We start from the raw sequence: 227,320 nt of genomic DNA, 5'->3' as shown, positions 1-227,320 counted from the left end.
GATCCCTTCTTTTAGTCAAGTTGTGCCACAAACTCCTTTTCTCCCCAATTCTGTTCAATACCTCCTCATTAGTTATGTGATCTACCCATCTAATCTTCAACATTCTCCTGTAGCACCACATTTCGAAAGTTTCTATTCTCTTCTTGTCTAAACTATTTATCGTTCATTTTTCACTTCCATACATGGCTACACTCCATACAAATACTTTCAGAAACGACTTCCTGACATTTAAATCTATACTCGATATTAACAAATTTCTCTTCTTCAGAAACGCTTTCCTTGCCATTGCCAGTCTACATTTTATATCCTCCCTACTTCGACCATCATCAGTTATTTTGCTCCCCAAATAGCAAAATTCCTTTACTACTCTAAGTGTCTCATTTCCTAATCTAATTCTCTCAGCATCACCGGACTTAATTCGAATACATTTCATTATCGTCGTTTTGCTTTTGTTGATGTTCATCTTATATCCAGCTTTCAAGACACTGTCCATTCCGTTTAACTGCTCTTCTAAGTCCTTTGCTGTCTCTGACAGAATTACAATTTCATCGGCGAACCTCAAAGTTTTTATTTCTTCTCCATGGATTTTAATACCTACTCCGAATTTTTTTTGTTTCCTTCACTGCTTGCTCAATATACAGATTGAATAACATCGGGGAGAGGCTACAACCCTGTCTCACTCCCTTCTCAACCACTGCTTCCTTTTCATTCCCCTCGACTCTTATAACTGCCATCTGGCTCCTGTACAAATTGTAAATAGCCTTCCGCTTCCTGTATTTTACCCCTGCCACCTTTAGAATTTGAAAGAGAGTATTGCGGTCAACATTGTCAAAAGCTTTCTCGAAATCTGCAAATGCTTGAATGTAGGTTTGCCTTTCCTTAATCTATCTTCTAAGATAAGTCGTAGGGTCAGTATTACCTCACGGGTTCCATTATTTCTCCAAACTGATCTTCCCCGAGGTCGACTTCTACTAGTTTTTCCATTGGTTTGTAAAGAATTCTCGTTAGTATTTTGCAGCCGTGACTTATTAAACTGATTGTCCGGTAATTTTCACATCTGTCAACACCTGCTTTCTTTGGGATTGGAATTATTATATTCTTCTTGAAGTCTGAGAGTATTTCGTCTCTCTCTTACATCTTGCTGACCAGATGGTAGAGTTTTGTCAGGACTGGCTCTCCCAAGGCTGTCAGTAGTTCTAATGGAATGTTGTCTATTCCCCGGGCCTTGCTTCACTCAGGTCTTTCAGTGCTCTGTCAAACTCTTCACGCAGTATCATATCTCCCATTTCATCTTCATCTACATCCTCTTCCATTTCCATAATATTGTCCTCAGATACATCGTCCTTGTATAGACTATCTATATACTCCTTCTGCCTTTCTGGTTTCGCTTCTTTGATTAGAACTGGGTTTCCATCTGAGCTCTTGATATTCAAACAAGTGGTTCTCTTTTCTCCAAAGGTCTCTTTAATTTTCCTGCAGGCAGTATCTATCTTACCCCTAGTGAGATAAGTCTCTAGATCCTTACATTTGTCCTCTAGCCGTCCCTGCTTAGCCATTTTGCACTTCCTGTCGATCTCATTTTTGAGAAGTTTGTATTCCTTTTTCCTCCTTCGTTTACTGCATCTTTATGTTTTCTCCTTTCATCAATTAAATTCAATATTTCTTCTGTTACCCAAGGATTTCTACTAGCCTTCGTCTTTTTACCTACTTGAACCTCTGCTGTCTTCACTACTTCATACCTCAAAGCTACCCATTCTGTATATCTTTCCCCCATTCCTGTCAATTGTTTGCTTATGCTCTCCCTGAAACTCTGTAGAACCTCTGGTTTAGTCAGTTTATCCAGGTCCCTTCTCCATAAATTCCCACTTTTTTGCAGTTTCTTTAGTTTTACTCTACAGTTCATAATCATTAGATTGTGGTCAGAGTCCACATCTGCCCCTGGAAATGTCTTACAATTTAAAACCTGGTTCTTAAATCTCTGTCTTACCATTATACACTCCTGGAAATTGAAATAAGAACGCCGTGAATTCATTGTCCCAGGAAAGGGAAACTTTATTGACACATTCCTGGGGTCAGATACATCACATGACCACACTGACAGAACCACAGGCACATAGACACAGGCAACAGAGCATGCACAATGTCGGCACTAGTACAGTGTATATCCACCTTTCGCAGCAATGCAGGCTGCTATTCTCCCATGGAGACGATCGTAGAGATGCTGGATGTAGTCCTGTGGAACGGCTTGCCATGCCATTTCCACCTGGCGCCTCAGTTGGACCAGCGTTCGTGCTGGACGTGCAGACCGCGTGAGACGACGCTTCATCCAGTCCCAAACATGCTCAATGGGGGACAGATCCGGAGAGCTTGCTGGCCAGGGTAGTTGACTTACACCTTCTAGAGCACGTTGGGTGGCACGGGATACATGCGGACGTGCATTGTCCTGTTGGAACAGCAAGTTCCCTTGCCGGTCTAGGAATGGTAGAACGATGGGTTCGATGACGGTTTGGATGTACCGTGCACTATTCAGTGTCCCCTCGACGATCACCAGTGGTGTACGGCCAGTGTAGGAGATCGCTCCCCACACCATGATGCCGGGTGTTGGCCCTGTGTGCCTCGGTCGTATGCAGTCCTGATTGTGGCGCTCACCTGCACGGCGCCAAACACGCATACGACCATCATTGGCACCAAGGCAGAAGCGACTCTCATCGCTGAAGACGACACGTCTCCATTCGTCCCTCCATTCACGCCTGTCGCGACACCACTGGAGGCGGGCTGCACGATGTTGGGGCGTGAGCGGAAGACGGCCTAACGGTGTGCGGGACCGTAGCCCAGCTTCATGGAGACGGTTGCGAATGGTCCTCGCCGATACCCCAGGAGCAACAGTGTCCCTAATTTGCTGGGAAGTGGCGGTGCGGTCCCCTACGGCACTGCGTAGGATCCTACGGTCTTGGCGTGCATCCGTGCGTCGCTGCGGTCCGGTCCCAGGTCGACGGGCACGTGCACCTTCCGCCGACCACTGGCGACAACATCGATGTACTGTGGAGACCTCACGCCCCACGTGTTGAGCAATTCGGCGGTACGTCCACCCGGCCTCCCGCATGCCCACTATACGCCCTCGCTCAAAGTCCGTCAACTGCACATACGGTTCACGTCCACGCTGTCGCGGCATGCTACCAGTGTTAAAGACTGCGATGGAGCTCCGTATGCCACGGCAAACTGGCTGACACTGACGGCGGCAGTGCACAAATGCTGCGCAGCTAGCGCCATTCGACGGCCAACACCGCGGTTCCTGGTGTGTCCGCTGTGCCGTGCGTGTGATCATTGCTTGTACAGCCCTCTCGCAGTGTCCGGAGCAAGTATGGTGGGTCTGACACACCGGTGTCAATGTGTTCTTTTTTCCATTTCCAGGAGTGTATAATCTGTCTGATACCTTCTAGTATCCCCAGGCTTCTTCCATGTATGCAGCCTTCTTTCATGATTCTTGAACCAAGTGTTAGCTATAATTAACTTATGCTCTGTGCAAAATTCTACCAGGCGGCTTTCTCTTTCATTTCTTACTCCCAATCCATATTCACCTACTACGTTTCCTTCTCTTCCATTTCCTACTATCGAATTCCAGTCACCCATGACTATAAATTTTCGTCTCCCTTCACTATCTGAATAATTTCTTTTATCTCATCATATATTTCATCAATCTCTTCATCATCTGCGTAGCTAGTTGGCATATAAACTTGTATTACTGCGGTAGGCGTTGGCTTCGTATCTATCTTGGCCACAATAATGCATTCACCGTGCTGTTTATAGTAGCTTACCCGCACTCCAATTTTTTTATTCATTAATAAACCTACTCCTGCATTACCCCTATTTGATATAGTATTTATAACCTTGTATTCACCTGGCCAAAAGTCTTGTTCCTCCTGCCACCGAACTTCACTAATTCCCACCATATCTGACGTTTCGTCTCCGGTCGTAATGATGCACCCACGTTACTCCTCCTGTCACAACTGAATGGTGAAAGGCGTCAGCTTCATTCCCGTAACGCGAGAGGAGTTGCTGGCAAATTTCAAGTCTGTGCGCTTTCATTTCAGGAGTCAGATTCTGGGGTACCCATTGTGCACAGATCTTCCGATAGCCAAGCAAAGCAATAATATGACCCACACGTCCTTTTGAAATGCCGATTGTGCTTGCAATTTCTCTCTGAGTGACACGACGATCTTTCTGAATCAATCTGTCACCCCGCTTTTTACTGGTTGTTTGAGACTCTGCGTTGGACGAGAGATACACGCTAAATGCAATGTGAGTAAGGGGTTAGTGAAGTTATGCAGTGTGGCTGTATACATTTGTTTAGTTTCCCTTCGCTTTGAACACGTTGGGTAACAACTTCCAATTAGAGTTAATAAATAGTCAAGAAGCAAGAACCACCCTGAAAAGTGAAGAGAAGGCCGGATTTATCGTTTATAGCAAGAAATAATACAAATATAGAAACATTGAGGTCCTCAGATTTTGCAGTAATTTGCATTTTGATGCTTATGCTGTACAGATAGAGTTCAGGGGATTTGAGTTATTTACGATACAGTTACAGGCATTATCAAAGTATTTAACTTTTAAAGGGGATGACATACCGTAATATTAGATGGATATTTTAAGTTAAATGTTTAAGGAAAACGAATGCTATAGCTGCATCCTAAATCGAGTTCTCATTTCATGTTACCTAATTTTCCCTCACACTATTTATAACAACTGCTATGAAAAGCAGAAGCATTTACTAATGATAACATTTCTATAGACACATCGAGAATGCTCTGCCATTGTACACATACTTGCAGTTAAACTACCATACAAATGAGTGAATAATTATTTAAATAATAAGCTGATTAATATAACACATTTTTAAGTTAGACAAAAATATAAAATAGTACAGGTTCCTAACCCCTTACCGATAGCCCTAAAATTGTGTTTGTGAATTTTTATAAGCTGTGACAGTACTTGTAAAACTTAAAACGAAAAACGTGGGGCGTATGCAATAGAAAATAGAGCACGAATAGTTCACCAAGTCACCAACAGTTTTATGGCACTGCAGATTACACAAAATGTTGCTTGATTTTGCTCAACGACAACTACTCTCCACACTCCCTACCAATGTCTGCTGCATGCGTTCCACTATTCGGTTTTTAATTCTACAAGTATTGTCATAGCTATTACAAATTCGCAAGCATAAATTTTCAGGGCTGTCTGCATGTGGCTAACAGAAATTAATTTTCCTTTAGTTTTCCACCTTAAAAACGCATTTTATTGAAAAGGTTTTTATATGAATAATTATTTTCTGTTTTTTGTCTTGTATGTGTGACATTTTATCAACAGATTTCAAACAATTTTCTGAGGTTACAGCAGAAATGTTTGGTAAATTTCAGCTCCTCTTCATCTCAGACGACCAATATATTGCTCCCTCCCACATGAATCTCTACAGCGAAGGTAAATATTAGACAGAATAGGGCTCAAACGGTGGCTTACCGGCATTGCTAATGTCGTGAAATATTTGTGATTGGAAAAGTGAGAATGGGGAATAGCAGTAGTAAACAAAATACGCCAAATATCAGACAAGAAAGCGAGTTAATGTTGCATCCAGTCATGAGCTTTGTGAAAGATTCAGGTGTCTAGATCATCGAGAAAATAATTTGAAATCGAACATAAAATTTGCACCGAACAGTTAGACAGAAAAACACAAGTACCCTCTGCTACACACTGGACACGGAAGTCACTTAATATTGCACTGCCATCCAGTTCTGGGCTCTGATGAATGCTCATCGGCAAGTTAGTTTAAAATCAACTGGAAAATTTGTGTGGAACAGACATACAAGGAAGAAAGCGACATAATATAAATGTATTGAAAAAGAAATGAGAACTAATAAGTGAAAAAGAATTGTATTACAGAGTGGTACAGAAACTACTTGGTGTCAATGAAATGTATAATGCGGTCTGTAAAGTGACCCACAGTTTCCAAGAAAAGCGTTTCAAAACAAGTTTAACAAATTTCAGTTTCCGTCATTCGCTCATTTGCTAATATTTGTGGATGTACGGAGAGAAGCAGCCACTGCTACTAAACATAGCAGTTATCGAGAGAAAATTCGTCCGTAATACTGTCTGTGGCTGCGTGACAGCTCGCTCGTATGTGGCGCTGTCAAAGCGAGTGCCAGAGGCCCGTTGCACATGTACGGTGCGCTTAACACTCCTGGAAATGGAAAAAAGAACACATTGACACCGGTGTGTCAGACCCACCATACTTGCTCCGGACACTGCGAGAGGGCTATACAAGCAATGATCACACGCACGGCACAGCGGACACACCAGGAACCGCGGTGTTGGCCGTCGAATGGCGCTAGCTGCGCAGCATTTGTGCACCGCCGCCGTCAGTGTCAGCCAGTTTGCCGTGGCATACGGAGCTCCATCGCAGTCTTTAACACTGGTAGCATGCCGCGACAGCGTGGACGTGAACCGTATGTGCAGTTGACGGACTTTGAGCGAGGGCGTATAGTGGGCATGCGGGAGGCCGGGTGGACGTACCGCCGAATTGCTCAACACGTGGGGCGTGAGGTCTCCACAGTACATCGATGTTGTCGCCAGTGGTCGGCGGAAGGTGCACGTGCCCGTCGACCTGGGACCGGACCGCAGCGACGCACGGATGCACGCCAAGACCGTAGGATCCTACGCAGTGCCGTAGGGGACCGCACCGCCACTTCCCAGCAAATTAGGGACACTGTTGCTCCTGGGGTATCGGCGAGGACCATTCGCAACCGTCTCCATGAAACTGGGCTACGGTCCCGCACACCGTTAGGCCGTCTTCCGCTCACGCCCCAACATCGTGCAGCCCGCCTCCAGTGGTGTCGCGACAGGCGTGAATGGAGGGACGAATGGAGACGTGTCGTCTTCAGCGATGAGAGTCGCTTCTGCCTTGGTGCCAATGATGGTCGTATGCGTGTTTGGCGCCGTGCAGGTGAGTGCCACAATCAGGACTGCATACGACCGAGGCACACAGGGCCAACACCCGACATCATGGTGTGGGGAGCGATCTCCTACACTGGCCGTACACCACTGGTGATCGTCGAGGGAACACTGAATAGTGCACGGTACATCCAAACCGTCATCGAACCCATGGTTCTACCATTCCTAGACCGGCAAGGGAACTTGCTGTTCCAACAGGACAATGCACGTCCGCATGTATCCCGTGCCACCCAACGTGCTCTAGAAGGTGTAAGTCAACTACCCTGGCCAGCAAGATCTCCGGATCTGTCCCCCATTGAGCATGTTTGGGACTGGATGAAGCGTCGTCTCACGCGGTCTGCACGTCCAGCACGAACGCTGTTCCAACTGAGGCGCCAGGTGGATATGGCATGGCAAGCCGTTCCACAGGACTACATCCAGCATCTCTACGATCGTCTCCATGGGAGAATAGCAGCCTGCATTGCTGCGAAAGGTGGATATACGCTGTACTAGTGCCGACATTGTGCATGCTCTGTTGCCTGTGTCTATGTGCCTGTGGTTCTGTCAGTGTGGTCATGTGATGTATCTGACCCCAGGAATGTGTCAATAAAGTTTCCCCTTCCTGGGACAATGAATTCACTGTGTTCTTATTTCAATTTCCAGGAGTGTAGAAGCGTGGCAGTTTGCTGCGTCACAATGCAGCAGGAGCCGTATGTAATAGTAAAGGCAGTACATCATGCCCGACGCACACAGCAGCCTCGCTAAGTGTCAATCAGTGAAGCCGCATGGCCATACATACCTGGAGCCCGACTGTGACATTAGGCCAATCAGTGTCGGTCACCTTCGGCAGCTACTGCCAAACACAGCGAAGTTGATTCGCACTCTCTCTCGAAAAACGCAGCTCAGCGAACAAGACGTTCATCGGATACTACACTGATCAGCACGAAAAGGCGACACTTCAAATTATTACAAGAATTTTAGTTTTAAACTTTCTATTTTAAATTCCCGTCCCTTTTATAACACTAATCTACTATTTTATGATAAAACATATGACCCCTTCTAGAAGCTCAACAAAAAAGGCGATAATAAACAAATGAAGCAAGGGATGCGGAAGTAACGCGAATGGAAACACGTTTCAAGTAAATTTTGAAGAAGGTTAAGAAGAAAAACATGCTTCAAATGGCTCTGAGCACTATGGGACCTAACATCTGAGGTCATCAGTCCCCTAGAACTTAGAACTACTTAAACCTAAGTAACCTAAGGACATCACACACATCCATGCCCGAGGCAGGATTCGAAACTGCGAACGTAGCAGTCACGCGGTTCCGGACTGAAGCGCCTATAACCGCTCGGCCACCGCGGCCGGTGGTTAAGAAGATAACGCCCTTGTACTTTGGTTTTCTACATTTCACAGACATCTCTTCGTTTCTTCAAAAGCGTGCTTTGCCTCCTATGGCATCAATGACATCCAACAAACTACCACTCATGTTCCTGTTTAATGCTGCAATGTCCCCTTGAGAAATTATTTCCCATTGCTTCAAGAGGCCCTCCCGCAAGTGCTGTAAGCTCTCAGTGGTGCAGATGTCTCCTTCTTCTCACCTGATCCCATAGCTGTTCAACAGCATTCAAATCAGGGCTTCGAGCAGGCCAAGCCATAGCACGAATCTAGGCTTCGTTCAACAACACTTGCACAATCCTCGCAACATTTGTACATGCACTTTCAGGCCATTAATGTACACTGAGGTTACAAAAATCATGTGATAGCGATACGCACATGTGCTAATGGCGCCCTATTGCATTGACAAGGTATTATATGGCAGTGCATTGCCCGAGCTGTCATTTGTGCTCAGGTGATTCATGTGAATAGGTTTCCAACGCACGATGGGGATTACCGAATTTTCAACTCGGAAAGGTATTCGGAACTAGACGTATGAGACATTGCATTTGGGAAATCGTTAGGGAATTCAGTATTCCTGATCAATGGTGTCAAGAGTGTGGCGAGAATACCATATTTCAGGCATTACCTCTCACCATAGGCAACGCTGTGGCCGACGGCTTTCACTTAACGAGTCAGAGCAGCGGCGTTTGCGTAGAGTTGTCAGTGCTAGCTGACAAACAACACTGCGTGAAATAAGCACAGAAATAAGTGTGGGACGTAAGACGAATGAATTCGTTAACGCAGTGCGGTGAAATGTGGCTACGGTAGCCTTTGCTAGCAGCACGACATCGCCTGCAGCGCCACTCCTGGGCTCGTGAACATTTCTTTTTTTTTCCATCAGTTTTCTGACATTGATAGAGCGATTGCCCGCAAAGACAAAGGTTCCTAGTTCGAGTCGGTTCGGCACACAATTTTAATTTGTCGGGAAGTTTCATATCAGCTCACAGTTCGCTGCAGAGTGAAAATTTCATTCTGGGAACATCACCAAGGCTGTGGCTAAGCCAAGTCTCCGCAATATACTTTCTTCCAGGAGAGCTAGTTCTGCAAGGTCTGTAGAAGGGGTTCTGTGAAGTTCTGAAGGCAGGAGACGAGCCACTGGAGGAGCTGGAACTGTGAGGGCGGGTCGTGCGTCGTGCTTGGGTAGCTCAGATGGTAGAGCACTTCCCGCGTAAGGCAAAGGTCCCAAGGTCGAGTCTCGGTCCGGCACACAGTTTTAATTCGACAGGATGTTTCATATCAGCACACTCTTCGCTGCAGAGTGTAAATTTCATGCCAGGCTTATGAGTGGTTTGAAGTGGCCCACCGTGAATTTCTGTCCTGTGCTAATCTCTTCATCTCAGAGTGGCACTAGCAAAATTTGTCCTCAACTATACACTGGATGTATTCCAGCCTCTGTATTAACCCATAGTTTCTACCCTCTATAGCTCCCTCTGTCCGCCGGTCGTGGCCTCGCGGTAGAGTTCTTGCTTCCAGAGCACGGGGTTCCGGGTTCGATTCCTGACGGGGTCAGGGATTTTCAACTGCCCCGGGATGACTGGGTGTTGTTGTGTCGTCTTCATCGTCATCCATCCCCATTAAGCCGCACGGAGTAGCCGCACGGTCTAAGGCGTCTTGTCACGGTCCGCGCGGCTCCACCCCGTCGGAGGTTCGAGTCCCCCCTCGGGCATGGGTGTGTGTGTGTGTTGTCCTTAGCGTAAGTTAGTTTAAATTAGGTTAAATAGTGCGTAAGCTTAGAGACCGATGACCTCAGCAGTTTGGTCTCATAAGAGCTTACCACAAATTTACAAATTTCCGTCCCCATTACGGTCGGAGGAAGGCAACGGTAAACCACCTCCATTAGGACCTTGCCTAGTACGGCGGTGCGGATCTCCCGCGTCGTTCCCCTACACTCTGTCAAGAAGTACGGGACTTCATTTCCATAGCTCCCTCTAGGACTATGTAAGCTGTTCCGTGATGTCTTAACAGATGTCCTACCATCCTGTCCCTTCTTCTTGCCAGTGTTTTCCATAGATTTCTCTTCTCGTCGAATCTCCATAGAACCTCCTCATTCCGTATCTCATAAGCACTTAATTTTCCGGAACACCACATCTCAGATGCTTGGTTTCTCTTTCTTTCTGGTTTTCCCTCAGTCCACGTTTCACTGCCATACAATATCGTGTTTCAAATGTACATTCTCAGAAATTTCTTCCTCAAATCAAGGTCTATGTTTGGTTCTAGTAGACTTCCCTTGGCCAAGAATGCCCTTTTTGCCAATGCTAGTCTGGTTTTTATATCCACCGTGTTCCAACCCTCATGGGTTATTTTGCTGCCTAGGTAACAGAATTCCTTAACTTCACCAACTTCGTTTTCACCAATTCCGAAGTTAACTTTCTCACTATTCTCATTTCTGATACGTCTCGTTAGTATCGTATTTGTTTGCTTTACACTCACTCCGTATTCTGTACTCATTAGACTGTTCATTCTATTCCGTAGATCTTGCAAGTCTTCTTCACTTTCACTCAGGATAGCAATGTCATCAGCGAATTTTGTCATTGATAACTTTTCACCCCAAATTTTAATTCCACTTTTGAACCTTTCTTTTATTTCCGTCGTTGCTTCTTCGAAGTATAGATTGAACAGCAGTGGCGGAAGACTATATCCCCGTTTTGCACCATTTTTAATCCGAGCCTGAGCACTTCGTTCCTTATCTCCCACTCTTACTGTTCCTTCTTCGTTCTTTTACGTATTGTACATAACTCTCATTTCCCAATGGCTTACCGCTGTTTACCTCAAAATTTTGAACATCTTGCTTCATTTGACATTGTCGAACGCTTTTTGCGTGTCGACAAATCCTAGAAACGTATCTTGAGTTTTCTTCACTCTTGCTTCCATGATCAACTGCCTGTCTAATGCCTTTATCTTTCCTACAGCCAAACTGATCCTCATCTAACTCTTCGTCAGTTTTCTTTTCCATTCTTCTGTACGGCTGTTAATCTGGATTTTGTTACTTCTTTCACTTGTTGGCTCTTGCAACCTTCGGAAATGTGAGGATGATGCTTTTTCTAAAATCCAGATGGTACATCGGCAGACTCTACTCACCAAAGCGAGTAGCCGCTTTGTTTTCACTACCACTAATGATTTTAGAAATTCTGACAGAATAATCCTATCCATCCCTTCCGCCTCATTCTTAAGTCTTACAAAGCTTTTTTTTTTTTAATTCTTATTCTAATAGTGGATTCCCTATCTCTTCTATGTCTACTCCTGTTACTTCTCCTATCAACTCATCAGACAAGTTTTGCCATGCATAGTGGCCTTCAATGTACTCCTTCCACCTATCCGCACTCTCCTCTGCATTGAACAGTGGAATTCCCGCTGCATTCTTAATGTTACCACTCTTGCGTTTAATTTCACCGAAGGTTGTTTTGATTTTTCTATTGGCTGAGTCAGTTCTTTTGTTAATCATTTCTTTTTCAATTTATTCAGATTTCACATGCAAGCCATTTCTCCTTTTCTTCTCGGCAGTTCCTGTTTAGTTCATTCGAAGTGAATTGTATTTCTGTACTCCTGAATTTCCCTGAATATTTTTTTACTGTCTTCTTCCATCGATCAACTTGAGTATTACTTGTGTTACGCGTGGTTTCTTCACAGTTTTCTACTTGTTACTCATGTTTTACTTTTTGACGTCAGTGACTGCCCTCTTTACGGATGTCCATTCCTCTTCGACTGAACTGCCTACCGAGCTCTTCCCCATCGCAGTATCTATAGCCACAGAGAACTTCAAGCATACCTCCTCATTACGTAGTACTTGTCTACCCCACTTCTTTGGGTATTGTTCAAATGTGTGTGAAATCTTATGGGACTTAGCTGCTAAGGTCATCAGTCCCTAAGCTTACACACTGCTTAATCTAAATTACCCTAACGACAAACACACACACCCATGCCCAAGGGAGGACTCGAACCTCCGCCGGGACCAGCCGCACAGTTCATGACTGCAGCGTCTGAGACCGCTCGGCTAATCCCGCGCAGCTCTTTGAGTATTGATTTTTCCTGACTGGTCTCTTAAAGTTCAGCCTACTCTTCATCAGAACTGAATTGTGATTTTAATATATATCTACTCCTGGGCACGCCTTACAATCCAGTATCTGATTTCTGAATCGCTGCCTGATCATGATGTAATCTACCTGAAATCTTCCCATATCTTCTGGCCTTTTCCAAGTATAGCTCCTCTTCTTGAGATTCTAGCTGAAATTTATTGCAGAAGTGTATTAAACTCTCTCATTTCTAGTAACAAGTTAATATTCTTTCGTAATCCTTTCTTGTACTCCTACAGCTACAGCCCTATTCTAATGCCCCGTGACTATTAGATTTTTATCACTGAATTACCCGTTTAATATCCTGATATACTTTCTTTACCTTTTTATCTTCGGCTTGCGACGTCGGCGTGTATATGTGAACTATCGTTGTCGGTGCTGGGCCACTGTTCGTTCTGATGAGAATTACCCTACCACCGAACTGTTCACTGTAGCTCCCTCTTTGTCTTACCTTCTCATTCGTAAGGAATCCTTGTCCCGTTATATTATCTTCTGCTGCTGTTCGTATTGCCCTATACTCATCTGACCTGAAATCCTTGTCTCCTTTCCATTTCACTTCATTAACCTCCACTGTATTTAGATTGAGCCTCTGCATTTTCTGACTTTCCTATAATGTTAAGACTTTTGACCACCCAAACCCCGCGAACCTAGACCATTGGAAACTTGTGGCCTGGTCAGATGAGTGCCGGTTTTAGTTGGTAAGAGCTGATGGTATGGTTCGAGTGTGGCGCAGAATCACGAAGCCATGGACACATGTTGTCAACAAGGGCTGTGCAGGCTGGTGATGGCTCAATAATCGTGTGAGCTGTGTTTACATGGAATTGAGTGTCTCCTCTATTCAAAGTGAACCTATCATTGACTGGAAATGTTTATGTCCTACTACTTGGAGAACATTTTCAGCCATTTATGGACTTCACGTTCCCAAAAAACGATGGAATTTTTGTGGATGACAGTACGGCATGTTACAGGGCCGCAATTGTTAGCGATTGGTTTGCAGGACATTCTGGACAATTCGTGCGAATGATTGGGCCATCCAGATCGCCCGATGTGAACCTCATCGAACATTCATGGGACGTAATCGTAAGATCAGTTCGTGCGCAAACTCCGATACTGGCAAGGCTCTCGGAACTATGGATGGCTACAGACGCAGCTCTTTGTACGTGCAAGGAACTTCCAGCGACTTGTTAAGTCAATGACAAGTCGAATTGCTGCACTACGCCGCGCAAAAGGAGGTCCGACACGTCAATAGGAGGTATGCCTCCACGTAGCGATGTGATGTAAAGCTCCCATGCTCCACGAAGACCAGATCTGTTTTCACAGCCATGCTGATTGCTGCCCACCCCACCAGAGAAACGTCACGAAAAGGCTTCCTGGATGAGCATATGCAAGGGCAATACGTTTCCTGAAGCTCTCTCCAGATCTCCTCTGTATCGTCAGGTGTCAGCAGAAATCGCGGCTCATCAGTGGACAACGTCTGCTCCCGTTGTTGTTCAATCCAGTCGCGACACTTCGTTGCGAAACGTTGTCGAGCGGTGGAGCGATCTCTGGTGAGTTATTGGCCTGCACGAGGTCTTATGGATTGAAGACTGGCTTTTTCCACTCTCCTTCGGACTGTTGCCTCTCTAAAACAGATCACTTCGGACTTGATAGATTTGATTTAGTGCTTCCACGTTGGTGATGTGACGGTTGACGAGAACTTGTAGCTGGAAAAAGTGGCCATCATCTCTTGTCGATGTTTTTGGGGCCTAACCATTGTTTCCTTGCATAACCTCCAGTTTCCTTGTACCTTCCTACGCTTTTGGAAATCGTGGAAGTTGTAGTTCTCAAAGTATCTGCTATATATTACATGCTGCCACCATTTTCTATTTAAACAACAGCTTTTGTAGCATCTTCAGAGTTCACGGACATGTTTACTCCACAAATAATTGATGACGTTAATCACAGAAAGATCCTACAAACACCTTTGATTGAGATGGTAACGGTACAAGGTACAACAGTAAAGTACTACGAGAGCGGGGAAACATTATTACTTCATTTCCAGTGTTTTTATTTTTTTCCCCAAATTGTTTAGAGATAAAGGATCAAGGCTTACTCAATAAGGGATCGACGTTTCAAAAATGGTTCAAATGGCTCTGAGCACTATGGGACTCAACTGCTGTGGTTATAAGTCCCCTAGAACTTAGAACTACTTAAACCTAACTAACCTAAGGACATCACACACATCCATGCCCGAGGCAGGATTCGAACCTGCGACCGTAGCGGTCTAGCGGTTCCAGACTGTAGCGCCTTTAACCACTCGGACACCCCGGCCGGCTCGACGTTTCACTGTTCGTTTGCAAAGTAACTCACCAGTACAGTCCCTAAGAAAAAATACTATACTCTGATTAAATGGATAGCACATAATTGGTGCTTGTTGTTTCGGACACACATATTTAACTAAGGCCTTGACGGCCAATAATCCCTTCAGTGTTGACGCACAAAATGCTCGAATTCTTAAGGGAGTTGGCGAGATGCCGCGAGTAATGAGGCTAATGAGCAGGGACACCGCACCAGTAGTTTTTGGTATAAGCAGAGAGTTTGGGTCTGACGAGAGGCGTGGTAGGATAGTCGGTGGTGTTACGGTGACCGCTGTGTCCAGATGGCATAGTGGTCAGCGCATCTTCCTTAGTAAACAGGACACCTGGGCTGGAATCCCGATCCAGCACAAATATTCAACTTTCCCCATTGATATACACTGATCAGCCAGAACTTCATGACCACTGCCCACCGCGACGATAGATGACGCATGGTGGCGTTGTGGGACGTGACGCGGTAACATAAGTACGTAAGCGGTGCATGCACGGGTGAGGGATCACCCTAGCGAAGATATGGGACGCTAATGGGGAAATCCATTGAGAGAAGCGACTATGAAAAAGGGTAGATTATCATTATGCAGAGCCTGTAAACGAGTGTCTCGAAAACGGCGAAGCTGATCGAATGTCCACGTGCTACTGTCGTATCTACGGAAAGAGGTAGAAGGACAGTGAAACTACCAAGAGGCGCTAAATGGTTGGACATCCGCTACTCTTTACAGAACGTGGATATCAGAGGCTTGTCTGCTCCGAAAAGAAGGATACATGGTGATCTGTGGCATCTCTGCCGAAAGAGCACAATGCTGGTGCACGCACATGTGTTTTCTGAGCACATCATTCATGATACATTGTTGAATAAGGTGCTCCGCAGCACGCCACTTCTTCGTGTTCACATGTTGACCCAACGACATGGTTAATTAGGATTGCAATGTGCACGGGACCAACGAGATTCGACCTTGGAACAATGAAGACATGACGACTCTTCGGGCGAATCATATTTTTGCTACAGTAGGTCGATGGTCGTCTCCACGAACACCGTCATCGAGGTGAACGGTGGTTCGAAACGTGCTGCAGACGCAGGCCTGTGGGAACAGTACTGGGCCATGGAAAAATTCTCCTGCGCTTGCATGAGACCTGTGATACTAATGGAAGCTGCCGACCACATGCATTCCTTCATGTGTGCCCAGGCGGTGATGTGATAGTTTAGCAGTATAATTGTCCGTTTCTCGGAGCAGAGCCGTGCCACACTGGTTTGAGGAGCGTTATAGTGAACTCATGTTGGTATCTCGGCGACAAAATTCACCTGATGTAAATGCTATGGGACACCATCTGGGTCGCTATCGGGCGCCAACAGTGGCCCGTTATTTACGCGAAGTACTTGACCTGTGCGCAGACATCTAATGCCACATACCTCCACAAACATACCGACAAACTGTCGTATCCCCTGTACGCAAGCCGGCCGCGTTGGCCGAGCGGTTCTAGGCGCTGCAGTCTGGAACCGCGCGACCGCTACGGTTGCAGGTTCGAATCCTGCTGCGGGCATGGATGTGTGTGATGTCCTTAGGTTAGTTAGGTTTAAGTAGTTCTAAGGTCTAGGGCACTGATGACCTCAGAAGTTAAGTCCCATACTGCTCACAAGGGAACCTCCCCATCGCACCCCCCTCAGATTTAGTTATAAATTGACACAGTGGATAGGCCTTGAAAAATTGAACACAGATCAATCGAGAAAACAGGAAGAAGTTGTGGGGAACTATGAAAAAATAAGCAAAATATACAAACTGAGTAGTCCATGGACAAGATACGCAACATTATGGACAATCTGAGCTCATGAGCGCCGTGGTCCCGTGGTTAGAGTGAGCAGCTGCGGAACGAGAGGTCCTTGGTTCGAGTCCTCCCTTGAGTGAAAATTTTACTTTCTTTATTTTCGCAAAGTTACGATCTGTCCGTTCATTCATAGACGTCTCTGCTCACTGTAATAAGTTTACTGTCTGTGTTTTGCGACCGCAGTGAAGTGATAATCTCTCCCAAAAAAAGTGATGAAAACATAAGAGTTTGTCACATAAACTGCAACAAATAAATGCCACAGTTTCACAGTCGCACAGTTTTCCCTGTGCTCTGTCAAAACATACGTTTTTTACGTTTTCAAATGTTTCCGTGTGTAGGCCGTCAAATCCTGCATATGTCCAAGCAAATCTGAACATGTCCTGGAATTTTGGAGAGTGAAGTTGATTATGTGTGAGTGCCTGAACTTTGATAATTGTCTGAAAATAAAAAATTAAACTTTTCACTCGAGAGAAGGCTTGAACCAAGGACCGCTCGTCCCGCAGCTGCTCACGCTAACCACGGGACCACGGCGCTCGTAAGCTCCCATTCTCCTTGATGTTGCCTACCTTGCGCATAGACTACTCAGTTTGTATATTTTGCTTATTTTTTCCATAGTTCCACACAACTTCTTCCTGTTTCCTCGATTGATCTGTGTTCAGTTTTTCAAGGCCTATCCCTGTGCCAACTTATAACTAAATCTGAGGGGGGTGCGATGGGGAGGTTCCCTTGTCAGAGCCAAGCCCAGTACGCAAAAGGCGGACAAACAAACTATTAAGCAAGTGGTCATAATATTTTGGCTCATCAGCGTAAATCAGTGCCGACTGGCAGCCAATGCCTTGAATTCCTTTGTGGGTTAAATTGACAGTTACACATAATGTATTACGTGTTGTGTTTTTCGTGCCCACCGTGATATATGATAGGCCGATTTGGTGAGAGATGCATTGCCAAAATTTGAAAGCAAAGTAATTTTATTCTCAAATTCATCGGTAGTTTGTTACAGTAAGAGCATATAATAGTAGTACCACTAAGAATGGCCTTTGACAAGAGTAAAGACAATAGGTCGGCAGAGAATCGTGCTCAGTCCACGGTCAGCTGCCGGAAAGAGCCCTCCACGCCGAACAGGTCGGTGTGCGTCTTTGGTTTGCCGGGCCGCTTCGACTCGTCCACCCCGTACTTCTCGTCCTCCTTGAAGAACGCCGCATTCCTCTCAACGCGCTCTTTCCACATATCTGCAAACAGAGTGACATCGTAAAACACTTCCCATGTGGACAACTAAGTTTAAGGGAATTAGGAATGTCTGATGTTACGAATTTCCAATCATTTGGTAACTCATTCTACAGTGATTCCTACGCTAATGTTATAAAGTACACATCGGCACAGCTAAATTCTCTTCCTTTCTTCTTAGTTGTTCCCTTTTCTTAACAGACAGGGATAGAGGTACGTCTACACAAAATCTAATATTACTTTATTATGAACTTTCCTGGCACATTAAAACTGTGTGCCGGACCGAGACTCGAACTAAGGTCACCGAGTTCGAGTCTCGGTCTGGCACACAGTTTTAATCTGCCAGGAAGTTTCATATCAGCGCACACTCCGCAGCAGAGTGAAAATCTCTTTCTGGAAACGTCCACTAGGTATTGTGGCTAAGCCACATCTCTGCAGTATCCTTGATTCCAGGAGTGCTAGTTTTACAAATTTCGCAGAAGAACTTTTGTGAAGTTTGGAAGGTAGGAGACGAGGTACTGGAAGAATTGTAGCTGTGAGGACTGGTCGTGAGTCGTCCTTGGGTAGCTCAGTTGGCAGAGCACTTGCCCGCAGAAAGCAAAGGTCACGACTTCAAGTCTCGATCCGGCACACAGATCTAATCTGCCAGGAAGTTTCATATCAGCGCACACTCCACTGCAGAGTGAAAATGTCATTCTGGATACTTTATTATGCTTCTGTACTTGTGCTATTCCTCCCCCCTTAGAAATATAAGACGAGTCGAAATGTCACGCACGTCATACGTTTTTGAAATGCGTAAGTCGCATTACCCATATGAGATTGAGACACGAATACTAAGCATTTCATTTTTTTTTCTTTTTTCCTAGTTCCACCATTCTGGCCTCAAACGGGCCACTCGGGACCGACCTACCGTCATGTCGGCTACTGCCAATGGCTTTTTTTGGACGCGATATGGAGGAGCGTGGGGTGAGCACACCACCCTCCAGGCTGTTGTCTGTTACACATCATATAAAAATTATACGTTCTTGAATATCTGCTGAAGGCCAGACTATCAAGGCCAAACTGAGCCACACTGTACTGCCACAACAAAAGAAGATGTCATTTCAAGACACTCTGAACGGGATTCAAATTACAAGGGGAATTCGTCTGTCTGCAAGTGTTACTTCTGCATTGTTTAGGTATGGAGTAACCAAACGTATGATTGCTTGTATTTGATAGAGGCTTATGCAGACGTTCAAAATTTCAAGTTCAATTCATTTGAGAAATAAGGAACTTTATTATATGGGCAACCATAGCTGCTGAAATTAATAGTAAACTGAACTTGAATAAACCGCAAACAGCTGTTATGACATGGTTTAGTAACGATCGGTTTCGCTACGTTAAAGCAGTACCTTCAGGTTGTTAGTTGAATCAATACTTTACTCTTGTGATAACCAACAACATTTTCCTCATGCCCCGCACTGTTCGTCTCAATGCTCTGCCGCTGACGGTTTGTTGACTACTTCCTCTCTTCATGCGGTTATATTAAGTGACAGTGACGTTGGGAGCGTCTCTGTGTTGTTATCTGTGTGACACTACTAACAATCTCAAGATGTTGCTTTAACGCAGCGAAACTGGTCCTTAATACAGTACTGGCCATTAAAATTGCTACACCAAGAAGAAATGCAGATGATAAATGGGTATTCATTGCACAAATATATTATACTAGAACTGACATGTGATTTCATTTTCACGCAATTTGGGTGCATAGATCCTGAGAAATCAGTAGCCAGAACAACCACCTCTGGCCGTAATAACAGTCTTGATACGCCTGGGCATTGAGTCAAACAGATCTTGGATGGCGTGTACAGACACAGCTGCCCATGCAGCTTCAACACGACACCACAGTTCATCAAGAGTAGTGACTGGCGTATTGTGACTAGCCAGTTGCTCGGCCACCATTGACCAGACGTCTTCAATTAGTGAGAGATTTGGAGAATGTGCTGGCCAGGGAAGCAGTCGAACATTTTCTGTATCCAGAAAGGCCCGTACGGGACCTATAACAAGCGGTCGGGCATTATCCTGCTGAAATGTAGAGTTTCGCTGGGATCGAATGAAGGGTAGAGCCACGGATCGTAACACATCTGAAATGTAACGTCCACTGTTCAAAGTGCCGTTAATGCGAACAAGAGGTGACCGAGACGTGTAAGCAATGGCACCCCATACCATCACACTGGGTGATACGCCAGTATGGCGATGACGAATACACGCTTCCAATGTGCATTCACCGTGATGTCGCCAAACATGGATGCGACCATCATGATGCTGTAAACAGAACCTGGATTCATCCGAAAAAATGACGTTTTGCCATTCGTGCACCCAGGTTCGTCGTGGAGTACACCATCGCAGGCGTTCCTGTCTGTGATGCAGCGTCAAGGGTAACCGCAGGCATGGTCTCGGAGCTGATAGTCCATGCTGCTGCAAACGTCGTCGAACTGTTCGTGCAGATGGTTGTTGTCTTGCAAACGTCCCCATCTGTTGACTCGGGAATCGAGACGTGGCTGCACGATCCGTTACAGCCATGCGGATAAGATGCCTGTCATCTCGACTGCTACTGTTACGAGGCCGTTGGGATCCAGCACGGCGTTCCGTATTACCTTCCTGAACCCACCGATTCCATATTCTGCTAACAGTCATTGGATCTCGACCAACGCGAGCAGCAATGTCGCGATACGATAAATCGCAATCGGGATAGGCTACAATCTGACCTTTATCAAAGTCGGAAACGTGATGGTACGCATTTCTCCTCCTTACACGAGGCATCACAACAATGTTTCACCAGGCAACGCCGGTCAACTGCTGTTTGTGTATGAGAAATCGGTTGGAAACTTTCCTCGTGTCAGCAGGTTGTAGGTGTCGCCAGCGGCGCCAACGTTGTGTGAATGCTCTGAAAAGCTAATCATTTGCATATCACAGCATCTTCTTCCTGTCGGTTCAATTTCGCGTCTGTAGCACGTCATCTTCGTGGTGTAGCAATTTTAATGGTCAGTAGTGTATGTACTGGGATACGTTTTCGCTAGTGGCTGTAGTTTTCGAATTATTCAAGAGAAACTTGAAAAAATGGCCTTCAGACTCAAAACCTGTGGCCTCCAGCGAAAACGAATCCGAGTACAAAATTTAACTACATTAAATTAACTGTAAAATGGTCTTATTCATTTTTTGTGTAGGACTGATAGTCTGAACATAGCGAGCGATAAAATATGAAAAACTCGCACGTGGTTTTTGAAGGCATTGCGGGTTGCGTAAAACCCAGAGGTAAGGGTAGGTGAATCTCCTTGTATGTCAAGATTGGTAGCCAATGTAGTGATGCTTTTAAAGTACATGAATAGTCACTTATTTATTACCTGAACTTACATACTGCTGCCCTAATATATTTTACAGGGTGTTTCACAATTCCTGTACCGTTCGGATGTAATATAAGTTTGAAGATCAGATCATTTTAAAATTTGCTGCTGCACGGTACACACATAAAATGAGAAGAGGGCGCCGTCGTCAGTTGCTGTTGCAATTATGACGTAACATACCATTTTCAGCCGCTTACAGCAACGGGAAACTGGTATGTTTGCAACGAGAATAGCTGACTGTGCTGTTGCACTGACGCGCCGCTCTCTCGTCTTTAAGAGAGCTTCCTTCGTCACGTAGGACAGTACCCAAAGGCGAGTACTCGAAACATTGCCCATGCCATGGGCTCCAGTAGAGCACACAGGTCAGACCTCTTTGCTTCCGCTGTGTTGTACCACGAAGTGTGAGATTTGAAAGTTAGCTGATTTTCAAACTTTAGTCCGATCAGCACATTTCCGGTCATGGGTTCTCTAGCAGAATTTATCCCCTCTGTGGCTCCTAAAAGACTATTTCAGGGCTTATGAGTACACAACGTTGCACATTTCGGATGACGTAAAATTCGCTGACAATGGTTTGCACTTACTTTGCAATTTTTCAATAGGTCCAGCTTCTCCTCCGTACTCCTCTGGCAAAATCTTCTTGGGGACGTGCTTATGAAGAGACTCCAGATTGGGATGGATGAACATCTGAAATACATGAAACATAAACATAACAACGTAATATTTTCTAAGTATTACGAGATGCTCTAAGGCATAACATACTATTGAGACGGGTTCTAATAACAATACCGTACGCTATACACACTTCCTTCTTTTTATATAACTTGCCGTTGCGTTTTTCAGTCCCAAGACTGGTTTGAAGCAGCTCTCCACGCTAGTCTGTCCTGCGGAAGCCTCTTCATTTCTCAGTAATTAGGGCAAGCTAAACCCTCGCTTACTGTACCCAAGCTTTAGTTTCCCTGTATAGTAGTTCCTCAACCTCCTGCAACTGTCTCCATTTTCTTCCGTTAACAAACTTATTATTTATTGACGCCTCAGAGTGTTTCCTATCAAACGATTCTTTCTTTTAGTCAGATTGTACCATAATCCTCTTTTCTCCCTAATTCGATTCTGGGCATTTTATTAGTCATTGGAACAACCTATTTAATACTCAACATTTATTGTAACATCACATTTCAAATGATACTATTCTCGTCTTGTCTATTCTGTTGCTCGCCCAATTTTGGCCTCCAGACAACTCTGCATGCTCTGTAACTGTTAATTTTCACTTCAATATACGTATATTTTTGATATGGTTCTTGTACTTTTGGAAATACCGTTTTGACTTTCTGGTTGATTTGAAAATAGGGCTGTAGTGTCGGCAGACTTGCCAACACTACGCACACTAATTGAAAGAGGCGGCCAAGATGCACCCGCTAACTCACGAAGGATGGAGTGAGGTCTGAAACAGGAGACTTAATGAATGCTATAAAGAAAAGTACGTAGTTTCTGGACTACTTAACTTTTAATCCATCCTTGTATACATCGTTCTTGATGAGACATCTGGAGATTGTGGCGATACAAGTGAGACTCTTTAGATACAAGCTATCTAAGGCTAATGGCGCCTTGCTAGGTCGTAGACATGGACTTAGCTGAAGGCTATTCTGTCTCTCGGCAAATGAGAGAAAGGCTTCGTCAGTGTAGTCGCTAGCAAAGTCGTCGTACAACTGGGGCGAGTGCTCGTACGTCTCTCGAGACCTGCCGTGTGGTGGCGCTCGGTCTGCGATCCTGACAGTGGCGACACGCGGGTCCGACATGTACTAATGGACCGCGGCCGATTTAAGCTACCACCTAGCAAGTGTGGTGTCTGGCGGTGACACCACAAGGGCTAGGCCCGAAGCTACTCATCAATTAAATAAAAACATGAAATTTGTAGTTTTGGCTAGTTTTTCGTTGTTCTGATTAACAGAAAGTGCTGACTCGCCATTATTCGAGTATGTTGGAAGTTCGTAACTAAAATTTGTGTTAGATGTTAAAAAATTACTCTTTTCAAGAAACATTTTTCGTATTGTTCCCACTCAGCGTTTAAAATCTTCAGTAGTTTTGTAAATTATAGATTGCAGCGATCAGTCGTCATTTTTAAATTTTATTGGCAGATCTAGATTTCACTTCGTAACTAAAATTTATGTTCCACGCTAAATATTTTTCTTTTCAAGAATCATTTTTCGTATTGTTCCCATTCAACGTTTAATATATTCCGTAGTACTTCGACCGTTCTCATTTATTCTCATCTACTACTTTAAGTGTCTCATTTTCGAAGAAAAATGAGCAGATTCTCCTTCTTCTGTTCCTACTACCTTTTCCCGATACCAACGGGATCGGCGTTGTTGTGTATCGGTTTTAGCCGGATGCCCTTTCTGACGCCTCAAATCCCGCCGGCTACTGCGTTATGTGTTCTGAGAGGTAACGCCTGAAATTTGGTGTTTTCGGCACAATCATGACTCTGTGAGCTCGGAATACTGAATTCCCTAATGATTTCCGAAATGGAATGACCCACGGCTCTAGTTACAACTACCATTCCGCGTTCAAAGTCTGTTAGTTCCCTTCGTGCGGCCATCATCACGTTGACATCTTTTCACATGAATCACGTGAGTACAAATGACGGTTCCGCCAATACACTGCCCTTTAATAGCTTGTGGACTACCGTCATCAGTATGCGTGGATACTGCTATCCCACAACTTCTGTTATTTCAAAGTAGTACCGGAAGTGTTGTCACTACGATTCTCGGGTAGGCAACTTACAGAGGTGGTAATACGGAGCAAAAGAAGAACAAATGTCTGGTAAAAATGGGCTATAACGTGAATACCTTAAGAGCTATTGGCACTTGTTCATCTACGATACTGTGAAACACATCTCTTCTACTGAACAAGTCCCTATAGCTCTTAAATTATGCATTCCAGAGATCACGGTTACTGGATATTTTTCCTTATTATGGTCCATACTACCACTTCTGTAAGTTATCTACCCTAAAATCTTAGCAAAAACAATAATGAAGATATATTGCACTGTCTGAGATTTCAGAACTATTTTCGCTTGCAACATTCGACTCGTTCGTCTCCGAATCATGGTCTCTCACCTCAAAGTGGTACATTTATCCTTCTCCGTAACCCTTGAAACTTTCTAATACTGTCAAGAAATCATTCTGTGTAATTTCAAGGCATTTTCAATTCCGTGCAACTGCTCTCCCAAGTCCTCTGCCGTCTGTGATAGAATTACAATGCCATCAGCAAACAATAACTTTTTCATTTCCTCTCCTTCAGTTTTAATTACAATTCTAAATTTCTGTTTGCTTTCCTTTAGTGCTTTTTCAGTGTCGAATAACATGGGAATAATCTGCATGTCTGTATCACTCTTTCCTCAACTTTTGCCTCCCTTTCACGTCCTGCGACTTTTGTAGCTACACTCTAGTTTTCTATTGTGTTAACCTTTCACTCCCTGTATTTTACCCCTCCTACACTCATAATTTCAAAGAATGTGCTGCAGCCAGCATTTCCTTCTAACCAATAAATGTTACAAACGAAAGTAAGTTTCATTATTAATTGTACGTATTTAAAGCTTATGAATTTAGATAACAAGACATACTTACAATGGTAGGTAATATTGAAGACACTCTTTGCTTTATGTGCACTTTTTCTAGGATATCCATTAAATCCAGATTGAGACATCTGTTATGTAAAGAAGTATTTGACCTTATTCTGCACCAGAAATGTTTCTAGAGTGCATGTTAATGGTACTGAGGATTCGTATTTTAAATTACAAACGACACTTACGTATATTTGAGTACATACCCTTTTCTTGAACTTCTCTTTAAGGAAACCCTCGAAAAACGAGAATATTTTCTCGAGGCCAGGATGGCTGTTGATAACGTGGAAGCCTTTAGGCCGTAGCGGATACGCTTCCTGTAAGAAGAGAAAAGAAAGAAATTTCACTACATGGAGACAAAGTGAAATTCAACTCTTGACGAGATAATCAAGAGTTAAACTTTACAAACTCATCAACCCGTTCCATTCGATTTGTTATGTACTGTTTTCCAACACACTATAAAGGAAGTCTCATGAACTGTCACTGTCCTTTGATTTCTAATTGCTTCGAACTGGAATGAATTATCCACAAAGAGACGAATGTGGAAGTATTGAGAGAAGTAATCGTTGGGGCGTCGTGTAGTGGTTCCCATGGAATGCTCAGCCACCTTGGTGTGACTGTGTTTGCAGCGCGGATGCCAAGAAGTAACTGAAGTACAGACCTACATCGTGCTACAAACGGAAATAGGTATGGAGTATAGTGTCAGTCGACATGAGCGCCGATCCTTGAAAGGTGGTATGCTAACCGTGAGTAGACGCTGATATTTCTTGTTGAGTATTTTTATTTTTTGAGATTAAACGAAATGATATTTTGGAGCAACCTTGTTAGATGACAGCAACTTGCAACATATCAGAGTACTGAGATGCAGAGGAAAGGCGTTGGTTGGAACTGGTGATCAGAAGTAAGGTGTCGTTTGAAATACAAAAATGGTGGCTGGGAAAGCAGTGTGCGGAACATTATACTCCATTACCACCATCCAATAACGCCGTAATCCAGAGACTGGAGCAACTATCAATTAGTATGAAGCAATCCCCGTTGCTCAGATCGCGAAGTTAGTTTTGATGCGAAGACATGTTCCAGACTCATGCACGATAGGTATGACAACGGTATTGCTGGACAACATACAGAATTATGCCATCATTTTTCGTTACCATTTACATTTCTAAAACTATATAGCCATGTGTCAGTCATATTCCAATGATAGTCGACAGGTCACGTCTCACCCTGGTGCTATTACAGATTTATGAGTTTAAATAACCAACAATACAGGTGGTAAGCTGGGGTCCTTGGGAGTGAGCGAACAATTCGTCACAACAGCAACGAAATACTGCTGGCTCACGAATAAAATTACATGTAGATCCTGAAAAGAGTGGTAAATTATAATTGGGAACTAAAAAAATGTAATGGACAAAATTAAAATAGAAAAGAAAGCACATCGACCATTCAATACGACAACTCGAGCAGAGCCAATTAAAGAGACACGTGAACAGGGTGGAATGAAGGAATGAGTTACAAGACAAAAACCACGACAGGTTGTAGCTCACGTTTGCTGGAGTGGAAGAACATAGATGGAGGTGGGGACGTGGGTGGTATCAAAAGGCAGTGTACCACATGACACAGCATGACATAGCATCATTCCACTGTGTCTGTACGGAGCGTGTGCTGCAGGTTGTAAATTGAACACTAAACACTCACTTTCGTATTGGTGATCGTATGGTGACATGCATACTCGACAGTCAAGCCCGCAGCCAGTACAAAATACGACACCAGCCTTGTTACGTGACACGTCAAACTATTCTGGTGGTAACAGAGCAGTCTCTTCCTCTAATGCTATGTCTGTCTCTAAGTCTGTTGTCCATTAGTACAGCTGTATTGTGAATCTTCTAACATGTCATTACTGGTAGCTCCAGGGCTGGTCCTCTGGGGTCCGTTTCCAGTGTCCAGGACATGGGGGCTTGTCTAACCTAGAGACAGTGATCGAACTTCTCTTATTTAAAAACTAGTGACTTTTCCTTGGCAGGAGGGAAGTTTTATTAAGGATACAGAGCACTTATGAATGGTGGAAAAATCGAAATTTTTTATGACTTTATTAAATTCTATAGTATTTCCTAATTACTTTGATAAATGCATTATAGTGTTTCAAATGAAAAATGATCACGTATGCCACCACGCCGCCTTTATTTCTGTTACAGAAACCAATATTATTTCGATAAGAGCTGGTCTGTTTTCAGCGATTATACGTATGATATATTGCATATGTTCGTAGCCGTGTCGGTTTCTAGTGTCTGTAAATGAATATCTTTGCTATTATTTACTTTTGTTTCGCTGAAACAGTTTGTTCACGTGTTATTGAATGTTTGTTGCCCAAGTGCTACATATATTTGTGGAAGTACATATCCCTTAGTGTGCAATAAATACGAACTATGCCATGCATCAATAATTTCAATGAAAGGAAATTCCGTGATAATCAGTGCACAGACAAAGCAAGCGACACTGTTGAAAGTAACCTATGTATCAGTTCTTCAGAGAAGAAACTCCCACATGGCACCCCTCGTGGTGATTCAAATGTTTGTGATAACAATGACGCTGCTTGTAGTGGATTTGTTGTTGTTGATGTGGGCATATTATCTTCTTTGATAATGGAAGTGGCGAAATGTACACCGTGTGATGGTGTAAGCTGTCTGGAAATAACTGAACAACAAAGTAGCAGGAACGGTTTAGCGTCAATATTAGTTGTTCTGTGTAGATCCTGCAATAAATTTACCTCTAAAATGACTTCGAACATTGTGAATAATTCATATGATGTGAATTTGAAGTTAGTGTATGTAGTGCTTGCAACAGGAAAAGGAAAAAAGGCTGCTCAAACGTTTTGTGGTTTGATGGACCTTCCTCCTCCTCCCAGTAGGTCCAGCAAGTACATAAAAACACTTTTATGTGTCTTGACGGTAGTGTCTAAAGCATCTATAAAACGTGCAGTAGAAGAAACTGTAAATATTGGTGGTACCAACAACATTGCTGTTGTACTTGATGGGACATGGCAAAGTCGAGGACATCGTTCCTTGAATTGTGTTGTAAGAGCTACTTCTCATGAGAATGGAAAAGTTGTTGATGTTGAGTGCTTATCTAAGTACTGCCACACCTGCCATGGTAACACTGAAGGACATATTAAAGATCAGTGTTCTAAGAATTATGATGGTTACAGTGGAACTATGGAGTGGGATGGAGCTCTAAAAATATTTCAGAGGTCGGTGCCCGTTTATAACGTTAGATATACGAAGTACCTATGCGATGGGGACTCTAAAGCTTTCAATAAAATTAATGAGTTCAATGTTTATGGTGATTCCTTGGTAACAAAACTGGAGTGTTGTGGACATGTGCAAAAGAGGATGGGTGCCAGATTGAGGAAGCTATGAAGAGAAATGGAAGGAAAGTTGCTATCTGACAGAAAATCTCTGTCTGGCCGAGGAAGATTGACAGAGACTGAAACAGACCTTCTTCAGAGTCATTATGGACTGGCCATTACACGAACTGCAACCCTGAATGATGTTACAGCAATGAGAAAAGTTGTATGGGATACCTACTTTCATAAGATGTTTACAGATGACAACCCTGTTCAAGGACTTTGCCCTAAAGGAGCAGATTCTTGGTGTGGTTACCAAAAAGGAAAAGAAAGTTGTCAAATATACCATCATTATCATTCTCTTCCTAAGCCTGTTATGAATTAAATAAAAAATTTTGAGACCTGAGTGACCCTGTTTTGCTTTGTAAATGTCTTCATGGGGGCACTGAAAATACAAATGAAAGTTTCAACCATTGAGTATGGGAAAGATTACCCAAGAATGCTTTTGTAGGACTAAATACATAAAAAGTTGGTGTACTAGATGCAGTGATATATTTCACTGTTGGAGTGATGGGAAGGTACGAAATCCAGAGGAATTTAGGCATAAAATGTGGCTCTGATACGGAAGATCAATTGCTTGCGTGTGACATACAATGGGTGCATGAAGCTGAAACATTCGTTCTTCAAGTTACCAAAGAAGCAAGAAGTGTTAAAAGGAGTGCCAAGAGCAAGCTTGAAGATGCCCTCAACGCAGTCGCCGACGACCTTCACTTAACCACTGCGACCAGCAGCGTGTGCGTAGAGTTGTTAATGTTAACAGAGAGGCAAGATTACGTGGCAGCATAAATCCATGTGGAACGTACGACGAACGTATCCGTTAGGACAGTACTGCGAAACTTGGCGTTAATGGGCGATAGCAGCAGAGGAGTGACGCGAGTGCCTTTGGTAACAGCACGACATCCCCTGCAGCGCGTCTCCCGTGGTCGTGATAATACCACCTGCACCGTAGACGATAGAAAATCCGTGGTCTGGTCAGATGAGTCTGAATTCCAGTTGTTAGGAGCTGGTGGCTGGGTTCGAGAGTGGCACAGACCGCACGAAGCCATGGACACTAGTTGTCAACAAGGCACTGCAAGGTGGTAGTGGCTCCGTATTGGTGGACGCTGTTTTTCTATGGAATGGAGTGGATCCTCTCGTCCAACTGAAGGGACCATTGACGGAAAATGATTACGTTCGACTAGTTGGAGATCATTTGGAGGCATTCATGAGCCTGATGTTCCCTAACAACAATGGAATTCTTATGGATGTCAGTGCACCATGTCGCTGAGCCACAGTTTTTCACCATTGGTTTGAACAACTTGAGCGAACGACTGGGCCACCCAAATCGCGTGGCATGAATCCCATCGAACATTTTTATAGGATATAATCGGGCGGTCTCTTCGTGCAAAAAATCCTACACCGGCTGCACTATCGCAATTGTGGACGGCTATACAGACAGTATGGCTCAATAATTCTACAGGGGACTTCCAGCGACATCTTGAGTCCATGCCACATCGAGTTGCTGTATTGCGCCGGGAAAAAGGAGGTCCGACTCGAATTTAGGAGGTATCCCATGACCTAGTGTATAGATATCCCTAGATAGTGTATAAAGCACTCCGTCTTCAGGCCACAAGTGGCCCATCGGGACCATCTGACCGCCGTGTCATCCTCAGATGAGGATGCGGATAGGAGGGGCGTGTGGTCAGCACAGCGCTCTCCCGGTCGTTATGATGGTTTTCTTTGACCGGAGCCGCTACTATTCGGTCGAGTAGCTCCTCAGTTGGCATCACATGGCGCCCTGGATGGTCACCCATCCAAGTGCCGGCCACGCCCGACAGCACTTAAGTTCGGTGATCTCACGGGAACCGGTGTATCCACTGCGTCAACGCCGTTGCCTCTAGATAGTGTATAGATATCCCTATATTCTGATGCAATAAGTTCGGTTTGTTTCGAACCTCGTGGTTTTTCCACACAATAAGCTTCGACCGTAGGTGTACGTAGTAGCAGCTGCTGTTGGGTTTTCTTTGTTTACCTGGTAGCACGTCATGATGCGCCGCATCAGCCAGGGCGACATGGCGGTGAAGTGCGCCATGGTGGCGCCCTGCATATCCTGGATGAGCACCTCGCCGCAGATGACGGTGGTGTCGTCCTCCCACAGCGTTGCGTCACCACTCATGAAGTCGACTTTGGCCTGCTCCTCCGGTTGAAAGGTGCCCGGTGCCAGCTTGCCTGCGCGCAGCAGGGTCACACGTCTGCCCTCCGGGTCTCGTTCCGGTAGCTGCACTACGGCTCTGAAAAAGGCTTATTGTTATTTGATACAATGGGTGAAAGTTACTGTATCTCCGCCAAGTAGCTGATATTTCACAACCGGGCAGTAGCTGTTTCACAGAGGAAGACCGCACTGCAGTTCCTTCTCTAAATCCTCGCACAAACGAAAAAATGGCTGACATCGAAATAAGTGTCCAAGGAATACAAAAGCAACTGCAATCACTCAACAGAGGAAAGTCCACTGGACCTGACGGGATACCAATTCGATTCTACACAGAGTACGCGAAAGAACTTGCCCCCCTTCCAACAGCCGTGTACCGCAAGTCTCTAGAGGAACGGAAGGTTCCAAATGATTGGAAAAGAGCACAGGTAGTCCCAGTCTTCAAGAAGGGTCGTCGAGCAGATGCGCAAAACTATATACCTATATCTCTGACGTTGATCTGTTGTAGAATTTTAGAACATGTTTTTTGCTCGAGTATCATGTCGTTTTTGGAAACCCAGAATCTACTATGTAGGAATCAACATGGATTCCGGAAACAGCGATCGTATGAGACCCAACACGCTTTATTTGTGCATGAGACCCAGAAAATATTAGATACAGGCTCCCAGGTAGATGCTATTTTCCTTGACTTCCGGAAGGCGTTCGATACAGTTCCGCACTGTCACCTAATAAACAAAGTAAGAGCCTACGGAATATTAGACCAGCTGTGTGGGTGGATTGAAGAGTTTTTAGCAAACAGAAAACAGCATGTTGTTATCAATGGAGAGACGTCTACAGACGTTAGAGTAACCTCTGGCGTACCACAGGGGAGTGTTATGGGACCATTGCTTTTCACAATATATATAAATGACCTAGTAGATAGTGTCGGAAGTTCCATGCGGCTTTTCGCGGATGATGCTGTAGTATACAGAGAAGTTGCAGCATTAGAAAATTGTAGCGAAATGCAGGAAGATCTGCAGCGGATAGGCACTTGGTGCAGGGAGCGGCAACTGACCCTTAACATAGACAAATATAATGTATTGCGAATACATGGAAAGAAGGATCCTTTATTGTATGATTACATGATAGCGGAACAAACACTGGTAGCAGTTACTTCTGTAAAATATCTGGGAGTATGCGTGCGGAACGATTTGAAGTGGAATGATCATATAAAATTAATTGTTGGTAAGGCGGGTACCAGGTTGAGATTCATTGGGAGAGCCCTTAGAAAATGTAGTCCATCAACAAAGGAGGTGGCTTACAAAACACTCCTTCGACCTATACTTGAGTATTGCTCATCAGTGTGGCATCCGTACCAGATCGGGTTGACGGAGGACATAGAGAAGATCCAAAGAAGAGCGGCGCGTTTCGTCACAGGGTTATTTGATAACCGTGATAGCGTTATGGAGATGGTTAGCAAACTCAAGTGGCAGACTCTGCAAGAGAGGCGCTCTGCATCGCAATGTAGCTTGCTCGCCAGGTTTCGAGAGGGTGCGTTTCTGGATGAGGTATCGAATATATTGCTTCCCCCTACTTATACCTCCCGAGGAGATCACGAATGTAAAATTAGAGAGATTCGAGCGCTCACGGAGGCTTTCAGACAGTCGTTCTTCCCGTGAACCATACGCGACTGGAACAGAAAAGGGAGGTAATGACAGTGGCACTTAAAGTGCCCTCCACCACGCACCGTTGGGTGGCATGCGGAGTAAAAATGTAGATGTAGATGTAGAAAGGAGGTTGAATCGATTAAAGCAGCCGTCAAGAAATTAGACACCTCAAGGCCACACCCGCTGCCTACAGTCCAGAAGCTGTATGCGCATTGTTTTGGCCGCCTTAGAGCTATATTGCCACGTATAGACTGTTACACGTGCAGTTGGTCACCGCTCGCTGAATGATCAGTATTTCTGTTCAAATGTGTGTGAAATCTTATGGGACTTAACTGCTAAGGTCATCAGTCCCTAAGCTAACACACTACTTAACCTAAATTATCCTAAAGACAAACACACACACCCATGCCCGAGAGAGGACTCGAATCTCCGCCGGGACCAGCCGCACAGTCCACGACTGCAGCGCCTTAGAGCGCTCGGCTAATCCCGCGCGGCGATCAGTATTTCTGTGCGACATCGTCTTTTCATGTGTGTTTGGTGGTGACGTGTGTTTGGTGGTTGGCAAGACGCAGGTGCAAGGGCATACGTGTCATACCACTCTGGTAGGTATGCGTAAAGGACGAAAAGACATTTGTAAACAATCTAAAATTGTAGTATCGAGTATGAGCTGTGGCGGGACCGGCGCCAGTGGTATCTCTGACACAAGTACGATGTACAGAGGTTGGTGTTGCGGCTTGAGCCGGCTTGGGATATACACTACTGGCCAATAAAATTGCTACACCAAGAAGAAATGCAGATAATAACGGGTATTCATTGGACAAATATATCATACTAGAACTGACTTATGATTCATTTTCACGCAATTTCAGTGCATAGAGCTTGAGAAATCAGTACACAGAACAACCACCTCTGGCCGTAATAACGGCCTTGATACGCCTGGGCATTCAGTGAACAGAGCTTGGATGGCGTGTACAGGTACAGCTGCCCATGCAGCTTCAACACGATACCACAGTTCATCAAGAGTAGTGACTGACGTATTGTGACGAGCCAGTTGCTCGGCCACCATTGACCAGACGTTTTCAATTGGTGAGAGATCTGGAGAATGTGCTGGCCAGGGCGGCAGTCGAACATTTTCTGTTTCCAGAAAGATCCGTACAGGACCTGCAACATGCGGTCGTGCATTATCTTGCTGAAATGTAGGGTTTCGCAGGTATCGAATGAAGGGTAGAGCCACGGGTCATAACACATCTGAAATGGAACGTCCACTGTTTAAAGTGCCGTTAATGCGAACAAGAGGTGACCGAGACGTGTAACCAATGGCACCCCGCACCATCACGCCGGGTGATACGCCAGTATGGCGATGACGAATACACGCTTCCAATGTGCGTTCACCGTGATGTCGCCAAACATGGAAGCGACCATCGTGAAACTGTAAACAGAACCTGGATTCATCCGAAAAAATGACGTTTTGCCAATCGTGCACCCAGGTTCGTCGTCGAGTACACCATCGCAGGCGCTCCTGTCTGTGATGCAGCGTCAAGGGAAACCGCAGCCATGGTCTCCGACCTGATAGTCCATGCTGCTGCAAACGTCGTCGAACTGTTCGTGCAGATGGTTGTTGTCTTGCAAGCGTCTCCATCTGTTGACTCAGGGATCGAGTAGTGGCTGCACGATCCGTTATAGCCATGCGGATAAGATGCCTGTCATCTCGACTGCTAGTGATACGAGGCCATTGGGATCCAGCACGGCGTTCCGTATTACCTTCCGGAACCCACTGATTCCATATTCTGCTAACAGTCATTGGATCTCGACCAACGCGAGCAGCAGTGTCGCGATACGATAAACCGCAATCGCGATAGGGTACAATCCGACCTTTATCAAAGCCGGAAACATGATGGTACGCATTTCTCCTCTTTACACGAGGCATCACAGCAAAGTTTTACCAGGCAACGCCGGTCAACTGCTGTTTGTGTATGAGAAATCGGTTGGAAACTTTCCTCATGTCAGCACGTTGTAGGTGTTGCCACCGGCGCTAACCTTGTGTGAATGCTCTGAAAAACTAATCATTTTCATATCACAGCATCTTCTTCCTGTCGGTTAAACTTTTCGGCTGTAGCACGTTAGCACGTCATCTTCCTGGTGTAGCAGTTTGAATGGCCAGTAGTGTAAGTGCTGACCGCGAGAAAGGGGGAATAACGCTTTGGGAACGGAAGGCGGCGGTGCACGAATCGGCGATTGGCTGTCGGGCAGAAGCGGAAACGGAGTGTCTGAGGCCGGGCGGTGGTTATCACGTGGTTGTATTGGAGGCGGTGCCAATTGGCCAGCGCTGTGCATTCTCTGGCAACCTCGTGAGCTGTGGATGTGCGCACTTGCTTGGAGGGACACACTGTTAAGGTCTTGCGAAGTGGTGGTCTGACATCTTCGCAAAATCGCCCCTGCATCAAGACACCTGTTTAAGTGCTCTAATTACTAAGACCGCTTAGTTAACTGTGATTGTGATCGCCCTTGGTATAGTAAGACGTTGCCGGACGCGTGATGTTATGTGTGTTCGATTTCATTTGATGCCTCTTACTAAGCGTGTGCTCTGCTTCGGCATAATATTGATGTATTTGCAGAATGTTAGTTCATTAGCTGTTATTAGCAAATGTTTAATTTTCTTACGATATCGGTAAATCCATGTCAGTATGTCCTCTGCGGGCAACCTGAGTTTTTATTTCTAAAGGTTACCGTGTTGAGCTTTCCTTGCCCACTTAAGGTGGCCAATATGTGTGTCATTAAGTTCTAATGCGTGTCCGTTCTCGTGAGCCAGTTCATTTCCTACTTCTAGCGTGAGTTTTTTTTTTTAAATTCTTTATTCAATCCAATAATACCATACATCATAACCCACCACCTTATACATTAGTGGGTCTTAATATCTACAATACATTTTAATGATGTTAGCAGCATTTTTACTTTGTAATTCTAGTTTTAGTATACTTACATGCTACAGGAAATAATGAGTTAGTTTATTAATGGGTAAGATCTACTGTCTACTCTTAACTAACTATTCTAAAGCAGCGTTACAGGCGTGTCAGTTGTTATATAAACCTACTATGTGGCCGTGCCCACTGAGCTAATCCCAGTGGGCATGCCGCTGGCACCGGGCTGGCCCTTAGAAAATCGCTGCAGGTTCTGTTTGGGATGTTCTTTCTAGCATCTACTGAGAAATTAACTTACTACTAGGTCACTATCTGTGTGCCGCTGTCGAATTCGGGTGTTAGCGCACCTTCCCCCTATTCCAGAGCGTGGTGGATTCCTACCGTCGCCGACCGGAGTGGCCGAGCGGTTCTAGGCGCTTCAGTCTGGAACCGCGCGACCGCTAAGGTCGCAGGTTCGAATCCTGCCTCGGGCATGGGTGTTTGTGATGTCCTTAGGTTAGTTAGGTTTAAGTAGTTCAAAGTTCTAGGGGACTGATGACCTCAGATGTTAAGTCTCATAGTGCTCAGAGCCATTTGAACCATTTTGAACCATTCCTACCGTCACGGCGGAGTGGGATGGGTCGCATTGAGTCATGCCATGTTTAGTGGTTCATGTATTTTCCCTTCGATATTCTCGCAGGACCTTTACTGATACTTCGCTGGCAAGGCGGTTTATTATGTCGAATGTGGTCGGGTTTCTGATTAGCTGATAGGTCTCATTGTTTGGTAGCTGGTTTCTTAAGTCGCTGGCTACATCACCGAAGGTAGATCACGTGATCCGGAGTACCCTGTTCGGCTCCGCAGTCACAACGAGGGTGTCGCCCTTTTCCCGAACCGGCAAAGATATGCCAGGTACGGTCCATGACCTGTGAGGAAGTGCATCAGTCCCTTGCTCGGTTGGAAACGCGAAAGTTGGAGGCGTTCTTGGATGTTCGGGAACAGTTGGTAAGTCCTTCTGCCTGTTTCGACTGTGTCCCAGAGTTCTTGCCATAGCTCTTCTCCTCTTCTTTTAATTGCAAACTTGTCCCCCACCAGCACTACCAAAATGCTCTCAGTTTTTTCTACATCTCTTTTCACCCAATACCAGGCCGCCTGTTCCCGGATTTTAATGTCCAGGGGACACACCCCCATGAGTGTTAGTAGTGCCCCTCCTTCAGATACTGTTTCACTTAGTCCGGCCGGAGTGGCCGAGCGGTTCTAGGCGCTACAGTCTGGAACCGTGCGACCGCTACGGTCGCAGGTTCGAGTCCTGCCTCGGGCATGGATGTGTGTGATATCCTTAGGTTAGTTAGGTTTAAGTAGTTCTAAGTTCTAGGGGGCTGATGACCTCAGCTGTTAAGTTCCATAGTGCTCAGAGTAACTTGTTTCACTTAGGACTAAAGAAAGGACTTACGAGTGAAATTAATTGTTATTTAGCCTTGATTTTGTAGTGTTAATTTAGTTGTCAATCATGAATGTTAAAGTTAAGAAAAATTTTTTTGGCCTCTTGTTGTCGGGTGTGGTCTGTGTTTCAGTGAGCTGAGGCAGCGGGCAACCGAAGCGCAGAGCTTCCCATTAGATTACAGGTTTGGCTTACGGGCAGTGGACTTCGCCTGATCTCATGTGTCCCTCTTCGGTAGCGTTTGCTGGGTTCACATTTCGGTGGCCTAATCGATGTGGGGTTGCAAACGGAACCACGTATTGGTTCGTAGTTAAGTATTACTTCCCTCAGTCGGCTCCATCGTTCGTGGTTGAACTTAGGCCTGACAAGCTTGGCCCTTACTTCTTTTGTTACACATTTCTAATTGTACAAAGTTGTAACTTTATATGCCCTTAAAGCCCATCTTACAAGCCAATGGACATTTGAACAATTTCGTGGTACGCTCTGCAAGGTTCCCTAGTAATTTGCAAGATTGCCCAAGTTACGTTTTAATAAATACGTTTTAAGTATTCGTGTTAAAATTAAGGCTGTGTGTCCACTGTTATTTACATATAATGTTAAAATATTGAAATTAAAAGGGTCTTAAATAATGTGTCTTAACTAGAGTTGTTTGTTAAAGTTATGGTGAAATTCAGCCTTAGTGGCGTTTATCAATGTTTATGGGAGATCGTTGGCTAACGGGCTAACTTGCTTATGGTTTTATGTAAGGAGTGTTTCGTAAATAATCTTGCCTGAGTGGCGTCTGTCGAATTTTTATGTGAGATTGTTTTTGGTAGCTAATAAACACAACGGAATTCAAATGTTAACTTTATTGAGTCAACCCTTCCACTCCCTTTAGATTTAAAGGTTAAAGAAAGCACGTGTTAAGTAAAGTATACTGATTTTTTTACTGATCTGACCAACAGTGAAGAAACCACGAATAACGTAAATTTAGAACAAGTTCATAAGAGAACAACAAAGCCTTGTGGTATTTCCGAATCGACTGTATTCCGTATTAACAGTGCAGTGACATTTATAGGATTCCTAGATTTGAGCATGTTCTCCAAGAAAAGGATATAAATGAATACGAGATTCTACAGAGTTTGACGATTTTGACTAAAAGTTATTATGTAGAACTATACTTAAATACTAAGACAGAGGAGAGCATCCGGTGGCAACAAAAATACAGAGTGGTGTAGGCGAAAAGATAAACTGTTCTGCCTCAGCGACTTCTTTCTCTTCTCTCCTCGCTTGGTTTTCGATTGAGAAAGTGTAATCAGGGACGAAAATTTTTAATGGAATGCAGAGACATTGCAACAACATGAACGAAGTTTATTGTACAATGCACTTATTGCGTGCTGAGGACAACAGTTTTGTAGTATACTTTGATAAAACTTGGGTTCTCTAATGGCATCCCCACAAATATATTTTGCTCTACTTCAATGAAGATATTGTCCTGAAAGTATATCGGAGATTTGGTTGACGGTGCAGTGATGAAGAGTCAGTATGAGCAGCAAATAAAAAAAAAAAAAATTCGAGAAGTAGATAGTATTCTCGGTCGTATTAGGCCGAGGTGTCGAAACTAAACTCCTGGCGCTGCCATACAAGCACCCGAGCGCTGCCGTGTACGAAGTCTGTCGTAAATGCTATTGCGTTCTTAGGTGACATGATACAATAATTATATCTCACATCTTACCAAAATAGAATTCTTAACAGTTTTCTCCCTGGAAGATTCTAGAAGGTCCAACAAAACATAAGCTCACCAGCGACGACACTTTTCGTTACACAGGGGAAACAGTTTCACATCTCTTACGATATTTTATTTTTTGTCTCGGAATACTCCATTGTTTTCATGATAAAACACACGAAAGCGCCAAAGAAACTGGTGTAGGCATGCGTATTCAAATTCAGAGATAAGTAAATAAGCAGAATACGGCGCTGTGGTCGGGAACGACTAGGTCTACGTAAAAAACAACAAGTGTCTGGCGCAGTTGTTAGATCGGTTACTGCTGCTACAATGGCAGGTTATCAAGATTTAAGTGAGTTTGAACGTTATGTTACAGTCGGCGCACGAGTGATGGGACACAGCCTCCCCGAGGTAGCGATGAAGCGGGAATTTTCCCTTACGACCATTTCACGAGTGAACCGTGAATATCAGGAATCTAGCAAAACAACAAATCTCCGACATCGCTGTGTCCAGTAAAAGATCCTGTAAGAACGGGACCAATGACGACTGGAGAGAATCACTCAACGTGGCAGAAGCGCAGCCCTTCCGCAAATTACTGCAGATTTCAATGCTGGGCCATCAACAAGTGTCAGCGTGAGAACCATTCAACGAAACATCATCGATGGTTGCACAACACAAAGCTTTTCTCCACGCCTGGGCCCGTGAACACCGGCAGTGAACTGTAGATCACTGGAAACATATTGCCTGATTGGACGAGTCTCATTTCAAATTGCATCGAGCGGATGGACGTGTACGGGTGTGGAGGCAACCTCATGAATCCATTGACCCCGCATGTCAGCAGACGACTATTCAAGCTTTTGGAGGCTCTGTAATAGTGTGAGGCGTGTGCAGTTTGAGTGATATGGGATCCCCGATACGTCTAGATACGATTCTGACTTATGACACGTACATAAGCACCATGTCTGATCACCCGCTTCCATTCATGTCCATTGCGCATTCCGATGGACTTGGGCAATTCCAGCAGGACATTGCGACACCCACACGTTCAGAATTGCTACAGAGTGGTTCCAGGAACACTCCTCTGAGTTTAAACACTTACCAAACATCAACATTATTGATCATATCTATGACGCCTTGCAATGTGCTGTTCAGAAGAGACCTCCACCCTGTCGTACCCTTACGGATTTATGGACAGCCCTGCAGGATTTGTGGTGTCAGTTTCCTCCAGCACTACTTCAGACGTTAGTCGAGTCCATTCCACGTCGTGTAGCGGCGCTTCTGCGTGCTCACTGGGGGCTTACACGATATTAGTCACGTGTACCAGTTTCTTTGGCTCTTCAGTGTATGTATCACATGCTTCTATAAACTTTCATAATATCTATATATTTTCTTCGGTCCAAATATCCCAGTGGCTCTGTTTTTTGAACAGCCTGAAGAAAAGTAATTTTTCTTTGATATTTCTTGTAACGTTAGTTTTTATATTATTCACAGCAACTGGCAAGAATTTTCTTATGAGGGAGAAAAAATCGCAAAAGCCAGAAGGAGTTGTGCGAGATAAATTAAAGTTGTAAGGCGTGTTTCTTCATGTTGTATTCTCCCCTCTCCTACCTGCTTCCATCTATTGTTCACATTAAACAATGTCCAGTCCAAGTAATTAGTAAGTTCTTCTTGTCTAGTGATTTGTTTATTGAAGATGAAAATGTCACATCAGGTTCTCACGGTTGGTTTGAACTAAGTAAGCCTGAAGATCGTCAATGCAGCATTTTTTTACGTTAACACATTTTCTCAACTTTTAGTATACCATATAGTAGTTTGATTTTTCACATTAACAAAGCCGAAATTACAAAAATACAAAAATACGTACTATCCCATCAGAGGGAAGCTTATGACTCTCTCTTTGCGGGGAAAATAATATTGCAAAGGATCTACAATTTTTGCTAGTAAATGAATTCGCGCTGGCTTTCGTTACATTATTAACTTCGATTATGATTTCATAAATGAATTCGGAAATAAACATAGTAAGCAGTACAGGATTGCGTAATTAATAACACAAACTTTAAGTGTGCAAAGGTTTCTAATAAAAATAATTTTAGCTATACATTGAGAACTAGTACTTATCGATTATAACATCGAATCTAAAATATACTATAAAGTAAATCCTTTTCGTAAATTTTAGCTTGAAATATAACATACTGTGTGTGAAATTATGTGAAAGTTTTCAGAAGAGCAACTGAGATAATATTGATCTGTCTAAAATTCGAAAAATAATACTGGTATCGACAACTACTGTTGAGGAAAAGTACTACTAGAGGAGGATCTCCCGTTACAATCTGAAAGATTATATGTATTCAGGTATCGCGCCAGTGGCATAACGGTGACCCTAATAGTGCCACTATGAGGATGCTAATTAAGTTTGCCTTAAATAGAGTCTGTAACGATCGTGAGCGTTACTTACGTTTAAGATTATCATTTAGCTACAATATAGCAGGTCAGCAACTGAAAGCAGTTAATTCTATAAATTATCTGGGAGTACGCATTAGGAGTGATTTAAAATGGAATAATCATATAAAGTTGATCGTCGGTAAAGCAGATGCCAGACTGAGATTCATTGGAAGAATCCTAAGGAAATGCAATCCGAAAACAAAGGAAGTAGGTTACAGTACGCTTGTTCGCCCACTGCTTGAATACTGCTCAACAGTGTGGGATCCGTACCAGATAGGGTTGATAGAAGAGATAGAGAAGATCCAACGGAGAGCAGCGCGCTTCGTTACAGGATCATTTAGTAATCGCGAAAGCGTTACGGAGATGATAGATAAACTCCAGTGGAAGACTCTGCAGGAGAGACGCTCAGTAGCTCGGTACGGGCTTTTGTTAAAGTTTCGAGAACATACCTACACCGAAGAGTCCAGCAGTATATTGCTCCCTCCTACGTATATCTCGCGAAGAGACCATGAGGATAAAATCAGAGAGATTAGAGCCCACACAGAGGCATACCGACAATCCTTCTTTCCACGAACAATACGAGACTGGAATAGAAAGGAGAACCGATAGAGGTACCCTCCGCCACACACCGTCCGGGCTCCGGTCGGCCACGTGGCAATACCGAGAGGTGTGCCATTGTGTTCGGCATATAGACCTGACTCATCGCACTGCATCTGCAGCAGCAATCTGAGCAATAGTTGTCACCACAGTGACACAACGAACTGTCACAATCTGGTTATACTCCAAAGCCCGCTCCGAGCCAGACGCCCTGTAACGTGAATTCCCCTGACCCCAAAACATCACAATTTCCAATTTCAGTGGCGTCAAGCGAGAGCGCATTGGAGGGCAGGGTGGAAGTCTGATATGTTTTCACTTGGCAGCTGGTTCTGCCCCGCTGCCAGTGAAGGCTGTACGTTGATTAGAAGGGACAGTCGAGGACGTGCAATCATTCTGTCTGTGTGCTAGGCATACTGGATCATCACATCGAGTTATGGTTAGGGGCGTGATTTCGTATGGGAGCTGGAGCATTCTCGTGGTTACCCCCCCTTCCCCCTCCCCCAACCCCCCAAGCGCCTTGACTCAAATTACGCATCAAACTGGTGATTGGATCTATTGTGCTGCCAAGGATGAACAGTATTCCAGAGAGTGTTTTTCAACAGAACAACGCTCGTCCACATACCGCTCTTGTAACCCATTGTGCGCTACAGAGTGTCGATATGTTGCCTTAGCCTGCTCGTTCGTCAGGTCTGTCTCCAATCGAGCACATACGGGACATGATCGGACGACAACTCCAGCATCATCCATAAACAGCATGAACCGCCCTTGTATTGACCGACCAAGTGTAACACGCATGGAACTTCACCCCGTACTGGCATCCGGCACTTGTACAACGCTATACATGCACGTTTGCATTCAACATTCTGGCGGTTACACCAGTTATTAATGTACCAGCATTTCGCATTTGCAATGGCGTGTCTTGTGCTTACTGTAGGCTATGATCTTGCAATGATAATGACTTAAATGTGTTGCCTAGAAAAATTTATTCAAGAAATTTTATTACTCGACATTAATTATTTGCGATGTCTAATATTTTCTCGGAATTTTTAGTACCATTTAAAATTATCAGTAACTGGCAATGCTGATGATGTTGAGATGACCCTCAGGTGTCTATTTTCATGATGGACGCTACAGTCGCCTGCCTGGTGAAGAGAACGCAGTCACTGAGCGATGTGGCTGCAGAGGCCACCAGGAGGCGCAACGTGGGTGGGCAAACCTTTAGGTTTCTCATCTGTTTTTAGTTAGTAAATACTGATGCCTGGAAACTGTTTCGCATACTGTACCGCAAGCACTACATTGCACATCATCATACACTGAAGAGCCAAACGAACTGGTACACCTGCCTAATATCGTTTAGGGCCCCCCGCGAGCACGCAGAAGTGCCGCAACACGACGTGGCATGGACACGATTAATGTAGTGCTAGAGGGAACTGACACCCTGATTCCTGCAGGGCTGTCCATAAGTCCGTAAGAGTACGAGGCCGTGGAGCACTCTTCTGGACAACAAGTTGCAAGGCATCCCAGATATGCTCAATAATGTTCATGCCTGAGGAGTTTGGTGGCCAGTGGAAATGTTTAAACTGAGAAGAGTGTTCCTGGAGACACTCCGTAGAAATTCTGGACATGTGGGGTGTCGCACTGCCCTGCTGGAATTGTGCAGAAATCAAGGGTACACGAGTGGGCCTTCGGCTCCGGAAGTCCATATCGATGATGATTCGTTGAATCGTTCGCACGCTGATACTTGTTGATGACCAGCACTGAAATCTGCAGAAATTTGCGGAAGGGTTGCGCTTCTGTCACGTTGAGCGATTCTCTTCAGTCGTCGTTGGTCCCGTTCTTGCAGGATCATTTCCCGTCCACAGCAATGTTGGAGATTTGATGTTTTACCGGATTCCTGATATTCACGGTACACTCGTGGTGAAATGGTCGTTTGGGAAAATCTCCACTTCTTCGCTACCTCGGAGATGCTGTGCCTCATCGCTCGTGCACCGACTATAGCACCACGTTCAAACTCACTTAAATGTTGATGACCTGCCATTGTAGCAGCAGTAACCTATCTAACAACTGTGCCAGACACTTGCTGTCTGATATAGGCTTTGTCGATCGCAGCGCCGCACTCTGCTTTTACTTTTATATACGCGAGGATACACCTGTTTCTTTGGCGCCTGAGTGTAGCATAGTGCTGATCAACCTGCTGTGGACAACTGTGACTATATGTGCTAGACACGTGTTTGTTGTCGAAATGCCATCGCTTGCGAACAGCTTCGTAGAAATTTTGAAATCATCCATTACATCGTTTACATACAGCCTTGGGTTTAGTTCTGAAATTTATCTGCTTGCAACATTTAGGGTGAACTCTCGTATCGCCATGTCCTTGCTTGTACCGTCTATTAAGGTGTTACCGCGCCAGTCCCAACATTACTCTGTGCACTGCGTAGCGAGACTTGCTCGTCATATGTATAAAGAACAATTTGTATTTGTGGTCAGTGGGATACAAAAACCCAGAACCGCCATATTCAGGTATTGTGAGAAACAAATGGATGCAGTGGGCTACAACCCCCCCCTCCCCCCCCCCCCCCGCCCAATTAACATTACGGAGATTGCGGACGGGACTTCGGCTATCACTGTTGCTCACAAATGGTGCATGTGAAGAACCACTATCGATAAAGGTCTGTACAAGCTGTAATTTGTCCTTGTTGTTTTGCGAGATATGTGTTTGTTGTTGAAATGCCATCATCTGCGAACAACCTCGCAGAGGTTCTGAGCTTATCCACAACATCATTTACATGCAGGGTGTTAGTGGTGTAGGTGCAGATATTGTGATTATTGGTACTTTAACATGTACCTAATTCAGTGCATTGGTTGATTTTTTTCTAACAGTCTTCTCGTAAACGTGTTACATAATTTACTGCCTGATGTTTTCTGCACGGCCTTAATAGCACCACTAAGTGGACTACGGCTTTCAGTATAGACTACGATTACCCTTCTGCGTCCACACTTCAAGACCTGACCTGCTGCCAAGGGGGAAATAAGCATTAATAGCTTGCTATTACCACATGAACTTGGAGGCGCTAACCAATATAAAACCGTACTACTTTTAATAGACTCATGCTCATTAATAAAGGACAATGCTGATGCATGTTGAAACAACGCTCTGATGGGCGATTTGCGGGTTTAAATCACCTCGAAGTATGACCATGCGATGGATTTGACATGCGGTCGTTGCACAGTGGCGCTGGCAGCAGTCCACATACGCAGAGATGTGCTGGTGCATGTCAGAGTACGGTGCAGCGAGTAAGTGTGCAGACGTTGTCAGAGGTGCTAATGGTGACTGTGTGTAGAAAATGGCTCAAAGAACACATATTGATGTTATGAGGGGTAGAATACTAGGGCGACTGGAGGCTGATCACACAAAGCAGCTCGTAGCACGGGCCCTCCTTGCGCCACGAAGTGTGATCTCAAGATTATGGCAACAATTGCAGCAGACAGGAAACGAGTCCAGGCGCTACAGTGCGAGACGTCCACAGTGTGCAACACTACAGGAAGACCGATATCTCACCATCAGTGCCTGCAGACGGCCACGGAGTACTGCAGGTAGCCTTGCTCGGCACCTTACCGCAGCCACTGGAACAGTTGTCTCCAGACACACAGTCTACAGACGACTGAACAGAAATGGTTTATTCGCCCAGAGACCTGCAAGGTGCAGTCCACTGACCCGTGGTCACAGGAGAGCCTGTAAAGCCTGGTGTCGAGGACACAGTAAATGATCATTGGAACAGTGGTCCCAGGTAATGTTCACGGACGTGTCCTGGTATAGTCTGAATAGTGATTCTCTCAGGGTTTTCATCTGGCGTGAACCAGGAACCAGATACCAACTCCTTAATGTCCTTGAAAGGGACCTGTATGGAGGTCGTGGTTTGATGTTGTGGGGTGGGATTATAATTGGTGGACATACACCCCTGCATGTCTTTGACAGAAGAACTGTAACAGGTCAGGTGTATCGGGACGTCATTTTGCACCAGTATGTGCGCCTTTGTATGGGTGCAGTGGGTCCCACCTTCCTCCTGGTGGATGATAACGCACGGCCCCACTGAGCTGCCATCGTGGAGGAGTACTTTGAAACAGAAGATATCAGGCGAATGGAGTAGCCTCCCTTTTCTCCAGACCTAAACCCCATCGAGCACGTCTGGGATGCTCTCGATCGACGTACCGCTGCACGTCTTCAAACCCTTAGGGAGCTTTAGGAGCTCCGACAGGCACTGGTGCAAGAATGGGAGGCTGGTGCTCGACCACCTGATCCAGAGTATGCCAACCCGTTGTGCGGGCTCCGCACGTGTGCATGGTGATTATATCCCATATTGATGTCGGGGTTCATGTACAGGAAACAGTGGCGTTTTGTAGCACGTGTGTTTCGGAACAGTTTTCTCAACTTATCACGAATACCGTGGACTTACAGATGTGTGTCGTGTGTGTTCCCTATGTGCCTATGCTATTAGCGCCAGTTTTGTGTAGTGCCACGTTGTGTGGCACCACATTCTGCAATTATCCTTAATATATGAGTGTAGCTATAATGATCAGTTTGCAAATGAAATAAATACTAATGTAATGTTGCTCAGTAGACTGCCATCAGTCACCAATAAAAATATCTAAACCTGTACCCTTAACACCATTTATCTGTAAATATTAACAGCCCTGTGGCATTCCATTGGGCTGCTGCCGAAATTACCTTTATCTTTGTCAAGTTCGTCCCGTTAAGAAAAACCTGTTAAATTCTGCCTGCAAGAAAGTTCAGAAAGCAGCCATGAAGCTGCTCTTGGTAGGCTGGTATTTTGTTCACAGAACGCCAGTGCGGAAGTGTATCGAAGCCCTACAGGAAGTTATTGGAGACGGCACCGACGCGAGCGCTGTTGTCTGCAAACCTCCGGATATTGGTGAACAGACAGAGCGAATCGTGTTTCTCAAGATGTCTGAATACGAACATGTGTGAAATAACGATGGCCCGACTTGTAGTCGTGGTAAAATCGAAAAAAGGCAAGTCTCTTTGGTGAAACGAGAGATTATTGACAAAAACAAGTTACCAAAGTAGTTTTTTCCGAGGCACTGAAAAATGGAGTCCTTAGAGAATTTTAGTGATTTTATGAAGAAACGCGTGCTTTTCAGTGTCTGTGTTTGTTGGATAGTGATGGTAATGACTGCTCGCATGTATTCTGTTCTTTTCATTCCTTCTTCAGTATGAGGATAACCTCACAGAATTATGCCGTCATTTTTTCGTAATAATTTCTATGTCGAAAACCATATCGCCTTTTGTCATTCACATTCTTATGATTGACCATAAGCTCCTTCTCATCTTGTGGTTGTTACACGCTTGAGTATTTAAGTATCGAACCACAACAACTAAATGCTGCGGACATACGAATAAACTTATATGTAGACCTTGACAATATTGGTAAATAAAAATTTAGAATTAAACAATATAATGGACAAAAATAAAATAATAAAAAAAACACATTGATCAATGAATTCCAAACACGAGCAGCACCAGCTGAAGAGAGAGGAGACTAGGGCAGAATGAAGGAATAAATTACAAGAAAGTCAACAGAATCCAGGGCCTAAGATGGGGTGGGTTGTAACTGACGTTTACGAGAGAGGAGAGCAAAGATGAAGGCAGCGGAGTGGCTGATATTAAGAGACAGGGTACCACACGGCACACCAGCCAATAGCAACAGTCCTCCGGGTCTGTCTGGAGCGTGTGCTATAGGTTACAACATCAAATACACAATTTAGCGTTAGTGAACGTAAGGTGATATGCATGATCTCCAAGAGCGAATGTGTGCACACTAGACGCGATGCATTTGATTGCCTATTTAGCCGTCGATTGCGAAGCCGAGAGCCAGTACTAAGCACGACAACAGCCTTGTTACGTGACACGTCAAACTATTACTTTCGAAATGGCAACAAAGAAATCTGTCTGTCTAATGCAGTGACTGCCTCTAAGACTATTGTCCACTTTTCGGGTACTTTACGTACCCTAAGGGGCAGGATGATAGGATACCTGTCAAGACATGGTACTAGAGGGAGCTGTAGATCACAAAACTGCAGAGGTAGGCTAAGATTGGAATAAGAATACATCCAGCAAATAACTGAGAACGTAGGTTATAATTGCTACACTGCAGTGAAAAGGTTGACACTAGAGAGGAATTGGAGGCGAGCTGCATCAAATGACTGAAAAAAAAATCTCATTCATCACTAAGGTGGTTGAATGACTGAATCTTGAAGTCTGGCCTTTCTTAATGTCTTTAAGTGAAGTATAGATTCACTACTTATGTGCTGGAGATGGGGGTTCAGTTTGTGGAAGACGTATGAAGAAAGTAATTAAAAGTAAAAAATAGCACCGCTGTAACATGAAAAAATCGGTTAACAATCCGTGGATGACAGGTGTGAATGACGGCTGTGGAGGTGTGTACGGGCGAGTAGACGTGCATCTGTTGAGAAACTGACTACCCAAATGGACCAAGCGGCTACCAACAGTATCTCCTAAGTGACGGTTCACCGAATGTTGGTGCGTGTGAGCCTCTCTCCAGCAGGCACCTGGTTCTTGGAACCATGCTGACCGCTGTTCACCAGCGACAAAGGCTGGAATTTGCACGCCAATACCGCAACTGGAAGCCCAGTGAATGGCGACACGTGGCCTTGCGGATTAATCAATTTTATGCTCCATCGAACAGATGGCCGTCTCCCTGCAACAATCGTGGGAAGGGTCCAGGCCGGAGGAGCGAGCCTTATGGTCTGGGGAATGTTTTCTTGGCATTTCCAAGGAGATCTCGTCATTCTGGAAGGCACAATAGATCATCACAAATATGGATCTGTCCTTGGGCACCATGTATACCATTATATGCAGTTTGTTCTTCCTCGCCACGATGGCATCTACCAGCAAGACAAGGCAAGGTATCACACAGCTCGCAGTGTATGTGCGTGGTTCGAAGAGCACCACGATGAGTTTACCGTACTCCCCTGGCGCTCTAACTCCCCGGATTTAAACGAAATCGAGAGTCTGTGGGACCACCTCCATTGGGCTGCTCGCAACACGGATCCTTAACCGACAAACCTATCGCAACTGCCCGCAGCCCTGGAATCGGCATGCCTCCACATCCCTGTCGGTGCGTTCCAGAGCCTCATTTACTCTCTTCCCACACTTCTCGCGCTATGGGAGTGCCGTGTGGGCAGGACTTCCCGTCGGGTAGGCCGTTCGCCTGGTGCAAGTCTTTCGAGTTGACGCCACTTCGGCGACTTGCGTGTCGCTGGGGATGAAATGATGATGATAAGGACAACACAACTCCCAGCCCCTGAGCGGAGAAAATCTCCGACCCAGCCGGGAATCGAACCCGGGCCATTAGGCATGTCATTCCGTCGCGCTGACCACTCAGCTACCAGGGGCGGACCGCGCGGTATTAGCCGTGCGGTCTAGGGCGCTGTAGTCATGATCTGTGCGGCTGATACCGGAGGAGGTTCGAGTCCTCCACCGGGCATGGGTGTGTGTGTTTGTCCTTAGGTCGCGCGGCTACAGACTGAAGCGCCTAGAACCGCTCGGCCACACAAGCCGGCTAATTTCACACAAATCTGAAAATTTGAACCAGGGACGGTCACTTCTCGCGCTGCAAACGGTGGTTATTCCGCCTTTTGACAGGTGGCCACATTAGCCTGGCTAGACAGTATACATTCAGTGGGGTCTTTGATCATTTCTCGTAGCATTTATATTTCCTGTTACCAATCTGCCACCGTAACACGTATGTGAAACCCTATCCGCGATCTGTGTGAATTTTGGTTGTGTGCTTTTCGTGATGTAACTTTTTATGTGCTGTACTTCTAAAGCGGAAATGGTAAAACAGCCTGTCATTATTCGAATTAGGTGTGAAAACAGCCTCACAGCGATTATTGTGTCAGAAGCCAATGATAGCCATTTTCGCGTAAGGATTTGTTGATCACTGTCTGACAAACAGGTTTATCCTACGGTCCTGGGACAGATATTCGGTAAGAAGGCAAAACCATGGTAAGGAATCAAAAACCAATCATGCAATGTCATCATCGTAGCTTAATTGGCGCAGCCATGTTTTAACTTACGCAGAGTTGAGATACTTCTGGGCTATCGGCGAGAAGGGGTCCCTGTTGGTGAATATCTCCGGCATTGCGGAGCGCATCGTGTAGAACATGTCCAGCTTGTGCTTAGTCTTCTCCAGCGAGAACTTGCAGCCGCGCAGGAACGTCAGGATCCATTGGTCGTCTGTGAAACACCATCATAGTGCTAAACAACATAGTTTCTAGTTATGCAGTGGACTGAAATAAAAATTTTGATGCAATGGAATCAACAAAGAACATTTAAAAATCTATGAAATTAAAAATGTTCAAATGTGTGTTAATTCCTAAGGGACCAAACTGCTGAGGTCATCCGTCCCTAGACTTACTCACTACTTAAACTAACTTATGCTAAGTACAAACACACACACAGACACACACACACACACACACACAACACACGCACCCATGCCCGAGGGAGGACTCGAACCTCCTCCGGGAGGGGCCGCGCAATCCGTGGTATGGTATGAAAGTAAAAGTAAATAAAAAAATAGTAAAACACATTCAGAGATGTGATGTTTTACTTGTTACGTCATCCGACAAGGGGCATAAACAATAATTATTCTAAGCGCCATTCTCTGGATACAGCATGAGGAACGTACTCAGCATGTAACTGCTGAGGTATATCTATTTTATCTGATTCACTAAAAACACACTCTTGTTTAAAACACTGTCTGCTAGCGAGTGACGTGACGCACTGGACTCACATAGGGGTAGACGTCTTTTCAAATACCGTGTAGAGACCCGCTTGTTTGACTGTTGCTGATCGCTATGCTTATGCTGCACCTTAACAAAAAATTCGGGTCGGGCAACTAAGATCGATCGGGATGTTTTCCACGAAAGTCTTGAGAGATGAGAAATCAAGCATTTTATTAGATTAAATAGTTAGAGAAAATTCTGGATTAAATGTCTTTTATAGGCCTTGGTTATTACACTTTTATTGAAGTAAGTGGTTACACTGACAGATATAGCAATATATCTTCAGACTAACTCCAGTATGCACTAATGAGTCAAAATATTATAACCATCCCCTTAACAGTGTATTGATCCATCTGTTCAACGCACTACAGTAGCGATCCTGCTTGGATGCGGCATGGACTCAAGTACTGGGTAGTTTTCCAGACCTCACCAAATGTCTACGAAAAGATAACGCAATTCCTGTAATTACGGACTGGTTGTAGGTGGGTCTGGCACTGGTAGCTGATAACGTCCCAGGCGAGTTCCAAATGGTTCAAAAAATGGTTCAAATCGCTCTAAGCATTATGGGACTTAACATCTGAGGTCATCAGTCCCCTAGACTTAGAACTACTTAATCCTAACTAACCTAAGGACATCACACACATCCATGCCCGAGGCAGAATTCGAACCTGCGACCGTAGCAGCAGCGCGGTTACGGACCGAAGCGCCTAGAAGCGCTCGGCCACAGTGACCAGCCAAATGGTTCAGGTCAGCCGAATTTGGTGCCAAAGATATGAAAGTGAGTTCAGTATTAAGCTTCTCAAAGCACTGTTGCACGATTCTGGCCCTGTGCTGCAGACAGTTTCTGTGCTACGAGATGCCAACGCCATAGGGAAAGACATCAAGCGTGAAGGGATCGCATGTGGCCCGCAGTAGTGTTCACATAGTAAGCAGCTCATTAGATGACAACCGAGCTAGTAAGCCTTTCAGCTGTTATAATGACCTGAGCTGGCTGGATCGACCAAGAGACAGATCGCTCCCCACGAACTCAGGTACGTATATGATTCTCTCGCACAACGGGTTGAAAGATATGAATAGAACAGCCCTCGTAAATTGGTTCTGGGTGTTTCTTCTTACAAAAGAATTAAAGGCTCAATAATTAAAAAAGGGATCTAATCTATTTACTGAATTAAAAGCCTTGGTTCAACTTAACCCCATTTTCTTACAATCATTTCAAATATTTAATAAAGAAAGTAATAATTAGAGGAAGATGTACAAATGTGGAACAGGGGTAGAATTTGAAATCCTATGATTTCTCACCTTGTATGTGCTGTACTCTGGTGAGCTGCTTGAAAAGTACGTTCAACAACTGTAGACTTCTTTGGGATGAATTCGTATTGCAATTGGCAGCCATTGTCAGTGAGTAATGCCAGTTTAATGAATAGGAATAATTGTTGCAAGTTGGTGGTTTTCAGTATAATTCTTATCGTAACATATAAAATATTAACATATTTTTTTAAAAGATGTGTAATAGATTAAGCTGTAAATGTCATGTTTTTTGCCTATTTAAATTTAATTTTCGGTTATATTTGCATTTCTCAATTTCAAGATGGCTGTGTCACTAATATGAAACAATAGTATTCCACATTTGTACCCTAGTATTCCATATTTCTACTGCACTGTCACAAGCTGTTCTATTTATAAGTATTGCTTCAGAAATGACTTCTGATTCTGGATGGGCGTTATAGCCACTCCAGAAATATGGATGTTATAAACCTCGCACACGAAGACCATGTCAGCATCCTGTGTCTTCCTCCTCATGCCTCCCACAAGATGGACCCACTGGATAGAGTTTTCATGAGTCCTCTGAAAGCCCATTACTCTGAGCAGATACCCGTACTGATGAGGGAAACTGCACGTCCTGTAACAAACATGAACATCGCCGAACTGCTTGGGAAGGCCTACCTCAAGTACCAGACAAGGGAGGTAGCTAGGGTGACAGGAATATACCCGTTAAATCCTCACATTCACACGGAAGCAGATTTCATTGCGGCCAATGAAGGAATGATTGATGATTTATCCAATGATCCAGTCAATGAACCATCTGCAGGAGCTGTGGCTTCTGAAAGTGGAAAGGCTAATGTTGCAGTCAAGGCAGAAACGTTGTCTGCCACATTGAAAATTACATCTTGGCAGAACTCACCGTTCCACAAATGAAGAAGAGGCTAGGCACCAGGGGAAGAAAAGCAGATCCTTCAGCAGTCCTAACCTCGTGTCCATGTCAGAGATATCTTGAGGTATCAACGACAGCAACAAATAAACTGGAGACAAAGAAGCACAGGCCGCCAAAATAAAGAATCATCTGATTCTGAGGATGATGAATGTAGTGTGAGAGACGATTTGTCCGCCCTCAGCGTACCAGACAAGAGCTTACCCACTAATGAAGATGCCGATTATCTCTTTTGCTCAGGTAAATATTCGCAGGACAAGGCGGGGTTAGAATGGGTAACATGTCTAATGTGAGAAATGAGGGCGCACACTGAATGTGCATGCCACGACAAAGGACTTCTGCAAGTGAAATTACTTAGTCAGGAAATTAATAACTGAAAATGATGTATTTCGTGTTTTTTGCTACTCTGTTATCATTTTTACAGTGTTTTCTTTGAAAGTGAATTATTAGATTTCCCATTATTGGTTTTAACTAAGCAAACTTGGAACGAATGGACTATTCTATATTTGTACCCCATAATCTGAGGAGTCAAGAATGTCAAATTTTGTGTTAATCCTAATTTAGGAATGTTCCCAACGTAGCATGTATTCGAAAATATAGGTTTTCATTAAAATATATCCCGAAGTATGTGCTGTAGACATATTGTTTGCTTTGAGTGAAAAACTGAGAAATTTATAAACGAAAAACGAAGTGGTATTCCATATTTGTACCACCCCTGTACACATTATTGTGGGCAACGTGTAGCAAAGTGACAGGAACTGCCAATTAAGAGCATCTGAACACAATAAAATCAGAGGTACATTGTTTTGGCAATGTCCGCAAGGACAAATGGTACGTGACTGACCATCATCTTAATAAGACATTCTCAAAAATATGTAGCAGTTGGTCTGTGTGCAGTAATTAGCCCGATCGTATCAGAAATATGTTTGAGAATCGGTGCAAATGACAAGTTCTGCTTCGTCGTGGATGCGCCCTGGTATCAGAGATCAGATATTAATTCATGGAACCTAATCACATTTAGAAGATACGTATCCAGAGACACCTAACCGTTTTCCTCCGCGGTAGCCATGTGCAGCAAGATGTTCTCACCATGGTTGATGAGTAGGAGCGCAGCTGCTGCATGCAGTGGGGTCTCCTGCCAGCCGCTGTGACATCAGCCGACGCCCAGAGACGTCAGTACGGCCACCGTCATGCCTCTGAGGTCAGAACGACCATTTATCCGAGTGTCCATGCACGACCGTATACTTCTACTTCTTTCATGTCAGCTCCTACAAAACCTCCGCAATAGAATACCCCACCAATCAGAACGCTCCGCTAAAGACTGCCGCATAAAATTTTTTTTCCTACTGATAGGGATCCAATGCTACATGCAGCAAGCGTTTGACACCAGTAAAACGGGTATAGCGATGCGTATTCAAATACAGTGATATGTAAACAGGCAGAATACGGCGCTGCGGTCGGCAACGCCTATACGGTATTAGACTGCAAGTGTCTGGCGCACTTGTTAGATCGGTTATTGCTGTTACAGTGGTAGCTTATCAATGTTTAAGTGAGTCTGAACGTGATTTTATAGTCGGCCACGAACGATGGAACACAGCATCTCCGAGGTAGAAATGAAGTGGGAATTTTCCCGTACGACTATTTCACGGGTGTACCGTGAGTATCAGGAATCTGGTAAAACATCAAATCTCCGATATCACTGCGGCCGCAAAAAGATCCTACAAGAACGGGTCCAACGACGACTGAAGAGAATCGTTCCAAGTGACAGAAGTGCCACGCTTCTGCAAAATGCAGCAGATCTCAATGTTGGGTCATCAGCGAGTGTCAGCGTGCGATCCATTCAACGCAACATCATTGATATGGGCTTTCGGAGTTGAAGGCCCACTCACGTGCCTCACGCCTCGCCTGGGTCCGTCAACACCGACAATGGACTGTTGATGACTGGGAACATGTTGCATGATCGGACGAGTCTCATTTCATATTGCATCGATCGGATGGATGTGTGCGGGTGCGCAGATAACCTCATGAATCCATGGACCCTGCATATCAGCAGGCGACTATTCAATCTTTTGGAGGTTCTGTAATGGTGCTGGGCGTGTGCAGTTGGAGATATGGGACCCCGGTGCGTCTAGATACGATTCTGATAGGCGACATGTACGTATGCATGCCATCAGAACATCTGCGTCCAATCATGTCGATTGTGGCTACCGACGGACATGAGCAATTCCAGCAGCACAGTGCGACACCCCACATGTCCCAATTTTGCACAGACTCCAGGAACTCCAGGAATTCTCCTCTGAGTTTAAACACTTCCGTTGGCTACCACACTCCTCAGACATGAACATTACTGAGCATATCTGGGATGCCTTATGTTCAGAAGAGATCTCCACCCCTTCGCACTCTTACGGATTTATGGACAACCCAGCAGGATTCGTGGTGTCATTGTCCTCCAGCACTACTTCAGACATAAGTCGATTCCAACCCACGTCGTGTGGTGGCACTTCTGCGTGTTCGCGGAGACCCTACACGATATCAGGCAGGTGTACCAGTTTCTTTGGCTCTTCAGTGTAAGTTATCCAGTGGACTGTCTTCAGGCAGTTTACAAGCACTCTGACATCACGGCAGCCACAGACTGCCGTCTATCCACCTTTATAGAGTGCGCAAGCCTCCAACTTCCACATTCTGTGATGAAACTTGAACGTCCAACAGCTTGACGCCTTATCATGAATTCATAGTCCTTCAACCACTTTCCATATATACTGACAGTAAGGTGCAAGAGCCGACTGGCGTCGCAGTTTCTGAAATACTTGTTCCCAGGTGCAGGCCATAACTCTCCTTCATTTGTGAAGTCAGTTATATTAGTGGATTTCCCTAATTGTAGCCGTGTTGTCGCTAGAATGATCCTCCAATCGCCTGTGTTTCGCTTACATAATTTTCTTGACCTATCTCGTGCCCCCAATGCTTCAAGCAGGCATTCAGTCTGGCGGTGGGCATTGGTCATAATGTTTTCGCTTATCAGTGCGTGTTCGTCGACTTCTCAGAGGAAGTGCTACTACTTTTCATCTCTACTACTGATGGACACTGTACAGAGACAGACAGCGGAATTCTGTCTTAAATTAAACTTTAGCAGGCTTATCTCTCTCTCAGGAGTTAGGGCTGTCTGCGAGTTGGTTCCGAACAGAAAGACCGTAAATCCTTACTGATCGGAAGTTAAAGACTTTATCTTCCATCTGCTACAAGATATTAACTACTGTTTCATTACATTAGCGTTTCAGTTTCATGAAGACTTTATGCTTGTCATCCGTCCATAGTCTGAGAACAATCTCGAATCACAAATCAGTTTCAGGTCATCTCTCGTTCAGCCTTCTCTCGCTGGCTACGTTCACTTCAGCTTATTGAACTGTCAATCTAATGTTTGCCAGCGAATCGTTTCTTTTACAGTGTGATTCGGATGGAACTCTAATGGTATTGAACACTTTTCTTGAGTGGCGTGTGCCCCTCCTCTCTAGCATTCCTCTTATTTATGTGGTCGGATTACCATGAATTAGTGGCATCAGTATCTAATGTGGTACGGTATGATCATCCTCGTGGCTGTCATATAAGAGCGTTTACGTACTGGGTGTAGAACCAGATTCGACTTAGTTGAAATTGGATGTATTAAACTGCACTTTGTTTCCGAAGGGTTATTACGTCCTCTTTTCTAAGGATTCGGTTTGTGTGTCACTTACCGTGTCAATGAAGCACGTTTAACTCCTTTACAGTCTCAGAAGAAGAGGAAAATTTATTATGACAGAACGATTTTTTTTTTTTGGTCCTTCATTCAGTTATACGAGGGCTATTCCGAAAGTAAGGTCCGATCGGTCACGAAATGGAAACGACTATGAAAATCCGATAAAGCTTTGCACAGATGTGTTGGGTAGTGTCTCTAGTATAACCCCAGTTAGCATCACGTCGCTCTTCTCATTTCTGAGCTCGCAGTGAGTGCGTAAAGATGTCTAGAAAATAGTGTCTGCCGCCAAGTACGTGGGCCTGGTGAGAAATTTCCCCTGAAGCTATGCAGTTAACATTACATAACTGTCGTGCTGTTTCGTCTTCAAGACAATTCTCAGCCGCATTCTGCAGGGGCAATGAAGATGCTCCTGCATCGTTTTCAAATGGAAATGTGAGAGTACCCACAATACAGCCCGTAATTGTCTCCCTCTGAGTTTCAGCTCTGGTCACATGAACCGCTGGTTATGAAGACAACATTTCGGCACAAGACAACGAGCCGTAGGCCAGCGTAGAGAATTGGCGGAGAGCACTGGCGGCTGCCTTCTATAGCGAGGGTATGGGAAAGTTGGTACAACGCTACGATACACGTCTAAGTCGGGTCGGCGACTATGGAGATAAGTAGCTGCAAGGTGTATCTAACTGTTGCAAATAAAACATTTTTGATTTTTACCGTGGTTTCCATTTCGCGACCTATCGGACCTTACTTTCGGAATAGCCCTCGTATTCCGTGATTGCAATAAATCGCTTTGCGATAAGCCAGGCTGATTTTTTAGGAGAGGAATGGCAGATTTAAATCCGCATTCTTCCCTGCTCCGCGTTTCTTCTCTGTATACAACGATCCCGCCGTTGACGGCACTTAAAAGCTTCCCTTTCATTCGAACACCTGGTGTTAGTGAACACTGCAGATGCTTCAGAAAAGCTTGGACAAGCACAGTTGCAATCATCTGGTGATCAGCGGAATCCTATCGGTGATGCTTGAGAGCTTGGATGTTCTTTCCAGCATCTGCCCAGGATATTTCACCCGGAGTGTCGGCATTGCATCGATGTTCGAGCTGGTGGCCCAAGGAAAGAGCACTTGTTGATCGCCGTGGTTACGGACCGCAGTGGTTTGTAAATTCACGCCTTGACTTCCACATCAGCTGAACAGTTACTGTTGATCCCATGACGAACGCAGTACAACGTAGGATCAGTTTTGCAATCCGAAAGTCAAGACATTAGAAATAATTTACTGGCAGCTAGATTATAAGGCTTCGGTCGCGACTCTCGACGGTACAGCAAACCTCTGTGGCGACAACCCCAACTTCATGGATGGATGGTGGAAAGTTGTGTTCAATGACGGAAGCAGATTATTTCCAGGCGCTACAGATGAGTCGCTTCTCGAGGAGAGCACACTAACTAAGAGAGTACATCAGACAGTGAAATAAGAGACCAATGCGGAAAAAACGTAATGAAAGCAACCATAATACTCGATGGATGTGACAGAAGTCGCTTGTAAATAACTGCACACATGGTAGTCTCCCACATGCTCCCAATGACCGAGCACCTCCATGTCTTCTGCAGAGGGTACTGATACTGAACAATGTGGGCAGCCCCCAGAAAATCACCCACCCCACCCTGTACCTATCCCTTTACCGACGAGCGCTTATCCATCATGCGGATATATGTTCACTCACGTCTCGCGTTACACAGGCGACGACCCAACATAGTAGTCAAAACACTTGGTTTACCACAATCAGTATACCCGTTGAAATAAATTACTGAAGTCGACAATAGTTGAAAGTAACGTGAACTCTGTCAGTCAAATTTACTTTTGAAGGACTACTTTATAAGTTTTTGTATGTCCATCCATTTGGTACGAGTTATTTGGGACGACGGCCTTTTACTATTGTGACAAAATAAAACACCTACAGCCGTCATTATGATTTTATGTTATTTTGTTGCAAACAGTTTCAACGCTTGAGTGCGCCATCTTCAGGCTGTTGTTGATGCGCTATGGGTTGATATGATGCTTATATATATATATCACATCAGTTGCCAGCATAACTGGATACACAAATAATGTGTCAGCACTCCAACCATCAACCGCCAACAATACTTGGTATTTGAATGGTTCTCCAGTCAACAATACTTGGTATTTCAATGTTCCTTCAGTCAGTTGGCAGTTGATGGTTGGAGTTCTGACACATTATTTGTGTATCCAGTTATGCCGGCAACTGATGTGATATATATAGGCATCATATCAACCCATACCGCATCAACAACAGCCTGAAGATGGTTCACTGAAGCGTTGAAATTGGTGGCAATAAAATAGAATAAAATCATAAGGACGGCTGTAGGTGTTTTACTTTGTCACAATTCATTATAAGTGGAGGAGGCTGTATGTTGTTCAAGACAGACTCATCGTAGGTGTATGACCAGAGTGCAACAATATGTGGTGTACAACTTCTATAGCGTATGAATAAAACTTAATTAATCTGGAGCTACTACTACAAGGTCACCGTGTTTCATTTACCCGACTGGACGTGCGTACTTATAGGCCTGCAAGACTTGGAAGGTGTAGCAAAACCCAACCATAAAGGTGGGATGTACAGCTAAAGAAAAATCACGTATACCTAATATTGTGCTATTTCTGAAATGGTAACTAAAACAAGGAATCGTCGGTAATAACGAAGGAAAGGTTGTGTGTGTGTGTGTGTGTGTGGGGGGGGGGGGGAAGGCTACATTGCAAACGAAGGTTATGATTTGAACACAGTAATTCGATTCCAATGAATGCCAGTTACAGTGGTCATGGACAAAGAAAAAAACTTGCAGCGGAGAGAACACCATGAAAAGTCGCGTGAGAGCAATCTTCGGACGGAAGTCCACGATAAAAACGCATTAGACCTTTAATGATAATATATTTACAGATTCTTTAAATTATTTTATAGTGACAAAAGTCATGGGATAGCAATTTGCACATATACAGATAGCAGTAGTATCGCGTACGCAGGTCATAAAAGGACATTGCATTGGCGGAGCTGTCAATTGTATTCAGGTGATTCGCTTGAACGATGCCCGACGTGTTTACTGCCGCAAGACGGAAAGTAACAGACTCTGAACGTGAGCGTCATGCATTATCTCTCACCACGGAAAATGCAGCGGCCGATGTCATTCACTTAACGACCGAGAGCAGCTTCGTTTGCGTAAAGTCGTCAGTGTAAACAGACAAGCAACACTGAGTGAAATAACCGCAGAAATCAATGTGGAAAGCACAACGAACATATCCGTTAGTACAAATAGCGAAATTTGGCAGACGACCGACGCGAGTGCCTTTGCTAATAGCACGATATCGTCAACGGCACCTCTCCTGGGCTCGTTACAATTTCGGTTGGGTCCTAGACGACTGGAAAACCGTGGCCTGTCCAGATGAGTCCGGATTTCAGTTGGTAACAGCTGATGGTAGCGTTCGAGTGTGGCGCAGACTCTGCGAACCCATGGACCTAGGTTGTCAACAAGGTACTTTGCTAGCTGGCGGGCCGGCCGCGGTGGTCTCGCGGTTCTAGGCGCGCAGTCAGGAACCGTGCGACTGCTACGGTCGCAGGTTCGAATCCTGCCTCGGGCATGGATGTGTGTGATGTCCTTAGGTTAGTTAGGTTTAAGTAGTTCTAAGTTCTAGGGGACTGATGACCACAGCAGTTGAGTCCCATGGTGCTCAGAGCCATTTGAACCATTTTGAACCTAGCTGGCGGTAGCTCCATAAAGCTGTGAGCTGTGTTTACGTGGAATGGACAGGGTTCTCTGATGGAATTGAACCGATCACTGACTGTAAATGGCCATGTTCGGATATTTCGGAACTATTTTCAGGCAGTTGTGGACTTCATATTCCCAAAGAACGATGGAATTTTTAACGATGACCGTGCGCCATGTCACCGGATCACATTTGTTCACGAGTGGTTCGAAGAACATTCTGGACAGTCCGAGCGAGTGATCTGGTCACCCAGATCGCCCGACATGAATCGCATCGAACATTTAGGGGACGAAAGCGAGAGGTCATTCCGTGCACAAAATCCTGCACCAGCAACACTTCTGCAGCTATGGACGGCTGTAGAGGCAGCATGGCTCAGTATTTCTGCAGAGGACTTCCGACGACTTGTTGAGTCCATTCCACGTCCAGATGCTCCAATACGCTGGGCAAAATGAGGTCCGACACGATATTATGAAGTATCGCATGAAGTTTGTCACATCACTATGCTCGCTTTAGGACATGTAAAAGATACATACCTTTGGTTGGAAATTACGATGTGCTAGCGTACTCAGGTAATCGTGTAACTTCGGAAGACAAATGATGAGAACCTAAAGGAGATCTTCGCTGCGTGGTATGTGTAAATCAAGATCAGTAAATATAAAAAGTGGATGAGAAGAGAATCTGTGGGTGATACGTTTCTCTTGGCTTTGCTGTTAGGAAATTTGCTTTGTATATCAGCAACGTATCTCTGAAAAATAAAACATAACTGCTAGTAGCAGGTGTTCTGGGACCGCGCAGCAACACTCACCATCGCGAGCCTTGATATGGGGCTGCTTCTTGAGCCACTCCTTGATGTGCTTGATGTCTTCGTCCCTCCTCTTGGGGTCCTCATTCAGATTCTTCTGCGCTATAGCCAGCAGTTCGGGTGAAATCTGTCGGTAACTCATCTGTAACAACGAGGTAGTCAACAAGCAATTTTAGCATAATCTGCGATTCATGTACTTCTCACTGAGATTTTTCAAAAATGAAATACCCTAACGGAAAAAATTTCGCAACAACGAACACTAATTAATTTAGAGTAAAGAAATTTCCGGAATACATTTGTCTAGGTAAAATGTAAGTGATTAACATTGAAAGACCACAGCTTAGTGTAAGTGCGAAATAAGCTACTGATAATGTGAAATTCTGTCTCATTAATAAGTAGTATAGCTGCTAGAATGTAGACTGCAAGCATGCAGACGTGCATGACTTTTGTTGTACAGGTGCCAGGTGTCAGTTTGTGCTGTGGAGTTCCAGGCCATTTACACTTGGTCAGCCAATACATGGACGGTTAATGCTGCTTGTGGATGACGCCGCACTTTTCAATCGACGGTGTCCCATGTGTGATCAACTGGAGACAGATCTGCCGATCTAGCAGGCCAAGCCAACACGTCGACAGTTTTTACAGCATGTTGGGTTACAACAGCGGTATGTGGCGTTACCACGCTGGAAAAACCTGGTGGAAAGCTGTCCATGAATGGCAGCACAGCCGGCCGCTGTGGCCGAGCGGTTCTAGGCGCTTCAGTCTGGAACCGCGCTGCTGCTACGGTCACAGGTTCGAATGCTGCCTCGGGCATGGATGTGTGTGATGTTCTTAGGTTAGTTAGGTTTAAGTAGTTCTACGTCTTGGGGGCCGATGACCTCACATGTTAAGTCCCATAGTGCTCAGAGACATTTGAACATTTGAATGGCAGCACAAGAGGTTGAATCGCCATACTGACGTGTTAATTTGCAGCCGGGTTGCATGGGATGACCACGACAGTGTTCCTGCTGTCATGCGAAATCGCATCCCAGACCAGACCATAACTCCAGGTGTAGGTCCAGTGTGTCTAGCACCAGACAAGTTGGTTGCAGGCCCTGAACTGGTCTGACCAACAGAGGCAGAAACAGGTGTCATCAGAAAACATAACATATCTCCCTCCCTGCCCTACAGCGAGCTCTTGCTTGACACCAGTAAGTCGTAAATGGGTGTTTTTTTCTTTTTTTGTGTCAGTAGTATGTAGGCTACTGGGTTTCTGTCTCGGAGATGTCCTTGAAGTTACCGATGTGTAGTAATTCGTTGTGTCACTACGATGCCACCTGCTGCTCAGATGGCCACTGCAGATACAGTACGATGCGTCAGAGCCATACGCAGAACACGATGATCTTCCGTCTCGCTAGTACCGCGCGGCTGTCCGCAACCCGGGACTTTTTGGAACCGTACATTATAATGACTACCGCATACATCTGATATCTACAGTGGCTACATTAGTACCAAGGCTTTCTGCAGTATGGGAGAAGGAATATCCAGCTTCCCGTAGCCCTAATACACGACCCCTTTCAAACACAGTGAGATGCTGAAGATGACGTGTTTCTCGCCTTAAAGGCGTTCTTGGCTATCTTCAACTCACCACGTTCAGTCTCAAAAGTAACTGACACTCACGATCGCTACAGCGTGTATTTAAAGCAAATCCTGCATGCCTGCTCATAGTGTCTTATGGCACTGGCGCGAAATTTGAGAATACGTCATGTTTCAGATGTAGAAATATGGCTACCAACTTTTGTTTTTGATGCACAGCTCCTTCTTCATGTTGCCATTTTTTTCTTTCTGTGTATTTAGCTCGCGCATTACTGTATAGATGATGATTGTACACCACAAGTTACCTCATGGAACTATCTGGTTCCTATTTAGAACCACCACGATACTAGGCCGAGCGGTTCTAGGCGCTACAGTCTGGAACCGCGCGACCCCTACGGTCGCAGATTCGAATCCTGACTCGGGCATGGATGTGTGTGATGTCCTTGGGTTAAGTTAGATTTAAGTAGTTCTAGGGGGCTGATGATCTCAGATGTTAAGTCCTATAGTGCTCAGAGCCATTTGAACCACTATACTATATCTGCTGTCGGAGACAAGACTATGTGTTCTGGGAGAGCAACCTGTCAGATTGAAATATAACTTATTAAAAAGAATCAGCATCACGTGTGTTTAATCATTTCTGTACGAGCTACTTTTAAGGGGGAACTCGTGGAAGTATTCTCTTTGATTTGTGTAAGGTGTTTAGCTGAGTGGACGTAACGCGTAACATAACGGACTTAAGGGAAAAATTTCGTCGACGGCTTCTTACATACCTGGCAACAGGGAGCGAATCAAAATCTGACTCGTGGTGTAGTGAAGTAGAGGTTCTCAAGGGTTTTGTTCTTCATTCACTGCTTTTCTGAATATCGTGCTTAACACAAAGCTTCGGCCAGACTTGGATGAATTTCTAAGACACAATTGAGTAAAATATGTTACATGGATATGGGGCCGTATGCACTTTCTTTATTTGTACATATTTCTGTATTAAATTAATCATGGGAAACACACAGAAATGTCCGCAGCTCATGGTCGTGCGGTAGCGTTCTCGTTTCCCGCGCCCGGGTACCCGGGTTCGATTCCCGGCGGGGTCAGGGATTTTCTCTGCCTCGTGATGACTGGGTGTTGTGTGATGTCCTTAGGTTAGTTAGGTTTAAGTAGTTCTAAGTTCTAGGGGACTGATGACCATAGATGTTAAGTCCCATAGTGCTCAGAGCCATTTTTGAACCACACAGAAACAGAGCATACCAGTATAGCACATGAAACTCTTCCTTGCGTGAAATGTTGAGAATGCTATCCGTTACTACAAATACGTGCATCAATCTCCCATCATATTGAATTCCGGATACGCTCACATATCGTGTCAGTTTTCCAGCATAATGACAAAAAAACGACTACTGTACTGGGAGAGCGTTGTATTGAGTGCAAAACATCAACAAATTATGTAGATTTTTTTACGTTTTTGCATGTAAACTGTACCTGCATCAAAAATACTTGCTTTGGTTACATTAAAGCGCGGGAGATGCGGAATCAACTAATTTTTATTACTTATAAAATGAAATTTGTATTTTGTAAGGATATAAAGTACACACTGAGCTAACACTGTACAATGCCTGGTTCTAATTATGTGCAAATAAAAACAAACAAAAAACAAAGAGAAGTTGTCGCCTCCGAGTTTCTCCCAAGCATCCATTTATGTTTCATTTTCTACAAATGCAACCAATACTTCCGATAATCCTATCATTTGCTACGTCCTGCACCAAAGCTACCGAATAGTAGTTTTGGTATAGCGCAACTATAGTTCCAGGTAACGGTTCTCAATGGAAACCATGTAATAGCACCGTATGATGAAATTTGGTAAAAATTGTTTGTTATGTGGCTGTCGAAACACAAGGCGTAAGGGTGGGGATTTCTTATTTCTATTATTGCACACGGTTCTGTAGCTCAGGTGATTTCAGAAACGCAGCAAGGTTTTGGTGAAACCATTCGATAGAATGCCCCAGAACCCCAGGAAAATATGATACATCAAGAAAGCGTTGAACAGCACAGGCATAAATTTGTGTTGTTTGATAAACCTGGATATATCCTGTGCACATACTCACTCACTGATACACTCACATATCAGGGATCTCAAGTGTTTTCGCGACCTGTCTAACATTCATTATCAAGAGATAAGCAAATGAATCTGTTACCAACTGCACACGAAGGCCATTAAAGTAAAAATATCCTTTAGTGTATGCTTCAAAATATTACAGGCTTGAATTATCGCAACCAAAGTACTCGTGTCAAGCAATACAGTGCAGCCATTCTGTTACTATTAACGCTATGCTGTGTCTGAAACACTCGCCTCCCTTATATTTGTTACGAATGACATGGAGAACGGTTTTAATATACAAAGATCCCCATTTGAAGCTTCTGATGGGGTACCCCTCTGCTTGAGCCTTCTTGTACGTTCTTTGAGTCTGTTACTAAGAATAAATCTTTATCCACGTACTTACCATCAGTTCAACTAAAGATCCGGAATCAGCGGAAGTAAAGGACACTAATTAATAATAATAATAAAACTAGCAATAGAAGAAAATTACTACATACAAAATGCTATAGTGGAAGGGAAAACGTAATAAACGAAAACACAACAATCTGCTACAACACACTCTGTGCCGCTCTAATAGAACTGACACAGGGCACAGAAGATGGAAACACACACACACACACACACACACACAGAATCACTGCCCCGTAACACACAGATACATAAATCAGGAACAGAAGTCGTCAGAACTCCCTCAACAATTTTCATAGCCTTCTCGCATAATGGGATACATTTCTCGCGACACCGGCTAACAGCAAGATGGGGCAATGTTTTGGATTACAAATAAGGTACGAAAGTGATGTTCTTCTGTGGTAAAAAAATAGCTGGAAGCTGTCCAACGAATGTGACCACATGGTAAACTACGTAACAACCTAGTACACACAGAAACTGCATCCACAACAGTGCCCCAGTTCCAATTGTTCGTATAACGCTGACATACACAAGTTCACCTTTTTGTAGTAATTTACTAATAGCCACTCAAACTGTTAAAGATTACATGACGTACGTCGAGAAAACCGGTAACAAAGAAACGCAGATAATACGCCGGAAGCAGCGGCAACAATCGTAAAACCGTGCGGTGACGTATAATTAATAGTGTAGTATCAAGTTATTCAGAGAAAACCATATTTAAAACCAAAAAGTGCACATGTAAAAAGTTTTGCAATTTCTGCATGTTTTAGAATAAAAGAAACCACTGATGATGGCGACATTTGGCGCTGAAACTATTTTGGGAGTAAACATTTAAGAAAAGTGCTTTGCGTCAAGATGCACCCTCAATCCCATAGTGTTATTTTAGGAAGTCTTTAAATGATCCTTCCATCTTTATTTGCTAATCATTGATATACAAGATGTAACAGGAAGGTAGTAACATAGTTTCAGGATACGCTCATTACACATGGAAGAAGAAAAAATGTTACATGGTTATGGGTGCCGAAAAGCTTTATTTGCATATCAGAACTCATTTTCTATATCTGATAATAGTAGATCAGTTATTGTAATTTTTCACAGTGGGCACATACGGATTACCCCCGAAATTGTTGAAGCACGTCATCAACGAAGCTTTTCGTTAATGTTTCAGTTGACATTATTGTGAGTATTAGGGGTCATATTTTCCCGATCAAGTTTAATGTACTCAATGCACCTTTGGAAAGTACATGATCTGCTAGAAAATGTATGGTTTTCAGTGCGATGAAGCACGCCCTTCACGCAGAATGCAATTCCTCTCATTTCAGTGATAGTGCTTGTCGGATTTTAAACAACGGAGTTCATGACTGACGGATAGAAAGAAGACGATAATTTCGTGGCCTCCATGAGCTCTGGGCCTAAACCTACTAGCCACTTATTTGTGGCACTTTTGAAATCTCTACTGATTAAAGCCAAGAATTTTCTGTTTTTATTGGTAAGTGCGAAAGCTATATATGAATAAGAGAAACATGTTTGATTTAAGCTCGCTGAAGTATTGAAGCGATGCTCGATATGTATTGGTTTTGCCGTGTTTTTTAAGTTTTATCTTTTTTTTTGTTGAGGATATCGCGTTTTCAAACACTATATAATATATCTGTATTGTTTCCTTATTCTTACTACAACATTCCTCTGTTTCACGTTGCAAATCAATAACGTTTGAATTTTTTTTTATTCGTGTCAGAAGCACCATGGATACAGAAATATAAAAAAATGAATAGCACACAGAAAAAAAATTAATTACAGGCATATGAAAATATATATAAATATATATACAAATATGTGTGCACAGAAACAAAATGTTATAGGCATTTGGCCAATAAGCGGGCTACGTCGACAGCATTTGGTGTTGCCAACATCAGATCCTCTAGAGTGCAGTGTGAAGGACATTCAGGGCAGTTATACATGTGCTGGGTCGTCTGCACCTCTCCACAGTCGCAGAGATTAGATGTAGTAGAATATCCCCACTTCAGAAGGTTATCTCTTGACCGTGCAGTGTTGGTGCGTAGCCTGTTTAGTGATCTCCAGACCACCCAGTCCTGATTGGAACCTGGTGCCAATTCTTCCTTTGGTTCCATCCAGTGCCCTTCTCCCGACTGCTTCCATCTCTCCACCCTAGATCCAGGTTGGTCGCTAAAATCTTAGGTTGCTCTGAGAAAACTGCGTCTAGATTTCAAGCGTTTGGTGGCTGGCTGAGTTTTGTGGAGGGGGTGGCTCTCTGCCATCTCAGCCCTCGTTCTTTCACTATAGGCTGCCACTTCTCTTCGCACTGCAGGAGGTGCAATCCCAGCAAGATGGTAGAGCTTGTCTGTTGGCGTCGGCTTCAGACATCCAGTGACGAGCCTGCAGGTCTCGTTCAGACCAATATCGACCTGTTTAGAGTGCGTAGAGTTGTACCAGACACTGCTTGCATATTCGCCTGCTGGGAAGCAAACTGCTAGTGCTGTGGTCCTCACTACCTCTGGCTTTGCGCCCCAGGAGGAGTTCGTTATTTTCCGAAGAATATTATTTCTGCCGCTCACCTTCATTTTGGTGTTAATACAGTGCTGTTTATACGTCAGAGCCCTGTCTAGGGTTACTCCTAGGTATTTGGGGTTAACGCGGTGTTCGAGGAGTGTGTCCTTCCAGAAGACACGCAGCTTACGGGATGCCTGCTTGTTACGGAGATGGAAGGCGCAGACTTGTGTTTTGCTAGGGTTCGGCTTGAGTAAAACGTTTGAATAAAATATTTCGAATGAAGTATTGAAAATTTGAGTTTTGCTATATTCGGCTTATTTTTAAGTAACAGACAGGATGATAACTACATAGAACGAAGTGGTCCATATTTTACGCAACCCTTTAGATACACTGAGTTTCTAGACGGTTCACTGCTTCCAGTTTCTAGGGGGCTCTAGGGAGACACTGATCACATACCTAAACAAAGCGATCTAAATGAGGCAGCACACCTAACGTACAGGTAATGCTGCTAGGAAAAATACCGTTGTCTCTGCTTACTTACTGTAATACACGATAGCCTACGTTAGTTTTACAACTTTACCTGGAACCCACAGACGTGGTTCGCCACAATTGACACCCTACTTGTGTCTTCCATCAGCGGTAGGTATCATCGCCTTGCTGATACTCAATTTCTCTGTTGAAACATTGAAATTGGTTTGCAAGACAATCCGAATACACATATGAACGCCCGAATTGCAGACTTGTGTTCAGTGTCAAGCTTCGGTACTCTCTGACAGTGAATAGTAATGAGAAATGCTATTCACTAAACTCGCCAGTGAAATTGTTAGTCATCCCCTTAAAATAGAACACTGCTCGCTTTGTAGCGGTGTATGCGGTCTATAACTGGTACCAATTATCATCGTAAGATGTGTCGACGTCGAGACCCAGAAGAGAACTAGCGTGTATGAATACGTCGGTGACCACACTCTGAATGTTAGTAACAGATTAGTGGGAGGATCAACTCTTACAAGGATAGTGTACCAGTCGCAGTCATGTAAGACGGTGTAAGGACAGTCTTTGAAAAGATCCTAGCCGACATGGATCGGAGTTCAACCACCCTCGTCAACGACAATAGACTTCAATCCCGGCAGTAACTGCTACTCTTAGTGAATGAAATTCCATCTCAATCAGTTTCCTAATAATGATAGACGAGGAAGCTGCACGCCGTGGAAATTTGAGGTCGGTTACCTCACTAAAGGTAACGGCTCATACTAGCACATGAAGCTGGACGACTTCAGTGGCCAAACAACAGTTACTGACTGGAGGTGTATAGTGTGGTCCTTAAAGTTCTTTTCAAATGAAGGCGTCGAATGAACTGACGGCCCAATGAGACGTTCAAAGCTTCGCTCGTGGAGCCGTAATTCAGTCAGAAGGAGATTCCGTGACGTTTTTTGAGGTGTTTTTCGTTGCATGACTTGAGCCTACTCACTGAGGCCTCCGTGAAGATGAACGAGGGAGTTTATTTCAACATTCTCGCGTTACTCTTTCATCTACATCTTTAAGACGAGTAAGTTGTGGACACTCTCATCTGCCAAGCTGACAACAGTGATGTTGACAGGCCGGTGCATATACGTACCAACCGCACTTTCACTTTCCCGCTAAACCATCCGACATTAAAACCATAGAAAATTCTTCGGATAGCGGGTGAAACTTTGCAATCAGCATCTCCGCTCTGTGGAATCTAAATATCCAATAAACCCTTGACTCTTTAAGGTATCTAACTTCCACATGTAAAACAGCCTCAAACATCTAATTACTTTGAAAATGAGTTAATGTATTAAATATTTGACTTTTAGCATATGAAGTGGCGAAAGTTCATAAAAAGTTTGATATTACATTCAAAGTTTGTTGGAAGTTGCTGAGTGCTCTCATTATCACTGCACTTTGTGACTACAGTCTGGGTAATCGGCGTTCCATATTAAGCAAAGTCTAGTTTTTTCGCACCTGAGCGCACGTCTGTATGACGTCAGCAGTGTAGTGTTACTATCGGCAGACACTAAGCCTGAGGCACATGCGAAAGTGCAAAATATGCTTGAAAATGATCGTTGTCAAAGCTTTCATCAAATGTCTTCACTGGAGCTATTACATGACCGTAAAATATTTCGTCGTAGTTGTTCGGAAATGGATGCAAAACAGTTAATCTCCTGCAACAGCATATGTTCGTGGCGAAAGCATTGCTTGAAAACAAAGAGAAATGGGAACAATTGTAGGTGAAACCATGAATAGCAAGAAGAGAAACTCAAAGTGTTCACCAGAATTTGCTTTGTGACTATGGATGAACAAAAATTTCAGTTTGCCCTCATGAAAGTGGCCCTACATATTTGCATACAAAATACCCACTTTAAGACACACAATTTGTTAATTTCATTCATCGTAATTGATGTTTCTGGGAAGCATGCTACTTTGTCAATTATGATTTAAATAATTAAACGCTCCATTAGTTACGTCTTTTCTCATACTTAATATGACACGTTTCGAGATTTATTCTCATTATCAAGATGAAAATTCATATAGGTATTTTATGTGATGTTTCTATGTGTGCTGTTCTGCTTCTCTTGCCCCGCAGTTGCTTTTTGTGGTTTACTGCAGTCGCAAGTCGTGAAAAAATACATAACTTTTGCAGTATATCTAGCAAAATGCGGAAGCAATTCCAGCTTGCAATATACTCGTAGCACACGAATCCCACAGTGCACCATTTTACGTATTATTCCTGAAACAGTTGAATCACCTAAGGAATTTATGAAGGTTACGTTAGGTTATATGGAATACACATAAATACAGATCAACTTATGCACAATTTGAATACACTTGGCTTTTCACATCTGCATCTGCATCCATATAGTTTTTTTTTCGTATGTAAGCTTAACATCATTTACAGTGCAGACATTTCGGATGCAACTGATTACTGCAGCTATTCTCACCGCTTATTACGGTTTTTGTAGTCAGAGTGCTTTATGTTGAATTTGCTATTCTTCATACTTCTTAGTGATCACTGTGGTGGTAGTCACACACCAAATATACTTCGTCAAAAGCAGTAAAACAAGCGAAGCAACCTGTACACAATGGCAAACTTGTTTTGCTGTGTTGGTTAGGCCTTCGCTTTAACTTTTATCGAACACCTTGACTAAAAGCTTTCCTAATACACTATGAAAAAAATGGTTCAAATGGCTCTAAGCACTATGAGACTTAACATCTGAGGTCATCAGTCCCCTAGACATAGAACTACTTAAACCTAACTAACCTAAGGACATCACACACATCCATGCCCGTAGCAGAATTCGAACCTGCGACTGTAGCAGCTGCGTGGTTTCGGACTGAAGCGACTACACTATGAAAGATTTGACCAAAGGACATTGAGAAGTATTAATCGTTGGCCACGAACATTACACTGACGATGTCACACAGTCGTGCGCTTAGGCCTGTATTTATCGTAGGCCACGAAGCCAATATTTATTACGTCATGTCTTCTTAACTGTATCTTTCAATGATATAATTTTGCCTATATTCAGTGGTATATAGGGATAGTGTCTGTTAAATGAGTTGTGAATAGAGTTAGTCGTAAAGAAGTACTAAACAAACGTCATGCCTTTTGCTGTAGTTTTGCTGCATAATGGTGAAAATGTAGTAAGCGATGATCTTTCCTTTGATCATTTTCCGGGTGTGTCAGCGAGAATAAATTTTGGAAAAATTGGAAATTATTTGCAAAGTTTGTTGCAAGTCAGTTAGCAATCTCATTCTCAAATACTGAGGGAATATAGTCTGGGTAATCTGCGAGCCATACGTTACGCTGCCTCAAGAGAGAAACACAGTTTTTAACTGTAATACTTGCCTTATTGTATTAAACCCTTAACATGATACCTCTTCATGAACAGACTTTGATAGCGCTTTAAAGTTTTCAATTCGTGAAACACTACCTGAGAAACCCGACATTGCCTGAGTATTTATTTATATCTGTACCCGATACTTCGTATATATGGAATTTATTTTTGGCTTATAAAGCTTCTTTGTATATAACATTTGAAGTAGTATGATTGAGGACATGAACAAAGATCTTCTCTGCTCCACTATCTTCGTAGGGAGTCATGCATAATAGGCCGTGCGAAAAGCAACTGACAGCGTCTTACCCAGTGCATTGTTTATGGTCGTGTCGCAACATAACCTCACTGAGAATTGTAGGCGTTTATAGTGAAGTGTTACATTATGAGCAATCAGTCCTTAAGCCTCTGTGAGTGAAGCGTTCTGAGAGGCGAGATAATCCATGGTACTCTCTATCAGAGTTACGTCTCGCGCCTCCCATTTCGGAAGGAATTTCGAAAAAGAGATTTAAGCCCCAAAGGTTTCGAGCCACAATAAGTCCCTCCTCTGCCTTGGATTCTTGTCACCGCATGATCTTCAACCTTTTAGCCGTTCTGGTGTATTGAGAACGACTCACTGATATTTTTATTCGTAAGCAAAACGAAATCAAATTGTAATGAATAGGCACCCGTATCACTAAGAAAACCCAATAAATTTGTTTCTCCTAGCAAAGAATGTAACAATCCCCATTGGATTCTTGAGAGCGATGGTCATTAGTCTTTCAGCCGTTCTGGTATACTAAGAACGACTCAACCGTTTTAGGCATTTTTATTAGTAAGCAAAACAAAATCAGAATGTAATGAGCAGGCACCCATATCACTAAGCAAACTTAATAACTTCGTGTTTCGTACAGAAAATGTAAATAAAACCTAACGGACGAAGCAAATTTTTAATACACAAGGTGAAATCAGTAAATGCATATATCCTAGCCAAGTAAATTGAACGGTAGTTTGTATCTGAAGAGATAAGATTACGGCTCTTAATTGTCACGGACGTAAACCACAGAAAATACATCCGTCACTGAGTTAAAAAGCTAACAGCGCCATCTGTTGTTTTTTTTCTGTACTATGCCGTGATAATTAAACATCCATACTGCTAAGCTGAGACGACTGTAGATAAAACATTAATTACGATTTTTTTCCTTATTCTGACTGCGATTAAATGAAGCCTGTACGTTGCCCCAAGCTACGCTCAAGCTATCTGTAAAAACCCCATGAAAATTGGTCTAAAAGTTTTCACTTCTAGACAACAGACAGACACGACAGTTTTACAGTTGCATTATTAGCATTGTTAATAGTACAGAAGACTGCTGATCAGTTTTTTGTTGGCTCTTGGAGGCACCCTGAAACTGGTATAGCGCATCGTGAACTGTGAACCGTGGACCAAGAACCATGAACCATGAACTGGGTTAGCATTTTAACTATACAGATGGCACACCTGAAGAATGTGGCATCTCTTCTTCATGGAACTGGGGTGATTATGAAGGCTAGAGGAGGTATGACATGATGTTGGCGTGATATCTCCTGGGGTTCGGCTTGGTGTGCTTACGTACATTATACAACGTGTAACTGGTATATATTTATATGTGGTACCTTAATACGAACACACACCAGTGTGTTGGTGGTATTTTCCTCTGCACCCATCAGTCTTTCCACAAACATATCAGATACTTCATGGCGTGACGCTTTCTGCACGACCGTAACTGCGCTACTACGTAGACTACGACACTCATTATAGACTAACCGTTGTTTGGCCACGCATCCACATTGAAACTCGTGACCTGCTGCCCAGGGGAAAATAAGCAATAATAGCTAGGTCTTTCCACATGTACTTGGAAGTACTAGCCAACCTAAAAATATATTATTTGTAATAGCTATGAACATTGGTCAGTTTGGATGATTTGTGGGAGGGGACCAAACAGCTAGGTCATCGGTCCTATCGGATTAGGGAAAGAAGTCGGCCGTGCCCTTTCAAAGAAACCATCCTGGAATTTGCCTTAAGCGATTTAGTTAGTTAGTTAGTTAGGTAGTGTTGTTTTAACGTCTCGTCGACAACGAGGTCATTAGAGACGGAGCGCAAGCTCGGGTGAGGGAAGGATGGGGAAGGAAATCGGCCGTGCCCTTTCAAAGGAACCATCCCGGCATTTGCCTGAAACGATTTAGGGAAATCACGGAAAACCTAAATCAGGATGGCTGGAGACGGGATTGAACCGTCGTCCTCCCGAATGCGAGTCCAGTGTGATAACCACTGCGCCACCTCGCTCGGTATTAGTCTGCAAATGACTTAAATACTGATGTAATGTTCAGTACTCTGCCCTCAATTACGAACAGAAATATCTGCAATTGTACCAGTTGCACTTTATATTTACTACATGGTTTAACAGCTTGAGATACAGCTGTAGTTTAATTTCCTCAAAGCCGATATTGCCACTAGGATAAATGAATTTCTCATGCCCATACATCCAATGACAGAGAGATAACAATAAGTGTAGAGTAATTAGCAATGAGCAGTAATTAAGTCAGAAATTAAAAGTTTCACTAACCTTTGAGTGATCTGGTGCACGGGTTGAACCACTACGGGCGCCTCCTGTGGACGATGTAACAGGCGCTCGTACGGCACTCGCACGTATGGAAACTTTTAAGATACCGCTCGGTAGCTGTTATCGGAAATGCCAAAGAGCAGCAATGATGACAGATAAGCAGAGATTAGGTAATAATCCCAAGCTATATCGGAGGCGACTCGAGGCTCCGATAGCTGCATATCCGCATCTGAAAAGCATAGCGAGGTGTCGAGTGCAAACAGCAGAAGCCTATACGTAAAACGGAATCATAGAATGTCATTAAAATTGTATAAGATGCACGGATTTTCTCACCGTGTTAAGCCTCACGGGTGTGTGATTAAATTCTAAAGAACTCAAATAGTGTGGAACAGCTGCAACGATAACCTGGTTATACGCCCAACATGTTCCTCACGTTTCCAACTGAGTTAATATTCGAGAATCTGAATTTAATCTGCAAGTATTTTTTGTAAAGAGGAGCGACCTGCGCTCTTTTGAAGCCACGCTGGGCTTTTCGCTGAACAACAGATTTCTCGGTAGATATGAAGTACGTAACGAGGTAATGCTCAAAAGGATTCAATATAAAACCTAACTAGAATTCCGACAGGGTCTGGTTTCTTCATCGTTGTAAGTATTCTTAACTCTTATCGATGCTGGAGCCGCCAATACAGATATTTCTCATTTGTGTGCCTGTGCAGGAGTCAGAAATTGGCATGGTAGTGTCTTCGTTAGTGAATACATTTTTAAAAGCATAATGTAACGTTTGTCTTCGCTGCCTTTAGTTTCAACAGCGGACGAATCCAATGAGAGATAGAACGGTAGGGATGGACCCGTTCCATCACTTTGCGTACGACCAGATCTCCTTAGAACTTTCCTACAAATTTTCGCTGGGATCAGACAGTGAAAAACACTGCAGGGTCCTCTCTAGGCCCCTCTTATGGATGCACGAGCAGCTAGTAACTTTTTGTAATCGTTTCCGTGCGGTCTCTTTTGTAGCAAGGGTGTACTCGTCTCTCTTTTGACAATCTCCGCAGAATAGTACAGTGAAACAAGGATGGCTCTATGCCATGTTTCATTCCTGTAGTTGAAAAGCGCAAAATCTTATTCACAGTATGTGCACATCTGTATGTAACGCGGAATTGATCGCTATTCGCCACGAGGGTAGGACGCGCTAGTATAAAAGACGACGCAGGCCGCTGTGACCGACGGTTCTAGGCGCTTCAGTCCGGAACCGCGCTGCTGCTACGGTCGCAGGTACGAATCCAGCCCCGGGCATGGATGTGTGTGATGTCCTTAGGTTAGTTAGGTTTAAGTAGTTCTAAGTCTAGGGGACTGATGACCCCAGATGTTAAATCCCATAGGGCTTAGAGCCATTTGAACCATTTTATAAAAGAAGATGGCGAGGATTGCATTGTCAGTAGAGCAGCAATAAAAACAGCATCGATCGGCCGCGAGGGCTCAGTGAGTCCGTCAACTAATGACTGGATGGAACCTGAGTAACAGACCCATCAGGGATATTTAATATTTTTTCAGCTGCCTAAGCCGACTACTGGTGATGTGATTGTGAAATGGAAAAGTGGAGGAACAACGACAGCGAAACCAAGGCTAGGCAAATCTAATGTATTGTCAGGGACATTGTCGAGCATTGTAGAGGGTGGTTCTAAACCGTCGCATGAGGCCGGCGGAAGAAAGTGCTCCTGAGTTCCAAAGTACTACTAGTAGTGCAACTAGCACCATGACTTCTGCCTAGAGAATTAAAAGAGATGGAGTAAGATCGTAGAGCAGCTCCTTATAAGCCACACATTTCTGTAGGGCCGCTTGAGGAGGTGGAAAGAGGGACGCCACCGGACAGCGGGAGACTGGAGATGAATGATTTGTAATAACGAATCACTCCATGGCCTGTGGCAATCCGATGGGTGTCTCGGGTTTGGCGAATTCTCGGAATTCTGCTACCACGTGTAGTGCCAACACTGAATCACGGGCGATATGGTGTTACGATATGGGGATGTTTTTCGTGCTTAGTGTGTGCGCTCCTTCTTTCGCTTAAAAACATGCCAAATGCGTATTATGCAGCAAAGTGTAGAGTGTACTGCGTACGGTGCACAGACGATGATTGTTTATAAGAGTGTGAAAATGCACCCTGTCATAATGCAGCGTAAGTGAGGAAATTGTTTGTATTACTGAAATGCCTGGGCTAGCAGGACAGAGCGGATTAGATTGTGGAAAGGGGCTAAAATAGGTCGCTGTCAGTTGCACTCAACATACAAACTTTATTTGTCCACACACAATATTACACAAGGATGCAAAACAAGTGGGTCAAATGGCTCTGAGCACTATGGGACTTAACATCTGAGTTCATCAGTCCCCTAGAACTTAGAACTACTTAAACCTAACTAACCTAAGCACATCACACACATCCGTGCCCGAGGCAGGATTCGAACCTGCGACCGTAGCGGTCGCGCGGTTCGAGACTGTGGCGCCTAGAACCGTTCGGCCACTCCGGCCGGCCGATGCAAAACACTCAAAGTTTTAATCGATCTCCTTTGATTAACCTTAGATCGGCTGAAGGCCACATTCAAAATCCAAGCAGCAAGGACTAAGCAAGAAATTAAAATACAAGGTTCTTCTGGAGCCCAAATAAATAAATAAATAAATTTAATCTTCAATCTAAACAGGCTGAAGGCTTTAGTAATTTGATTTTAATGGAACTTGGCTGAAGGCCAGCTATTAATCAATAATTTGGCGTCTTAGGCCCAGAAATAAGAATTTCAATTTAAAAGGCAGAAGGCTTTACCTTAAAACATTAGACGCGAAATTCGGATGAAGGCCCCATGTAAAGGAATAATAATATTAGGAACATCAATTTAAGAGACATTAAACTCGGCTGAAGGCTGCACATCAACCAACTAATAAAAACTCAAACACGGAAGTTACTATGTAACGGAAACGGAAAGGCGCTTCGAATTTTCTAAGGGTCGGCCTGGAATTGTAACACTAACGCCCTTTTAGGCGAGACAGGCAGCCTGACCAACAATCTCTTAATCGGAAGGCAATCCGACCGATAGGCAGCCAGCGAACCAACCAACTACCTGATTTCGGTTACCAGACCAACGGCACTACAACCAAAATGCCAGCGAGGCGAAGAGACCAGTAACACTCATCTTCAAACATTGGTGTGTTATTAATCCAAGGCACAATAACTACTGACATACATGAAAATCGCAACGTTTGTGGAACTACTCGCCATGGCGGACAGCATAAAGACAGTGAGAAAACACTCACTCGCTGCTCTGTCGCAACCGACCAACTGGCTACTGCAGTACGCAGACAGCATTACAGCATTTAAAGCATTGCTCAGTCGAACTGACACCGGGTACACACCGTTGCACTAAACACTGCCACCAGGAATTCGAACACTCGTAAAACGAATCACTGATGAGCAAGTAGAACAAATCACACGCGGACACACACACAAAACCGAAAGACGGTCGGTGACGAAACACACGTCGTCTGTCCAGGCGACCGACCAACAACCAACCAAGGTCGTTGCCACTCAGACCATGTGTGTAAGCAACGGTAGGGCGATTCTTGACTCTCCGGATCTCACTACAGCTCCAACCCGGCTCAGCCCGATGTCCGGCCGGAACTGGGAGGGACGGCGATCCGGGCACACTGGCTTGGGCCCAATCGTGCAGAGGTAACTCTTGCCCATTGGCCACGACGCCTCCGCACAAGAAGGAATGGAGGCACGTCCAATAAGATGACCCAATGACGAGGCCCAGAAACGGCCAAAAGACCAAACACAAGTCGCCCAAAGAGGCGACCAACGGAACGACCGACAAACGGTCGATCCCGCTGCCATCTCCGTCCGCCGCCGGACAGTTCATCCTGTGTTGCGAGCGGTCGGCGAGTACTGGCCGTCCGCGCCTCCCTAGCGCTCCGTCCCCGACTGCTGCTACGTCCCCACTGCCCTGCTGGTCCTTCTCCAACTCACTGCCAGACACACGACGACCCGGAAATACTATCGGTCGCCCAGAGATGGTACGACAGTGCACTTACCGATACGTACTTCTGCTGCCGCTCACGGGCAGGCAAAAATGGCTCAAATGGCTCCGAGCACTATCGGACTTAACTGCTGTGGTCATCTGTCCCTTAGAACTTAGAACTACTGAAACCTAAGTAACCTAAGGACATCACACACATCCATGGCCGAGGCAGGATTCGAACCTGCGACTGTAGCGGTCGCGCGGTTCCTTACTGTAGTGCCTAGAACCGCTCAGCCACTCCGGCCGGCCCATGGGCAGGCAAGACAGCAATTCAGTGACACCAGTAATTGAAATTAAAATGACGAGGCGGCCATAGGGTAAAAACAAGATGTTAAATGAAGATGGCACGAACATGAGCCACGCAGGACTCAGTTACATCATCAGCTCCTCGTTTAACAAATAAGTTTGTAGCGACGCTCTATCCGGTAGCACTACCTTAGCTTTCTTGATGGCCATTTTTCATTTCGTGACCATTCTTTCTGTAACAGCACCGTGATCGCTAATTCCTCTCTCATTAGTGACACACACACACACTAACGGTAAAATATTGGGTCGTCAGAGCTTGTACTGACTTTAGGCGTAACAGTTGAGCTCTAGGTGGGAAAGTTCCCCTATAGAGCTCATTTGATAATATCCATATCTTGAGTGTCTTCTCTGACGCAGTGTCCGCTTTTTGTGCGACACCACCTCGAAGATGAAGAACCAGTTTCTGAATCCTGAAAAATTCGTCAATGTCAGACACCACTGCCTTGGCTACCTTCTCGTTGTTAGTACTGAAGTCCTGCTCCAACACGTGTACCTCCATTCACCACATGTCGATGAACGCAGAAATTAGCGTGCCTTCAGCAACATTATCATTGGAGCATGGAGGAAGAACACTTCAGAGTGAGTAGAACAGCAAAATGGTACAAGGGATGAGCTAAACTATTAATTAAAGTGACGGGTAACAACATTCCACCCTCAACCAGACAGTTTCCAAAAAGCTAGTTATATTACTAAAACGCTATTCCGGAACCCGGTACCATTTACAGCGCAGGCACAACAACAGTTCGATTTTCAGTATTTCGCGTATTTACTGACCGAATTTAAGAATGTAAATCGCCGCCAAAACCTATTCATCAAAAAGTATAATACTATGTTAACATTTAAAACAACAAAACAACTATCACAGTTAGAAACTGACACCAACCACAAAATGATGAAAGGAAAAATGGTTACAGTTCACTACATTTTTACTGTTCCTGCAATAAAACTGCCACATGAGACATGACGTTTTAATTTATTACTTTTTTACTGCTAACGTTATTTGTAACGCACTTTGCATATAGAATCCAAATATATGACTGATTGTACCCGCACATAGGTCAGGAGATATGGCGTCATAAATATTGTGATTCACGAAAAAGTAGCGTTCCACTGGATTGGAATACAAAATTGCACTGTTTATTTTGATCCAGTGCTTCTTAAAGAGAGCGCTTAGCTGCTTTCAACAAATTTAAAACATAACTTCTGATATTTCAAAAAGTTTTTCTCCATTACATCCTTGAAGGCAAATATTTAATGCATTAACTCATTTGTAAAGAAATCAGAAGTTTGATAGTGGTGTATACACGGAAGTTCGAGTATTTATGGAACAGAGTGTTTATTGGTCAATTATCTAACAGATTCCGTGTAGGCTATGATGTACACAGAATACAGTGAAATATATGCAGTGCGATAAAGATAATCTGCAAGAGGAGCTCACATACCTCGAGAGCATTTTTAAATCGAATGGATTTCCTCCGCAACAAATTCGTAGATCATTTAATGCAAAACCTAGAATGCAGGTATGTGATCGGGAAGCAGACAGTAATTCCTTTAGATCTAGTGCGTTTTTGCCCTGTGTCGGTGCTCTTTCCTCGAAGATAGGCCTTATTCTTGAGAAACACTGTGTCAAGGTGATCTTCCGGCCCCCAACGAAGATTGCAGCTTTACTCGGGTCTGTGAAGGACGATTTACAGCTTCGGGAAGCGGGCGTGTATCAGATTCCCTGCGGAAATTGTGAGAAGTCGTACACAGGTCAAAGAACACGCACCGATCATGAGAGATGTGTGGAGCATCGAAGGTACACACGCTTATCACAGCCAGACAAGTCAGCTGTGGCCGAACATTGTACTGATACAGGGCATTTCATGAATTACAGTGATGTGAAGATTTTGACATCCACATCCTTTTGGGAATCTGTCTTCAAGGAAGTATAGAGATTAGATTAGCTAATAATTTAATAAATAGAGATAATGGTTTTAATTTGGACAAAACATGGAATCTGGCTCTTGGGCTAATTAAACTGCAGAGAATTCGTCTTGGTGTCATCCCCGCTGATCATACATCGATAAGCGAATCGAATGTCTGTACGCCTTCGCCACAGGCGGCGCATGTGTAAGCGTATTTCTTTGCCGCCGACTAGCATCTGTGATCCGCATGTGCAGTACCGCCGCGGTGGAGCATGCAAGGCCGCGCTTGGCATCTTGTCGTCAGTCCTGTGACTCACTCTGAGGATGGCCGGTCGATACCGCGGCTGCATGCCCGAAATTTAATGGACGGTACAGTCAAATTATTGTAGTAATGGTATTCATGCATATATACACTCCTGGAAATGGAAAAAAGAACACATTGACACCGGTGTGTCAGACCCACCATACTTGCTCCGGACACTGCGAGAGGGCTGTACAAGCAATGATCACACGCACGGCACAGCGGACACACCAGGAACCGCGGTGTTGGCCGTCGAATGGCGCTAGTTGCGCAGCATTTGTGCACCGCCGCCGTCAGTGTCAGCCAGTTTGCCGTGGCATACGGAGCTCCATCGCAGTCTTTAACACTGGTAGCATGCCGCGACAGCGTGGACGTGAACCGTATGTGCAGTTGACGGACTTTGAGCGAGGGCGTATAGTGGGCATGCGGGAGGCCGGGTGGACGTACCGCCGAATTGCTCAACACGTGGGGCGTGAGGTCTCCACAGTACATCGATGTTGTCGCCAGTGGTCGGCGGAAGGTGCACGTGCCCGTCGACCTGGGACCGGACCGCAGCGACGCACGGATGCACGCCAAGACCGTAGGATCCTACGCAGTGCCGTAGGGGACCGCACCGCCACTTCCCAGCAAATTAGGGACACTGTTGCTCCTGGGGTACCGGCGAGGACCATTCGTAACCGTCTCCATGAAGCTGGGCTACGGTCCCGCACACCGTTAGGCCGTCTTCCGCTCACGCCCCAACATCGTGCAGCCCGCCTCCAGTGGTGTCGCGACAGGCGTGAATGGAGGGACGAATGGAGACGTGTCGTCTTCAGCGATGAGAGTCGCTTCGGCCTTGGTGCCAATGATGGTCGTATGCGTGTTTGGCACCGTGCAGGTGAGCGCCACAATCAGGACTGCATACGACCGAGGCACACAGGGCCAACACCCGGCATCATGGTGTGGGGAGCGATCTCCTACACTGGCCGTACACCACTGGTGATCGTCGAGGGGACACTGAATAGTGCACGGTACATCCAAACCGTCATCGAACCCATCGTTCTACCTTTCCTAGACCGGCAAGGGAACTTGCTGTTCCAACAGGACAATGCACGTCCGCATGTATCCCGTGCCACCCAACGTGCTCTAGAAGGTGTAAGTCAACTACCCTGGCCAGCAAGATCTCCGGATCTGTCCCCCATTGAGCATGTTTGGGACTGGATGAAGCGTCGTCTCACGCGGTCTGCACGTCCAGCACGAACGCTGGTCCAACTGAGGCGCCAGGTGGAAATGGCATGGCAAGCCATTCCACAGGACTACATCCAGCATCTCTACGATCGTCTCCATGGGAGAATAGCAGCCTGCATTGCTGCGAAAGGTGGATATACACTGTACTAGTGCCGACATTGTGCATGCTCTGTTGCCTGTGTCTATGTGCCTGTGGTTCTGTCAGTGTGATCATGTGATGTATCTGACCCCAGGAATGTGTCAATAAAGTTTCCCCTTCCTGGGACAATGAATTCACGGTGTTCTTATTTCAATTTCCAGGAGTGTACATGGAATTGTAAACATGTTATTACTTATACACGACTCTGCATTCGGCGTTTCGCCCCTATTACCTGTTACCGAAGAAACAAGTACGTTGAAGAAGCTAGTTATAGTCTGCACAAGTTAACATATTAACGAGTTTTGGCTGCGAGGGGAAACGCTGCGAAGTCCGGTTGCGTAGTAACGAATAACTTGCAGGCACGCCAATAAAGCAAATAATGTGACAGTGTCTCACAATCCTCACACATTTTGCAGCAAAGGGGTGAAGGTAGAGATTCAGTGGTGGTCTGGAAGATACCGACAGGAATGTGGACCCCAGTGACATGGCCAACTGCGCTCTGTTCTACGGTTCAGAATCGATAGCGCAGACAGCCCGATCGAGGTGGTCATACAGATTCTCGACTGGGTTTAAATCTGGGGGCTTTGGTGGCCAGGAGAGTACGGTAAGCCATCCTGGTGCTCTTAGAACCACGCACGTACATTTCGAGCTCTGTAAAACGTTGCATTGTTCTCCTGCTTGTAGGCGTCATCATGCTGAGGAAAAACAAACTGCATTTACGGCTGGACATGGTTCCCAAGGACTCGTGCATACCTGTGTTAAGCCTTTGTGACTTTTAGTATGATGATATCACCCAGGGAATACCCTCTGGCCTGGACCATTCCGACGATTGTTGCATGGTGTTTGCTTCAGAGGTTTCACGCCATACACGTCAACGGTCATCTCTCCGATGGTCCTCCCCGTTAGCTGAGTGGTCAGCGCGACAGAATGTCAATCCTAAGGGCCCGGATTCGATTCCCGGCTAGGTCGAGATTTTCTCCGCTCAGGGACTGGGTGTTGTGTTGTCCAGATCATCATCATTTCATCCGCATCGACGCGCAAGTCGCCGAAGTGGCGTCAAATCGAAAGGCTTGCACCAGGCGAACGGTCTACCCGACGGGAGACCCTCGTCACACGTATCTCTCCGATGGAGCATGAAATGAGATTGATGTGAAAAGGCCACCCGTCGCCACTCAGTGGACGTCCAGTTGCGGTATGGGTGCGCAAATTCTAGATTTCGTCACCAGTGAACAGCAGTCAGCGTGGGTGCATGAACGAGACGCCTGCTGCGGAGGCCCCTGTGCAGCAACGTATGCTGAACGGTATTTGGGAAGGCACTGGTGGTAGCCCATTGGTTCACCCGGTCGCTCAGTTGGTCAATAATTGCACGTCTTTTCGCCCGTACATATCTTCACAGTCATCATTCACCCTTGTTATCTATGGCCCGTGGTGCACCACAGTTGCATCGGTACCGGTTTTGGATAGCGCCTTTTTGTCATGCACGGTGTACTGTAACGACGGATGCACGTTAACAATTTACAGATGTAGCCGTTTCGGAAATGCTTCCACGTTTGGCCTGAAACCCAATATTCATGCTGTTCCACCCTTGGCCTGAAAGCCAGTATACATGCTCTTTTGGGCGAGAGAGAAATCGCTCCGTTTCCGCATTACGACACTGTTTTTCAGGTCTCGCCTCCACGTTTTACATACCCTCCACTGCTAGTGCTACCACCTCCCGTCTGTGAGAGCTTGTTGCAAACTGATGTGGAACATAGACGGTGGTCACATTAATTTGAGTTTACCGTGTAGTTCCACGCTGGAACTGATTAACTTGCTAATGTGGTAAGATTCAACAACAGAAAAGCGAGTTTTCATCGCTCACCTCGGTTTTGGTTCAAATGGCTCTGAGCACTATGGGACTAAACTGCTGAGGTCATCAGTCCCCTAGAACTTAGAACTACTTAAACCTATCTAACCTAAGGACATCACACATGTCCATGCCCGAGGCAGGATTCGAACCTGCGAACGTAGCCGTCGCGCCTTTAACCGCTCAGCCACTCCGGCAGGCACCTCGGTTTTGGATAATATCGACAAAACTTTTTATCCTATGCCTTTCTTCTCGGTGTTAAAATCTCGTAATTTTAAACAAATCAGTGCCACTTACGTCAAACTACTGTAGTAGGCAGCCTCATAGCACCGTTCGTGACCCACCATACACAGTGTGTTCCTCATCATTATTTGCTACTGAGTCCTTCTCCAGAGGCAGTTGTCTGCTGTATCTTACTCGTAAATCCCATAGTTTGTTTATGGAAATGGATGGGCGTGAAATTTGTGAAATTTTCTGTTATCGCCACACGTTATACGTGTTGTTCTGCCTGTAGTATACACAAATAAAAACGTTTATATCAATGAACATACTATAATCGACATAGGAATTTTACACCCGTCCATTTTCGTATTCAAACTGTGTGATTTGGGAGCCAGCCGATGGTGCTCGAGAGCACTGCAGTTGTAAATCGTGATGAGGAGCACGTTCAGTGTAATGCGCTAGCTCATTTCTAAGCGTTCACCAACCACAATGCAAACCATGTCTGGCGTACTTAACGAAGAGGTACACGTTCCGTGTGAGGACGGCTTAGCATTCTGATCCTAGCGAGCAGTCAATGTGTAACAGGTTGCGATTCGGAACTGTGAGACTGGCAAGTAGAGTACTATGACGAAAATGGTATCAATTCCTTTAAAGTAACTGAAATTTTAACAGCAAGAAGAATAACATTGTAAAAGTAATAAAGAATGTTATATAAAAATGAGGTGAATGGTGAAAACTCGCTCCTCTGTTATTGAATACTACCAGGGAGGAACTACTACACGTACAGGAGAAAAAGAATTCTCGCCATCAGGCCCTAAAAACCACGCGATAGTCGACCGACCGCCTTGTCATCCTGACTCATTCATCATCGGATGCGATATGGACGGGAATGGGGTCAGCACACAGCACTCCCGGCCGTCGTTGACGTTTTGATATTGGAGCAGCTGCGTCCCAATCAGGCAGCTCCTCAGTTGCCGTCGCGAGGCTGAATGCACGTCAGTCCAGTTCTACCAGGAAGGAAAAATCGCTGCGAAATAGAGTCGGGTCTCCACATGAGGGTCTCTCACGTTGACCTCTTGGCTACAGAGGCTGACACATCTACAGTGAATGAACAAAAACGTGGAAACACCAAGAGAAATGCAGATTCTAGACAAGCCTACAGGTTGCGTTGTTTTATCTGACCACAAACGACATCTGTGCACTGTCCTTAATATATTACAAGTGTCATCTGTGGTCATAACAGCATTGTGTGCACTTACGAGTGCATTGTGTTGGAGCCAAGTGTTTAGTGTTTCAACAGGCACCGTATCGAACATTTATCCCGCATATGGGGAAAGTGGTAAAACATCATCCACTAAGTCTCAACGCGGAAGAAAATATGGGTCGAGAGACTTAAGAGAATTGTGACGAAAGGTAAGAAGACGAGAGCTGCATGCGTCACTGCACAGCAGATTGTCGCCGCAGGATACTGGTGGAAGTATTCTCGCCTGGGGAACGTCTACAATAGATGAAACAGGTCCTATGACGCATTTAGCATCGCCAACGGCATATAGTACAGACACCTCAAGCATGCCCATGTGCTAGTTCGTCTAGGGTGCCCTACAGACGACTTCCACTTCTAATAGATCACTTCACTCCAACACAACAGAACTGTAGTAGAATATGAGAGGCACTCAGACTTGGCAAGGAGAGTCCCACAGATGTTAGTTTTGAATCCACCGTATTGTTAATATATGGAACTGACATTTAACTTCACTTACAGCAAGCAGAATCGGTAGTTTTTGCAGACGACAATAGTGATGTCCAAACCTAAAACCCTAGAGGGAAAAATGACCTTCATTATCCATTATAAAATCTGTCAGCGGCTCAGAAATTAGTCCAATCTGCAGCAGCAAAAACTGAACATTTTCCCAGTACCTAAAATGGGTAGCACGCAACAAAGCAAGTTTAAATCTAACCTACAACCATTTCTCCTGGACAACTCCTCCACTCCATGGACAAATTTCTATTTAAAAAGTAGTAGACTGTAAAAAAATTATTTTGAGTGTGGTGGCATGTGAGGAACGAAAAATGCGTTCATTAATGTTAACGCTAATCATGTATACATATCCTGTAAAATGACTCGTTCTGCAACATTTTGATAAAAGAACCGTTCAAGTGATCTGTGGAACATGTAACTAACTAACTGGTAAAGTAACTAACAATTGTACATATCAAATCTAGGAACCCAGTTGGAGAAATGTACTTTTCCAATTGCGACTTTGACTAATCCCAAAGAGCTGAGAATCGCTGCTGGTTGCTTATGGAGCAAATTGGCTCCTCAGCGATTTTGATGCCTTAGGGAGTTTATATGTCGATACGTAGCGCCTACAGCTGGGTAAAAAATGTGCCAGACGCTACAGCACTAGTGTCTCTTAGCAAATGATATCGTCGGAGGGACGCTAAGCTTCACCTATTTCCCCAGTTCAGCTGCTCATGAATGTACTGAACGTTCCAGCTACTCATTACACTTTTAGCTGCTGACCGTCTAGTCCCGTACTGAGTGGTTTTGATGTTTAAATCTGCTACTGTTTTTCAGGAAAGTCTTCCACATGTGTCATGGTCAAGACAAAAACAGACTTGTTAGAATTCTAACGCCATTTCCGAACTCATTAAGAAAAGAAAGGATAGGGTCCGAAGAAAGCTTCACTAAGCTTCCGTTAGTAGTAAGCCCTCCAAGAAAAATAGTGTTTTGAATTTAAATTGAGGGTCGTTAAGTTTTTATTTGCTGAAAGAGCTTGAAAGGTTCGCAAATGTCAAGTCATTATAACATTTTCACTGAAATAGAAGACTGGCAGCGATTATAGGGACACATCGTTCCTCCTTCGACATTAACTTATTTAAATATCGACGTGTTACTTCTTCCGTCAGTCTCTCCGAAGCAGGAATATCTTTGAACATGTAAAAGAGAAGGATTCACTCGGCGTCGTTTTATCAGTAAGAGTGGTCAGCTGTCGTGTGGTGAGGTTGTGCTGAGAGGAAGGCATGTGTAGACTTTTGTGTAAGCCATACAGCGGGTGTCACATCTTGGGCGAAGTAGACCTACCTGGGGCTCCTGGCCTTCTGGGATACCATCTGAGATATCAATCTGCTAACTGCAGCCCGTCATTTGGACTCTCATAAAGCTCTGTACCGGCTATCAGACTGTTTCCCGTTTGAAACATCGAGAATATACACTCATAGTCATAAAAGGAGTAGCACCCAGACGGACAAGGCGTGTTGCGACCATTGTTGGCACGTAGGCAGATGGTACCACACGTATGAAATGATTACATTTTCAGCTATGAAGGACCGACATGTGTTGCATGTTGCACTACACAGCCACAAAATGTACATGTTGGTAGGGCGTCAGGTTTCTGTGGTTGTGAATACAGGCGTCCAGATTTCACAGGATGGAGATGTGCAGGTCTCAGAATATGTAGTCCTGTGGTATTCCACCCCATTCTGCTAGCACCTGAGTGAACACACCCAACAGACTGGTCGGTGGAGGTGGAGTCCTAATGACATGCTCGCTGACCTCCCATACATTGTCGATCAGGGAGAGATCAGGCGATGGCACTGTCCAGGACAGAGCATTCACAGCCGCAAGGCGCGCTCAGCAGGTGGCAGCCATATGAAAACGAAAGCTGTCGTGTTGATACAGAGCATGGGTGTGGACGTTTACGAACACTAGAGCTGCCAGGTGCAGGACCTCGTCCATATACTGTACATCATCACAGAGCCCATTGGGAACACTAACAGTGAACGGGCACCACAGGATATTTCTCCGCACACCTTCACATCAGGTTGGTGGGACATGTCATGGGAGACCACAAATTGCTCCTCGTGGTGCCCTTCACTGCGCCTCTGGACATGGACCCGGTGGTTGTCGCCTCTTCCAAGGCAGAAGCGAGACTGCTCTGAAAGATGACCTGACGCCTGGGGAGTCCAGCGCGACGCTGTGGGGGCGTGTTTAGATGTTGCATAGAAGGCAGGACAGCCCACTGAATGGCACCTACCGTTTCCGTTGGATCCACTCGCGCGTGGCAGAATTTCCATGGGTGCTCCCTCCTCGTGCTGTATGTCGGACATGTTGTGCTTGCCTACCTTCCTGTATCCATAGCTGCCGTCAAGAGGCAATGATGGTGTCCACACAAGCGGTGTGGAGGGTGATATGAGGATAGGACTACCATGTCTCCCACAGCCACCGATATGGCCCCTGTGGAACTAGAGTAGCTAGGGAAGCTGCTGCCGAACGTGTCGCCTACGAACAGTGCACATTCGGGTGATGTTCTGGTGGTGCTACCCACTGTGGTACTGGCCGGGCCCTGTGATATCAAACAATGGGCACGACGTCATGGCCTCACTCACTCTCCCCGAATGCACAACCGAACCTGGAAAAGTAATCATTGGTACAGTTGATGGTGTGCAACGTACCCACCAAGTCTGCAGTGGGTTTGTCAGGTGCTTTTGGTTGCACTTCTTTTTATGAAGATGGGAGTAAACGCCGCATTTGTTTTCATATTATCTTGTAGCCACTGACTCTGAGTTATGCCGTTTCTTGGCAGGTAGGGTGGTTGTCAGAAAGTTGTTCCATGTTTTGTGGTGTCACAACTCAACGTGCCTGTTCTGCTCTGTTTCGATAATTATTGGGGGGGGGGGGGGGGAAGTAAATTCATAGTCTGATAAATTTAAAGGAGTGATTTTTTGTGGTTAAATAGCAGTCACATGCTTTGCTCTCGTAAAGAAATTCACCAAACGGTTAACACCCTTCTTCTGACTGTTCTGTACTGTTTTATGTTGTTACGTCTGGTTTTCACGCATTTGCCGTAGCGTTTTAGAGAACGAATTATTCAGTTCACTCTGTTAAACAGATCTCACTTAATGCACACATGGGTAGTGTTTGTTGTGATGCTTCAGCCACTGACCGCCTGTATGAAAAGTAATTATACACCGAAACTCCATGGTGAGGGGTTGGGGGTGTTATGTAGACGAGGCCAGACAGCGAGGTCGTCGGTCTCATCGGATTAGGGAAGCACGGGGAAGGAAGACGGCCGTGCCCTGTCAAAGGAACCATAGTGGCATTTTGCCTGCAATGATTTAGGGAAATCACGAAAAACCTAAAGCAGGATGGCCGGACGCGGGATTGAACATTGGTCCTCCCGAATGCCAGTCCAGTGTGCTAACCACTGCGCCACCTCGCTCGTTAACTCCGTGATGATGTTACAAGCTATCATGGAAGATGGATAAAAATATCAACTTGAGGTAAGAAATCCTAGTCCGGAGGCAGTCAAGTCGAAGACTGCAAACGAAAATCTACTCAAGTTTCACCTTAGCCTTATGCAGCCCTCATGCTAAAGGCCCCAACTTTCGAACCCTGATCATCAAGTACTGAATTAAATATTTCCAAATGAAACTAAACTTCGCCCGAGCAGGCCATGAAGGTCCAACGTACCGACCGGCCGCCGTGTCATCCTCAGCCCACAGGAGTCACTGGATGCGGATACGGAGGGGCATGTGATCAGCACACCGCTCTCCTGGCCTTATGTCAGTTTACGAGACCACAGCTGCTTCTTAATTTGCCTCACAAGGGCTGAGTGCACCCTGCTGCCAACAGCGCTCTGCAGACCGGATGGTCACCCATCCAAGTGTTAGCCCAGCCCGACAGCGCTGAACTTCGGTGATCTGACGGGAACCGGTGCTACGACTGCGGCAAGGTCGTTGGCGAATACTTCGAAATACTCTAAGACAATTTCCTGTTGACGGACTGGTAACATCACACCTCACTTAATGTTAGAGAGATCAAAAATAGTAAGTCTACAGTACGGTAAAAATGAATACCAGTTGGATGCACTAGTTTCACAAGCTGCTACATTTACAACAGTTGTTCAAAATAGCGTTCTCCCAACTTTAATACAGGCTTGACACAGTCACACTGTTTTGTCGAACCTATTCTATTCTCCTCAATGTCATTTGAACAGTATCACAGACGCTGAGAACTCTTGGCACGAGATCCTTTTGAGGCTTGACAGGTGTCTCATACACAAGACTTTTCACGTCTCCCCCAAGAAGAAGTTAAGTAGGGATGAGATCGGTTGAATGTGCTGGCCACGAATCAGGACCACCTCAGTAATGTAAGGAGAGTTTGGGCATAGTGTGTGTCACAGATGACATCATCGATGAGTCATTGGGTTTCCTCAGCTCCCACCTCCCTGCCCTGTTTCTCCTTCCCCTGCCCCTCTCCCCTCCTGTCCCCCCTCCCCCTGTATGCTCGAGGGTTGTCCAGAGTGTATGTTCCGATCGGTTGCAAAATGGAAACCACAGTGAAAACCAGAAACGTTTTATTTGCAACATTTATGTACACCTTCCACCTACTTCTCTACATAGTCACAGCTCCAACTTCGAGCTTTGTCGTAGTGTTGTATCAACTTTCCAATATCCTCGTCATAGAAAGCAGCTGAGCAGCTGCCTATGCATTTGGCCAGTTATCTGAGCTGGTCTGCAGCTCGTTGTCTGTGGAAAAATTTTGTCTTCATAGCCAGCGGTTCTTATGAGAAGAGATGAAACTTAGGGGGAGGCAATTACGGGCTGTATTGTGGGTGATCAAACACTTCTCATCGGGAAGGCTGCAGGAGCGTCTTCATTGCCCCTGCAGTGTGCGGCCGAGAATTGGCATGAAAAAGGAAATGCTCAACAGTTGTGTTATGTGGGCTGCATGACACAGGCGATAGCTTTAACCAGGATTCAAACTTGTCGGCAGACGCTATTCCCTATGCATCTTTAAGTGCTCACTGTTCACTCAGAACTGAAAAGAGCGACGCGACACGATCGACGGGCATACTAGAGACACCGCACAACACATCTGTGCGTACCTTTACCGGATTTTTCCAGTGGTTTCCATTTCGCGACCGATCGGAACTTACTTTCTGGACAACCCTCGTGTGTCACCGAAAGCCATTTAGAAATCCTTTGGAGACGTTGAATGTAAAGTATGCACTGTAAAAGAGATTGTGAGAAGATTTGAAATTCTGTTACATAGTTGCTGTCGTGTGTCGTTTGCTGGGTGAGAAATTACATTTCATTCTTCAATATATATGTCCAACCGTAGGGGCGAGATAGATTTGACTTGGATATTCTCAAATTTTCATGGTGACTTCATTATTTTGTGGTATATTTCACGATTTCAGTGCAAGAATTGATGTTGTCAGTACAATATTCGTTGTAGGAAGCAAAAGATCGCATCTGGAGAGGGAGAGACTTTAAATTTCTGAGGTACAAACTGATTTCTGTACTACACATGGTTTCAAAATTAATTTGGTGTCATCCTAACTGATGTGAAGTGGGGCGCTCTTGTGTACTGTAAAGCAAGGAACATCTGAAATTATTGTGTTATTCCCAGGTACAAATGAGTTTCCAGAGAACAGCATGTTCTTAATGGTGGGAACTCACTCCGTTCTTCACGACCATAAATGACGTCATGTTCCGTCTATATAGCTATCAAATTTTCATCACACCAAGGCGTATCTACAGCAAAGAATCAATGTGTCTAAATAACATGTGAAGCCACAGACTTTCGCACTATTCCAACTAAGCTAAAAGCCTTGGAAAAGCGAAATTGTCTAATCCACAAACCTTCAGGCTGTGGCGAGTCGCGACAAGAGTCTGCAGCGATGGCACTCTGCCCGGTGAGTCACAATGTGGCCTGCGGTAGTGGCTGCTCGCGAATGTATTGTATTTATGGAGACGCAGCTCTTTCTCTTCTACTGAGGCAGTGTGCAGGTGGGCTCTTAACTACACCCACTTAAAGGAAATCAAGAATGAGTTGTGCGACATAAACGAAAATTGGTAGGTGTGTTTCTGCATCTGAAAGACGATATACGTTCAGATTTCGCGCCAGCTTCAAGAGAGTGGCGCCAGTTTCATGAGAGTGGCGCTAGTAGTGCCACTATGAGAGTGCAAATGAGGTTTGTTTCAAATACACGCTGTTACGGTCGTGAGTGTTAGTTACCTTTCAGATTGGACGTAGTGAATTGAAGGCGAGAAAGACCCCGTTATCAGCGCTTCAGGGAGTTTTAACATGCTCGTATTACAGGGCTATGAGAACTGGATATTCCTTCTGCGATACTACAAAAAAACTTGGCGGGAATGTAGCCACTGTACATTATTGATGGCATCGGTGGTAACGGTCGCAAGAAGACTGGGCTCTGGAGGGCCACTTGGTGTACGGCTCTGAAGCATCAGCAATTTGAGCAGCAGGTGGCACCAAAGTGACATAACGAACTGTTACAAATCGGTTACTTCAAGGACAGCTACGAGTCAGACGCCCTGTAAGGTACATTCCACTGACCCCAAACCACGGCCACTTGTGGTGTTAAGCGAGAGTTGATTGGAGGGCAGAGTGGAGGTCTATGTTGGTTATAAGGAGGCCAATTAAGGGCGTGTAAAGAACCTGTCTTCGTGCTAGACACACAAGACCTACACATGGTGTTATGGTGTGGGGTACGATTGTCTATGACAGCAGGAGAACTGCCGTGGTTATCCCACACACTCTGGCTGCAAAATTGTACATCAGTCTGGTGCTTCGACATGTTGTGCTGCCATTGATGACCAACATTCGTGGGCGTGTTTTCCAACAGGATAGCGCTCTCCGACATACTGCTGTTGCAGCCCAACATGCTTTATAGTGTCGACATGTTACTTTAATCTGCTTAATCACCAGGTATGTCTCATAAAGCACTTTTTTTGAGTCATCAGTTTTCTGAATGGTTTGATACGGCCCGCCACGAATTTATCTTTTGTGCTAATCTCTTAATCTCAAAGAGTTGCACTTGCAATCTACGTCCTCAGTTATTTCCTGGATGTATTCCAATCTCTGTCTTCCTCTACAGTTTTTGCCCTCTACATCTCCCTCTAGTACCATGTAAGTCATTCCCTTATGTGTTAAAAAATGCCCAATCATCCAGTCCCTTCTCCTTGTGTTTTCCATATATCCCTTTACTCTCGGACTCCTCATTCCTTACCTTATCAGTCCACGTAATTTTCAACATAGGTCTGTATGGACAAGGGACATCATCCGACGACAACTCCAGGTTCATCCGCAAGCAGTATTAACTGTCCCTCCACTGACCGAGCAACTTCAACAGGCATGGAAACCGATTCCACATACTAAATCCGGCACATGTACAGGACAACACCAACACGTTTCCATACTTGCAATGAACATTATGACGGCTACGCCGTTTTTTAATGTAGCAGTGTTTCACATTTGTAAAGGCTCATCTCACGCTTACGTTAAGTTGTGATGACGCAATGTTAATCACTTAAAAGTGTTACTTAGACAAATGTATTCCCGAAATTTTATTACTCTATGTTAATAATTTTTTGATGCTGTAATTTTTTCCGTCAGTGTATTACGTCCACTAGATGGCACGGAGCTGTGCAGGAGATAGGAGTTAAGTTTTTAGTTTTGAAATATGCTGTACAAGTAGAGTATTTTGTCCCTCCTCCAGTGTGACCTTATACGGGATGTTCAAAAAGTCTCTCCTCAGTGTCGTATGATTGTTAGCCGCGCTTGCCATATGCCGCAGTGAGTATACCAAAATGAAACTCAGTGAAATACAAGTTATTGATTTATTGCATATTCGTTTTTACTTACAAATTTTCAGATTAAATGTTGGAAGTGTCCCCCGTGTTGCTGAATACACAATTCAATTCATCTAATCATGTTTACAAACACAAACTGTAACATTTCTTCTGTAACAGAAGCAGTGAAATTGGGTATTGCACTTTTCAATTCATCGATGGATTTTGGACGGTTTTTATAGACAGTTGCATTCGCTGCACCCCAGAAGGAAAAGGCAGGTGGTGTTAGGTCAGGCGATGGTGGAGGCCACAGTTCCTGTGAAATTATGCGATCACCAAAAACAGTAATAAGCAGTGACATTGAAACGCGAGCTGTATGCGCGGCTGCACCATCTTATTGAAAATAACCGTTCAGTATTTCACCCAACACAAGTTGTCCTATGAATGGGTACAAAATATCACTGCAGTATTGTTGTGCATTTATTGTTTCGTTGAAAAATATGGGACCCACAATCCGACGTCTAGAAACTGCAATCCAAACTCCTATTTTCACTAATGAAGTGGTTCCTCATGAATACACAATGGATTTGCAGTACTCGATATAGGAGAACTTTGCGAGTTCATGTACCCGGATAAATGAAACCACGCCTCATCAGTGAAAAACGTTTCATTAAGAATATCCCCTCCATTCTGTTGAACGAAATTTTTGAACCATTGACAATAATGCAGCCTCTTGCCATGTTGAGTATTTTTCAGTTCTTGCACGACTGTAACTTTGTATGGGGAAAGTTCTAATTTTTTCCTTACAGCTGTGTGGGCCATTCCGACACCAACATCGATTTCCTAGGCGAGTTTTCTTACTGACATGTTCGGACTCATGGACATTTTATCGGAAATATCGAGTAGTTTATCCTCAGACAAAATGCTAGGACGACCACTTCTCGGTTCATCTGTCACTGAACCCGTACTTCGAAATCTGTTAATCAAATCTCGTGCAGTATCGCTATGTGGGAGTATTGTCTCCGGGAAAACTGAATTAAATTTTTGACGAACTGAAACTGAGTATTTACCGCCAGCTTTGAACACCTGTTCGACTAAAAACACACCTTCTTCAATGTTTAGCATTTTAACAGTGACAAAAACGGAACAAACGAACAAAGGAACTAACTTAGACGTTCACGTCAACACGTAACGACGCACACCAACGATACTACTGACGCTGGCTGAGATAAACGAAACAGTGGAATGTTGGGAGAGTCCAGTTGAGCCAAGCAGTTCTAGGCGCTTCAGTCTGGAACCGTGCGACTGCTACGGTCGCAGGTTCGAATCCTGCTTCGCGAACTGATGTGTGTGATGTCCTTAGGTTAGTTAGGTGTAAGTAGTTCTAAGTTCTAGGGACTGATGACCTCAGATGTTAAGTCACATAGCGCTCAGAGCCATTTGAACCATTTTTTTAGTCCAGTTGAAGGGAAGTAACCCAGGCAGGCGAATAATCATACGGCACTGGCGAGAGACTTTCTGAACACACCACATTTGTCCCTTCTACACAGTATACCGTAACTTACGATGCTGTATGACATGATGTACTTATCAAACAAAAACAACTGTTTAGGCAAGGTTAACTTAGGATGGAATTACATAGCGACCCGAGTGCAATACATAGCCCTACAGAGCGTTACAGACATGTTACTCTCCTCTGTCCTCGCACCTAGGATCCTGACGTCATAGTAAAGCTATTGTTTCTGGTGTCAGTATGCCCTGGTCGCCATTTTCGATCGCCATAGTGTTTTCCAGGTCAGCCATCCTGGATTCTGACGTTCATAGAGCCCGTCCCAGTATTTCAAGTCTTGGATTCTGACGTCGTAGAACCTGTGCCCGGGGCGCCTTGGGAAATGCGGGACCTGCGACGAACTTGTGACGTCACGATAGTCGGCTTTTCTGCCGCACTTCCCGAACACTCGGCTCCATGCAGGCCCAAGACAAATTAATATGTAATTGAAAAGGCACCTACTAAAGGTCTTAACTCTGTCCTGTGCTGTCCAGAGTTTGGTGCATTAGACCTTGTTTGAAAAAGTTACTCGCTCCCCACCAGAGATGACTGTTCGCACTTGTAAGATCTACAGTGTCTTCTGCTCTGACGTACACGCCGTAGCCTCTCTTTATCGTGGGGCTCGGTCTCTGCCAGTATTCCGCATCCGCCAGCATAAAAATGCGATATTTTGCATTTTTTAAGTTCCCGCCAATCTATACTAAGGATATTAGCCCTACTTACACAGGAGTGTGGGAAACACCGCCAAAATTTGAATTTATCACTAAAATTTGAATTTCACCCATTTTATACATTGGGCAAATTACCTTTGTCAGAGTGTAGAGGAGCAGTGGGGAAATCCCGTGAAGTTATCAGTGTCGTTACTAGTGACGTCATCGGTAACGCAGTTTGTGCCTGAACTGTCCTTACACATTTTCTCTGCTCCACCTAGCCATTTTTCAGGAAATGTCTGATCCAGGTGTCCACGATCTCTCAATCAATAGTGAGGCGGGGCTCCTCATGTTGGAATCACTTCCTTTGACGAATAACAGATGGGTAGTACATCTCTCATAAACGCTGTGTACACTGGTGCATTTGTGTGAGCAGGCAAAAGAATCTGGCGTAGTATGTATGTAATCATTCACTGTGCCAGCCCACATACTGAGCGGAGTCACGTAGAAGTTGGAAGACTGGACTCAAACCTGCGTCAGGCCATCCTGATTTAAGCTTCCCGTGGTTTACCTAAATCGCTCCTTCAAGATGCCGAAACGGTTCCTTTGGCAGAGATAGGCCGATTTCTTACCCATCCTAGAAATAATCCGTGCTTGTGCTCCGTCTCTAATAACCTCGATATCTACGTATTTATTTTCCAACATAGTCACCATGGGGAGGAGAAGGTTTCTCCCAACGACACACCATTACTGTAGAATGTTGGACTTTTTTGACGGAGCCACAACTTCACCTATGCTTGCAGCGCTTCATCAGTATCAAAGTGAAGTCCTCGAAGACGTTCATTAACTTTCGGAAACAGATTAAAATCGTATGGGGCCATGTCGGGACTGTAGGGAGGATGATCGATGAAAGTGAACCCAAAGCATCGGATTGTTGCAGATATCTCAACTCTTGTGTGTGGTCTGGCGTTGTCATGCTCAAGGACAAACTCTTCGAATTCGAAACTCGATTACAGCACGCTGTTTCTCATGCACCGACATGTTTACGTTACACACGTCCATGTTACCCGCTACAGTTCTGAGCCCACTAACAGCAGAGGGCTGCAAATATGTAGACGTGAAGAATAAAGATGTGCTACAATAATAAAATTTGTTTTATTTACAAAACTATAAGAGTTTTCACCATGCTGTCGCACTTCAACTTATACCAGTAAACACGGACTGCAGTCTGATATAGTACTGACAGTGTACACAAGGATTGCTCTGTCAGTGTACAGTACGGTATGTACCGGGTAATCAAAAAGTCAGTCTAAATTTGAAAACTTAGTAAACCACGGAATAATGTGGACAGAGAAATAAAAATCGACACACATGCTTGGAATGAGATGGGGTTTCATTAGAACCAAAAAAAAGAAAGTTCACAAAATGTCCGACAGATGCGTGTCGTTTGGTGATGATCGTCTGCTTAGCCGCCACTTTCGTCATACTTGGCCTCCCAGGTCCCCAGACCTCAGTCCGTGCGATTATTGGCTTTGGGATTACCTGAAGTCGCAAGTATATCGTGATCGACCGACATCTCTAGGGATCCTGAAAGACAACATCCGACGCCAATGCCTCACCATAACTCCGGACATGCTTTACACTGCTGTTCACAACATTATTCCTGGACTACAGCTATTGTTGAGGAATGATGGTGGACATATTGAGCATTTCCTGTAAAGATCATCATCTCTGCATTGTCTTACTTTGTTATGCTAATTATTGCTATTCTGATCAGATGAAGCGCCATCTGTCGGACATTTTTTGAACGTTTGTATTTTTTTGGTTCTAATAAAACCCCATGTCATTCCAAGCACGTGTGTCAATTTGTACCTTTCTATCTACATTATTCCGTGGTTTATTCAGTTTTCAAATTTATACTGACTTTTTGATCACCCTGTACATTGGATTAGATGAGTTATTATCTCAATCTCTACACCTAAATTCTTGTCGGGACTAACTGTCCCCAAAATCTTAGCAACAACAGAATGGTACATACATTCCACTGTCAGAGCTATCTGAACGATTCCCGTTTATAATTTTCGACTCGATCGTTTCCGGGCTAGGGTTCCTTATCTCAACTTACCCTTCTCCATAATCCCTGAAAGTTTGTGTCATCATCACGAAATCACCCTGTCTACTGAAGAGTCTCATTATCTGTTGGTAATATACGCACATGACTTAGTCAGTGGCACTGGTGATAAATGTCCCTCTCCGTAGCTGAGTGATTTGCGAGTATTATAACTACGCAGAGGACATAGGCTCCATTTGGAGCACCAACGGGAATTTTTAATTTCTGGGAGGACTGGAACAGGGTACACTCAGCCCTGTGATGCAGGCTGAGTAATTACTTGACTGAGAAGTGCGGCTTTGAGGTCTGAGTTGATGAAACGGCCGAGAGAGAGGTGTGCTGACTCTGTGCCCCTCAATACCGCTGTAGAATGACCAATGGCAGAGGGAGCCCTGTCGATAATAAATGGCCTGTCGGAGTCAGAACGCGAGCTGGTATGAATGAAAGATCTTTGTAACTGAAGTACAATGTTTTTCATTTCCGTCCACCTTCCTAAGTTCGCAGTCACACAACGTCTCATTTATATTATGACGAATCTGTTTTAAAGAGATACATAAATGTTGCATTTCAGCTGCAAAAAGTAAGTTCCGCTGCAGATAGAGTCTGCGAGTGGCAGAGAAGAACTATATAAGTACTGTATTACGATGGTCATTCTTATGGGAAATTAACCGTGTTAGTTCAGTTCAAGGCTTCATGCGTTAAGAATGGTTTTCAGAGCAGCAGCAATAAAGCGGAAATTTCTATACGACAGATGAATACTGTTGTTGATTTTGTGCTCATTCCTCTCCCTCTGCATCTACGTACATACATATTCCGCAAGCCAGCGTATGATGCATGGCGGAGGGCACCCTGTGCTACTACTGGTCATTTCCTTCCCTGTTCCACTCGCAGAAACGTGAGATTGCGCCTCTAACTTCGCGGCCACTCCGCGCGGCTTCTGCTCTGAGATGAAGACGCTGGCACAAGAGAATAATTCATGGCAGGCTGCAAGAGAAGACTGGTGACTCAAGGAGAAAGACTACAGAAGCTGTGTTCTCAGATCATTTGCACATATGGGCTGTGTTCTTGTGGAACATAAACCAACATAAAGAAACAAAATTTCATTTATAGTGCCGCAAGTTGCTGGCCTACCGTAGTCATGGTCTGACAGGTCGCTCGCACAGCTCATCGTGACCACTCATGTATTACAGTAGTGAATGTCACTAATTAAAGTAATGGAGACCCTCAAATCAAATATTTACACGTGTAAATTGATATACAGAATACATGATGTGTGCAGAAAGTCAGCAAACATGCATCAGCAATACATAAATTCAGTCTTCATGGCAAGTGTCAGTGTTATATCCGCTTCACACACGCACAAGCACACGCACACGCACACGCACGCATGCACACACACACACACACACAAACACACACACACACACACACACACACACACAGATATCTATCAAACTCCATGCCTGAAACACGACTGTAGACTGACAAATGACCCCTTTTTATTTCCTAGTCTACATCCTTACAAAACACATGTGGCTCGAAAATAATATCCTAAGGACGTAGGTCACATTCCAGTTTTACGTCTTGTAAGACGTGTATATTTCTATTGTCTATTGTCAAACCACAATTTATGAAAGATGTTTATATTTTGTTAATATGATTAAGTAGGAATAATTAATATTTGTCATGTTGGAAATAATTGTGGTAGCAGGGAATCTCTGCACCAAAGTATTGTTGGCAAAAGAGACCGCAAATTGACATAATTTTAAAAAAGGGCGGGAGAGACCGCGTATGGATACATTTTAAGAAAAGAGCGGGAAAGACCGCGCATTGATACATTTTGTAATGGTAGCAGGGATTGTCTGCACCAGAAAGCATTGTTGGCAGGAGAAACGGCACTTTAGCGTTCGTAGGAAGTCAGTAGTAAGCGAGATGTGAAGCGAGTCGGTAGCAGGTCTGAAGCGAGAGGTTGAGAGGAGCGGTGTGCCTGCCAGCCACCAACTATGATTTACAAGAGATTATAAACGGGTGTACAGAGACATCAGCTAACTATTATCATAAGAGGAACTAATATAATTGAAGTATTTTGTTTGCGAAACTCAAGACTACTGAAGGTATGTTTGTGCAATGCTAGTTGCAAGATTATTGTAAAACGTAAGTCCCATTTGAACGTTTGTAAAATCATTTCATTACCAACAGTAAATATTTGAAGCGTTTTCAAAATATAATTAATTTTTGCCAGCAATGTTGCTTTACTGATTATAATCCATCCCAAAAACCATCAACATAAAACTTTGCAAAAATTTTATTGTTGTCAAGAAAAAGTGTAACTGTGAATTACGTAACTTCAGTAAAGAATAACGTCAGCTTTGCTGTTAAAGAATAACGTCAGCTTTGGTAATAAATACAGCCACTTATTATGACAAATGGTTCAAATGGCTCTGAGCACTATGGGACTCAACTGCTGTGGTCATAAGTCCCCTAGAACTTAGAACTACTTAAACCTAACTAACCTAAGGACATCACACACATCCATGCCCGAGGCAGGATTCGAACCTGCGACCGTAGCAGTCGCACGGTTACTTATTATGACAGTCCACCAGCAGTTAATAGAGTATAGTAAACCAGAGTAAGTATATTCATGTCGCAGTTCGATGTAGCAGTCAGATGGCGATCCAGTAACAGTAAAAAATGGAAGGAACAGTTTTGGGTTAGTGCAGATAACGACTGAGGGCCACGACGACGACACATTCTATGTTTCGTCTAAATAATCAGAAAATAACTTTTAATAAGCAGTATTTAAATTTGTATGCGAAAATTGAGAAAGAGAATTAATTTCAAAGGGAAGATTTCATTTGTTATTATTAGAAATCCAAAGGGAAGATTACATAGGTTATTGTAAATTGGAAGGTTGCGTAGCAAAAGAGATATAGAGGAGACGGTTATTGCGTAATAACAAAAGGGGTATAGAGGAGACGGGAAGGTTTCAATCTAAGTGAAACAAACCTAACCAAGCAACATTTTAGGGAGTACAAGCTAACAAGATACTCAAAATGTCCATCTCAAGGGTCACCATATTTTTTTCACGTCTGAAACGTCCATCAGCAAGTCACACACAATGTACTGTATATATCAAGTGCAATGTAATGTCGTATGGTAGGGCCTCCCGTCGGGTAGGCCGCTCGCCTGGCGCAAGTCTTTTGAGCTGACGCCGATTCGGCGTCTTGCGTGTCGAAGGGGATCAGATGACGATGATTAGGACAACACAACACCCAGTCCCTGAGCGGAGAAAATCTCCGACCCAATCGGGAATCGAACCCAGGTCCCTTGGCATGACAGTCCGTTGCGCTGACCACCTTTCTATTGTTCTCATTTTTTCGATGTTGTTCGTTGCATTTGTTCGGTGCGGATGTCCCATGACACCCGTTCAAGTTCAGTGATGAGCCGTTGACTCAGTTTTTTATTACAGAGGGCAGCTAACTCTGTGACCGAACACGCTGAGTTACTGTGCCGGCGGTGTTGCAATGCCACCTCCACACCAAAAATATCTGTCAAAATACATATAGGTGTTGGCATTTGGATCTGAGGCTATGTTATTAGTGGTACAAACCATAAACGGTGACCCTCTTACAGTTTACAAGTTGTTCAATAATGCATTGCCTCACCAAGCACCAGTTTGAGGGGGAAGAAGACAACGCTTGCTTCATGTTCTACAACATAAAAATATAACTAATGATATTGACAGGCTAGTATTGCTTTGTATTCCATTTGAACTACATCTATTTGGGTTTATGTACAGAGGTAGAAACTATTTATCGATCGCCTCTGTGGTGCTAAGTTTCTCTAAAACATTTACTGACTGCATTTCCGTAATCAACCACTGAATATGCCAAACTCTAACCGTAATGCACCACAGTATGAGATATGAAACACACAAAGCAGCCAAAGGCAAACGAACTGACCAAGCTCCATTTTACGCATTTAGATGAAAAGTGTAACTAATTGCCACATTCATCCCTATGTTACAGCATAATTTTTAACAAATTGTCCCCATGCATCGACTTGTTATGGCAGAATTGTAATAAATTATGGTTATTGACGGCTTCTTTCATCTGTCACAACCTGAGACGTCTTGCAAATAGTTGAGATCTGATATACTGGTTATTAATATTTGCAATAAATCCTTTTACATACGCGGTTTATGAATTTGAAGAACAAGGTATTTGCTTGTTGTGAACTGTATGATATTTACATGATAATGGAGGTGATTCTACACTATGCAATGAATAATGACCTGGTTATCCACTTATGCAGAAATATTTTGCTCCCGATTTAGAAAGTTTTATTTTCATGTAGTGTTCATTTTGATGAACCAGTGTAGCGCCATTTAAAAAAATTGTACACAAACATTCATTGCTTCCTGGTCTGTTGATGCAACCCACTGTAAGTACATTCTTGAGATTTTTCCGTCTATTTGAGATTTCTTGACAATCTTGATTAGGTGTAATCTATTAAGATGCAATATTTTTTCATTCCGCCATTGCTGAGCAATTATTAGGACCTGCCACTTCCGGAAAATCTCTAATGCTATCCATACGATAAGTGTAGCTGGTGCATCAGAGAACTGCTTCATGGTGCTTACAGGACTCCTATTCGACGATTATGAAACATCACCCACTGATGTACTACCCAGCACTCCATCCGCGATGCACAGCTGAGTGAGTGGCGCTAGTTCCTCAGAAACTTGCTTTCTATGTGGCTCAGCTTCATGTGTGTGTCAGTTCCCTCTCTCGACTTATCACAGATGAGCACAAGTGGAGTACGAAACAACAGGTATGTTGCTCTTCCAAAAGGTTAAGCCACGCGGGGGAGCCGCGCGGTCTCAGGTGCCTTGCCACGGTTCGTGCGGCTCCCCTCCGTCGAAGCTTGGAGTCCTCCCTCCGGCATGGGTGTGTGACTTGTCCTTAGCGTAAGCCAGTTTAAGTAGTGTGTAAGCCTAGGGACCGATGACCTTACCAGATTGGTCCCATGGGAACTTACCATCGCCAAACGGTTAAAGAAGCAGGGTTGTTTGCTGCGTCACAACGCTGCACAGGGTATAGTTGTCAGTACAGGCATCCCAAGAATACCTGTGAAACCGAAACTTGGCAGCCTGCGAGCAGGTGAGACCACCTGGCCATACATGCCGAACACGAGACACCGTCGGTCACCTACGGCAGTTTTCGCCAAACTACACTAGGTTCATTCGTTCTCTCTTGTACAGTGCAGAGTGAAATTAACGTGGATCGCCTAGTATGTGCCATGGTATGGCGATCTGGTGAGCGATACACTGTCAGAATTTAAAAAAAGAGTAATTTTATTCTCAAATTCATTGGTAGTATTTTACAGTAGGAGCCAATGACAGCAGTACCACTAAGAATGGCCTTGGAGGATAGGCCGGTATAAAATGGTGCTCAGTCCACGGACAGCTGCCGGAAGGAGCCCTCCACGCCGAACAGGTCGGTGTGCGTCTTGGGTTTGCCGGGCCGCTTCGACTCGTCCACTCCATACTTCTCGTCCTCCTTGAAGAACGCCGCGTTCCTCTCGATGCGCTCTTTCCACGCATCTGCAAACAGAGTGACAACGTAAAACACATCCCATGTGGACAACTAAGTTTAAGGGAGTTAGGAATGTCTGGTGTGACAAATCTCTGCATACAAAAGGCAATATCCTGACTGGCTGACTCATCATTTCCAAGCCCAAACCGCTAATGATAGAACCTTAAAATTTGAAGAATGTGGATGATTTACTATAGGCGTCGCTTAAGAAAGAATTTTACGAACTTCCAGTCATAAGGGGACGACACAGGACATGAACGGCTTTTTTTTTTAATGTCGACATTAAGGCTGTTTTGAAGGTAGCCCTATGAGAAGTAGTATTTGGTTTCTCATCCAGAAAATGAAAAATACTTGTTTCAGCATTTTTGGAAATTCAACCACTAAGGGAGTAAAACAGTGGGTTAAAGTTTTTTTTGAAAATAAATAACTTCTAAAGAACTGCTAAAGGATTTCTAAGGCTGCATCTATGACAACTGGTATTTCAATTTGTCGGTTACAAATTAAAAAAAGTGTTCCACTGTTTCTGCAAATTCAACCCCTAAGAGAGTGCAATAGGGAATGAAATTTTTTAAGAAAATATTTTGTTATGTCAAAAAAATGTTAAAGCTAAATTTTACAAGTCGCTATTTCACTTTTCGGTTCAATATAAAGAAATATTTGTTAGGGGATGAAACTTGGTGTGGAAATATCTCCACATGAACGCAAAAGGCATGATTAAGAAAAACTCCAGCTACCAGACTCGCTTTTTGGTCAACAGTAGATTCGGAAAAAAGCCCACGCTTACATGGGCTTAATTGGCGCGAAAAGCTTAGACGCTTTCGCAGTTTGTGAATATCATGATAAATCGATTGAATAAAAACGAAAACAAAAAATCTTAGCAGACCGCACAGTGCACTGGAGCGGAGCAGCGGGCGCTAAGCTAGTCTTCATATATTTATCAAACTACGCTTCATACAGTATTCTGTAGTGGTAGTGTTGTTGTGTGGCATGCTGTGGATTGCCGGTTTCTTATCTATCATTTCAGGGCAGTTATTGAAATATTTTACGTTTGTAATGTTTATATATCTACAAGATTCAATGGTTGTATAAATACTAGCGTACTGGAATGTTCAATGTTTGTTTAAATAGCTGCACTCTCCATCCAGGATGTCAGTTCTGTTCTGGCTGTACGTTGGTCTCAGTAATAAACGTGCTTCCAGTGTCGTACTTCATTGACGGCCCTGCCTTCGGATTTGGATTTGATTTAAGTTTCTACGAGACAACACATCCTGCTGTGGTTTCTGCTCTCATATTATTGGAACACTTGAGCGTAATTAAATCCTCTTCCCTTTTTCCAGGTGTTTTCCTTTCCTTAACATATGTGTTTAAAGGTGCAATTTACACACCTTAATATATATCAGTAGTCTTACACAGTTATTTTCACCTAGAAATCTTAGATAGATCGATTTGTAATAAACGTGAACTGTTGAAAGTGTCCGGACAGCTATTAGTAGACACTGACGTAGACTGTGTCCACGCGTCGCCTTTACGACGGACTGAACTCGGCTGGTGAAATTTTGAGTGACATGTCTGAATGTCTATGAAGGAATGGCGCTGACGTTCTTCCTCAAGACCGTAAACCAGAAGAGCTAGTGGTATTGGACACTGTGGGCTGTAGTGCAGTCGGCGTGCTACCTCATCCTAAAAGTGTTAAAATGTGTTGAGGTCGGGGCTCCGAGCAAGCCATTCCATTTCAGGAATGTTATTCTCCACACATGCTGCTGTGACAGGACGCATATCACATTGATGTAGTCATCATCTCTGGACTGTTCTTCAACTGTACACAGTACACAATAAAGAGACGTATTCAAATCCTTCTAAATTTAGTATTTTGTTAAATGCAATGAGAGTACATGCTGTAACTGCGGAAGACACCTCTATACCGTGACAGCAACTCCTCTTTCTCCAGTGTATTATATTCTGTATAATGCTATAGCCGGTAGTGACATTTACGTACAGTGTAATTATAACTGAAGCTCCAGTTCCAAACGACTGCGCCGGCTGCAGTGGCCGAGCGGTTCTAGGCGCTACAGTCTGGAACCGCGCGACTGCTACTGTCGCAGGTTCGAATCCTGCCTCGGGCATGGGTGTTTGTGATGTCCTTAGGTTAGTTAGGTTTAAGTAGTTCTAAGTTCTAGGGGACTGATGACCTGAGAAGTTAAGTCCCGTAGTGCTCAGAGCCTTTTGAACCATTTGAACCAAACGACTATAAAAATGGAGCTCTATTCGGACCAACAACAAATATGAACGGAATGTTATCGAACAAAGGGGTAACGTAATGGGAACGACGACTATGGTGTGAGTAGCGCATTAAACCATCATATGAAACCAACAATACTCTGTCATGTGCATAACAACTGAAGTTTGGCATTCACAGTTGTGGCACTATTATTTAACTGGGTCATCCAACAAAGCAAGGGTGTACCGCTTCAGATGGGAAAAATTGTTTCTTCATTGTTCTGAGACCAAAAACCACATAAAAAGCAACACCTCGGTTTCTAACTGTCGTGAAACTAGTGCAAGATATGTTCAATGTGCTGTCCACCTTTTTCTGCCACAAGCTGAAATCAAGAAACAGGATTTCCACAACAGATCGAAGTGCCTACAGGGTCAATGCGCGCCTACAGTTCAGTTGCGTTTGTAATGGGAGCACTAAACACAGCGTATTTCAGATAACGCCACAGTCAAAAGTCACACGGATTAAGCTAAGTCTACTTTGCTTATTTTCATTCTGTTATGTCGTATGGTATTATATTTTGGGGTAACTCTTCCCATTCTAAAAGGATATTTTTGGCTCAGAAACGGGTGGTTCGAGGAATAAGTGGTGTAAGTTCACGAACCTCTTGTCGAACCCTGTTCACGAGTCTAGGTATTTTGACATTTTCCTCTCAATATATATTTTCCTTACTGTCATTTCTTGTTAACAATATTAGCTTATTCCCAAGAATAAGCAGGTTTCACTCAGTTAATACTCGGCAGAAATCAAACCTGCATTTGCATCTTAACTCTTGTACAGAAAGGTGTGCAGTATACTGCTGCAACCATTTTCAATAAGCTACCACTCGAATTCAAAAACCTTAGCAGTAATCCACACGCTTTCAAATCGAAACTGTAGAGTTTCCTCGAGGGTCACTCCTTCTATTCTGTTTAGGAGTTCCTTGAAAAATTAAGCTGATTCTTGTTGTGTTGTTGATTGCGTTTACTTAAACTTATGGACTGACTTTTTTGGGCTCAGAAACATTTTATTTTTATCTGTTACTAATTTTATGTTGGAATTTCATGTACTGACGCGATCCATTACCTTAGATATTTGCTCCTCAGTTTGGGCCCTTGAACTTGAAGTGTAAATAAATAAATAAACAAGAAATCAGGTGACGTACGCCGACAGCCTGTAGGGAAACAACGGCCTTTGATTCTAGCATTTCCAAGATGCCTTTGCAGCAGCTGGTTCACTGGCTATGTAATGTGGGGAGGAGTGCAATATTGCATAAAAATGATCCTACCAACACATGCATGCTACTAAAGTGACGTTGGTGCGCAAAAGACTCTCATAGCGTTTACCACTGACGGTACAGGTAACAAGATCTACAGGACCCGTCTCCTCGAAAAAATACGGCCGTGCAATAAACGATGCCGTCAGCTCGCACCATGGAGGTAGGTATATCCGTGGAATGAAGCGATACCACTTGATGTGCGAGCGGATTTTCAGTTCCTCATATTCTGCCATATTCTGTGTATTGGTGTGTCCTTGGAGATAAAAATGGCCATCGTCTATCCACAGAATGTTTCATGGCCATTCGTTGTCCACATCCGTGTGAACAAAAAATTCTGGAGAAAACGTTTATCTTACTGGGGCGTCAGCATAAATCAACTCCTGAACGGATCATTTTGTATGGATGGCATTACAGGGTGTTTCTTAGAATTTTATACACTGTGCTCACAGGAATGTCGAGAGTTTGGGCAATTTCCCGTGCAGTGAATTTCTGTATACCACCGCTCGACCCCTCCTGCAATGCTCTCGCCTCATCTACTGATATCGGACCAATTGTCTTCCTTCTTCCACCACTTTGTACTTCAAAAGAAACCTCCTTTTCGGAGTGCTTAATAATTTTCTCCAGATCCTTGCCAGCCATGGGACCAACGCCTTTTTTCATACCCTACTGAAGAGCTACTGGCGCGCGGTCGGCGTTCTTGTTACAGAGCTCTAACAGGAGTGCTCGATTCTGAGACAGCCGTGCCGAGCACCTCAACACAAACTGTATCTTTTATTTCGCATATTCTGCTGCTTACAGCGTCATCTAGTCGTGAAATTTTCGTTACTTTTTCCCATAAGGTCTTCCCCTTCTTCGATAATACTGGTATGTCATTGAAATTTGACGTCATTCTGAGCAGTGGTTCTCTTTTCTTTTACAGCGTTTTGAAAGTGGAACTTTAATTATAATCATTCTGTAATTCAGTTTAACTTTTCAATCCGTAAGTAAAGCCTACATGGATGATACCCTTGAAAGGCAATAAATATTATGTAAAAATATTTAAATATTTTCGCTTACATTATCCTTTCTATTTCTGAGATTCAGCTGTTTCAAACTGGAAGTTCTGAGGCGCAAATTGGAAACCAGTCCGACATTTTGCCTAGAAGAGAACTGGAGACAGCGCAGTCGGGACAATAGGTACCCATACACTAGCGCACGTATGAAACCAGCGTTCATTGACGCGCTATACGGATCACAATCAGTCTGGCGGTCTACGACCTAAGCTCTATTCTACGTAATTGGCCAATATAGGGAAAACGAATTCTCCGTTTCTTAACTGTAGGTAATAAAGGAGAATAGCCTATCACATACAACCTGACTGCGATCAGATCTGACTTGCGCGTTCGAGGACAATAGACAGGCATTATCAGTTGTTAAGAATTTTAGAATATTCTGAAATTCAGTAGCATCGACTGCGCTGCTCAGTTCTTGTTGCGTATATGAAGGTTAATTTGAATGCGTTGAAACATAAGCATTTTCAACGCTTGATTTCATTATATCTTGTACATCGTCTTTAGGAACAGTTTTAGTTATCGTGTTATGTAATGTTATTTTGCGCAAGTTCTTTTTCATCGACAGCTCATCTGTCATAAGATAATTAGAATAATTGTTTAATTCCGCTTTTCATTTCAGGATTTATGTTCAGTCTTCCTTATATTTAATTTACAGAGCTACGAGAGTACAGGCTAATGTTAATAAACGCGAAACATCAAGCTTTGTGGACAAAACACAACGAAGAAAATTTATGTTAGAGCTAGAAAACTGCATGACCTACAAACTGAGAGCAAAGTTAACCCCTGATATCACCGCTTGTTTTATTTGTGTTCGTGTTATAGTTATTACGTTTGCTGCCATAGTCTTTTAACAAAATGCATCGACACCATAGTAGGTCTTTTATCTTCTTGTCTACGTTACAGTTTTATGGGTGTGTTCATAATACTAATACTCAAATAACGTTTAGACGCATTACAACTTCTCACACTACGAAGCACATTTTCCTCAGCTAATTCTAAGTACACGTCGGAGCGAAGAGAAACGACTTGACTGGTTTGGTATCTGACTGGGCTCGCCAGAGGGCACTGCCACATCTTAAACCATCCTCCTATACATTGTTTTACTATACAGGGTGGTCCATTGATAGTGACCGGGCCAAATATCTCACGAAATAAGCATCAAACGAAAAAACTACAAACAACGAAACTCGTCTAGCTTGAAGGGGGAAACCAGATGGCGCTATGGTTGGCCCGCTAGATGGCGCTGCCATAGGTCAAACGGATATCAGCTGCGTTTTTTAAAATAGGAACCCTCATTTTTTATTACATATTCGAGTAGTACGTAAAAAAATATGAATGTTTTAGTCCGACCACTTTTTTTCGCTTTGTGGTAGATAGCGCTGCAATAGTCATAAACTTATAAGTACGCGGTATCACGTAACATTCCGCCAGTGCGGACGGTATTTGCTTCGTGATACATTACCCGTGTTAAAATGAACCGTTTAACAATTGCGGAAAAGGTCGATATCGTGTTGATGTATGGCTATTGTCACCAAAGATCCCCACGGGCGTGTGCTATGTATGCTGCTCGGTAACCTGGACGACATCATCCAAGTGTCCGGACCGATCGCTGGATAGTTACGTTATTTAAGGAAACAGGAAGTGTTCAACCACATGTGAAACGTCAACCACGACCTGCAACATATGATGATGCCCAAATAGGTATTTTAGCTGCTGTCGCGGCTAATCCGCACATCAGTAGCAGACAAATTGCGCGAGAATCAGGAATCTCAAAAACGTCGATGTTAAGAATACTACATCAACATCGATTGCACCCGTACCATATTTATATGCACCAGGAATTCCATGGCGACGACTTTGTACGTCGTGTACAGTTCTGTCACTGGGCACAAGAGAAATTACGGGACGATGACACATTTTCTGCACGCGTTCTATTTAGCGACGAAGCGTCATTCACCAAGAACGGTAGCGTAAACCGGCATAATATGCTCTATTGGGCAACGGAAAACCCACGATGGCTGCGACAAGTGGAACATCAGTGACCTTGGCGGGTTAATGCATGGTGCGGCATCATGGGAGGAAGGATAATTGGCCCCCATTTTATCGATGGCAATCTAAATGGTGCAAGGTATGCTGATTTCCAACGTAATGTTCTACCGATGTTACTATAAGATGTTTCACTGCATGACAGAATGGCGATGTACTTCTAACATGATGGATGTCCGGCACATAGCTCGCGTGCGGTTGAAGCGGTATTGAATAGCATATTTCATGACAGGTGGATTGGTCGTCGAAGGACCATACCACGGCCCGCACGTTCACCGGATATGACGTCCCCGGATTTCTTTCTGTGGGGAAAGTTGAAGGATATTTGCCATCGTGATCCACCGACAACGCCTGACAACATGGTAAGCGCATTGTCAATGCACATGCGAACATTACGGAAGGCGAACTACTCGCTTTTGAGAGGAATGTCGTTACACGTATTGCCAAATGCATTGAGGATGACGGACACCATTTTGAGCATTTATTGCATTAATGTGGTATTTACAGGTAATCACGCTGTAACAGCATGCGTTCTCAGAAATGATAAGTTCACAAAGGTACATGTATCACATTGGAACAACCGAAATAAAATGTTCAAACGTACCTACGTTCTGTATTTTAATTTAGAAAACCTACCTGTTATCAACTGTTCGTCTAAAATTGTGAGCCATATGTTTGTGACTATTACAGCGCCATCTACCACAAAGCGAAAAAAAGTGGTCCAACATTCATATTTCCTTACGTACTACACGAATATGTAATAAAAATGAGGGTTCGTATTTAAAAAAACGGAGTTGATATCCGTTTGACCTATGACAGCGCCATCTAGCGGCCCAACCATAGCGACATCTGTTTTCCCCCTTCAAGCTACACAAGTTTCGTTCTTTGTAGTTTTCTCGTTTGACGCTTATTTGGTGAGATACTTGGCCCGGTCACTATCAATGGACCACCCTGTATATGTACTTGAGTTTGTGTTCTATTACAAGTCCACTTTATTACGGGACCTCCCTGTATATGTGCCAGTTGGAGACAGGGCATCAGGAAGGGAGAAACCATTAACTGTGCTGCTGAGAAAGAACAACTTGCAAGAATATGAAACCATTAGCTTCAAGGAGGTTACGGGCTACTTTCTACTACACTGAACCCTCTAAATAAAAATAACATGCGTGTTCGCTTGTAAATGAAATTCCATATTTTTGTGTAAACTCTTTTACGTTGTTACCATTCCAGGTAATTATAGGCAACACCACTCGTGAGCGGAAGACCCTGACCAGTAGACTGTCTCAAGCTACAATCCTAGCTCTGTTACTATTTACCTTGTATACTGTAAATATGCCAGCCGCTCAGTGCAGATAGTTTGATTCATTTCAGGAATAACTAATATAACTGTTGTATGATGATTGGTTCTTGTTCAGTGACTTTTTAAAATCATCTACGGTTAATAGCTGTAGTTAGGGGAGGCACTTCAGGTAAGGGAGCAAAGGCTGAGCTACATGTTATGCAGACTTGCAGTAAAGTCCACTTTGTGACTACAACGCTCGTAACTGGGATAATATTAATTCAATCGAATCATTATTAATGTTCGCCTCTTACCACTCTTTAGCCAAATATCAAGGAAACGTGTTTTCTTCCATTTAAACTGCAACAGGACAAGAACCAGTGATAAATATACGTTCAAGGGAGATTTCTGTTACGTTCCACATACTTGTAATCAGTGTATGTTTAATATCATTTTGCACTTCATCTATAAAGTTCCGTAAGTTAATTAAAATAAGTAACTTCTTAAATTCCAATTAGTAATTTGTAATAGGTATCATTAATATGATTTCCAAAGTAGAATTCCGTTTCGTCGTCTTTCAATCATTCATTTAATTTCATGTTGCTGGCAATTTGATGTTCAATTGTTGTACATCTATAGATTCTATTCTTTCAATGGCAGTAAAAGCGTGGTTGTGGTTGATACGTAAGTGTGCAACGAATTGTACGTTAATATGAGGTAACACAAACCAAACCATCATATCTAAATATCACATGATAAATTTATGCTCGCTAATAAAATATTTTGGCAGTTATGTGTAAGAACTGACACGGAGATTAAATCATATTACTGTAGTGTTAAAAGAAGGAAGCTACAAAGTGGTTTCCATTTCATTCCACTACTCACTCTCTGTAAATCAATAAATTGTACGCTGACAACTTGTTACTTTAAAACAACGTGTCTGCTTACGGAGTGGCGACCGCTGTAATGAACTGTGACTCAAAACAATGTAGAGAAAGAGCTTCAGAAAACTCCCGTCTTTATGAACTATTCTCTATCCTCGTGTATGTAATGGCAATAAAACAGCCTTATCCATTTCATAGAAGAAATATAACAGAGGTGTCTAATTGAAACAGAAACGTTTGACGCCGGATAGGTACATTAGCTATTGTGGAAAGTAGGTACGTAAGTTGCAAACTTATTGGAGGAAGGAGGAAGGGCGCTTATTACTATCTACGTCAGCCCAGATGGGCTCAGTAGGACAGGGATCAGGTGACCTCACGGCCCAGGCTGCAGCCTGGCGTCCATGGAGTGTCCGTCGAACTATTCATGGATGGTACTCCATCATGCTGAATATCCAGGCCTATAAAAACCACTTCGTCGGCTTTTGTGCCTTTCTTTCTGCGTATAATGTCCACAAGATTTTCATTTGAACTCCATTCTCTGTAGTCATGGACTGTGCGGCTGATCTCGGCGTAGGTTCGAGTCCTCCCTCGGGCATGGGTGTGTGTATTTCTCCTTAGTATAATTTAGGTTAAGTAGTGTGTAAGGTTAGGGACGGATGACCTTAGCTGTTAAGTCCCATAAGATTCCACACACATTTTGAACATTTTCCGTTCTCTGTGAATTAGAAAACTCCGTAGTAGTCACCAGGAATCTAACATAGGATCTCTGCTGTGGTGGATATTAATGCTACACACATAGCACGGAGGCAACCTTAGTAATTATCTGTAGACAAACGAACTAGTAGTATGGAAACTGTCTGTAAATAACCTCGGCAACTGGGACTGAGAGATGTGTGCCTTTACTGCAAGGAAGACTAATCACTTTATTTGGTTACACGAGTACTTGTGCCCTTCCCCTCACGTGTGTAATTTATACAGGGATCAGCGCTATTTGGAGCAAATGAAAATCCTGGATGGATATTGCTATTGTACAGAGAGTATCTCAAGAAGTTTCCGAGTAAGGCGCAACGTCGTAAATTTAAACTCTAGGATACTTCACATTTTTTTTAAGTCGGTAGATACGATAATAAAAAGATACATAAGGAAATTACTTCTTTATTCACTTTGAGAATGACGTAAGTGTCGCTAACTGGCAATGTTTTGCACTTACTTTCCAATTTTTCTATAGGCCCAGCTTCTCCTCCGTATTCTTCTGGTAAGATCTTCTTGGGGACGTGCTTATAAAGGGACTCCAGATTGGAATGTATGAAGATCTGAAAGAAAAAAAAACACAAAAGCATAAATACAAGAACGAAATCCTTTTTTGAAAGCATCACAACGTATTCTAAGGCGTAACACACAATTCAGACACATTCTGGTAACAGTATTATTACTCTGTTCTCCGCACAAGTTAACTTCTTTCTACGTAACTTGTTATTGAAGTTTTATGTCCGAAAAAAGACTTGAAACAGTTCTCAATGAAAATGTATCTTGTGCAAGCCTCCATCTCTGCGTAAACTGTGCAACCCACAGCCATTTGAGCCTCCTTGTTGTACTCATATCCTCTACAGCATTTGCCCCCAACCCTCTCCATTACCAATTAGACTATTACTCGACGCGTCATGACATGTGTTATCAAACGATCCATTCTTCTAATCACGCAAGTGGCATAATCCTTTTTTCTCCCTAATTTGATATAATGCGTGTTCATCAGCTGTCCAATATATCTACTTAATCTTCAGGATTCAGCGCCACATTTCAAAAGCTTCTGTTCTGTTCATGTCTATTCTGTTTCTCGTCAACATTTCACTTCCATTCAAGGTTATAGTCTCGATAAATATTTTCGGAGAGCATTTATACTACATGCAAAAAATTTCTCTTTTTAAAAGAGTACTTTTCCTGCTGTTACCGGTCTGTATTTAATGTCTTCCTTTCTACTTCGGCCATCCACAGTTAGCTTTCATTTACTACTGTTAGTGCCTATTTCCTAAGAAAAATTGCATTACCTTCTTTAATTCGACTACATTCCACTAATCTTGCTTTAAATTTGTTAAATTTCATCTTCTAACGTACTAGCAAATCCAGCAAAGCTGTGCAAATGTCAAATATGTACAGGAATTGGATATACATCTGAAACTGAGGTATCCTTGGGACTTGTGTCCGGACGCAAAGTTTGGTTTCCTATTGTGACTTCGCCCACTTTGAAGGAATGGAACTCGAAATTATAATAAATCGTATAGAACATGATTAATAAAGACTCCATTGTTTTCATGTTTGGTTTTTATTGTCTTTAAGTTTTTTTTAATTTTTTGTGCACAGTGTAATTACAAAACTTCGGAATATGGAAAATTTTTCGGTTTTTGAATATTGCGTGATAAGAGTATGAATTGGTTTTCTAAACTGTGAGTTCCCAAATGGGCAACATAAAAAGGACCATGTGACCAATATGTCTGATTATTTAAATATCCTGCTACCCTAGTTAAAACTGACTCTGAGGTAGAAAACAAAATAGCTCATTTTCACAGAATATCTAGTGTTATAAACACTGTTGTTGTCGATTTCTCTTTAAAAAATATATAGCCCACGTTCTAACAGTATAGAATCGAGTTTTAGTTTTTAGAATGCTGTGTAGTAAGAGTTATTGAAAGGACACACACAACCGACAGTAGTAAAATACTCTGATCGTAAATCAGTTCCAACGCATTTGCATGTCCGACCTTGAGCCTTCTTTACTGTTGCTGCAAACGAAACCAAGATTAGCTTAAACTGAATGCATAGATCGGTTGGGACCATTGGAATACAAGGTATGAGACACACCCCTCCAGCTGCTGGATCTGTGAGTATTGTAGCCTCAGTGACACTATTTCCTGTAGTTTTAGATCTCTGAACAGGTAGCATTACAAATTTTTGGGCAATTTAAACTGGATAATAATATACAAACCATACTTTCCCACTGTACACAATATAAGACATTGTTGCGTATAAAACTTTAATGTGTATGGAACAAACATTTTGTCTAATGGTTTAAATACCCAACCATTATTATTATTATTTTTATTCCCCCTCCCCACCCCACCCCCCTACCCCCCTTGCCCCGCATGGACCGTGGACCTTGCCGTAGGTGGGGAGGATTGCGTGCTCCAGTGATATAGATAGCCGTACCACAACGGAGGGGGTATCTGTTGAGAGACCAAACAAACGTGTAGTTTCTGAAGATGGGCAGCAGCCTCTTCAGTAGTTGCAAGGGCAGCAGACTGGATGACTGACTGATCTGGCCTTGTAACACTAACCAAAACGGCATTGCTGTGCTGGTACTGCGAACGGCTAAAAGCAAGGGGAAACTACAGCCGCAATTTTTTCCGAGGGCATGCAGCTTTACTGTATGGTTAAATGATGATGGCGTCCTCTTGGGTAAAATATTCCGGAGGTAAAATAGTCCCCCATTCGAATCTCAGTCCGGGGACTACTCAGGAGGGCGACGTTATCAGGAGAAGGAAAACTGGCGTTCAACTGATCGGAGCATGGAATGTCAGATCCCTTAATCGGGTAGGTAGGTTAGCAAATTAGAAAGGGAAATGGATACGTTAAAGTTAGATATACTGGTAATTAGTGAAGTTTGGTGGTAGGAGGAACAAGACTTCTGGTCGGGTGAATACAGAGCTATAAATACAAAAACAAACAGTGGTAATGCAGGAATAGGTTGAATAATGAACAAAAAATAGGAGCGCTGGTCAGCTACTACGAACAGCATAGTGTACGCATTACTGTAGCCAAGATAGACATGAAGCCCACACCTACCACAGTAGTACAAGTTTACATGACAACAATCTCCGCAGATGACGAAGAGATTGAAGAACTGTATGATGCGATAAAAGAAATTAATCAGATAGTGAAGGGAGATGAAACTTTAATAGTAATAGCGGACTGGAGTTTGGTAGTAGGAAAAGGAAGAGAAGGAAAAGTAGTAGGTGAATATGGACTGGCAATAATGAATGGAAGAGGCAGCATACTGGTACAATTTTGCTCAGAGCATAACTTAATTATAGCTAACACTTGGTTTAAGAATCATGAAAGAAGGTTGTATTCGTGGAAGAGGCCTGGAGACACTGGAAAATTACGGATAGATTATATCATGGTAAGACAGTGATTTAGGACCCAGATTTTAAATTGTAAGATATTTCCATGGGCGGATGTGCACTAACCACAATCTATCGGTTATGAACTGTAGATAACAACTGAAGAAACTGCAAAAAGGTGGGAATTTAAGGAGATGGGACCTGGGTAAACTGAAAGAACCAGAGATTTTAGAGTTTCAGGGAGAGCATTGGGGAATCATTGACAAGAACGGGGGAAAGAAATACAGTAGAAGAAGAATGGGTAGCTTTGAGAGATTAAATAATGAAGGCAGCAGAGGATCAAGTAGGTAAAAAGACGAGGGCTAGGAGAAGCCCTTGGGTAACAGAAGAGATACTGAATTTAATTGATGAAAGGAGAAAATATAAAAAAACAGTAAATGAAGCAGGCAAAAAGAGATACAAACGTCTCAAAAATGAGATGGACAGTAAGTGCAAATTGGCTAAGCAGGGATGGCTATAGGATAAGCCTAAGGATGTAGAAGCATATATCACTGCCCACAGGAAAATTAAAGAGACCTTTGCAGAAAAGAGAACCATATGTATAACTATCAAAAGCTCAGATGGAAAACCAGTTCTAGGCAAAGAAGGGAAAGCAGAAAGGTGGAAGGAGTGTATAGAGGGTCTATACAAGGGCAATGTAATTGAAGGCAATATTATGAAAATGGAAGAGGACGTAAGTGAAGATGAAATTGGAAATATGATACTGCGTGAAGAGTTTGACAGAGCACTGAAAGTCCATTAGAGCTAGTGAAAGCCTTGGGAGAGCCAGTTCTGACAAAACTCTACAAACTGGTGAGCAAGATGTATGAGAAAGGTGAAATATCTTCAGACTTTGAGCAGAATGTAATAATTCCAATCCCAAAGAAAACAGGTGTTGACAGGTGTGAAAATTACCTATCAGCGTAGTAAGCCACGACTGCAAAATTCTGACACGAATTCTTTACAGACGAATGAAAAAACTGGTAGAAGTCGACGTTGGGGAAGATCAGGTCGGATTCCGTAAAAATGTTGGAACATGTGAGGCGATACTCACCCTCCGACTAATTTTAGAAGATAGATTAAGGAAAGGCAGACCTACGTTTCTAGGATTTGTAGACTTAGAGAAAGCTGTTGACAATGTTGACTGGAATACTCTCTTTCAAATTCTGAAGGTGGTAGGGGTCAAATAAAGGGAACGAATGGCTATTTACAGTTTATGCAGAAACCAGATGGCAGTTATAAGAGTCGAGGGTCATTAAAGGGAAACAGTGGCTGGGAAGGGATTGAGGCAGGGTTGTAGCCTATCACCGATGTTATTCATTCTGTATATTTAGCAAGCAGTAAAGGAAGATAAAAATTGGAGTAGGAAATTCATTGCATGAAGAAGAAATAAAAACTTTGCGGTCTGCCTATGACATTGTAATTGTGTCAGCAAAGGACCTGGAAGAGCAGTTGAACGGAATGGACAGTGTGTTAAAAAACGACATAACATGAACATCAACAAAAGCAAAACGCGGGTACTGGGATGTAGACAAATTTAATCAGATGATGCTGAGGGAATTATATTAGGAAATGAAACACTTAAAGTAGTAGACGAGTTTTGCTATTTGGGGAGCAAAATAACTGATGATGTTCGAAGTAGAGAGGGTATAAAATGTAGACTGACAATGGCAAGAAATGTGTTTCTGAAGAAGAGAAATTTGTTAACATTGAGTACAGGAAGTATTTTCTGAAAATACACTCCTGGAAATTGAAATAAGAACACCGTGAATTCATTGTCCCAGGAAGGGGAAACTTTATTGACACATTCCTGGGGTCAGATACATCACATGATCACACTGACAGAACCACAGGCACATAGACACAGGCAACAGAGCATGCACAATGTCGGCACTAGTACAGTGTATATCCACCTTTCGCAGCAATGCAGGCTGCTATTCTCCCATGGAGACGATCGTAGAGATGCTGGATGTAGTCCTGTGGAACGGCTTGCCATGCCATTTCCACCTGGCGCCTCAGTTGGACCAGCGTTCGTGCTGGACGTGCAGACCGCGTGAGACGACGCTTCATACAGTCCCAAACATGCTCAATGGGGGACAGATCCGGAGATCTTGCTGGCCAGGGTAGTTGACTTACACCTTCCAGAGCACGTTGGGTGGCACGGGATACATGCGGACGTGCATTGTCCTGTTGGAACAGCAAGTTCCCTTGCCGGTCTAGGAATGGTAGAACGATGGGTTCGATGACGGTTTGGATGTACCGTGCACTATTCAGTGTCCCCTCGACGATCACCAGTGGTGTACGGCCAGTGTAGGAGATCGCTCCCCACACCATGATGCCGGGTGTTGGCCCTGTGTGCCTCGGTCGTATGCAGTCCTGATTGTGGCGCTCACCTGCACGGCGCCAAACACGCATACGACCATCATTGGCACCAAGGCAGAAGCGACTCTCATCGCTGAAGACGACACGTCTCCATTCGTCCCTCCATTCACGCCTGTCGCGACACCACTGGAGGCGGGCTGCACGATGTTGGGGCGTGAGCGGAAGACGGCCTACCGGTGTGCGGGACCGTAGCCCAGCTTCATGGAGACGGTTGCGAATGGTCCTCGCCGATACCCCAGGAGCAACAGTGTCCCTAATTTGCTGTGAAGTGGCGGTGCGGTCCCCTACGGCACTGCGTAGGATCCTACGGTCTTGGCGTGCATCCGTGCGTCGCTGCGGTCAGGTCCCAGGTCGACGGGCACGTGCACCTTCCGCCGACCACTGGCGGCAACATCGATGTACTGTGGAGACCTCACGCCCCACGTGTTGAGCAATTCGGCGGTACGTCCACCCGGCCTCCCGCATGCCCACTATACGCCCTCGCTCAAAGTCCGTCAACTGCACATACGGTTCACGTCCACGCTGTCGCGGCATGCTACCAGTGTTAAAGACTGCGATGGAGCTCCGTATGCCATGGCAAACTGGCTGACACTGACGGCGGCGGTGCACAAATGCTGCGCAGCTAGCGCCATTCGACGGCCAACACCGCGGTTCCTGGTGTGTCCGCTGTGCCGTGCGTGTGATCATTGCTTGTACAGCCCTCTCGCAGTGTCCAGAGCAAGTATGGTGGGTCTGACACACCGGTGTCAATGTGTTCTTTTTTCCATTTCCAGGAGTGTATTTGTATGGAATGTGAAACATGGACGATAAATACGACAGGAAGAGAAAAGAAGTTTTCGAAAATGTGGTGCTACAGAAAAATGCTGAAGATTAGATGGGTAGATCACATAACTAATGAGGAGCTACTGAATAGAATTTGGGGAGAAGAGGAATTTGTAGCACAGCTTGACTAGAAAAAGGAATCGATAGGTAGGACATGTTCTGGGGCATCAAGGGGTCTTCAGTTTAGTATTGGAGGGCAGCGTGGAGGATAAAAATCGTAGAGTGGCACCAAGAGATGTATATACCACGCAGATTCAGAAGGTTGTATATTGCAGAAGTCACTTGGAGATGAAGAAGCTTGCACAGGATAGAGTATGATGGAGAACTGCATCAAACCAGTCTCTGGACTGAAGACCACAACAACAACAACAACAACAACAACAACAACATTTTGAATCCAACTGCTAGAAAGCATATGCACATTTCCACAGCACAGCACGGCCTTTTCTATCTCACACTCAGTTTTAATTTTGTTACATAAAAAATATTAGTCTACGTACATTCCAATGTTTATTAGAGTGTCATGAAAAAATCTGAAGTAAATCTGTTAAGAACTTTTAGAGACTTTTGGAAACAATGTTTTCCCATTTGTATAGAAAGCGTCAGTATAAATTTTCAGGGCAGTAACAATACTATTCAGCTGATCTTTGAAGGCCTGTGCCACCTCTGACAGAATCATAATGTCATTGGAAAACAACATCATTTCTTTTCTTCTCCCTGAATTTTAGTTCCAACTCCAAATTGCACTTTGATTTCCTTTAGCAGTTGATCAGTGTACAGACTGAGTAACATGGGGACGCATTACAGCCCTCATTCCGTCTTCAATCGTTGTCTCGCTTACATGTACTTCAATTCCTGTAACTACTGTCTGGTTTTCTGTTCAGTTTGCAGTTAACTTTTGGGCTATTACACATAACTATGCTAAAGTGACTTGTGATGGGAAGCCTACATTACCAACGTATGATGACTGTCACAGTGAGAAGTACTTTTATTAGTAGAAAGTAAGATCTGTAGGGCCTGGTACCAACATTAGAGTAAATTTTGCTTAGGTAAGTTATTGTAACAATAATGTCGCACAGGTAGCACAAGAAATAAGAGACAACTTATGATCTTACAAACATTTTGCTCCTATTGTAATGTGTTGGAACCAGGTTAACATTAACCAAAAAGATAAGTATAAATTGTTGTTGTGTTGTTTTATTTTGGAGAATTGATGATTCATCAAGTAGTTGGAAATACACCCCGCTACAACAGCTGTTAATGACCTAGTATGGTTCCAGAATGAGGAGTGTGCGCTGATATGAAACTTCCTGACAGATTAAAACTGTGTGGCAGGCCGAGACTCGAACTCGGGACCTCTGCCTTTCGCGGGCAAGTGCTGTACCAACTGAGGTACTCAAGCACGACTCACGACCCGTCATCACAGCATCAATTCTGCCAGTACCTCGTCTTCTACCTTACAAACTTCACAGAAGCTCTTCTGCGAACCTTGCAGAACTAGCACTCCTGGAAGAAAGGATATTGCGGAGACATGGCTTAGCCACAGCCTGGGGGATGTTTCCAGAATGAGATTTTCACTCTGCAGCAGAATGTGCACTCTTTGCAGAAGAACTTCTGTGAAATTTGAAAGGTAGGAGACGAGGTACTGGCAGAATTGAAGCTGTGAGGACGGGTCGTGAGTTGTGCTTGGGTAGCTCAGTTGGTATAGCACTTGTCCGGGAAAGGCAAAGGTCCCGAGTTTGAGTCTCGGTCCGGCACACAGTTTTAATCTCTCAGGAAGTTTCACCTAGTGTGATATTTAAACGAAAGCTATACACTCTTTGAAATATATAAGTGTATGAAGAATATAGCAAAATTTTATTATTTTAGAAATTTAAGTGGAAGCTGAAGGGAAAATTATGTACTTGTGACTTACATCACTGAGTTAAAGACTGTAGTAATGCTTTGAATTTCCAATAGTGCCAAAGGAATTAAATACCTTAACAGCCACTGATCTATTTGGACCTTCACCCAGACGTAGAGTATTTTTGTAGCAACTTTATGTTGGTCATAAGACTTGAAACTATATCCCATTAAAACAGCAAATGCAGCTACAGTGTTTTAATCGTTTAGAAGAATATTTTGCAGGTATAGGGGAACTAAGATGTTTAATTGCAGGTAATGGTACACAATTTGTAAGCAATAATTTTAAGACACTCTTAGCATGGGAAGCATTACACCATAGTACTACTTCAAAATACCATCTTCAGTCGAAGACTTCATTACAGTTAATGAAGTTGTGAGGACTTTGTAGAAAGTATTGCTGACATAAACATACTAAATGGGCTTAAACAATTCCCGAGTACCAAGTGATATTACACGAGTTACCTCGTTTGTCTATTGTTCTTTTACCAGTGGGAGTGGTAAACATATAATTTATTGGAGAAGCGTTGTTTAAGTTATACCGATAGCTACAAGGACAATACGCATAAATATGTGGAAAAGTAAGTAAAGAAAAGTAATGAAATTAGAGTAAAAGAACATAATAGTTACGCTGCAATGACAGATTTGAAGATGACTGACTAATGTTACACAAAGCTCATAATCATACTTACACTCCTGGAAATTGAAATAAGAACACCGTGAATTCATTGTCCCAGGAAGGGGAAACTTTATTGACACATTCCTGGGGTCAGATACATCACATGATCACACTGACAGAACCACAGGCACATAGACACAGGCAACAGAGCACGCACAATGTCGGCACTAGTGCAGTGTATATCCACCTTTCGCAGCAATGCAGGCTGCTATTCTCCCATGGAGACGATCGTAGAGATGCTGGATGTAGTCCTGTGGAACGGCTTGCCATGCCATTTCCACCTGGCGCCTCAGTTGGACCAGCGTTCGTGCTGGACGTGCAGACCGCGTGAGACGACGCTTCATCCAGTCCCAAACATGCTCAATGGGGGACAGATCCGGAGATCTTGCTGGCCAGGGTAGTTGACTTACACCTTCTAGAGCACGTTGGGTGGCACGGGATACATGCGGACGTGCATTGTCCTGTTGGAACAGCAAGTTCCCTTGCCGGTCTAGGAATGGTAGAACGATGGGTTCGATGACGGTTTGGATGTACCGTGCACTATTGTGTCCCCTCGACGATCACCAGTGGTGTACGGCCAGTGTAGGAGATCGCTCCCCACACCATGATGCCAGGTGTTGGCCCTGTGTGCCTCGGTCGTATGCAGTCCTGATTGTGGCGCTCACCTGCACGGCGCCAAACACGCATACGACCATCATTGGCACCAAGGCAGAAGCGACTCTCATCGCTGAAGACGACACGTCTCCATTCGTCCCTCCATTCACGCCTGTCCCGACACCACTGGAGGCGGGCTGCACGATGTTGGGGCGTGAGCGGAAGACGGCCTAACGGTGTGCGGGACCGTAGCCCAGCTTCATGGAGACGGTTGCAAATGGTCCTCGCCGATACCCCAGGAGCAACAGTGTCCCTAATTTGCTGGGAAGTGGCGGTGCGGTCCCCTACGGCACTGCGTAGGATCCTACGGTCTTGGCGTGCATCCGTGCGTCGCTGCGGTCCGGTCCCAGGTCGACGGGCACGTGCACCTTCCGCCGACCACTGGCGACAACATCGATGTACTGTGGAGACCTCACGCCCCACGTGTTGAGCAATTCGGCGGTACGTCCACCCGGCCTCCCGCATGCCCACTATACGCCCTCGCTCAAAGTCCGTCAACTGCACATACGGTTCACGTCCACGCTGTCGCGGCATGCTACCAGTGTTAAAGACTGCGATGGAGCTCCGTATGCCACGACAAACTGGCTGACACTGACGGCGGCGGTGCACAAATGCTGCGCAGCTAGCGCCATTCGACGGCCAACACCGCGGTTCCTGGTGTGTCCGCTGTGCCGTGCGTGTGATCATTGCTTGTACAGCCCTCTCGCAGTGTCCGGAGCAAGTATGGTGGGTCTGACACACCGGTGTCAATGTGTTCTTTTTTCCATTTCCAGGAGTGTATTTGGAAATGGAATTAAAGAAAAGTGTTCAAATTAGAGTGAAGGAGCATAATAGTCATGCTGCAATGGTAAATTTCGAGGTGAATGATATTGTTTTAGCCAAAGCTTAGCATCATAGTTCTAATACAAAGAAACAAACTATCAAGGTTTTTTACAGACAAGGAGGTCCACATCAGGTGGCTGGCGTTCCCCATGCAAAAACAGTGTTTCTTGTAGATTCATCAAACAGTAAGTAAAATGGAATTCAAAATGTAGCTATGATCAAAATGTTCATAGCATAGAGTCCTATGAGGATCCAGTTGGTCATTATATTACTATCTATGTCTATATAATGATCTGTTCATCTTTTGACGTTTTTTTTCACTATCATACGCCCATTGCTCATATAATGAAACATGTACCTTGATAATTTTATGTAGTTGATATGAATGTGTGATAAATGAATGGAAGGTATGATATAGATGTTAGTGGTATTCTATTGAGGAAAAGAGGAACAGGAAGAACGAGAACTTCTAAATTATCATTGCATGACATGCTAAAATCCAGATTCCAGATTATACCCCAAAAGAGATCTTGAAGATACATCATGACCCAGACTTGGTCACTGTTAATGGAGTGTAGGGGAATACTTGATACATGGAGAAAAAAAAACAGTCAAGAGGGTATGAATTTGTGATAAAGCAGGAGTGAGTGCTACTTAGAACACATCAGTAAAGAGGAGAATAGACAGTTGTAGAATGATAAACAGGACACTGCACCCTTATATATAAACTGTGTAATGAGTAGGATATGCAGACCAAGAAAGGAGGATATACACGTGAACTGAGGAGAACAGATATATAGGGACACTACTGTTGTGAAAATTTCATGGTAGTTCGGAAATAGTCTTCTGAAGAAGGAGATATAACAGACAGTGTCTGCCAAAGTAGAATACTATTGTTGGTTTGAGCTTTGCAAATTAAAGAACCTATCTACGTTGTAATGCCTTAGTTCATATACTCATTTATAAAAGTAACTGCAACAAATGCAAGTGTGTTAGCTTTGTATGCTACCCAAAAGGTGTAGTATAAGAAAGTGATAGTTATATAGCATGCAATACTACAAAAGGTTATTAATTGCTACAAAAATAGCTCTCTTGCTTAGTGGCAGTGACGAAATGGATAAATACGTGTTGTGTTACATATGAAAAGACATGAAAAGGCTATTGAAAACATTTGATCAAATGCAACACAAAATTTATTGGAGAACCGCTGAAGTTACTTCGCTGGCCGCTAGGTACAATCCAACACGAGGACAATGTACATAAGTAATTAGAGAAAAGTGCTCATGCATGTGGTGTAAGTATACATTAGTATATTTCTTTAGTGGCATGGTCTGTTGACTAGTCAAAGGTTGCTGTTTGTGCTGCTACTCTCACCAACGGCTTTCAATAGTAGAGTGTTACAACTAATTTCGGGGCTATGGGGGAGTAACTGGTGGTGTCCATTCCATAGCATTTGTGGAGATGTCTGTTCTCTGGTGCACCTGTGAAGTACCACCAGGGAGGGATCCTTGGGGTGGGGAGTGTGATGAGCATCAGTCTTTGGGGTTTGTCGTATTTCCTTCTTTGGTTGTAACATTTCTTTCTTCTCCACTGTAAGTACCATTTCTGTCCTCCCTTCTTTCCCCAGCAACAGTTTTTATTGTGGGAACCTTTTTCTTATCCAGATAAGTAAACGTATTCTCACAGGAGTGCCCAAGATGTGGCAACACATAATTAGTTGCCAAACGAAGTCAGATAGCACAAAATACATAAAAGGAAATGGTACTGACTGGACGTCCATTGAGGATACCTATTTGAGGAACGCTGGCTCTGAATTAACTGCGAAATTATAGATTAAGGTAGCTTCATAAATGGTTTACCAGTCCTCTTTGTGTTTAGCTTACAGGTACACGTAACTTAAAGCTATATGCATACAGATGAAATGAAGTATCTTAAGAATGGTTTATGAATAAGATCTTTTTATGTGCCAAACTTAGAGAGTTTGACGCAGTATTAAATAAGTTGCCGTGGTGTCGAACTGCAACCGAATTAATTAAATTTTCACTGTGAATAGGGAATCAGTTTCACTATTCTAGTCTTAATTACAATTAATTACTGTTATTGTCTGTTCTATTGAACCGATATGGCGAAATCAATCATCTAAAAGTGTCGATACGTGGTGTAAAGATTCGCTGTGGTAAAGTGATATATTACCCAATGTCTGCCTTATCAAGGAATGATGATAATGATAGTTAAAAGTATTTTTATTAGTTGAGTAGCTGAGAAACTCAGCATTACCCTGTTAATTATTTACGGCTGTGCCCTAGACTTCATATGCGCGGAAATTATTTTTGACTTATAAAATTTCTTTGCATATAAAATTTGAAGTAGTGTGATTGGAGACATGAACGAAGAGCTTGTGTGCATCACTAACAAAGTCGAGAGCTAAACAGAGCTGTAAAAAGCAACTGAGTGTGACAAGCAACTGACGCCAAGATCCATGCCTATTGCAGGTTGTGTGTGGTCTTCTGCTTTGTTTGTGTTCGTGCCGTAACCTCGCCGGAAATGGTACAGGCTTAGGGAGAAATGGTAAATTGTTAGGAATAAGTCAGATGCAGGGTACAAAAACAGCTCACTTGTGCCACTCCCATCAAAATTTCTCCTTCTTTGATTTTACGTTGGAGAGAAGTAACTTTAAGCCTCTTTGATTGAAGGGCTCTGACAAGGGAAATTCCCTATCGCATGCCCCTCACATTTAGTAGTGAAACGTCCCAGTGGATAGTGCGTCAAAAACTGAAAAGAGCTCAGACATGAAAACAGGAATATGGTGTAGTGAACTATGAAAAAAGAAGCGAAATAGAAACAGTGAACTGTACAAGCTCAAGATGTGCAACACCAAACGTATCAAAACAACAGTGGCTGCGTTGTTCTGTGGTCACGGCCTTGGCCTACAGAAAAATAGATCGGTATTCAAATCTCCCTCGTGCCCCTTTATATTCACAAAGTATGAGCTTTCCGTCCGGTCATTGACGTGTCTGTTCGCCTTCTGTAGTCTTGGCAATTGTCATACTATACATTGCTTATAGAATAGGAGTCATATGGTAAGAATATATTACCGTTGTAAGTAAATCTGATGAATAGTGAGAGCAAGCGAGATGCCGCATATATCTCTCATATGAATGAAAATAAAAAATAAACCTGTGTGTACTGTGTTACAACAAAGGAATTCAACAGTCGAAACTTCCAAAACAGAACTCAAAAGTCATAATATGTGGTACCTGTGTAGAATAAATAGGATATACGTATGTCTGGAGGTCACATCCTCGTATCTTGCTGTTGTAAACGGACGTTACACCACATCACAGACACAAATCTGAATACAGCGGACAGACACGTCAATGAACTGACGGACAGTTTATAATTTTGTGAAAAGAAAAAAAGAAGGTGGGACACAAGGGAGATTTGAACATGGAGCTCCTCCTTAGCAGTGTAACATCGTGACTCTATAACCACGACAATATGACTTTTTGAGTTTACTCGGTGTTGCATATCTTGAGCTTAGACCGTTCAGTGTTTCTATTTACCTTCTTTTTTTACAGTTCAGTACACCTTCTTCCTGTTTTCATGCTTGATCTGTGTTCAGTTTTTGACGGGCTATCTACTGGGCCATCTTATCATTAAGTCTGAGGGAGGTGGGATGGGGAGTTTCCTTTCTGAGGAGCAAGGCAGTGCATAATGCTCTCGAAAAGAGGTACGTCACACCTCGCTTTCGGAAGGAGTTTACAAGAGTGAGTTAAAGTCTTAATTTCTCGTGTCTCAGCACGTCTCGCCTCACGATCTCCATTGGATTTTGTAGACCACCTAGTCCTCAGTCTTCAGCCAGGCTGGTGTATTCAGCAAGACTCGACCACTTTCTAGGGATTTTTATTCATAAAGAAAACTAAATCAAAATGTAATTAAAGGATACCCAAATCAGGAAGCATACTTAATACATTCGTTTCTTCTAGCAAAGAATAGAAATAATAGAAATAAAAATTTATCGAAACAAGCAAAGCAATGTTGTTATATTTAAATAAGTGAAGCGAAATCAATAAACCGTTATCCTCCAACGAAGCAAATTCAGTGTTAGTTTGTACTCGTAAACATAAAACTGTGGTGCTTAATTCTGACACTGACGTAACCTACCGAAAATGCAACTGTCAGGGAGAGCTCCGGTTACTGGTTCATTGGCATACTACGCCATTATAATTAAACAGCCGAACTACTAAGCTCAGTAGACGATTTTAGATACAAGTTTAAAATTACAGTATCTCTTTCTCCGTGTTCTTATTCTCATAAAATATAGCCTGTACTTTGTCGGAGTCCACGCTCAAGTTACTAGTTAAAACCGCGTGAAAAATTAGGATGTTCAAATAGACAAACAGACAGAAACGACTGTTGTACAGTTTCTTTTTTAGTGTGGACACCATGGTCGACACTGTTTGGAAGTTTTTACTTTTGTTTGTGCATGCAGACTGGCATGGATGGATGCAGCGTATCTTAAAGGAGGGACGACGACGAAAGTTTCACTACACCTCGGGGTACTTACTAGTTTGGCAGTTATTCCGTGCTGAAACGTCCCGGCTTGGAAAAGGGCAGCGGGCTATCGAAAAAAGAGCGCCGTGACAATGAAGACTACGTCACGGCAGAACAAAGCATTCTGTAGTTTTATCTCAAGTTGTCAGTTTGACTTTTCACATTTAGACTATTGTCGTGTTCCTCCTAAGGAGGCGATGACGGACACACTCATCTGATTTGAGAGTAGGAATATATGTCACCTTTGTTTTAAGAGTGTCGTACTGCTGTGCTCTTGACTTCGAGCGACTGATGCACAATTTGGTAACGAAGTACGAGCTTTCCAAGATTGGTGGTCATAGAGAAATAACAAGGTGAGAAAAAAATAGTCTGTAGTTATAGATAACGGGCAAACTAGTCATCAACAATCAATAGGCGCCCTTGTAGCAGCACCTAGAATAAACGTAACTGAAAGTGAATCATATTAATGAAGAATGACAATACCAATAACCAGAAAACGGATTTATTGAAGATTTGTGATATTTTATCTAAGATGTACTGCAGTTTATCGCTTGTGTCATTGACAACCGAGTCAGAAGCCGTAACTATGACGAAGTGCACAGGCCCTTATAAGCTTTTCTGATAAAAACCAATCAAGAATCAGTTGTCTGACGACACAGATGAATTAAATTAATCGACAATACATAAGTACGTACGCTGCAGAAGAATTTTAATAATCAACAAATCGGAAGACCGGCCACTATGATTACAAAGAGCTTCAACTGTTTCATAACGCACCATCAGCCGACAGTAATCACTATTGCTGGTACCTAAAGTACAGCTACGCAGGACAAGAAACGCAGCGATTGCACACAAGCACACAAGCATTGGTTGGTGAAATCTGTTCAAGCCAATCTGAATTTATTTATTTACTTTATTATGGCGGTAGTGTGTGTTGTGGTGTAATTAAAGCATATTTGTGTCCGTAAGAATTTTTGTTAACATAGTTACCTACTCTCTATGACAGTTCGAAGTAGTTTAATTTGAAATTTGTTATCATTGCCAGTAAGAACCAGGAAGGTGGAGGAGATGTTGAAAGCCATTGCTGAGTTAGATGTTAAATTAGACAATATTAACGCAAGTATGATGGCCGTAGGTGATGAACAGGGGGCTAGACTGGATACTACTAATATATACATAGGCGTGTAAGGTGGTAGGCTAGATGCCAGTAGGACTGAATTAAATGCGACCATCGAAGAGCAAGGTGTTAGATTTGAAAAAGGACTTGTTGAAACAAACGCTCACCGATTGTTAAATTAAATAATGAGTTACATAGTACATGGACTGGCTTAAAATTAGAGTTAACAGCTGAATTAGAATCCAGGAATCAGAACTTAGATGATGATGCATAACTGACTGACGAAATGAAAAACTGAAAACAAATAATGAGATAGTCAAACTGCAATCCGCTATTACTACTTTAACACAGGAGTTATATTTTCAGTTGCTTAAACAGTGCGATTTAGTAAAAGGCAGGCAAATAAAGATTTAAAAAAGATATTAACTTACTAAATTTGTTATTAATAACCAATCCCGGTTCAAAAATGATAACAAAATGCATAGCTACAATACTGCAAGATAGGATGATCCTCACAATTCTGGTTAAATCTGACACTGGCGCAGAAAGCGGTGAATTATGCTGCCACAAAAGTCTTTGTTCATTTATCAGATAGCACTAAAAATCTGACCGATAGCCAACCAGCATTTAAAAACAAATTAAAAGAATTTCTGAATAAGAAATATTTCTACTCATTACATGAATTTTTAGATATGAAGTAGTAAGAGAGAGAGAGAGAAAGAGAGAGAGAGAGAAGGAGAGAGATTAATTACATCGTATAAAGAAACCTAATGTTAAACTGACACATTTCGCATCATTACGAAATATCATATTCATGATCTGTAGAACAAGTATTAGTGTAATGTAATCTAAGATTTTGCTGAACAAGAGTTTACAGAAGTATATAGGCAAATCTCATGTACGGCTGTCTGGTTATACATTACAGGGCAGAAGAAAGATTCCGACAAAACTACAATATCAGGCTCCAGGCTTGCAACTTTTGTGGACTGTGTTAGCGATTTGATTGAACAAAAGGTGCAGGAGAAGATCGATTCGTCTGTCAGTATACTTCATTCAACAGAAGGTACAAAAATAACACAGGCTGAATTAAAAAGGTTGTGGGTTGAACTGGCGAAAACGAAAGATACAGTTAATAGAAAGAGAGTTGCTGATAATTCTCGGTTTCCTGTAGAATAATTACGAGAATAACGTCAATAAAGTGGGAGGAATCTGTCCAAACAATTTCCTAAATTCAAATCGGACGAAGATGTACACCCTACCTATTTTAAGAGTATTTACCAGAGCGTTGTCTAAATGTTCTGATGACTCAAAGAAAATTGATTTTGTCCTCAGTCATTTGCAAGGGGATGCTGCTATGTATAGAACCGCTAATTTGGAAGTCTAGTCCTCTTGGAGTGACTTCCGAGATAAATTTAGAAGAAGCGCTTGTCGTCAAGTACACATGAAACGTTAACACTTTATTTCCTAGATCCGATATACTTCATTAATAATTAGTGCAGCAATAAGGCACATAATAAGTTCCAATACTTAGATGATGTTATGGAGGAGAATCATTTTCCTAAGTGTTGGTTCGTAGATTACCCTCCCATATGACGAGAGGAATATGATATCATGGTCGAATGACTGTAAGCAGTTAATTTTCATTTAGTGAACGAAGTTTAGTGAGTAAAGTCCGAGGGGCCTGTTCCCCGGGAGAAAACTCGATAATAATAATTAAAACCGTCATCCACCATTGTTTGAAGGAAAAAGTGAAAGCAAATACTGTGTGGTAAGGGAACCGAATAATAACAAGTAAATAGTAATGGACGTAACAAGACTCAGACATTTAATTCGAATACTATAAACAATGGATGTATGAATATGTCGATTGAATGTCGTAATAATAACAGTAGTTGCAAAACAATGGACGTTCTGGGTTAGGGCCCAGGCTTCAAGACATGGCAAAGGAACAGGAGGTCCTCGCGTGGAGAAAACATTAGCTCTCACAAGGAAAGTAGGTGCTCGTCACTTATTACTCAAAGAATGGGAAGTAAATTCCAGGAAGGAGTGAGAAATATCTTGATATATTTGATAAGCAGGGCGATATTCACTTAGATTCTGAGAGTGAAACATTATTAATCTCAAAGGGTTTGCTGTCAGCAATTGAAAAAAAATATCCTTGTCTCATGTTACTAGTAACTGCAGTACTTGTAGTATCAGTTATAAAGGAACACAAATAAAAGAAAAATGCGGCTACTTGTTATCACTAATACATTGTCTTTTTATTAGGCATTGCTAGTTATACCTAATTTAAACCTAGATGTGTTCTTAGGCATAGACTGGTTAATCGATAATACAATACCACTATATTTTAAAAAATTGAGGGTTGTGACTTTTTAGGCTTCCCTGATGATGGATATGTTGCAAATACACTTCCCAAGTATACAAAGTTATCTGGTGGCAAACCTAAGAAGTGTGTTAATAAAAAAAATAAAAAAATAAAACTATCTGGGAAGCAGATACGGTGTCTAGAATATCTACTGAAAATAATTCTTTAGAATTGAAAGATCAGTCTGTGATGAAGCACATCCATTTAATGGCTTATGCTGATATTATTGTAGTAGATGAAACAGAAGGGGCAAGAGATGCGTTAGGTAGAAACATTCAATCAAGAGAATCGTGTATTTTGCCAGAAGAATGGGAAATTCAATTAGAAGATATAAAAGTGTGTCGTCAGACAAATGAGGAAAAATTAAGTAATACATATGTAAAAGACGATGAGAAAGATGATATGCTACTTTTTTTACCCATACCTGTTACTAATGAATCTTTGATCTGCAGTGAGACGTGGAATACAAAAGATGAGAGATGAAATAGAAAAGGAAATTGATGAAGAGGTACATGAGTGTAATCTTACATCAGTGTCTACAATAATCTATTGTTAGTTGCTGAGAAAGCTGCAGGAGATGTTCATTTAGTCTTGGGTGCATAAACTCTCAGTAAACAGATAGAAACTGAATGGAATAGTCCTGTGAGTATAGATGAGCTCTTACCAAGATTTTAGAAAGCTGAATTCTTTAGTTCTGTGAATTCAATGGTGGGGTAGTGGGGTATTGTCAAGTTCCATTACACAAAGAATCGAGACCATGCATGTCATTATTTGAAGGTAATCTTACCAATTTAAAGTACTACAGTTCAGTTCTAACATTTCAGTTGAAGCTTTCATTCGTGCTGTAGATAAATCACTAAAATAGGAATTAGTACAAGAACAAATAATTTATGTAGGCGATTCATTATTATTTTCTAAAACTTGGAAAGACCAGCGTAAATTACTGACATGAACACTAAGGTGATTAGAAGAAAAGAGAACGTCAATAAAACTTTCTAAGTCACATTTTGGGAGGCAAGAGTTAAAGTTTTTAGGTTATATTGTCCGAATTAAACAAGTACAAATCGATCAAGAAAAACCACAAGCCTTGGAAGAATGTGTAATATTTTGTACGTTTTCAAATTTGACTGGCTTTTATAGAAGATTTATGAGGATCTAGACAATCAATGATTTAGGTTTACAAAAATTACGTGAATCCGGGATGCATTTGAATATGCGTTATGTTTTGGTATAGTCCATGGAGAATGGGATTCAAATATACCTGAACGTAGGACCATAGCTTTTGCTAGTCGACGTCTTAGTAAACACGCGATGAATTATTCAGCTACTGAGAAAGAACGGTTATGCATTGTTTCGAGTTTACAGAAATTCGAGACGTTAATATGGGGCTCAAAACTAGTAATAGATACACATCATCAGACTTCGGGTTCCTTGATGGAGAGTAGATTGTGACATAGTAGGGCCCGGCTTGAGCGAGTTATAGAATAAATAGCACCATGACAATGAAGATGACATGGCAGTAAACAAGATACAGATTCGTAATCTTTCAAATAGATGTTAGCATTCTGTGTGTGTGTCTCGAGTTCATATGGCTCTGAGCACTATGTGACTTAACATCTGAGGTCATCAGTCCCCTAGAACTTAGAACTACTTAAACCTAACTAACCTAAGGACATCACATACATCTATGCCCAAGGCAGGATTCGAACTTGCGTCCGTAGCGGTCGCGCGGTTCCAGACTGAAGCGCCTAGAACCGCTCGGCCACACTGGCCGGCCTGTCTCGAGTTGTCAGTTTAACATTTCGCGCTGAGGTTATTACGGTGTTGCCTCTAAAAAGACAATGATGTGAAGATTCATTGCATTTGAGAATAGGAATGCACCTCACATTAATTTGAGAAGTGTCGTAATTATTTTCGAAATTATATATTTTGCCGTACTCTTGACTTCTAAAGTCTGCTGCAGAATTTGGTCACGAAGCCCGACACTGACGGTGATGGGGAAATAACAAGGTGAGCAAATTAATGGTCTGAAATTGTAGCTCTTTGACAAACTAGTCAACTACAACCAACGGGAACACCGTACCTTGCGCTTCCTGTATTTTATCGCTCCTACCTTCTTAACTCCGAAGCATATGTTACAGGTAACATTTTTTCTATGTCTACAAGAGCTAGAAATGTAAGTAGGTTCCATTAAATTTAGGTGTTATTGTTATTCTCTCAGGGGACAAAACACATTTACAGCAGTAAGAGGTATTTGGGAGCCTGTAGAGATTCTTTGTTCTGTGAGCACTTTTTCCATCTGAAAGCTCTGGTGTACAACGAAGTTGTATTGCACTTGATTCTTCTCCACAATACTGTTGGTAGTGCACATTGAAGGTATTGGCGATTCGTATAGTAAATTATAAATAACACGTCATACAAATTTTAGTACCTACCCTTTTCTTCATCTTCTCTTTAAGAAAACTCTCGAAAAACGAGAATATTTTCTCGACACCCGGATGGCTGTTGATGGCGTGGAAGGCCTTAGGTCGTAGAGGATATGCTTCCTGTAAGAAGAGAAAACGAAGGAATTTCAGCACATGGAACTGAAGCGAAATATCTCTTATTAAGGAGTCCATATGTTTAAATTTGGAAACTGAAAAAGCTTTACTATTCGGCTTCAAATATACTATCTTCCAACATACCCTACAGGAAGAGTTTCAATTTCCATGCACTAATATTTAAATTATAACCAGGGACATTAGTTTTGAATCTCGTGAGTTGCCGATGTGCTCTGACCTCGTATTAAACCGAAATGGAATGGATTATCAGTAGAGGGACACAGAGGAACGTGATGGTGTTGAGGCGATGTAGGGCGATGGGAAGTCGTGTAGCGGTTCCCGTGGACCGCTCAGGAACCACGGTGAGGCTGTGTTTGCGGCATGACGCCTTACATTGCACTATATTGGGAACTAAGTGCAGACTGTAGCCTCTGTCGACACCAACGCCGAAGAACGATTACTAATGAAATACTAACCCTGAGTAGGTACCGATTTTTCTTGTCAGATATGTAAATTATAAAATTTTGGAGCAACCTTTCAAGTGACAGCACCTATCAACGTGTAAAAGCCAGGTTCAAACCCTAGTAATGTGAAGCACTGAAAAGGAATTGTTTTAACATCATGAGGAGAGCTAACGAGCCACTTGATGCCAAATATTAGTGGCTGGGAAAAAAGTATGCAGAACGTTACACTCCATTAACACTGTCCCATTATTCCCTGGACAGAGACGGGAGCAGTAACCTGTCAATATCGATCAGTCGCCTGGCTTAGATCACAGAAACAGTTTTTATACCAAAACGTCTTTCAGATTCTTGCACTATAGACACGACAAAGTTAGTAATGGACAAAATTTGAAATTATGTCGTTATTTTTTCTTTATAATTTGTGTGTAGAAAAACATAGCGTCATGTGTCATTAATATTCTAATGATAGACGACAGACCACTTCTCCCCTTAAGGGTCCTGCACGACTGTGGATTGAAACAACCAGTTGCAGATGTGGTCAGATGGGGATTCTTAGGGCTGAGAAATGAATTCTTCATTAATTGTATTAAAGTATTATTGTGGAGAATCTGAACACATTTTGGGAGAGACCATCTAAGGAGATGGAAGAAATGCTGGCTTTATTAAAAATAGTTTTACCTTCTAAATATTTTAAATTCGGAGATGGTTTTTGTTCACAACAAGCTCTCCATTTGCCTATTGCATAGAAATTTTTTTATGGCCAACTTTAAGCAAGAACTTATGACAAAATTCCCTCGACATGCTAGAAGATTAATTTTATGGAATAGATACGTTTACGGTGTTTTCATAATATGTGGTGACAACAATGTTGAAAGCGACTATTTTCTTACGGATCTAAATAGTTTAAACCATAAGATGCAATTCAATGAGTAGTGCGTCGAGAATGACAGTTTAGCGTATTAGGACCTCCAAGTGCCTGTAAAAAAGGCTTCGATGTTTTCCTAAAGGCAACCACGACAGATCTTGTTATACACAAGCAGTCGTGTCATCCATTGCAATATAAATCCGCAATATTAAGGGCCATGTTAAACTGCATGTAGGAAGTGCCCCTTACGAGCTAAGCTCAAGTGACAGAATATGAGGTTATACAGTGTACAGCGAATCAAAACGGTTACGATCCAGAATTTGTTAATTAATAGAAGTATACTGAAAAAGAAAAATCTTTCATCCGGTATCGGATTGGAGGCAGATTTTATAACGCTTAGACCAGCCGAGCAGACAAAGGGAAGCTCTGTTTTTACAGTGTCCGAAAAGAATGACAGACGTATGAGATCTAAAAACATTATTCCAGCGTATTTCACAGTTTCGGATCTAGGCAGAAAACTCAGACACAAGGAAAAAGTTGTGGTAAATAAATATAAGGAAGCGAGTTTACAGGTCATTACATGCAGTGATTGCCCTAAGAAATATACAGGACAAACCGGTAGGTAATTTAGAATAAGATTTCAGGAAACCCTTAACTTAACTGATCCACGATCTGCATTAACAGCGCACTTACACGAAGAGGGTCACAGCATCACAAGTCCCTCAGGAAATTTAAACTTCTTCATAAAAAAGAAAAACACATTACAGTAACTAGAAAGTTTTAAACATGAAAAAGGCACAGTTCAGGTTGAATAATTGAAAACCATAGCATTCTGGCTAATTTTGATTGTTTGTATGATTGGGCATTAGTCTGTAATAAAATTCTCTATTATTCTCACTTGTAAAGATAGCGACCCAGCGCTTCTAGTAATGGGTATATGACGTCACACTGTTCACGTGGATAGCTTCCGTTCCCGCAGCCAGCTAGTCAGTCTCTCTTTGTTGTTTTGCCTCGCCCTGCACGGAGTTCCCCTACTGTCACACTGGTAAGACGCTGCCACCTGATACTTCCCACATAGTAATTTTCACAGTGCCGCTACTAATCAGGTTAGCAGCGATAATTTTTTATCGCCAATCCGGCCCCTTTTTCAAAACCCTTAGCGTCCGTTCACTAAAATATATTTCCTCTTTTCTATTTAAATGCAGGTAAATTTTAAACACTGGCGCACCTTTTCTTCACCTTTCACTCGCTATAGTATTGAAGATATTCTCTGAATAGAATATTTTGACTAGGAGCGATGGGTATGTGATGTCTATGATCTTTTAACGTTGTTAGTATATTCTAGACATTTCTTTACTAATTGTAATATCCACTGTACTTTGCTTTTTACTGTGTAGGTTGCACCTGATGATGCGGCTTTAGGCTGCGATACCCTGTGTTTTAATAAACAACAATTTTCCCAGTTGTTAGCGGAGTTCTTCCTAACATCAAGAAGCATCGTCCGACTTAGTGTCAGCGAGCTGACACATGACATCATGACACTGGTAGCTGGCAGTGGTATGTCTGTCCACTGTGCACGCTAAGCATCCTCCTCGTCAATAATCGGATAAATCAAAGTAATGAAAGGAAGAACTAAGCAATTGTAAGCACAAAGAGATGTACAGAGAATTTTGTTTGAGTAATCGCGTTATAAACGGCGCCGTGAACCGAGTAGCGAATCACGAGTTATTCAAGTTTCAATTCAGCTGACTGACTGAGCGCAAGAAGCGAGCGGGCGCCCTCATTGTAGCAGAGTAGGAGGTTGGTGGCCGCAAAAACACAAGTCCCCTTGACCCGAACGCACCTAAGGCTTTGGGGAACTTTCGAATGGCGTCAGATGGCTACGAAGTGACAGAGATAGTGCGCAATTAGCAACAGCGGTCACCCCTTCATTACGACTGGGTGAAAGAGACCGAAGTGTGGTAGAAGGACAGAGGAAAAGGACATAAAGATAGGAATTATAACAGGAGATGGACAACACTCCGGCAGATATTATTTAGCAAGTATAACCATTGGAGCAATCGAAGAAAGTTACTGTACTTTCAAAAACGTTAACAATTCTCAAAGTTGATGGCTGCAGTGGGGAGGGCGCACCACTGTTCAGGAAGAACGCTTCTGGGGCCTGGAATGGTCGGACGCGATGCAAGAGGCAGCTTCACAGTTGTGACACAATAAGCTTTGTTTTTGCACACATTAAGTAAATAAGGTCTTTGAAAGTCAAACCACGTAGATAGTAAATTTATTTGGTAATTACAAGAATATTTTAGTTTATGCTAAGTTGACAGACTTAGTCGATGTCACAAAATGCGCAGATCTTATGGCAGTCATGACGCGATTAATACAATTCATGTAGGTGAGCTGGGAGCTTTGACTATTCCAGTGTCTACTGTGCCAGTGTTGTGACTAAATCGTTGCCGATGACCACTTGGTTACTACAGGGAGAGTATTCGGTAAATGTGGGTTGTTGAGAAGGTGTCAGCATTTCCTCAACTATCCTAGCAATATGGTAGCAAAACCCATGTGGCATGTTTGATAATAATAACAATGCCAGCATTTCCTAAACTACCCTGACGGTATGGTAGCAAGACCCACGTGATAAGTTTATTAACAGTAAGAATAATTCTGGAAAGCGTGGTAGAAATAGGGCAAGTTCATGTTGTCTATTGTTGCGCAAGTAACATTCTGCTGTGTATCGGTAGTGTTGGCGTGAAAGTAAGAAGTTACGTTTGCGTGAGTTCTGCTAGTGCTGATCGAAACGTTTAGCAATTTTGTGCAACGGCTGTAAGAAATGTACATATGCAAAGTTGGGAGACGCTGGACCTCTATAAAATCTGATGCTTTTACCAGAGCCGAATAAAATGTTCTTGGGTTTCCAACCGCGTCAATTGCTTAAAACTACACAAGCACTCCCTGGCCATTGTCATGTGGTATGACTGCCAGTGGGCTGTTGGTGCGCCCTTATATACGCTAGGTGCCGGCTGTGACGTCACTGGTGCCCGTGACATTTCCATATATGGGCATGTTTTGAGTCGGATTTCGATGTGCCCTCTTCAACCGCGCGATCACTGGATCCTACGCAGCGCTGAGCTGCAAGCCACCGTCTCTATTCAGGGCGTTTGCGGTAATTTTTATTTAAATAGCTTCCTTTATTAAACAGTCCCAGAAGCCGTTAGTGCGAGCCACGACAGAGGCATCATCAAATTTTATGTGGTGACCGTTTTCTAACGCATGCTCAGCTAACGCAGATTTCTCTGGATAGCGTAGGCGATAATACCTCTCATGTTCTTTCCTGCGTTGTTCCACAGTGCGCACTGTTTGTCCGATGTACTTCTGGCCACACTCACAAGGTATTTCGTAGACTCCAGGTGTCCTGAGACCTACTGCGTCTTTAACTGGCCTCAGTAACTGACGGATTTTCGTTGGAGGCCCGAAGATTGGTTTGATCTTGTGTCTTTTCAACAGGCGGCTATCTTGCCCGACACAGAGCCACAGAATGACAGCAAAACAAGTTTCTTTTCCTGCTCTTCGTCGGTGGTCTTATTCGGATATTTCGCAGAAATCACTTCTTTCACTTGATGGGCGCTGTAGCCGTTATTCCTGAAAATCTTTCGTAGGTGGCTCAGTTCATGGGGCAGGTTATCGTCATCTGATATTACTCTTGCACTATGCACCAATGTTTGTATTACTGTGCGCTTCTGTGTTGGATGATGAAGGCTGGTGGCGTGCAGGTACAGATCTGTGTGGGTGGGTTTTCTGTACACGCTGTGGCCAAGGCACCCATTTCGTTTACGGTGGCAAGGACGTCAAGGAAGTGCAATGCATTATCTTTTTCCACCGCCATGGTGAACTGGATATTACTGTTGATGCCAGTGAGGTGTTCCAAAAACTCGTCTAGTTTCTCGCTTTCATGTGGCCAAATGACGAATATGTCGTCAACGTATCGAAAGAAACACTTCGGCTTCAATGGCGCAGTATCGATGGCAATATCCTCAAAATTCTCCACGAAGAGGTTTGCAACAGCTGGAGCCAACGGGCTACCCATTGCTACGCCGTCTGTCTAATCATAATACTGGCCGTTGTACACGAAATAGGAGGACGTAAGAGTGTGCGTAAATAGCTCGACCACTTCACTTACAAAGTACTGGGAAATTAGGTCCAAAGCATCTTTGATAGACACATTCGTAAACAGCGCCAGTACATTAAAACTGACCATAAATGATCCTCACTAAGGCGTAGAAGGTTGAGTCCGGTGATAAATTCTGCTGAGTTTTTTATATGATGTTCGCAGTGTCCCACATGTGGAGCGAGGAGCTTGGCCAAGTACTTCGCCAGCCAGTAAGGCGAAATGGCGTCCCGTCCTTGTGTATCTTCGGCAAACCATAAGCAAAAGGTGGTTTATGCGTCTGTGGGAGAAGATTCTTAACCACACTGTCTTCCACTGAAGATCGCTTAAGAAGTTCTGATGTTTTTCGTACTATTCTTGATGTCAAGTCGCATGGGAGCTTCCGGTAAGTATCTTCGTTCAGTAGCGCACAGATATTCGTATCATAGTCCTCGAACTCCATAATTACGGCGGCATTGCCCTTGTGAGCAGGAAGTACCACAATGCTTTCATCATACCTTGTGAGTGTGGCCAGAAGTACATTGGACAAACAGTGCGCACTCTAGAACAACGCAGGAAAGAACATGAGAGGTTTCACCCTGAATAGAGACGGTGGCTTGCAGCTCAGCGCTCAGTGATCGCTCGGTTGAATAGGGCACATCGAACGCCGACTCAAAACGTGCCCATATATGGTAATGTCACGGGCACCAGTGACGTCACAGCCAGCAGCTATCCTATATAAAGGCGCACCAACAGCCCACTGGCAGTCATACCACTTGACAATGGCCAAGGAGTGCTTGTCCGAAAGCTCGTGTAGTTTTAAGCAATTGACGCGGTTGGAAACCCGATAACATTTTATTCAATGTTATCGCATTCATACTTTTACCAGATCTGTCTGTGACCCATTTATGTTTGTACCAATTTCCCCAGAGTGTTATTGTTGTGGCGTATTTGTTCGGATGTTCGTAAGCTGGAGTGAAACATGCTGGTAGCTGAACTGCAGGTAGAATTTGACAAATTTCGACAGCTGGAGAATGTGTGGTTGGGCAGGTGCGCTGACCTACGATCAACTAAACCTGTGTGCCGGCGGCCAGCCTGGATGTGGTTTATAGGCAGCTTCCTACATTCGGCTAGGTGAAATATGGGGCTGGTACCCACATCCGGCCTCAGTTACACAATTCGCAATTATTTGGAGAACGTTCTCACACTTTCACACTATAATCTGTCGGAAATTATTTTAGGATTAACAGCGAGGACGGAAGTGGTAGGGGAGGAAGCCCAGGCAGCAAGAATGGGACAGTTTCCGCCAATATCACACTACCTGCAGCTCCACAAAATCCCCGAAGTTGCCAAACCTTTATACCACACGAAAACACTTCCTAACTGCGGTGGGCTTCAGTTGCAGCCAGCCTGCTGTCCTGTGTGATTGTTGTGCCCTGTGACTTTCTGTGTGTTCGTCTTTATGGTTGTAGGCGTTACTCTTTTATTTGTTGTTACTGTCAATCGCTACCTTTAATTTGTTGTTTCCATTATTCGTTGTTTCCGTTATTCGTTGTTGCTGTTATTCGTTACTTCCGCTATTTGTTGTGTGATACTGAACGATGTCAGAGGGAAGTTCGTCGAAATTTGTAAGTGGAATATTTCAACGTCATTCTCTTGGGCAGGGCCATACGAGGGTACACAAGAGAATGGAAATGTCTTCCAGCAAGCGGGGGCGGGGGGGGGGGGGGGGAGGGGGCGGGGCGGTTGGCAGAGAGCTATTCTTCTTCATGCAGCACCTCGCAAGGTTTTCTCCAAAACTCTCTCCTGCTTTCTAATGCAAAGAAAACAAGACGTTATCACAAGAAAATGAACCACGTTACATTTACAAAGCGGTTCGAGATTCACTAGTACTAAATCTCGTGAAACCACCAGCAAGTGTCCTAGATACTGCTCCTTACCATTCAGTTGTCGTTGGCAAGACATCTACCATGGCAAACTAAATGGAGGAAAGGACTGAATGACTTTAGCATCTTAACGTTGTGTAAGTGATGAGGTTATGGAAAAAAGGTTATGGAAAAAAAATATCTCTCCATAATCGACGAACGGGCGGGAAAAAAAGGCAAGTAATCGTTAGCATACCACCCACCTTATCACTGCCATTTCAACCCAGCAGAGTTAATATGGGCCCAAACTAAAGTTTAGGTTTCCAGGAATAGTAATAAATTTAACATCACTGCAGTCGAAGTACTCACAAGAGAATCTGTCAGGAAGGACACCGCTGAAAATTCGATGAAAGTCGTCAAACATACGCAAAGCATCACAGAAAGACCGTAGCAGAATGAATACATTTCGGAAAATTCAATGGAGGAGATAATAATTTCATCAGATGACAACAATGACAGTGACACTTCAAGAGTCCGTCATCGGGACTAGAGTGGTATCAGTGGAGTCTTTTTCATTATCACCGTAGAAATGGAGCACAGGTGGATTCAACAACATGTTTGGCGTGAGCAGTTTACATCTGTGAGTACCGACGTAGCAAAATTATATCGTCGTAAGTTTTGAAATTGTAATAAGAAGGCCTTAATAGCAGCTAATTCAAAATTTCATCCTAGGAATTCAGCACACAGAGGGGTCCAAAAAATGTAGACACTCTTTGATAGTCAGCATTAATGGAACAAAAGAACATACAGTTTCAATTCTTGTACGGGGGAAAGGTTATTTTATGTGTTAAAAATTACTCATCTTAGCAAATAAAACAACGTCGATGCCACTGAACTATTGACAGAACTACTGCTGTCAGTGTTGCTGGTGAGATACGCCTCGATAGTTCTCGTAGCTCGTTCAGTGTAGCTGGCTTCTGTTGATTAACTTCATTTTTCAAAGCTCCTCATAGGTAGAAGTCAAGAGGTGTAAGGTCTGGAAAACATGTTGGATACTCAACACCTCCTCTTCGACCTATCCACCGTCCCGGTAGATTTTCATCCACGCAGGCTCTGACACCTGGTAGTGAGGCGGAGCGCCATCTTGTTGTAATCAAACTCTTTCATTTCCAAACACCTCTCGGATGGCAGGTAAAATCGATGTTTGCAGCATATGAAGATACACCTCGCAGCTGCGGTACTTTCAAAGAAGAATGGACCAGTCAAACCGTGCGATGACAGACCACACCACACGTTAACGACCTGGTAGATTAGCATGTTGGTCTACGTAAACGTGAGGATTTTCAGGAGCCCTGTATACGTTTGAATTGCACCTCATCAGACCAGTTAACCATCCCTGCAAACTGTTCATCCTCGCGAATCATGCCTTTAGATGACCCTCAGTACTGCATACTTCGATCCAGGTCGTTCTTGTTCATTGTGGACAGCAATTTTGGACTGTACACCTTCCACTTTCCAGCCTTCAGAATTCGTCGTATGCATGTCGGCTTACCCCCCACCCCTTTTACGTGCACCCTGCTTCACAAATTTCTGAGGTGATCAACTAAAATGTTGCAACACAGGAGTACTGGAAGCAGGAGTTGTTTATGTTTTTGGTCGGCCAGACCTTTCCTTTTGAAGATCCTGAACAGTACCTTCGGCTTCGAATTTATCTCGAATACTATAAATTGTAATACGTGTTGGTGTATAAGATCAGTGGTCTTGTGTTGCTTAAACGGCAATATTACTTCATTCCTGCCCTCTCATCTGCTGGAAAACGCGCACCAAGATCTATTGAGAAAACAACGGTCTGTGCTACCGCGCAAAATTGCAACGGTATGTCACTCAGTTCCAAAGATATTTACCATCAAAGAGTGTCTGTATTTTTCTTGGCTCCTCTGTATAACACAAAAAATTATTATTATTATAAAAATATTATTATTATAAAAACATTACTATTTACAATACAACTGGTGTACTCGGGAGGCCCTGTTATTTCTGTCGCTTTTGTTCGTTCTAAACAGCAGATGGTTGCCTACTTAAGATACGTTTTCCCGCCGCTATAAAAACGCTTAATCTTATTCTTTGCCGTGTTGCGATAGAATCAAGCAGTCAGATCAGAAAAATTAATAACAGTTTCGTTACAAACCTACGGCCATCTGTTTCTCGTAAAGAAACTGTACGGGCGCACGTTTAGTAGTTGACACGCGAGCGGAGATTTGTGCATTATATTTAGGTCATATTGTCTCGCATCAGGATCTTCGAAAGAGATCTGGTTTCAAACATATGGAAATATGATCTATTCTTAAAATTTCATTTGCACAACGTATTCAGCTGCCTTGAATAACAAAAAGTTTCCCGTATGACGAAAATTCGGTAACGTCATGATAAAATGTACTCTTGTAAACTGCCTTTATATCGTCTTAATAATTTGTTACACAGGTAAAACTAAAATCAAAACATAGTGCGACTCTTCCAGAATACATTTACGCAGTTTCCATACTTATGAAATGAATAGTTTGCCTGTTTGCACGAGGTGAATGAAATGCAAGATTACGCGTGTGGTCCGTGCGGGACGTGGAAACTCTGCTCCGCGCCTCCATGTGCTCTTGGCGAATTGTCAATACTAAAGTAATTTTGGATAGACTTTACTCGGATACAGATGGGATTCACAGATTCCATCTCGCGAGAAAAAAGACGCCAACGAAAAGGGCATTCGTTCACTGAATCTAGGGTAGCATGCTGACACCATGAAGATATCTAATAATGCCAGGAAAAAGAAGAGAAGTATAATCGAATGAAAGGCCTGAGGTTTTAAGAATTTTGTCTTCGAATTAGTTAGTGCCTGTGGATAGGCAAACCAATGAACAGATTTCCAAAGGAGGCTGCTCCTTCCCAGGCAGTTTGCATCACTGACTTCAATGAATTTCACGCACGTTTGCCAATGAAACAAGTCGGTTGCAACCGTTTAATGAACGTTAAGTACGTCTGGTGCATTGATATACTGACAGTGCTTTGTTAGTTTATCATTGCACTCTCATGCAGATACACATAACCTCTGAAAAGGGAAAAAGCGGCTTTGCTCCGTTTATTTATCCCTGCACAGCTGACTTTCTTCCTACTCTGCCTCCTAATTTGCGTACGAGTGCAAGAGTGAAAATATTTTGAAAATCCACCCAGTAAGGTCAGAGCTGATAGATATGGGGGTTTATACACTGAAGCGCCAAAGAAACTGGTATAGGCTTGCGTTTTAAATTCCAGAGATATGTAAACATGCAGAGTACGGCGCTATGTAAGACAACAAGTTTCTGGCGCAGTTGTTAGATCGGCTAGTGCTGCTACAATGGCAGCTTATCAACATTTAAGTGAGTTCCAAGGTGTTATAGTCGGCGCACGAGCGAGGGGACACAGCATCTCCGAGGCAGTGATGAAGTGGGGACTTTCCCGTACGACCATTTCACGAGTGTACCATATTAGGAACCCAGCAAAACATCAGATCTCCTACATCGCAGCGGCCGCAAAAAGATCCCACGAGAACGGGACCAACGACGACTGAAGGGAATCGTTCAACATGACAGAAGTGCAAACCTTCCGCAAATTACTGCAAGTTTCAATGCTGGGCCATCAACAACTGTCAGCGTGCGAAACATTCAACGAAACATCATCGATATGGGCTTTCGAAGCCGAAGCCCCACTCGTTTACCTTTGATAACTGCACGCCACACAGCTTTACTCCTTGCCTGGGCCCGTGAACACCGACATTGGACTGTCGACGACTGGAAACATGTTGCCTGGTCGGACGCGTCGCGTTTCAAATTGTTTAGAGCGGATGGACGTGTACGGGTATGGAGACAACCTCATGAATCCATGACCCTACATGCCAGCTGTTCAAGCAGGTAGAAGCTGCTGGTGTGGGACGTTTCCAGGTGGAGTGGGACGTTTACAGGTGGAGTGATATGGGACCCCAGATACGTCTAGATACGACTCTGACAAGCATGCTTTCTGGTAATCTGCTTCTTCTAACGTGACCCGTAAGTTCTGAAATCTTGTGTTACCTCGCCATTAGAAAATGGACGAAGGTATTGGTGTTGCTTAAGTTAACATCAGAAGATAGTCAATTGTGTTTATTTCAGTCACGGTGGGTAGGTAAGAAGTTTGCATTCGTTTATTTGCAACTTTCGCTTAATTTCGTATGTTTGGCGTGAGCTTGAAATGATACCCTTTGTTCTGATACTAAAGCAAACGGATTGTGAATTTTTGCCTTGTGTGTGTCTTTAACATATCGGATGATAATGAGATGTCATCTTTGGATGTTCCGCATGTTGATATGTGAGCAGTGCTTTCCGAATACCTTGAGATGCTTGTTTCTTTGGGTAATGCACGTCCATTAAATTCTCCAAATACTCGAAAGTTAGTTGCTCAAATTGTGGACCATAAAGCATGGAGCCGAACAACTATCTATAAGTGAAATGACTTTCTATGTTTTCCCATTTCTGAATTTACTGAGGCTAGCGTATATCTTGCCCACCAACGCACCTCATAACTTCTCAGGCGTCACTATTGTTAAATGGTGTCTCTCAGATTGTGTATGATAAGCACAGAGCCAAAAGAATCTATCTGCAGGATGAATTTATTTTGGACTACCCATTTTTTAATCTATTGGAGATTATGTAAATTGGGACTCAGTCAATCACGTGCCTTGAATCTCACCACCAAATCTGTGTGTCCAATTACTTTGTAAGACATGTCATCCCGACTACGTATTTGCGTCACTTAAGTATGACAGTTCACCAGGCCTGATGTCCATCCCTGACATCATTGATTGCTCTCTGGTCGTTAGGAAATAGTAAATTGGGGAGTAAATGTTGTCATGGCTCTGTATGTGTTCTTGTGATCTGAGGTCGCCTCGTACTCCCTATTACCTAAAGCCAGGCTGTGATAATTTATGTGTCCTCTAATGTTTTACCAATTAGCCTTATTCAAGAGTTTATTAAGGGAACATTTATGGGAAGTTTGAGTATAGTCTCCAGTTGTCTACTGAACAATGTACCTCTCTATCCTGTAAATGTGTGATGGTGATACATAGGGAAGTGCTTTTGGTATGAGCATGATTAATAAATTCATTTTGTGACTTTCGAATCTTGCCCTATTCAAAAAGTACCCAACACTGCAGTACCTCATTTTCTAATCCGCCCCATATGATGCCCCCAAAGCGTTAACATATACGCCACCCAAGTGAGGATCTGAAATGGATAGAGCCGATGATTGAACAGCAGTCCAGTGAATTTAAAAGTCACGTATCGTCTGTAATGTCACCTTCCTACTCCTCCACATGTTTATCGGAGAGGACGTCAATTTGCACCCATCGTCTAGGGGTATGTCTTCCATTTCAGGTTCGAACCCAGTCAGCACTTAAAGTTTGAATAAAAATCATCAGCAATGACGGCCGAAGACTTTCGGCATAAGAAATCACCCTCATTCAGCCAATGGCCTTATCAAAGAGAGCGAAGGAGAGGATAGAGGTTCAGGACACCCTTACCTTGAGGTGGGAAACTGCCCCCAAAGGCCAAAGAATCAGCAATGATCAATGGTACGAGGATGCAGAAGGCAATGGAAACCAATGCATTAAAGACACATGTGTGTCCGGAGGACATATGGCCTGTAATTGAAACAGTTCGTGATGATCTCTCCTTTGGCGAAAGATTCCGAATTAGTCCCCATTCGGATCGCCGGAAGGGGACTGACAGAGGGGAAGTTGACTATGACTAGACCAGTGAATACCTAACGAAAGGATAACGTTCTACGTGTCGTGGCATGGAAATTCGGAAGTATGAACGTGGTAGAAAAGCCATAAAATCTGAAAAGGGAATTGTTAAAGCTCAATCTAGAAGTGGGGGTCAATGAAGTGGAATGGGGAGAAGACAATGATTTCTGGTCAGATGAGTGTAGGGTATTGTCAAGAGCAGCAGAAAGTGGATAAAACGAGTAGGATTCGTTATGAATAGGAAGCTAGGTCGCAAAGCTACTGTGAACTGTTCTGTAATAGGATTTTTCGCATCAGAACTGACATAAAACCAACACCAGAAACTATAGTTGAGGTATACGTTCCAACATCACAAGCAGAAGATGGAGAGGTAGGGAAAGTATATGGGGATACTGAACGAATAGTTCAGTTCGTAATGGGCAATAAAAATCTAATAATCATAGTGGATTGAAATGTGGTTGTAGGAGAAGGAGTAGAAGAAAGCGTTATGGGATAACGCGTGGTTGGTACTAGGAAAGAAAGAAGATGAAGACTAATTGTGTTATGCAATGAAGTTGAGCTGCTAGTAGCGAATACTCATTTCAAGTATCACAAGACCAGGAGGTATACTTGGAAAAGACAGAGAATTACGGGAAGACTTCAGTCAGATTACATCCTGGTTAGGCAGAAACTCTGAAACCAGATACTGGATTACAAGGCGTACCCAAGAGCGGAAACAGACTCACATCACAGTTTAGTAGTGATCAAGAGTAGGTTGAAGATTGATTGACAAGTCAGGCAGAATCAACGCACAAAGAAAGAATCAAGGAACGAAGAGATACGCTTGAAGTTCTCTGTTGCTATACATACTGCGACAAAGAATAGCTCAGCACGCAATTCAGCTGAAAAGAAATGGGCATCACTAAAAAAGGGGACCACGGAAGTTGGGTAGAAAGAACGTGTGTACAAAGACTGAAACTGCAAAGGAACCATCGATAACAGAAGAAATACTTAATTTGATCGATGAAAGAAGGAATACAAGTCACTTAAAAATGAAATAAACAGGAACTTCAAGGAAGTTATACGAAACGGCTACATGAAAAACGTGAAGAAATCGGAAAAGAAATGGTTGTCAAAAGGACTGACTCAGCATGTAGAAAAGTCAAAGCGACCTTCCATGCCATTAAAAGCTAGGATGCTAACATTTAGAGAGCAATGGGAATTCCACTGTTAAATGCAGAGGAGAGAACGCGTAGTCAGAAAGAGTACATTGATGGCCTCTATGAAAGGGAATACTTGTTTGATGACGTGGTAGAAGAAGAAACAGGAGTCGATATAGAAGAGATATTCAGTATTAGCATCATAATATAAAAGAGCTTTGGAAGACTTCAGAAAGACTAAGACAGAAGGGATAGGTAACATTCGATTAGAAGATCCCAATTCATCGGAATAATTGGCAACAAAACGACACACACATTGATGTGTAGAATGCATGAGTCTGGCGAATCCCATCTGACTCTCGGAAAATCATCATCCACACTATTCCGAAGACTGCAAGGGCCGAAAAGTGCGAGAATTATCGCACAGTCGTGTTAACAGCTCATACATCGAACTAGCTGACAAGGATAAAATACAGAAAAATGGAAAAGAAGATGTAGTATAAAAGATGCTCTCAAAGGATTGTTCTACAATATCAAGTGGTGCAAGATGTTCGAAATTCTGAGAAAAATAGGGGTAAGGTATCGGGAAACGCGGGTAATATACAGTATGTACTACAGCCAACAAAGAATATTGAAGGTGGAAGACTAAGAAAGAATTGCTCGGATTAAGACGGATGTAAGACAGGGACGTAGTCTTTCACCCCTAATGTTCTATTATACTCGTACATCGAAGAAGTAATGACAGAAACAAAAGAAATGTTCAAGAGTGTAATTAAAACTCAAGGTGAAAGGATGTCAATGAGAGGATATGCTGATGACATTATTATCCTCTTTACATGTGAAGAATAATTCAGGATCTGCTGAATTAAATGAACCGCCTAATGAGCCCAGAATATGGCTTGAGAGTAAACCTAAGAAAGACGAAAGCAGTGCGAAGTAGCAGAACAGAGAACAGTGAGAAACGTAACATCATCAGTATTGGCGATCACGAAGTGGATGAAGTTAAGGAATTTTGTTACCTAGGCAGCAAAATAAACCATGGCAGACAGAGCAAAGAGGGTATCAGAAGCAGACTAGCACTGGCAAAAATGGCATTCCTGGCCAAGAGAATCTATTAGTATCTAACGTAGGCTATAATTTGAGGAAGAGGTTTCTGAGAATGTACATTTGGAGCACAGCATTGTATGATTATGAAACAAGGAGTGTGGGAAAACCGGAAAAGGAGAGAATAGAAACATGTGAGATGTGGTGCTACAGAAGAATGTGGAGAATTAGGTGGACTGATAAGGTAAGGAATGAAGAGGTTCTCCAGAGAATCGGCGAGAAAGAAATGTACGGAAAACACTGACAAGAAGAAGGGGGAATATGGTAGGAGAACTGTTAAGACATCATAGAATAACTTCCATGGTACCAGGGGAGCTGTAGAGGGTAAAAACCGTAGAGAAAGACAGAGATTGGATTACATCCAGCAAATAATTATGGACGTACACTGATCAGCTAGAGCATCATGACAACCGACCTGCTATAGGTATCGAACGTCCACGTCATTAGCAGCCGTCATCCTAGCGAACAATGACTGCTAGTCAGACACACGCACGGTGCATGTAGTATCAATGAGCGTGCTGTCCGTGTATAAAACGCGGAAGGCGCGCGATCGGTATGGGTTTGACTGAGGACAGAGTGTGATGGTCCGGATTCTTGGCACAAGTATTTCGGAAGCTGCACTACTTACCGGGTGTTCGAGGAGTGCTGTTGTATGTTCAAAAGTTGGCAAAACCAAGGTGAAACAACGTCTGGATATCGTAGTCTTGGGCGACCACCCTTCATTACAGAGGTCGGTCTGGGCAGACTGCTGAAACAGGACAGGTGGCGAACTGTGGCGGAACTAACGTAACAGATGACGACCCTTGCGTCTACCAATGTTAACATCACGACATTGGCAACTGTGAGTGAAATGAGAGCGTGACCATTGAGATTGTACGTTGGCGCAATGGCGGAGCATTGTGTGGTCTGATGAAGCCCAATATCTTCTTCATCATGCCGATGCAAGGGGCAATCGTCGTCTTCCAGGGCAACAGTTCCTTGTCACCTGTACTGCGGGACGGTGTCAACCTGACAGTGGCGCCACTATGCTCTGAGGAACATTCACGTGGGCAACCATGGTCTATTGGAGTTCATGCAAGGCATCATGACAGCTAAGGAGTACCGTACACTGGTTTCAAACAACATACATCCCTTCATGACGATAATAATTCCTGACGGCAGTGGTATTTTTCAACAAGATAATGCGCCATGTTACAAAGCCAGGAGTGCGATGGAGTGGTTCAGGGAACACAGTGGTGACTTCCAAATGATGTGCTGGCCCTCCGACTCGCCAGATGTGGAACCGTTCGAACACATCTGGATATGATTGAACGTGGTGTCAGAATTAATCGCCCCCCTCCCTGTAATTGACGGAAATTAGGCGGTTTGTGTGTGCCGATGTGGTGACAAGTCCCTCCAGCGACCAACTAAGGCCTCATGGCTTCCATGTCATGATGCGTCGCTGCTGTTATCCGTGGATAAATGGTTTAAATGGCTCTGAGCACTATGGGACATAACATCTGAGGTCATCACTCCCCTAGAACTTAGAACGACTTAAACCTAACTAACCTAAGGACGTCACACACATCCATGCCCGAGGCAGGATTCGAACCTGCGACCGTAGCGGTTGCGCGGTTCCAGACTGAAGCGCCTAGAACAGCGGTGGATATGCCGGATATTTGGTAGCTAGTCATAACGTTCTGGCTGTATAGAGTAGATTGCAAGTGATACTCCGAGATAAAGAGGTTGACACAAGAGAGGAATTCGTGGTGTGCCACATCAAACCAGTCAGAAGGATGATAACTGAAGAAAAGTAATACTAAAACAACTTTATATGTTGGACCTGTTCTCTAACTTGAGACTTATTAATTTGGCTGGTTGACGTAGAAGTATGCACATGCAATCCCAGATGACGACAGAGTTCTGAACAGAGTTTAAAATAATCGATATGGAGGATACATCTTAAAGTAAGCAAATAAAGTCATCACAGCAAATAAATCACCCCCCTCCCCCCCCCCTCCTTTCACGGTGTCACGAATCGTACCTTTACTGAGTGGCTATAATGCGAGTTACAAATTTGGAGATATGCTATGTATATATTTTCTGTAAGTCATTTTTTCACGCACGTCTGACACAATGTAAATGCATACTAATAACAGTGCATTCTGTACTTGAAGTTGAGTTTTTTTCGAAATCTCTAGGTTTTATGCGCAACGAGCGTCGATGCGGCCATATGTAATAGTAGCCATGGCATGTTTTAGTTTGCTTACCTGATAGCACGTCGTGATGCGGCGCAACAGCCAAGGCGACATGGCGGTGAAGTGTCCCAAGGTGGCGCCCTGCATGTCTTGGATGAGCACCTCGCCGCAGATAACCGTCGGGTCGTCCTCCCACAAGGTGGCGTCGGAGCTCATGAAGTCTACTTTGGTTGTCTCCTCTGGCGGCAGGGTGCCCGGCGCCAGCTTGCCCATGCGAACCACAGTTACGCGTCTGCCCTCTGCGTCTCGTTCTGGTAGCTGCACTACGACCCTGAAGATGGAAAACGTGTCCCTGCACATTTGCGGACTGTTGTTATTTTTGGTACAATGAGTGGATATTGTTGCATCTCCGTCAAGTAGAGGTGAGGATATTTCAGCAGCGGATAGTGATATGGGGGCGGAATCGACTAGTCGCCTCGATGAGGGACTGAAGTCAATGAGCCAAGTGGCTGTGGAGGCTGTAATGGGTCCAGCAGGCGCGAGTTGGTTAGGCTAATCCTTTTGTTCCCCGCCTGCTTTTAATAAACGCATACCACGGCGAGGAAAGTTCGCATACTATACTTGAACCATTCCAGGCACGCCGTTGTGTTACTGTGATGATTATCACGGTATGGACTTCGATTGCAATTTGGATACAACAGGGACTATTTATGTACAGCTGTTGTCGGACTTAGAATCCATTGGGGAATTTATCTGCTTGATACTTTCAGATGATGTTTCGCATGACTGTCTCCCGGCTTCTACCTTTTGAGAATGTGTGCCGCACCTGCCTGAACTTCACTCCAAGCACCACATAGCGGAACTCACCTACCGAGTTGGTAATGAATAATGTGTGTTCGTGTGTAGTCGGACTCAAAAAGAAAAATCATAGCAAAAGACTGAGAAGCAAATGGATGCAGTGGGTTGATCTACATCTACAGCTATACCCTGCATGCTACCTTACAGTGTATGGAGGGGATACTTCTTTCATTGAGGGGGTACTTTATCTTTTTCCTCTTCCATTCGTGAATAGCGGGTGGGAAGAATGACAGCCGATAAACCTCTGTAAGTAGGCTGTTTAGGTTTTTTTTAATGGTAACGCCATGTAGCGCTCTGTATGAAAATCACTGGCTGTGCTGTGTGCAGTCTGTGGCTGGGTGGCATTGTTGGAATTTGCTATTGTAGTGTTGGGCAGTTGGCTGTTAACAGCACGTAGCGTTGCGCAGTTGGAGGTGAGCCGCCAGCAGTGGTGGGTGTGGGGAGAGAGATGACGGTAAATTTGTAATATTTGATATCATGGACTGATATATATAATATGACTTTTGAACAATATTAAGGTAAATACATTGTTCGTTCTCTATCAAAATCTTTCTTTTGCTAACTGTGTCTATCAGTAGTTAGTGCCTTCAGTAGTTTGAATCTTTTATTTAGCTGGCAGTAGTGGCGCTCGCTCTATTGCAGTAGTTCGAGTAACGAAGATTTTTGTGAGGTAAGTGAATTGTGAAACGTGCAGGTTAATGTTAGCCAGGGCCATTCTTTTGTAGGGATTTTTGAAGGCAGATTGCGTTGCGTCAAAAATATTGTGTGTCAGTTTAAGCACAGTCATGTATAATTTTTCTAAGGGGACGTATCATACCTCTTTCTCTTTCTCAGAATTTCTCGTTGCGAACGCTCCCAGAATCATGTGTTTTCTATTGAAAAGTACCTCTCGTTATTTCAGCAGTAAGCCTCTCATTCAACACAACACCTCTCTTGCTGCAACCTCCACTGGTGTTTGTTGAACATCACCGTAACACTCTCCCGCTTAATGAACCTTCCCGTGACACAATGCGCCGCTCTTTTCTCTCTCTCTCTCTCTCTCCCTCCCTCCCTGTCTCCTCCCCCCCCCCTCTGTCTGTCTGTCTGTCTCTCTCTCTCATATATCAGTTCATCGTGCTAATGGTCCCAGAAATGTGCATTACCCAAGACCCTATCTTAAAAGTTCCGTGTAAGTTACTTCTTTCGTGGATGAATTAATTTTTTTTCTTATTCTCCCAATGAAATTAAAGCAGTCTGGATTCTTTTTTATTTCCTACTATTTGTTTTATGTGCTCATTTACACTTTATATCGCATCCCAGGTACACCTAGATACCTACATAAGCAATCTGCAGTACCACCATCCGACCGCTATGGTTTGGTTAAAATTGTGAAGACTTCTCCTGCAACGGGAAATGGTTCAAATAATATTTTGCGTTTTCAAGGAAAATTAATGCTCGCCAATGCATTTTGTGTTTTAAGAGATTAATCAAAAGTATATCAAAACCGAATTTTGCAAACCTATAACCTTCCCTTCATCCAGTTAATTGAAATATATTTGTATTCCTAGTAACGTTGAGCGAGTCCGCTCACTGTTTATTAGAACATAGGTACAAAATGTAATAACTGAGTAATTTTAAGTTATTATTTTGAAACTGCGTCTACTCGCTGTGTACCAGCCCTGGGAAGGTGAGAGCCGTCTCAGTTTGATTCCCCGTCACCTCAGAATTTTCCGAAAAATAATTATCGATGATGGGTGCTTACCGGTGGCAAGTGAGAGACAGAGCTTCATTAAATTTAAATTAAAAATAGTTATTTAAGTAAAAAACTTTTAAATATAATACGTTTCTTAATATTTCTCCTATAGCCGTACAGATTCCTAGCGCCATACAAATCGTCATGGAAATTTCTGGTTGTGAATTTTTAATAGCTACGACAATACTTGTGAAATTTAAAACGAAAAACGTGGGACGCATGAAGTAGGTAATTGATGCATGAATAGTTCACCTAAGCTGCTAACAATTTTATTGCACTTCAAATGTTGCGTCATTTTTCTCAACGGCAGGTACTCTGTACATTCTTTACTATTATCTATTGCATCCACCTCACGTTCTCCGTTTTCAGTTTTACAAAAATTTTCGTAGCTATTAGAAATTCACACCTCCTGGATATTGTGTAGTTTGTCTCTAAAAGGTGTTAACGCTAGACATAGTTGATGTATAAAGGAAAAGGCTGTAAAAGTATGTAAATAAAATCACTCATCCCCGGAAACTGAGTGAAAACATTCATGTAACGGCACCAACCGACAGAGATTTGTATCAGTCGGTTATCTCGCATTGAGTGCAAACACTTGAACTGGGTGAGTGCACGAAAACATTTATGAAATTGATGTGATAACAGAGATCAGTTTCATTTGGTCTGTTTCATTCGATTGAAAAAATCGACTGATCAGTCGGTTGTTAAAAATAGTTAATTGCCTCATCGCTAGGCATTACTAGTCATCGCAGGAGCATTGATTCGTTCACTGAACTATTCCAGTGTTGTCTACGGTGGGGGTTCGTAAACAACGTACTTAATATACCCCCGATGGAAGAATGTACAAGGCATTTGGTCAGGCGACCTGTGGATCCGAGGGAATAAGGCCCCATCATCTTTACGAAAACGCCCCATCCAGTGACGCGGAATTCCGTCGTTCAGGTAGCGACGAACTTTGATCCTACAATGAGGGAGTGCCCCATCTTGTCGGAAAATGAAATATCTGAATCAGCGGTCACTTGTGGAAACAATAAGAGTTGTAACATATCAAGATGTATCCGTCACAGTCCTCTCACAGAAGAAAAATGGCCCTTGCAGCTCCGTCTGTAAAACTACAACGAAAACATTAACTTCATGCAAATCTCGTTCGTGCGCCACAATTTCATGAGGATTTTCAGTGACTCATACTCTTGCATTTTGTCGATTAACCTTTCCAGATAAATGGAAGGACTCTTCGCCATTAAATATCAGCTTTCAGGTGAAATGTTCATTTTCAAGTTCTTCCTGACTTGTGATGCGAAATTGAAGGCGCCAGCCATGATGTTGCCTCTTGATTGTGTCTCGAGCTGCAGACGGTACAGTTTGAAAGTTAACCGCCGTCGTAGAACCTTCCACACGGTCTGCTGAGGTATTCAATTTCGTGACATACCGACAGTTTATTTTGTTGGACTGCGTACGAAATTTTCCCTCGCCCTACTCGCGGTTGCATCTGGCGCACTTGGTTGACCGGTACCTTTGTGTTTACAGAGAGAACCAGCGTCCCTAACCTGCCGACACAAACCAACAATGCTATATTCGCATTGCTGTTTCTTGTCATAGTTCCTTATGAATGCGTGCTGCACTGTCGTAACGGAAAAACACCTCGCATTCATACACACAAAAAGACTTTTCACGCTCTCTCTCCATTTTCTCAAAGCGATGCACTAGTTACACCAGCTGGTGGGCACAGTCAAAACTCGGTCTACTGTTTCATTCACGCTTAAATCGTATTTCTGCTTGTAACACTTTGGAAAATATGTAACTCCGAAAACGAATGTATCAATTATAGTAGCCACGTATTTTTCCGCATGTAGCTGCATAGACATTAAAAAAAAGTCAACTTAGATGATAACTAACACTGCTGAGTGGCGAAGTGCCGAACATTAGATCGTACACAACATGGATTTGAGTCGATGAACCGTCACCATTTTTACCACCGTGAATCCTGCGTAGCTAGCAAGTGCTAGGCAGCGTTAGAAACGGAGTTAAAACAGAAGATGACAGCTTGACGCGGAGCTGTCCACAAGGTCGTCATTGATTGCCACCTCTGAAAGGAAACAGACCGTGGCCTATACCGAGGTACCATCTCGGGATGCGTCGTAAGTAGTTTGGGAAAACTGCAGAAAACGTAAATGAGGGGGCTGAATGATCCACGCGGTAGCACGGTACTCAGTGGTAATGCAGAAAGTTGTATTGAATAAGGGAGAGTCTAGAAAATTTTAGGGCACCAGAATCGATGGTAGTGGAGTATTATGTACGTCCAAACAACGGTAAAAATACGTTGAGGTGCCAAAAGTCATGAGATACCGATATGCACATAAATATATGGCCGTAGTATTGTGTACACAAAGCATAAAAGGACAGTGTATTGGCGGAGGTGTCGTTTGTACTGAGGTGACTCATGTGAAAAGGTTTCCGGCGTGATTATGACCACACGACGGGAACTTACAGACTTTGAACGCGGAATGGTACCTGGAGATAGATGCATGGGTCATTCAATTACGGAAGTCGTTATGGAATTCAATAATCCGAGATCCACAGTGTCAAGATAGGGCCGAGAATATAAAGTTTTAGGCACTACCTCTCATCACAGACGACGCAGTGCCCGACGGTCTTCACTTAACGACTGAGAGCAGCGGCGTTTGCGTAGAGTTGTCGGTGCTAACAAAGCAACCGCTGTAATCAGTGTGGGGCATACGACGAATGGCCGGCCGCCGTGCCCGTGCGGTTCTAGGCGCTACAGTCTGGAACCGAGCGACCGCTCCGGTCGCAGGTTCGAATCCTGCCTCGGGCATGGATGTGTGTGATGTCCTTAGGTTAGTTAGGTTTAATTAGTTCTAAGTTCTAGGCGACTGATGACCTCAGAAGTTAAGTCGCATAGTGCTCAGAGCCATTTGAACCATACGACGAATGTATCAGTCGGGACATTCGGGTGATATTTGGCTTTAATGGCTATGGCGGAAAACAATCCACGCGAGTGCCTTTGCCAACAGCATATCGCCTGCACGGTCTCTCCTGGGCTCGTGACAACATCGGATGTACCCTAGACAACTGAAGAACCGTGGCCTGGGCATGCGAGTCCCGATTTCAGTTGCTAAGAGTTGATAGTAGGGTTAGAGTCTGGAGCAGAGCCCACGAAGCCATGGACCCAAACTCCCAACAAGGCACTATGCAAGATGATGGCTCCATAATGGTGTGGGCCGCGTCTACATGGAATGCTCGGGTAAGTGGAATTTTCAGCCGTTCATGGAATTCAACTGTGGAGACTATGCGCCATGTCATGCGGCTAGGACTGTTCAAAATTGGTTTGAATAACATTCTGGACAGTTCAAGCGAATCATTTCACCTCCCAGACCGCCCGATATGAATCCCATCGAACATTTAAGGGGCATAATCGAGAGGTCTCTTCGTGTACAGAGTCCAGTGTCGGCAACGCTTTCGAAATTATCGACGGCTATAGAGGCAGCATGGCTGAATATTTCTGCAGAGGACTTTGTTTATTTATTTACTTATTTACAATTCAAATTCCGTAGGACCAAATTGAGCAGCAAATCTACAAGGTCACGGAACATGTCAGTACATGAAATTACAACATAAAAGTAATAACAGATAAAAATAAATGTTCATGAACCTGAAAAAAAGTCAGTCCATAAGTTTTAAGTAAACACTATCAGCAATACAATAAGAACCAGCTTAGTTTTTCAAGGAACTCCTCAACAGAATAGAAGGAGTGACCCATGAGGAAACTCTTCAGTTTCGATTTGAAAGCGCGTGGAATACCGCTAAGATTTTTAATTTCGAGTGGCAGCTTATTGAAAATGGATGCAGCAGTATACTGCACACCTTTTTGCACAAGAGTTACGGAATTCCGATCCAAATGCAGGATTGATTTCTGCCGAGTATTAACGGAGTGAAAGCTGCTTATTCTTGGGAATAAACTAATATTGGTAACACGAAACGACAATAAAGAATATACATATTGATAGACGAATGTCAAAATACCCAGACTCGTGAACAGAGGTTGACAAGAGGTTCCTGAACTCACACCACTTATTGCCCGGACCGCCCGTTTCTGAGCCAAAAATATCCTCTTACAATGGAAGAGTTACCCCAAAATATAATGCCATACGACGTAAACGAATGGAAATAAGCAGAATAATTTTCGTGTCGAAGTATCACTCACTTTTGATACCGTTCGAATAGTAAAAATGGCAGTATTAAGTCTTTGAACAAGATCCTGAACATGGGCTTTCCACGACAGCTTACTATCTATCTGAACACCTATAAATTTGAACTGTTCTAGGTTTCACTAATCATGTGCCCGTTCTGTAGGAAGTAAATTTTTATTTAATTCACCAGCAATGCTCAGAAAATGATTGTTAAATACTGTACATATATCTGATTTATCAGTAACAGAAATATTTTTACTGCTAACTGACTTTATATCATCGACCTTGTACTGCTGACCAGACACTTCCTTCACAACTGACCATATCGTTTCAATTTTTCCTGTGAATTACCTATTCTATTTGCATGCCACATACTCTTTGCCTTCCTAATAACATTATTAGTTCCTTACAATATTGTTTGTAATGTGCTACTGTAGCTTGATTGTGACTACTTCTAACATTTTGATATAATTCCCACTTTGTTCTACATGATATCCTTATCCCACTAATCCGCCACCCAGGCTGCCTATTACTACTAGTACCCCGTTTAGAATGTTCTAATGGGCAGCAACTCTCAAAGAACATGAGAAATGTGTTATGGAAAGTATTGTATTTATCATCTATGTTATCGACACTATAAACACCCTGCCACTCTTGTTCCTTGACAAGTTTTAAAAAACTCTCTATTCCTTTCCTACATAGTTTGTAATTAAATATGACATTGGTTTGAGTACAAAAGCCTTTTAGTGTTAAAATTTGTGCATCATGGTCTGAAAGGCCATTCAAGCTTTTACGAACAGAATGCCCATCTAGTAATGAAGAACGAATAAAAATACTGTCTATGACTGTGCTACCGTTCCCCTGCACCCTATTTGGAAAAAAACACAGTTTGTATCAGATCTTATGAATTTAGGAGATCCACGAACTTTTGGAGTCCACGTCACGTCGGGCTGCTGTACTACAGCGGGCAAGAGGAGATCCACGACAACGTTAGGAGGTATCCAACGAATTTTGTCACCACAGTGTACATGGTGTTAAATGCTCGCTTGCAACTGCCGTCCGGCCGGAGATTATTTATGTCATATTCTACCTGGTTAAATAACGTTTGTCTGCATAAGTAACTACTTGACTAGAAAAGCAAAATACTTCGTTGTTTTGTCCTAGATTAATGCAGGGAAGTTTTTAGGCAACTGGGGCGGTGTTACGTCTTATAACGCACTGTAAGCTTGAAGAAGTCAGGATACACGGTAGTTATGATTCCAGGCTGATACAGCATTGTTATGATCCGAAGCTAAGCTATGCACTTACTTAACTTGCTGAGTGTACTGTGACACGGATCAGCGAGCGGCAAGGCATGTCATCTACTGTTCGGCCATGCTACTCGTAAAGCGTTATGGTGTTCAGACCAAACTTCGGTATGAGGGCACATTTACTATCTGGAGACATGTAGTGCTCAACCTGAAACTAAAAATGGACTCTCTGTCTATCCTTTTCTTTGGCGTTATTTTCACATTTTGGGTCCTTACACGGTGGACAGCAGCGCATTCCACATTCAGCAACATTATGTAGTCATCTGTGCTTTCTGTTACCAATGTATCACCACAACAGAGGTGTGGAAGTGTGGCTGAAATCTGTGTGTATCTTATTTTGTCTGTACTCCGTCATGTAACTGTCTGCGCGCTGTACTTCCAAGGCGAATGTGGAAAAACAGCATTGAATAATTCATTTCGGGTGTGAACAACAACATAAAAGTGATCATTGTGTCAGACCAGTGATGGCTATTAGAGAACAAGGATTCACCTCAGGTCTATGTCTGATCACTTTGCTTCTACGGTATTCGAAACGTTATCGTGTTAAGTGCAGCAGAACCACGGTAACGAGCCATAAGTAAGTACGGCAGAAGCACGGTAAGGAGTCATAAGTAAGTACGGCACAACCACGGTAACGAGCCATAAACCGAGCATTCAGTGTCACAGCCGCAGCTTTACGACACAGTTAGGTTTCAACTTACGCAGAGTTGAGATACTTCTGGGCGATCGGCGCGAAGGGGTCCCTGTTCGTGAATATCTCCGGCAGTGCGGAGCGCATCGTATAGAACATGTCCAGCTTCTGTTTGGTCTTCTCCAGCGAGAACTTGCAGCCGCGCAGGAACGTCAGGATCCACTGGTCGTCTGCGAAAACGTCAGCATAGTGTGAAAAAACATATACTTTCCAGTTAGGCAGTGCAACTAAAATAAAATTTTAGATGGTTGGTTGGTTGGTTGGTTGGTTGGAAGGAGACCAGACAGCGTGGTCATCGGTCTCATCGGATTAGGGAAGGATGGGGAAGGAAGTCGGCCGTGCCCTTTCAGAGGAACCATCCCGGCATTTGCCTGGAGTGATTTAGGGAAATCACGGAAAACCTAAATCAGGATGGCCGGACGCGGGATTGAACCGTCGTCCTCCCGAATGCGAGTCCAGTGTCTAACCACTGCGCCACCCCGCTCGGTATAAAATTTTAGATGGAACAGAAGCAATCAATAACAGTGAAACAGTCGAAAAAAACTAAAAGTAAATGTATTCATATATACTGACCCTACGACTTATCTTAGAAGCTAGATTAAGGAAAGGCAAACCTACCTTTCTAGCATTTGTAGACTTAGAGAAAGCTTTTGACAATGTTGACTGGAATACTCTCTTTCAAATTCTGAAGGTGGCAGGGGTAAAATATAGGGAGAGAAAGGCTATTTACAATGTGTACAGAAAGCAGATGGCAGGTATAAGAGTCGAGGGACATGAAAGGGAACCAGTGGTTGGGAAGGGAGTGAGACAGGGTTGTAGTGTGGAGAGCTGCATCAAACCAGTCTCAGGACTGAAGACCACACAACAAACTACATATAGTCGTACTGGTGGAAAATGAAAGAAAAAGCACATCTAATAACGTGATGCTTTACCCGTCAAGGCATCTGACAAACTGCGTAAAGAATGATTATTTGAAGTGCCGTTCTATGGCCGGAGTGTGAAGCATGTACTCGGCATGAGACTCTTGGCGTCTTCAAAATTTTATCAAATTTACTGAAAACCTATTCTCATGTTTAACACTAGACGGATCGAGGGCCATTTTTTGAACTTTTCACTTGCTTTCTAAGCAAACCGTAAACTGGAATAAGTTGATGTATTGTGATTTCTCATCATTTGTGTGAAATATTAACAAATGTTCAAATGTGTGTGAAATCTTATGGGACTTAACTGCTAAGGTCGTCAGTCCCTAAGCGTACACACTACTTAACTTAAATTATGCTAAGGACAAACACACACACCCATGCCCGAGGGAGGACTCGAACCTCCGCTGGGACCAGCGCGGCTGAAATATTAACCACCGTTTTTTGAAGTGCCCTGTTTCTATTAGGTTGTGAAATATGAAGCTTACTGCGTAGAAAGACGGCGGGGCAACTTCGGGCCCTCATAACATTTCTCTGTATTTTTTCGCTACTTCTTTGCAATACTGCGTATGAAATCACATCAGCTGTTGTGATATTCTTGTTCAAATATGCGCCAACGATGTCATTCAGTTCAGCGCTGATTGTTAGGTAGTTGAAGCAAGGATTTCAGTTATTATCTGTTATGGCGGTATCTGATAGTCGTCCCCACAATCATGAGTTATGAATACAGGAAGCACCTAACAGACGTTGAAATACGAGAGCAGTAGTTCCCAACCTTTCTGAGACAATAACCTCCTGTGGAATCAGATATGAATGATATTTAGTTTTTGTAGGAATTTTATTAAATCACAAATTAATGAGTCAATTAGATAATTGGTACAGCTTATTTCTAACAACCTTCTTGTATAGAATGATGAAGCGATTTTCAGTGCATCGTGAGCGCTGCCTAGAAATCCTTCTCAGACAGGAAAGTTGATGATCCACGTTGAGAGTAGACATTTGTTATGCACCATGCTTCATCTGCACCACTTCTCTACACAGCGATACTTCCTCCCCTCGTACCCCGCAGCCCCACTGAAGATCAACCAAAGTAAAATATGTGCTACAATAAGGCCTACTTTTTGTAAATCAATTGATTACTGGGAGCCTTACTTCTGAAATGGCAAAAATAGGCAAACTTCAGGTTGCCAATGCTTTGTTCTGATCATTGCCACTAATAATAATAATAATAATAATAACAATGTACTATAGGCACTACAGCAAGGTAGTACCCGCTACATAGTTATTATAGTATTGTGCTGTCAATTAGTAGGTTTATTGTTAGGAAGTGATTAGTCAAGCAATTATGGTCTATTGCGGGAACTGTAAGCGGCAGTCAAATGAAAACGAGACGGATGGAAAAAGTAAGTAAACTGTTTATTATTTCAAGGGTAGACACTTATCCCACTGTTAATACACACATCAATAAAAGTTTTGCATCAGCCCAGTTCCCAGAACTCCTGAAGACAGACGTTGACTGTGGATATTGTATGACAGACACAGTCCCTTTGACTGTTCAGGGATGCCACTAAACGCGCCCAAAGATGTAAACAACCATGCATTAGACGGAGGGGGTCCGACAGCCAATCAGTTCCAGTCATTCCACCAGCAACGGGGTACAGTAGTTCAACCATGCCTAGACGGTCAATACCGTAATTCTATCGCGTCCGCATTGTCACTTTGTGCCAGGAAAGGCTCCCAACAAGGGAAGTGTCCAGGCGTCTCGGAGTGATCGAAAGCGATGTTGTTCGGACAGGGAGGAGATACAGAGAGATAGGAACTACCGATGACATGCGTCGCTCAGGCCGCCCAAGGGCTACTACTGCAGTGGATTGCCGCTACCTATGGATTATGGCTCGGAGGAACCCTGACATCAACGCATCCGTGTTGAATAATGCTTTTCGTGCAGCCACAGGCCGTCGTGTTACGACTCAAGCTGTGCGCAATAGGCTGCATGTCGCGCAACTTCATTCCTGACGTCCATGGCGAGATCCATCTTTGCAACCACGACATCATGCAGCACGGTACAGATGGACCCAACAACATGCCGAATGGACCGCTCAAGATTGGCTTCACTTTATCTTCACCGATGAGTATCGAATATGCCTTCAATCAGACAATTAAGGGAGACGTGTTTGGAGGCAACCCGATCAGGCTGAACGTCTTAGATGCACTGTTCAGTGAGTGTAGCAAGGTGGAGGTTCCATACTGTTTTGGGTTGGCATTATGTGGGGACGACGTAGGCTGCTGGTGGTCATGGAAGACGCCGTAACGACTGTACGATACGTGAATGCCATTCTGCGACCGATAGCGCAATCATATCGGCAGCATGATGGCGAGGCATTTGTCTTCATGGACGACAATTCGCACTCCCATCGTGCACATCTTGTGAATGACTTCCTTCAGGATAACGAATTCGTTCGACTAGAGTGGCCAACATGTTCTCCAGACATGAACCATATCGAACATGCCTATGATGGATTACAAAAGGCTGTTTATGGACGACGTGACTCACCACCCACTCTGAGGGACCTACGCCGAATCGCCGATGAGGAGTGGGACAATCTGGACCAACAGTGCTTTGATGAACTTGTGGACAGTATGCCAGGACAAATACAGGCAAGTATCAATGCAAGAGGACGTACTACTGGGTATTAGAGGTACCGGTGCGTACAGCAGTCTGGAGCACCACGTCTGAAGGTCTCGCTGTATGGTGGTACAACATGCAATGTGTGGTTTTAATGAGAAATAAAAGGGCGTAAATGATGTTTATGTTGATCTCTTTTCCAATTTTCTGTACAGGTTCCGGAACTCTCGGAACCGAGGTGATGCAAAACTTTTTTTGATGTGTGTACATATATCCCACTGTGAGATAAGACGGTCAACGCCTTCATGGGGAAACGTTTGCAGTTTCCTTCGGAATATGATTTTACCGAGGCTTGTACTTCTACGTCCGAAGCGAATTAACAATCACGAATGTCTTTCTTCAGTGCATCGAAAATATTGAAATTGTGAGGGGAGAAACCAGGGTTATACGGGGAATGTGTGAGAGCGTCCCAGCGAAACTGCAGCAGCGCAGTCGAAACAACAAGCACGCCAGCTCCGGCGAGGCCTGAGGGTCTTTTTCTTTGACTGCAGGAGCCGCCCGCTGCTCATTGAGTTCCGGGAACGAGGCATCACAATTAACGCAGAGCAGCAGATGAGCACTTAACAAAAACTGAAGCTTTCTGTCAAGATCAAACGCCCAGAAATGTTGACGAACAGCATAATTCCGTTGCAGGATAATGCCCGCCCACATGTTGCCAAGGTTGTTTCGACTAGCTGCAGAAGTTTCGCTAGGAGGCCCTTACACATCCATCATACACTTCCGATTTCTCTCCATGCGATTTCCATGTCTTTGAAGCCCGGAAAAAAGATATTCGTGGCCGTTGATTTGCTTCGGACGAATAAGGTCACGCGTGGGCACAATCATGGTTCCGAAGGAAACTATAAACAATTTCCCATGAAGGCATTCATCACCTTGTCTCATAGACGTATGATGTTAAATGAGAAACAGTTTACTTAGTTTTTGGTTTCTCGTTTTCACTTGACAGCCTCTCATACTTTCATCACAGAGAAGGGATTTCCGTGAAATATTTAAGCACATGTGATGCGTGGTAAAGTGTATGGGTGTAGTGGGTGTTCTATGTGTGGAAGATGTTCGTATATTAGTTTCACAAGCTGTAACCTCCACCGCATTTCATGCATCAATGCACAGTATATCTCGATAATTCTATGTGAACAGGGCCAGAACAACATCGAATTATTGAATATCATACCATGGAAACTAACGTAGGAAATGAAATAAAGTGATGTTTATAAGAATAAACCACACGAAGAACGCCTGACTTACTTTTTTTATTCTTTTCAAACTTCAACGTCGTTATAGTTTTTCGGTTGAGAGATTCTTCAGAGTACTTCTTTGAAGAAAACTCTGCTAATTTAAGTTCGTTTCTTGGCAAAAAAAAAAAAAAAAATGGCTCTGAGCACTATGGGACTTAACATCTATGGTCATCAGTCCCCTAGAACTTAGAACTACTTAAACCTAAGGACAGCACACAATATCCAGCCATCACGTGGCAGAGAAAATCCCTGACCCCGCCGGGAATCGAACCCGGGAACCCTGGCGTGGAAAGCGAGAACGCTACTGCACGACCACGAGATGCGGGCTTTCTTGGCCAGTCACGAACAATAACTTCCTCGATAACATATTCTAGAGCAATTTTTTTATTGTTTCAATGCTTCTGACGTATATTCAAAGGCACAAATTTACTTTTCTTAGTTGCAACAGTCATTTTTAGATGTACACGTAAAACAGTCAACAAAGAAAACGAAACATAACACTCTATTTTACCGTTAACGACAAACCTTCGCCGGCCGAAGTGGCCGTGCGGTTAAAGGCGCTGCAGTCTGGAACCGCGAGACCGCTACGGTCGCAGGTTCGAATCCTGCCTCGGGCATGGATGTTTGTGATGTCCTTAGGTTAGTTAGGTTTAACTAGTTCTAAGTTCTAGGGGACTAATGACCTCAGCAGTTGAGTCCCATAGTGCTCAGAGCCATTTGAATCATTTTTGACAAACCTTCTACGAAAGGTGTGCTTATGTAAACAATTAAACACCGGGTGAAGCATATGTATGATGTCGTTGAATAGGTGTTGTGCCATCATGGCTGTAGAAACGGATCGATGTTCAGTATGTCTTTTTTTTCGGAATATCGAGACTCGACTGTCTTTGAAAACAAAACAAAAAAAATGTTATTTTTGGGAACTTATATTATCGGTATTTTTTAAAGAAATAGTCATGGTAGTAATGATCTTTGAAAACTTATTTACTTTCATTGCTTGTTTTTACCTATCAGAAGGCTACATTTTACGCCTTAGGGGTAATTGCCCCCGGGTTTGGAACTACTGTTCTAGAAGCACTGAAAAAAACAGAAGACCAAACTTAAGTGAGTAATTTGAGTTTTCTGACAGCGATCAGGACAATGAAGAAAGTGTAGTAGTATACATCTCTTTATATTGTGAGACTGATTCTAAAATACATTAATGAGCCTAAATATTATGTAAATGTTGTTCGTAAGGTGCTGGTGCACCTTTGGAACGCTGTACTGCAGCGATCCACTTTGGTATGGCTTCAACACAGAAGAGCCAAAGAAACTGGTATAGGCATGCGGATTCAAATACAATGTAAACAAACAGAATATGGCGCTATGGTCGGCAACGTCTATATAAGACAACAGATGTCTGGCGCAGTTGTTAGATGGGCTAGTGTTGCTACAACGGCAGGTTATCAAGATTTAAGTGAGTTTGAACTTGGTCTTTTAGTCGACGCACGACCGATGGAACACAGCATCTCCGAGGTAGCGATGAGGTTTCCCCGTACTACCATTTCGCGAGAGTACCGTGAATATCAGGAATCAGGTGAAACATTAGTTCTCCAACATCGCTGGGGCCGGAGACAGAAACTGCAAGAGAACCGATCAAAGTGACAGAAGTGCAGCCCTTCCGAAAATTACTGCAGACTTCAATGCTGGGTCATTAACAAGTGTCAGCGGGTGAACCATTCAACGAAATATTATCGATGTGCCCTTTCGGAGCCGAAGGCCCACTCATGTACCCTTGATGACTGCACGACACAAAGCTTTTGCCTCGCCTGGGCCCGTCAACACCAACATTGGACTATTTATGACTGGAAACATGTTGCCCGGTCGGACGAGTCTCGTTTCAAATTTTATCGACCCGATGGACGTGAACGGGTATGAAGACAACCCCATGAATCCGTGGACCCTGCATGTTAGCAGGGGCTGTTCAAGCTGGTGGAGGGTCTGTAATGGTGTAGGGGGTGTGCAGTTGGAGCGATATGGGACCCTCATACGTCTACATACGACTCTGACAGGTGACACGTACGCAAGCATCCTGTCTGATCACCTGAATTCAGCTGTAAGTGGGTGTGCAACTGACAACTGATAACATCCCAGATGTGTTCGTTGTGGTTCGATTCAGGCGAATTTTGTGGCGAAAATATCAACGTGAGTTGACTATCAACCTTCTCAAACCACCGCAGCACGATTCTGGCCTTATGCCAAACTCATTTGTACTGCTGCAAGATGCTGTCACCATCGGGGAAGACATCAAGCCTGAAGCCACCGCATGAGGCCCGAAATAATATTCACGTAGACGACAGCTCTGAAGGTGCCTTCGATTTCTACCAGACGTCCCTTGGAAGCCGATTTGAATGTTCCCCCACAGTATTCTATTGGTCCACCGGGGTGGTGCTGTGATGTATGTTTTGAGAAGGCAGACACGACCACAGACCTGTTGTAACAAGAAACGTATACATCAGATCGGGGACACGTTTTCATTGAATCGCTGATCCGGTGTTTATTGCAGTCGTAACTAACGATATCATTGAATCGACATGGGAATACGCAGGTGTCGCATGTTGCAGAGCCCCATGTTCCACCACTTAACGCTGAACCGTGTGCTCTGAAATGTTTGCACCTGGGCGGACTTTGTACTCTGTCCTCACATCTGCCACAGATCGCAACCCAATCTGCTTTACAGAGCGTCAAGCGCCTGACTTGAACGTTCTTTGATGAGACATGGACGTCCAACAGCTGGTCACCAACTCCTTGTTCCACCGTCCTTCCCGTACGTGCTTACTATAGCAATGCGCAACAGTCGACAACCTTCCCCGTATCCGATATTCTCGTTCCTAGGTTCCGGGCCGCATAACTCCGTCGCTCTTTAAACTCACTTGCGACAGAGGATTTACCGGTTTGCATACCGTCACTAGAATAGTTCCATTTGTCTTCAGTTCATTTACAAAATTTTCTTACCGCGTCGTGTGCCACCAGGATGCATTGAAAGTCGCGGTGAACAATGGTCACAAGATTTCCGCGTGTCAGTGTACGTACGTCGACATCTCAGAGCAACCAGTTCTATTTTTAGCTGCTTTACTGATGGGTAGCATGTAGATATCGACAGCGGAACTATTGCTGTATTGTGACTTCTTTAGCTATTTGTTTTATAGTTTTCATATTAATTTTTTGTACTATCAACGATGTTTATTAGTTATGTTATGAAACGTCCCCTTTGAAAAATTATATAAGACTGTGCTTAAACTGACACACAATATTTTTAGCGCAACGCAATCTGACTTTCAAAAATCCCTACAAAAGAATGGCCCTGACTAACATTAACCTATACGTTTCACAAATCACTTACCTCACAAAAATCTTGGTTACTCGAACTACTGCAATACAGCGAGCGCCACTACTGCCAGCTAAATAAAAGATTCAAACTACGGAAGGCACTAACTACTGATAGGCATAGTTAGCAAATGAAAGATTTTAATAGAGAACAAATAATGTATTTACCTTAATAGTCATCAAAAGTCATAATATATATAGTAGTTCAAGACATCCATTCGTACAAATGTACTGTTTCTGATGGACACACCTCCAGATTATCCATTCTCAAAAATCCGCCATCTCACTTCCCCACATCCACCACTGCTGGCGGCTCGCCTCCAACTGCGCAACGCTACGCGCTGTTAACAGCCAACTGCCCAACACTACAATAGCAGACAACAATGCAAACCAGCCACAGACTGCACGCAGCACAGCCAGTGATTTTCATACAGAGCGCTACGTGGCGTTACCAATAAGAAAACCTAAACAGCCTACTTACAATGTCACTATCTAGAACATTGGCACTTGAGCATATGTCAGTTACTGTCTCATACATCTTCCTCTTTTTAACATTCTGACATGTCGTGATCTATTTCATTGCTTTTTATTACTGTAATGCCTTTTATACCTTATAAGCTCATTACAGACTTCAACGATTGTACCCCCCCCCCCCCTTTATTTTACGCTGTTCAATTAATCAGTGGAAACTAATATACACGTTCAGTAGTGACATCTGGTGAACTTACAACACAAACATCTTGTGGCTACTGTGCGGCAGGTGGTTTTCAACAGTGGTGCTACTGACAACATGACTCGATGCTGGCGCTGATTTTGCATTTCACATTTGACGATGCCACTTTGGCTGCAGTACATTAGGACATTGTTTTTATAAAACACAGGTGTGACTCTTCATACTTCATGCGCAAATATGCATATATATGTCAGTACTACTTTTCATTATGGTCTATTTATTGTTTTTAAGCTGTAGACAATCTGTGAGTGTTTTATGTTTTTCCCATATTTTTTTGCTGCAGATCTAAATATGGGCATTACAGACCGAAACCGGTAATCTGTGAACAAAACTTTTGTGACCTTATACGTAAATTAAAGGAAATTTACATCTGTTCTGTTTTAAATTAAAATCTAACTGAGTTGTCTCCCTCAGGAGCAAGGGCAGTTTCTCTTGCTCTTAACACAACGAGAGAAAATTGTCAGTGATCGAAAGTTACAGCCCTTAACGTCGATCTGCTACTACTGTTCCGTGTCATTCAAGTTCCAATTTCGTGGTGACTTTATACTTATCAACTACCTGTAGATTGAGCTCCAATATCGAATCCCAGATTCCGCATCGGATCATTTCTCATCGAGTCTTCTCTCAGTGGCGACGTGGCGCCGTTGATATAGAGCTGCTTCCTTCAACTTATTGAACGGTCAATAGGGTTTTGAGAATGATTTCTTTCACAGCACAACCCGAGTGCGGCTCTAATGCTGTTGTACAGAATTCTCGAGTGTCGTGTGTCTCTCCTCTCTGTTATAGTCTCATTTTTGTGGCGACAGCCCCGTCAGTTAACAACGTTAGCATCGAGTGTGTCACACTTTGGGCTTTCCTCGGGTCGTATAGAACACCTTTATCAGAAGTTGTATGTATTAAACTACTTTTAGCTTTCACGGTCGTATCACTTCCTTTTGCTATACACTCTGGTGGCGTGCCTCTTAGCGTGTCATAAAGCAGGCTTGACTTTATTAATGTTTGCGGAATAGAGGAAAATATATTACTACTGAACATATAAAGCAAGAGAGAGAGAATGTAGTCGAATTAAATCAGGCACTGGGGAGGCAATGAGAATGATAAATGTGACACTCCAAATAGTAGAAGAGTTTTGGTGTTTCGGCAACGAATTAACTGACGATAGCAGAATAAGAGACGAAAGAAAGTGCAGAGTGGCAAATAGCAGAAAAAGATTTCTGAAAATGAAAATTTTGTCAACATCAATTTGTGTTACGAAGTCTTCTGTAATGGTATATACCTGGCGTGTCGTCTTTCATAGAAGTCAAAAATATAGGAAAATCAGTTTGGACAAAAAGAGAATAATTTCTTTTGAAATGTGATTCTACAGAAGAATACTGAAAATTAGATGGGCAGCTCGAAAACTAAGAAGGAAGCACTGCATCTAATAATTACAGAAAAATGAAATGTATGGCACAACTCGAGTAAAAGAAAGAATAAGTTGATAGAATATATCTTGAGGCATCATTGAATCGTCAGTTCAGAGATAGAAGAAAGCGTGGAGGAGTAAAACTATAACGGGAGGCCATGGATTTAATACAATAAACAGATTCAAATAAACGTCGATTGCAGTACTTTTGCAGAGATGAAGAAACTTGCACAGGACAGACGAGCGTGGACTGCTGCATCAAACCTGTGTTCGGACTACAGGCTATCACACTAACGTATTGAAACTCAGATGATAATAACATATTTACATAATCTTTAATTTTTTTTATTATGATAGTCACATTATTTCCAGAAATTACTTGGTGAAAGTATTGATTTTGACTGTGGAAGAGAAATGTATCTGTTTATAGAAATTACGATGTCATAATCTAAAACCGTCACCTATAGTCTGATAACGGTATTACTTCCGAAGCCAAATGATAACCACGCAAAGAAGTTCTTCGCTACGTGGTTTGTATAAATCAACAATCAGTAAACATACAAAATAGACCAGAAGAAAATTTGTATGTGGTATGTCTCATGTGGGCTGGCTAGTGAAAAACATGCTATGTAGGTCAGCAGCGTATCTCTGTAAAATAGAACGTAATTCCTATCAGCGGGACAGTATCACTCACCATCGCGAGCGTTGAGGTGGGGCTGTTTCTTGAGCCACTCCTTGATATGCTTGATGTCTTCATCTCTCCTCTTGGGGTCCTCGTTCAGATTCTTCTGTGCTATGGCCTGCAGTTCGGGGGAAACCTGCCGGTAACTCATCTGTAACATCACAGGGTAGTCAATCGATACAATGTTAGATTAATCCACGATTCATGCGCTTCTCACTGAGGCTATTGTACCATGAAGTATTGAGCTCCTGCGTTACTTAAGAGATGGTGATAATATATCACGAAACACCTCGTAGCACGATCTGGTTCTTGTTTTAGAACCAATATGACCTTATACCTGCTTTCGGAGACAAGACTACGTGTTCTGCGTCAACAACTAATAAATATGAAACGTCACTTATTAAAAAGCAGCAACAACACATGTGTTTAATAATTGTTGTGCGAGCACTTTCAGGACTAACTGGTTGGACGCAGTACCTGTTTTGACTTATCCAAAGCATTTAGCTATTCAGATATGACGACATTTTTACATAAACCGTTGCATAAAGACCTTTGGGAAAAAATTCGTAAACGGCTTCTTACTTATCTTTAGTTGTCTGGAAAACAGGGATATGCGTATGAATCTGACTGATCGTGCAGTAAAATAGAGATTCAAGATCATTCTGTTCTTGGTATGCAGCTTTTTTCGATGTACGGAGCTTAACACGAAGTTAAGGCCAAAGGTGGACGCATTTCCCAGACACAACTTAGGAAAATATACTATATAGATATAGGTCCGAATTCATTTTATTTGTTTCTCAGAAATCACTTTCTACATCTTTTCATTGCAAATTTATCATGGGAAACATACAGAAACAGAAAGTAGCAGCTTATCAGATGAAATTTTCTCTTGCATGAATTGTTAAGAAAGCACTCCCTTACCACTAATACATGCATCAATCTTCCACGCACTGAATCTCGGAAGCGCTGAAGTATCCCAGGAATAGTTTGTATGTTTTGGCAGTTTTCCAGTGTAATGACAAAACGAAACTATTATTGCTCTGTTTCGGTACACTCGAGCTTAAGCTCCCACAAATACACGAGTAGTAAGATTAGGTTCAAAGAAAGTGTAGACCAGGAAAGAGTCCGCATCTTAATATCCTGTTGCTGTGGTCCTCAGTCCACAGACTAATTTGATGCAGCCCTACATGCAACTCTATCCTGTGCAAGCTTCTTCATATCCGAGTAACTACTGCAACCTACATCCCTCTGAATCTGTTTAGTGTATTCATCTCTTGGTCTCCCTCTACGACTTTTACCCTCCACGCTGCCCTCCAGTACTAAATTGTTGCCGGCCGAAGTGGCCGTGCGGTTAAAGGCGCTGCAGTCTGGAACCGCAAGACCGCTACGGTCGCAGGTTCGAATCCTGCCTCGGGCATGGATGTTTGTGATATCCTTAGGTTAGTTAGGTTTAACTAGTTCTAAGTTCTAGGGGACTAATGACCTCAGCGGTTGAGTCCCATAGTGCTCAGAGCCATTTGAACCATTTTTTTTACTAAATTGTTGATCCCTTGATGCCTCAGAACATGTTCTACCTACCGATCCCTTCTTCTAGTCAAGTTGTGCTACAAATTCCTCTTCTCCACGATTCTATTCAGTACCGCCTCATTAGTTACGTGATATACCAATCTAATTTTCAGCATTCTTCTGTAACACCAATTTCGAAACCTTCCATTCTCTTCTTGTCTAAACTAGTGAAAGGTGGCTACACTGAGTCACAGCGCCAGAGATTGCACCAAAGATTATTATTCCACCGCCTCCACTGGCAGTAGTAGTTCAGAGGTTGCCGTGGGCAGTACTTGTTGAGAGGATGTCGAGAGCAGTACTAGTTCAGAGGATGTCGAGTGCAGTTGTTGTTCTGTTGGGCGAGAGAGTAGATGCTGTTCGGTTGGTGTAATGTATAGATGGAAGATGTTGCAATGATCACAGTGTATTTTTCGTCAATATACGTTGAGGTAAAAAAAAATTATTTCACATTTCTTTAATGACAATGCCTCTTGGTCACAGGTTCAGTTAACAAAGCATCTGGCTCGTGTTCATGTATTAGACTTGTAATTCTGGCTTCTATGTGCCATTATAGTATTTCTGGTTCATCAATTAGTTCGTTGTAGATGGTGTTTAAAATATCTTGTCGTATTGAGGAAAAACCGTGCCAGATACATGTACGTTGAATCACACTACCATACACAGAACAGTTACACTTGTGCGTTGTTGTTTCGTAGGTTTTATAGTTGCAGAGGACTTAATTAAGCAATTGTGTTAACGGAAATTTCTTGTCATTCTTTATTGTTATTTGATGCAGTCAGATTACGTGCTAATACTACTCAGGGCCAACCGGTTACGAGATTTCGTAACCGGACAAACAGCTACTAAAATTATTCCATTTTAATTAAGTCCCCATGCACGTGGCGACCACTGCTTCGGATTGTCCCGTGGAATTCTTCTGATAGTAAAAATAGCAGACAGTAGTATTGTTGTAGTAATTTGTAGTTTAGTAACTGTAGTCTATATTGCATGTGTAGATTTGGTAATTGAACATTTGTAGTTGTGTTGTCATTCTTCTAACGGTATTTTTGCATAATTAAATTTTTGATGTCTCGTATACGGGTTTGACAATTTTGTGCAATTGTGAAGGTTGTAATTGTTCGTTAACCGTGTTTGTCGGAAGCATTTCGTGTGAATGGTATTGTTGGTGATAAAGTATTATATTGTGTGTAATTTTCGTATACTGACGAGTTTTGTATGTTTTGTAAATGATTACGCGATCGATGAAAAAGGCAAAAATGATGGATAGTCAGAATGACGAAATTGTTAACATGGTGAACTCGCCAACACAGGAGAACAGTATGGTGAATAATGAAGCAGAAAACAATTTAATAAACCGGGAAAATAATCCGGAACCAGTTCAAAATTTTTCACAATCAAAAAATTCACAGAATACGAGATTAACGACAGAAGATTCTGGAATAGTATCGAACACAGATAGCTTTACAACTATGACGAAGGAAGTTAGTTTTACGGGAAATGTTAGAATTTCGAACCAGTTAATATGGAGCAGTTGATGAGTGCAATATTAAATTTGGGATCACGGTTAGAAACTGGTATGGGAACAATGGAAACACGGTTATACTCACGAAGAAGTACAACCGATTTTGAATGCTCACAATAATAGATTAATTTCAATAGAAATTAGACAAAAGGAACAGGACAGAGAACAGGAAGAAAGAGATCGCGTGATAGTACAAAATTTTCAGAGTTAAATATACAACGTGCACACGATAAGGAAGAAATATTTGAATGAATCGAGGAATCCGTACCAAATGACAGAACAAATAACCTAACACAACAATATGAACAGTTAACTACTAAATGTGTCAATACTGAAACCCGAGTCGCGACACTTACGGAAGACGTAAATAAACAGAAAGAACAAATAGGTGACTTATCGGAAAGAGTTGAGGAGATTTCAGATAAATTGACAAGTCTTAGTTTAAATGGGGACAGAGATTCAGATGATACAGCTCCATTGCCATTTGCAGAAACAGAAGAGTACCAGAATATAAATAAACATGTTTAAAATCAGGAAAAATTTAATGAAAGCGTTAAAAGGGAATTTGAGGCGTTACGAAAGCAAGTTAAACAAATTGAAAGCGAAATCGTAGGAAAAGACAGTAGAAGAAATTTGGAATCACCGATAGCAGCGGGTTTTGAAGAAAATAATTTATTTCATTTACGAGATGCAACAAGAGAGCGCCAGGCGCGCGAACTTGACAATAATCGACATTCCGTCTGGGACAGACGCGCTAGGTCTTTGTCGCCACGAGGCGAAAACTTTGACTATAAATACTTTTTTAACTGTTCGGAAATTTAAGATCTTTCGCAATTATAATAATGACATACATCCATGTTCATGGTTAGATCAATTTATGTACGCACTTCCAACAAATTGACCACTAAGTCACAAACTGGAATTTATATGTGGCTATTTAAGTCCTCAGGGGATTCACTACACTAAGTCAATATGTGCCGTAGCGTTCACAGGGCCTCGAGCTGTAGTGGTGCTATTTCCCTGTTAGTTTTCTGCACTGCTGCCTACTCTTTTGCTATTCTTTGTATCTATCAAAACAACTCTTCAACCATCGATCTATCTAGAAAAGGAGTCAGTAAAGAATAACCGGATATGACTATTTTACCCAAAAGTGACAGTTTTCAGGATATTGATGAAAAACGAACCGGCGACGCGCATGTGCGCACTTATTAGAGATTGTAATGATTTAAATGATTTTTATCATGCATTGCTATCGGCATATTGGTCCGAAAACACGCAAGACAGATTCAAACATAGTCTTATTATGCAGTGTAATTTTAAACAGTCTGAGTTCCGCACGCCGGCAGAATACTTTGAAGGCATGATTCGAAAGAATCAATTCCTTTCCAAACCTTATAACCCGACTGAATTAATTCGCATTTGTTTAACTAAGCTGCCACAATCGATAAGACACATTGCTTTAGCCGGAAGATGTAAAGACGACATTGAAACTTTTAAAACTTTGCTACAAGAACTTGGGTATGACAACGACGACGGAACTTCTTGTAATTTTTTCAGTAACGGTAATCACAATAGATTTTCAGAGAAAAGGGATAATGATCGGAACGGACGTTATAGCGGTAATTTTGAAAATGATAGACGAAACAGACAGGACAATAGATACCAGCCTTATGACAAAGGGAAGCGTAGCGATTAGACAGTATTATTTAGTTCGCAATGATATTCTTTTTAAACGAAAATCGGTTGACAACTCTGTTTGGTTAGTTTGGATTCCTGATGAGTGGGTTTTTAAATTGATTTGGTATACATATTTCCGTTATGCACACTTTGGTCCCAGAAAATGCTTTCATAAATTACGAGAAAATTGCTACTTCAGTAGTATGGAAAAACGTATTCGATTAGTTCTTGCCAAATGCAAATTATGTCAAAAGGCTAATCCGTCAACTATTTCTCACAGAGCACCGTTGTTTCCTATCATTCCAGCGAAATTAAAAGTGATGGCTGCAGTCGATTTGTTCGGTCCAGTGGTTCGTTCTACTAATGGTTTTGTGTATATTTTGGTAGCAGTGGAATTGACATCAAAATATGTGTGTTTTACACCTTTACGCAAAGCAACAGCTCGTTCAGTATCTAATGCCTTCATCAAACATTTTCTTAAAGAAGTTAGTAATGTTAATAAAGTTATATCAGATAATGGATCACAGTTTCGCTCTAAAATTTGGCTTCGTACTCTACGGCGTTGTAAGCTCAAACCAATTTCCATTTCACTTTTTCACCCTCAATCTAACGCTTCAGAGAGGTGGATGAAGGAAATCAATAAATTGTGTCGTCTTTATTGTCATCATAATCACAGAACGTAGGATCAGTATCTTCATATTTTTCAAAACATTCTGAATGAACTCCCTAATGATTCAACTTCTTTAGCGCCTACATTGATATTAAAAAATAAAGCACCGACAAATCGCATGTCTGAAATCGTTCCTTTTTCGCCTACACGGAAACTGTGGCATTCTGAAATTGTCAGCCTGGCTCTACAAAATATTGCATTTGCGGCTGCTAGAAGAGAGAAATCAGCTAAACGTCCTGGTCGTTTAAAAATTTTGTCAGTTGGTCAAAAGGTGTTAATTAAGTCTCATCGTTTGTCTCACAAAGTGAAAGGCTTGTGTCGCAAATTGTTTCTGCTTTATAACGGTCCATATAGAGTTCGCAAAATTATTCATGATAACACTGTTGAAGTAGAAACTCTTAAATCACGACGCTCTAAGGGAATACATCATATATCGAACGTTAAAATTTTTGTGGAATGACATACTTTTGAGAAATTAACAGTTACACGTAAACACGTAGAGAATACAAGGATACCGCGCCGTGTTTTGGCGGCGGCACATACTCAAAGCGACAGTGAGTCCGCGCGCCGCACAAGGCAGTCGTTGACCGCAAACAATTACTTCCTACGTCACGTTTACCTACAGCTGATCGAGCGCTCAGTGCGAATGCACTGACAGCCGTAGACAAATACACAGTCTAATTTCTCCCGTTAAATTCAGTATAAAGCTCTAGTGACTTGATAACTTATGTTACTAACGTTCAGTTTTTTCCAGGATACAGTTGTATAAAATTTTTCAGAACTTCAGGTAAATTCTGTGCGTGTCCAACGTTAAGAGGATTTGCTATCGAGAAAATTTGAGGAAGAATGTAATTTCGAAGAAGAAAGTAATAAACTAAAAAGGCAACTATGAATTGAGTTTATTTTTCAGGTAACATATTTCTACTTAGGTACGTACTTTATACGTAATTTGCTGCTCGCGATTACGTGATTTATACTTTGTGTTAATTGATTTTGACAATGTTTTATTAATGAACAGGGTTGTTACTTATGTATATTATGCATCGCTTGGCTGATCTGCGTTTTTCACTGATGTCATATTTTTTATTATGCGCCTGCTGTGCCTATTTATTTAAATTATAATTGTCACCTGATTAGTTGTGCTGATATGGTTATGTATGTAAGTTATACTTTGTGATTTATCTGCTTGCGCCTTCATGTTTACTTATTAAGATTACATATGAACATTTATTTGCTTATGCTGATATGATATTGCGTATGGATTGCATATTTCCACGTTTCTGTTTTGTTGTCATAACTACTCTTTAATTTGGTATATAGAAATGCTTATATACTGTGTACGAACATCGAGTTTAGGTCACAGTATGATATTAATTATAGATTGTTCGCTTGGCAGAGCCTCGTTGTAGGGATTGTGCTACATCCACTTGTTGACATTCTGTTCTCTACTGGTATATTTACTCGCTATTGCATGTTTTGCTTACGCTCAGTGCTTTATATTTTAAGATAAGAAAATGAACAGCTATAATTCTACGAACTACATTGGTACAAGAAACTTCATTGAAGTCACATGAACTGGAGGTTTTATGGAGGCTGTGTTAATTCACTATAATAGAAAGGAAGCTGACTACATGAAATACCAACATTAGCCTTAGACCATTGACAGTTATTACACTGCGTTCTCCGTGAGCAATTGAAATAGCAAATGACACTTGACACAAAGAAATACTCCACATGTTTGCTTCTGTTTTGCTATGATTCTTGAAGTGGTGTACACACTGTGAAATATTACGATTTATTCATTCAAAGTCGTATGTGATCATTCATACTACGTACTCACACCTACTTACTGAAAGTTATTCAAACTGAAGGCTGTTAGAGGTCATGTATGCATTTCTTTTATTTTATGATGGACAAGGAAACCAAAATGTATTTTATAATTCATAATGAGCAGAAGATTTGGCTCAGGTGGATTACACAGAGGTTGTGTGTGGACATTGTGTCTTCGGATTGTATGGGATGATGAATTAAAGTTTGCACTAGGATTTTATCTGTACTTGTTCGAAGAGACTGACTAGAGGAAAGAGTTGTTATGAGGTGAAATGATATTTGTGGTAAGGTTTATATGTATCGACGTATTGAAGAGGTGTTATTGAAGTATTGAGATTATGTGATGCTGATGATTATTAAAGTTTTGGTGGATAAGAGGTAAAGTAAGTGAGGAGCATATTATTTTTTTTTGTTGGTTTATATGGAACAAGAAGGATGAAGATGGCAGACTAGAACACTCTAGTGGAAGGAAGATTGTCTACACACACGCTTTGTTAAATCAATAAGCAGTATATACTTTTTTTGGAGATAGGAAGTATTTGCATATCTTGGCACACTGACAGTTGTTCAGCAACCGTACATTTTGATTTGGCTTGGCAAGCATTGGTCTTGACATGATGACTATGACGTTGACTAACTATTATTGACTATTATACACTGCTGCCACTACTACTTCATACACATGTTGAACATCAAATTTTGTCAGAATTGCACTTCCATAGTTAACACTATTCAATTACACAATAGTACTTAATATGTGGATGAAAGATGAGTGAGTGTGTTTTGTGTGTTTTCCTTTCCTAATCCCAAATAATTGGTACCGACCTACCTCCTAAATATTATTTTACTTGTTTATTGTGGCTTGCACTGACACCCATAAATATTATAGGTTTACTGATGTTTGTGTATTTGTAATAGTTAATATAACAATTATCTGATATCATTTGTGTGTTTATTATCATTTGTGTGTTTAGTGTAAGAGCATTGATAATAATTCTGTAAAAGCAGTTGTGTGTGCATTCAAACTGTTGTTCGTGCTTGCACCTATTATCATTGATGGTTGCCAATTGGAAATGTTTAATTTCTGCTGATGAACTCTGATGAACTGTTTAAATATTGATAGTGAATATTATGGACTGTTACCTGCACCTGTTGAACATTACTGGCTGCCACTGATGGAACTGTTGCTACTGAGATGATGTCACTTGTTGCTGTCTGCACCTGTTCAACATTGCTGGGTGCCACTGATGGAACTATTCCTACTGAGATAATGTCACTTGTTGCTGTCTGCACCTGTTCAACATTACTCGGTGCCACTGATGGAACTGCTTCTACCGAAATGATGTCACTTGTTGGTGTCTGAACCTGCTCGCCATTGCTGGGAGCTGTTTAAATATTGCTGATGAACTGTTATGGGACTGCTATTTGCACCTGTTGACCATTGCTGGGTGCCACTGTTGGAACTGTCAACTACTCTGAGGAGTGCTACTTGTTTATTGAACTACTGAAAAGATTTTATGTGAATATTTGTATAAACTGATTTTTTGTGTATTTACTGTTTATGAAATGTTATGAGACTCTTACCTGCACCTATTCGTCATTGCTGGTGCCATTGATTGAACTGTTTAACTACTCTGAGAAATAATACTTGTGTAAACTATTATGTAAAATCACATGTATGCAATCATTTGTATTCCTTACTGTATTTTTTTTATATTAGGTTATTGAAGGGTCAGTGCAAAGCCAACATTTATTTAGTTCTGTGATATTTACTTATTAATATCATCTTTTATTTTGGTCTGTGTTTTGTGGACGAATTTGGTGGTATTTTCGCCACCAATGCAGGCAGAAATACCATCAATTTCTAGCCCGTGGAGGAGGGGCATATGAAAGGTGGCTACACTGATTCACAGCGCCAGAGACTGCGCCAAAGATTATTATTCCGCCGCCTCCACTGGCAGTAATAGTTCAGAGGTTGCCGTGGGCAATACTTGTCGAGAGGATGTCGAGAGCAGTACTAGTTCAGAGGATGTCGAGTGCAGTTGTTGTTCTGTTGGGCGAGAGAGTAGATGTTGTTAGGTTGGTGTAATGTATGGATGGAAGATGTTGAAATGATCACAGTGTATTGTTCGTCAATAGAAATTGAGGTAAAAAAAAGTAAATATTTCACATTTCTTTAATGAAAATGCCTCTTGGTCACAGGTTCAGTCAACAAAGCATCTGGCTCGTGTTCATGTATTAGACTTGTAATTCTGGCTTCTATGTGCAATTTATAGTATTTCTGTTTTTTCAGTTAGTTCATTGTAAATGGTGTTTAAAATATCTTGTCGTATTGAGGAGGAACCGTGCCAGATACATGTACGTTGAATCACACTACCACTCACAGAACAGTTACACTTATGCGTTGTAGTTTCGTAGGTTTTATAGTTGCAGGGTACTTAATTAATCAATTGTGTTAACGGAAATTTCTTGTCATTCTTTATAGTTAGTTGATGCAGTCAGATTACGTGCTAATACTACTCAGGGCCAACCGGTTACGAGACTTCGTAACCGGACACACAGCTACTAAAATTATTGCTTTTTAATTAAGCCACCATGCACTAGTTATCGTCCATGTTTTACATCCATACATGGCTACACTACATACAGATACTTTCAGAAACGGCTTTCTGACACTTAAATCTATACTCTCTGTTAACAAACTTCTCTTCTTCAGAAACGCTTTCCTTGCAATTGCCAGTCTACATTTTATATCCTCTCTACTTCGACCATCATCAGTTATTTTGCTCCCCAAATAGCAAAACTCATCTACTACTTCAAGTGTTAATCTTATATCCTCCATTGCGTTCAACTGCTCTTCCAAGTCCTTTGCTGTCTCTGACAGAAGTACAATGTCATTGGCGAGCCTTAAAGTTTTTATTTCTTCTCCATGGATTTTAACACCTACTCCAAATTTTTCTTTTGTTTCCTTAACTGCTTGCTCAGTATACAGATTGAATAACATCGGGGCCGGCCGAAGTGGCCGTGCGGTTAAAGGCGCTGCAGTCTGGAACCGCAAGACCGCTACGGTCGCAGGTTCGAATCCTGCCTCGGGCATGGATGTTTATGATGTCCTTAGGTTAGTTAGGTTTAACTAGTTCTAAGTTCTAGGGGACTAATGACCTCAGCAGTTGAGTCCCATAGTGCTCAGAGCCATTTGAACCATTTTGAATAACATCGGGGGTAGGCTACAACCCTGTCTCACTCCCTTCGTAACCACTGCTTCCCTTTCATACCCCTCGACTCTTATAACTGCCATCTGATTTCTGTACAAATTGTAAATAGCATTTCGCACCCTATATTTGACCCCTGGCTCCTTCAGAATTTGAAAAAGGGTATCCCAGCCAACGTTGTCAAAAGACTTCTCAAAGTCTACTAAAGCTAGACGTATGTTTGCCTTTCCTTAATCTATCTTCTAAGATAAGTCTTAGGGTCAGTATTGCCTCACCTGTTCCAACATTTCTACGGAATCCGAACTGATCGTCCCCGAGATCGGTTTCTATCAGTTTTTCCATTCGTCTGTAAGGAATTCGTGTTAGTATTTTGCAGCCATGAATTATTAAAGTGATAGTTCGGTAATTTTCACACCTGTCAACACCTGCTTTCTTTGGGACTGGAATTATTATATTCTTCTTGAAGTCTGAGGGTATTTCGCTTGTCTCACACATCTTACTCACCAGGTGGTAGAGTTTTATCAGGGCTGGCTCTCCCAAGGCTATCTGTAGTTTTAATGGAATGTTGTCTACTCCTGGGGCCTGTTTCGACTTATGTCTTTCAGTCCTCTGTCAAATTCTTCACGCAGTATCATATCTCCCATTTCATCTTACTCTACACCGTTTTCCATTTCCATAATATCGCCCTCAAGTACATCTCCCTTGTATAGACCCTCTATATACTCCTTCCACCTTTATGCTTTCCCTGGGCGCTAATTCCCACGCTGTTTAGCGCCCGTAAACCTCAAACACACACACACACTTTATGCTTTCCCTTCTTTGCTTAGAACTGGTTTTCCATCTGAGCTCTTGATATTCATACAAGTGGTTTCTCTTTTCTTCAAAAGTCTCTTTAATTTTCCTATAGGCAGTATCTATCTTACCCCTAGTGATATATGCCTCTACATCCTTACATTTGTCCTCTAGCCATCCTTGCTTAGCCAGTTTGCACTCCTGTTGATCTCATTTTTGAGACCTTTGTATTCCTTTTTGCCTACTTCATTTATTGTATTGTTATGTTTTCTCCTTACATTAATTAAATTCAATATCTCTTCTGTTATCCAAGGATTTCGAATAGACCTCGTCTTTATACCTACTCAATCCTCTGCTACCTTTATTATTTCATCCCTCAAAGATACCCATTCTTCTTCTATTGTATTCCTTTCCCCCGTTCTTGTCAGCAGTTCCCTAATGCTCTCTCTGAAACTCTCTACATCCTCTGGTTCTTTCAGTTTATCCAAATCTCATCTCCCTAAATTCCCACATTTTCGCAGTTTCTTCAGTTTTAACCTACAGTTCATAACCAATAGATTATGGTTACAGTCCACACCTGCCCCTGGAAATGTCTTACAGTTTAAAACCTGGTTCCTAAATCTCTGTCTTACCATTATATTATCTATCTGAAACCTGTCAGTATCTCCAGGCTGCTTCTATGTATACAACCTTCTTTTATGATACTTGAACCAAGTGTTAGCTATTATTAAGTTATTCTCTCTGCAAAATTCTACCAGTCGGCTTCCTCTTTCATTCCTTACCCCCATTCCAAATTCACCCACACGTTTTCCTTCTATTACTTTTCTTACTATCGAATTCCAGCCCCCCATGTTTATTCAATTTTCGTCTCCCTTCACTTTATGAATAATTTCTTTTATCTCATCATACATTTCATCAATCTCTTCGGCATCTGAAGAGCTAGTTGGCATATATACTTGTTCTAATGTAGTAGGCGTGGGCTTCGTGACTATCTTGGCTACAATAATGCGTTCACTACGTTGTTCGTAGTAGCTTACCCGTGCTCCTATTTTTTATTCATTAGTAAACCTACTCCTGCATTACCCCTATTTGATTTTTTATTTATAACCCTGTATTCACCTGACCAGAATTTTTCTTCCTCCTGCCACCGAACTTGACTAATTCTCACTATATCTAACTTTAACCTATCCATTTCTCTTTTTAAATTTTCGAACCTACCTGCCCGACTGAGGGATCTGACATTCCACGCTCCGATCAGTAGAACACCACTTTTCTTTCTCCTGATAACGACGTCGTCCTGATTATTCCCCGCCCGGAGATCCGAATGGGGGACTATTTTACCTCCGGAGTATTTACCCAAGAGGACGCAATCATCATTTAACCATGCAGTAACGCTGCAAGCCCTCGGGAAAATCTGCGGCTGTAGTTTCCTCTTGTTTTCAGCTGTTCGTAGTACCAGCACAGCATGGCCATTATGGTTAGTGTTACAAGGCCAGATCAGTCAGACCGTTGCCCCTGCAGCTACTGAAAAGGCTGCTGTCCCTCTTCAGGAACCACACGTTTGTCTGGCCTCTCAACAGATACCCCTCCATTGTGGTTGCATCTGTGGTACGGCTATTTGTATCGCTGAGGCACGCAAGCTTCCCCACCCGCGGCAAGATCCATAGTTCACGAATTCTGTTGTCTAAAATCCGATGAGCACTATCAGTGAAATGAAGCAGAACTCTGTCCAGCATAAAGCACGTGTTTCGGTGTCCTGAAAAAACACACATTCTTGCAGATCACGAAAAATATTCTTAAAGGAAGCATTGAAATTTTGTCCATTGCCCCTGGATAGAAGAATGTGAGTCCCTAACATGCACTTACCAGTAATTTCTGACCAAAATTTAACAGAAAAATCATTGTCGATTTCGTGCGTCAACAATTGTGTGGGGATTCGCGATAGTTTATACGTGCTCCTTGTGAAAATTTACGGGGATTAATCTACTACCAGGAGCTGTAAAAAGTGAATTCTAATCCAAACATAACTTTTCCGCAGCCATTGTCAGATAATGTATTTTCTTCTTCCGTATGCAATGAATGAATGCTGAAAGTGTGGTCTCATATATTTGTACACTCTGTGTATCGACGATGTGCAACTAAACACAACAGAATCAGTTGTAAAATTTCTATGTAGACATGACACGTCACTGTTAAAGACTGTATTTGCATGATTTACAAATCAGTGATTTACAGAGAATAGATTATCCTTTAACCGTAACAGAGCACATTGCATGCAGTCTCTGAGGTTTACCCTAAAATTACTGAATAATCACTGCACTCTTGCAGTTTAAATTAATAGATTTTTAAAAATATCTCATTCAGGATTTTTCCAAAAACTGTACGCTACTGTCTTGATTACGAAAATAATTTCAACGTTCACATACTGTGAATGCTTTATTTACTTTTACTTCATTGTATCTTTTTTAGGTGTTTTCAACTTACTCTTAGTATTTCTGTCGTTTGTAATTCGTCCAGTATTCTGCTGTCGGTCGCTTAGAGTTTCCATAGCCTTTGAGAACCACCGTGAGCACTTTAGTTTTCATGCGGCATGGAAGCAGACAGCCTCCGAATGCCATTTTGACGAGTTTCTTGCGGTGGCTGAAACACATTCTGCCTCAGTTCATGAACAATGTAGGTTGGAAGCTGGCATGAAAATATGGCTCTTCCCAACGCATTCGAGGTTTATTCTGTAGGGGACAAATCAGGGAATCAGACAGGCCGCTCGAGGATTCGTGCATTCCTCAAGGTGTTTGTGGCGTGAACTACTGTATGGTTTGTTCCGTTATCTTGCTGGAATATGTCATTTGTTACCCTGGTCATGGAGGGTGTGTCAACATGTTTTACTGTTCTTGTGACATACCGATAAGGAATCAGCCGCTTTTCAGCAATTACCAAATGTGACATGTTGTCGTACCCAACAGCAACACACACCGTGATTCCAGGAGTTTTGAGAGGTATGAGTGTCAAAGAGTCGCTACATTTTGTGACCTATCACCAGGTCGGCTACGGAGGTGACGGAACCGATCTGACTGCTAAAAACAAAAGCAAGATAGACAGTGAGCGCTAAAAAGTGCTAATCAGTGTCCTATTCGACTCTGCCTGTACACCGTATCAATTTTTAATGCCTTTAATAAGGTGTCAACTATAAACGATGCCTTACAATTCGAGATTTCTTCCAAACTTCCAGTAATATGTTTCCAACTGTTGTCACCTTTCTACTCATCAGACACAGTCCAAAAATCCCTCGATATTGTCGTGGTGTGGTCATACCGGTACCCCCTATGCCTACTCCTCTTGCACGCTGCTGCCCTGTGTCTACTACGTAACCAGTCGTTCTGCAGTCATCGAACTGCAGGGAACTTTTTGAGCTATCTGTCGGTATGACGCTCCCAATGATTCGACCTTTCTCAAAATATGGAAGGTGGTGAAAATCTGCACACTCACGTCTTCTAGTCATGCTGTGTCGCGCTCTCCACCAGAAACGTTCAACTGTTGGTAGACGCACTCAAAACGCAATACACACTCACACCATTCTTCATCAGTGGGAATAGTTTTGTCTGTACTGAAAATAGACTCCAATAGGAATAAGATTTTAACCAAAATACTCCATGAGGAAGGACATGCTGAGAGTTTTCGCAGCCTTTGGGAACCTGTGTGGGCACTTTTGTTTTCATGTGCCATGGAAGCAGACAGCCTCCGAATGACACTTTGAGGAGTTTCTTGCAATGGCTGATACACATCCTGCCTCAGTTCATCAACATTGTTGGTTGGAGGATGGCATGAAAATATCCCTCCTCCCAACGCATTACAGGTTTATTCTATGGGGGACAAATCAGGAATCATGATTTCCGCACTTGTGTCGGTAGGTGATTTCCCTGTTTGCTGTTATTTACTGTTAAGACCGACACGAGTCTTACCCTTGCAAAAGAGCATTCATTTCGTCTTCAAGTATGATCATAAGCAGCTGTCATATAACATCATGTGTCCCTGATAATTAAAAAAAAGGTTACTCGAGAGAGTTGTACCGGGAGGAAGGTGTACCTAGGAACACGTCATGTTTCCCGGTCCGTGCTTAAATCTAGTAACTGATTCTGGAATCACATGAAGTAATGTGCACCACGAACCGCTATAAGCTGTGTCCGGCATTATCTGCTGTGTTCGTTGTTATGAGATGTAAAATTGTGTTTTGCGCACCGTTTATAAATATGACTATTTCTACGTATTTAAGTGTTGTATAATAAAGCTGTTTGGAGAATATAGTTATTTTTTTTCAGTTACTGATTTTTTGATGAGTAAACCTAGTTGTAAGTTTCTAGCATGAAAATGAACAAGGTCTTGTGGCATGCAGCACGTGAAATTTGCAACGAAACTGAGTTTCTTTATCAAGTTGTGACATATCCACGAAAAAGTTTCCAGCGATCGAGGAAAATATCTGATTCATTATAATTCTAGTCTTGGATCATAAAGTTTGTACGCAAGTTATTAATTTCGGTCAGTAATGACCATCTGCATTCGGAAGCAAAAACATGTTGCATAACAAATATCACGCCATTACATGTGACTGCACCATCACATCTAATGGAGTGATACGTGTAATGCAACATGTTTTAGCTTCCGACTGCAGATGGTCATTACTGAGCGAAATTAATAATCTATTTAGAAGTAAACATTGTGATCTAAGACTGGAATTGTCATAAAACAAAGAGTTTCTTTAATTTGTTAACAATCTGCCCTTTGTTGAAAACGGAAATATGCATTTGTCGAAAGCTTTTAAATTGTAATTGGTGTCTGATAATACTTCTTCCCAATTTGATTCCATTTATTGATTATTATAGCCAATTACATACAGTACTGACAAGATGTTTTTCGAAAGGAGCACTGTAAAATCTCAACAGAGTATTTGTTCGTAGGTACATGACCTGTTGTTGTCGCTTGGAACACTTTTTAATAATATTCGGAAAAACCATACTTTTTCGGAGTAGTTTTTGTAATTTCATAAAAAGACTACAGCACACATAAAGTAAATGCCATCATTTCAACATGAAATACGAAAATATTATAAACGTCTATTACAGGGCTCTACAGAAGCGAAAATCTGAAAAGTACTCCGAGGAACAACACTCTCTCAATTCTTCAGTAATAGTTAAAGTTGTCTGACTTACCCTTTATCACGAATAACAGGACGCTGCTACTTTTTCGTAGTGTCCTTTTATAGATTACCAAATGGTGATCATATAATGGAGGCGAATCCTTAATACCAAGTGTCAGTTATCTGAAACAGCGAGCTGAATGTCTGTTTACAGTTTATGACTAACACGTACATTCTCTGTAAAACAGAAACTTCACTCAAGAGGACCGATATTTAAGATGACTGCCAGACAATTAAAAGCATTTGTAATTAATTACTGTCTGCATGTTCAATAGATTCCAGTCCTTTACTTGAAGTAATGGTAAGTCCACGGCAAAAGTTTTTTCTAAGTAACAGAATAGGCCAATCTACACAAACATTTAAAAGTAGTGAGCTACTCCACCAGCAACTTGAAGTAGTACATTGTGCAGTTTTTTTACATTAAAACTGTTTGTTATGGTGTTTGTAGAAGTAATATGAGTATTTTGCAAGCATCAGGCTGTTCACAGTAGCTGAACTGCTCTGATGAGTTGCCTCATGGCACACATACTCCACTTACCACAGAGTAACTTCTAATACTCTCAAGAGCACACAAAAGATAGAAATGAGTACCACTTCTTTAAAATTCATATTCACATTCAATGAGATTGTTTTTGTTCAACAGATCGCTGTGGCAGAGCGGTTCTCGGTGCTTCAGTCTGGAAACGCGCGACCGATACTGTCGCAGGTTCGAATCCTGCCTCGGGCATGGATGGTATTGATGTCCTTAGGTTAGTTAGGTTTAAGTAGTTCTAAGTTCTAGGGGACTGATGACCTCAGATGTTAAGTCCGATAGTGCTCAGAGCCATTTGAACCATTTTTTTTTCTTTTTATGACCTTCGTATGCAGTTGATAGTAGTTTTATCTGCTTATCTGTCGATCGTGAACGACAGACAGGTTGCGAAAACACTTGAGATAGACTATTTGTCAGTGTGTGTATATGGTATAATCAGCTTAAGACAACAAAGTAAATTTTCGCCTGTGCTAAATAACACTTCCTCGATGAACCAAATGTTGCTAAAATTCTCGGACAGTGTGTCGAATGATTTCACGAAAACCTTGTAACATTCCTGAAATCACCTGAGCAACAGAAACGTACGCATTTATGGAAATCAGAAGTTCCGTACCTTGCACCTTCGGTTTCGGCGGTCGTCAAAACAACTTTTTTTATCCAATTTCAGTGACAGCGCTGTTACCTGGATTCCAGAGTTGACAAATACTGCCTGCAACCTGCATTTGTGTTTCACCACAGTTAATTGACTACCTGCATCTCCCATCAATAGTGGAAACCATCGTAGTGCGATGATGAACAATTGCGCTTTCGAAACAGTGCAATGTTTTTGCAAGACAATCCACGGCAACGTAGAAGCGCCTAAACTACAGACTTGTGTTGGATGCCAGTCTAAGATACTTTTTGACCATAAACGATTATAACCAAGAGCTGTGTACCACACTCTCCGGACAAAATTATACTCATTCCTTTAAAATAAAATACTGGTAGCCTTGGAGCGTTATATAGGATGTTTCAGAAAGAACGACCTGATTTTAAAACCTTATATTTATTGATAAAAACATACTACGAATATTCGATGGCCTGCACAGTACTCACAAAATATTAACGTTTTAGCTATGCTATTACAAATGCTGCATGTGTACTCCAACAGCAGCACGAACAACTTATAGACTATAGCTGAATTCGTCATAGAGTTTACACAATATCTTTCCCATTTCAGAAGTTATGGTGGCTGTTATTCTGTTCGTCACTTCTTTTATGTCATGACGCAAGCGGGAGATGAACACACCTTCCTTCACATATCCACACAAGAAAAAAAAAAAAAAAACACATGGGATCATGTCTGGCGATTTTGAAGACCAAGAGTGCGGGGCACTGTCTCGGGGTCCCGTACGCCCCATCCGGCGTTGAGCTATTTTCGAATGCTGCAGAGTTGACTTTTTCACAACTTTGGGAGAATTCCAATAACTTTCTTCTCCAACAGTTTGGAGCTTCACACAAATGGTTCAAAGGGCTCTGAGCACTATGGGACTTAACTTCTGAGGTCATTAGTCCCCTAGAACATAGAACTACTTAAACCTAACTAACCTAAGGACATCACACACATCCATGCCCGAGGCAGGATTCGAACCTGCGACCGTAGCGGTCGCGTGGCTCCAGTCTGTAGCGCCTAGAGCTTCACACAACATCGTACGTCAGTTTCTCAATTCTGGCAAGGGTGCACGGGACCCAGAGACACCTACCCAGCACTGTTGGCCTACCAGACCGCTAGACATGACCCCATGTGATTTCTCCTTGTGTGGATATGTGAAGCAAAGTGTGTTCATCCCCCCTTACCCCGTGACGTAGATTATTATCATTATGTGAACTTTACGCCGAACTTAGCTGTCGTCTAGATGATGTTCGTGCTGCTGCTGATGGTCTCATAGAGCATTTGTAATAGCATAGCTGAAACTTTAATATTTTGCGAGGATTTTGCAATCCTTCCCAGGTTTATAGTATTTTTTAAAAATAAATGTGTAGTTTTGAAGTCAGATCATTCTATATGAAACACTCGATATACTGATGTACAACTGCTAGTAAAATGTGCAAGGCGTCCAGTGTGCTGACGACTCGATGAGACGGTTAACTCCCGTTGTGTGGTGTTGTAGTTCAGGATGGAGGTGGTCCTGTGATGGTTTTTCAGGTAGTTTTCGTAACATAAGGTTATCGTGGACGTTAACCAGAATGTTTATTTCAAGATTCTCATTTTACCCTTTCTTCTGCTGCTTTGTGCTTCATGATGAGTGTTTTGTACACACTCCCGTCTTCCACGTTAACAATAGCCATCTTAACACGACTGCACGCATGCGTACTGTATCGCACTCGACTTTCCCGTTAGATCACTCGATATTTACGCCAAATAAAATGTTTGGAACTATGTGGAAAAAAGTGTGAAACTATGTAATCAACATCTCCGCTCTGCAGTATTTATACATGAGTAAAGGGCTTCAGCTCCATACCAGTAAACCCTCGATTCTTTAGAGACTCGAACTCGCGTGTAAAGAACAGATCGAAATTTCTACAACAGTTACGTTACAAATGATTTAGGTGTTAAATACCGGGTGATCAAAAAGTCAGTACAAATTTTAAAACTTAATAAACCACGGAATAATGTTGATAGAAAGGTAAAAATTGACACACTTGCTTGGAATGACATGGGGCTTTATTAGAACCACCCTATATTGCTAGACGCGTGAAAGATGTCTTGCGCGCGTCGTTTGGTGATGATCGTGTGCTCAGCCGCCCCTTTCGTCATGCTTGGCCTCCCAGGTCCCCAGACCTCAATCCGTGCGATTATTGGCTTTGGGGTTACCTGATGTCGCAAGTGTATCGTGATCGACCGACATCTCTAGGGATGCTGAAAGACAACATCCGACGCCAATGCCTCACCATAACTCCGGACATGCTTTACAGTGCTTTTCACAACATTATTCCTCGACTACAGCCATTGTTGAGGAATGATGGTGGACATATTGAGCATTTCCTGTAAAGAACATCATCTTTGCTTTGTCTTATTTTGTTATGCGAATTATTGCTATTCTGATCAGATGAAGCGCCATCTGTCGGACATTTTTTGAACTTTTGTATTTTTTTTGGTTCTAATAAAACCCCATCTCATTCCAAGCATGTGTGTCAATTTGTACCTCTCTATCTACATTATTGCGTGATTTATTCAGTTTGATCACCTGGTATTTTTCGTTGGGCATGTAACCGAGAAAAAGTTTAGAAGAGGTCTGAACTTACGTTTAAAATTTGTTGGAAGTCGGTAAGGGCTCTCATTGTCAAACACTGGATGAAAACAATTTGAGTATTTCGTGCTCCGTTTTCCACACATCTGTATATTAACGACGCCCTTTCTCCTGAACCGCGTGTCGTGCAACGATAAGATGTACGGATACATCTAGTGGTACATTTTAATACCGTCTTCAATATGTGTTGCGGATAGAGTTACCAGTAGAGTATTAATAAATTAAAATGTCATGCCTGCTCTAGGAAAGTATGATCACGAAAGTCAACACCACTAAGTGGAGTGGCCGCGCGGTTTGAGGCACCATGTCATGGACTGCACAGCACATCCCGCCAGAGATTCGAGTCCTCCCTCGGACTTAGGTGTATGTGTTGTTCTTAGCATAAGTTAGTTTAAGTAGTGTGTAAGTCTAGGGACCCATGACCTCAGCTGTTTGGTACCTTAGGAATACACACACATTTGAACATTTGAACATTAAGCAGGAAGTACTCAGCAGGACATAGGAAGCATCCAATTTGCACAGTCAAATCAGAAATCTTCTCTGGGACGATAAAATGGCACGAAAAGCAAAAGCGACCATGTACCGCACCTATCAGGTACCAGTCCTTACATATGGTTTAGAACAATGTACCCTCCTAAACAAAGGCTTCAGCAGAATTCAGGCGACAGAAATGAGATTTATTAGAACTATGAATCAATCAACTAGAAAGGACAAAGTCAGAAATGGGGGGAACAGAAAATTATCTGTTACTGAGATTCGCTTATCAATGTCAGAAAGAAACGCAGGGTTTAGTGGTATGGGCACGTAATAAGAATGGACAGCGAAAGACCTGCGGAAAGGTATATCAACCTGAACCTCGTAGAAAGAAGACCACGGGGATACCTGGGAAATGCTGGATAGAGACTGTAGGATCAGATGTGTGGGAGGAAGAACACAAATGGGAAGTTGTAAAATGTATGAAGACAGAAGGAGATGGCGAGCGCTTGTAGACCGCACCTGGGAAACTGGAGTTGGAAAATTATGATGACGGTGGCTGCTGCTGCAGTTTTACTGCATGAATAGCGAAAATCTACGAGGGCCAATGAGAATGTAAGGAACGACTGGTCGCGAAATGGAAATCGCGGTGAAAATTCGATGAAGCTTTGAACAGGTGCCTTTGTGCAGTGTCTCGAGTACGTCCGTAGATACCGTCATGTCGCACTTCTCACTTCTTAGCGCAAAGTAACCATGTAAAGGTGCCTACATAAATAGTATCCCCCGCCAAGTATAGGTGCCTGCCGTGAGGTTTCGCCTGATTTCATGTAATCCCACATGTTGTACCTGTCATGCATTTCCTTCTTCATGACAGTTTTCAGCCGCACACAGCAGGGGCAATAAAGATGTTCTTGCAGCGTTTTCGATGCAAAATGTTTGATCACTCACTATAAAGCCTGTAATTGGCTCCCCCTGAGTTTCATCTCTGCTCACATGAACCGCTCACTACGAAGACATTTTGGCTCAGACAACGACTGCAGTCCAGCATAGAAAATTGCCGGAAAGCACAGGAGGCTGTCTTCTATGACGAGAGTACTGGAAAATTGGTACAACGCTACGACAGTTGTCTAATTCGGAGTGGCGGCTATGTAGAGAAGCGGCTGGAAGGTGTAGCTAACTGTTGCAAATAAAACAGTTTTGATTTTCAATGTGGTTTCTATTTCACCATCGATTGTTCTACTTTCAGAACAGCCCTCGAAGTTAGCAATAACCTTCTTTCCTTTTATCATTAAGGTTTTAAATAGTGTGTAAAGTTTGTTGCAAGTCACTAAGAGATCTCTTGCTGAAACATGGGTAAGCTATGCTGCGTCACATCATACACGCAGTTTCTAATTGTAATACTTGTCTTACTGAGTTAACCTTTTAACCTAATAGTATACCTCTTAATGAGTGGATTAATACTCTTCATGAGTACCTTAAGACTGTAAATGCGCTCAGTAATGACGTGAAACATTGAAAATAAAACCCGCCAACCTACACTTGCGATTGTGCATCGTGGACGACGAAATGGGTCAGCCGTTTTGTGATATAGATGGCACACCTGAAGAACTTTGTGTCCTATCTGCTTAGTGGAATAGAGAACATTATAAAGGACAGAGGCAGTGTTACACGCGCGATTAATCTTGGGGTTTAGCCAGTGTGCTTGTGTATATTAAATTTTCTGTATGGATTGACTCTCCATAAGACACGGCTTTAGTGTAATTTCCTTAATTCCGATGTTGGCAGTAGAATAACTGAATGTCTCTTACCTGTACAACCGATCACAGAGAGACAAAAATAAACGGAAGTTTATTAGGAATGAGCAATAATTAAGCAGAAGTTTACAGTAAATTTTTCACTAACCTTTGAGTGACCCGCTACACGAGTTTTAACACTGAGGGTGGCTTCTACACGCGGCGTAACGAGCGTTCACACAGCACTCACACGTAATGTATCTTTTAAGATACCGCTCAGTATCTGTTATCTGCGAAGCGATATCGCAGCTATAATGAGTGATAAGCATAGATTAAGTAATGAACCCGTGCTCTCACGGAGGCGACTCGAAAGTCCGAAGCTGCATGTTTTTATCGGGCTACAGTAGTAACCTACCGAGCGCAAACAAAAGCCCATACGTAAAACGGAATTGAACAGAGTCCATTATAATTGTTTAAGGCGTACCAACTTTCTCACCGTCTTAAGCCTTCTGGGTGACATTTAAATCTGAAGTACTCAGATAGCGTGGAATATCTTCAACGTTAACCTGATTACACGACCAACATGTTCCTCATCTTCCAACTCAGTTTATGTTCGAAAATTTCAGTGTCTTATTTAACATGAAACTATTTTTTGTAATCAGGAGTAACTTGTACTTTTTTTCCAGTTACGCAGGAGTATTCACTGAGCAAGAGATTATCGATAGGTATGAGCTAGGTAAGGACCTAATGCTTCACGGCGTTCAATATAAATTCTAACTAATGTTCCGTCAGGGCTTCATGCCTCGATAGTCTCAATTATTTATCAGTACTCTGGGTGCCAATACAGATATTTGTCATTTCTGGATCTGTGCGAGAGTCAAACATTGGTACGGCCGCGCCTTCATTCCTTAATACATTTTAAAACGTATAATTTAATATTTCAACTATCTCTTCTCTGTCTTCAGTTTCAACACCAGACGAATACGCGAGAGTCTGAATGGGAGGTTTGGACAAATTCAATGACTTTATGTATGACCAGAATTTCCCAGAACTTTTTCGTAAACCTTTCAATCAGACGAGGAAAAGTATTGTAGACTTCTCGCAAGACCCTTCTTAAGGATGCACGAGTTTCTATCAACTTTTTTGTGTCAACGTTTTAAATTCTTTAGCACCTGAAGCGTTATATGTCTCTTGTTCAGTAATCCAGAAAACTGCTGTATTCAAAGACTTTTTATGAAGTTGTTATTATCTGGTGCTATAACCTTATTTCGGCCCCACTGCCATTGTCAAGCTATCTAGAAACGCATGGAATTGCTAGTGCATGAATCTATATCTACTCGTAACTAATAACAAAAAAATGTTCAAATGTGTGTGAAATCTTATGGGACTTAACTGTTAAGGTCATCAGTCCCTAAACTTACACACTATTTAACCTAATTCACCCTAAGGAAAAACACACAGACCCATGCCCGAGGGAAGACTCGAACCTCCGCCGGGACCAGCCGAACTAATAACAACTTTGTATATATCTGTTGTAGTATTTACTTCCACAACACGTCGTTAACGCTGTCGCTATCTAATACTGCTGCGTATCGTAGGTATAGCGCAGACGAAATTGTTATTCTCTGGATATATAATGTCTCACACTGGAATTTGTTGCTCAGCAATATCTGCTAAAACCTATTTAATATTTTCCGTGGCGTCAGGAAGTTTGTGTATGGTACTACTACGATTTTGTGAAACGAAATAACGTTGTAAGCTTTACGAGGCGATCTAAACAAATTGTGCACTTGCACAAATCTTTGCATTGAGTTTAAGATATACGAGGACGTTGTAGAATCGTGTTATGAGAAGAACGTGGAGTTACGTATAAAGACGTGTAAAACAATAAAATATTTCATAAGAATACTCAAACGAATAAAGACACTTGTTATCAACGACAAATAGTATGTTCTATTTATACGAGCAATTTCATAACGAGAATACTACTCTAAGAAAAACCAAAATTGATCAAAGCAGATTTAAAAACATCATTAAGGTATATCTGTTAATACTAGATTTATTAAACTCCTTAAAATACACGTAAACCATTTAAACACTGTATTTCAGATAGGACTATTACATTTTTAGGCTTTCATACAGAACAAAGGCCAAAATACGTAATATATTTCTAGTTATACTTGATTTGATACATGTCCCTTTCTGTGTATCTTCCTTCTGCTGTACGAACAATTAGAGCCAAACACGACGCATGTATTGACTATTATGTCAAAACTCTAAACGTAACGTAGTTATATCAGTTTACTTCCATTTCTTATGACTGTTTTATCAGTAAATAAACAGCCGTTTGCTCGCCGCCATATTGCGATTCTAAATTGCTAGCTTCAGTGACACCAACGATACTGCATACGGTATTTCCCATGGAGATAAAAAAGAAGGGAAATGACACTGCAGACTTACGCTGCATATTGTTTTGAAGTCAGAGTGTGCGGGACTTGTCGCCATGTTAAAGAGCCCAGTACATTAACAGACTACTGTTTACGATTGTTTCTTGTTCATTATTTCTATCGTGTGCAAGCCACAACTGATTTAAAAACTAAAAACTCACATGAATAATGTACTGTCAGGAAGGCAATTTCAAACTTTTTTCTGTTCTTAAATGAGTGTTTGCTCCACTAATACGACCCCTTTCGCCTTGTTAATGTAATTTATTTTTTGTTGATATACTTCGAATAACGAAGAAGAGACGGTAGTGATGTGCAAAGAATGCTTTTGTAATCCATTTAATTTCACTTTTACTATATTTATATCGACAGCAAATGAAACTGGATCTCTAAAACCTATGCTTGTTTCCTTACTGGCACTACTGTTTGTTCGTCACATTTTCAGCTTTCATCTCGTATGCAGAACATATTTAACGTTCGCGTTTGAAAAAAAAAACCTACATATTCTTTGCTAGCCCATAAACGTATATAATGAGGAAAGAAGCAAGGCAAGCTATCGTATCTTGTGTATGTCAACAAAGTGAAGGATTACTGAAATGTCGAAGTAACAGAACTGCATAGATGTATACCTGCTTGCAGAACAGAGTTCTTGTTCTATTAGTTTGTCAGTACATTAATCTGACAGTAATCTACACAACTTATCACTTTGAAATCTTAACTACAATGCGTCAGCCCATGTGTGACCAATAGTTAAAAAAGATATAAATTTTCAAATCCTTCCAGCAGTGTGAAATGTTATAAATTTGATTAAGGGAATGGCCTCAAACGCCTAAGGACCCATAAAATGTATAGTGTGCTTTAACGTGTATGTAAGTAATTTTTTAGCAGTGATAGCCTACTCTGTGTAAGATATGCACCCATCTTTCCAACTGTAGCCTACTAGCTTCTTTTCCCGCCAATAACACTGTGTAGTGCACCGGTGGTCTAGGGGTGCCGGCACGGTAGCTCAGCATGTTTGGTCAGAGGGCTGCGTGTCCTCTGTGATAAAAAAACTGAGTAAAGGAATTAACGATCGACTTGAACGGATGTCGACGACCGCCCAGACCGAACGCAACGAACTATATCGTTGTTGTTGTTGTTGTTGTTGTTGTTGTGGTCTTCAGTCCTGAGACTGGTTTGATGCAGCTCTCCATGCTACTCTATCCTGTGCAAGCTTCTTCATCTCCCAGTACCTACTGCAACATACATCCTTCTGAATCTGCTTAGTGTATTCATCTCTAGGTCTCCCACTACGATTTTTACCCTCCACGCTGCCCTCCAGTACTAAATTGGTGATCCCTTGATGCCTCAGAACATGTCCTACCAACCGATCCCTTCTTCTGGTCAAGTTGTGCCACAAACTCCTCTTCTCCCCAATCCTATTCAGTACCTCCTCATTAGTTATGTGATCTACCCATCTAATCTTCAGCATTCTTCTCTAGCACCACATTTCGAAAGCTTCTATTCTCTTCTTGTCCAAACTATTTACCGTCCATGTTTCACTTTCATACATGGCTACACTCCATACAAATACTTTCAGAAATGACTCCCTGAGACTTAAACCTATACTCGATCTTAACAAACTTCTCTTCTTCAGAAACGCTTTCCTTGCCATTGCCAGTCTACATATCCTCTCTACTTCGACCATCATCAGTTATTTTGCTCCCCAAATAGCAAAACTCCTTTACTACTTTAAGTGTCTCATTTCCTAATCTAATACTCTCAACATCACCCGACTTAATTCGACTACATTCCATTATCTCGAACAAAATGAAAAAAAAAAGGTAGCGTCTTTGATTCATAATCAAAACTTCTTCGGTCCCGAGTTGGAATCCTGCCGCTGCTTAAATTTTGATTAATAATCAGCATTATCGGCCGAAGGCATCAGGCATAAGAAGTCACCCTCATTTTGCCAGCGCCCATGTCAAAGAGAGCGGAGGATCGGACTGAGGTTCAGGGCACTCTCTTATCCTAGTGCTGGGAAACTGCCCTAAAGGCGGAAGAATCAACATTGATCAACGGCATGCGGATGCAGAAGGCAATGGAAACCACTGCATTAACGACACGTAACGTGTACCCACAGGACATGTGGCCTGTAACTGATGAATTGTCATGATGATCTCTCCATTGGCAAAAGGTTCCAGAATAGTCCCAACATTAGGATCTCCGGGAGGGGACTGCCAAAGGGGAGGTTACATGAGAAAAAGATTGAATAATCAACGGAAGGATAACGTTCAACAAGTAGGTGCGTGGAATGTCAGAAGCTTGAACGTGGTACGGAAACTAAAAAATCTGAAAAGAGAAATGCAAAGGCTCAATCTAGACATAGTAGGGGTCAGTGAATTAAACTGGAAAGAAGACAAGGTTTCTGGTCAGATGAGTACAGGGTAATATCAACAGCTGAAGAAAATGGTATAACAGGAGTGGGATTCGTTATGAATAGGAAGGTAGGACAGAGAGTGTATTTCTGTGAACAGTTCTTATCAGAATCGACAGCAAACCAACACCGACAACGATAGTTCAGGTATACATGCCGACGTCGCAACTGAATATGAAGAGATAGAGAAAGTGTATCAGGATATTGAAATGGTAATACGGTATGTAAAGGGGGATGAAAATCTAATAGTTATGGGCAACTGGAATGCAGCTGTAGGGGAAGGAGTAGAAGAAAAGGTTACAAGAGAAAATGGCCTTGGGACAAAGAATGAGAGAGGAGAAAGACTAATTGAGTTCTGTAACAAGTTTCAGCTAGTAATAGCGAATACCCTGTTCAAGAATCACAAGAGATGAACTTAGAAAAGGCGGGGTGATACGGTAAGATTTCAGTTAGATTACATAATGGTCATACAGAGATTCCGAAATCAGATACAGGATTGTAAGGCGTTCCCAGGAGTATATATAGACTCATATCACTTTATAGTGCCGATGAAGAGTAGGCTGAAGCTTAAGACATTATTAGTCAGGAAGAATCAATACGCAAAGAAGTGGGATACGGAACTACTAAGGAATAACGAGATACGCTTGAAGTTCTCTAAGGCTGTAGATGCAGCAATAAGGAATAGCTCAGTAGGCAGTACAGTTGAAGAAGAGCGAACATCTCTAAAAACGGCCATCACAGAAGTTGGGAAGGAAAACATAGGTACAAAGAAGGTCACTGCGAGGAAACCATGGGTAACAGAAGAAATACTTCAATTGACTGATGAAAGGAGGAAATTCAAAAATGTTCCAAGAAACTCAGGAATACAGAAATGCAGATCGCTGAGGACTGAAATAAATGGGAAGTGCAGGGAAGCTAAGACAAAATGGCTGCAGGAAAAATGTCAAGACATTGAAAAGAAATTATTGTTGGAAGGGCAGACTCAGCATACAGGAAAGTCAAAACAATCTTCGGTGACATTTAAAGCAAGGGTGGTAACATTAACAGTTCAACTGGAATTCCACTGTTCAATGCAGAAGATAGAGCGGATAGGTGGAAAGAATACATTGAAAGCCTATGAGGGGAAAGATTTGTCTGATGTGGTACAAGAAAAAACGGGAGTCGATTTAAAAGAGACAGGGGATCCAGTATTAGAATCAGAATTCAAAAGAGCTCTGTAGGGCTTTAGGTCAAATAAGGCAGAAGGGTTGATAACATTCCATCAGATTTTCTAAAATCATTGGCGGAAGTGGCAAAAAATCGATTATTCACATTGGTGTGTGGAATGTATGGGTCTGGCGACATACCATCTGATTTTCGGAAAAGCATCATCCACACAATTCCGAAGACGACAACAGCTGACAAGTGCGAGAATTATCGCACAGTCAGCGTAACAGCTCATGCATCCAAGTTGCTGACAAGAATAACATACAGAAGAATGGAAAAGAAAATTGAGGAGGTGTTAGATGACCACTTTGGCTTTAGGAAAAGTGAAGGCACTAGAGAGGCAATTCTGACGTTGCGCTTAATAATGGAAGCAACACTAAAGAAATATCAAGACACATTCATAGGATTTGTCGACCTGGAAAAAGCGTTCGACAGTGTGAAATGGTGCAAGATGTTCGAAATTCTGAAAAAGTAGGGGTAAGCTATAGGGAGAGACGGGTCATATACAATATGTACAACAGTCAAGAGGGAATAATAGGAATGGACGATCAAGAACGAAGTGCGAAGGGTGTAAGATAAGGATATAGCCTTTCTCCCCTACTGTTCAATCTGTACATCGAGGAAGCAATGATGGAAATAAAAGAAAAGTTCAGGACTGGCACTAAAATTGAAGGTGAAGAGATATCAGTGATACGATTCTCTGAGGACATTGCTATCCTGAGTGAAAGTGAAGAAGAATTACATGATGTGCTGAACAGAATGAACAGTCTAATGAGTACACAGTATGGACTGAGAGTAAAGCGAAGCAAGGCGAAAGTAATGAGAAGTAGTAGAAATGAGAAGAGCGAAAAACCTAACATCAGGATTGATGGTCACGAAGTAGATGAAGTTAAGGGATTCTGCTACCTATGCAGTAAAATAACCAATGACGGACGGAGCAAGGAGGACATCAGAAGCAGACTACCTATGGAAAAAATGGCGTTCCTGGCCAAGAGATGTCTACTAATATCAAATATTGGCCTTAATTTGAGGAAGAAATTTCTGAGAATGTACATCTGGAGTACAGCATAGTATGGTGGTGAAACACGGACTGTGGGAAAACCGGAATAGGAGAGGAAGCATTTGAGATGTGGTGCTACAGACGAATGTTGAAAATTAGGTGGACTGTTAAGGTAAGGAATGAGGAAGTTCTACGCAGATTTGGAGAGGAAAGGAATGTATGGAAAACTCTGATAAGGAGAAGGGACAGGATGTTAGGACATCTGTTAAAACATGAGGGAATGACTTCCATGGTACTAGAAGGAGTTGTAGAGGACAAAACTGTAGAGGACGACAGAGACTGGAATACATCCAGCAAATAATTGAGAAGTGCTACCCGAAAATGAAGAGGTTAGTACAGGATAGGAATTCGTAGCGGGCCTCATCGAACCAGTCGGAAAACTGATGACAAAAAAAAGTAACTCTGTCAGTTTTTCAGGAATAAACAAACATGGCACATTTGGAAAGTACGTCTTCGGAGATCATCTGCTTGAATTTACTTTGGAATTACATTTTGAGATTTTTTAAGTATGTAAGACTGTACCATGCCCTGTGACGTACCAATAGTTTGTTAGTTACTTATTTAGTTACTTCCATATGCATGCACAATCTGCACGATAAATGGTAATGATGTGGAACAATTCATTATATATTGACATCAATTTTTGTTTTTATTTTTTTTTAAATATGCCTCTATGCTGTGAAACGGGTAGATTGCAACTCCCACGCCGAACATAGCTCAGGTACGACGAAAAGTGTGTTCACATAAATTTTCTGCCAAAACCTTCTTCAGACGGGAATCACAGCACACATACACATTCATACAATAATATACACGAAACTCACGCAAGCTTGGCCGCTGTCTCCGGCTGTTCTAGTCAGAATCCTTTTTGAAGGGACAAAACAGTGAACAATGAATAATAATTACTGGCGAGAGAAATATAGGGCATCAGCTGCTCTCCCAACAATGAGAGAGGTTGTGTAGCCGTGTGTTATGCGGGGACGAGGTCGTTGATACAGTGGGGCTCGGATGTCGAAGTATTTACGGTTGGAAGGTAATGAGAAACACAGGAGAGAAGAGAAAGAACAGCCAATAAGTAAAGTAAGGCAAATCTTAAGTCAAATAACAAAAGTGAGAAGTGCTTCCATAATTCATACCACAAAAGAAGGTATAGTTTAAACGGCTGCACTTACGCATGAAATAAGATACCTTAAAATTTTACATTACGATCGGATCGACTAGCACACCTGCAAACAACGTAAGCTGGCATTTTTGATGAAACAACTCCTCCACACAATCTAAGCATCCAACACGGATGGAACTAAATAAGTGATCAAAAGTACCCGGACACCTGGCTGAAAATGACTTACAATTTCGTGGCGCTCTCCATTGGTAACGCTGGAACTGAATATGGTGTTGGTTCACCCTTAGTCTTGATGACAGCTACCACTCTCGCAGGCAAGCGTTCAATCAGGTACTGGAAGGTTTCTTGGGGAATTCTTCAGGGAGTGCTGCACTGAGGAGAGGTATCGATGTCAGTCTGTGAGGCCTGGCACGAAGTCGGCGTTCCAAAACATCTCGAACTTTTTCTATAGGTTTCAGGTCAGGTCTCTGTGCAGGCCAATCTGTTACAGGAATGTTATTGTATATCTTGACGTTTTCCCGGCGTATTGATTGGTCCATCATAATTCCGGCTTGCAGCCGGATTACGTTGATATCTTGGCACGATATTTCGGCTAACAAACATGCAGCCATCTTCAGGTGAGTACGAGACTGAAGATTACTGGTTTTTTTCCCTTTATTGTGATTTTAACACCTTATACAAAGGCGGGCTGGCAGCAGCACAAGACGCCGCTCTTCAGCCTTGAGTTTGACAACAAGTAGTACATAAAGATGGCACAGAGTAGACAGTAAAAACGGTGGGCAAAGAATGTACACACTAAAAATCGAAAAAACAGGGAGCCGTTCACGCTGGACGAGAAACATCACTGACACTGGGTGACACGATGCACAGAACATGGATGACGGCGACGGCACGTGAACGGTGGTGGCGTGACGGCAAACAACACTACACACAAACGAAGGCACACACACGAAACACTGATGGCGATGATCTCCGGCGCGCGAATGTTCACTGAGCGTGTACGAGTCCGGGGACCTGCCAAGAGAGGAGGTGGAGGAGGAGGAAGGGGAAGGGGAATGGGAGAGGGGAGAGCAGAGATGCCATGGGCAAAGGAGAGAGGGGGAGGGAGGAAGGGGGAGGGGAAGCCCGGGGGAGAGGGTAGGAGGGAGGGGGAAAGGAAAGAGAAGGGAAGGGAAGGGAGGGAGGGAGGGTGCCTAAAGGAGAGGACACAGGAGGTGGGGGGGAGGATCAAAGTTGATAGGAGGGGTAGATGCAGGGAAGGAGGACATCATCAGGGAGGGGGAGCTGGCGGAAGCCACCTTGGGAGAGGGTAAGGAGGGTTGAGAGATGGAGACTTGGGTGGGACGTGGGAATACAGGCGTGGCAGTGGGCGGGGGTGGGAGAGGATCGGGGAGACGAGCGGGTGAGGAGGGTCGAGTTTACGGGAGGTGTACAGGATCCGTATCCTTTCAAGGAAAAGGAGGAGGTGGGGGAAGGGGATGAGATCATACAGGATCCGCGTGGGGGAGGGGAGACAGATGTGATAGGCGAGGCGGAGAGCATGGCGTTCAAGGATTTGGAGGGATATATAAAAGGGAGGGGGGGCGGAGATCCAAGCCGGATGGGCATAACAAAGGATAGGGCAGATGAGGGATTTATAGGTGTGGAGGATGGTGGAGGGGTCCAGACCCCACGTACGGCCGGAGAGGAGCTTGAGGAGACTGAGTCGGGAGCGTGCCTTGGCTTGGATTGTCCGGAGGTGGGGAGTCCAGGAGAGGCGACGGTCGAGGGTGACGCCAAGGTACTTAAGGGTGGGAGTGAGGGCGATAGGACGGCCATAGATGGTGATGTAGAAATTAAGGAGGCGGAAGGAAGGGGTGGTTTTGCCTACAATGATCGCCTGGGGTTTGGAGGGATTGACCTTGAGCAACCACTGGTTGCACCAAGCGGTGAACCGGTCAAGATGGGATTGGAGAAGGTGTTGGGAGCGCTGTAGGGTGGGGGCAAGGGCAAGGAAGGCGGTGTCATCGGCAAACTGGAGAAGGTGGACGGGGGCTGACGGCGGCAGCATGTCCGCTGTGTACAAAAGGTACAGAAGGGGGGAGAGGACGGAGCCTTGGGGCACACCGGCAGAGGGGAAAAAGGTGTAGGAATCTGTGTTATGGACGGTGACATAGGAAGGACGGCGGGAGAGAAAGGAGCCGATCAGACGGACGTAGTTAATGGGAAGGGCGAAGGTTTGGAGCTTGAAGAGGAGACCGGAATGCCATACGCGGTCATAGGCACGTTCGAGGTCCAGGGAGAGGAAGATTGCGGAGCGACAGGAATTAAGCTGTTCGGAAAGGAGATGAGTGAGGTGAAGGAGAAGGTCGTCGGAGGAGAAGGACGGCCGAAAGCCACACTGGGTAACGGGAAGGAGGCGGTGCTGGCGGAGATGCTGGTGGATGCGTCGGGTGAGGATAGATTCCAGGACCTTGCTGAAGACCGAGGTAAGGCTGATGGGACGGTAGGAGGAGACAGCGGACAGCGGTTTGCCAGGTTTAAGGAACATAAGGATACGGGAGGTTTTCCACAGGTCGGGGTAGTAACCGGTGGACAGGACTACATTGTAGAGCCTGGCCAGGGTGGAGAGGAAAGAGACAGGAGCTTCACAAAGGTGACGGTAGATGACACGATCATGACCAGGAGCGGTGTTGCGTTTCGTGCGGAGTGTATCAATGAGACCCTGTGTAGTGATAGGGGCATTGAGTTCCGTGTGTGTAATGTTGTCCAAGTACTGGAAACCAGGAGCGAGGGGAGGGACAGAGGTGTTAGTTCGATTGTGGATATCCGGGAAGAGGGAGTAATCGAACTGGGGATCATCGGGGATAGAAAATACATCGGAGAGGTAGAAGGCAAAGTGGTTGGCCTTACTGAGGGTGTTAGGGAAGGGGTGATCATCATGGAGAAGAGGATAGTAGGGGGAGGGTTTAGTTCCGGTAAGGCAACGGAAGACTGACCAGAACTTGGACGAGTTGATTGGTAGGGTAGCATTTAAACGGGTGCATGTCCGTCGCCAGTCCCGGCGTTTCTTAGCCGCGAGCAAATTGCGAATGTGTCGTTGGAGTTGCCGGTGGCGTCGTAGTGTGTCCGGGTCACGCGTGTGGAGGAAAGCACGGTAGAGACGGCAGGATTCATGGAGGAGGAGGACGGCCTGTGGGGGTAAGGTAGGACGGTTGGGGTGGATGGCGACAGTAGGGACGTGGGCCTCCACGGCCTCAGACAAGGTCTGCTGGAGAAAGGAGGCAGCATGGGTGACATCATCAGGGTGGTGGTAGGTGAAAGGGTGGCTATCGACCTGGGTGGAGAGGGTATCCTGGTAGGCATTCCAGTCGGCACGGGAATAGTCATGGACATACTTAGGGGGAGGGTCAGTACGAGGGTCGGGGCGAGGGCGACGACCGTCTGAAACGGTGAGGAGGACAGGGAGATGGTCGCTACCAATAGGCTCCAGTAAGATTACTGTTTTTTTTCCTTTATTGTAATTTTAAACACCTATACAGGCGGGCTGTCAGCAGCATAGTACGCTGCTCTTCAGCCTTAAGTGGAACAATAAACATGACAGAGAGGTGATATATACAATACAAAAAACGGAGGGCAAAAAATGGAGGCACAAAAAAACAATAAACAAGAAGCCGTTCACGTTGGACGAAAAAAACACTACCACTTGGAGACACGGCGCACAAAACACGGAGAACGGCGGCGGCACATGTGAACAGTTGAGTTGTAACTGCACGAAACACAAAACGATGCACACACACTAAACACTGATGGCGATGATCTCCGGCGCGCGAATGTTCACTGAGCGTGTACGAGTCCGGGGACCTGCCAAGAGAGGAGGTGGAGGAGGAGGAAGGGGAAATGGGAGAGGGGAGAGCAGAGATGCCATGGGCAAAGGAGAGAGGGGGAGGGTGGAAGGGGGAGGGGAAGCCCGGGGGAGAGGGTATGAGGGAGGGGGGAAAGGAAAGAGAAGGGAAGGGAAAGGGGGGGAGGGAGGGTGCGTAAAAGAAAGGACACAGGAGGTGGGGGGGGAGGATCAAAGTTGATAGGAGGGGTAGATGCAGGGGAGGAGGACATCATCAGGGAGGGGGAGCTGGCGGAAGCCACCTTGGGAGAGGGTAAGGAGGGTAGAGAGATGGAGACCAGGTGGGACATGGGAATACAGGCGCGGCAGCGGGCGGGGGTGGGTGAGGATCGGGGAGACGAGCGGGTGAGGAGGGTCGAGTTTACGGGAGGTGTACAGGATCCGTATCCTTTCAAGGAAAAGGAGGAGTCGCCGTGAACTGGATCTGATTTCAAGACAACTGTATCACCTTCATTTGGAAATAGCATCCAGTCTTCCTTCTTTCACCTGGGAGTGGGTTGACGGAGTCACTTGGGCCAAAGCGGACTGGGCTCACAACAAGTCATCTTCTAGGCAGTCATCGAAGTTTGCACGTCTATCGACAGCATCGCCGCAAGAAGGCACTTTTCGACGCTCCGTGGTTAATTTCAGGATAGAGTTTTGGACAATGCGAAGCTGTCTGTACTCGGAAAAGGACTTAACTTCGCTCCTACACCTAAGACTCCAACTTTCGCGGATTTCATAACTGCTATTGAAGAAGCTGTTAGACCCCTTCCCAGCGACGCTGCTGAAGAAATCAGGCGTGAAACATGCCGTGCACTTAAGAAAGCGACTCCTCTGAAGAACAACATTTCTTCTAGCGAAAGGGCTGCACTTCGCAGACTACGTGAAGATCCCCACACTGTGGTTCTCCGAGCGGACAAGGGCAATGCGACGGTACTTTTGCCACGAAACATCTACAACGAGAAGATTTATAGCCTCCTTGGTGAATCCACATATCGGAAGATCGACAAGGATCCGACGAGCAGAGTAGAAAGAAAAACGATAGTTTTGTTAAACTCTTCTACGCTTCCACCTGAAGTCATTAAATGACTGAGACCGCATAGCTCTGTTCCACCGAGGCTTTATGGTCTTCCGAAAATTCATAAAGAGGGACTACCATTACGCCCTATTGTCAGTAATATCGGTGCGCCAACCTATGATATAGCACAACATCTGTCTTCGTTACTGAGACCTTATGTGGTCAAGTGTCCACATCACATTCGTAATTCCGCCGATTTTATTAGTAGACTGAAGTCGCTCCAACTCCACAATTCTGACTTATTAGTGAGTTTTGATGTCGTCTCTTTATTTACTAAGGTTCCACTGATGGATTCACTGGCACTCATTAGCATAATGTTCGAAGCCGACATAACAGCATTATTTCATCATTGCCTGTCCTCAACTTATTTCTTATTCAATAATGAATATTTTGAACAAGTTGACGGTGTTGCCATGGGCAGTCCTTTGTCCCCTCTGGTAGCAAACCTTTTTATGGAGGACTTTGAGGAGAAGGCACTCGAGTCGGCTGAATTTAAACCGAAAGTCTTCTGGCGTTACGTGGATGACACATTTGTGGTTTGGCCCCATGGAGAAGAAAAACTGGCAGGATTCTTAAAACATCTGAATTCCATTCACAAGAATATTCAGTTTACCATGGAGGTCGAAAAAGATAGGTGTCTGCCGTTTCTGGATGTCCTTGTCAATCGTAGAACCGATGGATCTTTGGGGCACTCCGTCTACCGGAAGCCCACACACGCAGATCTGTATTTGCAGGCGACAAGCTGCCACCACCCTGCACAAACCATGGGTTTGCTACGTACTCTGGTGCACCGGGCACATGTGGTATCTGATAAGGACAGCCTTCCTAAAGAATTAGAACATTTGCAATCCGTCTTCAGGGAGAATGGATATTCTACACGCCAAATCCGCACAGCTGTAACAAAGAAGAAACGTAAAGAGAAACGAGAAGAAGAAGACAAAGAGGTGGTCAGGTCCAGGGCGTTTCTTCCGTATGTGGGTAACCTCTCCTCTAAAATAGGAAGGATTTTAAAGAAGCATTGTGTTAAAGTGATCTTCCGACCACCTACGAAAATATCGGCTTTGCTTGGCTCTGTGAAGGACGATCTGGGTCTGAGGAAGGCGGGTATTTATAAGATCCCTTGTCAATGTGGCAAATCCTACATTGGCCAAACTACTCGCACAGTACGGGAAAGATGTGTGGAGCATGAGCGCCACACACGTCTACTACAGCCCAACAGATCAGCCATAGCAGAACACTGTATTTCGACGGGACACTCCTTGGATTATTGTGGAACAAAAATTTTAACGACAACTAGATCTTTTTTGGAATCCATTATCAAGGAGTTCGTGGAGATACGATTGGCAGAAGATCTTATTAATCGAGACGGCGGCTTTCAGATGGATAAAGCGTGGGATCCTGTAATTTGTTTAATCACTTCACAGAGACATGGGTCTGCATCTAGTGCGACGGCTGACGAAAATTGATTTTATACTTTCGACTACCGCGCCTCAGCTGCGCGAAGGCGCTTTACGACAGATAGCGCAAATGTAGGTACACCACTACGCATGCGCGGCCCGCTTCTGCTGCAGAGCGCGCCAAATTAGATAGGGGGCGCGGTATTAGCCTTCTCCACTGCGCAGGCGCCACCGCGCCAATTTTCGATGTATATAGAACGACGCACATTAGTAATCTTCAGTCTCGTACTCACCTGAAGATGGCTGCATGTTTGTTAGTCGAAATATCGTGCCAAGATGTCAACGTCATCCGGCTGCAAGCCCGAAATATGATGGACCAGGAATGTTATTGTCGTGTAACTACTCCGCCATAGGCCGTGCACTATCAACAGGTGCTCGATCGCGTTGAAAGATGCTATCGCTACCCCCGAATTGCTCTTCAACTGTGGGAAGCAAGAAGGTGCTTAAAACATCAATGTAGGCCTTTCCTGTGATAGAACCACGCAAAACAACAAGGGGTGCAATCACCCTCCATGAAAAACACGACTACTCCATGACACCACCGCCTCCGAATTTTACTGTTGGCACTACACACGATGGTAGATGACTTTCATCGGGCATTCGCCATACCCACACCCTGACATCGGATCGCCACATTGTGTGCCGTGATTCGCCACTCCACACTACGTTATTCCACTCTTCAATCGTCCAGTGTTTACGCTCCTTACACCAAGCGAGGCGTCGTTTAGCATTTACCGGCGTGATGTGTGGCTTATGAGCAGCCGCTCGACCATGAAATCCAAGTTTTCTCACTCCCGCCTAACTGTCATAGTACCTGAGTGGATCCTGGTGTAGTTCGGAATTCCTGTGTGATGGTCTGGATAGAAGTCTGCCTATTACACATTACGACCCATTTCAACTGCCGGCGCTCTCTGTCAATCAACAGACGATGTCGACCTGTACGCTTTTGTGCTGTACGTTTCCCTTCACGTTTCCACTTCACAATCACATCAGAAACAGAGGACCTAGGGATGTTTAGGAGCGTGGAAATCTCGCATACAGACGTACGACACTAGTGACACCCAATCACCTTACCACGTTCGAAGTCCGTGACTTCGGCGGAGCGCCCCATTCTGCTCTCTCACGATGTCTAATGACTACTGAGGTCGCTGATATGGAGTAGCTGGCAGTAGGTGGCATCACAATGCACCCAATATTTAAAAAAATGTATGTTTTTGGGGGTGTCCGGACACTTTTGATCACGCGGTGTATGTTCTTCTGCCACTGTGTCCCTCTCTTTCTCTCGCACTTCCATTGTCTCCTTCATTCTTTCTGTATCACAGCCACCGTCTACTATCTTACAGTATATATTACTTTTCCGTCCCTTTCCTGCTGACTCTTTCTCCTGTCTCAGTGTAAGAGAGTGTGATTATGTTCGCATGCTAAAATTTTTGGGAAAAAGTTTGTTAAAGATGCTAAGGAAAGTATGTCAGATTGGCATCAATGGGAAGTATCACTGCGGTAAGCCTTGGAGGCATGAATGTGGTGAACTTAATATTTGGACTACTCAAGGTGGCGAACATCGGTTTCAAGTTTGTGACATTATGACAATTCCCTTCTTTTTTTACGTCCATGGTACTGTCAGTATTGTAGCGCACGTCTGTGGTTGACAGCTTCAATTGACAGATAAGTCAACGATGTTGTATGTTTATATCGTTGACTTATTCATCTATGGAGTTGTGTGTAGCAGTAGTAAATTCTTTGCTAATTTTCGCTGGTGTTGCCTTTGCCTTTAAATTTATTTTATCCGTTCTCGTGTTCGATAGTTTCCAAGAAGCCTTGGGTATCGAAGACGTAGCGTTGGGTATCGAAGCTACGCTCGTAAAGCCAGCGCTATACAACATATATCGAACGTTAGACTGTCGAGGCTGCCATTTTCGATATTGTTTTGCACGTTGACAAGGAAATGTCGTTTAACGTTGTGAAGTACCATGAGCGATTCTGTTATAATTGCGAGTTCTTACGTGGCGCAATTTAATTTCACTCATACAGTATGTATAGCAGAAAAATGCTTAGAGTTCTATTGAGAATATAATTTACTGCCGAATCAAAATCAAAGAAATTACGTGGTTTGTTAGGGAGAATCATGTGTGAAACTGTACAAAAAGACCGCTTCGACTCCTCTTTCGAGCTTTACCGTAGAAAATACAAAAAAGGGCCTCTATTAGAAGAAATATTTGGTTCGAAACCTCGACGTTCAGCATTAACAAAAGTGTATGTATCGTTTCGCGATGGATAAAAGATTATACATTGCAAGTGACTGCTTCAGAATGTTAACTGCCTCTGAATTTTATCTGTGACTATTATGGATTTTGTCGGGATGTGTTCCATGTAATTTTAACTAACGAGAGTGTTCCCATCGGTGGCGTCAGCAAGATTGTAGAAGTTGACGAGTCGAACAACGCTACTCGTAAATACGGGAGAGGATGTCGCCTTAAAAACGAGGCAGAACATATTTGGGTTTTCGGTGGGATCAAAAGGGAATGCAGAAAGTGTTTTATACTTCGTGTTTATTCTCAGGGTAAGACAACTTTAATGCCACATATAAAGCATTTCATTTTTCCCAGTATAAAAGTGATAACTGACGGCTTCAAATTGTATCAAAAATTGAATGATGAGGGTTTCGATCGCGAGTTCGTGAATCACCCAGTAGAGTTTGTATCTTCAGACGATTCATCCGTGCACACCCAAACACTGAGCGATTGTGGAAGTCTATCGAATCATACATTAAGAGAGAGGGCCGACCGAGAGAGATACTTGCATTTCCACAATTTACAACTTTGAGCAAAATCTCATACATGTGACACTCTCCTGATGTTTCTCAAAGACATTTCACGAGCTTATCCTACATTCTGAAGGAAAGGAGTTCTTCCAGTTGGCGACACCTCATACTGCAATACCCACGCTCAGGACGTGGCTGACAACTGAGGTAAGTCACTCTACTCATTTCTTCATTGCATTGCTGAAGTGACAGTAGTAGTATTATGGTTTCACTTTTGTATTGTATTCATTTTAAACTAAGTTTGTCATTTATTCGTCATTTTTCGTCTGAGTTGTCAACGCGCGAAACAATATCCAAAACTGCCGCCTCGGTAGTTGAACGTCCGAGGTACATCGCTCGCATTGTGGGCGCCACTTCGTTACCCAAGCTTTCTTGGAAATTATGTCGTGTTCGATAATTTCAATGAAGTCGTCAATAAAGTTTTTATGTTTTAAGTCGGTTTGTTCGTCAAGAATTTAATCCGTATATTTGCCCACTTGTATGCAGACTTTTATATCTTCTAAAAAGTTCATTATTGGGCCCTTTGGTGTTACGTGCGGAACTTGCATCACATTTTCGCTCTGGTTCACATTGTGGTTTCCTTTTTTCTTGTGACAAAGGCAGTGGATAGGTTTGTGTCACCGTTTCTGGTATGTTCTCCATAGCCTCTACGTGCTTTGAAACTTCTTCCCATTTAGCCGATATGGAATTGTTCGCAGGCATTAGAAGTAACTTAGCAAAAGTGTGGGCAGTGTGCATTGGTGGCTTCGTTTCTGTTGAGTGTATTTTTGTTGTTAGGTTGTTCGAAGTGTGGTATGCAAATCTTACTGTAGTTTTACTTTATGAGTGTGTTCCGTTTCATATATTTCCTATACATATTTGTGATGTGTATGTAGGTTCTGATTTGCTGGTGCCTCTCATGTTAACTTTAAGACACTATGAATCTAATATGTATCGGTTTGTTGTGTTTATCATAGGTTGGTTCGACTATCTTGGCATTAAAGGTGTTTTGTGGTGCTAAGTATTTGAGGAATTCCAATTCTTTATATATTGTGGTATTTTGTAACGGTAGGTTCATCAGTCTGTTTATCATCATAAAAAAGTATGTATGTTTAAGTGCTTTAGGATGACAGGAATTTAGGTCATTCCATCTCAAATTATCCTGGTCATGGCGCCAATGTATGAAGTATCATGTTAAATCTTCATATACTTCTCTGATTATACTGTCATGGATTTTGGCCAATTTATATAATAATATCTTAATGATATTCAAAGTAATGAAATAAAATGTATTGTGCTGCACAATTCATTTAAAAACTCTAAAACTGATTTAAATGACCAGAGTTTCCATATAAATTATTCTAAAGTTATGGAATGTGCATTTAACATTTATCATCAACTGAGGTTTAATATAAGATAAAAATTATCAGAAAGCGAATACACATATAAATGTGTGTTTTTTATTTAATTAATTCTTAAAAATAAAAATAAAGTGCTTTGGATGTTCCCCCTTCCGAAAAATAATGATTTTTTTACATGCTCAGCAAACATCACACATCTAACAGAAAAAAATTGAAGATGTAGAAATGAGAGGATATAATACTTTATTTAGAAAACTGAAAAGGGGATAAACAAGCAGAACCTCTGTTTCTAACAAAGACATACAATAGCAAACAGACCAGTTTCTTCAGATCTAAATTTTGTACTTACATAGGATAAATTAAAAAATTTAATTATTGTATGAAATACTAGGGGAAAGATAATAACATGAAACAAATGTAAATTTGTAAATTTGCTGAGGAGAGTGCATTGTCAGTTGCGATTATCTATGTTGGTATATATACCAAATATCATGTATATGTCGAAAATGTGACTTGTCAGTACATGCCTCTAAGCCCTTCACACATATTGTTCAGATATGTCATTCACTAGAATCTAATCATCGTAAGCAAACAGTCTCCGCATTAACACCCAATTATGCACATTATAAGTCAACTATCAGTTAGTTTTACAATAAAGCCACAAACCTCTTAGCAACACTGTGGTCAGTAATGTGTCTCGTAGTATATTCATTTTACACTTAAATAAGGACCATATTGCTTCCACCAATTTAAAAGAGAATTGACTTAGAATATAAGTACATCTTGTCATTCTGTTGATTTCCACCTGAAATGAAATGTGACAGAATGGAACATTACAAATGTCATTTTCAGACCAGTAAAAGGGTGCACGCATAAATCTAGCTGTCGTATCGCTTTTCTTGTCATTCACCTTAAAAACTATACCTAGATACCAGAAGGAATCTTCTGCACAAGCAATGTATCAATTAGCATGAACATAAACTTCAGGCATTAACGGCTCACTTCGACGGGAATGAAAAATGACGCTGGAACTGGTATCACAGCTTGAGCGTTTGACTCCAATCAGTATTGCTGAAATGCTAAGAACTTCTGCATTGATCTAGTTCCAGGAACAGTTCTTGCCGGCCGGGTGGCCGAGCGGTTCTAGGCGCTACAGTGTGGAGCCGCGCGACCGCTACGGTCGCAGGTTCGAATCCTGCCTCCGGCATGGATGTGTGTGATGTCCATAGGTCAGTTAGGTTTAAGTAGTTCTAAGTTCTAGGGTACTGATGACCTCAGAAATTAAGTCCCATAGTGCTCAGAGCCATTTGAACCATTTGAACAGTTCTTGCAGATGGGAAACGTGAAGAACGACAACTAGGAACATCAGATAGCTCCTGGTTTGAAATAAAGAAAACTAATACTTGTTTCATGTTTTCTTGACAAAATTGAAAGATTTGCAGAGCACCTCATGCTGGTGATAGTATCTGCTGCATGTTTTCTGTAGACTTCGAATTGATGTGTGTTGTGGACGTTTTCTATTGTTAGCTCCAGTAAATTGCTCATTTTAGTGTTTTCTGGTCACATTGTGAATTTCATGATGGGATGATGTTCATTAAATGTTTTGTGTGTCTGTTGAATGTCTGTGCCAAAACCGTCTATGAGTAACAGGGTGTCATCTGCATAACGTTAATAAAATACAACATTCTTTCAAGAGTGTTTGTGGGGCTAAAGAACGTTGGTTGGAATGTGTTTGAAAATATATCAGATATGGTGCTGCCTATGCTACATATCATGACTACTCCATCATTTTCTGTGTATAATGGATATTTGAATTCAAAGTAATTCTGGATTAGTGGTAGTTGTAGCAGTTTAGCGAGCTCCTGTATTTCTGGAATGGGTGATTCCCTACATTGTAACAGGTTGTTTTCTGTAGTATTAATTGTTTCTTGTATTGGAGTATAGGTGTAGAGATCAGTGAAGTTAAAAGATACGAATCTCCATCTTTGGATTTGTTGTGTCTTTTATGTTGTTTGCTCCTGTTCTTGAGTTTCTGATATGTATAGTATTTTGTATGATAGGGTGTTCACTTTCTTCCTGTAAGATACGTTGGTTCGGCTATACAATTAACCACCGAGTATATTGTGATTTGTTCTATGCAGATCTTTGGTTGTTCAAATGCTTTAGGTGTCCATGGGTCCGCAGTCACCCATATAAACCTGGCCGGCTGCTGCAGCAGAAATGCAACCCCATCTCTGATTCTGCTCTCTCCTTCATGAATTATTAAAACTTTGGTTCGCAGTAGCTTCATTGAGTCATGAGGGAGCCGGTGCATCATTAATTCTAAATCCTTTATGTACTAATCCCATGTACTGTGCTACTTACTGTAATAAATGTGACAACAGTTTCCAAGTGTCTCATTATTCTCTCTGCTTCTGGATGTCACACAGCAGTGTAACCACCACATATCTTCCTCTTACATAAAATTCCCTCCCGTGCCTGTGAAATAAACTGTTTAGCACTGCCCTAAGGCACATGTTTTACATACTCAGCCACACCTGGGAAGGTTCTGACAAATGGCTTCGGAAAGCGTTCCAATAGCCATCTCTAGTGGTGTCAGTGTGATATATTTCTACCTAACTCTATGGCTACGAGGATGTAGTGGTCACCGCCCTTTGACCTTGCAGTCGGGCCCAAGATGACGACAGCCACGTAGTCATGTCCTGGGGAAAAGTAGGCAGAAAGGAACAGCTTGCTTTGTGGGAAAAATTCCGCCCTTTTTCGGTCACACAAACTGCCAGTACTTTCCTCCATATTGATAAAGTACATCAATTCTTTGATGGTGCACCTGCCTGGACTAATATGTACTTAGCGGTAGTTGATGTATCAGTGTATCAGATCACCTTATTAATAATTTCCTCTGCCACAAATAAGCCCCCCCCCCTCCCCATGATGTTTCGTTTTGATTTCTATGGTTTTGCTGTGTCGTAGCGGATGAAACTGCCTTAATGATGGGCAATCCTTATTTCCTAACTTTTCGTTTACATCACATAGCCGTGGATCCCTGGTTTGCTCCATTCTTGGGTCATTACATTGTCACAGTTGGGAAAGAACAGAACAATAAAGCCTTACTATTTTTATGTAATTATCAAGTTTATAAATTTTTTTAGTATTACAGCACTTCTCTCCCATACAGTTTTCAAATTATTTCTATTAAAATTAAATGGTGAAAAAAATAATGAACGTATGTTACAGTCGGGACTCAGAGAGAAACAAATCAGCGTTGTATTAAATAAAAGGTGATAACTTTGCGAATTGTGAATAGTTAACTGGCAATTATGTTTTTGAAATTGTTTGTATGTAAATGAAGACTACATCTCATTAGTTGAACATTTCTGCATTCCTTATATTTTAAGTATAGTGTTGTTATATCTGTCACAGTATGGTAATATGGTTGGGACCACAATGAAATTCATATATTTAAATCCTCTTAGTTTTGCTTTAGAGCTGAAAACAATAATATGTACAAAGATAATTAATACCGTGAATAAAACTGAACATTTTCTTTCAACTAAAATATTTTCAAACATTAAGTAAAGGTACACCAAGTCCATGAGCAAAGGAACCAGTCATTTCAATTGAAACTGTCCCCTGTTGTTTGTAATGTCAGGTGGATAACTATTTTTAAAACTACAGACTCAGATTGAAAAGATTCGTCGTCTGGATGTGGCCAGACCCACTTTTTCCCACTTCAATGCATGTATCGTAGATGGCACTCCTTTCCTAGTACAAATTCATACTAATCTAATCCTTTTGAATTTTTAAAAAAAATTTTGTCAAGATGAACAAGCACGAAGTCTCCAGGTTTTATATTGTATAACGTAATGTTGATCTCTTTATGCGGAATTTCATCATTGGCAAGTGTTAAAATTCTGATATTTTCACTAATATTTAAGTCACTGATGTGACTTACACTTAAATAACACTTTTCACTATTGCGTGTAACACACTGCGCTCTCTGTAAATGTGGAATTGATCAGTCTGTTCCCATATTTTGTCTAGGTCTTCCTTACCACATGTCATAGCATCTCTGTATACCATGGTCAGTTCTATACTTTTTAAGCACTTTCGGAGAATATTTTTAAAAAAACTTTGAAGGGAATTCCAAATAAATTTTCGACGTTTTAGAACCAAGTAGATCCTGTGATTAACTATTCCTCACACACCATCAACAGGCTGTTTCCCGCGGCTGAAAGAAAAAAAAAGTTCCATTCTCCTGAGCCGCAAAGATCTTCTTTAAAAATAATAAATTGGGCAGAGTCTATCTGTTCTTAAGCTGAACAGCTGCACTTTCGGAAAAAAAATTCACTTTTTCAAGACAAGGACACTTTTTTAAGGGAAGGAAGAATTACACGTAAATATACCCAGACAGCTACTTTACCATGTTCTGAGTCACCAGATATAACAGCATAATTTGTCATGAAATCAATCAATAAGAAATCAATCAATAACTTTCTACAAAGTCCACTTTAAAAACTACTCCATCATTAATCAAATTTAATTTACTTTTTTCGAGGTATGAAGCCTGTGACGTTTTGAAGAAAACATTTCGTTTAAAGAAAGGAAGTTGTTTCAAGATTTCTACCACTAGCTGCCTTACATTTGAGGATTTTTCAGCGACAGCGAGGTAACCTGTTTCATTTGCCTCCCACTGGTATAAAGTTTCAGACTTTCCCAAGGCTCTTTCTTCAAAAAGTGTTTGAAATGCACTTATATCACAATATTCACAATTATCTTCAGTACTGTCTTTAGTTACTGAATCACATGTTACAGTACTAACATGTTTATTGCAGCATCTTCGAATATTTGTTTCTTCTGTTAATGCACTGGAAGTGCTAGACAGCAAAAATTCCTTGTTCACATGGTATTTTCAAACATAGACTTTACGAATTATTTTTTAATATATCAAAACATTATTAGGCCTTAATGAAAAGAATTTGGATTTCTTCTCATTAACTCCAAGGTTTTCTTCAGAGTAAATATAATGTGTTTCTGAAATAGGCATAAAGAAAAAACTTCTTCGTAGATGTGAATGTAGGCAGTACTCGTATCCTCGACTGAACAGACGTCACGTTTTCCTGCTTCTTGATGACTAATATCATCTGTCAGATAGAAATTTATCACTTCCTCATCTACTTTTTTGTAACTTGGTATCACATTTATATTTTAAAAAATGTTTCTTTGGATTGGCGCCATTTCTAAAATTAGCTGTCTTCACAGAAAACATCACTTTGTCAGTATACTTGCTGACGAAATTGTCAGCTTCCTCATTATATGTCGTGTCTGGGGCTCGAAAGAACACGCATGAGGATGTTCACAAACCAAAAGGTATTTCTTAAATTGGTAACATCTACTATAGCACAAAAATATAGTATACTATCGGCAACTGGGGTATAGTTCGACCTGCCAGAACCTCGCGCGCAAATCGGCTAGTGAGAAAATACTTTTCTGTTGAAATTATTGTAACTAAGCCCTTCTAGAGTCTCGTGCGCAATGGTAGTGTTTATCTGGCGGGAAGCCAGCACCAGTCTGACTGTACATCTTTCTTTCATACTACAAGGAGGGGACTGTTGTAGCTAGTGTCTGCCCTTTCGGTAACCCCTTCTTCCAACATTTCTTTGATTTGTTGTCCCACCTACTCTTTATAGATCGGTGGAACCGTGTGGTCTAGTGAACAACTTACAATGCTTCCTAACCCTTAACTTATATCTAATATTCTTAAGAGTGTCAATCTTACGACTAACAGTGTCTACATACTCTACTAATATGTTGTTGAGCTACTCTCAGCTTTCATTTGGATGTCTCGTACCTCACAAACCTTATTCTAATTGACGCAGATAATTTCATAAAACTCCACAACAGCCACCCAGTGCTTCTCTATGTTTTCATGGCGAGGGGAGGAGGAGGGAGGAGGGGGCACTGTAGTGGCATCCTTGGAGACAGCTCTGTTATTGTGCTGAGCAGTGTGTAAGAATATCACTGCTCAGCTCAGCTCTATCCTGTTGAAGTTGAGTGTGGTTTTACTCTGTCCTGCGGCAAAAGAAATCTCACACAGCCTGAAGCATGAAGGAAAATCTCACCTGATTCCCCACTTCAATAGTCTGCTTTCTTCATCCGTGTTCTTCGCAGCGGGATATCCTCCCAATCTCGTGCCTGCCCATACACTAAAAACATGGTTTCCGAAATCCCATTTATGAAATCACCCGTATCCAGTATAACAAAAAGTTCTCGATTACCAACTTTTCTAGGTGTGACGCGACACATTGCTTCTTCAGTGTAGCCCATCTCGGCCAAAAGCTCATCTCTGATCTTGTCATACTTTATCATATTTAGGGTGTATGTAGACTTGGCCTCCATCTGCCCTCGTTTCCTGCATATTCTCGAGTCACACTTGTCGGCTAGGGTCTTGAGCTGGGTATTGTATTTGAAGTATTTTCACTGCTCTATTTTACCAGTTCCTTGGCTGACTTTGGACATCATTTCCCAGATGAAATCCATCATCGTAATGTCTGGGTCTCTTATTTTGCCAAACAGGCTTTTGATTCTGAGATCAGCTAATGTTGCTACTTCCACCTACATGACCATTCGTGCTCTCATTCTCCCATGAGTTCTCGCTCTGATGCATCTGTTTCCCTGTGGTTTCGCATGTACTCATTGAGATCATTTACAATCAACTTAAATGTCTCCAGACAACTCATTTCAACACAGAGCAAGAATCTCTCATGTTCTGTCGGCATTGTGTTTATAGCTGAATAAGTCTGAAAAGGCGTTGTTGACAGTGGGAGAATTTTTAAGATGCTTAGGTGCACCTTACTTTTTTCTGCACTGGATCATTACAGCTTCATACTTTATGATTCAAATTCTGCCAAGGATGTACGTTATCCTGTGATTGGTAAGGTGTTAACCATTACCTTCGAATTCAAGGGGTCACTCACAAACACCCAATTCCTTCAGAATGTCCAGAATTACGGGAGGCTGTCCTTAAATTGCTCAGCCCACTTTCTGACATCCAAGTATCTGATTGAGGTATAAGTGAGGAAGTTCCTCAGCAGAAAGAAGTGCTTGTCATCAAAGTCCTGCCCATTAAAAGACACAGATCCAAGGCCGCAAATGATTCTATCAACATGGCTCTGTCTGCTTTTGAAGAATGTGCATCACTTTTTAACTCAGAATTCTCACAAATATGTCCTTCATTATTGATCCTCACTCTACTGAGAGATACAGATAGAAGGCCACTAACGATTCTCTTGCAGTGAATCTGTCTTCTATTGAAGAATGTGCATCACTAAACTCTGAATTTTCACAAATGTGGCCTTCATTATTCTTCCTCATCCTATTCTCTGCTACGGGTATTAGCTGAAGCACGAAATTCGGTCGCTTAGATTCTCTCCTTAACTTCTCTAGATCTCGTTTTAGAGAGGCAAACTACTACGTTTTTGGGAACTGAATCGGTACCATAATCTTAGATACCGAAATTCTTAAGAATATGCGGTGTTGTTTCCTCTGCACTCCTCAGATCCGACTCTACCTAGGCCAGCACGCACATGCTGCTTTCTGCAGTGTTTGTAACCTCGTCCAGTTTCTGGGCAACTGGTTTCAAACTGGAATCCAATTTTTTGTGTAGATCTACCATCTCTTTCCCAAACTGCTTCCTGTCTGCTTCAGCCTTTCTATCTCTCTCCTGTGCTTCTTTCTTATCTCTTACGATATCTTTCTTACTTGCTTCAGCTTTCCTATCTTTCACTTACGTTTGTATCCTATCTGTTTCGGTCTTTATCCTATCTACATCGGCTTCCTCGAGCATCTGTTTGACCCAAAATGGAACGTACTCTGTGATTCCGAAAATCAATCGACACTGCTGCAGTGGACTGTGTTTCGCAAGCCACGTTAGTTTCGCACTGTTTGGTGGACGATGTGGTTTCCTGGGTTTCAGGCAACGCAGCTGGTGTTGACGCTTCCCTCTCCAAAAATTCTGTTATGAGTTCCTCATTTCGCTAAAATGTTTCTTTGCCACTCTAGATCGTGCCCGACTAGCGCTATCCGTATATTAAAAGTGTAATCAGAGATATACGACACAAGGAAGTATTGATAATACAAATTTAATATACATAAATGACTTGACGTACAAATAAGTCTTCGCATGAAATATGAATTCACGGTAATTAAACTAAACAAAATACATGCCTACACAAGAAGATACAAAAAATGGTTCAAATGGCTCTGAGCACTATGGGACTCAACTGCTGAGGTCATAAGTCCCCTAGAACTTAGAACTACTTAAACCTAACTAACCTAAGGACAACACACACATCCATGCCCGAGGCAGGATTCGAACCTGCGACCGTAGCGGTCGCGCGGTTCCAGACTGTAGCGCCAGAACCGCTCGGCCACCAGCGGCCGGCCAAGAAGATACAAATTACAAGTAACAAAGTCTTCGCAATCGCCATGTTAGCATGTGCTGCAGCTACGACGTAGCGTGCAAACTAACATAAAATGGAACAAAAAATGATCACTACAACTATTCACGATCCAAGATATCTGACTGTTCCTTCCTAACGGTAAGATATCAAAATGAAGGCTAAGATAAGATCCTGGTTGAGGGTCGACATGAAAGTTATGGTCTCTTTCTTATAGTTCTTTTAGTTGCTGTGTCTTGAAACAACAAAAAGCCAAATTATAGACTAAGGGGAAATAGGAACCAGTCACCTGGTCACTAAACAAATCTATAATCATACAAGACATGCGATTACAGTTGTCGTTTCCTTCTCTGAATTTTGAAATAAGTGATCCTTGAATTTGGCCTACTGTGCGCAACGGAAACACCGTCGCAGTGAGATCAACAATTTAGGAATACATTAAGTTATAGTACTGACTAAATGTTCCCAAGGTTCTTGGTAGAATATTTTATACGTGATGAATGAAAACACACACAACACTGGTGTAATATTCTGTAGTATTTATTATTTAGTAAGTAATAAATGTTGTGTAGCATTACACCGGTGTTGTGTATGTTTTCATGCATAACAATAAGTTATGTTTATTATTTGTGATTTTCCCAAGTTGAATGTAAGAAAATACCCTTAGACAGGAAAGAAGCCATTATAACACCACTACACAAGAAATGGTACAAGAAAGTACTGGATAACTACAGGGGCATCTCTCTCTTAAATATAGGATACAAGATTTTGTCAAGTATCTTGCTGAACATTGTTGAAGAACAACTGGGGCCGACAATAGGAGAGTACCAGTGTGGTTCTAAAAAAACGGAGGAACTATACAGAACAGATATATGGAATAAAAAGGATAATAGAACACAGTCACAGGAAAGGAAAAAAAAAGACAATAGTGACATTTCTGAACTTCCAAAAGACCTACGATCCAGTTGACAGAAGTACTCTGCTTGATGTGTTAGAAGATAGAGGACTGGATTCTAGAACACATGCAATAATAAAGGAAACGTTAAGCGACACTATTGCCAGGATAAGGCATCGCAGTACGCTGTCAGACAGCTTCGGAATAAAAACAGGAGTCCTGCAAGGGGACGGACTGTCACCAATTTTGTTTCACCTGGTTTTGGACGAAGTAATGAGACAGTGGAGACAGTTAAATAGTAACATGAAAATCAAAGGTGTGCAAGTAGGGTACAAGGTCAAACACAATGCAACAGTGGACTTCCTGGCATTCGCAGATGACATGAGACAGAAGAAGAGGCAAAGACAGCACTAAAACATTTAGCCGAAACAGCTGAAAAGGTCGGACTGAATATTGCATATAAGAAGACCAAGACATTTAACACTGAGTCTCACTGGAAGATAGATGGCCAAGTGGTTGAGAAAGTCAACAGTTTTCATTATTTAGGGGAGAAAATATCTGGTGGCATACAGAGCAACACTAGCGCGCTAGACGGGGTACAGCTTTTGCAGAAGCTTCGGTATGCGGTGAAGACAACATATGGCAAGAAAAACCTGTCACGGAATGCCAAATTGCGACATTAACAGCAACTGTAAGAAATGATGCTATGTATGCATCAGAAACGATCACACTAGACAAGAGAGCTTGCGTAATTGGAGAAGGAGGAGCGGAAAATTTTGAGAGACAAATGGGGCACCAAAAACAAGGGGATATCTGGATACACAGAACTCGACAGGAACTGTAAGAAAATATTGAACCCATATCGAGCGAGATAAGGAAGAGGAGGTTACGATTTGTTGGGTTTATCATGATCATGGACGAGGAGAGGCTGACTAAGTAGATATGGAATGCAACATGTCATACGGGAAACAACTGGGTGAAGGAAATCAGAGACGACTGGAAGGCTGCAGCAATAAAAGAAAGGGATCTGTGGGCAGTCGTAGAGGACAGGGAGAAGTATAAAGGGTTGGTGGATAGTCACAGGTGGCCGGATACCAAAATCAAAGTTGTCTTAACAGAAGAAGAAAGAAACAGAAGAAGCGAGAGAATGAAGAGGTATTTGGAAGAAAGAAGACGTGAAAAACGAGTCACACGTAATCCTGAAGGGTCCTAACGAAGAAGAATAAGAATAAGAAGAAAGTTACATCTGGTGTGTCTCAGATCTGACTTGAGGGGTAAAAGTGTATTTCTCGTTACAAAACCATTCTTTCATCATACAAGACGATCGAGTGCAATGCTCGTTCGTTTCTTCAAATTATAAATGTAATTAATCGCTAAGTTTGCCCACTGCACACAATGAAAACACAACAAATTGAGAATGTAACATGTTATACTCTTTTTGGTATTTGTGGATCGACTTACCATGGTAAAGTTGTAGACCAGTGACTGATCTGCAAATCTAACCCCAGACTGAGATTAATGGCAATTTAGTTGCTTCAACGATTGACATAAATCACAATAAATTTAACGGAGAGCAAAGTTCTCTAAAACTCAGATCAAATTAGAAAATGAGAATAATGGTACCAAAAAGGGTGGAAGAGCTACTCAGAATACAGGTAATGCTGCCACAGTGTGCAACATTTAGAGTTCCCTAAGTCAGCTAGAAAGTCACAGAAGAGACCACAGACAACTCCCTCTGAAGGAGTGCTCAGAGGTGAACGCCCACAATCTAAGTTCACAGGTCTCTTCCTTCAAGAAACTCTACTTGGAGGGGGCAACTCAATGCTGTCGCCAATATGATGGACGAGATTATCGCTTATTTCACGGAAAAATGAGGAAGTGCAAGCTCCGATGATCAGATCTTTTAGTGCATGTCACGAATGAGAATCATCACCAAGGCAAAAAGGCCATCAAAAAAGCCAGAAAGTGTGTTTGTTGAAAGTGATATACAGTCACCTCTTTTGGCGTCATCAGTGTTCTGACTGGTTTGTAGCTGCCCGCCACGAATTCCTCTTGTCCAACCACATGACCACACAGCAGCACTCGCACCTTCCCTCCTAAATTATTTGTTTGATGTTTTGCAACCTCTGTCTCCCCCTACAGGTTTTACCCTCTTAGTACTATGGAAGTGATTCTCTCATGTCTTAACACATGTCCTATTACCACGTCCCTTCTTTTTGTTAGTTTTTCCCTTTGTTCTTTCCTTCGCCGGTCCTACAGAAAACCTACTCATTTCTTGTGCGTGTTTCTTCGGGCTTTCCCGGCGATCTGTTGAGATATTGAGTATTCTGCCGGGTATCAGTGTCGTTACTACACGATATTTCGACAACATAACTCGTTACTTTAATCACGTGTTACCCGAGACTGCTCGTCGAGTGGAACGGTTGAAGTATTTATAGCTACGCTCTTCTCCTGCCATCGTCGGTTCCAGGCGTTCCGTTTGCGGTCCACTCGCGCTAGCAGTGTCCTTAGCGTTGCTTCTTCCATTATATGAACGTGTGGTGTCTGTTCTTTCGGACACCACACATCCATATAAGTGATACATCTCGATGGGCAACGAATCCACAACACTCAGTGCGGATGTACAATGTCGTTCGATATCCGGCGCGAAACTGAAATTTGTGAGCGTGGGGGACATAGAATCAGACTGCCAATAGGCAGTGATACGTGGGAATGTGGGTCGGCTGGGGAGCGTGCCCAGATAGTCCGTCTAGTTGTTATGAACACTGTGTCCGAATGGCATGAACTGGAAGTCTGTTACGGAAAAAAAGTCAGGGAGCGATACTAGAGGATGAAAAGCGTTCTCTTACTCTGCTCCAGAAAGTCCTAATACTAGCAACATATGTCTTATGCAAAGCTTATTACGTGACCGAAGTTTATCCGCTTCCCTCGATGATGCCAAAGAAACAACAATTGTCTGGGGCGGGGGGCTTGGGCCTGACTGATATACGAAGGAAGACGCAAGTGCTATATGTGCGACGTACTGTTTTGGTGATGACTCAAGAAGCTCACAGATTCACGTCCCGTTTATTTCTCTGTGTCCGTCCTGCTAGTTTTGAACCCGCTATCGGTGCTGGTCGTATAAATTATAAATTAAAACACATTGGCGACTTCTGTCTTACGGTGAGCTATTTATGGGCTGAAATTTTATGGAGACGGGTCCTCATCGTGAAATTCCTAAAGACTCGTTGGGAAGCAGTTCCTTTCCCGAGTCTCGTTGAAAGAGAATTGCCGCTAACAACCTGGACGGCAGTCTGGTTCAATATCAGTCTTCGTATTTTGCCGATGCGGGTAGCGTCCTCGTGGTATAAGGTAGTAAATAACTTGATTCCGACGAACGAGCGACTTTTCCGTATTTGGCTTAGCGATACGGATTTATGTAGTCGTTGTACGTCTACGGATACGATATGTCATCGATTTACTTGTAGAGGTCATACGGCAAATTTGTCTCGAATTAGGACGCAATTCGCCTTCCTTACTCGGTCTTCTGAGATTGTATACACTAAGGACATCAAACTGCGCCCAAATTCTTCGTTCTTTCCATTGTCGAAAACCCATACCGCTATGTGCTTGCTGGGACGCTTCGTTCATTATATTGTAGAAAGTAAGGGGTAAAACACATGAACTTCATACAGTATGTGATCACGGCCTATTGGACATGCTGGCGATATCGAGACCTCTTCGCCAAAATGTTGAATCTTGTTTCCCGTTGCCAAAGTGTTGGTTAATTTCATTTTTCTGATCATGGGTGTTTTCCTTTGCTGTGTATGTTCCCATCTAATTTGCTTCGGATTGTTCTGTCCTAGTTTGCCTGTTCGTTTTGTTTTGTGTTTTGACTCAGCATTGCTCTAATTCTATAGTAAAATACATATGGATGAAGCATATGTACACATGAGCGTATACAATCCTTGCAATCAAATTTGGATTTTTCTTAGTTTGCTATTTAGAAGATAACCTTAAATCGTCTTTCTGCTTTTAGATTCTGTATTAAAACTAAAATAAATAAATAAATATAGAAATATAAAATAATAAAACATTAAAAAATTACTAAAATATAAAAAAACTATACAAAACAATTGTTGACACACACCATGAGAGCTTGGTGGTGGTTTGTCAGCTATGTTCTCGGTTTTTTTTCCTTTCTCCTTTTATTTATCATCCTGTAATAAAAAATGGCGTAGTGGTTGAGGTGACTGTCTAGTAAGCAGGAGATCCCTGATTCGAGTCCTGGTTCCTCACACATTTTCACTCGTCGCTACCGATTCTGCATGAAGTCATGATGCTGCTGACATCATCAGTTCCTTCCCTTCTCTCTCCTTTCTTCACCATTCACCTTCAATTTACATAATTCGTTCCTCCTCCGTTCCTTCCCTTCTCTCTCCTTTCTTCACCATTCACCTTCAATTTACATAATTCGTTCCTCCTCCGTTCCTTCCCTTCTCTCTCCTTTCTTCACCATTCACCTTCAATTTACATAATTCGTTCCTCCTCCGTTCCCGAGCGCCTGTCTATGGACTGCTGTTTCCGTTTTCGGTGCGCTGTTGTTCCAGGTATTCTTTCTGTGGTCCGCTCCCGCTAGGAACGTTCATAGACATTCTCGCTTCGGTGCAGTTCGCCAGACGAAGGGCTGGTGTTTCGTCTTCGGTAGCCATGCACACTTTTGTGTGTGTGTGTGTATGTGTGTGTGTGTGTGTGTGTATGTGTATGTGTGTGTGTGTGATTGTGTGGGTGGGTGTATGTGCTGTCGTCTGTATGGCAAACCATTCGTTAGCAATGTACTACAACAGCTGATCTTATTCCTTAGTAGGAAGTTTTTCGGAACAGTAGTTGAAGTAAAACTCGTCTGTGGCAACTTCGTATTTCTAATTCGATAGTAACATTGCGTAAGTGAACGTTGGTGTTTTATGATGGATAGTGTGTTTCATAATCATTCTCGCACTCCAGAACGCATGGTGTATAGTTTCCAACACTCTACTGACAGATATCAAAGTAGCAGTTGATATGTGTATTTATGTTGACTCGCCCAGAGACTGTGTTTCTTTTTGTCATCTAGTCATCTATACTTACAATGTTGTTTGATATATATATATATATATATATATATATATATATATATATATATATATATATATATATATATATATATATATATATAACCCAGTAACTGAGCCTTTTCAACTCCATCTCAAGCCAACAAATTTTCTGCTCGTTATGGACACACATATTTGTGTGTGTGTGTGTGTGTGTGTGTGTTTGTGTGTGTGTATTTTGTCTCAGATGCTTTCTGACTGGCCTATTTCCAAGAAAGGCGGGACTTACATCATGGCACCATATCGCCGCTGCTGTAGTGACAGAAATACAACAGCGTTCAATCAATTCGTAGTCGG

General features: G+C 42.9%; 1 protein-coding gene across 3 annotated transcripts; it reads right to left on the bottom strand.

Moving 5' to 3' along the window:
* Window positions 1-17,614: 17,614 nt before the first annotated feature.
* Window positions 17,615-194,006, bottom strand: LOC126203922 (retinol-binding protein pinta-like). Of its 3 annotated transcripts, XM_049938322.1 has the most exons (8): window positions 193,903-194,006; window positions 171,257-171,395; window positions 160,228-160,387; window positions 151,491-151,749; window positions 133,756-133,866; window positions 113,077-113,179; window positions 102,974-103,080; window positions 17,615-17,786 (listed from the first exon to the last, which is right to left on the bottom strand). In XM_049938322.1, exons 2-8 carry the CDS (start codon window positions 171,393-171,395, stop codon window positions 17,742-17,744), a joined length of 924 nt encoding a protein of 307 aa, XP_049794279.1. In that variant the 5' UTR covers window positions 193,903-194,006; the 3' UTR covers window positions 17,615-17,741. The 3 variants fall into 3 exon arrangements, with proteins under 3 accessions (XP_049794279.1, XP_049794277.1, XP_049794278.1); XM_049938320.1 differs by lacking the exons at window positions 102,974-103,080; window positions 113,077-113,179; window positions 133,756-133,866; window positions 151,491-151,749 and adding exons at window positions 21,853-21,955; window positions 25,097-25,207; window positions 30,302-30,560 and having other exon boundaries at window positions 17,615-17,893; XM_049938321.1 differs by lacking the exon at window positions 17,615-17,786 and having other exon boundaries at window positions 102,813-103,080.
* Between the last annotated feature and the right edge of the window lie 33,314 nt (window positions 194,007-227,320).

This window comes from Schistocerca nitens, chromosome 9 (genome assembly GCF_023898315.1).
Source record: "Schistocerca nitens isolate TAMUIC-IGC-003100 chromosome 9, iqSchNite1.1, whole genome shotgun sequence".
NCBI classification, from domain to species: domain Eukaryota; kingdom Metazoa; phylum Arthropoda; class Insecta; order Orthoptera; family Acrididae; genus Schistocerca; species Schistocerca nitens.
The sequence above is the reverse complement of the archived record's forward strand: the minus strand, read 5'-3'. Positions and strand labels throughout refer to the sequence as shown.

Bases quoted from the DNA above. Each gene is read 5' to 3' on its own strand.
- LOC126203922 (XM_049938322.1), bottom strand. From the start codon at position 171,395: ATGAGTTACCGGCAGGTTTCCCCCGAACTGCAGGCCATAGCACAGAAG. The intron at 151,750-160,227 runs GTAAGTTGAAAC...TTCCATCTTCAG, and splicing joins CAGAAGTATCTCAACTCTGC to GGTCGTAGTGCAGCTACCAG. The intron at 103,081-113,076 runs GTAAGTGCAAAA...CTCTGTTTGCAG, and splicing joins GCCTATAGAAAAATTGGAAA to ATGCGTGGAAAGAGCGCATC.